The sequence below is a fragment of the Nycticebus coucang genome, chromosome 1 (assembly GCF_027406575.1).
Source record: "Nycticebus coucang isolate mNycCou1 chromosome 1, mNycCou1.pri, whole genome shotgun sequence".
NCBI lineage: Eukaryota > Metazoa > Chordata > Mammalia > Primates > Lorisidae > Nycticebus > Nycticebus coucang.
The window spans coordinates 53,910,043-54,184,265 of NC_069780.1; the positions used below are offsets into that span (position 1 = coordinate 53,910,043).

General features: G+C 36.8%; 3 protein-coding genes and 1 pseudogene across 3 annotated transcripts; 3 read left to right on the forward strand and 1 right to left on the reverse strand.

The window, feature by feature from the left end:
• Positions 1–11,948: 11,948 nt before the first annotated feature.
• LOC128590281 (ADP-ribosylation factor-like protein 10) lies at positions 11,949–16,095 on the reverse strand (annotated as a pseudogene).
• Positions 16,096–41,765: 25,670 nt separating this feature from the next.
• On the forward strand, positions 41,766–146,305 carry INTU (inturned planar cell polarity protein). The gene is made up of 16 exons (XM_053577691.1): positions 41,766–42,012; positions 51,204–51,739; positions 63,993–64,078; positions 73,173–73,376; positions 80,891–81,009; positions 84,004–84,093; positions 89,207–89,284; positions 105,582–105,771; positions 119,471–119,524; positions 128,781–128,843; positions 130,355–130,576; positions 131,218–131,679; positions 133,620–133,717; positions 137,730–137,919; positions 140,521–140,669; positions 143,240–146,305. Exons 1-16 carry the CDS (start codon positions 41,870–41,872, stop codon positions 143,349–143,351), a joined length of 2,796 nt encoding a protein of 931 aa, XP_053433666.1. The 5' UTR covers positions 41,766–41,869; the 3' UTR covers positions 143,352–146,305.
• Positions 146,306–149,577: 3,272 nt separating this feature from the next.
• On the forward strand, positions 149,578–198,911 carry SLC25A31 (solute carrier family 25 member 31). The gene is made up of 6 exons (XM_053597591.1): positions 149,578–149,809; positions 162,856–162,983; positions 181,460–181,577; positions 184,926–185,080; positions 187,014–187,139; positions 198,711–198,911. The coding sequence occupies exons 1-6, from the start codon at positions 149,578–149,580 to the stop codon at positions 198,909–198,911; spliced, it is 960 nt and encodes a 319-aa protein (XP_053453566.1).
• An 11,449-nt stretch (positions 198,912–210,360) lies between these two features.
• HSPA4L (heat shock protein family A (Hsp70) member 4 like) lies at positions 210,361–266,209 on the forward strand. The gene is made up of 19 exons (XM_053577800.1): positions 210,361–210,810; positions 221,403–221,460; positions 223,905–224,045; positions 227,101–227,223; positions 229,463–229,562; positions 229,871–230,004; positions 231,711–231,955; positions 232,093–232,169; positions 233,679–233,830; positions 234,264–234,370; positions 235,431–235,564; positions 238,672–238,871; positions 242,740–242,838; positions 245,128–245,265; positions 248,054–248,179; positions 248,538–248,645; positions 252,275–252,394; positions 256,942–257,103; positions 259,187–266,209. The coding sequence occupies exons 1-19, from the start codon at positions 210,704–210,706 to the stop codon at positions 259,376–259,378; spliced, it is 2,523 nt and encodes an 840-aa protein (XP_053433775.1). The 5' UTR covers positions 210,361–210,703; the 3' UTR covers positions 259,379–266,209.
• The last annotated feature ends 8,014 nt before the right edge of the window (positions 266,210–274,223 follow it).

The following is a 274,223-nucleotide window of genomic DNA, read 5'->3' on the forward strand; positions in this document are numbered from 1 at the left end:
GTGGTTAGATTGATGTGAACGGCAATGAACAATGCTTATAGTCTTAGGTAATTTAGAAGCTTTTAGTAGTTTGATAATAAAGTGAGAGTTAAGAGGTCTTCTTGTATGTTGGAGAGGTAAGGGGGAAGAGTGTCTAGTGTTTAAAGGTAATTATGAGTGGGTGACAAGTCAGAGGGAGTAGGTAAGAGGGATGTAGGATTTAGTGTAGATATTTGTTAAAAGATAATGATGAGTTAGATAAGAGAGGTTTAAAGGTTAAGAATGCAGTATGGTGGTAGGGTTTGAAGATTTTTATTGTTAAAATATTAGATAGAGAATGAGGGGATAAGACAGTAGTAGGGGAATTAAAAGTGAGTTTCTTGGATTCTTGGATTAGAGTAATTGTGGCTGCCAATGTCTTGAGATAAGGGGTTTAACTTTGAACAGTGTGATCTGTTTTGAGAGATAAGTAGTTGGAGTAAAGGTGGGGCCTAGTTGATGTTTAAGTACGTAGAAAGAAAATATATGGTTTTTTGTAATATATAGGAGGAAGTGGCGAGAAGGTGGAGGGCTGGTGCTTTTAATAAAGTATGCTGTAGAGATTAAAAGAAGTGGAAATGGAGGTTAGGAGAGGCTTATGAGGGTTATTTCAAGTAGTATTATATAAAGGAGCAGTTAGGAGAGAAAAGTTGGGAATTCATGCTCTGAGGTATCCAGCTAATCTTAAAAAGGAGAGGAGTTCTTGTTTTGGGTAGAGCAAAGTTGTGAAGAAGGCTTTTTTTTTTTTTTTTCTTTTTGTCTATGGTAATGGTTTTGAAGTTTGGGGATAAAAGGATATTAAGGCACATGATTTTCTGTTGGAATAATTGAACTTTTGAGGGAGAGATCTGGTATCTCCTATTTGCAAGGAAATTAAGGAGAGAATAGGTGTTTTGCTTAGAGTCACGTAAGGTGGAATTATAGAGTAGGAGGTTATCAACATACTGAATTAAGGTTGAAGGAGAGGGATTATAGGATTGAAGGTCTTGGGCTAACGTTTGGCCAAATAAGTGGGGGCTGTTATGAAATCCCTGGGGGAGTATAGTTTAAGTAAATTGGGAAGAAGTCCAACTTACTTTTGGAGATTTTGTATAATAGGTCGGAGTTCCAGGAGATTAGATTGGGAAGTAGATATTGATGTTGAGAAGGAAAAATAGAGGGGTCTTTTAGTTTAATAAGAATTGGAGAGTAGGAGGCAATTGAGGGGGGTTTAGTATCTTAAATTTTAGGATTTACTTGCTCTGGTGGAATGGGCTAGGGTGACGAGTCTTTTATAGTTTGGGAAAGGACGAGGCAGAGTGAGGTAGAGGGAGATGGGTCAGCATTTATCAATTTAAGATCAAAAGTTAGGGTGGTACTTAATTTGGAAAGTATGTCACATTCCAGAAGGGGAACTGGACAGGAAGGTCACATTAAAAAGGAATGTATAAATGAGAAATTATCAATTATGCAGTGTAAAAAGGAGTTTGATGTAGACGGTGGGAAAAAACCTTTACTCCAACAATAGAGGTGGGCGACAGGGAAGTAGGACCGCTGAACTCTTTAAGAACTGAGATGCTAGTTTCTGTGTTTAATAGAAAGGCAATCATCCTACCTGCCACCATCAGGGTTACTCTTAGCTCCGTAGAGGTAATCTTCGTTGGGTGAGAGAAGCCAGGGTCCCTTTAGTCTTCAGAAGAGGCAACTCCCAAGTTTGCTTGTAGGTGCTATAGGTTGGCTGGCCCCATGTCCTCTCTGAGCCAAGGGGCAGTAAGCCTTCCAGTGACCCTTTTTTTGCAGAGAGGGAATGGCCGTGGTGGAGGTTTGGGATTGAGCAACGTATTACCCAGTGGCCTTCTCCATTGCATTTGTAGTATGATTCAGGTGGTTGAGTCATGAAGCCATCTTTTGCCTCTGATTACTTAGGTAGGTTAGGAATAATGGCCTTAGAGATACTGTAATGTTTTGAGCTAGCATTTGATAATTTTGGGTTTGAGATTTTTTATTTTCCCTTCAGAAAATATCATCTCATCCCGTGTAAACTTTAAAGGCCGTGTTTAAAATTACAGTCTGGGGTGTCAGGAGTCCATGCTCCAAACGCTTTAGCTTAAGTTTGATGTCGGAGTAACTTTGGTTAAAGGAATAAGTTATGAGAATGTTTTCCCCATCTATTGTTTCAGGATTTAAGTTAGTATATTTAATAAAAGCCTTGGTAAGGCATTGGAGGAATGCTGAAGGATTTTTAGACTTATCTTGTATGATTTCCTGTAATTTATTATAATTGATAATTTTTTGGTGGCAGCTTTAAGTCCACAAAAAATGTAGATAATAAAAATGTTTCTATTTTTTCTTAGTATTATTATTATAATTCTAATTTGGCTGGGAGTTAGGGGCTGTAGTGTCACCTGTAGGATGCTTATTGTTTGATATACGAAATTGATTTGCTGCCTCTTTCGCCCTCTCCCACACTTGTTTGCACTCGTTAAAGGTTAGGGTATTGGTTAAAATAATAAAAACATTGTGCCAGGTAAGTTAATAGGATATAGTAATACATTGTTGTACAGTGGTACTATAGGATTATTATATGGAGGAGCTGGAGGGAGAAAGGAGTAAAGAAGTCCAGAAGAATTTCTTGGAGTAGTCGGAAGTGGACTGAGACACCATACGGAAGAACTGAGTGCCAGTTGGAGGGAAGGAGTTAGGAGTCAAGCTCAGATTGGTTGACAGGGAAGTAGGAGGGATAGAGAGTGGAGGTAACTGTGTGGTTGAGGGAGGAGTTGAATATGGCGGGCCTGAACAAAAATTACTAGGAACCCGTGGCCGTTTTGCCAGGTTGAATAGGTTTGGTTTAAGGAGATAGAGTAGGAGAGCTCTTTGTTATGAGAGTTTTGGAAATATCCAAACACAAATTAGGCTTGGTTTTAAGATATAAGAAGTTCTGAACGTAGAGGACCTCGCTCCATTTGCCAAGGCACTTACAATAGTTATATAAGTTTTGAATTAAAGAAAAATTAAATAAAGTGGTTAAACCTGGGTAGAGAGTTTCTTAATTCTACCACGTGGTGTAAGGAGCACCCCAGGGGGAGTTAGGTGGGCTAGAATGGCTTGCACTTATGGCGATTCATCACAGAAATAAAGCATGAGTAGAATCAGGCAAGGACCAGGACAAAGAATGAATGTCTTCATTACTTTGTTGCTGGCTGAGAAAACAAGAACGCAGTCTATGCCAGTTGTCACCGTGCACTAGAGCAGTGTCAGGCCCTTGAGGCTGTGGAGAGCTTGAAACCTGGCGCCAGGAATTTTCCTGCACAGGCGTGGAAGCTCTGCGCTAGCCAAGCCTCAGTTTTCTCACTTGGAAGATGGAAATAATAACGCCTACCTCAAAGGGTAGTTCTGAGGATTTGAAAAGATCATATTCATAAAGTGCCCTAGTGCAGGGCATGGCCCACTGTACACACCAATCCATGGTGGCAGTTGTGGGGGAGGGGCAGCAGTGGCTGTTGATTGCCTACCCAAGAAAACACAGAAAATGTTTCCTGGGCTCAAATGAATGTAGGAGTAGAGTTTAAGTGGTGGCATGCTTCCCCTTATTTGTTCCAACTTAGACTACCAATTGTTAAATATTCATTAATTTTTCCAAACTTACCAGTGATGGAAATTCTCAAATGCTCCAAAACAGGGCTTCCTCCTACCCTACATATCACTCCAGCAAGTTTACCAACACAACACTGGCTTTAAGTTTTGTGTCATGGAGTTAATTAGAAAGCTGGCCAAGTTCAGATTATTCTTACGGCTCCAGATTTCACTGGAAATGAGTTAAGTTTAATTTTCAGATTGCCTTGTTTAGAAACTAAAGACAAATCCTGTGATTCAGTATTCTGCTCTGCTTCTTCAACATGCATAGTGATAAGCAATACTTCATTCAAATTCTTCATTCATTTTCTCATTGTTTTTTATACCAGAAATCTAAAGGCAGTCACTTAACAAGAAAAAGAGTAAATATAAATAAATACTCCCACAATTATTATATTTAAAGCCCATATCTCTTTCACTGTATATTGCTATTTCTCTATGTTAATATCTCTATCTTTATGCTATAGTAAGAACTATACTATGTATGCACTAAACTATTTGCATTTTCTTTCTGAACACAAAGGAGGGTTACATTTCTCAATCCTCCAGCATCTTAGTGGGCCCATGTGGTAGTTTCAACCTAAAGAATGTGAGTAAAAGTGAAGTAGAAATGATCTACTTCATTTCTAAATTTGCTCCTTAAAAAAAGTTCTCACATAATATCTCTTGCACTCACTCTTATCTGTCTCTTCTCCTCTCCTCTCTCTCTCTCTCCCTCTTTCTCTCTCTCTCCCCCACCCCTCTTTTTCTTTTTGGCATCTATGGGGCTGGACATAAGTAATCCAAGATAGCATTAAGGTCAGACCTTAAATCCCTAAGAAGAGAGTTGCCCAGAAAGGCTTCCTCACCTGCCCCAAACTGTGACATGAGTGGTAATAAGCCTACATGGTGCTCAGCCACATCGGGTTACAGGACGTCTTGTTACAACAAAAAAACAAGTATAAACATTATCACCCATCTCTGTTTCTACACCAAGTCTTCAGAAAGAAAGAAAGGGCAGGAGGCCTAAATTCATGATATTTCCATTCTCCATTCTCATATTTTTTTTTAAGAATGTTCAATGAGGGCGGCGCCTGTGGCTCAAGGAGTAGGGTGCCGGTCCCATATGCCAGAGGTGGTGGGTTCAAACCTAGCCCCGGCCAAAAACCAAAAAAAAAAAAAAAAAGAATGTTCAATGAACTGAGCTTAATGCAAAATTTGCTATAGAATATCTGGAAGAAGAAAAGTGAGAATTACTTCAAAGCCCTATCCTGCTTTTTGAAAAAGATGTGAAGTTAATTAATTTTTCTAAGATGTTTTCAGTTGTAATAAGTCAAGTAAAATTTTTATTAATTAAACATTTCATATACACTCATGCACCACATAACATTTTGGTTAACAATGGACCACATGTACGACAGTGGTCCCGTAAGATTACAATGGAGCTGAGAAACTATTATTACCTACCCATGTAGCCATCATAAGATCATATCACAGGGGGCTGGAGGCAAGATGGCTGATTGAAACCAGCTTTCCACAGAGGCTTCCGTCCAGAAGGAGAGTTAAAGGACAGAAATTTAGCAAGTAACCTGGTGGATTAGAGCTCCACTAAGAGAGAAGGTTGAAGAATGCACATCAACCCCGCTGAGGCGAACTGCGACCCCAAGGATACAAACAAAAGGTACAAAATCCATCACCAAGCAGATGGGAGTCCCCTTCCACATGAGAACAGCTTGGAGTGCCCCACAAACAAATGAGCAGAGTTCAAAGGTCCTCCCACTACACTCCACAGGAGAGACCCTCTAAAAACTGGACCTACCTCCACTACTGGAGTGCCACGGCATTTTCCTGCCAAGCATAAAACTGTATAAAACTGTATATATTCTCTACCTGCAATTCTGAGCTCCCAGCACTCCCCTCCACTCTCACTCTTAGGTCTGGAGGCCTGTCCCCCAGGAGTTCAGATTCTTGGGTGATTTCTCGAGGGGTGTGGACAGGGCCTAGACTGCAGCTGGTCAGTGCTGATTCTGTGGCACTAGAGTGAGGAGAGGACGGTTGGCTGATGGGGAACCACACCGGAGCAGTAATGCCCTGAGGCGCAGAGCAGCAGCCATCTTTTGGCAACAATAGGGCTCGCTCCCGGGTAGTCTGAAGCCACAACCCATGTCTCCCTGGGCAACCAGAGGAGGCCGGGCATCTACTCAGGTGGCAACCACCACAGAACAGATCTGGGGCAGAAACACAGGCCCCGTGAGTAAAGAGTTTACCTGAGGAGGTACCGGCCGGTGTGGAGCACGGGGACTAGAATCGCATACGCAGAGCCAGAAAGTTCCCAGGGCGGGGCTGACCCAGAGGACCACTTTACTGAGCCTAAGATGTACCTGGCCTTCAGGGGATCGTCAGCCTATAGACAAAGAAAGAGGAAGAGAAATGGAGAGCAAAAATGGATCATTCTCTCAGAGAGCTCTGGGATAATTCAAAAAAGGCTAACATCCAACTCATTGGAATCCCTGAAAGTGATGATGTGGCCTCACAAGGCACAGAGACCCTTCTCCATGAAATTATGAAAGAGAATTTTCCAGACATGCCAAGAGATTCTGAAATTCAAATAGCAGACAGTTTCAGAATCCCAGCACGACTCAATCCGAATAAGACATCCCCCAGGTATATCATAATTAACTTCACTAAAGTTAATATGAAGGAGAAAATTCTGAAAGCAGCCAGACATAAGAAATCCATTACCTACAAAGGGAAGAATATTAGAATGACTGCAGATCACTCTGCTGAAACTTTTCAAGCCAGAAGAGGGTGGTCATCAACTTTTAATCTCCTAAAGCAAAATAAATTTCAACCCTGGATCCTGTATCCAGCTAAACTGAGTTTCATTTATGATGGAGAAATCAAATACTTTAATGACATGCACATGTTGAAGAAATTTGCCATAACCAAACCAGCTCTACACGATATTCTCAGACCTATCCTCCATAATGACCAGCCCAATCCTCTACCACAAAAGTAAACTCACTTAGAAACTTTTGATCAAACTCCAACTTCCACAGGGCGAAAGATTAAAAATGTCCACTGGGGCGGTGCCTGTTGCTCAGTGAGTAGGGCGCCAGCCCCATATGCCGAGGGTGGCGGGTTCAAGCCCAGCCCCGGCCAAACTGCAACAAAAAAATAGCTGGGCGTTGTGGCGGGCACCTGTAGTCCCAGCTGCTCAGGAGACTGAGGCAAGAGAATCGCGTAAGCCCAAGAGTTAGAGGTTGCTGTGAGCCGTGTGACGCCACGGCACTCTACCCGAGGGCGGTACAGTGAGACTCTGTCTCTACAAAAAAAAAAAAAAAATGTCCACTGGACTTTCAAAAAACTCAATACCTAAACTTTTACCAGACTTATCAATATTTTCCATTAATGTGAACAGCTTAAACTGTCCTCTAAAGAGGCACAGGTTAGCTGACTGGATACAAAAACTCAGGCCAGATATTTGCTACATACAAGAGTCAGATCTTACCTTACAAGATAAATATAGACTCAGGGTGAAAGGATGGTCATCCATATTTCAGGCAAATGGTAATCAGAAAAAAGTGGGTGTTGCAATTTTATTTGCAGATACAATAGGCTTGAAACCAACAAAAGTAAGGAAGGATAAGAATGGTCACTTCATATTTGTTAAGGGTAATAATCAATATGATGAGATTTCAATTATTAATATCCATGCACCCAACCAGAATGCACCTCAATATATTGTACCAGCCTTGAGACCCTGGATAAAACCGACTTGGTCATGATGTATAATTTGTTTGATGTGTTGCTGGATTCTGTTTGTTAGGATCTTGTTCAATATTTTTGCATCTATATTCATTAGTGATATTGGTCGATAATTTTCTTTTCTGTTGGATCTTTTATGGGTTTGGGGATCAGGGTGATGTTTGCTTCATAGAACATGTTGGGTAGTCTTCCTTCTTTTTCTACATTTCGGAACAGGTTGAGTAATATAGGTACTAATTCCTCTTTAAAGGTTTGGTAGAATTCTGACATGAAGCCATCTGGTCCCGGTCTTTTCTTTTTAGGGAGATTTTGTATGGTTGATACTATTTCAGAACTTGATATTGCCTGTTCAATATTTCCACTTGATTCTGGCTAAGTCTTGGAAGGTGACATACTTCCAAGTATTGGTCAATTTTCTTCAGATTTTCATATTTCTAAGAATAAAGTTTCTTGTAATATTCATTAAGGATTTTTGAATTTCTGAGGAGTCTGTTGTTATTCCGTCTTTGTCGTTTCTGATTGATGAGATTAGAGATTTTACTCTTTTTTTTCCTGGTTAGGTTAGCCAGAGGTTTCTCTATTTTATTGACCTTTTCAAAAAACCAACTTTTTGATTTATTGATCTGTTGTATAATCCTTTTGTTTTCAATTTCATATAATTCTGCTCTAATTTTGGTTATTTCTTTTCTTCTACTTGGTTTGGGGGTGTAATGTTCTTCATTTTCCAGTTGCTTGAGATGTCCCATGAAGTTGTTAACTTCCTCTCTTTCCATTCTCTTGAGGAAGGCTTGCAGTGCTATAAATTTCCCTCTTAGGACTGCCTTTGCGGTATACCAGAGGTTCTGATAATTCATGTCTTCATTGTTGTTTTGTTCCAAAAATTTGGGAATTTTCTTCTTAATCTCATCTCTGACCCAGCTATCATTCAGCATAAGGTTATTTAAATTCCATGTTTTTGTATGAGTATGCAGATTCCTGTTGTTACTGAGTTCAACTTTTATTCCATGGTGGTCCGAGAAGATGCAAGGAATAATTTCTATTCCTTTAAATTTACTGAAGTTAGACTTGTGAGTTAAGATGTGATTGATTTTGGAGTATGTTCTGTGGGCTGATGAGAAGTATGTGTATTCAGTTTTGTTGGGATGAAATGTTCTGAAGATGTCTGCTAAATCCAAATGTTGGATGGTTAGGGTTAAATCTATAATTTCTTCGCTCAGCTTCTTATTGGAGGATCGATCCAACACTGTCCAAGTAGTGTTGAAATCTCTGACTATTATGGAGCTGGAGGAAATCAAGTTGCTCATGTCTGTTAGAGTTTCTCTTATAAATTGAGGTGCATTCTGGTTGGGTGCATAGATATTAACAATTTAAATCTCGTCATATTGAGTATTACCCTTAAAAAATATGAAGCGGCCATTCTTATCCTTCCTTACTTTTGTTGGTTTCAAGCCTATTGTATCTGCAAATAAAATTGCAACACCTGCTTTTTTCTGATTACCATTTGCCTGAAATATGGATGACCATCCTTTTACCCTGAGTCTATATATCTTGTAAGGTAAGATCTGACTCTTGTATGCAGCAAATATCTGGCCTGAGTTTTTGTATCCAGACAGCTAACCTGTGCCTCTTTGGAGGACAGTTTAAGCCGTTCACATTAATGGAGAATATTGATAAGTCTGGTAAAAGTTTGGGTATCGAGTTTTTTGAAAGTCCAGTGGACATTTTTAATCTTTTGCCACTGTGGAAGTTGGAGTTTGATCAAAAGTTTCTAAGTGAGTTTACTTTTGTGGTAGAGGATTGGGCTGGTCATTATGGAGGATAGGTCTGAGAATATCGTGTAGAGCTGGTTTGGTTATGGCAAATTTCTTCAACATGTGCATGTCATTAAAGTATTTGATTTCTCCATCATAAATGAAACTCAGTTTAGCTGGATACAGGATCCAGGGTTGAAATTTATTTTGCTTTAGGAGATTAAAAGTTGATGACCACCCTCTTCTGGCTTGAAAAGTTTCAGCAGAGTGATCTGCAGTCATTCTAATATTCTTCCCTTTGTAGGTAATGGATTTCTTATGTCTGGCTGCTTTCAGAATTTTCTCCTTCATATTAACTTTAGTGAAGTTAATTATGATATACCTGGGGGATGTCTTATTCGGATTGAGTCGTGCTGGGGTTCTGAAACTGTCTGCTATCTGAATTTCAGAATCTCTTGGCATGTCTGGAAAATTCTCTTTCATAATTTCATGGAGAAGGGCCTGTGTGCCTTGCGAGGCCACAGCATCACTTTCAGGGATTCCAATGAGTTGGATGTTAGCCTTTTTTGAATTATCCCAGAGCTCTCTGAGAGAATGATCCATTTTTGCTCTCCATTTCTCTTCCTCTTTGAAAGTTTGGGAGTGTTCAAAAGCTTTGTCTTTAATGTCAGAAATCCTTTATTCTGCATGCTCCACTCTGTTACTGAGGGATTCTACTGTATTTTTCAGATCTTTGGGGGCTGCAAATTCTTGCTTCAGTGCGTCAAAATCTTTGGTGGTTTTGTCTCTAATTTTGTTACATTCTTGAGACAACTTTTGAATTTCTCCTCGAATTTCTAATTCCAAATTTTCTTCCATTCTATTAATCTTGTTTCAATCCAAATTCTGAATTTGATTTCTGACATATCGGCCTGCTTCAGTTACATCTGTCATATCTTTCCTTTGGGGGGGGGGGTTGATGTATTCTGGTTATTCATGTTACCAGAGTTTTTTTGCTGATTCCACCCCATGTTTGTTTTACACCATTTGATTTTTCCCTTGGAGCTTTGTTGAGGACCCATACCATGCTATGGCCTGAGAAACTGGGGACCAGTTTGGTGTGGTGGGGCTAAGTGGTTCTGTCTTATTTTCAGCTGGTCTCTGTTCGACCCTAGTGAAACAGTTACTCTGGATTGAAGTCTCAGCTGTGAAGAAATACCAGCAATTAAGTCACACACACACACACACACACACACACACACACACACACACACACACCCAGGCAACAATTGGAAAGGGAAAAATCAAACCTTCCTACAACCACACACCAAGGGCACCACCTGAATAGTCCTCTGGCGATTGGCTCAGTTCAAAAGGTCCAAATCAATTGTCTCAGTCAGCACCTGTCTCAAGTGGGAGAGTTTAAAAGGTCTCTGGCAACTGGATCGCAGGGGTCTGGTGACAACTCAGATATGGCTTGCTCCGGTGCTCCGTGGAGTCAGGAGGACCCACCCAGCAAATAGATTAGTGTGGGAAGGTTGATTCCTCCTTCCCCACCTTGCACCTCTTTTACACCCAGTCACTGATAGCCCCACAGGGCTGTGACCCAGTTTCCTGTAGTGAATAGATACTCCAGGGGTTTGCACCTGCCTGAATCACAAGGAAATCCATTTCTGATCAGCCAGTCCACTGCGCTCTGTCTCTATCTAGCAGGAGGAGGTGAGGCCTGACAGCCTTGGGCACTTGATGTAGGCTAGGGGGTGTTTATTCAGTTCCAGCCCCGCCCCTGATTGATATTACTGACAGAACAGAACAGAACAACTTTGGGGGAATTTGTTTCTGTCCCTGCTAAATTCCCCTGCAGAAGAGAAGCTGTTTTGAGTTCCCAGAGCCTGCGCCTCAGGCCCTGTCTTTGCTCCTGCAAGTTTGTATTCGGTTACCTGTCAGTTCTAGCATCCTGCCTTCCTTTGTCTATAGCCTGACGATCCCCTGAGGTCTGGGTGCATCTTAGGCTCATTAAAGTGGTCCTCTTGGTCAGCTCTGCCCTGGGAATTTCCTGGCTCTGCGCATGCGTTTTCTCATCCCTTCCCTCCACCCAGGCCAGTACCACCTCAGGCAAACCCTTTACTCACGGGGCCTACATTTCCATCCCTGCATTTCCGTTCTGCCATGGTTGCCACCTAAGAACATGCCCGGCCTCCTCTGGTTACCCAGGGACACAGGGGTGTGGCTTCGAGACATTGGGAGTGAGCCCTATTGTTGTCAAAAAGGCTGCTGCTCTGCACCTCGGGGCACCGCCGCTCTGGTGTGGTTCCCTCTCAGCCAATCATCCTCTCCTCACTCCCGTGCCACAGCATCAGCCCTGACCAGCTGCAGTCTAGGCCCTGTCCACACCCCTTGAGAAATCACTCAAGAATCTGGACTCCTAGAGGACAGGCCTCCAGACCTCAGAGTGAGAGTGGAGGGAAGTGCTGGGAGTTCAAAATTGCAAGTAGAGAATATATACATTTTTATACAGTTTTATGCCTGGCAGGAGAACACCATGGCACCCTAGTAGGGGAGGTAGGTCCAGTTTTCGGAGGGTGTCTCCTGCAGAGTGTAGTGTGAGGACCTTTGAATTCTGCTCATTTGTTTGTGGGGCACTCCAAGCCATTCTCATGAGGTAGGGGACTCCCGTCCGCTTGGTAATGGATTTTGTACCTTTTGTTTGTATCCTTGGGGTTGCAGCTCGCCTCAGCGGGGTCGATGTGTGTTCTTCAACCTTCTCTCTTGGTGCAGCTCTAATCCACCAGATTACTTGCTAAATTTCTGTCCTTTAACTCTCCTTCTGGATGGGAGCCTCTACTTGTTGGCCACCATGACGACAGGCAGGTCAGGGTCCTTGTCCAGCAGCTTGTGTAGCTCCTGCCTTGGCCAAGGCAGCCACAGCCAGTCTGCTGAGTCCACTATAAACACCAGTACATCCAGCTCATTCATAAACTCCTTCCAGTAGAAGCGCAGGTTCTGGCTGCCACCAATTTCTAGCAGGTCAATTTTGAAGTCCTTGGTGAACAGATTCACAGAATTGAAGCCCCAGGTGGGTATGTGGCCTTCCAGCGCTGGCTCCCCCAACAGCACATGCAGAAATATGCTCTTCCCAGAGCTGTCCAGCCCCACCACCAGCACTCGCGCTGCTCCAGCTCCTCCAGCGCAGGCTCCTCATCCTTCTCATCCTCTGGGTTCCAGTTGTCCCACTCGGGAAGATAGGCAGGCTCTGTGCCCCACCAGGCCTCGCCACGGTCCCAGCGCCACTCTGGTCTGCGGCCAAAGTAGGTCTTCCAGAGGATGAAGAGCACCGAACCCAGGTTTTCTTTTCTATGCTAGAAATTCTAAAAACTTGATATTTTACATTATTTATTGACATATTTTAAGAGAAATTAAGTCATATCAAAAATTATTTTAAGGATTTGTTTCCAATATAACGTCAATGTGTATTGGTTTTTCTTGTGTGACTCACTTATCTATTTTTGGTTAATTGGTTTTATGAGCATTCAGTAATATGATAGAATATTTTAGTAAATTAAAATGTTCACATCTAATTTCTCAAGCACATAAACAAATTGCATTTCATATGAGCAGATGTGTATAAATACAGTGTACAATGTCTTTGAACAGAGCAATGAATGCCCTCTAGTGTTTCTTGCTAGAATATCTCTTTTAATAACAGAAAGGTAAATTATACATGTAAACAATATTTTCATAACTATTTAAAAAGTAAACTTATACAAAATAGAATCTGATTGTGTAAAATGTTTTAAATGTTACTAAAAGTAAGAATAGCAAGACATGTCGTCTTATCCAAATAATAGATATCATTGTAATGTATACACAATAGTGTTAGAAATCAGAGCTGTTGTGAGAATTTTTCAAATGTGAAACACACATCTGGCCTCAAGCAGTTACAGAAGTTATCCTTAAAGTAGCAATATGCACATAGTCTGTCCCAAAAGCACACCTGCAATGTTCCAGTGTGCCTTGTCTTAACTTTACACAGTAGCAATCATTCCAGGGATATATAATATCAAGAATCAAAAAATACCAATGCCCCAGTGATCAGGAAGCATGTGCTTAGCAGAAACAAGGACATCAAAAAGCATGTTGCTTAATACCTGAACGTGTCATAACTTAACAGATACTACAGTCACCTCAGTAACCAAGGAAAATGACTATAACTACCACAAACAAAAAGCAACTTTGCAAAATACCTGAGTTTAACACATCAAATAGTATGTATCTGTTATTTTTCTTGACCAGCACATCTTCACCTTCTGTTGGATGACCACCCATCTTCTATCACATGGAATTGGTATTGCCTGGAGGGAGTGTGTATGTGTGTGTGTGTCTATCTGTCTGTCTGTGTCTGTGTGTGTTTTACCTTCTCAGAACCAAAGGATGGGCACAGAGTGCAATGTTAGCCAATCTGGAATACAAATCTTGGGCAGAGCAAAGAGAGGCTGAAAATTTGCTCCTCAGATCCCCAAAGCTACTTGTTCCTGCACTTCCCACAGCCAAGAGATGTTTGACTTTTCCTTAGAATCTGTGTGAGGTATCGGTATATTATTTTTTCATTTTTGCTTAAGTTCAGGATGCCTAATTAAAATACTTCATAATAATAATGTTATACTTATCACAGTTATGGTTGCATAAAGCATAAACAAAATTAAGTGGTGCAAGTATTTGTTTTAATTATAGATGAATAATTAATGGAGACTATTTTCTAATACAATAACATTGTCAAGGACAGTTCTAGAACAAAATTAGTGTCAATAAGCTATATTATTCATGTCCTTCTGTAAAAACCTACAAAGGAGCAGAATAAAAAAGCATTAAAGCAAAAATATTCATTGCTCAGATTTACAGATAAAGATGTCTTCTTTCTTTCTTTCTTTGCTTTAATTATCAGGCGGTGTAAAAATGTCTCCCCTCTGCCATTGCCCCCAAAATGGAAAAATTGAAGGGAGAGAATTATTTCTCTATCTCTTTCAAATCCTTCATTCAATTTAAATGTACACTTATTTCTGTTCCTCCCCCCCATCCCCCAACAGAGTCTCAGCCAGGCACAGCAGCTCATGCCGGTATTCCTAGCCCTCTGAAGGACGAGGCAGGTAGATTGCTTGAGTTCAGGAGTTTGAGACCAGCCTGAGCAAGAGTGACATCCCGTTTCCACAAAAAATAGAAAAACTAGCCAGGGATGGTGGCACATATTTGTAGCCCCAGCTACTGGGGAGGCTGAAGCAAGAGAATCACCTGAGCCCAAGAGTTTGAAGTTGCTATGAGCTACAGTTATGTCACAACACTCTACCCAGGGACACAGAATAAAACTCTGCCCCCCCCCCAAAAAAAAGATCCTCACTCTGTCACTCAGCCAGAGTGCAGTGGCATCAGCATAACATAGCTCATTGCAACCTCAAACTCCAGGGCTCAAGCAATTCTCTTGCCTCAGCCTCTCAAGTAGCTGGGACTACAAGGGTGCACAACCACACCCAGCTATTTTTTCTATTTTTAGTAGAGACAGGTCTCCCTTTAGCTTAGGTTGGTCTCAAGTACCTGACCTCAAGCAATTCTCCCACCTTAGACTCTGAGAGTACTAGGATTACAGGTCTGAGCCACCACACCCCACCTTGTTCCTATTTTTAACCTATCAAAGAGCAGTTAAATGGTAAAACATTTTTCTTTATAATCCATATATTTTACATGAAAAAAGCAAAGTAAAATAAGGCCTACTTAAAATGATATTTGTTTATTTAAGTGGCTGTTTCAGAAAATTTTTTATCTTACTCCAGGTCCAGTGGCTCCATACCTATAATCCCAGCACTTTGGGAGACCAAGGATGGAGGATCACTTGAGGCCAGGAGTTCAAGACCAGCTTGGTCAACATAGCAAGACCCTTTTACAAAAAAATAAAATATTAGCCAGGCATCTCACCTCCCAAGCTACGGTTCTTTCCAATCTATCACAAAATAATGTGAAGTTTTATTTTCTTAGAGTTATATTATCTTGTAGTTTAAGTATCAATAAGGTAATTTCTAGAAGTTGTAAGCCATAGGCAATTTCCAGAAGTTGTAAGTTACTGGTACTCACAGCCTTTCTACCAGGAACTACAAAATGTCTTTCATTCAATATTTACATTCCAGTCAATATCTAATTCCAATAATGTATATCACATTTCAATGACAAAGTCAAACAAATCTGAATCTGCTCTTGAATCATCACCAGCACTTCATATTGAAATACAACACTCAGTATAATTCGTTGTGTGGATACATAGGTGACATTGAAGTCCCTCTTTTTCTAAGCAAAAAAAAAATAAAAAAAATGATGAAGGTATTTTTCTAGAAGTGTTGGATTTACATTGATTCATCATCACTCTATTCCAAATGCCCTGTTACTGTTGCAAACAACAACACAGTTGGCTTAGTTAGGAGTCCAACCTGTGGCCATGGTACATCAAAGAGCCAAGTGGCCCCAGGTTCCAGTCAGCAAAGCTAGAAAGGCTTCACATCTGAGTTTATGATGTCAAAAACTAATTTAACACATAAGAACCAGATAGTAGAACACCCAGATATTAGAAAATAAAACCAATATCTCCACTTTCTCATTTTTCATAAAACTTCCAGAAGGGAAGTGGTATTAAACCAGGATCTCAGAGAAATAGAAACAAAGACAAGATTGAATATACAAAGATTTTATTAGAGGGAAAGGTCTGTGTAAAAAGACATAGAGAGGGAGCCCGGGTAAAGCTGAGAGAGCTGTCAGACTGCATGCACATCTGACCCCAGATTAGGATAGAAGGAGAGGAGGTTGAATGGAAGCATCCACACTGCTGTGCCATCTGAGAGTGGTTTGTCAAAACCATGGGAAAGTCCGCTAGCCTAAGTAGGCAGACAAAGGAGCCTCACCTGTCTTTTAGAGCCGAGTTAGTCTCAGTATCTCGCCTGCACTCAGTCATTGGTGAGAGCAGCAATTGGGCACAAACCAAGAACTGGATGGATTACAAAGCCCGGCTGAGCCCTCAGTCTGTGAAGTACATCTTCATGGCCACCAAAGGTAATATGAAGGGAAAGTGTAAAAGAGAAATTTTTCTAAAACTCTTTAAAATATTAAAGGTAAGAGAAATAAATTAGTTATTTTATTAAAAGAATTAATTCTATATAATTTGGGAATAATACCAATAATATTGCTATAAAGAGAATAGAATACAAAGAAAAATATTTTGAATTACAATTTTTAGAAAATGGACAATTCTACATCAAATAAAAATTAGTCAATTATTTTATTCAACACCAGATGGAGCTCTCCTGCTTTTTAAAAAGCAGTGAAAAGAAAATTTTTTTTCTTAATTTAGTGCAGGTTGAAGCTGATTATTTCACGGCTCTTAAATCATTTTTTGAAATTGTTTTAGGGCTTTCATACCATATTTATTATCATTGTAAACCTGATATTATTTTCAAATGCTATGGACTACATAAAACTGCAAAATTAACATAAAACTACCATTCTAAAAAAAATGGTTAAATTTCTAGGAAAAAAGCTTTAAATAATCCTGCTTTAAACATCTACAGTCTTCTAAAATAAAGAGTTAAAATCTAATTTAAATTTAATATTCAATCCTTAAGCAAATAAATAACTACCAAAAATGCTCCCTCAAACCTCCAATTTGCTCTACAATAATTTTCTATTTATCCAAATTACCTACTCTATAGGAAATGTATTGCTTAAAGCAGACTGCAAGTTATAAAGTACAATATTTTTAATGAGTTTTCTATGCAAATACCCAAAAGAAGATACAGGACAAAATAAACAGTGTTTATAATGTAGGTTCTTTTTTGAATAAGTAAATTATGACAGCAAAGAGGCATTATTTATTCTGTACCTGTGCTTCAGAATTCTTTCATTCTCATTGCAGGAAAGTAGATACAGATACAAATAAATAATTTTTCGTATAAAAAAACTTTTCTAATGATAAAATTGACAAACCCTTTAAGAATAGAGTAAAAAGTCCAAATTTTTTTAGTGGTAGAGTTGACAAAAATACATTTAAAAGACATAAATTTCATGGAATAGTTTGTATACATATTTATTCATTCATCTATTAAAAAAATACTTAAAGATACTGCTATCTACTGAAGAGCTAGTAATGAATAATGCAATCATAGTGCCTGCTCTTGAGAATTCGGAAGGCATTCAATGAAGCTAGTATCATAATAAAGGCTATTGTAATCAAGAAAATACAGAGTACTCTGGAAGCATCTAGCAAGGAACTTAATGGCTGACCTAACATAGGAGGCAGGGAAAACCCTTCCAAAGAAGAAATTTAAGCTGAAACTCTTCGATAGGGGAGAATGAGACAAAGAACAAAAAGTAGTTTTATTTTATTTTTTTTTTTTTTGTAGAGACAGAGTCTCACTGTACCGCGCTCGGGTAGAGTGCCGTGGCGTCACACGGCTCACGCAACCTCCAACTCTTGGGCTTACGCGATTCTCTTACCTCAGCCTCCTGAGCAGCTGGAACTACAGGCGCCCGCCACAACGCCCGGCTATTTTTCTGTTGCAGTTTGGCCGGGGCTGGGTCCGAACCCGCCACCCTCGGCATATGAGGCCGGCGCCCTACTCACTGAGCCACAGGCGCCACTCCTTTATTTTGTTTTTAATCGACACATGATTGTGCCTAGTCATAGGTACAATGTAATATTTCAATACATGTAATGATTAAATCAGAGTAAAAAGGAGGGTATTTAATAGGAGGAAACAGCTTTTACTAAGCCTTCAGGTGACAGAGTAAGTCAAATTCTAGAAAGTAAAAGCATTTCAACATAACTAAAACACAAGGTTCTAGAGAAAGGATGAAAATAAAAGATCTAGAGAGATTTGTGAGAACCAGGTTGTGGCACACCTTTCAACAGAATTAAGATATTTGAATTTTATCCAAAAATAAAAATTTTCATGGAAAGCTAAAGCAAGGTTGTGAGTTAAAGCATGAAAGGATGTAATAAATAGCTTAAGAATGTTCTGTCTAAAGGAGCAATTATGTTGGATGCATCATCAATATCTCTACCAAAATAAACTACTTAGGCATAATTTTAGTTTTTCTTGTCCATTAGAATAGTAATATTAAAATAAGATTCAGTTCAGATGACTTTAAGGACTGATTGATTTTAATGACTTTTTACTGTAATATGTCTTGAAAAGATTATTAAGGCTTTTTTTCTTGATATAATTACCTTTTTACCCAAAATGTGCTAAGTAAATTCACTGTAAAAAATGATATTTCAGAGTTACAATTTCAGCAAAAGTCAGTCATGAATTTACTCAATGTATTTCTAATCAGGAAATTTCAAAAAGGAGCACATTTGAATTGAGTTCTATGTTTGGATCCGATAATATAAAAATATTTTGCACTGTGCACCTAGGCTGAGAGAGCTATGCTCTACAGTTTATGCTACTCATGAGCGATTTCCATGTGTTTCAAAGTGATCTTATTTTTACCTTGTATTTTATCCTAAAGATATTTTTAATTGCTAGAAACATTATTTCTAAGTGCATTTTGAGTGCAAATAATCATGGACTCCTTAAAGCCAAAAAACTGATAAAGATCATGCAGAAAGAATACACCTTTTTTTTTTTTTTTTTAAGAATACACCTTTCAAAGAATGACTCCCCCACTGCCCACTGTCAAATCATCTCTTCCTCCTTTGGAGAATATAATAAATCTTTATCATGTTAAATTTTATGTACAACCTATATTTATTTGCTTTCAAGTTGTTGTTTATTACTTATATTTATATTATTCAATTTGTATATTTTTTTCTATCTGTGAAAAATTTTTATCTTGGGTAGTGATGGAATATGTAGTGTATTATAATTTTACTATTAAATTCACAGAACTTTTAAAAAAATCTAAATGTCATGATTTTAATTTAGTGATATGGTTTTCATGAAAGAAATAATGTCATCAAGCAAGGAATAGTATTCATCAAAGAACAAAGTTGAAACCAATAAATGAAAATAGGATTTTACAAAATAAGAAATTATAAGATGAAAATGATCATAAATCAGGATATCTTGAAAGTCCCAAGAGATGACTTTTTAAGTGCATATGAAAACCTTGATGAACTGAATAGTTTCCCAGGAAAATGCAGTTTATCAAATTGATCTCCCAAAAGACAAAGTTTTAAAAGATGTATAAAAACAAAGCAGTAAAAATTATTAAAGAACTACTTCATATGAAAGCACCAGGCACAGATGGTTTCATGGACAAGTTCCACCAAAATATCAAAGGCTAGATAATTACAATGGCAAATAAATTGTTCTACAGCATAAAAAAGGAAGCAAAACTTACAATTTACTTACAAAGTAAGTTTAACATTGATACCTAATAGGGAAAAAATTGCAAACCAACCTTATTTATGAATTTTAATGTAAGAAATCCTAAATAAAACTTTAACAAATGCAATCCAAAACTACATTGGGAAGAGAATACATTGTGCTCAAATGAAATTTATTCTAATAACACAAAAATAATTCAATATTAGGAAACCCATTATTATAATTTACCACAGTGATGTAACTAAGGACAAAAATTATTGTCCCCAACCATGTTAAAACTAATTTTGACAAAATTTTATACACCCACACTTAATATCCCTCTTTTATGGGCTGAATTTTGTTCCCTCCCCCAAAATTCATATGTTGAAGACCTAATCCCCAGGACCTCAGAATGTAATGGAGAAAAATCCATGGAAAGAAGAGGCCTAGGTAGCTAGAGAACATGAGAGAATTGAAGAGGAATCCTCTTGAGTCTCCAGCTAAGTATCCCTAAGCACAAGCATGTGAAGAAACTTCTAGAAGCCAGAGAAAGAAACCACTAGAAAGGAGTAAAGTTTATACAGTACTGGGAATAGCATGTATCCCCACGAGCTAGAGTGGAGAAACCTCAAAGTAAATGGAAAATTTGGTAGAATATGAATCTGTTGTGACAGAAACATAGTCAGTGTTGGTCTGGGTGGAAGTGAGGGACTAGGGAAAGATGCATTTATTACAATGGGCTTGAGGAAACTTTGGGGGGTAATCAGTTTGTTTCTCATACATATGCATATGTCAAAGCTCATCAAGTTATATATTTTAAATGTGTGCCATTTATCATGTCAGTTACAGCACAATAAAATTATTTTTTAAAATTTAAAAAAGGTGAAGAGAAAAGAACTAAAACCCCCATAGAAAAATAGGAAGACAAGTACAGACAGATAAAGAGAGGGAATGATAAATAAATGTCCTGAAACATAGGGAAAGATGTATAATTTCACTTATAATTAGAAATGCAAAATACCGATTTCATTTTTTACCTTTAACATTGGCCAAAATTCAGAAGCTTTGCAATATACACTACTGATGAGAGAGAAACAGGCACTGTCAAACTTTCTAAATGGTAGTGAAAAATGGTATAATCCATTGGGAAGATAGTAACGATATCTACCCAAATTGCAAATGCATTTACCCTTTGTTCCTGCCTTTTCACTTTTAGGAATTTTCCCTGAAGATAAACTTTCACCAAAAAAAAAAAAAAAAAAAGCTATTCAATGTAGCATTAGTGGTAACAGTAAAATATCAGGAGCAAAATTCCCATTTACAGGAACCTGAATGAATAAACTATTAAATTCCATATGAATGATGAATTTATGAATTTTAATTGAGAACAAATGAACGTAACTATATCTCAAATTGATAATATAATCAAGAAAAATAAAATTGACGTATCTTTATAATACAGTAATCTGAGTATAATTTACTCTGTATTCTTAGTATGATATACTCTAAGGACAAAAGGAACCACAAATATTGACATTTACTTAGAAGATTTAGCTTTTTTAATGGACTTGGTATAATAATTATCATCCTAATTTATATGAAATGCAGGAAAGAGAAAATAAATAAAAATATTGATATTTTTAGGAACTGGGGATCTTTCTGTGGGAGAAGGAAGATATAAATATGGATTAGGGGAAGGAGAGAACCTAGTGACATTGGTTTGAAACAGGAAGTGTTAGCATGAACTCATGATTTTTAAAAAATATATTTCCTAGTTCTCATCATTGAAAAAGAATAAAAGCAATGACGCATCAGTGGCAGTGAACACACCTATTCTCCAGTGTCAAGAACTGTACAGAGTCTGAAATTTTATCCTACTTGCAACCTAACAAGCTAACCTGTCACAGTTTCTTTCATGGATGCTGGCAGACTGCAAGAAACTCCTAGGTCAGCAACAAAGGAATTTATTACTCATGGAAATAGAGTTGCCAGAGTATCAGCATTTGCTCCAGTTCCACAACCTCAATTTCCACAGGGCGATGTGAAAGGGCCAGGTGACATCTGCACACACAATGGATCTTATTACAGGAAAGCAACCCTGAACTTAGCTGAACCTTGTAGAAAAAGAAAGCTATCTAACATTTGCCCCCAAACAGAGACATTACCTTTATTATACTGGACAGTAAACAAGCCTGCCCTTTACTCTAGAGAAAAACACTATCTCTTATCATCCAAGGCTATTCACTACACAAGAATCCTTGAAAAAAGAGCCCAGAACAAAAGGCAGTTACTGCCTCATTCACATGCTGTTCAGAAACATGAGAAACTCAGAGAGAATCAGATCTTAGTGTCTGAATACTATTCTTCACTTTTAAATAAATAACTAATTTTTAAATAGACTCCTTTAAAAAATGGTTGGTTATAAATTTGGGATAGGAAAAGTTCAATATGAATTTGAAATATCTTGGGTCAGAAAGAAAAAAATCCTGAAAAATTGATGGAGATTTTCAAAGGGACATAGGAGTCAGAACAATTTGAGCATCAGAAAGAATAATTATGGAATAGGTCTGGGCATGGTGGCTCACGCCTGTAATCCTAACACTGGGAGGCCAAAGTGGGTGGATTGCTTGAGCTCAAAAGTTCAAGACCAGCATGAGCAAGAGAGAGACCTTGTCTCTACTAAAAACAGAAAAACTAGCCAGAGATGGTGACACAAACCTATAGTCCAGCTACTGGGGAGGCTGAGGCAAGAGGAATGCTTGAGCTCAAGAGTTTGTAGTTGCTGTGAGTTATGATGAAGCCATGGCATTCTACCTAGGGTGACGGAGTAAGACTCTGTCTCAAAAAATATATATATGTGGAATAGATTAAATATATATTTAATACGTACACCAAATATTTTAAAAATCCACAAGGCCATAGTGATCCTTTAAAAAGGTAGAGGGAGCCCATCCTTACAGAAGAATGCTCAGCTAGTAAGTGTAAAACAATGAAAGAATGAGAAAATAGGGATCAATCATCAATGGACACCAAAACTCTTGGTTAAAAAGTTGTTGAAGAACACAGCACAGCATCAAAGTATCACTCCAAATATTGTTTCGTGATTACAAATGGAAAAAGTTACTTTTACAGCAGAGAAAGCTGGCAGGTTTCACTTCAACCAACTGATTATTAAATTTAACATCACCAGTGATAAGGCAAATTGACACTGGATACCTCCTGGTGGGACACATTGTAAGCAATATCACCATGTGACATTGATATCAAAAAATATTTAACCTGAAACCAGTCATGAGAAGAGTACAAGATAGTAGACAAATCCAAGTGTCTACCATTCTACATAACAACTGGCCTGGACTCTTCATAAATGTTATGACAAGACCAAAGAAAAGGCTATTAGTATGTTCATGTTTAAAATGAAAGATTAGAGACACAACAACTCAATGCACAAATAATTGCTGATTGGTTTCTTGCTTTTTAGAGAAATGACTAAATATTATTGAAAAATTTAGAAATTTGAGAAGATGGACCAATGCATTAGTAATACTGTGATAATGGTGTTGTGGTTATGTAAGAAAATGTACTTTTTCTTTGGAAAGACATGCTAAAGTATCAGGAACAATGCATGTGATATCTGCAAATTACCTTCAAATGATTTGGAAAAACAGTAAGTACGATTGTAGAAAAATGCCAATTGATAAATTCTAGGTGAAGCTGGAAGAATAGTAAATGGGTATTTATTATACTGTTCTTTAAACTTCTCTGTAGGTTTGCAATTTTTCAAAGTAAAAAGCCAAGAAAAAATTAATAAATCACATCCCCTAGGTATCTTTCCAAACTGTAGCCCTTATCTCTTATAAACTTTTAGCTCACCTATCTTTAAGATCCTTTAAATTACTTCTTTGGAAACACTGATTCCTTATAATTTCATTATGAGTATGTTAAGCAAAACTGTGTGTGGAATTCTGCTATAAAAGCAACATAACTTTGACCTAGCGTAGATAATCCCTTTGTTTTGAATCCAGTATCAACATTTTGTTTAAAATCTTGACTTTCTAGACTATACACATGGAGATTATATCTCAATTGACTCCCAGATTCTTGGCCTGGTTGGTAACTGATACACATAGGTAAATCTAATTTGAATTAGTTCCTCACGCATTTTCCACCTCTGAAATTAATACGTCTTTTTTTCTGTATTTATATGGTTATCAGTTTATTTCATAGTCATTAGAATTTCCAAAATAGCTTAGTGACAAGTGATATCTTCAAATATGTCACTGCCTACACCTGCTTTTTATCATTTTTTATAAATTGTTAAGCCCATTTAGCTCTCCCTTTGCTTTTGGAGGCGCCTACTGATCACAATTCTCTTCCCAAAGATTTTTTGGTTTATGTGTCTAAGACTTTCTATACCTTTTAAATTGTCTACACCCACCCCATCTTCTTTTTTCATAGTAACACTGATGGGAAATTTCATGAAAGGCTTTTGACTGATAAACAAATTATGTCTATTGTGTCTGCATCATCATTTATGTCTCCTAACAAATTGATATAAGAGCCAGATGTGATAACCTTAAATAAGCTATGCTGCCTTTCCCTCATAGAGAGCATTTGCTTAAGTGTTTTAAATTCCATTTAATCTACTAAGGGGGAGAATATTAACATTTTGAATAGCCATTGCTTTATTTCCTTTTAGGTTTCCTCTCATTTCCCTAATTCTCAGTTATGGGAACCCATCATCGTCATTTTTACCACTTCACCGTGTCATTATTATATTTGGACTGTGACAGAATAAAAGATACTTAACAAAGACTCAGCACTTCTCTGCAGCACTTCTCTGTCTATTCCCACCTCCCACGCAGGTTCTTACGGCTTACCTCACTTTCATCTGTGTGACGCCCTTAAAAGTAGAGTGAAGGGTGGTACAGTCTGTTATGAAGCAGCATTATTGTCAGCAGCTCACAAAAACACAGATTTCATGTGTTCAAAATACATTTCTGCATTCTGAGTTTGTAATTTCCAACACAAACAAAATTAGAAGTGTTGCCAATGGTTCCCTAAGCTCCAGCTCCTAAAGCGGGGAGGTACATGCCAGTCCCCAGAGAGAACAGAGCAAAGAAAGAGCCTTTTACACCTATTTAAAAGTTTATATACAGAAAGGATTTGGATCCCAGCAAACAAGCTTTATATACCTTTACAAATTCAGACAATTAAGTTCACGAACTTATCCTAGAAAAAGAGCTGCTTTCCTCATTGCTATGCACTGACACCAGCGCCTACTTCACCCTTCAAAGGAATGTTGGAACTTGTTTTCTTGGAATGGCCATCAGAGCTGTCCTCATATGAGGCTGGACAATTAAGTTCGTGAACTCATCAGCACATGGACACGGGGAGTACTTTGAAGGTGACTATAGTTATATTCAGCAATGAAGTATGTAGCACTTCTTCTAGGATGAGTTTGGGAACTTAATTGTCCAACCTCACATGCCTATCATGCTATTTATCTATCACTCCACACATGTATTGAACATTTGGGATAAAAACACTGAATACTGGTTCAGCAGTCATGAAAACAGCATGGATATATCAATAAGATATCAGATGGTGGAGTTATAGGCGTTCTTGCTATGTTCCAGTGGGACAGCAGTGGGAACAGCCCAAGACAAGGCAGAGCTTGGTGTGTCAGAGCTGAAAGCCAACCCCTGAGAAAATGATCAGGATCCTTATCCCTGTGAGAGGCTGAGGATCAAAGAAGATGCTTTCTCTGGTTAGGAAGATAAAACAGGAACCAAGTGATAGGGGGCTTTTAAAGCATTTTTAAAGAAAAATACAGTGGTATGCACTGAAGAATAACCACTAAATATTTGTTAAATAAATTATATGCATGAGGAAGAAGTTAGAGATGCTAAATTGTTATAACTTTGCCCTTATACCTCTCAATATCTGGAAAAAAAAATACAGATGTATAACGTTAGCAGAAAGAACAGTCTTACCAGAAACCAGTCATGAACACTCTTTTAGTTCAGCAGGTATAAAACATTTCTTTACCAAGTATTTTACGTAGGCTATGTGTACCCAGAAGCTCTGTCTTCTTCTTTATTCCTTCTCAGTTTCCCACTTATTCTATCCTAGATCAAGATATTTCTACAATTTTTAAAATCTAGAGATCCCCACATGCAAAGCATATTCACTGTGTACTAATTATACTTCATCCTACTACATCTTGAGCTGCACTTTTACCATTTGTAGGAAACCAATGAGACAGAACACTCACAACACAAGTTGTATGAAGTTGGTTTATTATTTACAGACAGCAGCAAGGGACAACAGAAGCCTCAGATTCAAGCCTCAGATTCAATTGATCCAAGGCTCAAGAAAGCTGTCCACGCTGGTGGACTCTCACTTGCATGTGCCCCACTGCAGATCCTTATGACCCCAGAAACAAATCCTCCTTGGGTTTTATACCCTGGTAGATACAGGAATCACTGGCTACAGTGTTAAAGGACATCCTGTTTCTATGGGGGCCTGGAACTGAAACTGAACTTTTCCAGCCACCTCCTTATCTCAGGATGTTGCATTCCCAGCACACTTCTACAGGTATTCTTGAGAACTAGAAATGAGAAAACATAGGCAAGTCCAAGGCCACCTGGAAAACTGTCCTGCACTATGTGTGTCTTGACCTGAGGATAGGAGAAGACAATTATGACCAGTGTGTCAAGGGTAGTCAATTATTAATCCTCCACTCCACGCTTCGCCCATGTTATATGTTCTTCATTAGTTAGACTGTACCCAAATTGTCACTACATTAAAACTGCAAGGGTGAGACAGTATTGGTATGAGAATAAAAAGATTTCTAAAAATTCTCCAAGGGCTGGGCATGGTGGCTCACACCTGTAATCCTAGCACTCTGGGAGGCTGAGGCAGGTGGATTGCCAGAGTTCAAGAGTTCGAGACCACTCTGAGCAAGAGTGAAACCCCATCTCTACTAAAAATAGAAAAATTAGCTAGGCATTGTGGTGGGCAACTGTAGTCTTAGCTGCTCAGGAGGTTGAGGCAAGAGAATCGTTTAAGCCCAAGAGTTTGAGGTTTCTATGAGCTGTGATGCCACAGCACTCTACCCAGGGTGACAGAGACTCTGTCTCAAAAAAAAAAAAAGAAAGAAAGAAGGAAGGAAGGAGAGAGAGAGAGAAAAATAAATAAATAAATCATACTGAACTTTACGATTTCTGTTGATTCCTGGGTTCTACTTTGCAACATTCTTGGCAGGGGTCCTGCTATCTCTAGTGACACTAGCCCTGTCACACTAGTGAGTCTTCTTTTATATTGTTTTAGATACTGTGAAGCACCACACCATTTTCTGCACCTCCCACCTCCACTGTTAGAAGAGAAGCATTCATCTTTCTACCCTTCTGGGAATGTTGACAACTGAGATTTCCAGCTGAATCCCTCTCCAGTAACTGCCCTCAGCTAAAGATAATCACCTTGCCTAAGATTTTGCCTCTTTTATGGTTTGAATACAAGCTATGGCCTCAATTTAGAATTGTGCTGCACGGCCATCTCATCTGGAATCCATGGGATCAGCTGAGGCCTTCATTGAGCCTGCATTACAACTCAACTGCTCCCTCTGCTCAATCCTTCCTTCATTCCTCCAAGTTCATAGAGATCAATAAACTTCTCACGTGGAAATCTCCATCTCAGAGTCAGCTTCTTGAAAAACCCAACTTACACTGTATAAGTATAAATCTGCCTTTGTATAAAGTCTACGTGTCCTACTTCTAACTTCTAATTCAGAAGGTATACTCAATAAAACAGTCTCTGTTCTACTTGATGACCTTTCAGACATCTGAAGTCAGCTATTATATACAAGGATGTGTCTTGGGGGGACAGCTCCAACCTTTAAAGTTTGGGAGAAGAAAGAGGAACTAGACAATATGAAAGGACTGATCCAGGAGAGTGTAGTATCTTGGAAACCATGTCTGCATCAGAGCCGCCAAGCACTGCTAGAGATAACTCCCACCCACAGGGCCTACTGAATGGGAATCATTCCAAGGACCACTTTCTATCATTGTTCCTGATTTCACACACTGTATTCATTTTCCATTGCTACATTAAAAAAAAATAATAATGCCAAAAAAAAAATAATAGTAATAATGCCACAAACTTAGCAGTCTTATCACTCATTTACTAACTCATAGTACTGGAGGTCAGAAGTCCAGTGAAGCTCAGTGAGATCCTCTGCTTATGATCTCACAGAGCAAAATCAGAGTTTCAGGAAGACTAAGCTTTTGTGTGAAGGGTATGGGGAAAAATCCTCTTCCAAGTTCATTCAAGATAGAACTTAGTTCCTTATGGCTGAAGGACTGAGGTCCTTGTTTCCTTGCTGATAGCACTCTCTCCTTCTAACACAGCTCCCCATCTCCAAACCAGCCCTGTAGAGTTCTTCACAAGAGCACCTCTCTAACTTCCTCTTTTGCCATTAGCAAGAGAAAGATTTCTGCTTTTTGGGGTTCACGTGATTAGCTCTTTCCCACCCAGGTATTCTCCCTATCTTGCTATCAACTATACCATACAATATAACATAATCATGATAGTAATTTCTCATGACATTCTCATATCCCAAGGATTAGGGTAGAATGTTTTTTAGGGGGCCATTTTAGGAATTCTGCCTACCATAACCCTCAACATGCCAGGCAAGCTCTTCACATTCATTATTCTGGTCAACCCCATCTTCATTGCACCACAACAGTTCAATACTTCTGCACTGTCCTCAAACCTCCATCGTTTATCTTCCCTCTCATGTTCAGTGGATGATCTTATCTCCCACAAGAAATAGAAGCCCAAATGCACACCCACACAAGAGAAAGACACAATTAAACTCAAGTGGGAGGGAGCAGAGGAGAGAGAGGTATTGGTGTGTTCTCATCTAACGGGCACAATGTAAGGGTATATGGCACACCTCCTGGGTGAGGGGTACAACCACAACTTGGACTCTACCTAACAAATGCAAGCAATGTAACCTAATTGTCTATACCCTCATATTAATCTGAAATTTAAAAAAAAGAAATACCTAAAAAAAGAAAAAAGAAAAGAAATAGAAAGTTGCTGTCTTAGTTTCCTAGGGTTGCCATACCAAATTACTAAAAACTCAGGGGCTTAAAACAATTGAAATTCATCCCTTAACAGTTTAGCGGGGCTAGAAGTCCTAAATCTAGGTGTTGGAAGTGTCATGCTCTCTCTGGGAGGTTCAGGGAACAATGTGCTCCCTACCTTTCTCCCAGCAATCCTTGGCATTCCTTGGCTTATCAACACAGCACTTTGTCTCTGCCTCTGCTACACTAGGGCGCTTTGTCTTCACACCAACTTCCCCCTGTGTGTATGTCTTCTTTTCTTCCTAAAGGACACCAGTTATATTAGATTAGGGCCCACCCTAATTCAGTGTGATCTCAACTTGATTACATCTATAAAGACCCTATTTCCAAGTAAGGTCATATTCAGGTACCAAGGTTTTGACTTCCATGTATATTTTGGGGGACACAAACCAACCCATAATGCCACCTGACTAGAAGACCTAATTTTCTACTGTTTAATTTACCAGCCCTCACTTCTGCCCTAACTTTTCTCCCTCTTGATATCAGAGAGCAGCATCCCTTTCCTCTCTTTCACATTCAGCCTTTTTTCTTAGCTGGATTACTTTCATAATCTTTTACACCTTGCACAAGTCTCTTATACGATGATAAAGGAAGAGAGAGAGGAATGGGAGAAGAAAGGAAGAAAACTTCTTTACTGCCACATCCTCTCCTAATTAATTCTCTTCTGAGGCAAACCGGGAAAGAGCTCTCTTTGCTGTCTGCCTCTGTTTCCTTCTCTCCCACTCATTCTTAATGTCTCAGTTTCTCTCTCCAACATCCCTACACCATATAATCAATGCTAATGGCCACTCTGCCTAAATTCAAAGGATGTATTTCAGTCTTCAATCCCCTCCACCTTCCAGCAGAAACACTAGGTTCCCTTTGCTTCCAGGATTTAAGTCCTTTCTTTCTCGGGTCACTTCTCTTCTTCCTTTCGAGCCATGTTTTCTTCTATCCTACCATTAAATATTGCTGCTCTTCAAAACTCAATCTATTCATAAAGGCACCACCAACAACTAACACTCATTCTTGCCCATCCAAAAACAAACCAGGGTGAATTTTTCAAAATAATATCTGGTGTCAGTTCCCTACTCAAGATTCTTCAAAGGCTTTGTACAATTGTGCTTAGTTAGGGTGAAGGCTATAATCCTTAATGTGGTGTATATTATTTGGTCTCTGCTTGCCATATGTATACTTAGAGATGGAAGAGGGGTAAAGAGAAATTTTTTAAAGATGTGCCAGGGAATTCTTAGACAATCTCACTGAAATGGTTCGTTTTTTCTTAACCACCTTTTATGAGGTAATGAAGATGGTGATGGACCATGAAAGAAAGTAAAAGCAGGAGACCAAGGAGATATTATGAGTTTGATGTATCCTAATCTATTCCTCTAGCACAAACTGTTCGATAATATTTGTTGAAATCTGGTACCCAGAAAATAGAAACATATATGATGGTTGAGCAGTGTAGGGTATGATGCAAGCCACTTTAACACTATTGTTTACATTGTAGTTCACTAATTTGCCTGAACCTTTTTCACTTGAATAGCTGTTAAATCTGTTCTTTTCCTTCCCAATCTTTTGTAATTATAAGTACAATATACATATACACACACACACACAATTTTTTCAAGTTAAGGTTTCCAAACTATAGAAATGTTACAGCCAACACATTTCCAACTTTGCATCCACTGCAATTTTGGCAGACATGACTTCCTGTTTTCATTCAAATCATTTATGAAATTATTTAACTGCTAGGTCAAGTACAGAACCCTGTAACAAGCCAGTGAAAATAGCTCCCTCAAACTTCAATTTAAGTCAATATTGGATTAAACCCAGGATTTCACCTTTAGAGGCAAGCATGATCCAGGACACTGCCATTCAATATATGTGGATGCTTGTTTGATAGGGCCAGATGAAATTTTTAAAAAATATAATACTTCATTTGACCTCAAACACCTTTATAATCTATTACAGGACAGCAGTTAATATACGATGCATTAAAAAAATAGTACCAATATTCTAAGGGCCTAGAACTAGTTAAGAAAGGTGTTCCTCCAACATAAGAGTTCTGAAAATCACTATGGAAGACATTACTAATAAAGGTCAGGAAGGATAAGGACATCTAAAATTAGGCAAAAAGGCCAGGCGTGTTAATTCACGCCTGTAATCCTAGCATTTTTGGAGGCCGGAGGGTAGATCGGCTCAGCTCAGGAGGTGGAGACTAGCCTGAGCAAGAGTGAGACTTCTCTATTAGAAGAAAAAAAAAAAAACAGAAAAATTAGCCAGGCTTCCAGAGCGCACGCAGGCCTTTATTCTCAGCTACTAAGGAGGCTAAGGCAAGAGGTTTGCTTGAGCTATGACACCAGGGCACTCTGGCCTGGGGCAATAGAGTGAGATTCCGTCTAAAAAAAAAAAAGTACTACATAGATAACATCTCTTAAAAATGTGTACTCATTTTTTTGGCACCCCAGGTATATAGAATAGTCCATTGAAATAGCTAATGCCCTGGAGTGAACAGACTATCTCCTGAGGTCAAGTATATTTTAAAACAAATAGATGCCAAATACAATAAAGGGTCCACACCAGAAAGTCAGAGAACACCTCTTATTCATTCTTGTTTTTCCAAGGAAACTAGAACTCAGCCTGGTACACAGCAGGTGATCAATAGATGTTTACATGGATGGATGAACGTATGTAGTTTCTTTAGGCCGAATTTAAATTCCCACTAAGCACGAACATCTAACTTATCTCTTTCCACTTTTTCTGATCTTCCAGCACAGCTGTCAGAGCCTCCGCGGCTTTTCAGAGCTTGCTCCACTCCTCCCTTGTTTTCCGCCCTCGACGCTGCAGGTGGCAGCTTCTTCACTGGGGGCGGCGCCTGGACACCGGTGTCTGTCCCAGGCAGCGTCGATGGGGTCCAGGAAGGGAGGGTAAGGCACTGAATCCCGCACTAGGCGGCGAGAGAGCGCAGCACAAGGCGGCCGGTTCTGAGGCGCTGCACGGTTTGCCCGCTCGCTCCCGGCTCAAGCGACCTGCTGTGCGGTCCGGGCAGTGGAAGTGACCTGGGAACCTAGGAGTGGAAAAGGAGGCACGCCGAGCCCTAGTGGGGTGGCAGCCAACAAGAGCGCCCACCTGCTCCAGATTCCCCAGACTGAGGAGTGGCCGCGCCGCCCGTGGGACTCCAAAAGCCACGCGGGTTAAGGAGCGGGAAGAGGGAGCAGCCGTCGCAGACGCCGCTGCCTTCAGCCCCAGGATTTTGGGCATCTCAAGTCTGGCAGCCTTTTCTTTCAGCCCTAGGTTTCCCGGAGGCGGCCAGAACTGTGCGGGAGACAGGCGGCGGCGCGAGTGGCTGGGGTGAGACCTCGCCGCCCCCTCGACTTGGGTCTGTTGCCTGCTGTTAAGTCCTGGCAGCGAGTCTCGAGTGGGCATGTTTCAGGTGGGCAGGTCCAGCATCCCCAAACCTGCTCCCCGGAACCTGGAGGACCTGGACTCTGTGCAGCGCGTCCTGTTACACAGGTCAGTGCGTGGCCAGAGGATGGGGACTGTCCTCTGTTCCCGGTGGTTCTTGCAAGGGAGGGGCGACTATTTTGTTCACGAGTCTTTCTGGAAGCGTCTGATTTGGGATCCTCCTTAGTGCGGCGCTCGCCGTGGGAGGGACGTCCCGCACCCTTTCCAGAACTGGCCGCTGGCGATCCACCGGGTCCCGTCGCTCAGACAGGCCCGGCGAGGGTCCGGGTTCCCCACGTCTTCCAGAGAACACTGTATCTTATAAATAAGTGAAAGGACAATTAAGCAAAGATGCCATTTAAACACCTCTAGACTTCATCCAGGAAGCTTAGAGTTTTGTTTGGACTTCGGCTGTGACCGGAATTAGAAGGAGCTTCTTTTTTAACAAATCTAATTCTGCCTTACCCTGGCTCACACGCGCGCGCATGCGCTTGCGCCCACACATTAACTGCTGCACAAAAGATAAATATTGAAGAGTTTCTCCAGGAAGGATGCAAACCCCAACTTTCAGTAAACTGCTAGTGTATTAATTGCTGGTGCCTTTTTATCCATCCTTATCCTTTATGCAAAATAGACTAGCAAATATTAAGTCCCATGGAAATGGTGAAGAATTTTTAGAACAGATAAAAATAAGAATCCATAAGGATAGCAAATTCTTTTTTCACTTTTCGAGGGGTTGGAAGAAATGCTAGGCAGTTAATGCTACTTTAACTCTAGGAAGGCCTGGCCTTCATAAGACACGATGTGGAAAAAACTCTTTTAGAAATATATCAAAAGTATCCTTTGAATACATCCGTGGTGAGAAAGTAGGTGGCACTTAGTAAATATCTGTCAGGGGGAGGTTTATATGAGTTCTCTCATCTGTAAACGTTTTCAGTGACCCTTTTAAGTCTTTGTGCAAAACCATATGAGGGGTAGAAATCCTGTTCTATTGGTGTGACTAAAAAAAGAAAGCCATTGTGCAAAGGAGAAATCGGATTTCTTCGACTTAAGAACTGCCTTTTGAAACCTGCCATTTCCTACAGTTGGTTTCCTCCTCTCCACCCCCCAGATAGTCCCTGCCATATAAAATAAAATATTATTAAATGAGCAGTGAAAAGGGTATTCTGCTAAATCCCCAAAGACAATTCCCCCTGTATTTGATACAATTACAGTCCAGGAATAAGCCCAAGAATCATTAACTGAAAACTAATTCACAGCATGGTTTTGGTAAAGCTGAGAGGGGTGTTAGTTTTAAATGTTTAAGATGCTGCTACAACAGAATTTCTTCATGTTTTTCATGTCTTAAATGTCAAGTGCCAAAAAATTCCAAAGTGATTAACACAACAGGGTTTCAGATCCAAAGCACAAATCTTTCTGAATGAACCAGGGCAAAAGAATATGTTTAAACTGTAGTCATCAAGACTCAGACAATTATTTCAGAAGTAGTAGAGTATTTCTGAAATAAACCTGCTCAGTGTTAGAATGAAAAGCTACTTTATCTGAATGGCTCCCATATGCTAGAGGAACCAATAGAATCTGAAACTATAAATGTGTTTGTCAGTATCATGGCTAACAGTGCTTTCTAACATAATATGAAAATCTTTTTGATTTTTTAAGGCATTATTTTTTAGTGGTTATTATTTAATGTTTTCAAACACGTTTATTTAAAAAGCTTGAGACATTTGTTAAGTTTTCTGTTTCATTTTGAAGCTATATGCATATTTCATACAAGTTCTTATTTAATCAAGCGGTTTTCTTGTACAGTATATTAAAGATTTGTTTAGACATAATGTAGAAATTAGAGAGAACAGATAACCTTTGAATCATACTTACCCACTTATCACAGTTGTCACAAACTATACCAGTACATGGCCTATTTTTAAAATATCAGTTGTATAAAATTTTTGTTTTTCCTTTAAAACATGCCTTGTAAATTATCCACAAAATATTGGCAATTGCATTAAAGAGACCAGTAGCCTTGGGGCCACTGAAAATTGGTAGACAAGAGAAAACAGCAGACCATTCTGTTTTGTTTTCACGTCTTACTTTAAAGGGTAAGTCTTCTGAGTGTTTTTTTTTTCATTACTTGTATATTTTCCATTGCAAATATGGTTTTCAAAATGTAAAGCATTAAATTGCTATGCTTTTGAAAAAGATACTTCAGCCAAACCAAACTTGAAAAAGTTGTAAACTTTTCTCTGCATGAGGTGTCAACTTCAAAATGTCAATACTAAAATAACAATAGCTCAGCAAAAAATATTCAGCTAGTCTGCTTTTTGAAAAAAGTTACACATAGGTTGTCTTGAGTCAGAGAAAAACTTCAGATTGCATTTCTCAGTGACTTTTACTTAAGTAAGTTAACATATCTTGATTATAAATGGTAATCAAATAATCATAGTAATACTCATTAGTAATTTGTAAAGACTTTTTTTAGAAGCAGGAGGCTATTGCAAATTAACTATGACCTTTTTCTGTTGCATACTAACTGTGTGACTTTATTAAGACTTAACTTATCCATATTTAACCCTATTTATTCTGTAATACATATAAGGGGGAACATACACTTCCCAGGGGAGTGGTATGAATTTCTGATGATATGGAAGAGCTTTATGATTCTAAAGTTTTGTCAAATATAATGGATATTTTGTTAACAATTGTCCTAATAAAACTAAAACAAAACACAAAATGATAGCTATTCCCAACTGCTATAAAATGATTCATCCAAGTGACTTTGCCAAGGCCTAATGGCTAACAAATAGTGCTAGTCCAGACTAGAGACAAGCTTTGGAAAAGTTTGATGACTCAAATTTCATATTCTTGCCAGTAGTGAAAATATGCATATTCAATACCTCAAATATCCAGGATTCTCAAGGGTAAAAGTATATCCAATTAAGTAATATTTTTGTTATTAAAAAAGTATAAAATATTTTTTAAACTCTAAAAATAAAAAATAGCTTTTAAAAATATAATGTAAAACATACACTGTTCTATTTCTTAAGGTATAAGGCATTGGGTTTCAAGGGTTATCTCATTTGATTTTCAATAACCCAGAATAGTAACGAGAGATTATTATTACTTCTTGTAGATGAGGAAACTGACTTTGTCCACATTCACTTGGTTGTTAGTGCCACAATCAGGATGAGAACTTCAATCCTCTGGAATTCAATGGCATTTATGGATTATGAAGTGTCTTCACAGTTTACTTCAAATTATTATAGAGCTTGACAATACTGTGTTTTTTTGTTGCTGCTTAGGGCATTTGGCACTCATTTATAATCTATGGTTTTGTTTTTTTGGGGTTTTTTTTAGTTATTGTGTCTGCTTTTTGTTTCTAGTTCTTCTTCGTTAGCACATTATCAGCCATCAACGGTTTCTGGCGATGTTGTATTCCTGCTTTAAGGGGGCCTTTTTTCTTTCTGATTTGCAACTATTGACCTATGGTGGTAGTACGGTTCACTACATTTGTAATAATTTGTAAATGAAGATAAGTAGGAGTAAATGAGTAGGGTTTGGGGCTTGAGCTTTATGGCATCTACTTTAGCTATTTAATTTTTATATAGGAGAATTAGAATTTTGGACCATAATGCAATTTTATAAATTTAGGATTGCTAAAATGTTATTTTTATAATTTTGACTCCATCTTAAATTTGAAAAATTACACATTATGAAGTCTCACTTTTAAATGTTGTTTTGCTAGTGTACCTATCCAATCACAATTTTATTATAAAAATAATTTTGGTTTTTATTATTAAAGCACAGTTTATAAAGTAGAATTTTCATGTTAACTATTTAAGACAATATTAATTAGTTTCTAACAAAATTCCATTACATGAATTTTTACCTTCTTGTTTAAATTTTTTTAATAAAGATGACCTCCTAGGGCCGTATTTTCATTTACTTCTCATTACTAGCTTCTGTTACTCCTAGGGAAAAGAACTCCTGAACCTACTGAAGATACTAAATGTTTAATTATGTTCTTATCTGGTGTACTTTATATCAGGATTGTATTGTTTGCCTAACTGAGATGGTATCTGTGGAAATAAACACCTTATGACCAAACACATTTGGGCCTCAGAAGATGGCTGGACATTTTTGTGTAGCGGAAAGCATTAATAGAAAATGAAAATATACCCCAGGCTAAATCTTTCAAGTCTTCTTGCAATTGCTAATTATGAAGCAATGAGTACTCTTATACAGGCCTTGAAAATGGCATTATTATTTTCCTTTCTTCATCTCTTCCAATATATCTACAATTATTATATATCAATAGGTTAGTAGAAATGGGGCGGCGCCTGTGGCTCAGTCAGTAAGGCGCCGGCCCCATATGCCGAGGGTGGCGGGTTCAAACCCAGCCCCGGCCAAACTGCAACCAAAAAATAGCCGGGCGTTGTAGCGGGCGCCTGTAGTCCCAGCTACTCGGGAGGCTGAGGCAAGAGAATCGCTTAAGCCCAGGAGTTGGAGGTTGCTGTGAGCTGTGTGAGGCCACGGCACTCTACCGAGGGCCATAAAGTGAGACTCTGTCTCTACAAAAAAAAAAAAAAAAAAAAAAAAAAGCATATGTAAAGTTAGAAATATGACTAGCTGATGACACAACCTGAAACTTATAATAACAATAAAAAATGTTTCCTATTTATTTCTTCTTTTGTGAAAGGCCAAGTAAGGTAACTTTTTGTTGTTGTTTTTTGTTCATTAAACTAACACAGGGAAGCTGATATAACCCAGGGACATATCTAGTGGAAGGAACATTTCTTAGAAGATAAACCTTCATGTGGCATGTTTTTGTTCCAGTTTAACCCCGTGAAAGGTGAAAGAAGAAGAAAAAAAATCCAGTCATGTCCTTGAGGAGACTATCGTTTGGTGGCAAAGATAGATGTATTCCTAAATAATCCAGATATAAGACAGACTGATAATGGTTATAACAGAACTTCTTGGAATATGTTAGAAGGAGAAAGTAGTAAAAGGAATTCTTACTGAGGTTGGAGAGGTTTATGGGAAGGCTTTTTGGAAAACGTGCTGTTTGAATCAGGTCTTGAAAGAAGATGAAATATTTCAACAAATGAATTTTGGATAAATACCATTCCACAGCAAGAGAATGTAGTTTACTCAAACAAGAGAACTACTGTTTGAGTAAATTATACAAAATAGTTAAGTTTTATTGACCCTCAATGTGCTAAGTATTTTATGTGCAGTAATTCATTGGATTGCAAATATTTCTATGAAGCACCGCTATCTGAATTCACAGATAAGGGAAGTGAAGCTTGGAAAGGTTGATTTGTGCAAGGTTATATAGATTATGGATTCTGCAGCAGGAATTCTGGAGAAGTCTGTCTGCAAGGCTCAAAATCAGGAGGTGGGAGTGGGTTCCAGCCTATGCAGGAAATAGCAAAGGGTCTTGGGACAGTTCGGCAAGTTTGCCCAGTTAGTGGGAACACTCGCCTAATACAGAGATTGTCAGGAACCTTCTCTGGAGATTCTGATCCAATTGATGTGGAGCAGGGGCTCTAAATCTGTATTTCAACAAGTTCTACGTGATTCTTTTGATCAGACAAGTTGGTCAACTTGATTAACTTAAGATATAGCAGAAAATCATCTAACTCCTAATTGATGCTCAGTTATTTGTAGAATTGGAAAAAACTTTAAAAAACAAATTATACGGGCGGCGCCTGTGGCTCAGTGGGTAGGGCGCCGATCCCATATACCGAGGGTGGCTGGTTCAAACCCGGCCCCGGCCAAACTGCAACCAAAAAATAGCCGGGCGTTGTGGCGGGCGCCTGTGGTCCCAGCTACTCGGGAGGCTGAGGCAGGAGAATCGCCTAAGCCCTGGAGTTGGAGGTTGCTGTGAGCCGTGTGACGCCATAGGGCGCTACCAAGGGCGATGAGGTGAGACTCTGTCTCTACAAAAAAAAAAAAAAAATTACACAATTTGGATTTTATTCCCTATGTAAGAAAGTGTCATTGAAGGTGTATGAAGCAGGGTAGGAAATTATTAGACGCTTTTAGAAAAAAATGGAAAAAAAGATAGTGGGAAAAAAAATGTGGTGTTTTACTAAAATTTAAAATGTCTTTTTCTTTCCTTTTTTTTTTTTTTTTTTTACTTTCAGTAAGCTGCTTTAAAATGAAGAAAGGCTAATTTATTAAAGAGGTGCCTAAAGCATTTTTTATTTTGGAATGGTATCTTAAGTACTTCTTAATGTTTCAGATTGTGGTGAGAGTAAGTACATATGTTTTACCATAAAACATAAAATAACTATTAAAATGATGCCAACTTTTAAAACTAATTTTGTTTCTCTGATTTTAAAAATAACACATTTTTATTGGATCTCATTGCTAATGGAAATATCTGTTTGCCTTCCTTCAGGGCTCCAGTCTCTTCAAACTACTGACCTCATTACTTCCTCCATCACTTTCAGCTGGCGAGGGCCGGCGCCAATAAACACCATCACGTGGATACTGCCTCAGCTTCCTGCTGAAACTGGCAACTCAGCATCCACACCAGCACCCTCCTTTGGCCCTTTGCTCTAGCTTTAGGGAGAGTTGTCCTGGGAGGTCACATCCTACCATCTGTGCCTTGGGTGCTATTCCCTCCTGCCACTCAGGGACCTCCCTGTGTTCATTATCTGTTTACAAACTAGTCTCCCATTTTCCAATTTGAGTACTATATGGGCCTCTTTTAAGGAAAAAACTCTTGTGGATTTCTGGGAATGATTGAAGCTTTTTGATTATACATAGTATATATATACATATATATATATTTTTTTTTTTTTTGGTTTTTAGAGACATAGCTCAGTGCAACCTCCAACTCTTAGGGTCAAGCGATCCTCCTACCTCAACTAACCAACTAACCAAATAGCAGGGACTATAGGTATGCACCACCATGCTGGCAGATTTTATTTTTATTTTTTGTGGAGAGGGTGTCTCCCTATGTTGCCAGGCTGGTCTCTAACTTCTAGGCTCAAGAGGTCCTCCTGCCTCAGCCTCTCAAAGTGCTGGGATTACAGACATAAGCCACCATGCCCAGTCCCTATTATAATTTTTAATAAATGAAGTATAAACTATGCTTTATAGCACTTGTATAAGATACAATTTTATGAATTAATACAAAAAAAGAAAAAGTAAAAGTCAGTAGTTGCTATAAAACTACAAAAATGTACATTTAGAAATAAGTAGAGCTAAAACCTAGGAAATTCAAATGTATAAAATTTAATGTAACAAAGGAAACTAAATTAGAGCTTAATAGTGTAAATATCGTTTGACTATTGTGTCAGTATGAGGGGTTTAAAATATACTATCCTGGCATATTTATTATTTAAGTTAAACACACTTGAAAAACAACAAGTGCAAAAAGATCACTTTGACCTTCATGCTATTTCTTTTTTTTTTTTCATTTTAAACTATTTTATTTAAAATTTCTTTTTTTTTTATTAAATCATAGCTGTGTACATCGATATGATCATGGGACACCATACACTTGGTTTCATGCTATTTCTTAAAGCAGAAGAAGAAATTCCCATTTGACAGACACTCTGGCAATACTCGAAAGATGCAACATTCTTATACTCAGGATGAGAAGTAGAAGAGAATTCTGTACAGATCATGTTAAAATAACTCTTATCTTTTAAGCCTCTCCACATAATTTAGTTGCTTCTTCATCACTATTTTTTGTCCAATCCAGTGTAGGAGTAACTGACCCTGATTCTTTGGGTCATTTCTTTATGAGAACTCCCTTGCTACCTAAAACTTATATTATGCCTTTGTCCTGTTAACCGATTTTATTTTAGTTTAATTCTCGAACTCAGCTAGGATCCTAAGAGGAGGGAGGTGATGTTTTCCCACCCCTACATCGACTACTGTCCAGGTTCTTTTGAGTTCCCCATGCACTATGAGCTATGTGAAAACTCATTTCCTACTCTTCTCTGTTGGAACCACCCCATAAAAGCAAGACAAATTCAGACTTCCTCTAAGAATTTGTTGTGTCCCCACTTGTATTAGTTTGGCTTTCTCTGAGTAATCCCTCAGAACCCCTTATTTATCATAATACTTACAACTGTATCTTATAATTGCCCATTTGCCTTTCAGTTTCCACCATTTGTCCATCTAGTTTAAGTTGAATCCCTAGCACCTAGACATTAAATCATGAAATAACATTATATTCTTCCTTTACTTAGTGTACAGGAACATTTCCTCCATGTGTTACTCTTTGCAATCACTTCTACTTCAAATTATAATATAATATGTGGGAACTAAACTACAGGTACACAAGGGCATACGGAATGGTACTATAGACACTGGATACTCAGGGGAGGGAAGGTGGTAAAGGAGTGAAAGAAGAAAAATTACCCATTGGGTACAATGTACACTATTTGGGTGACAGGTACACTAAAAACCCAGACATTGCCATTATATAGTTCACTCATGTACCCCAAAACCACTCGTACCCCTAAAACTATTGAAATATTTTCAAATGAAAATTATCATATTTGGGCTGCACCTGTGGCTCAGTCCGTAGGGCGCTGGCCCCATATACCGAGGGTGGCGGGTTCAAACCCGGCCCCGGCTGAACTGCAAACCAAAAAATAGCTGGGCGTTGTGGCAGGCGCCTGTAGTCCCAGCTACTCGGGAGGCTGAGGCAAGAGAATCGCTTAAGCCCAGGAGCTGGAGGTTGCTGTGAGCTGTGTGATGCCATGGCACTCTACCGAGGGTGATAAAGTGAGACTCTGTCTCTACAAAAAACAAAAAAAGAAAGAAATTATCGTATTTATCATATTTTATTTGTGAACCTGTATTTAACTTTTCCCCTGTTGTTGGAATTTTTAGATTGCTTTCAACTTTTCACTTTTATAAATTTTATCATTGCATCCGTTAGACTAGATCTCTAATAATAGAATTATTGAGTCCTGATGAAGAAAATGTAAAGGTTAATGACTTATGTTCATTTCTTGGTTGGCTTTATTGCCTGCTGGCCATGTAACCGATTACAAGATGCATAACTGCTCTAAACCTCAGTTTCTTTATTTTAATATACAGAAAATATTTACTTTATAGTATGGGGATCCTTAGCATCGCCTCTGAATAAAGCAGGTAATTGAAACAAAAGCTGACTCAATGCTATTATTTTGTATTTACAAAAATTACTTGATGTAGGTATTCATAAATGATAGATAAATTTTACTGTTTACACTTCCAACTTCAGTGATAACTGCTACCCATTTTGAAGCACTCTACAATACCTGCTTGTAAAAATGTTTATAATTGCAAAACTATAGAAAACCAAAGGAACGTAGTTACATTAACAACCTAGATGGCCTTGCTTAGAAGCATTCATTCTCTGCACGGATGAAGCCTGAAGGAAAGGTAGAGAGTAGTTTCCTAGACTTCAAAGGGAAACTCTGGCTGCGCACCTCTAAGGCTTTAATAAAGCTACCTGTTCTGCATAGAAACACATGACAAAGTGCAAACAGGAAGATATCCAGCACTGGAAGAAACTGGAAAAAACAGTGGGTCTCCGCCTATTTTATTAAGTTACGCTGCTCTGAGATGAAGTCGAGGGAAGCGTAAGCGGTGAAGTTTTAGCTACTTCTATTGTTTCAACTCAGCAGCTCATTCGCTCCTTTTAGCCCTCCTCCTCCTCTCTGGGAAGCTTCCTTGTTTCCCTGGCAACCTGAGCTGCCGCCAATTGCAGCTAAGGATTGGTGGTCACGTGGCCTCTGTCCCATTCCCTAGCAGAGCCAAGATGGCGGCCCTGGGGAGCCGTTGCTGCAGAATTTGAATTAGTCTAGTTTTAGCAACTGCATTCCAAACCATGGCATCTCGGGCTTTGTGTGATTCACGTCCGAGTCCAGATGAGCTCGCTGGAGAACCCTGTTCACAAGAAGATCAGGATTGTGATTCTGAAGATCGGGCCAGCGACTCGGGTTCATATTCCTCAGCGAGTAGCAATTATGAGTAAGGTTCTCAAAGAGGGAGAATTGAGTACAGACCCTTCAGTCTGGAGAGTAGACACGTGGGCTGGGGAAACTGCGAGGGTGTTGGCGGTTGGAATTGAGTATTTGTGGTTCTATAAAAGTGCTGTTTATTTACACCACGTTTCAGTTGTGTGGGAACAGAAATGATGTCATTCTTTGCATAAAAAATACTGTAGGTTTTTTTTATGTTTCTCAGATGAGAAGGGTCTCCTCGTCCTTTTGGTGGGCTACATGCTGTAGGATTAGATTGTTTACAAACTTTTTGCCGCTTTTGCAGTGTTTTCTTGCTTCTCTGTTGTCATGACTTTGTGACTTAACCTCGTTAGTATTTAGAGTGGAGAGACACCCTATACGTTTTATAAGGCTATTATTTAAATGAGGTATAGCTATATAACAGAAAGAATGTTCATCCATAGTCTCACCATCAAGGACAACCTCTCAGCATTTCTGGATATTTCTGCTGCGTTTTCCTGTAAATCCCTTGGTTTTCTTGTTTTCTATTTTATGTCATAATTTTTTTGCAACAATTATCTAAGTCTTATTTCCACTTTGGAGAAACCTGCTTGATAAATGCCAGAGGTTTAATAAGGGCAGATTATATTATTGAAGAGTTGAACAAATTTAAGTATATCAAATCTTTTTTGTAATCTGCTGTGATCATTTAAAAATAATTTTAAAATTCATGATTATTATAGGAAATTGCTGGAGGGAAATATGAATTACATGGAACCTTATTTGATCTTGGTATGGGAAGTCCTGGGCAGTGATCAGACTAAAATTCTTGGCTTTTCTATGCTTTAAGAGTAATGCACTTTTTGCCCAGAGAAAGTCTATATATAATTTGCACATGGTCACACAACTGAATGTTGTCAGTATAGAAATTCAAGATGCCTGATTTCTAATGGGGCACCCCGATGTTGATTGGATGAAAAGAAATGAGCTAATTCTATTTCCCAGGAGCAATATGAGGACCTTGGTGGTAGAAAATCTTATTACTTCAAATATTTCATGATTCAGGATACATGTATTCATATGTATGTATGATGTTTCAGTTTTTAAAAAATGATCATTAAGCTTTCTACATCAGTCACTCAATCACTCCAAGTGTCTTTATCCCCCTACTAGTAAAAGTGTAGTAAATCCCTCTTACAAAGTGTTTCAAGGGTCTAAGTTTCAAGTTCTCCTATGATTCAAATTTTCTGTCTGCCCCTTCTTTATTTGTAGAACTTGAGAGTTAATTTGCTGATCTGATTAGGAAGGGTTATATTCTGTTCCTCCTTTATGATATTGGGTATTTTCCTCCCTAAGATGCAGTCATAAATGCAAACCGTGGTCTTCCTAGCTTGGACAGAATCAGTTTTTAATCAAAGACATAGGGATGCGAACTTTAATCTTTCTCATCAAAGCAAAGCTATAAGAATTACCCATCATATTCGTGGCTTACATGAAGCTTAATTAAGGAAGTTATACTACCTATTGATTCACAAAGTATCCTGAACTCTCAGGGTTCTAGTTAGTGAATTGTATGCATGTTCTTTTTGGAAGTTGTTATGTTATACATGCTTTGTAACTGTGCTGCATGTGGTTGTTAACTTAAAGCAGTGGTTCTCAACCTTCCTAATGCAGCCCTTTAATACAGTTCCTGAGGGTCGCGACCCACAGGTTTGGAATTGCTGACTTAAAGGTTTATTTTTTAGATAAACTTACATTAGGTAAGTTTTGTAGAGTTTATTTAATAGTTTGTTTTTGGCTTGTTAAAGAAGATTTTGGATTGGTGCAGAATGTCTTAACCTAGTGCCTGAGGTCATCCCTTGGGAGGCTTCAAGATAATACTTGTTGGTGGGGTGGGTTGAAGAGCCATTGACTGGTGTTAGTATTAAGGTAAAGGAAATCATATGTTAACTTTCAATGAGGCCAAGTTTCTTTGCTGTGATCTGTAATTATCAGATCTACCTAAAACAAGAGGATTGACCAGAGAAGAAAAGAAGTAAGTCCTTAAATTTTTTTAACAGCTTTATTGAAGTATAATTGGTATTCAAAAACTACACTCATTTAAAGTGTACAATTTGGTAGTTTTAACATGTATACGTTTATCAAGATAATTAACCTAGCCATCTTACCCAGAAGTCTTCTCCGTGGCTCCCTAAGACCATCATGTCCCTCATTCCTCACAGCCATTTTTCTGCTTTTTGTCACCATATGTTTGTGCTTCTAGAGGTTTTTTTTTGAGACCTAGTCTCACTTTCTTACCCCTGGTAGAGTGCTATGGCATCATAGCTCACAGCAACCTCAAACTCTTGGGCTCAAGCAATCCTCTTGTCTCAGCCTCTCAAGTAGCTGAGACTACAGGCGCCTGCCACAGCACCCAGCTGTTTCTTAGAGATGAGGTCTCGCTCTGGCTCAGGCTGGTCTCGAACTCCTGAGCTCAGGCAGTCTACCTGCCTCGGCCTCCCAGAGTGTCTCTCTTGGATTTTAACATGGGAACGTACCACTTGAAAAAGCAAAATATTTCATTCAAGTTTGTGATGTCATACTGTTAGCATCCAGTTTAGGGTGACAGTTCTCTTTTTCCTCTTCTGTTCTGAAACTTGACTTCTTTTATCTTTTAATTTAATTTTCTTTTATCAGATTATATAGATTAAAAAGACACAGTATATAACCAGACTTATGATGAAAAATGGCAATTCCTGTCCCTCTACTATCTCTCTACTTCAACTCAGTTTGTTTGAAGAGAATTTTTTGTCCTCCTTGTTTCTCCTCTGAGGTTACCCATCTCTTTTGTTAACATCACTATCTCTTTATTCAAGTCTTTGGATCTGGTAAGTTTCTAGTCCTGCTAACTTCCTTTTCTGGTATCCACCCCTCTTTTTTTTTCTCTCCATTCCCACCGCAAGTGCTTGCCTCTCAGCTCTTTCCCACACACCAATGCACTGGTCCAGATATCTCTAATTTCTCCCCGAGTCTGGTGTGTCTTCCTTCTAGCTGCCAGAGTTTGCTTCTACAATATCCTTCTATAATAAATCATTTTTCTACTCTACTCAAAAGTTCGGTGGCCTCCCAAATAAATTCCATATTCCTTAGGGTCTTTTAAATCTGTCCCTAGCCTTTCCTGTCTCATCTTTGTTGATCTCTCGCTTTTAAGCTACCTGTATTCCTGCTACATTGAAATATCCACTGGTTTCTTAAACCAGCTGTGTCCTTTCACACATGCACCTTCGGGTACTGTGTTCTTTCTAAGACACCCTTCCTACCTCTACTTGTCAAATAATTCAAGGCCCCACTTAAGTGCCACCTTTTCCTAGGATCTTTTCTGACCCCTCTTAGACTTAATTTCTCTGTCTTCTACTCTGCTAAAGCAGTTTTTCTTCTTCAGTTTTGGCATGTGCATTTTAGCTATTTGATTAGCTAAAACAAATGTCCTGTCCAGCATCTTTAAAAGTATGATAAAGACCTATCACAAAATATTTCATTGCTCTAGGATTTTTGTTCTGCTAGGGTTAGATTGTATCCCTAAATTAATGATATCTAAGAATGCCCCATTTAGCTGAAGGGGTTGGGGGTCGGAAATGTGGTCCAAGGAATGAGTTGTGTTTAGCATAGTTCCAATGAAGATGTGTTTCTGATGTAGAACTGCAATGAATACATAGTAATGAGTTTATTGACTGATCCAGTGGTTCTCAACCTTCCTAATGCTGTGACCCTTTAATACCCTTTAATACTCCTGTTGTGGTGACCCCAGGTTGCAGCATTAGGAAGGTTGAGAACCACTGGACTGATCCCTTCAGTAACTATGCAGTGAATACATAGTTATGAGTTTATTGACTGATCCCTCATCTTCTGTGACACGCTTTGCAGTCCTTCTGGTGACTGTGGCAAGAAGAGCATCAGCCCATTTCAGATTCCCCACCCCTCAAGCTGCTGTAGCATGCAGTGTAGATTTGAATCATTAAAATTCATGGTGTCCCTTTAGACAATAATCAGAAGACCTTCAGGAGTAAAAATTAGATATTACTGGTAGACAGAGAACAGAAAACAGAAAAGCATTGGCCAACCAGCATTTATTGAACAAATACCACACAAAATCCATATAAATTTGTCATGGTAACTTTTATTGTGTGTGGTTTTTCTCTGTCCCTAGAATTGTCCTGCTGAACCTATGGCCGCTGTGGTTAAGTGTTTTGCTCACTAAGAAAAAATAAATAGAAAAGTATAGTATAACAGATTTGGAATAGTAGCAATTGTCAGTTTTCCTTAAAGAAATGTGCTGTTATTAGGGCTGCTCTTTTATTACTCATTTCTTGTAGTTAAGGAAAGTGCCATACTATTTTGAATGACCAAAAATGCTGGCATTAGTGCAAATAAAGAACTGAGAGATTCAAGTAACTGTTAGAGGGAGGAAAAGAAAAGGGATATTAGTTAGTGTCAACCTAGAATATTTTTTGACTACGTGAGAAACTTACTAGCATTATCTGAAGTTCATTTTCTTTATATTATAGCTTATGTAAGTAGATTTGCTTATTTGCATATTAGCAAGTCTTTCTTTGGGAAGAAGGACTCTGCTCCTGTTTACCCTATCAGTTACAATGTTGAAAACCAATTAAAGAGCCCTCAAGCTTTGCAGGCATGCTATATACATGCAGTTACTCTGTTAGTGCAAAGCAGAATAAACAAATAAGATCAGTTCAAAGAAAATTGAAAGGTTTTAATGCAATGAAAATTTTGCAGCTTGTACCAGAGGGTCTTAGAAAATGTTGAAGGAATATTTATATTAAAATAAGCTGAAATGTGACCCATATATTGAAAAGTCTGAATTAAAACTGCTACATTATTTTTTTTTTAATTTTGGAATAAATGTGGATTTATGTAAGAGTTGCAAAGACAGTACAGAGTTCCCATAAATCCTTCAGCCAGTTTCCCCTGATGTTAATATCTTACCCAACTATTGTGCATTTGTCAAAACTAAGAAATAAACATTGGTCAATACTATTAACTTATCTCTTAAACTTTATTTGGATTTCATCACTCTTCCATTATGTCCACTTTCAGTTCCAAGATTCAGGCTAGGGTATCATGTTGCATGTAGTCATCATGTCTGCTTAGTCTCCTTCAATCTGTAACCATTTCTCAGTCTTCGCTTGTTTTTCATAACCTCTACACTTGGTTAAGTAAGGTAGTGTCCTCCAATTCTCTTCACTATAAAGTTACTATTTTTCCTTTTCCCTACCATGTTCTGTGGAAGAGCGTGGTCAACAGTCAAGGGGAGGAAAGATTTAATTCTGTCTCCTGGAGTGGGGATTATATATATAAATTTCTTTTAGTTTTGTCATTAATGAATAGTCGTAATGGAAGAAAAGTTGGGTTATGGAGCAGCGCCTGTAGCGCAGGCAGCTAGGACACCAGCCACATATTCTGGAGCTGGTAGGTTCGAATCCAGCCCAGGCCCACCAAACAACAATGACAACTATAACAAACAAACAAACAAAAAATAGCTAGTGTTATGGCAGGTGCCTGTATTCCCAGCTACTTGGGAGTCTGGGGCAAGAGGATCACTTAAGCCCAAAAGTTTGAGGTTGCTGTGAGCTGTGACAGCCCGGCACTCTACCTGGGGCAACAGCTGGAGACTGTGTCTCAAAAAAAAATAAATAAATAAATAAAAGTTGGGTTATTATGTTTTATTCTTGTTCTTATTGTTTTTAATCTAACCCCTTCTTTCCAGGAGAACTAGAACTAGTTTGGGAATAGTCAATAGAATTCTATTAAACTTTCCTGTTTTTTTCTTTTCTTGTATAGACAGGGTCGCCCTCTGTCACCCAGGCTGCGCAGTGGTGGCCTCATAGCTCACTGTAACTTCGAACACTTCAAGCAGTCCTCCCACCTCAATCTCCTGAGTAACTGTGACTACAGACACACGCCACCATGCCCTACTAATCTTATTTGTTTGTTTTGTAGAGACAGGGTCTTGCCATGTTGTCCAGGCTGGTCTTGAACTCCTGGCCTCAAGCAATACTCCTATACCTCACCCTCCCAAAGTGCTGAGATTATAGGATGAGCCATCACTCCTGGTCCTATTAAACATTCTTAACACACTAATCAGTTATGCCTTTAGTTTTTAACTAACATAATAATTGCACATGGTGTTCATGGTGTTCCTTTAGACAGTAATTAGAAGACCTTCAGGAGTAAAGAATGTATTTATGGGGTAAAATATGATATCTTGATATATGTATAACTTGTGTAGTGATCAAGTCAGGGTATTTAGCATATTCATTACTGCATACATTTATTTATTTATTTTTGTCATGAGAACACCCCAAATCCTCTTTTTAGTCATTTCGGAACATACAAATATAACATTATTAACTATAGTTTCACCTACTGTGCAATAGAACACCAGAGCTTATTTCTCCTACCTAACTATAACTTTGTACATGTTGACCAATGTCCTGTGCTTCTCTAACTGGGAATTAATCTTCTGGAGTAGGAATAAGGAACTTCCGGGAATACTGAACTGTAGGGATCTTAAAGGTGGTGCCTAGTTTTGCTTCTTTGGTTACCGGCACCTAGGTTGAAACCTGAAAAACTGTCATTAGAGACATGTTTTTGCCAATTAGGAAAATGCAGAAACACAAAAGTTGCATCTAATGAAGGCAAGAGGAAGAGAACAGACATTTTGGGGGCACTTCCCATGCCAGGAAACTGTTATTTTATTTGCTGCTGCTGACAACCCTGTGAGATAACTATAATGTGTTTTTTGAGAAGAGGAAAACTTAAGCTTAGAATGAGTCTATTTTAGAAAGGTTAAAATGCAATAGAACAGAATTTGAACTCAGCTCTTACGTGATCCCTCACTTCATTCTCTTTTCAGTGTACATGTCGCTTTCTCTGTGTGGAGTCTCTTTTATACATTTCCTTGTCTTTATTTCTGTCTCTTTTACCTTCCTTTTAATTTCTACCTCTTTAAAATTTTTTTTTCTCTTCCTAAAGTGAAATAGTCTTAAAAATCTAGATGTAAAGAAAAATGGATTTCTTACATTGCCAGTGGAAATATGAATTAGTATAATCTTTTGGGTAAAGGCCTATATATACACGTACATATAAAACTGAACACAAAGCTTATCACTAGATAAGTGACCAAATGTGCTATGTCCCTGATGTGGAATATTATATAGCCTTTAGAAATTTCTAAACTGTATTGTTAAGTGAGAAATTATATAAAATTTGGTATATGCCTTTACATGGATACATATATATTCTGCCTTTTCAAAACAGTGAGAGAATAACCCTATGTATTTTTATATGATTAGGAAGCATGGCTTTTTAACAGTGTTTATGTCAGAGAGAGGTAGAAGGGAAAATGACTTGTATGATGATTCTGCTCCCATTTGTGTAAAATGAGACTGTGCATGTGTATGTGTAAAAGGATGCATGAAAATATAGTTGTAGTCACCAACTAGAAATCAAGTCAACATTCGTCACTCCCTCTCTTCTCCCCTAATCATTCTCAAAATGCTGGTGATTTTTAAAGAAATCTCAAACGTTCTTCCCACACATTCAAATTTTAGACATTGAGATGAGCCATTGTCATGTTTAGCAAGGGGAAAAAAATATTTCTTTGGGGTCACGTTACTCTAATACTAATAACTTACCAAGTTAAAACAGTCAGATTAAAAAGCAGATAAATTTTATTCATTGTTTTAGATTGATATTTAGCTTGATAAGTAATTAATATGTAGTCATAGTATTTACATTGCGACAATTAAAACCAGGGTGCTTTTGTTTTCTAAACATCTATGGTGGGGGCACAGTTATTTCGCCTTTCAAGAGTAGAACTGCAGAGTTATTTAAATATTGATCTATCTGGTGTAGATAGGCATAGTTGAAACAATTATCACATGGTTAACAATGTACAATAAGTTGTACTTGTTACCTAAAATGATGTCATGCACTGGGAACCAAGGAGGGCCCCCAAATTTTAGACTTTTTTGTTTTAGCAACTCATACATAGTTGAAAATTCTACATTGATGACCAGCCACAGACCAGGGCAGTGATTTGTTTCAGAGTTGAGTAATACAATAGTATATTTTGGGGACTAATTTTCAAATTACTTAGAAAAGACATTTGACTTTTAAGTTAAAAGGACTAGAGTTGCTAATAAATTCTGCAGAAAATAAAAATTTCTCCAATCATGATTGAATGAGTAAAGTATAAATTATACCCTTTCAGGCCAGGTCATTACAGCTGTTTCTGAAAAGATTCCCCACATGTTAGTTTTTCCACTGTAACAAATAGCAGTTTGAAAAGCAGACTGTTCACAACATTAGTAGAGTTTGTGATTAGTTTTGTTACCATAAGATGAATATTTTTGTTTTCTTTAATGCTACTTCAATCATTGTAATAGCCATGATTTTGGTTTTTTACCCATGGCCTACTTAGCAGTTAATTTTTTTTCCCCATGTACAATCACATGATGAATTATGTAATATGTGCTTTACTTTTCCTACTATCATTATTCATAAAAGGAGTTTTACAAAAATTATAGGCTATAGGAGTGATCATTAGTATATTAGCTGTAATCTTAAATATGTAGATTTTAAGCAAAGATTTCAGTTTATGGTAAGGTGGATATTTCTTTTTTGAAAATTTATTATATAAACAAAATCTGTTAATAGTGGTATGCATTAATTTTCATTTTAACCTGACAGCTGTGCTGAATAATTTCTATGCAAATAGCATGTTTTCACGAACAATTTCCAAATGGCTTGTTTCTGTGGATATAATTGCATACTCAACTGCTAATGTAAATTATTGTCCAAAAAAATGATCTAAAGTGAACAATAGCCACATGGTGGCTAAATTAATTTTTTTAACTCATAGATTCTGGAATGGGACCATCTCTTTTTATATTGGTTTTCTTCTCTATCACTGTGTCTTTTCAATTCCCTCTCCCCTACTCCCCATTCTTTAAGGCTCTACAAAAAGCGTATTCCAGAAAATGATTTTGATGCTCACGATAAATTAGAAATAGTAAGGAAAATTTGAAATACAGAAACTTCATCCACCTTCCGCCTACCTCTTTGCTCCCAAACCCCACCCTTACTCTCTTGCTGGGAAGACATAACATTTTTCTTATGTTGAACTACTGTTCAGATTACTTTTTCTCTCTTTCATAGTGACCTTGAGCCTGAATGGCTGGACAGTGTGCAGAAAAATGGAGAGCTATTTTATTTGGAACTGAGTGAGGATGAAGAAGAAAGCCTCCTTCCTGAGACACCAACTGTGAACCATGTCAGGTTCAGTGAAAATGAGATTATCATAGAAGAGGATGATTACAAAGAGAGAAAAAAACATGAACCCAAACTCAAGCAGTTTACCAAAATTTTAAAAAGTAAAAGACTTTTACCTAAGCGCTACAAAAAAAAAAAAAGCAATGACAACGGGCCAGTGTCCATTTTAAAGCACCAGTCCCATCAGAAGATGGGAGTCATTGTCCAGCAGCGGTATAAAGATGTGACTGTTTATGTAAACCCCAAAAAGTTAACTGTCACCAAAGCCAAAGAGCACCTCAAACTTCTGGAAGTACTGGTTGGAATTATTCACCAGACCAAGTGGAGCTGGAAAAGAACAAAGCAGGGTGACGGAGAAAGGCTTGTGGTCCATGGCCTGCTGCCAGGAGGATCTGCTGTGAAGAGTGGTCAGATACTAATTGGTAAGTATTGCTGGTAAACATTGGTCCTTGTCTGCAGAGATATATGATTAATGATGATGCTTTGTGAGGGACGTGATAAACAGAATTAAAGGTAGAGTCTCCACAGATTGAGGACTAATTAATGATATTTGGGATAGTAGTGAAATAGTTGTGGTTGGTATACTGCAAGGCAGTGTCCTAAAATAACCACATCAGTGGGTTGAATAGTGTCTGCCTTGTTCAGGCCAGAGAATAGCTTAACTAATTTTCAGGTTTTGAATTATATAATTTTATTTCATCTTGGTTATATTTGCTGACAAGAAGAAGAAAATAAGTTGATTATACAGTGATAATTTAGGTTTTAATGGCTATATTCAATAACATGATACAAAAATATATAATTTATGAGTAAAAATACTTCTAAATTGTATGTTTGCACTTAGTACACTAAATTCTTAGAGTGGTTTTAAACTATTTGACAGAGTTAGCAACAGTGGTGTTCTACATAAATTTCCTTTTAAGGGTACGTGTTATAAAATATCCCACCAATTTTTAGGGGTAAACAATCTACAAATTATTATGAAGCTGTTTTAAGATGAGCATTTTGTGTTGCTAATAAATTATAAGCTGTTAGATATAATGTTTGAATTAGTAGTAACCTTCTTAGTTAAAGATAATCACATGAGGAGGATATATTATTAATGAAACTTAAAAATTATAACAATTCTAAAAGCTCACAGTCTATTAAGTTAATTCAGCTTAAGTGATTTAGATACAGTAACTTTTATACTTAGAAACATTTAAAAATATTTCTTTCTTTTTTTTTTTTTTTTTTTTAGAGACAGTCTCACTTTATTGCCCTCGGTAGAGTGCCATGGCATCTCACAGCTCACAGCTCACAGCAACCTCCAACTCCTGGGCTGAAGCAATTCTCTTGCCTCAGCCTCTCGAGTAGCTGGGACTACAGGCGCCCACCACAACGCCCAGCTATTTTTTGGTTTGCAGTTCAGCTAGGGCCGGGTTTGAACCCGCCACCCTCGGTATATGGGGCCAGCACCTTACCGACTGAGCCACAGGCACCGCCCAATATTTCTGACTTTAAATCTGAATTTCATCTATTTGTTCATTGATTCAAAAGATTTTTTTATTTTGAGCATCTGCTAAGTGCCAGGAATATAAAGATTACTCTAATGATCCCATTATTCTTTGAAAGCATTTCATACCCAGGGACTATAGTGGAAGTTTCTTACCATGTGATAAGTGTCACGATAGGTGTTTACAAGGAGGATCCTATGGAATCATGTAGGAAGGGCATCTGTGGCAATGTGTGTGTTCCAAAGTGGTCTTTACAACATTCTCACAATGTGGTAGTGTTGCTGCTCCTCCCAAGGAGACCTACTGTCTCTGTCATTGAATCGGCGTAGGACTGTGATTACAGCCTAAGAAGTGCTATGTGACATAAGAGGTTGAATTATAACAGGTGATGCAACTTCTGCCTGGTTCTTTTGTGGACACTTCTCTTGGAACTTTTCTGTGAAGAAGTCCAGACCATCTGGAGAGGCCAGGAATAGTGATCTGGCTGATGGCTGTAGTGGAGGCCCCAGCCACCAGATGTGAGTGCAGAAGCCTTTGAGATGAATCCAGCCCACCTACCTATCTGACTGTAACTGCAGAAGTAACCCCAAGTGAGACTTTTCAGCTGAGCCCAGTTAACACCCTGGGAGAGATAATAAATGATTATTGTCTTAAGCCACTGAATTTTTTTGATGGTTCATTTTGTAGCCAATCAGTAGATGAGTGGAACAGGAGCTAATATATACTCACATTCTGTTAGGCCTCAATTTCTTGTGAAATGATAGGACTGCACTAAAGTATTTCCAAGGTTTGGGGTTTTTTAGCTCTTTATGGAAGCAAAAGGAGCCAGGATTTCTGCTTATGAAATACTGTGTGGTTGTTTGGTAACCACCATAATTTTAGGATCCCACATGAGGAGAAACTCCAGCTAATACATTCTTTTTCTACTTAGCTAGATCCTCAGCTCTGAATGCCTGTTTGAACTGGGTTACAAACAAATTTCTAAAATTAATTTTACCTTTTTCTCTTGAAACCTGGTATGGTGATGGTGGTGGGCAGTGAGCCTCCATGTTTCTTTTTCCCGATCTGTACTCCAGTTTGCTGAACCTCCTCTAGGCTGTCTTTTTATATTATAAGGGGAAAGAGAATGAACCACAGGAAGAGAGCTTCTACTGTAGAAGCTTTATTGTTCATCTCTTAAGTATTCTGATTTTCTTTGACCTTTGTTAGCATTCCTCTTCATTGACCAAGTACAAAAGGCAAACAGAGGCCTATAGTTTTCTACAAAGTATGGGATCAACTCTTCCAAATAAATGTCATTCATTCACTCAAAAAATGTAAATTGAATTCCTACCATGTACCAAACACATATATGCATCTGTGACTCATCTTCCAACAGAAAGCTTGCATATGTTGCTTACAGGTAAGGGAGTAATATATGTGATTGTGGAGATTCTCAAAAAAGTGTACACATGGGGGAAAAAGGAGAAATTTGACCTTTATTTCACACCATACATAAAAATCAATTTGCAGTAGATAGTATACGTAAACGTGAAAAATTAAAGAATAAATAAAATTTCTTAAAGATAATGTGAGAGTATCCTCAAGACCTGGGAAAGATTTATTAATGGGCATTTCTCACTCGTTTGTGTTTCACACTGTGGCCTAACTCCACTGCAGGAGGAGGAGGTAATGCATTTCCTGGGGGTGACTTCTCCCATTACCTAGTTATAAAATGACCCCCCCTTGTCTAAAATGCCTGGCTGGTGCAATGAGACTGGCGCCCCTTTTCCTTCTTTCCTTGCAAATTCTATTCTCTTCTAATTAGTATTTGTTTTTAAGACAGCTAAGATCTTGGGGAACTTATTTGGTGCCATTTTTGCTGCCAAAGACTTGCATCTTTATTTTTTTTATAGTTCTATTAGTGAGTTTTCCTTAAAGTCTGACAGTCAGGTGAGAGCTCCCACACTACCTTTAGCCAGCCCCAGCAGATCAAATAGAATTCCTTCTTTTGCCTACCGTATGGAAGCTACATATCCTTTCAGTCCTTTTTTTTCTAACTTCATCTTCGGCAATTTACTCATATTAACTGGCAGTTTTCTAAGAGAAAAGCAGTAGATAAGTGGAACAGGAGCTGGTGCTAATGCTCTTTGAAGAGACAGGGTTAGAGAAATCACACGTTAATGTTCTAGATACCCAGTCCCTTGCAGACTATTTCTGATAAGCAGTAAAATACAATTTTATGTGTAACTACTAATGTTCTCACCTGTGATCACTGAACAGATATGTATTGTAGAATAGATGTGTTAAATTTTTTGAAGCTTTTTGTTTACTTTTTTAGATTTTCAAGAGTTTTTATTTACTTTTTAAAGATACTTTCAGTTGAGGTATAACATCCATTCATAAGGTACACAAAATCTTAAGTGTACATTCAATGATTTTGAAATATGTATATGCCTATATAATGACCACCCACATCAATATATAGAACATTTTCAGTACCCAGAAAGCTCTGTGGTGTCTCCTCACAATCAATTGCTACCTCTTTCAAAGGTAATCTAGAAGTCAGAAGACTCTAAAAGAGTTGATTTTAGCAGTTCTTGAACTTCATGTAAATGGGAGTGAATAGTGTGTGTTCTCCTGTATTGTTTTCTTTAGCTTATGAGTATGTGCTCTGAGAAAGACCTATATTGTTGGATGTACTATTCTACATCCAACAAAATACAGTATGAATTGTGAAAGCTGATTGTATGAATTGGAGTTATCCTCTCATACCCAATGGACTTGGAGTTGAGGAATGGAAGTGGGGGACACACTCATGCACCAAGAGCCTGCTCCCAGGCTTTCTTATAAGCCCAGCTGCTGAAAGACGTGCTATAATCCTAAACCCAGTTTTACCTAGTAACTGCCTAAATGACCTGCCATGACTGCTTTCACCTACAGTCTGTCAAAATCAGAGTTCACCAGCTTCTGAAAGACTTGGCTAGTGCCAGTTAACTTTCTTGCAAAGCATTGTCAGTAACATTTCTGTTTCCCAATGAAGCCTGCATCTTTTCCTTTGCTCCCAGGACATACCTAAGACCACCCCAGTCTATACACATGCCACAAATTACAATTCTATTTTTATGTATATTTTTCAAAGTAAAACCTTTTGCTTAGAAATGCGTCTCTATATTATATTTGATTTTGATATACCTTACACTATTTTCCATTTCACTGTTAATGGACATTTTAGTTGTTTCCAGTTAAAGTGTTTGAAGTACTCTTTAAAAAAATATTGATTTGGTTTTAATGAATATCTAATGTATGATTTTATTTCTAATAATATCTAATATATGATTTATTTCTCTAATACTTTTCATTTGGTTATTTGGGATACATCTTTCTTTGTGCCCTCTGTAATGCTGATAATATTTTGATTATCTCACGGGAAGCAACTCTGCTGCGTTTGTTTCCTCTTTCACATCATTTCCTTCACACATTTTTACTTGCCAGTAGTAAAAAAAATGAAACAGTGAGTTTGTTGGAAATACAGAATTTTAGTGTTTTTAAGCCTTTCCAATGAGCTGCTGGTACAGTTACTTCTTTCTACAGATGAGCCCCAAAGAGATTGTAATGACTTATCCAGGAGCAGAAGGCGGGTCAGTGTAATCTGTGTGTTCTGATGTCCGCTTTGGGGCTCTTTGACTTGCCAGGTTGCTTGCATTAATAGGTGGCAGAAAATTCCAAAAGGTTTCTTTTTGAAGCAAAGAAGGAAATTATTTTATCCTTTCAAATGTAATTTAGAAATAAGTACAGTATTAATCTACAACAATGTGCATTTAACCTAATCTATTTTGAGATGTTTATAAAAATATAAGCTAAAACAGATTAGCAAACCACAGCTAGCAGGTCAAATAAGGCCCACTACCCCTTTTTGTACAGTCCTGTTAAAATTTTTTAATAATATTTTATGACATATGAAAAGTACATAAAATTTAAATACCAGTATCCATAAATAAAATTTTATTGGAACACAGCCACATTCATTTATTTTTTTGACTATGGCTGCTTTCAAGCTACAACGACAGAGCTGAGTAGTTTCAACAAAGACCACATGGCCTGCAGAGCCTAAAATATTTACTATCTAGCTCTTAATAGAAAAAGTTTGCTAAGCAGAGCAAGCAGACAGCCCGCAGAATGGGAGAAGATATTTGCAGGGTATAACTCTGACAAAGGTTTAATAACCAGAATCCACAGAGAACTCAAACGCATCAACAAGAAAAAAACAAGGGATCCCATCGCAGGCTGGGCAAGGGATTTGAAGAGAAACTTCTCTGAAGAAGACAGGCGCACGGCCTTCAGACATATGAAAAAATGCTCATCATCTTTAATCATCAGAGAAATGCAAATCAAAACTACTTTGAGATATCATCTAACTCCAATGAGGCTAGCCTATATCACAAAATCTCAAGACCAGAGATGTTGGCGTGGATGCGGAGAAAAGGGAACACTTCTGCACTGCTGGTGGGAATGCAAATTAATACATTCCTTTTGGAAAGATATATGGAGAACACTCAGAGATCTAAAAATAGATCTGCCATTCAATCCTGTAATTCCTCTGCTGGGCATATACCCAGAAGACCAAAAATCACAACATAACAAAGATATTTGTACCAGAATGTTTATTGCAGCCCAATTCATAATAGCTAAGTCATGGAAAAAGCCCAAGTGCCCATCGATCCACGAATGGATTAATAAATTGTGGTATATGTATACCATGGAATACTATGCAGCCTTAAAGAAAGATGGAGACTTTACCTCTTTCATGTTTACATGGATGGAGCTGGAACATATTCTTCTTAGTAAAGTATCCCAAGAATGGAAGAAAAAATACCCAATGTACACAGCCCTACTATGAAACTAATTTGGGACTCTCACATGAAAGCTATAACCCAGCTACAACTTAACAATAGGGGGAAGTGGGAAAGTGGGGGGGTGGGTAGAGGGAGGGGAATTGGTGGGATCACACCTGTGGTGCATATTACAGGGGTATTTGCGAAACTTGGTAAATGTAGAATGTAAATGTTTTGGCACAGTAACTGAGATAACGCCGGAAAGGCTATGTTAACCACTGTGATAAAAATGTGTCAAATGGTTTATGAAGTGAGAGTATGATGCCCCATAATCATATCATTGTATACAGTTATGATTTAATAAAAAAAATTAAAAAAAAAAAAAAAAAAGAAAAAGTTTGCTAACCCAGATAAAAAGAAGTAAAAAGCTATATGGATAAAAATGCTTATTAAAGTGCTTTAAATTATATTTTTAAATTAAAAGTATAAAAGTTTCAAACAAGGGCATGGTTATTTAAATTATAAGTTAATACATTTATGATGTTTTTCTACTATTTAAAATTATAATTGTAAAAACTATACTGGTGTGAAAATTCTTACTACTTAAGAGGTTTAAAGGATAAATACCTCTTTTGTGTGAACATAGGTAAAAACTAAAAATTATTTGTAGGTATAATTGTAACTGTAGTGCTCCTAGAGTCATTAATTCTTTTTTTATTAAATCATAGCTGTGAACAATAATGCAATCATGAAGTACAATGTGCTGGTTCCATATACAGTCTGAAATATTTTCACCGAACTGGTTAACATAGCCTTCATGCATTTTCTTAATTATTGTGTTCAAACCCTTATACTCTACACTTAGTAAGCTTCACCTGCACCCTTCCAAGATGCACCCTAGGTGTGGACCCACCAATCACCCTCCCTCCACCCTCCCTCCCCCTCCCTTCCCCTCCCTTGCCCCCTTCCCCATATTCTTGTACTGAGATTGGGTTGTAGCCTTCCTATGAAAGCTATAAATTAGTTTCATATTAGGGCTGAGTACATTGGGTACTTTTTCTTTCATTCTTTGTATACCTTGCTAAGAAGAATATTTTCCAGCTCCATTCATGTAAACATGAAGGAGGTATAGTCTCCATCTTTCTTTACGGCTGCATAATATTCCATGGTGTACAAATAACCACAAGTTATTAATCCATTCATGAGTTGATGGGCACTTGGGTTTTTTCCATGACTTAGCAATTATGAATTGGGCTGCAATAAACACTCTGGTACAAATATCTTTGTTATAGTGCGATTTTTGGTCTTCTGGATATATACATGAAACTATAAAAATACTAGAAGAAAGCGCAGGGAAAACTCTTGAAGGAATCGGCCTGGGCGAATATTTTTTGAGGAGGACCCCCAGGGAAATTGAAGCTGCATCAAAAATACACTACTGGGACCTGATGAAACTAAAAATTTTCTGCATAGCCAAGAACACAGTAAGTAGAGCAAGCAGACAGCCCTCAGAATGGGACAAGATATTTGCAGGATATGTCTCCGACAAAGGTTTAATAACCAGAATCCACAGTGAACTCAAACATATTAGCAAGAAAAGAACAAGTGATCCCATCTCAGGCTGGGCAAGGGACTTGAAGAGAAACTTCTCTGAAGAAGACAGGCGCACGCCTACAGACACCTGAAAAAATGCTCATCATCCTTAACCATCAGAGAAATGCAAATCAAAACTACTTTGAGATATCATCTAACTCCAGTAAGATTAGCCCACATCACAAAATCCCCAAACCAGAGATGTTGGCACGGATGTGGAGAAAAGGAAACACTTACGCACTGCTGGTGGGAATGCAAACTAATACGGCCCTTTTGGAAAGATGTTTGGAGAACACTTAAAGATCTAAAAATAGAGTCACTAATTTTCATTGTGATTTTCAAATTTAATGACAAATTAAAATCTTTCTCTCATTTCTCTTCCACTGTCATCAGGGAATGTGATATTCTGTTAATCAGATGTTCTAAATGATAGAATATATGAGCTGCCATTATTCAAGGACTTTGGGAATGGTATGCTGAGGAGGGACCTTAACTCTCAAAAAATAATCATAATAAAATTCATTGCCAATAACTACATTGGCAATAAACATTGAATTTTGGATTTATAAAGTGGCAGTATAGTAACTGTTTCAAAAACCAGATTCTCTTTCCTCTGAAGTCAAATTTGGCTTAATTTAAATGTACTATCTGATTTCATCCTACTGCTCCATACATATTTCCCAGTCTTTCCGTGCATCAATCCTTTCTTTCAACAAACTGATTTATATTTTTCCCCTACTGACCTCCAAAGGTACTTTATGTACACATATCTATTTTTGTTATGCAGCACTCATGATCCCTTACTGGTATTTAGCAAACATTGCTTTATATTGTTAGGCAAGCGTATTCAATTTCTTGTGCTGCTATAGCAAATTACCACAAATGTAGTGGTTTAAAACAATATAAATTTAAAAATTTATCATCTTGCAATAATGCAAGTCAGAAGTCTGAAGTGGGTCATCCTGCACTAAAATAAGGCATTCACGGGGCTGTAAATCTTCTGGAGGCTCCAGGCTTCCTTGCCCAGCTTTCAGAGGCCACCTGCGTTATTTGGTGGGTGGTCCCTTCCTTCATTTTCAAAGACACTGTAGCATCTTCAAGTCTGTTTCTCCAACCCTTCTGCCTCCTACCTATAAAGACACTTATGATTATATTAGGACTGTTCACACAGTCCAAGATAGTCTCCCAATCTCTTAATTTCATTATATCTGCAGAGTCCTTTTGTTATGTAAGGTAATATTCAAATATTTTATGGATTTGGGCATGGTCATCTTTGGGAAGCTGTTATTCTGTCAGCCACAGTGGAGGTTTTTTTTTTTGAACCTGCCACCTCTGGCATATGGGGCCGGCGCCCTACTCCTCTGAGCTGTAGGTGTAGTACACCTATATTGTAGTACAGATAGCTATCATTTCTTTCTTTTCTTTTTTATTTTTTTGCAGTTTTTTGCAGTTTTTGGCCAGGGCTGGGTTTGAACCATAATTTTTCTAGCTCTTCTTTTTTTTTTTTTTTTTTGCAGTTTGTGGTCGAGGCTGGGTTTGAACCCACCACCTCTGGCATATGGGACCAGCGCCCTACTCCTTTGAGCCACAGGAGCCACCTCACCATTTTCTTTTTTTTTTTTTTTTGGCAGTTTTTGGCCAGGGCCAGGTTTGAACCCACCACCTCTGGTATATGGGGCTGGTGCTCTACTCCTTGAGCCACAGGCACTGCCCGAGGTTTCTTTTTGTTAAATATGAGTTTTAATTTTTTTCTTTGCAATAGTAATAATATATATTTATTGTAAGCAGTTTAGAAAATACAATTAGGCAAAAAATAAAAATCCCATGTACCTAAAGGCAACGTTTTGACATGTATATTCTTTATTTTTCCTATATTTATATGTGATAATTTTGTTTCAAAAATAATTTTAGTCCCAGCTACTTGGGAGGTTGAAACAAGAGAATCCCTTACGCCCAAGAGTTTGAGGTTGCTGTAAGCTGTGATGCCACAGCATTCTACTAAGGGCGACATAGTGAGACTCTGTCTCAAAAAATAATAATAATAATTTCTCAAGTTATCTATTCATTTCATATAAAGAGTAGTAAACAAACTTTTGTGTGTATGTTTTCACGTCCCTTGGTGCCTTATGTAGTAGCCCTTTAGTATACATTTGTTGTTTGATAAAGTACATATTGAGAAATAGATGAGTTTTCTCAAACAATTAACTTAATATTAAGGAATTGATTTAAGTTCTGTGATGAATTGATCTCACTTCTTTATATTTGATTCTTAAATGTGTCACTTAATAAATTTTTTCTCTTATTTCTACCTGTTGGTAATTTCTGGACCATTTCTTACTTAATAGTGTAAACCAGTTCACACAGTTCATTTTCTTTCAGCCTTTGAAATAGAAGAGAGTATACTAATGATTCCCATGTATTTGTTGAAAAAAGAGCTTTCCTAGAGTGCAGGCTGCCTACTGCAGGAATGTGATTTCTAGCAAACCAGCCATCTCTGAGTCACTTCACAGAAAGTGCTCAGAAAAACAGGGAAGCAAATGTCTAGGAGAATGAGAAGTGGATATAACTCTTCTTTTTATAGAATGGGGAAATTTTCTACTGAACATTTATAAATATTAGGTATACTACACTTGCTTTTAAATTTTATTTTCAAGTATTTTGTGATGATGTATGTTTCCTACTTTTAGAACAGCTGTTCTCAACCTGTGGGTCTCAACCTGTGGGTCTCAACCTGTGGGTCGCGAATTGTATTAAAGGGCCGTGGCATTAGGAAGGTTGAGAACCACTGTTTTAGAGGTTTGTTGGATGTGATACTTTCAGATAATATTCACTTCTACACCCAGCTACAGAAATATGTACGTTAGAGTTTGGAGAAAAAAAGTTGTTTGGGACGTCATCCAATGGAGTTTTTGGTTAAAATAACAAATTTAAAATGCTTTCATTACTTAGGTTCCCTGAGGATAACATAAACTGAAGACGATAGAACACATCACTAAGATGGTGTTTTTACACTGATAATCTTATACTGTGTTCATGGTTCATTTTCTGTTTTTTAAAAGAAGGACTATAGCTACAAAGAAATTAACTTGTTTAATCTCTCACATGATGCCTTTAATTTTTCCAAGTGGAACTGAGAGTTGGAAGTTTATTTTAGGCTGCAAATTCTTACTTTAAAAAGCTCTAGATTGTTCAGAGTGGTGCAATAGTTGACCATCGTAATGACTTGATGATCAAGCTTGCAGAACTCTCAACTGAGTAGCAACTCTTGAGCATCCAAACCTAGTACAGGGTTTTGCAAATCTTCACGAGGCCTAAGAAACTCCTCCTTAAACAAGAGGAACTCTAAGCTTAGGGAACACCAATTTTTATAAAGAACAGTTATTTATAATAAGTTATTGAGCAAGACACTGACTTAGTATATCATGCAGTAAACAAACTTGACCTTTGCTGAGTAGGGAAACACTCATCCAAGGTTGTTCAATATACAAACATCCTTCAAAATATAATCAGAACATAGACTCAGTGCCTCAGCTTTTAAGATGTACAAAAACATGACAGACTTGTGGAAAATTATGCTGTTCCATTTGTACAGTTGAGTATCCCTTATCTGTACATTTTTCACTGTACTTTAAGGAAGTCAGAATAGATGATTTTCAGTGTTCCAGTCTAAATCTCTTTAGTTTTTTAGTTTAGAGTGTTTGAAATTTTATTTTTATTTTTTTGATTTTGAAATATTGTATTACACTTACTGGTTGAGCATCCCAAAACCAAAAATCTGAAATCCCAAATGCTCTGGTGAACATTTCCTTTGAGCATCAGGTTGACACTCAAAAAGTTTTAGATTTTGGATTTGGGATTTTTGGATTTAGAATGCTCAGCCTAAAAACACGTTTGTTATCCATTTCCTCCAAAGAATATTAAGTTCCTTGAGGTTAGAGATTTTTTCTGTTTTGTTTGATTCTGTATCTGCAGTGATTAGAATAGTGCCTGGCACCCAGTAGATGCTCTATAAACATTTTCTCAATAAATTAATTCATGAATATGAATTATTTGATCAATTTCCTAATGATTCATTTAGGGATGGTCAGAAAAATAACTGGTATGTCTATATTTCTATTAATATAGTTAATTGGCATTTTGATATTACCTTTAATTATAATCTACAAGTAAATTTTCATTTTGATGCTGATTTCTATTTTTTTACCAATTTGTTAAACACAGCCATTTAAAAAAATCTATGGGAAAGGAGTTTTTACTGAAACATGATGTGTGTTTTAATATGGTTGGGGCCTTTGAAGCAACTATGTGTAGACACAGATCAATTAGAGCAGTGAATACCACAGCATATTGAGTTGTGATGTGCCATGTGGATTTAATTTAAATTTCAGCTGAATTTTTTTCACTGTGGATCTAAGTGGTTGGCTTGGATCTTGTTAAGTGCAATTCTCATATGCTACAAAATTTCCACTTGACCTTTAGGTTTACATAATTCTCTCAGTTGTATCAAGAATGAGGATATTTATCTTTTTAAATATATGGGGTTGTATTTAGTTACGGTGCAATGTTAGGTAGTATTTTAGATTAAGAAAAGTAAAGTTGAGAGATTAGCTCTGCCACCAATGACCTGTATAGCCCTGGACAGGTCCCTGAATGTCTGTACTACATTTTTCACTGTACTTTAAGGAAGTCAGAATAGATGATTTTCAGTGTTCTGTTCTAAGTCTCTTTAGTTTTTGGATATTTAGACAACTATCTTGTGTTGTTGTTTTTAGGTGACGTCCTTGTGGCTGTGAATGATGTTGATGTAACCACTGAAAACATAGAGAGAGTTCTGTCTTGTATTCCTGGACCTATGCAGGTATAAACATTCTTTTTCTATATTTTACGATGCTACATAAAATAAATCTTATACAGATCTATATGCGTAGTAATTACCGACTTGCCATTATAACTGCCATATGTGTTAGTGACAGTCTAGTTCCTAGAACAGTCATTTTAAACAGTCATAGAATTTTCTGTTCTCTGGCTTATTAAAATCACTATTGCTGTAACATTTTTCTAATGTGGTTTTGTTTATTTTCAAAACTAATTATACAATTTTTCTTGTTTTTTTAAATCTAGTTAAGCCTTTTTCCTTAAACTCTTGTTTAGCTACTTAATAAATTATTACTTTTTTGTGGGTGTATAGAGACAGAGTTTCACTTTATCACCCTTGGTAGAGTGCCATGGCATCACGCAGCTCACAACAACCTCCAACTTCTGGGCTTAGGGTGATTCCCTTGCCCCAGCCTCCCAAGTAGCTGGGACTACAGGTGCCTGCCACAACATCCGGCTATTAATAAATTATTTTTGATCCATATAGATAAAAGATAAATTTCTTTTATAAATAAAGTCATTTTGATACCCTTAAACTTTGACATTTTATATTATAGGTGACATTTTTAGGTTATTAGATGTATTTTGCAAATGCTATACCTTTTATTTATGATTACTCTGTTCTTGTTAGCATTAGGAATTAGCTTTTTCTTTTCGGTATAGGGAGTATGATATGCTTTAGATAGCTTCAAGGATCCCAACAGGCAGTGAGAGAATGCAGTAGCTTTTATATTGGTCAGGATGAAGAGCCAAATCTCTAATAAATTTGAATCCTATCTGCATTTGCCTTGACATTCAGAAATAAGATCCATGATGAAATTCTTTGTTTTCTTGGAAGTTAAGATTTTCCTTCTACCCATTTCTTTCTCTTAAACACCCGTGTGTATACGCAGGCACACATGCGCATGCATGTAGGCTCTGTAACTTTAGCTATCTTTGGAAATAAAATGAAAGTGCAGAAATAAGTGTAGTAGCCAAGACTAGCAGTGCCTAGGAATGGATAGAGAGATGTAGAGTGGTGTTTGAAATATTAACAATCAGGTGGGCACCAGCTAACCATAGTGTTAGAGTAGGGGGTGTTGTTGTCCCCTTTAGTCACTAGATGAGAGGAGGTCCTAGGGTGGGTACTGGGGTACCTCAGGGGCTAAGACATCAGCTGCTTGCTGGTCATTAATGAAGAATTACAAGATTTTGACAATTGAACAAGCTTCCCCCAATTACAGGGCCTGCGTATCAGCCATGAGTAAGGGTTCCACTTGCCTGTGTTGATTATAGATCAACTGCCAGTATTTCCAGAGTTCAACCATGTCTCTTCTGTCTCCAAAAAAGAGTAAAGTTATGTTTACAGTGGAGACACATTATACTTATATTTAATTAACATTTGCAAATTCAGCTATGCATACTTGGCAGAAGAAAGAAGAGGAAGAAATAATGATTTAAATATTTTGGACCAATTCCATACACAGTTAATATGTCCTCCCTAAGCATGCTATCAGAGTCACGGATCTGCAGTGTGAGCATCTTGCTGCATTAAGTGTAGTTCTGAGTTTAAAGATACATACTTTTTAAAAACAGCATTAAGTGCCAGTACCTACATCTGGTGCCAAAATGAAGAAACAGAAGTTTGTTTTGCAGATGGAAAAACAACTGTGTGAGTTAGATTTATCATATTGAGAGAGCATGTTGTTCACCAAGATGACCTTGCCTTAATGTAATGTAATTTCAAGGGAATTTTGACTGTATGTACTTTAGAATATAATGTAATGTAAGTCAATGTAATTTCAAGGGAATTTTGACTGTATGTACTTTAGAATATAATCCCTTCATAAGTGTGTATTATTAAAATATTTTCATTATTTTAGAAGGTAAGTATAACTTTTTCTTTTTATGAAAGTAATATGTTCATTGTAGAAATTTTGCTGTATACAAAATATCCAGAATAAAATCTCTTAGATTTCTACCACCTGAAAAGATTTACTATTAACATTTTGTCATATTTCACTCTAGTCCCACACCCAAAGTACAAATATGCATGCATTTGTTTGTTAGTTTTACTAGCAAAATTGGTATCATAGCTGTGTCTTTTCCAAAAGCAAGCATAATAACTGTATATAAAAGTTAGTTAAAATTCCTTTATCTAAAAACCATATTTAATTAGTAAAACACCTTTTTCTTACTTTGTTAGTATTGAAAGGGAGAGCGAACTATTCGCTTTTCGCCACCAGCCATTTCCCTGAGGCCGTGTAAACTAGAAGTCTGGGGATGCAGGAGTAGGACCAGGAAAGGAACTTCTATTCCTGTGTGGCAGGCAGTGTATTGAGTGCTTTGGCTTTATCATTTCTTTAGTAATTTCACTGGTTCTTCGTAAAAACCTATAAGATTCCAATGATTAGTATTCCTGTTTTACAAGGTCAGACAATTAAGTTTGCTAACTCGTCCTAGAAAAAATGCTGTGTATCTCATTGCTGAATATCAATCACTGTGGTCATCTTTGAAGTATTCCCCTCAGGAAGCTATGCATTCATGCCAGTGCCTGGTCCACCCTTCAAAGCACTTTTTCTAGGATGGATTTGCGAATGTAAATATCAGACCTGTATGACACTTCTTATGGCCATTCCAGGAAAAGATTTCCAAAATTGTTTTGAAAGGTGTACTGTACACTTGCATTAGTGTATAGCATACCAAGGGGAGTACTTCAGAAGTGACCGGAGTGATGTTAAGCAATAGGTATGTGGTACTTTTTCTGGGATGAATTTGTCAATTTATTTACCTGTCCTCATAAATATGAAGAAAAAAAATCTAAGAGAGATTTAATGATTTGCCCAAGGTTTCAGAATTAATAACTCAAAGAACTGGAATTCAAACTGAGTTCCAAGCATGAGCCTTCCATTCCACACACTACCCATGTGGATCTTGATATGTGTATCCCCTTATTGTTGATGGGCTAGGACTGATGTATAGGCCTGTCCCCCTAATAGTTGCTTTACCTGGTTTGCATATGTGGCATTTGAAACAGTTATTCAAGTAATAAGAAATGAAGAATGTTGATTTATGAAGAATGCCTTAGGACACTTTTTAACATTTAAAATGGGAAATATCTATCAGTAACATTTAAAAAATATATTCAGAGTATAAAAATCATCTGAAAGCTTCTTATCTTGGAACAGAAGATGGCCTAGAAAACAGTGTCATGTGGTAGAAATGACACCAAGGAGAAGAAGGTCAGATCTCATTTTAAGCCTTGCTCTGAGGAAGCTTCCAAATTCTTCTGGGTTTCAGTTTCCTCATCTATAATGAGGAAGTATTTGAGATGGTAATCTCTGAGCCCAATTCCAGCTCTACAGTTCTGTATTTGTGTTTCAAGTAATTTCTGTTATAAATAGATTCAGAATACCAGAATGAAATCCAAGGGCAAAGCCTGTATATTTAGTTGAGGTATAAAAAACCCAAAGCATTTCTTTTAAATGTTTTGATTTTAGCATTTTCTAAAATGTTTGTTTTAGATTCATCAAAAATGTTAGTATTATGAAAGATAAAAAAGGACTAGAGAAAATATTCTAGATTAAGACTAAGTGATATGCGTGCAACTAAATGCAGTGGATACTCCCTGACTGATGGTGAATTGCACTGGAGAATAGATGTTTTGGGACAATGGGGCAATTTGGACTTGGATTTTATTAGATGATAGTATTATATTTTATGTTAAGATTCCTAAGTGTGATAATTACATTGTGGTTATGTAGGAGAATACCTTTATCCTTAGGAAATACATGCTGAAGTACTTAGGGATGAGTATTAAAATGTCTGCAAATAATTTACAGATGGTTCAGCCAAAACATTTAAAAAATACATAGGAAAGAAAGGAGGTGGATAGAAGAAGAGGGAAAGAAGAGATGAAATGAAGCAAATGTGACAAAATGTTATCAATGTTGAAATTGGGTAAGGGATATATGAGTGATCATTGTACTCTTCTTGCAACTTTTCTGTAGGTTTGATAATTTTACAATAAAAAGTTGTTGATTAAAAAAAGTAGTTTTAGAAATTTAAAACAACAAGAGCAAAGGTGCATGTGCCCTTCTAATTACTGACTTGTGGCCTTGATCTGCTGCTGTAGTTCTGTACACTCATTTATTCAACATGCATGTAATTGTGCATGTAATTACATGGCTTGATCAGGGAGCTGGTGTCCAAATTTTGCAGTTGCCCAGGGCCCTCATTCAGTACTGGGCCACGTCTGGCTGTCTTGGAGCTTTAGAGAACCCAAGGCTCGGAGCGACAGAGTGAGACCCTTCTCTTTTTCTAGGAGGTCAGCCAACTTGGATTCTTACCTCTCAGATACTTCATAGGCTAGAGGAAGGGGCAAAAAACTTCTTAAAGGAGATGAGACTTAAGTACAATGTTTTAACTTTTATGATTTCTTTGTTACATGAAAGTGATGCTCATTTATACTATGAAAAAATTACAGGGCGGCGCCTGTGGCTCAAAGAAGTAGGGCGCTGGCCGGTTCAAACCCGGCCTTGGCCAAAAACTGCACAAAAAAAAAAATTACAGACTAGTAAAAAAAATGTTTTTAAGTTGTAAATATTCTCTCTTCTCACAACACAGAATAACCATCTGTATCAATATTTAAAGTGGAAGATTGACTGGATCAGTTTTGTATTTTAGGAATTTATCATTCTGGATAGTGGAGTCATATGCAAGACTTGAAGTCTAGAAACCAGGTGGTCAGATTTGCAGCAGTCCAGAAGAGAGGTGATAAAGGCCTGAGCAAAGAGGCTGACTGGGAATGGAGGAGGAGTAGAGTAGATTTAAGAGACAGAGGAAATTAGGACAGTACTTCTGCAGGAGAGAGAGAAGTCCAGGAAACCTTCTAGGTTTTGTCTTCAGTAACTCGGTGAGTTTGCCCAAGAAGAGATAAGAATGGAAAAGAGATTATTTGCTGAGCCATTCAGACTCAATTCCTATAAAATTTTGACTAAGGAATCTTGCCAGTTTGTGAAAGGGAAAGGATGAGACATGCAAAGAGCAGCGTAATTGTTGTGAGGGAAATAGCGCAAACTGTGAGGCAGAGGTGAGAGACTGGTCAGCTTCTGTAGCTGCTTCAGATTCTGGCACTTTCTGGCCCGGCCTGTGAAGACAAAGGTAGCTAAAGGGAAGAGAGAGGATTTGTTTGGGAGAGGCTGACCAGATAGTGCTTTTAAAATAGGATAGGCTGAAGATTGCAGTAGAAAGTAAATGTGGAATGTAAAGGTCTTAGCAAAATAACTAAGAAAATGCTACAAAAGCTATGTTAACTAATGTGATGAAAATGTGTCAAACGATCTATGAGCCAAGTGTATGGTGCCCCACGATCATACTAATGTACACAGCTGTGGTTTAATAAAAAAAAAAAAGAGGGAATAATTAACACAAAAGGACTTTGGAAGTGATGAGTTATAGAGGGCATGTCCTGAGGAAAGGCATACCATCTCCTGAACTGGGAGGGAAGGAGGAAAGGCTGGGCAAATTGCACAAATTAGAGGAAGGAAATGAGGAATCTTGAACTTCGTTACAGGTTAAAGTCTGTGAAATAACAACATAAAACTGTTTAGAAAAGCTTCATATAAAGTAACTTACGGTAGGTATTACTTAATGAAAGTTTTTTCCTGTAAAACATACATCTTTAATATTTATATATATAAACGCAGTACTAAAAAAGCACTTAACTCTGGCCAAGCACAGTAATTCCTGCCTATAATCCTGGTACTTTGTGAGGCCAAGGCGGGAGGATCACTTGAGGCCAGGAATTCAAGACCAGACTCAGGAACATAGCAAGACACCCCATCTCTATAATTTTTTTTTTTTTTTTTAATTTGCTAGACACGGCCACACATGCCTGTAGGCCTTGTTACTGGGGAGGCAGAGGCAGGAGGATCGATTGAGGCCAGGAGTCTGTAGCTTCAGTGAGCTGTGATCTGACTGCTGCACTTCGGTCTGAGTGACAGAGTGAGACCCTGTCTTTAAAACAAACAAATAAAAACAAAATTTAATGCTTAATTTGATTATGTCTTATCCTTTATCATTTTATTCATTTAATCAGGGCAACTAGATTTCCTGACATTTATAGCTCCTTATCATGTAAGCTTTTAAAAATATCTTTGTAAACCGTTCATTATCTTTGTATTATAAAGCCAATTTTACTTAAATCAGAAGAATGGTGGCTAAAATAACTCCTTAAAGAATTCTAATGGATGGTTCTGGAGTGCGTGTTTTTGTCACAGTGAGGGGAAAAGGTCCCTGCACCACAGAGAAAAAGTGATTTTGCCAAGTATAGCATTAAAAGTTAGTTTTCGAATATGTACTTTTTCACCAAGTGTAGTAAATCAGGCTTAAATTTTTGGTTGTTGTTGCTGCCTAAAGTAAAATTAGTGAATTTTTAAATCTGTGGCCTCATTTCCTTTTATCATTTTTTGGTGAGTCACACTCTGTCTTTTGACCTCTCTACCCACAAGAATGGCAGTTAGAAAAGATGCCCTCCCTGTTCTGAGATGTGTTTCCTTCTCTGAGAGCCCACCTTCTTGTCACCACTGATTATGCACCGCTCTCACAGACTCCAAAAGCCTGTGCCTGTGACCCTTGTTTCCCTCAGATTCACTTATCTGGTGCTCCCTGCCCCCCGTCAGATTTCTCCTCCTCCGCTCTACTCATACCTGTACCCCCAGCTCTTCTCTAAAGCCCAGTGCCAAAAAACAATGTTCAAAGCTCCATTTACCCTGTGGCATCACAGCTCACAGCAACCTCCAGCTCTTGGGCTTAGGTGATTCTCTTGCCTCAACCTCCCAAATAGCTGGGACTACAGGTGCCCACCACAACGCCTGGCTATTTTTTTTTTTAGTTTGGCTGGGGCCATGTTTGAACCCACCATCCTCCGTAAATGGGGCTGGCGTCCTCACTGAGCCACAGGTGCCGCCCCTACTTAACATGTTTAATGAAAATATATGGATATGTAAAGCTCATTTGTAAAAAATGACTTTAATGTGTTAGATTGGTCATATTTTTAAAGTTGGCCTTGAAAATTATGTCTCTTATAATAAATCATTAAAAATGGGGATTGTTTCTTATGGATCTTGATAATTTAAAAATATTTTCTGCCAAAATGTAACTTACTACATACAAACAGTTCTATCTGCTTTTAAATATTGGCTATGTTTCTTTATTCATGGTCAAGCATGAATTTCTTTTTTATTTTTTTTCTGGAGACAAGAGTCTCACTATGTCACCCTTGGTAGAGAGCTGTGGCATCATAGCTCATAGAAACTTCAAACTCTTGAACTTAAGTGATTCTCTTGCTTCAACCTCCCCAGTAGCTGGGAGTACAGGTGCCTGCCACAACACCCGGCTATTTTTCGTTGCAGTTGTCATTGTTTAGCTGGCCCGGGCTGGATTCAAACCCGCCAGCCTTGGTGTGTGTGGCCAGTGCCATAACCACTGTGCTACGAGCACTAAGCCATGAATTTATTTTTTTAACTTTTAAAATGTAATCTTATTTTAGAAGAATCATTGGGCTTTAATGTTTGGATTTAAAACTTTATAGATTATTACCATTAGAATTTCCATTTTACTCATATGTATTTTTATGACTTTACACATTAAGAATACTTTGTACATATATATATATAGCTTATCCTGATATCCTCACTACACTATCTATATGTGTGTGTTTAGTGAAACATCTCACAGTCAAGATGTACACTGGTGCTTCTTCTAAATGAGTGAGTTGCCTTTGGCCAGCTGGTATCTAAATGAATAGCTCCTTTTTTCAAGGAAAGGTAATTGAGAAGTAGAAGCTACCTTTCAATAACTGGAAAATGGCCACATTCTAGACTCTTATCAGTCCTGAGATCAGGCTGTGAAATTAAAACTACCTTGATAAAACTATCAGATAATCTTCTTAGAGTCATGATCCGAGATCCAGTATGTTGATAGTTTTTTGCTATCCTTGCCCTTTGTTTAAAAGAACCAGAAAGAATGTCTCAGAGAAGATTTTAAATATCACCTTATTTGGAATGAGAGCTAAATTTGATTATGTGAGGTCACTCTTAATGCTGAACCTCTTCCATTTATCTTCCTCGGATGAGTTAGTACTATCAGTGTTTATAACATAGTGTTGCTCTTTTTTTTTTTTTTGTAGAGACAGAGTCTCACTGTACCGCCCTCGGGTAGAGTGCCGTGGCGTCACACGGCTCACAGCAACCTCTAACTCTTGGGCTTAGCGATTCTCTTGCCTCAGCCTCCTGAGCAGCTGGGACTACAGGCGTCCGCCACAATGCCCGGCTATTTTTTTGTTAGTTTGGCCGGGGCTGGGTTTGAACCAGCCACCCTCAGCATATGGGGCCGGCGCCCTACTCACTGAGCCACAGGCGCTGCCCACATAGTGTTGCTCTTTAACTTACACTCTCAAATCATAGTAATTTCCTTCTTCTTTTTTTTTTTAATGGCATTTCTTGTTTTTGGAGTCAGTAATTCAGGATGCTCTGATGACGTTTAAATAAGTGAATTTTTGTACTTGCCTTATGCATTCTTACTCAATAAATATTTGCACCGACTTACTTTCCTTTTTTTTTTTAACTATTACAAAATGTATTTATTAATTTATTATTAAAATCACATATAATTACTATAATGAAGATTATTTTGAAATGACCAATGTTCTTTTTGTTTTTTGTTTCTGCTTTATCTTCTCTCTGTCTATAAAACCAACTTCTTTGCTCAGCACATCAGAACACTTATACTATTTTTATGGAATGAAGTGTTGCCTGATTCTAGAATTGCAAATAAAGCCAATTAAGATCTTTAAAAAATAATAATAATAAATAAATAAATAAATATTTGTACCGATATGTGTCAGACACTCTTCTAAGAGCTAGAGATACAAATATATAAAGAGTATGCAGCCCTCTAATGAAGAGCCCTTGCTCTAGGATGACTTAAACTTACTGTCCATACCTGGGTGCATGTGAAAAATGCACATATCTTTGTGAAAATTGCAGCTGATTTTCCCTTGTTGAAAAATCAACACATTGTTTTAATTTTTAAAGGTAAAACTGACATTTGAAAACGCATATGCTGTGAAAAAGGAGACAACCCAACCAAGAGAGAAAAAGGCACCATCAAACACAAATGACTTAGTCAAACTTCTATGGGGAGAAGAGGATGAATGTGTCCAGCAGAACATCCTAGACACTCCTCATGTTATTATGTATCTTACACTACAACTTGACTCAGAAACATTGAAAGAAGAGGTGAGTGTCTTCTCCAAAGTGCAGATGAAAAAGTAAGGACCTTGTATAGTCTTGTTATAGAGTAAGCATTTTTGACTTAAGGAAGAAACAAAAGTGAATGAATTGTTTTATTGTTATTCTTTAAAAACCTTTGTATACTTCATACTCTATCATGGATATGAATATTGCATACTGCAAATGTCTTAAAAATAAAAGCAGTTGAACTATTCACTTATCTTAAGCAGTAGGAAAAGGAAAAGCGGGAGGAAGGCATGATTGCAATGTCTTCTAACTTGGAAGCTAAGGGTCCTGTTAGCTGTTTTGTTTTAGTAGGCTTTATTGAGTTTTCATTATGTATAATAAAATTCAGCAGTTTGAAGTGTACAATTTGATGAGTTTTGAAAAATATACACAGTTGTGTAACTATTATCACAATCTTGATGTGGAACATTTTCATCACCCCAAAAATGTTCCTTTGTACCCTGTTGTAATCAGTACCCTCCTGCTAGCTTTTAATTCAAGGGGATGTAGTATTAACTTTCTTTCATAGATTGTAAATAGCTTTTACTTTTTACATATTCTTTTGCTGTTCATTGATTTTTCAATGTTTATTGAACTCCTCTTGGATCAGATATTGGGTATTTTTATTTTCAGGTAAGAAAATAATACTAGCAAAGATAAAAAAAAATGCTCAAGTTCACATAGCTAGTAGCTGACACAATTTCTACTTAAACAAAGGTGGTTTCCTTTCCAAATTCTGTCTTTTCTGTATCAGGTTTTGATGGTATTAATTGTTTTGTTCAAATTGTCTCTATCTTTTACCAGTTTCTTGTCTACTAAGTCTATTCATAATTAAGTGAAGTATGGATATCTCCCACTTGGATGAGAATTTTTCCATTTTCTCCTCTGATTCTAAATCTTTTTGCTTTATGTATTTTGAGACAATTTTATTAGATGCATTAAGGTTTAAAATTATTAAATCTTCATGGAGAATGGAATCTTTTAGATTACATTGTGATACTCTCTACCCTAATAATGTTTTTTTAAGTCTTCCTTTAAGATTAACATTTAAAAATGATTTTTTAAAATATTTAATATTAGTAGAACTTTATTTTGTAAGTATTTGAATGGGTGTTTTTCTTTCTTTTTCTCACTTTGTGTCGATGTTTTTCATATACCTCTTGCATACAGTATATTTCCCATCTGGCAGTTTCTAACTTCTGAGTAACAAATTCAGTGAATCCATTTATAGAGATTACTGATATATTTAAATTTGTTTCTCTTATCTTCTTTAAAAATTTTATTTGATTTAAATCTTTTATCTATCTTGAATCAATTTTTGTAAGTGGTAAAAGATATGGGTCCAGTTTCAGTCTTTTACATGTGGTTATCCAGTTCTTCCAGCATCATTAATTGAATAGGGATTCTTTTCCCCGGTGTATGCTTTTGTTTGGTTTATCAAAGATCAGATGAATTTAAGAGATTGGTTTCATCTCTTGGTTTTCTATTCAGTTCCAAAGTCTATGTCTCTATTTTCATGCCAATATCATGCTGTTTTGAGTACTGTGGACTTGTAATCTAGCCTGAAGTCTGGTAGTGTTATGCTCCAACTCTGGTTTTATTACTAAGAATTGCCTAAGGCTATATGGGGTGGAACTATAAACTAATATAGCCTCTTTGGAAAGAAGTATGGAGAATCCTCAAATTAGATTTCCCATTTGAGCCTGCAATCCCTCTACTAGGCATCTACCCAGAAGAAAAAAAATCATTTTATCATAAGGCCCTATGCACTCAATTGTTAATTGCAGCTTAATTTACAATCGCCAAGACTGTAAATAGGACACAACACAGGGCAGAATTCCTACCATTTAGGAAACAACTTAAATAACCATCAGCTCAGGAATGGATTAACAAACTGTGGTGTATATATATATACTATTCAACCATAAAAAAGATGGTGACTTTACATCTTTTATATCAACCTGGATGGAGTTGAAACACATTCTTTTCAGTAAGGATAACAAGAATGGAAAAGCAAATATCCAATGTGCTCATTACTAATATGAAGTCAGTAGACAATCTAATTCATACCCACATAGGAGAAAAACTCATTTCAATTAAGTTGGAGGGAGGGGGAAAGTTTCTGCTGAGAAATCTGAAGTATTGGAGCTCTTTTTATGTTAGTTTGCTTCTTTTCTTTTGCTGCTTTTAAGATCCTTTCTTTGTTCTTGACCTGTAAGAGTTTGATTGTTACATGCCTTAAGGTAGTTTTATTTGGTTTAAATCTGCTTGGTGGTCTTTGGCCTTCTTTTACCTGGATAGTCATATCTTTCTCTAGGTTTGGAAAGTTTTCTATTATTATTTCTTTGAATAAACTTGCTACCCTGATATCTCTTTCTACATCCTCTTTAAGGCCAGTACTCTTACATTTGCTCTTTTTAAGTGATTTTCTAGGTCTTATAGGTATGCCTCAATCTTTTCATTCTTCTTTTTCCTCCTCTGTGTATTTTCATATAGCCTTTCTTTGAGCTCACTAATTCTTCTGCTTAATCAATTTTGCTGGTGATAGACTCTGATGCATTTTTTAGTTTGTCAGTTGAATGTTTGAACTCCAGAATCTCTACTTGATTATTTTTTATTATTTCATTCTCTTTATTAAATTTCTCTGATAGAATTCTGAATTTCTTCTCTGTGTATTTTTGATATTCACTGAGCTTTCTCAAGACAGTTATTTTGAATTCTCTGTCTTTAGAAGTCACATATCTCTGTCACTCCAGGAATGGTCATGGTACCTTACTTAGTCATATGGTGAGATCATGTTTTCCTGGATGTTTTTGAAGATTGTTTATGTTCCTTGATGACTGGGCATTGAGTAATTGCATATTTATTTCAGTCTTCATACTCTAAGTTTGGTTGTATCCATCCTTCTTGAGAGAGCTTTCCTAAAAAAAAAAAAAGAGAGAGAGCTTTCCAAGAATTTAAAAGGGATTAAATATTGTGACCTAAGCTTGTGGTCACTGCAGCCATGTCAGCACTAGGAGGCATACTAAGTCCACAGACACAGCAACCTTTACAGACTCCTAGATACATAGTCTTTGTAGATTCTAGGAAAATCAGGAAAAATTCCCTGAGTTACCAGGAAAAGTCTCTTGTTTTCTACCCCTCTCTTTCTCCCAATCAGAAAGCATCTACGCACTTGGCTTCCTGAAGTTGGAGAAAGGGTGATATGGACATCCTGCTGGCAGAGACATCTGGCACCACACTGCAATACACCTGAAACCCACGGCCTTCTAGATTAGCTCAGTACTGGAGCTCACCCAAGGTCCATGGCTACTTCTGTCTGTCTGTTACTGATGTTTATTCAAGTACCAAGGCCACGTTAGTTAACAGATAATGAATCATTTGCCATAGCAGCAAATTCTTATCTGGTCCAGGGTGAGTCTAGAAATGCCATCTAGCAGCAAAGGCCTAGAATCAGAGGATTTGGGAATCTGCCTGATGATTTATTTTAGTGTGGCTGAGCTAGTACCCAGGATGCAAGCAAAGTCCTCTGTACTCATCCCTCGCCTTCCACCAGACAGAAGGAGTGTTTCCTAGGCTGTATTGCCTAGACTTGGGGGAATAGTGATGTGAATATTCCCTTGGCCACCAGCTGCTGATGCCACACTGAGCTATACCCCAAATCTACTGCCTCTGAAACCAGGGCAGTACTGGGGCTTGCCCAAGGACTGCAGTCCTCATAGTTTGACTGCCAAGGCTCCAGGCCACTTTAGTCAGCTGGTGGTGGGTGCAGCTAGGACTTGGGTTCCTCTGTTGAGTTTAAGCATTCCCTTTTGGCTGGGCTGGTCGAAATGCAGCCTTTGTGGGCAGTGGTTGAATTATGCCCTGTGTTGTGTCCTGTTGGGACAGGGTAGCACTGGGTTCCATTGCAAAATCCCATACTTGCTTTGCTGCCCTTACCTCAGCAACAGATGCTCTCTTTATTCTGGACTTCCTGGGGTTGGGGAAAGGTGTGTAGGCAATGTAAGATGTCCCTACCCTTTCAATGCCTGTTTCTTTTTTTTTTTGTAGAGACAGAGTCTCACTTTATGGCCCTCAGTAGAGTGCCATGGCATCACACAGCTCACAGCAACCTCCAACTCCTGGGCTTAAGCGATTCTCTTGCCTCAGTCTCCCGAGTAGCTGGGACTACAGGCGCCTGCCACAACACCCAGCTATTTTTTGGTTGCAGTTCAGCCGGGGCCGGGTTTGAACCCTCCACCCTCGGCATATGGGGCCGGCGCCTTACCGACTGAGCCACAGGTGCCGCCCCAATGCCTGTTTCTTTATTATGTTAAAACCAGGTACCGTGATCACTCATCTGCTTTTTTGGTTCTTCTTAAGATGCTTTCTTAATATGAATAAATGTTCAATTTGGTGTTCCCACAGGGTGATGAGTGCTAGAAGATTCTTTTTGGTCATCTTACTCCAATTCCTCCCCTAAACAATTACACTTTTATTTTTAGAAATTCCTGAAAAGTGTTTAACTAATCTACTTTTCAAATCTGCCATGATAATCTGGTGGCCTCTTTTTGCTTGCTTATTGTGATTCTATACTTTAGCTATCTAAGTGTTTCATATATACCTCTTCTCTGTTCTATACCTGCCCATTCTTTTATCTCTAGTCATATTTTGTGGCCTGCCTTATCATCTGCTTAGGGATCTTTGACGAAATTTGTTGTTTGATTTTATTTTGGAGAATATTTTCCTCCAGAGAGAATTTTCTTCTTCTGCTTTTGCCACTGACTGACCTGGGGCACTTTAGCCTTACTTGGGGGTCCACTTAACATGCTTGTTCTGGGTTCAGCTCATAAACCTTGTTAGTAGTAGCCCAGTGCTCAGTATCCTGACTGAGACTTTTGTAGGCAGGACAGCCCTGCCTCTGTTCTTCTTTTCACTCACCACTCTAAGCTCAGGCCCCAGCTTGTTTTGAAGCAATGAAAAAGGAGGTTGAAAGGAGACTGCCCTTCGAAATTTCTCTATTTATGTGCCAGCGATTGAACAAGTATGTTGGCCATGGATCTAGTTTTACATCATGAGATTTTCTCAAAGCAGCTAGTCTACCATAGTGCTTTTAGCAGGTGAGATCTAAAAGCTTATGTAACTAATCTACACTCCTTTGTTTTTTAAATTTTTTCAGACTTTATTCTCAAGGCTAAAGCTATTTTAGCAAAGACATCCATTTCTTGGTGTTCTTTATATATCAAAATTTAGTAAACCATTAAAAGCAAGGATTTACTTATACATAATTTTGTTATTTTCTGTGTTCAGGAAATCGCATACAGACCTGGAGTTAATAATTCTAATTTTTGTGTATGTTACTGGCTCCTTTATTATTAAAGCAAGTGAAATGCTTAAGCATTTATTATGTATAACACAAAATAAATTTCTGTTATGTGTTATGTAACATCCTGAATCTTTCTAGGTCATTTTGGAGTAGGATACCACTAAGACCTTTGGTCATCTTTGTCTTTGTTTCCATGGGAAAGTGTGTAGATGTTTCTCAAATGAACAGGTTTCTGTCTGTTACCAACCCTGTATCAAAGTGTAATTAGGAGAGGCTTTTTATTCTTATTGTACAGAGTAGAAGCTGCTGCAAATGCGTGCTACTAACAAGTACTTTAAAATACAGCTAATTAAACCGGTCACAGACTATAGAGTTTGCCAGGTCTTTAATCATGAGGCTTTAATAGCTGCAATACAGACTTTCTCAACTGACCGTTTTTTTTTGTTTGTTTGTTTTTACTGGCATGACTTACAATAAAATGTCATAAGGTCATTTTGTTTTCTATGAGTTACATATATTTAATGAAAGCTTGTCTTCAAGTTACAAGATTTGAAAATGTAAGGACTATAAGCTAGGGAGACTTGAAAAAAAATCAAATAGTATTAGTTATTTGTTTAAGGTAATGTTTGGTATTTTGGCTAAATATAATATAATTATTTATTGGCCAAGATTTAAATTTATTAAGTAGAAATAGCAGAAGATCTTAACTGATGTTTGACTTAATCTCTAAAGATAAAATAATGTTTTGAAACTGTTGTTACACTAGAAATATTGCAAGAAAGTTTGAGTTTTTAGAGCCAAAGAAAAGACATGATAATATTTAAGGGGTTCAGACTTTGAATTGAAGCTCTAAATTAATATTTATGAATACAGTCATTAAATAGTATAACTGGAAGCTACTTTGAGTGCTCCATGGTTTCTATCTTGACACTGTTATTTAACCTGCTTTTAATTTGCCTTGTGAGAAAAATAGATGTTCCTGTAAGTAACAGCAAAAGAGTACAGTATAGAATGGCTTCTCTCTTTGTGTAAAAGTATTAGTGCACATCCTGATTTTGAATATTTTATTTTGTGAAAACTATTTCCTATGAACATGCTCTTCTTGAAAGTAGAAAAATGTTAAGCATTGGGTGAGTTATGTTATAGATGTAGTATTTTCCATAATTTAAAATATAATGTGCTCTCTTTCAAAGTATAAATTCAGATTTATTTATGGTATGCAAGCCCTTTCAAATTTAAGGCAGATAAGATTTTGTAGTATCATGATACTTTTTTCTTCCTATCTATACTACCTTAATTTAATTTTGTATTCTTACTTTGCACATTTTTTTTTTTTTTTTTTTTTTGCCGGGGCTAGGTTTGAACCCGCCACCTCCGGCATATGGGACTGGCGCCCTACTCCTTGAGCCACAGGTGCCGCCCTACTTTGCACATTTAATTGTAGTCTCGTCTTGAGTTTAAATAAACATTTAATGATTTCACCAAAGATGATAAAGATTATCTTTTTTTTTTTTTTTTTTTTGTAGAGACAGAGTCTCACTTTATGGCCCTTGGTAGAGTGCCGTGGCATCACACAGCTCACAGCAACCTCCAGCTCCTGGGCTTAAGCGATTCTCTTGCCTCAGCCTCCCGAGTAGCTGGGACTACAGGTGCCCACCACAACACCCGGCTATTTTTTTGTTGCAGTTTGGCCGAGGCTGGGTTTGAACCCACCACCCTCGGCATATGGGGCCTGCGCCCTACTCACTGAGCCACAGGGATAAAAAGTCAATATAAAAGTAATTGAATTTAAGACTTCTAAAAGTTAACTTGTGGTATTTGTGTAACTATAGGACATAACGGTATCTCTAGAATACAATTAAAGATAATAAAATATTACCATTAAAAATTATCATTAAGGAGATTGAAGTTTAAAACAGCGATTGAAATTAATTGTAATTGAACAGTATCCTACTCGGTATATTATTGGTATCATAGCCAAAATTGGCAGTCTCTAACTGATTTAAGTGTAGCATTTGAAATGTTAGTTAATGTGTTAAAATTCCAGGCTTAGTTCTCTCCTTGTGTTTGAATAAAATTCCTGAAGCTGAAAGGATTCCCTTTCTCTTATTGTTTTTTTTCTCAGTACAAAGTTTGAACTTTCCATGACAAAAATAATGGTTGAAAAATTCGGGCAGTTGGATCATTTCTATTTCCTTTCATTTGACAGCAGGAAATTCTTTATCATTATCCAAGGTCTGAAGCTTCTCAGAAACTTAAAAGTGTGAGAGGGATTTTTCTTACACTTTGTGACATGCTGGAAAATGTAACTGGGACACAAGTTACTAGGTAATAACTTTTATTTTGCTTTAACTCTGTTCCTGTTAAGGTCTTTGCAATTATGGAGTCAAATATCCATTCCATGCTGATTTATCCACCTTGACTTTAAGATGTGAAAGTTAACTTAGGGGAGGAGGGAGCTGAAAGCTTTTAATTTGTTTTTGCTTTTGTTTTGTCATAGAATAAATCTATGAGTAATATCCAAATTCCTTTCTTAATATTTCACCAATTTTAGAGTTTCCAAAGAAATTTTATCTCAAATTTTAAGTGCTGGCATCATACTGATAAATATCAAGTTGAGTTTTTTAAGTTTTAACTTTTTCTCTCCCCCATCTTCGATAAGAATGGCACTTCTGTGATTTTAAAATAGGTAGGATCCGGCAGCACCTGTGACTCAAAGGAGTAGGGCACCGGCCCATATGCCAGAGGTGGTGGGTTCAAACCCAGCCCTGGCCAAAAACTGCAAAAAAAAATTAAAAAATAGGTAGGATCTGCAAGACAACAGAAGAATTTCTTTAATTAACCAGATAAAATTCATGTTTAACTCTGTGACTGTTAATATAGTACATATAGAAAATATTAATTCATTTTCAAGTCAAGAGTACCCAAGACTCCATTTACGTAGTAGTATGTAAGTTTACATTCATCAGCACATATTGCAAGCCTCTTTTTATTTTTTAACAGCTTTACTAAAATATAGTTCATAAACAATACAAAGATAAAGTCCTTGATTTAAAGTGTACAGGTAATAGTTTTTAGTATATCCACAGATACGTGCAAACATCATTAAAGTCAGTTTCAAAACAATTTCCTCACCTCAAAAAGAAATCCTATACCCTTTAGCTGTCAACCATCCTAACCCTAGCCCTACAAATCTACTTTCCATCCCTATAGATTGCCCTGTTCTGGACATTTCATATGAATAGAATCATATAATATGTAGCTTTCTGTCACTAGCTTCTTTCATTTAGCGTAATGTTTTCATGGTTCGTGCCTCCTTTTTAGTCTCATTAGAGAAAAAAATTTTTTCTCTTCAAATGTGGATTTTGCTTTTTTTACCTTTTTGTTATTGTAAAGGATAAATGTTATTTTACTTAATATTTAGGTCTTGTTATTAATGATAAGATGTGGGTTGAATATATGGAAGGCAGTAATACCATTAGAGAAACTTTTTTGAGGAAGCATTAAATATGAAAATTATTATTTTAGGAGTTCATTAGCAATTATACATCCTTTGTTACATACATACCTTTTAAATTATAGTACTATAATATACTATTAAAAAGTATAGTATTTGTCTAAAAGTGTATTTTTAAATTTAGACAAAAGTGTCTTCTTTTTGAAAAAATCTATGTAATAATTTATATTTGAAACACCATATACTTATTTTATTTTCAAATAATTTATATTTGAAAATAAAAACATTCTTTTTATTTCTGTAGTTCACTATTATATCTCTTATTGGAATATATTTAATTTTTTTCAACTTCACTGAAATATAATTGAAATACAATAAACTGTACCTAAGTAAAATGTACAATTAGATCAGTTTTCATAGGAATGTACCCTAAAACCATCGTCACAATGAATATATTCAACACCCTAAAAGGTTGAGAACACATTTAAATCTGACTTATGTTTTAGTTACTTGTTTACATATTTGTGTCCTGCCTTGAATTGTCATCTTTAGTGCTAAAACCACATTGTCCTTTCTTTGTAACTTCTTCAGCAAATCATGTTCATAGGTAGGCAATCACAAAACATTTGTTAAATTCACCAACTGGACTGGGCACGATGGTTCATGCCTATAACCCTAGCAATCAATCTGGGAGGCTGAGGTAGGTGGATTGCCTAAACTTAGGAGTTCAAGACCAGCCTAAGCAAGAGCAAGACCCCATCTCTAAAAATAGCTGGCACTGTGACAGGCACCTATAGTCCCAGCTACTTGGGAGGCTGGGGCAAGAGGATCACTTATGCCCAAGAGTTTGAGATTGGTATGAGCTGTGACACCATAGCATTCTACCTAGGGCAATAAAGAGAGACTCTATCTCAAATAAATAAATAAACCAACCAACTGACTGGGATGGAACCTTTGTTTTAAAAAAGAAATTATATATAGTCATTTCCCTTACTGTTAGAACAAATCTTTTTTTTTGTTTTTGAGACAGAGTCTCACTCTTTTGCCCCAGATTAGAGTGCCATGGCCATAGCCTAGCTCACAGCAACCTTGGCAATCTGGGATCAAGTGATCTTCCTGCCTCTCTCAAGTAGCTGGGACTTATAGGCATCCACCATAACATCCAGCTAGTTTTTCTATTTTTAATAGTTCGGATTGGTCTTGAACTCCTCAGCTCAAGTGATCTTCCTGCCTCAGCCCCAGAATATTAGGATAGAATTACAGACGTGAGCCACCATGCCAGGCCAAGACTTTCAACTTTTTTTTCTTTTTAGAGATAGGGTCAGGTTAGCGTTCACCCAGGCTGGAAGTGCAGTGGCACAATCATAGCTCACCATTACCTCAAACTCCTGGGCTCAAATGATTCCCTCTCACTTCAGCCTCTTGAGTAGCTCGGACTACAGGCGCACACTATCATATTTGGCTGATTTTTTTTCATTTTTTTATAGAGGCAGGTGTTGCTGTGTTGCCCGTGCTGGTCTTAAACTCTTGGCCTCAAGCAGTCCTCCTGCCTCAGCCTCCCAAAGTGCTGAGATTACAAGTGTGAGCCACTGTGATTAGTCTACATGTATTTTTCTGTAATGGGTCTATCTTTGTTTGGCTGGATTTCTTGGATTATTTGGGGTTTAAAAGAAAATTTTATAATATATTTTAATTATCATACAATTCCTTGCCTTTTCTGTGTGGCAGTTAGGTATCTGAAAAGAAATTTGGTTATTGAGTATTCAGTTCTTAATCATACTACATGTAATCTTTTATGAATGATTTTTATAATTTTATGACATTTAAAAGTCTTTTAACCTTATTTTGAATATATTTTTTCTTAGTTCATCTCTCCTTTTAAATGGGAAACAAGTTCATGTGGCTTATTGGAAGGAATCTGACAAGTTATTATTAATTGGCCTGCCTACCGAAGAGTAAGTCAATTTTTGTTTACCTTAATATCATTTCTTAAAATAGTGTTAACAAAGTCTGTTTCATTGAAATTCCTTAAATTTTTACAATTCAAAAGCCTATTACACTAGTGAAATAGTTACCTATGTTTATTGTGTGAATAATGCAGAAAAATGCCATGAAAGCCCAGCTGGACCAATTAGTAAGGATGGGGGCTGCTAATACACTTTTTTGTGGAAAATACAGAGGTGGCTAAGAGATAAGCTTTTTCTCTGCTTCAGCTTTTGGCAATATTGTGATTTGGATTTTACATCTTTACATATATATATTTTTATTGTTGGAGATTTTGGAGAATTAAGGGTCAACAGAGGAGATTTTTGTCTTTATGTTGAGCACCTTTGATAAAATAAGGAATATGTAACCCTAAAGTGACTTCTCTATTATACATCTTACATTGTCATGGTCTCCCTCTTAACCTTTCTGTAAAAATTTTGAAATATATCTTATTTTAATCTTCGGAGGTAAAAGCAGGATTGTCATTTATAATGTACTGACCTTGAGCCCAGGTACTGTGGTAGGTACTTTACATTCATTTAAGTTCACTTAATCTTCAAAATAAGCTCCAGATGTACTTAATGATTACTAGTTCCATTTTACAGATGAGGAAAGTAAAACTAAACAAGGGTTAAATAACTTGTCAAGGACCACATAATCAGCGGAAGGCAGAACTGGAAATTTGAATGAGGGTCCCTCTGAATTCTTTCTGCTACAATGTTTCCCTAATGCCATAGGACATTAAAAACTAGGGGGGAAATGGAGTATGAATATGGAGAACAACTCCAAGAAGGTGGATTGAACTACCGTTAGAGTAGTCTTCTGTCCCTGTTCATTGTTTTTTAAAACTTGCAATTTAGACTCTTTTACTTCAAGAAGTATTTGGGTAACTTTTATTAAACTATTAAACATACTTTATTTTTCCTCTTTAATCCATAGAACTGAGACATATAGTCTACTGAATCATAGTCAAATGTCAAAATAAGTAGTTTAGAATGTGACTGACACAAGTTCAGAAAATAGCAGTTGAGATCAGTATTCTCTTGGCATTGTTTAAACTTCCTAAGAAAGAAAAAGGTAGACCAGAAAAATGCATTATACAGGCAATCTAAACACAAATATGACTATTTCCTATTACTAATGATTTTGTTTACCAGATTTCTTTCATTATATAGCAATGTATTGTTACTTACCAATTGCTGCATAACAAATTATTTTTAAAAATCGTAGGGGTAATTGAAACTCAAATGTTTATTAATTCAGAGGCATTTTTGTAGTTCATGGATCCAGGAGCAACTTAGCTGGATGGTTCTAGCTCGAAGTCTCTCTTAAGGTGGCAGTCTAATGTTGGCCAGGAATATAGTCACCTGAAATATAGTCACCTTAACTGGAGCTGGAGAATCTGCTTCCCAGATGGCTTACGCATGTGAGCATTGTCAGGCGGCCTTAGTTCCTTTTCACGTGGACATCTCCATAGTGCTGGTTGAGTATCTTCATCACATGTCAGCTAAATCCCCCCAAAAAACAAGTGATCCAAAAGAGGGAAACTGCACGACCTTTTATGGTTTAGTCTTGGAAGTAATATACTGCTATTTCCACCATGTGCGATTTGTTAGAAGTGAATTGCTAACTTCAGCCTGCCTTCAAGGGAAGAGAAATTAAACTCTACTACTTGAAATGAAGAGTATCAAAGAATTTATGGGCATGTTTTACAACCACAAACAGGAATTCCAAAGGTGGCCATAGTGAAAAATATCAAAATGATTTTTTTTTTATTAAATCATAGCTGTGTACATTAATGCAAGTATGGGGTACAATGAGCTGGTTTTATACACAATTTGAAATACTTTCATGAAACTGGTCAACATAGCCTTCACCACATTTTCTTAGTTATTGCGTTAAGATAGTTATATTCTACCCTTAGTAGATTTAACATGTACCCTTGTAAAATGCACCAGAAATGATTGTTTTGAAGGTGGCTTTAATTTTGGACAGAGGTATAATCAATTATAAATATGGGGTTCAAATTTATTTATTTGTTTAACAATAATAATTGAATCTATTCGTGGAGTACATAGTGATGTTTTAATACATATATTGTGTACTGATTAGATCAGGGTAAAATATTTTTTAAATCCTTTATTAATAAATAATGAAAGGTGATAAAACTGAAAAAATAAACAAATAATCTCTTTAAAAAAATCAAACATGGCTACCCAAATTAACTTAATAATGCAGTAGCCAACAGTTAAACTTTCTCTTCAAACATTAGCACTATATATATAAATCCTTCAGTCTAATAACTTTTTTAGAGAAAACTTCATTTTTAGATCAGGGTAAATATTATGTCCATCATCACAAACATTTATCTACTTGTTTGTATCGAGAACCTTCATTATCCTCCTTCTACCTATTTGAAACTGTATAACATATTATTGCTCACTATAGTGACCCTATAGTTCTTTAGAACATTGGGACTTACTCCTCCTAGCTATCTGTAATTTTATATCCTTTAACAAACATGAAGGGATAATGGTGCTGTGACATATACTATATGATGAGCCTCTTTGACAAGCCAGACAACAAAAATGTGTTTTTCTGCATAAAGGGGAATTATAATGAATCCTGCTAGGAGACTGCCCCATGCCTATGGGTTGGATTATGAAGAACTCAGAAGTTGTTTAGAAAATACAGGTTGACAAGAACTGAAGACTGTCCAGAGTAAGACAATTTAGGATGTAGTGGCAGAGCAAAACATTTATCTTTAAGACTCTTCTGGCAGCCCAAAAGACAAAAAGAGAAGAAACAGAAAATAATGGTGAGACAAAGGTAGCATCGGCAGAAAAGGAAAAGGAAGGCTTAGCTGAAGAGAGTTCACCACAGCCTGATGGCACTATCCAAATTAGGCAGGCAGAGCCAGTTTCCAGGGAGCTTCTATCCTGAAGCTAAAAAAGGACTGTCAATGATGAGCTCTGGACCAAGGTTGTGCCTCATAGAGGATTGTCTAGTCAATTTCTCAATCTTTTTTACTCAGGACTTCAGGGATGGGGAGGTGTTGTCCTTCCTAAATATGTATGTCATTCCTATCCTAGAGAACTTCTCTTGATTAAATTAGAATTCATTTGAAGATTCCATTTATCCTCTGTCCTGAACATCATGTCCAAAAGGAGCCCTAGCCATCTTTTTACCCCTGTCTTAATGCATACACCAGCTACTCTGTTCCAAGTTTTTTTCTTTTTTTTTTTTTGAGACAGAGTCTCACTTTGTTGCCCTGGGTAGAGTGCCCTGGCATCATAGCTCACAGCAATCCTTTTGTCTCAGCCTCCCAAGTAGCTGGGACTACAGGCGCCGGACACAATTCCCAGCTATTTTTAAAGATGTGGTCTTGTTCTGACTCAGGCTGGTCTCAAACTCCAGCACTCAAGCAATACACCCACCTCAGCCTCCTAGAGTCCTAATTACAGGCATAAGCCACTGCACCTGGCCACCCAGACTTTTTTTTTTCTGAGACAGAGTCTTACTATGTTGCCCTTAGTAGAGTCACAGATCACAGCAACCTCAAACTCTTGGGCTTAAGCGATTCACTTGTCCCAGCCTCCCAAGTACCTGGGACCACAAGCACCTGGCACAACGCCCGGCTATTTTGTTGTTTAGTTATCGTTGTTTAGCAGGCTCAGGCTATTTAAAACCCACCAGCGTTGGTGTATGTGGCCGGCATCATACACAGGTACTGAGCCACAAGTTCTTTTCTTTATTCCATCTTGTTTCACATAACCATGAGAGATAGATATTTTTATTCCCATTTATTCACACTGATAAATTGAGAGATCATGCACAAGCATCTCCTAAATGCTAATATATATGTCTTTGTATTCCCAGCATTGTGCATGTGGCTTATAATTGAACTGACAGCCCTGGGATTTTCTTAATGCCACACTACCTGTGTATTTACCTGCCTACCTCCAGTCTATGCCTTTTATAAGCAGGGTTAGTAAAGTGCTGTCCCCAGATTTTTGTGGGGCACATGATCCAGAGACATGTGTTTTCAGAATGGGAGATCCTCCTATGATGGCTGTAGTGAATAGTGGAAACTAACCAGGAATACAGTGTGGGGCAGTGGAGAGAGTAACTTTGGAGCTAAGAAGGTGGGTACTCACCAGCAGGCTCTATTCCCTTTGTGACCTTGCAGTTACTTAACTTCTTGGACTTCAGTTTATTCATTGGTATAATAGGAATAATAAAACCTACTTTGTAGAATTCTTATAAGGATTTAATGAGAAAATGTAAGTCTTTTTCTTTCTCTCCTTTCTCCTACCATCTTTTCTTTCTCCAGTTTATTTATGGCTATGTTTTTGTCAGAGGAATTGAAGGTTCAATTAAGATCTGGGTAATACTGAAAAGTGTTAAGAAGCTAGCATTTCGGGCGGCACCTGTGGCTCAGTGAGTAGGGCGTTGGCCCCATATGCCAAGGGTGGCGGGTTCAAACCCAGCCCCTGCCAAACTGCAACAAAAAAATAGCCGGGCGTTGTGGCGGGCGCCTGTAGTCCCAGCTGCTCGGGAGGCTGAGGCAAGAGAATCGCATAAGCCCAAGAGTTAGAGGTTGCTGTGAGCTGTGTGACGCCACAGCACTCTACCCAAGGGCAGTACAGTGAGACTCTGTCTCTACAAAAAAAAAAATAAATAAATAAAAAATAAAATAAGAAGCTAGCATTTCTCTTTATGGGTGGGCCTGGATACTACACTAGCTACTTTATATACATTAATTTAATTTGATCCTCAAAATCAAACTGAGAAAGGTTGAATGATTATGGCTCCTTTTTACAGATGAAGAAGTTGAACTCTGGACAATGTTAAATAATTTACAAATAAAAAGTCCCCATTTGATTCATCTGGACCCACAAACCTTGACCTCATGGTGATCAATTACTAATGTAGGGAGCAGCCATTTTACACAGCTCTATTCACAGTAGACACATATACTTTTCACATTTCTGATATTTAAAATATAAAAATATTTGCTCCTTTTAGATATGTTTCATTTAATGATGTTACAAATGAATACCTGTATTTTTGTTTTTTTAGAGTTCCTCTGCCTCGGCTAAGGAATATGATAAAAGATGTTGCCCAAACCTTAAAATTTATGTATGGTTCTTTAGATAGGTGAGTATGTCTTTGAATTGAATCTTAAGTGTTAAGTATATGGTTTTAAATCACCTTTTGCATTTAATACTGTTTAATGCCTTGTTTGGTGGCATGAGCAGTGGCAGTGATAGCAGCTTCTTTTTGTCTCTTCTTATTATTTTCTCATTTTTCATTATTGCCTTTTATTTTACAACTCTAGGCAGTTTTTCATTCAATCTATTCCTTTTTTCTTTTTTTCTCCTATATTACTTCAGTGAAATTTCTTTGTGAAATAGGTATAATCACGACTATATTCTGATTTGATATATTTCCATAGAGACAAACGTAAGAGTATTTCTTCACAACAGATGGAAAAAAGAATAGGATTCAAAATAAGTTTTTGTGGTCTTTTTTGCTTATGAGAACATTGTCATTTTCACTATCCTAAAATATGCTTCTTTCTCAAAAATTTTTAGTAAAAATTGTATGCACTATTGTGAAAAACAGTAGAGAAGGTATTCACTAGTTTCATTTGTGTCTTTCCATGTATTTGCTGAACAATATGAATATATACTTTTTTATATAAGTAGGTTCATATTATGCATCCTTTTCTGCTTTTTTAATCTTATAGTATAATATATCTTTCTTTATCTAAAGGAAGAAATTTGAGGTAACTGTTCAAAATTTATGCACACAAAATTATGGTTGGAAAAATATATCATTGTAAGTGGAAATTCTGAAAGTTCTAGTGCTTCTGAGAGCTAAAATGATATCTTTGCTTACAAAGCTTTAAGAATATGTTAATATATTATATATCCATCCAATAAAGGGCTCATAACCAGAATCTACAAAGAACTCCAGCAAATCAACAACCAAAAAGAAAATCTCATTAAAAGTGGACAAAAGACATGAACAGAAATCAAAAGAAAACAGACTAATAGCCAGCCAACAAACCTACAAAAAAATGTTCAACCTGTCCAATCATTAGGGAAATGCAAATCTAAACCACAATGAGATATCACCTAACTCCAGTGAGAATGGCTTTTTATCAAAAAGTCCCAAAATAACAAATACTGGTGTGGGCATTGAGAGATAAGAACACTCATATGCTGTTAGTGGGGCTGCAAACTACCCTGTTTCCCCGAAAATAAGACGTACTTACAGGAAAGATAAGACGTCCCCTGAAAATAAGACCTAGTGCACCTTTGGGAGCACACCTTAAAATAAGACACTGTCTTATTTTTGGGGAAACAGGGTAGTACAGGCTCTATGTAAATGAACATGGAGATACCACAAAGAACTTGAAGGAGGTCTACCATGTGATGCAGCAATCCCACTACTGGGTACCAAAGGAAAAAAAGACATTTTTTTTTTTAATTGTTAAATCATAGCTGTGTACATTTGTGCAATCAAGGGGTACAATGTGCTGGTTTAATATACAATCTGAAATAGTCTCATCAAACTGTTCAACGTAGCCTTCATGGCAGTTTCTTAGTTATTGTATGTAGACATTTGTATTCTGCATTTAGTAGGTTTCACCCGTACCCATTCTAAGATGCACCGTAGGTGTGGCCCCACCCATTATCCTCACTCCATCCTGACTTCCCCCTCTCTTTCCCTCCCTTGGCCCTTTCCCCATATTCTTGTGCTATAGTTGGGTTATAGCCTTCATATGAAAGCTGTAAATTAGCTTCATAGTATGGCTGAGTACATTGGATACTTTTCTTCCATTCTTGAGATACTTTGCTAAGAAGAGTATGTTCTAGCTCCATCCATGTAAGCATGAAAGAGGTAAACTCTCCATCTTTCTTTAAGGCTGCATAATATTCCATGGTATACATGTACCACAATTTGCTAGTCCATTCGTGGGTGGATGGGCACTTGGGCTTCTTCCATGACTTAGCAATTATGAATTGGGCTGCAATAAATGTTCTGGTACAGATGTCTTTGTTACATTGTGATTTTTGGTCTTCTGGGTATATACCTAGTAAAGGAATTATAGGATCGAATGGCAGGTCTATTTTTATATCTCTAAGTATTCTCCAAACATCCTTCCAGAAGGAACGTATTAGTGTGCATTCCCACCAGCAGTGTAGAAGTGTGCCCTTTCCTCCACATCCACGCCAACATCTCTGGTTTGGGGATTTTGTTATGTGGGCTACTCTTACTGGGGTTAGGTGATATCTCAAAGTAGTTTTGATTTGCATTTCTCTGATGATTAAGGATGATGAGCTTTTTTTCATGGGTCTGTAGATCATGCATCTGTCTTCTTTAGAGAAGTTTCTCTTCAAGTCCTTTGCCCGCCCTGAGATGGGATCACTTGTTCTTTTCTTGCTAATACGTTTGAGTTCTCTGTGGATTCTGGTTATTAAACCTTTATTGGAGGTATAACATGCAAATATTTTCTCCCATTCTGAGGGCTGTCAGCTTGCTTTACTATGTTCTTGGCTGTGCAGAAGCCTTTTAGTTTGATCAGGTCCCAGTAATGTGTTTTTGATACTGCTTCAATTTCCTGGGGAGTCCTCCTCATAAAATATTCACCCAGGCCAATTCCTTCAAGAGTTTTCCCTTCACTTTCTTCAAGTATTTTTATAGTTTCATGTCTTAAGTTTAAATCTTTTATCCAGTGAGAGTCTACCTTAGTTAATGGTGAAAGGTGTGGGTCCAGTTTCAGTCTTCTACAGGTTGCCAGCCAGTTCACCCAGCACCATTTGTTAAATAGGGAATCTTTTCTCCACTGAATGTTTTTAATTGGCTTGTCAAAGATCAAATAACGGTAAATAGCTGGATTCATCTCTTGGTTCTCTATTCTGTTCCAGACATGTACTTTTCTGTTTTTGTGCCAGTACCATGCTGTTTTGATCACTATCGATTTATAGTACAGTCTCAGGTCTGGTAGCGTGATTCCTCCTGCTTTGTTTTTATTTCTGAGTAATGTCTTGACTATTCAAGGTTTTTTTCTGATTCCATATAAAACGAAGTTTTATTTTTTCAAGATATTTAAAATACAACAATGGAGCTTTAACAGGAATTGCATTAAAATTATATATTGCTTTGGGTAATATAGACATTTTAACAATGTTGATTTTTCCCAGCCATGAGCATGGTATGTTTTTCCATTTGTTAACATCTTCAGCTATTTCTTTTCTTAAGGTTTCATAGTTCTCTTTACAGAAATCTTTCACATCCTTTGTTACACGTCCTTTGTTAGATAAACTCACAAGTATTTCATCTTCTTTGGCACTACCGTGAAAGGAATAGAGTCCTTGACTGTCTTTTCGGCTTTGCTATTGTTGGTATATATAAAGGCTACAGATTTATGGGTTTTGATTTTGTAGCCTGAGACATGGCTGTATTCCTTGATCACTTCTAAAAGTTTTGTAGTAGAATCCCTAGTGTTTTCCAGATATACAATCATGTCATCTGTGAAGAGTGAAAGTTTGATTTCTTCTGACCCTATGTGGATACCCTTGATCGCCTTTTCTTCCCTAATTGCAGTGGTTAAAACTTCCATTACAATGTTATCCCTTGCATCTTCTCAGACCATCATGGAATAAAAGTTGAACTCAGTAACAGGAATCTGCATACCCATACAAGAATATGGAAGCTAAACAACCTTATGCTGAAGGATAGATGAGTTATAGACGAGATTAAGAAGGAAATCACCAAATTTTTGGAACAAAACAACAGTAAAGACACGAATTGTGAGAACTTCTGGGATACTGCAAAGGCAGTCCTAAGAGGGAAATTTATAGCACTGCAAGCCTTCCTCAAGAAAATGGAAAGAGAGGAAGTTAATAACTTAATGGGACATCTCAAGCAACAGGAGAAGGAAGAACATTCCAACCCCAAACCCAGAAGAAAAGAAATAACCAAAATCAGAGCAGAAGTAAATGAAATTGAAAACAAAACAATTATACAACAGATCAATAAACCCAAAAGTTGGTTCTTTGAAAAGGTCAATAAAATAGATAAACTTTTGGCCAACCTAACCAGGGAAAAAAGAGTAAAATCTCTAATTTCATCAATCAGAAATGGTAAAGATGAGATAACAACAGACCCTTCAGAAATTAAAAAAATTGGAGGCGGAGCATGATAGGCGGACAGGACAGACATGTAGCCCACCTCTCCCAAGTCATCAGGTGAGAGGAAGGGGGGTCTGGACCTTTTACCCACGTGGATTATCGGTGTGGACAGACAGCTGGAGACACGCAGTGAATTGGCGGATTGCTGTATTTGTGGTGTAATTTAAAACCACAGTCTCTGTTGTAGAGATTTTTCCTGCTCAGCCGTGCTGGACAGCAGGACCCTCTCTCACAACTTGTAATTCCTGGCAAAACCCAATCCATGAAAATTTATTCCTGAGCTGAGCTTAGCACCCCAAAAGGGGTCCCACTCAGAGCCACAAGGGGCTAAGCAACCCAATGGAAAATTGAAGGGAAGGGATCCCGCCCAGGAAACAGACATTTTGAATTGTCTGAAATGGCGGACACCTTCCCCCAGAACAATAGGAGTGATTTAACAGACTGGACCATTCCGGGTGGGGAATATTGGTGTGGGCTGGTAGTTCAGGCTGTGTGGTGAACTGGTGGGTGGCTAGACTCAAAAGTCCAGATTCAAAAGTGAGACTCTGAGCACCCAAAACTGAGGATATGGTCTCCATGTGCTGTAGCTGCGGCAGCCAGCACCCTCCCCCACAGCCAATTGCAGTTGCCAGTTTACAGGAGAACGTGGGAGCAGAGTGGAAAGATTTATGAAGCGTGGACTCCTGCACCAACTTGGGAGGTTGGATAGGAGTGCTGTCTGGAACAGAGCCGCTGAGGTCGGACAATAATTAGACAATAAACTTTTACACAAACTGCAAAATGGGGATCAGCCAGGTAGGGTGGTTACTATGGTAATAGTGTAAACTATGAACCAGGTAGAAGCCAGGGAGCCGCTCACAGCGCCACCTGGTGTCCAGAAAGTATATTGCATTATAAATATATTCCTACGAAAGTTGATCCCTACATCATATATACAGATGTATATTTCTACATATATACAAGAATAATATTTTTGTGGTTGGTGCCCTTTTTTTTCTTTCTTTTCCTCATCATTTTCTTGCAGGAGCTATTAATTTTTTTATTTTTTTATATATACATTTTTATATTTATTTTTTTATTTTTAATTTTCTCTTTCTTTTTTTATAACTTTTTTGTGAACACCTCTTTTTTTTCCTTTTTCCCTTCTCTCTTGCTATTCTTCCCTTCTTATGGTTTCTGAGAGTGCTTACATGAGACCTTTAGAGGTTTTTTTGTTTGTTTGTTTTTTACCTTTTTTTCAATTATTTTACGATTATCATTATTTTTATTGTAGTTTTTTTTGTTGTTGTCTGTCTTTCTGATTGATTGTGCATCTGTGGGCTTGTGTGTCCTGTAGCCTTTTTATCTGTTTATTGGCTCATTTGGTCTCTATGAGTTTGGTGTGCTAAATCCTCAGGTTGGCTATTTTCCCTAACTACAATTTTCACATTCAGTAAGAACAAGGGGGAACAGGGGGCAACAGCTGATTGGAGACAGCTCTCAATAGAAGCCCCAGTCCGGAGGGGCAGATAACGACCAGAAAGAACCCACCACAGCTGCAGTAGGGGAGCCAAACTGAGAGATGAGATAGATAATTGCTCGTCTTCCCTGCTGAGGCAAGCTTCAACTCCAAAGAAACTATTTTCAGAGGTGGAGACAAGATGGCAGACTGAAGCCACCTTTCCACAGAAACTCCCATCCAGAAGGAGAGTTAAAGTACAGAAATTTAGCAAGTAACCTGGTGGATTAGAGCTGCACCAAGAGAGAAGGTTGAAGAACGCACATCAACCCCTCTGAGACGAGCTGCGACCCCAAGGATACAAACAAAAGGTACAAAATCGATCACCAAGCGGACGGGAATCCCCTCCCCCATGAGAATGGCTTGGAGTGCCCCACAAACAAATGAGCAGAGTTCAAAATATTTGCATTGTCAACAGACCCGTGCGATCCAGTAGCCAGAGACCTTTTAAGCTCTCCCACCTGAGATAAGTGCTGACTGAGACAATTGATTTGGACCTTTTGAACTGAGCTAATCTCCCGAAGACTATTCAAGTGGTGCCCAGGGTGTGTCGTTGTAGGAAGGTTTGATTTTCCTTTTCCAATTGTTGCCTGCGGGGGCAGGGGTGACTTAGTTGCTGGTATTTCTCCATAGCTGAGACTTGAACCCAGAGTAACTGTTTCACTAGTGTTGGAGAGTGACCAACTGACAACAAAACAGAACCACTTAGCCCCACCACACCAAATAGGTCCCCAGTTGCTCAGGCTGTAGCACTGTACAGGTCCAGGGGAAAGTCAAACGGTGTAAAATAATCATGGGGCGGAATCAGCGGAAAATCTCTAGTAACATGAATAACCAGAATAGATCAACCCCCCCTAAGGAAAGATATGGCAGATGTAACTGAAGACAAAGATTTTGAACACTTTCAAACTCTCAAAGAGAAAGAGAAATGAAGAACAAAAATGGATCATTATCTCAGAGAGCTCTGGGATAATTTGAAGAAGGCTAATATCCACCTCATTGGAATGCCTGAAAGTGATGAAGTGGCCTCGCAAGGCTCTGAGGCCCTTCTCCATGAAATTATGAAAGAGAATTTTCCAGACATGCCGAGAGATTCTGAAATTCAGATAGCAGTTTCAGAACCTCAGCACGATTCAATCCGAATAAGACATCCCCCAGGCATATCATAATTAACTTCACTAAAGTTAATATGAAGGAGAAAATTCTGGAAGCAGCCAGGCATAAGAAATCCATTACCTACAAAGGAAAGAATATTAGAATGACTGCAGATCTCTTCTGCTGAAACTTTTCAAGCCAGAAGAGGGTGGTTTTCGACTTTTAATCTCCTAAAGTAAAATAACTTTCAACCCCAGATCCTGTATCCAGCTAAACTGAGTTTCATTTATGATGGAGAAATTAAATGCTTTAATGACATTCATATGTTGAAGAAATTTGCCATAACCAAACCAGCTCTTCAGGATATTCTCAGACCTATCCTCCATAATGACCAGCCCAATCATCTACCAGAAAAGTAAACTCACTCAGAAACTTTTGATCAAGCTCCAACTTCCACACTGGCGAAAGGATTAAAAATGTCCACTGGACTTTTGAGAAACTCAATACCCAAAATTTTACCAGACTTATCAATATTCTCCATTAATGTGAATGGCTTAAACTGTCCTCTAAAGAGGCACAGGTTACCTGACTGAATACAAATCTCAGGCCAGATATTTGCTGCTTACAAGAGTCACATCTTACCTTACAAGATAAATATAGACTCAGGGTAAAAGGATGGTTGTCCATATTTCAGGCAAATGGTAATCAGAAAAATGCAGGTGTTGCAATTCTATTTGCAGACACAATAGACTTTAAACTAACAAAGGTAAGGAAGCATAAGAATGGTCACTTCATATTTGTTAAGGGTAATCCTCAATATGATGAGATTTCAATTATTAATATTAATGCACCCAACCAGAATGCACCTCAATTTATAAGAGAAACTCTAACAGACATGAGCAACTTGATTTCCTCCAGCTGCATAATAGTCAGAGATTTGAACACTCCTTTGGCAGTGTTGGATAAATCCTTCAATAAGAAGCTGAGCAAAGAAATTTTAGATTTAAACGTAACCATCTAACATTTGGATTTAGCAGACATCTACAGAACATTTCATCCCAACAAAACTGAATACACATACTTCTCATCAGCCCATGGAACATACACCAAAATAGATCACATCTTAGGTCACAAGTCTAACCTCAGTAAATTTAAAGAAATAGAAATTATTCCTTACATCTTCTCAGACCACCATGGAATAAAAGTTGAACTCAGTAACAACAGGAATCTGCATACTCATACAAAAACATGGAAGTTAAATAACCTTATGCTGAATGATAGCTGGGTCAGAGATGAGATTAAGAAGGAAATTGCCAAATTTCTGGAACAAAACGACAATGAAGACACGAATAATCAGAACCTCTGGGATACCACAGCGGCAGTTCTAAGAGGGAAATTTATAGCACTGCAAGCCTTCCTCAAAAGAACAAAAAGAGAGGAAGTTAACAACTTAATGGGACATCTCAAGCAATTGGAAAAGGAAGAACATTCCAACCCCAAACCTAGTAGAAGAAAAGAAATAACCAAAATTAGAGCAGAATTAAATGAAATTGAAAACAAAAGAATTATACAACAGATCAATAAATGAAAAAGGTGGTTTTTTGAAAAGTCAGTAAAATAGATAAACCTTTGTCTAACCTAACCAGGAAAAAAAGAGTAAAATCTCTAATTTCATCAATCAGAAACGACAAAGATGAAATAACAACACTCCTCAGGAATTCAAAACATCTTGAATGAATATTACAAGAAACTTTATTCTCAGAAATATGAAAATCTGAAGGAAATTGACTAATACTTGGAAGCATATCATCTTCCAAGACTTAGCCAGAATCAAGGGGAAATGTTGAACATGCCAATATCAAGTTCTGAAATAGCATCAACCTTACAAAATCTCCCTAAAAAGAAAAGCCCGGGACCAGATGGCTTCACGTCAGAATTCTACCAAACGTTTAAAGAGGAACTAGTACCTATATTACTCAATCTGTTCCAAAATAGAAAAAGAAGGAAGACTTCCCAACACATTCTATGAAGCAAACATCACCCTGATCCCCAAACCAGGAAAAGACCCAACAAGAAAAGAAAATTATAGACCAATATCACTAATAAATATGGATGCAAAAGTATTCAACAAGATCCTAACAAACAGAATCCAGTAACACATCCAACAAATTATACTTCATGACCAAGTCAGTTTTATTCCAGGGTCTCAATCCTGGTTCAGTATACATAAATCTATAAGTATAATTCAGCACATAAACAAATTAAAAAGCAAAGAGCATATGATTCTCTCAATTGATGCAGAAAAAGCTTTTGATAATATCCAGCATCCTTTCATGATCAGAACACTTAAGAAAATTGGTAAAGAAGGGACATTTCCTAAACTGATAAAGACCATCTACAGCAAACCCACAGCCAATATCGTATTGAATGGAGTTAAATTGAAATCATTTCCACTCAGATCAGGAACCAGACAAGGCTGCCCATTGTCTCCAGTGCTCTTTAACATTGTAATGGAAGTTTTAGCCATTGCAATTAGGGAAGAAAAGGCAATCAAGGGTATCCACATAGGGTCAGAAAAGATCAAACTTTCACTCTTTGCAGATGATATGATCATATATCTGGAAAATCAGGGATTCTACTACAGAACGCTTAGAAGTGATCAAGGAATACAGCAGCGTCTCAGGTTACAAAATCAACATTCCTTAATTGGTAGCCTTTATATATACCAACAATATTCAAGCTGAAAAAACAGTTAAGGACTCTATTCCATTGACAGTAGTGCTAACGAAGATGAAATATTTGTGAGTTTATCTAACAAAGGACGTGAAAGATCTCTATAAAGAGAACTATGAAACTGTAAGAAAAGAAATAGCTGAAAATGTTAACAAATGGTAAAACATACCATGCTCATGGCTGGGAAGAATCAACATTGTTAAAATGTCCGTACTACCCAAAACAATATACAATTTTAATGCAATCCCTATTTAAGCTCCACTGTCATACTTTAAAGATCTTTAAAAAAATAATACTTCATTTTATATGGAATCAGAAAAAACCTTGAATAGCCAAGACATTACTCAGAAATAAAAACAAAGCAGGAGGAATCACGCTACCAGACCTCAGACTATACTATAAATCGATAGTGATCAAAACAGCATGGAACTGGCACAAAAATAGAGAAGTAGATGTAAGGAACAGAATAGAGAACCAAGAGATGATCCCAGCTACTTACCATTATTTGATCTTTGACAAGCCAATTAAAAACATTCAGTGGGGAAAAGATTCCCTATTTAAGAAATGGTGCTGGGTGAACTGGCTGGCAACCTGTAGAAGACTGAAACTGGACCCACACCTTTCACCATTAACTAAGATAGACTCTCACTGGATTAAAGATTTAAACTGAAGAGATGAAACTATAAAAAGTACTAGAAGAAAGTGCAGGGAAAACCCTTAAAGAAATAGGTCTGTGCGAGTATTTTATGAGGAGGACCCCCGGGCAATTGAAGCAGCTTCAAAAATACACTACTGGGACTTGATCAGACTAAAAAGCTTCTGCACAGCCAAGAACACAGTAAATAAAGCAAGCAGACACCCCTCACAATGGGAGAAGATATTTGCAGGTAATATCTCCGACAAAGGTTTAATAACCAGAATCTACAGAGAACTCAAATGTATAAGCAAGAAAAGAACAAGTGATCCCATCGCCGGCTGGGAAAGGGACTTGAGGAGAAATTTCTTTGAAGAAGACAGGCTCACGGCCCAGAGACATATGACAAAAGCTCATCATCTTTAATCATCAGAGAAATGCAAATCAAAACTACCTTGAGATACCATCTAACTCCAGTAAGATTAGCCCAAATTGCAAAATCCCAAGACCAGAGATGTTGGCGTGGATGTGGAGAAAAGGGAACACTTCTACACTGCTGGTGGGAATGCAAATTAATACATTCCTTTGGAAAGATGTATGGAGAACACTTAGAGATCTAAAAATAGATCTCCCATTCAATCCTATAATTCCTCTACTAGGTATATTCCCAGACCAAAAATCACATTATAACAAAGATATTTGTACCAGAATGTTTATTGCAGCTCAATTCATAATTGCTAAGTCATGGAAAAAGCCCAAGTGCCCATCGATCCACGAATGGATTAATAAATTGTGGTATATGTACACCATGGAATATTATGCAGCCTTAAAGAACGATGGAGACTTTACCTCTTTCATGTTTACATGGATGGAGCTGGAACATATTCTTCTTAGTAAAGTATCTCAAGAATGGAAGAAAAAGTATCCAATGTACTCAGCCCTACTATGAAACTAATTTATGGCTTTCATATGAAATCTATAACTCAGTTATAACCAGGAATAGGGGGAAGGGGGAAAGGGAGGGCATAGGATGGGCGGTGGGAGGGTGATTGGTGGGATTACACTTGTGGTGCATCTTACAAGGGTACTTGTGAAACTTAGTAAATGTAGAATATAAATGTCTAAATGCAATAACTAAGAAAATGCCAGGAAGGCTATGTTAACCAGTGTGATGAGAACATGTCAGACTGTTTATAAAACCATTGTATGGTGCCCCATGATCACATTAATGTGCACAGCTATGATTTAACAATAATAAAAAAATTATTGGTGTGGGAATAGTGTGCCAGGGAGAGAGATACACACACAAAGGGCGGGGGTTGGGGGAAAGAGATAGAGAGAGAGAGTATCTTTTTTTCTGGATTGTATAATTCCAGTCACTTTTGAAGACCAGGGCATGGACTACATATATATCTGATGGAGGTGTCTTAAAGAAGTTTTGCCTAGTAAAATTCCTAAATAATAATATATATTAGCTTAAAATTCAGTGTTAATAAGACTAAGCCTTAATAGAAATATGTATCTTCTAATTAAATCCCCCAAATAGGGGCGGCCCCTGTGGTTCAGTGAGCAGGGTGCCGGCCCCATATACCGAGGGTGGCGGGTTCAAACCCAGCCCTGGCCAAACTGCAACAAAAAAAATAGCCGGGCGTTGTGGCAGGCGCCTGTAGTCCCAGTTACTCGGGAGGCTGAGGCAAGAGAATCGCCTAAGCCCAGGAGTTGGAGGTTGCTGTGAGCTGTGTGACGCCACGGCAGTCTACCCAGGGCAATAAAGTGAAACTCTGTCTCTACAAAAAAAAAAAAGAACTAAATCCCCCAAATAAAATTGATTCTCAAAAAAAAAAGAAATTCAAAAAATCCTTAATGAATATTACAAGAAACTTTACTCTCAGAAATATGAAAATCTGAAAGAAATCAACCAATACTTGGAAGTAGGCCACCCGTCAAGACTTAGCCAGAACAAAGTGGAAATGTTGAACAGTCCTATATCAAGTGCTGAAATAGCATCAACTATCCAAAATCTCCCTGAAAAGAAAAGCCCAGGACCAGATGGCTTTACGTCAGAATTCTACCAAACCATTAAAGAAGAACTAGTACCTATATTACTAAACCTCTTCCAAAATATAGAAAAAGAAGGAATACTACCCAACACATTCTACGAAGCAAACATCACCTTGATCCCTAAACCAGGGAAAGACCCAACAAGAAAATAAAATTATAGACCAATATCACTAATGAATATTGATTCAGAAATACTCAATAAGATCCTAACAAACAGAATCCAACAACACATCGAAAAAAGTATACACCACGACCACGTGGGATTTATCCGAGGCTCTCAGGCTGGTTCGATATATGTAACTCTATAAATGTAATTTAGCACATAAACAAACTAAAAAGTAAAGACCATATGATTCTCTCAATTTGATAATATCCAGCATCCCTTCATGATCAGAACACTTAAGAAAATTGGTATAGAAGGGACATTTCTTAAACTAATAGAGGCCATCTACGGCAAACCCACAGCCAATATTGTATTGAATGGAGTTAAATTGAAAGCATTTCCACTTAGATCAGGAACCAGGCAAGGTTGCCCATTGTCTCCATTACTCTTTAACATTGTAATGGAAAAAAAGACATTTTATAGCAAAGACATCTGAAGCACAATTCTCAATTGCAAAGATGTAGAAACAATCCGAAGTGCCTATTAATACATCAGTAGATTAATAAAATGTGGTTTGTGTATACCATAAAATACTACTCAGCTATAAAGACTCTGATGAACTAATACCTTCTGTAACAGCCTGGATGAATTGGAAACCATTCTTCCACGTAAAGTGTCACAAGAATGGAAAAACAAACACCACATGTATTCAGTATTAAATTGGAACTAATTGATCAATACTTACATAAGGAAATAAGACTCATCAAAAATTAAGTATGTGGGAGGAATGGGTAAATTCACACCCAACGGGTATAATACATGCTATGTGGATGATGAGCACACTTACAACTTTGACTCAAACAGTACAAAAGCAATTTTGTACTCCTGTATAAATATTCCAAAACAAAGTTTTAAAAAGGGAAACATAATTTTAAAAAAGACTATATTAATATTAAAATCCAAAGACAGTTTGTACTTTTTAGCAAACCATAGTGTTATCAATTCTCTGTTTATCTGCAGTGTATCTTTGTTGTCATTGTTCTTAGTGCATCATAAAGGAATTTTCTGTAATTGTATCATCTGAGGAAAGTATCTGGTTTGCAGTGTTCTCCTTTAAAGGAGCTTTGAGTATGTACATCCATCTCAAACCCAATGATTTATCAGCATTTTCCAAAGGATCTACAAAGGATTAGGAATCTGAAAACAGTTCTTTTACCTTCTGCTAATAAGAAAATTAATAGCCACTGAAGAGTAAGTATATGATTATAAACAACTTCCTTAAATTTATAATAGAGGAGCCAACTTTGCAATATTTTGCTCTAACTGAAGCTGTTTCCATAAAATCAGAGATTATCAAAGATTTCTGACATGAATTTCATCTTGAAATTTAGCTTCCATTAATTTGGGAGTATCTTCAAGATGGCAGCAAATTTAACTTGTTTCTACTTATTCAAATGAAAATTTGAAGAGTAAACTAAGATAGTAAGTGTGAAGATCTATTGAGCTCTTAAAACCAAAAAGCAGTATCGATCCAAGTGTTATTAATAGTCATTTTACAATAATTTTTTTTCTTTTTCTTCCTTTTTTTTCTTCTCTTTTTTTTTTTTTTTGTAGAGACAGAGTCTCATTGTACAGCCCTCCGTAGAGTGCCGTGGCGTCACATGGCTCACAGCAACCTCTAACTCTTGGGCTTACACGATTCTCTTGCCTCAGCCTCCCGAGCAGCTGGGACTACAGCCCGGCTATTTTTTTGTTGCAGTTTGGCCGGGGCTGGATTTGAACCCACCACCCTCGGCATATGGAGCCGGCGCCCTACTCACTGAGCCACAGGCGCCGCCCTACAATAATTTTTGTAACAAAGTTTTTCTGATTATGAATGATATAAAGGGTGCATTGTAAAAAAAAATTATGAAAAGACCAAAATCTCTAAAGACTTAATTATCTTTTTGAAATTGTGAGCTGGTTAGTTCCCTAGGAGCCACAAAAAATTGATTATGTATTAACAGATTAATGTTGTGATCTAATTATATAACACTGTCCTTCACCAATTCATCAGCAAATTCAGTTAGTCTGTTTCTAAAACATATGTCCAACCCATGCATTTACGTGAGACCTTTCTGACCTCAGATCTCAAACCCTGTGCACTATACTGCACACTGGCAATAACTTCTCCTCATACCTGGGGTGCTTTTTCCTCTTGCTGCATCCTCATGACATTGGAATATCAACTCAAGTCCCGTTCTCAGAGATTTTTTTCCAACCATTTAATCTAAAATAGCCAACCTTGTCATTGAGCAAGAGACATGGATAGAACCTTCTCTGAGGAAGATAGACAAATGGTTAACAAACATTTGAAAAAATGCTCATTGTCCCTGATCATCAGAGAAATGCAAATCAAAACCACCTTGGGATATCACCTAACCTCAGTGAGAATGGCCCACGTCACAAAGTCTCAAATCTGCAGACGCTGTCATAGATGTGGAGGGAAGGTAACACTTTTACACTGCTGGTGGGACTACAAACTAATACAACCTTTTTGGAAGGAAGTATGGAGAATCCTCAAGGAACTCAAATTAGACCTCCCATTTGATCCCACAGTCCTGTTACTAGGCATCTACCCAGAAGAAAAAAAACACTTTATCATAAGGACATTTGCACTGATTGTTTATCGCAGCTCAATTTACAATTGCCAAGACTTGGAAACAACTTAAATGCCTATCAACTTAGGAACGAGTATGTTTACAGTGGAATAGTATTTAGCCATAAAAAAGATGGAGACTTTACATCTTTTTCTTTACATCTTAACTTGGGTGGAACTGAAATACATTCTAAAGTCTCACAAGAATTGAAAAGCAAATATCTATTGTACTTAATACTAATGTGAAGCCAGAAGATGGGCTAATAGACTCCTACATAAGAGAAAAACTCAATTCAATTCCAGTTGGGGGGAGGGAGAAATGAAGGAGGAGGTGGAGAGGAGGGGATCGGTGTGCTCCCATTTAATGGGCACAATGTAAGGGTATATGGCATACCTTTTGGGTGCAGGGTACTACCTAACAAATGCAAATATTGTCACCTAGTTGTTTATACCCTCACATTAACCTGAAATTAAAAATAAAATAAAATAGCCAACCACTCCACCACCCATATGCATCATCCTGTTCCCTACATTGTCCTTTGTATGAACTCATGTTTTTTACTGTTTTGTCCATTTGTCTTCACTAGAATGTGAACTCCACAGGACCTCGTTGTCTTTTGTCTTGATACTTTTACTGCTGTACCTCCAGCAATGAGAATAGTGCCTGGAACATAGTAGGCACCTCAAATATTTGTTGTGTGAATCAGTGAATATTATTTTGATATGCTAATAGTATATGTACCAGTTATTGTATAATTCAGTAAGCTGTCCCAATGGGTGTTGCAGTTAATGTTGTATTACCTTTACATGACTAAAATCAAGTACTTAATTTTCTCTTTCTCGTCTTTGTTTTTTTTTTTTTTTTTAGTTCTTTAATAATTTGCCTTCAGTAGTGAAGAGAGGAAGATATACTTATGCTTATATATTTACTAAGTACCAGTGAGTAATAAACATAATAAGAACTTACGTCTGTTTACTAGGTATTTTTGCAAGTAAGTTGGATTATGTTAACCCCCTTTTTACAGAGTTGGATACCAAATTTCAGGGAGAGCTTAGGGGGGTTGCCTTTGGTAGCTACCTAGTAAGAGCAGTGATATGATTCAAAGCCATATCTGTTCTATTACAGGGGTCAAAATCTCCTTTTTATTCCATGTTGCCTGAAAGATATTAGGAATTGTAAGTGGTTGAAAGATAGTAAGAGGTAAAAGCAACTTAAATTTTTTACAAAAGGGGTACTTCATTGCTTTCTATTGTAGATATGCCACTCATGTTAGCCCTGTGGTTCTTCCATAGTACAATCAACTCCATACATGGACAGGATGAATTTCTTAACATACTCTATCAGTAACATTATAGCAGTGATTCTTATTAAGGAGGGAAGAGTGCAGAAGAGATAGAGAGTTGGGAAAGATACAGTCTCCTTAGGAATGCACAGAAAATGACCACCATTTCCATATGTTGTTCTAACTTACAGCTCTTATTTCTTCAGTGCCTTTTGCCAGGTTGAGAACGTTCCTCGTTTGGATCATTTTTTTAACTTGTTCTTTCGAAGAGCATTTCAGCCTGCTAACCTACATTGCAGCAGCAGTCTCAGTGCTCAGCAGTATGACGCTTCCAGTGCAGTACTTTTAGACAATCTCCCTGGAGTTCGGTGGCTCACACTTCCACCAGAAATCAAGGTAATCTTAGGTGTTAAAAATAAGAATCATAACCAGTTACCTTATTATAATCTTTTACTTTCTTTTTTTGGTGCTTTTTGTTATTATAGAGATTATGGGTAAGAATTAAAGAGGCAATTGGTTGATGAAAGAGATCCAGTATGGTAAACTTAGAAAGACAAATTATCCTTCGTAAATAGAAATTAGCTCTCTCATCTTAGTTTAAATTTAATCTATGTCCAAACTTAGAATACTTTTCAAGTGTATCTTTGCAATTTTGTGACTTTGATTTTATAACACAAGGTTTTCAAGTTTGGATTGTTTCTATATACATTGAAAGTGGATGAGATCATTGACTAACAACAATATTCTCAATTAAACTAAAAAGTTCACTAATCTAGCAAAATCTTTTTATATGAACATTTGTGATTAGCTTTTGGCTTGTGTAAGTAGCTTACCAAAGCTAAGACTTCATGATGGTTAAGTATTATCAATTTGACTTAATTATAGCTGTTATACCCAGAACAACTTCATTTTTAAATGACTGACAAGATTATTTTTGCTATTTCAATCAATTTGGATCACCACATAATCTTTTTAACTACGACGTTAAATGAGGCTCTGTGCCATAGTCACTTCCCTGCCCATTATGAAACCCAGCACCATTGTGCCTATTATGGCATAGTCCTAATAGGCATAGTCTAATTCATTAAATTAGAATTGGGAACCTGATTCCTAGTCTTACTTATCTTGAAACTCTACAATGAATGATCAAGTAAATGCCTTTTTGATAGTTTAATAATTATGTAAATTGATGTATCAATTGCTTTGAGAGGAAATAATGGCACCTACTTCATAAAGGAGTTATGAGTTACTGCATTTGAAGTGCTTAGAGTTATGTCTGGTGTATTGTAGATGTAGTTGTGCGAGCATTACTATGTAATTATTATATGAAAGGGGTTGAGGTATTAGTGCATGTTTAAAGGAAACTTTACCTTCTGGTATTTTTGTCCTTAGCTCTGTCAAGTGCCTGGTAATGCATCTTTTGATATCTCAGGTCAATAATTACCATTTTCTTAAATCATATAAAAACTAAAAAAGTATGAGATAAATGCAGTAGAGCCTCCATATTTGACCACCTCCTAAAGTTGACCTAATCTTCATAGACCAGACATGCACCATATGTTCTCAATGGAAGTTCCTTAGGTTGACCACCTTCATATGTTGACCAGTTTGTTATAGTCCTTTGGGTGGTCAACTTACAGAAGTTCTAATGTAATTCTACCTCACCAGTGTTTTCTTAAGAAAATATAAATATTCAACATAGTTAGAAAGTAACTAGAGAACTTTACCTTTAAAAGAAAAAGATCCTGGCTCCAAAAGCTGTCTCATGCCCATTCTGGAGTGTTTTTCCTTGGACCCAGGACCACTTTTGTAGGTAAGAAAAGTGGTCATGAGGCCCCCTGTCATCAGGCCTGATATTCTGGCTGGCTATTTCTAGGGTTATACTACCTCTCTTAGAATCTTCTCTCAAAATACATAGTATTTTGTATGATGATAGTAGAATACTTAATGATATTAAGGGTAGTATCATTAGAATTTAGATATATTAACGTTGAATATTATCCTCCCTCTATGAAGTTCAAGACATTTTAAAATAAAGACTATTTTGATCTTATAAATTCCATGTGAAAGCTACTTTTTAATATTCATATTTCTTTATTGGCGTTTTTACAAATTTAGCATAAATTTCATTAAAGGCTTATATGCTTTTCTTTATTTTACCCTAAAAGATACCAAACTAAGAAAATGCTGTGTGAGTTCTGGGATAAATATTTTTAGTTTGCCTCAAATCATAGGTATTGATTATCCCACCAAAGCTTTGGTTGCTTTTATTCTTAAGTGTAACAACCGTTTGGAGATCAGTCTTCTTTTCGCTAGCTGCTGAGGTTTGTGCTGTGCTTTGCAGAATCCAGAAAATCTTCCAGAAGTTTATAGTTCTGGTGACCAAGTGAAATTAATACAGGAAACAATGGGTATATGACGTAGATGTTTTCTATATTTTGTAGTCTTGTTAAGGAGTATGAAAAACAATATATTAATTTTTTTATTGTTCAGGATTCATTGAGGGTACAAAGAATTAGGTTACACTGATTGTGGTTGTTAGGTAAAGTCCCTCTTATAATTGTGTCTGAACCCCCCAAGAGGTGTGCCATACACTGCGACCCCCTATCCCTCTCCCTCCTCCCCTCTTCTCTATCCCTCATTCCCCTACCCCACCCCTTATATTAGATCATGTACTGCCTTCATAATAGAATTGAGTACATTGGATTCTTGCTTCTCCATTTTTGTGATACTTTACTAAGAAGAATGAATTCCACCTACATCCAGATTAATACAAAAGATGTAAAGTCGCCATCTTTTTTAATGGCTGGATAATATTACATACCACAGCTTGTTAATCCAGTCCTGGGTTGGTAGGCATTTAGATTGTTTCCACATTTTGGCAATGGTAAATTGAGTTGCAATGAACAGTCAGCGCAAATGTCCTTGTGATAAAATGATTTTTTTCTTCTGGGTAGATGCCTAGTAATGAGATTGTGGGATCAAATCAGAGGCCTAATTTGAGTTCTTTGAGGATTCTCCGTACTTCCTTCCAGCAGTGTAAAAGTGTTCCCTTCTCTCCACATCTACACCAGCATCTGCAGCTTTGAGACTTTGTGATGTGGGCCATTCTCATTGGTGTTAGGTGATATCTCAGGGTGGTTTTGATTTGCATTTCTCTGATGATCAGGGACAATGAGCATTTTTTCAAATGTTTGTTAGCCATTTGTCTGTTTTCATCAGAAAAAGTTCTGTTCATAGTTCTTGCCCAGAAGTACGTGGGATTGTTTACTCTTTTTCTGTTGATTAATTGGAGTTCTCTGTAGATTCTAGTTATCAGCCTTTTGTCAGAGTGATACCCTGCAAATATCGTTTCCAATTCTGAAGTTTCTTTTTGCTTTACTTGTTGTGTCCTTAGCTGCACAGAAGCTTTTCAGCTTAATTAAGTCCCATTTGTTAATTTTTGTTGTTGTTGCAATGGCCTCTGAAGTCCTTGTCATAAAATCTTTCCCCAGTCCAACATCATCAAGAGTTTTCCCCACACTTTCTTCTAAGATTTTTATTGTTTTGTGTTTTAGATTTAATTCTCTTATCCATCTTGAGTCAATTTTTGAAGGGATGGAAGGTGTGGGTCAAGTTTCAGTCTTTTACATGTGGTTATCTAGTCCTCCCAGCACCATTTGTTAAATAGGAATTCTTTTCCCCACTGTATGCTTTTGTTTGGTTTATCAAAGATCAGATGGCAAGTAGAGATTAGTTTCATCTCTTGGTTTTCTATTATGTTCTGTACATCTATGTCTCTATTTTTTGTGCCATTACCATGCTGTTTTGATTATTGTAGACTTGTAATATAGTCTGAAGTCTGGTAGGATGATACCACCAACTTTGTTTTTATTACTAAGAATAGCCTTAGCTATATGGGTTTTATTCTGGTTCTATACAAAATGAAGTACCTTTTTCTCCAGTTCTTTAAAATATGATGTTGATCTTTTAATGGGGATCACATTGAATCTGCAGATTGCTTTGGATAGAATAGACATTTTGACAATGTTGATTCTTCCCAGCCAAGAGCAGAGTATGTTCTTCCATTTGTTAGTGTCTTCTGAAATTTCTTTTCTTAGGGTTTCATAATTCTCTTTAAAAAGATCTTTCAACTCTTTTGTTAGGTATATTCTGAAGTATTTCGTTTTCTTTGAGGCTACTGTGAAGGGAATTGTGTCCTTGATTTGCTTCTCCACTTGGCTGTTATTGGCATATGCAAAGGCTACTGATGTGTGGACACTGATTTTATAACCTGAGACATTACTGTATTTCCTGATGACTTCTAGGCATTTTGTGATTGTGTCTCTGGGGTTTTCTAAGTATAAGATCATATCATCAGCAAAGAGGGAGAGTTTGACCTCTTTTGCCCCCATTTGGATGCCCTTTGTATCCTTCTCTTGCCAGATTGTATTGGCTAGAACTTCCAGAACTATACTAAATAATAGTAGCAATAGTGGATATCTTTGTCTGGTTCCAGTTCTAAGTGGAAAAACTTCCAGTTTTACCCCATTCAGAATGATGCTAGCTATGAGTTTGTCATAGACAGCTTCAATCAGTTTAAGAAATGTTCCTTCTAGTGGTGCCTGTGGCTCAAAGAAGTAGGACGCCGGCCCCATATGCCGGAGGTGGCAGGTTCAAACCCAGCCCCGGCCAGAAACTGCAAAAAAAAAAAAAAAAAAAAGAAACCTTCCATCTATGCCTGTTTTCTTAAGTTTCTTAAGTGTTCTAATTAGGAAAGAATCGTGAATTTTATCAAATGCTTTTTCTGCATCTATTGAAAGGATTGTATGGTCTTTGTTTAGCTAAGGTTTTGTTGAGTATTTTTGCATCAATATTCATTAGTGAAATTGGTCTGTAGTTCTCTTTTGGTTGGATCCTTTTCTGGTTTTGATATCAAGGTGATGTTTGCTTCATAGAACATGTTGGGGAAGGTTCTTTTCTTCTCAGTGTTTTGAAATAGGTTCTGTAGTATACGTACAAGCTCATCTTTGAAGGTGTGATAGAATTCTGATGTGAAGCCATCTGGTCCTGGGCTTTTTTTTGTTGGAAGTTTTTTTATTGTTTCTGGAATGTCAGTGCTTGATATTGGTCTGTTCAAGAGATCTGTTTCTTCCTGGTTAAGGCTAGGAAGATGATGTGATTCCAAGTATTGGTCCATCTCCTCCACCTTATCAAATTTCTAGACATAAAGTTTTTGGTAGTAGTCAGAAATAATCTCTGTATCTCTGTAGTATCAGTTGGTATTTCCCCTTTTTTATTTCTGATGGAGGTTATTAAAGATTTTGCTTTTCTATTTCTGGTTAATCTGGCCAATGCTTTATCAATTTTAATTATCTTTTAAAAGAAGCAACTTTTTGTTACATGAATTTTCTGAATTTTCTTTTATTGTCAATTTCATTTATTTCTGATTTAATTTTGGTTATTTCTTTTCTTCTGCTAGGTTTGGGATTGGATTGCTCTTCCTTTTCCATTACTTTAAAAGATGATTCATTGGTTATTGATGTGCTCTCTTTGTGTTTTTCAGATGGAGGCATCTAATGTGATAAATTTCCCTCTTTGAACTGCTTATGTAGTGTCCCACAGGTTTTGGTAGCATTTGTCTTCATTATTGTTATGCTCAAGCAAGTTAATGATTTCCTTTTTTATCTCTTCCTTGACTTAACTGTCATTCAACATAAGGTTATTTAATTTCCATGCCTTCGTGTGAGGATGACAATTTTTTTTGGAGTTGAGTTCCACCTTTATTGCCTTGTGGTCTGAGAAGGCACAAGCTAAAATTTCAATTCTTTTGATTTTGTTGAGATTTGATTTTTGTCCCAGGATATGATCTATTTTGGAAAATGTTCCATGGGCTGATGAGAAGCACATATGTTCTTTAGCTTTGGGATGAAGTGTTCTATATATATGTCTATCAAGCACTGTTGTTCTAGGGTCACATTTAAGTCCCCTGTATCTTTGTATAGTTTGTTTAGAGGATCTGTCCAGCTCTGTAAGAGGAGTATTTAAAGTCCCCTGTTATTATGGTGTTATAGGATATCATATTGCTCAGACTAATTGAGGTCTGTTTCAAGAATCTGGGAGCATTTAAGTTGGGTGAATAAATATTTAAAATTGAAATGTCCTCTTGTTGTATTGTTCCCTTGACCATTATGAAGTGTCCATCTTTTTTTTTTTTATTTTAGTTGCTTTAAATCTACTTGTGTCTGAGAATAAGATTGCAACCCCTCTTTTCTTTTGATTTCCATTTGCCTGAAAAATTGTCTTCCTTTACCCTAAATTTTACTTTGTCCTTCAAGGCTAGGTCTGTTTCCTAGAGACAGCATATGGATGGCTTCTGCTTTTTCTTATCCAAACAGCTAGACTCTACCTCTTGGGTGGGGAAGTCAAGCCATTAATTTTTATTAAGATAATTGATGTGTGGTAGAGTTCTGTTTATCTTATTTTCTGAAAGTCTGTTGCTTAGTTTTTTGTTTTTTGTGTTTTTTGTTTGTTTGAGACAGAGTCTCACTATGTCACTCTCAGTAGAGTGCTGTGGCATCACAGCTCACAGAAACCTCAAACTCTTGGGCCCAAGCGATTCTCTTGCCTTGGCCTCCCAAGTAGCTGCACCTGCCACAATGCCTGGCTACTTTTGGTTGTAGTTGTCATTGTTGTTTGGCAGGTCCAGGCTGTATTCAAACCTGCCAGCTCCAGTGTTGTGTGGCTGACGCCCTAGCCACTGAACTACAGGTGCCGAGCCACATTGCTTAGTTTTATTTTTTGTATCATTATTGAAGCTAGGTGTTTTCCTTTTGTTTCTTGGTGTTTACTTTGCTTTTGGTCCATCGTGATGGTCAGTGTGTAGAATAGTTTTAAGTATTTCCTGTAGAGCTGGTCTTATTGTGGCAAACTTCCTCAATGTTTGCATGTTAGTAAATGATTTTATTTCTCCATCAGTTTTAAAGCTTAGCTTAGCAAGATATAGAATTCTGTGCTGAAAATTGTTTTGTTTAAGTATATTGAAGGTATTCAAGCCATTGTCTTCTGGTTTGAAAAGTTTCATTTGAGAAGTCCACAGTCACCCTGATGGATTTGCCCCTATAGGTCAATTGGCGCTTACTCCTGGCAGCCTGCAGAATCTTCTCTCTTGTCTTGACTTTGGGAATGTTCATGGCAATGTATATTGGGGAAGCTCTATTTGAGTTGAGACAACCCGGGGTCCACTATCCCTTTGAAAGGAGTGTGTCAGAATCTGGTGATATTTGGGAAATTTTCATTTATGATATCTTCTCGTAGGACTTCCATTCCTCTGGGGCGTTTTTCCTCTTCTGGGATACCTATAACTCATATGTGTGAATGCTTCATGAAGTCCTATAATTCTGTCATGTCTTTCCTTTTCCCGGGTTACTAGCTCATTTCTGAACAGAATGAGACCCTGTCTCTAAACAAAGAAAAAGAATTTTTAAAAAAAGTCAGTTGAGTATTTTTATATGGGTCCATTTGTGGGCTCTCTATTCTGTTCCATTAACTTATTTGTCAATTTCTTAGCCAATATCACATTCTCTTAATTACTGTAGCTATGTGATGGGTCTTGAACAAGCTTTATAATAAGTCCTCAAACTACAACAACAAAAATAAACAAATGGGACTTCATTAAACTGAAAAGCTTCTGTACAGCTAAGGACACAATAACCAAAGCAAAGAGACAACCTACACAATGGGAAAGGATATTTGCATATTTTCAGTCAGACAAAAGCTTGATAACCAGGATCTATAGAGAACTCAAATTAATCCACATGAAAAAAGCCAACAATCCCTTATATCAAGGGGCAAGAGACATGAATAGAACTTTCTCTAAAGACGACAGACGAATGGCTAACAAACACATGAAAAAATGTTCATCATCTCTATATATTAGAGAAATGCAAATCAAAACAACCCTGAGATATCATCTAACCCCAGTGAGAATGGCCCACATCACAAAATCTCAAAACTGCAGATGCTGGCGTGGATGTGGAGAGAAGGGAACACTTTTACACTGCTGGTGGGACTGCAAACTAGTACAACCTTTCTGGAAGGAAGTATGGAGAAACCTCAAAGCACTCAACCTAGACCTCCCATTCGATCCTGCAATCCCATTACTGGGCATCTACCCAGAAGGAAAAAAATCCTTTTATCATAAGGACACTTGTACTAGACTGTTTATTGCAGCTCAATTTACCGTTGCCAAAATGTGGAAACAGCCTAGATGCCCACCAACCCAGGAATGGATTAACAAGCTGTGGTATATGTATACCATGGAATACTATTCAGCCATTAAAAAAAATGGAGACTTTACATCTTTCGTATTAACCTGGATGGATGTGGAAGACATTATTCTTAGTAAAGCATCACAAAAATGGAGAAGCATGAATCCTACGTACTCAATCTTGATATGAGGACAATTAATGACAATTAAGGTTATGGGGGGGGAAGCAGAAAGAGGGATGGAGGGAGGAGGGTGGGGCCTTAGTGTGTGTCACACTTTATGGGGGCAAGACATGATTGCAAGAGGGACTTTACCTAACAATTGCAATCAGTGTAACTGGCTTATTGTACCCTCAATGAATCCCCAACAATAAAAAAAAAAATAATAAGTCCTCAAACTTTGTTCTTCTCATTCAATATTGTGTTGGCTATTGTGGGTTCTTTGCCTCTTCATATAAACTTTATAATAACTTACTAGTTTTAGTTGGAATTGCACTGAATCTGTAGATCAAATTGGGAACTGTCATCTTGAAAATATTGAATCTTGGGCGGCGCCTGTGGCTCAGTGAGTAGGGCGCCAGCCCCATATGCCGAGGGTGGTGGGTTCAAACCCAGCCCCAGCCCCAGCCAAACTGCAACCAAAAAATAGCCGGGCGTTGTGGCGGGCGCCTGTAGTCCCAGCTGCTCGGGAGGCTGAGGCAAGAGAATCGCGTAAGCCCAGGAGTTAAGAGGTTGCTGTGAGCCCGTGTGACGCCACGGCACTCTACCAAGGGCAGTACAGTGAGACTCTGTCTCTACAAAAAAAAAAAAAAAGAAAGAAAATATTGAATCTTTCCATGAACATGGAATATCTCTTTATTTATGTAGTTCTCCTTTCATCTTGTTTATCAGAGTATTGCAATTTTACTCAGATAGATCTTGTACCTACTTTGTTAAATAAAATATTTTATTTGGAGGGTGATAATATAAATAGTATGTATTTAATTTTTTTTTATTGTTGGGGATTCATAGAGGATACAAGATGTGTCCCACACTGAGACCCTGCTCCTCTCCCTCCTCTCCTCTCTCTTCTCTTCCTTTGTGTTTAATTTCAAATTCCATTTCTTAGTTGCTGTCATTAGGAAAGCAGTTGACTTTTGCATATTAACCTTGTGTCCTGTAATCTTGCTGTAATTACTTATTAGTTCCAAGATACTTTTTATTAATTCTTTTCAATTTTCTATATAAATAATCATATGAACAAAGACAATATTTTATTTCTTCCATTCTGTATACCTTATATTTCATTTTCTTATCTTATTGCATTAGGTAGATCTTCTAGTATGATTTTTGAATGGTGTTAGGGTACAACCTTACTTTGTTGCTGATCTTAGCAAGGGAGTGTCTAGTTTCTCACCATTAAGGGTGATATTAGCTGCAGGTGTTTTGTAGCTATTCTTTATCAAGATGGAGAGGTTCTCCTTCATTCCTAGTATACTCAGAGGTTTTATAATGAGTCGGCATTGGATTTTGTTAGATACTTTTTCTGTATCTATTGATATGATCATATGACTTTTGTTTTTTAGCCTGTTGATGTGATGGATTATACAGATTGGTCTTTGAATGTCAAATCAGCATTGCATACCTGGGATAAATCTGACTTGGTTGTGGTATATAATTCTTTTTATACAATGTCGGATTCCATTTGCTAGTATTTTATTGAGGATTTTCACCTTTATGGCCATTGTAGTTTGGTTTTTCTTGTAATGTCTCTGTCTGATTTTGGTATTAGGGTAATGCTGGCCTCACAAAATGAGTTAGTATTCCATTTGCTTCAATCTTCTGAAAGAGATTCTAGAGAATTGATATTATTTCTTCCTTAAATGTTAGGTAGAATTTACCAGTTAGCCCATCTGTGTCTGATTTTTTGGGGGGGGTTACGGTGTTCTGCTTATGGAAGTTCATTGACTATTGATTCAATTTCCTTTTCTTTCTTTTTTTCTTTTTTTAAATTTCAGGTTAATATATGGATACAAATGATGAGGTTACATTGTTTGCATTTGTTAGGTAAAATCCAAGCTGTAGTTGAGCCCTTCACCCAGGAGGAGTACCATATACTCCTCCTCTTATTGAGTCAATCTTTTTAATAAACATAGGCCTATTTGGAATGTTTCTTCTGGTGTGAATATTGGCAGATTGTGTCTTTCAAGGAATTGGTCCATTCTATCTAGATTATCATCTTGTGATCATAGAAGTGCTCATAATATTCTTTTCTTATCCTTTTAACATCAGTGAAATCTATATTAGAGAAGACTCTTTAATTTCTCATAATTGTGTCCTCTCTCTTCTTAGTTATCCTTGCTCTAGAGGATTATCAATTTTATTGATCCTTTTAAAGAACCAGCTCTTGGTTTTATTGATTTTTCTCTATGGTTTTTTTTCAATGTCATTGACTTCAGGTTTAATTTTTGTCTTTTTTCTTCTTCGTTTAGATTTAATGTGGTCTTCTTTTTCTAACTTCCTAAGATAAAAACTTAGATTATTGATTTTAGAGCTTTCTTTGTACTTTTTAATAAGTATACTTAATGTTATATTCAGATAGTATATTTTTAAATTCTATCTTGAACAGTTACTAGTTATATGAGCCTGGGCAAGTTCTTTTCTTTTTTTTTCTTTTTAATTAAATCATAGCTGTGTACATTAATGCATTTACAGGGAACAATATGCTGGTTTTATATACAATTTGAAATACTTTTATCCAGCTGGTTAACATAGCCTTCACTGCACTTTCTTAATTATTGTGTTAAGACATTTATACTCTATACTTAGTTTCTTAACAGCTTTATTGAGATATAATTCACATATCATAGAATTCACCCACTTAAAATGTACAATCCAATGATTTTTAGTATGTTCACAGACTTATACAACCATCATCACTATCATTTTTAGAACATTTTCGTCATCCAAAAAAGAAATTCCACAACCATTTGTAGTTACTCCCCATTTCTCTCCTCGCTGCTATTCTGAACAATTTTTTTTTTAATTTTTTACTCCTCTTATCTGAGATTGTTTAACTTTTGACCAACATCTCCCCATCTACCCTCTCCTGTAACTACCCAAGCCTTTGGTAACCATCATTCTACTCTCTCCTTTGAGATCCGAACATGTATGGATTCCATATATGAGTGAGTTCATGTAGTGTTTATCTTTATGTGACTGGCTTATTTCACTTAAAATAATGTTTCTAAGTTCATCCATGTTGTCACAACTAACAGGATTTCATTCTTTTTTATTGCTTGTAGTATTCCATTGTGTGTACATACTACATTTTCTTTATCCACTCATCTGTTGTTGGGCACTTACTTTGATTTCATATCTTGGCTGTTGGGAATAGTGCTGCAATAAACTGGGAGTGCAAATTCTTTTTGATATATTGATTTTAGATCCTTTGGATATATACCCAGGAGTGGGATTGCTAGATAACATAGTAGTTGTATTTTTAATATTTGAGGAACTGGCATACAGCTTTCCATAGTGGTTGTACTAATTTACATTCCCACCAGCAGTGTTTGAGAGTTCCACATCCTTACCAAAACTTGTTATCTTTGTCATTTTGGTATTAATTATTATCTTAACGGGTATTAAGCTATATCTCATTGTGATTTTCATTTGCATTTCCCAGATGATTAGTGAGGTTGAACATTTTTTCATATACCTGTTGGGCCCTTTGTCTTCTTTTGAGAAATGTCTGTTCCAGTTTTTTGCCTATTTTTTAAAGGTATTTCTCTTTTCCCATATGAAAGGTTAGAGTGTTTTTCTTCCCCCACATAGAAGGCTATTACTAACTGGAGTTTTCCTTCCCCAACGTCAGTTATGGTCTAATATTATTACCCCAGCAGGTAAAGTTATAGTTAACAAGTTTGTGCTGAGGGCAGGTCTTGTTGAGAAAAATAGAGGTCTCTGACATATTTCAACATGGTTCCTTTTCCCTCCCCGCCTGCCAGAAGCATGAGGAGATTTTTTCCTAATATTTACTCTGACAATTTAGTTGAGCTGCTGGTGGTAAAATTCACAAAAGTGTTGGGGTCCCTGAAGACTGAGTCTTCCTGGATTTTAACTCTCAGACTGTCCACATAGAGCCTCCAGCAATTAATTCATCAGTTACAGCTCACTTTTTCTGTCCCATCTCTGCTCAGGAGTTTCTTTTCTGGTAAGATTTCCTGTATTTATCTGTTTGTCTGTCTTGATTTGAGTTATTAATTTTTTTAGTCTGTTTAGCTTTTTATTTGGTAGGACAGAGTAATGACTTGAAATTTTTTACACATGGAACCAGAAACCAAAAATCCCCAGTTTTTGTTTTGCCAGCAGCCTGAAAGAATTTAAACATACTTTCTCTTTGAGATTTCTTACTGTATTAAAAATAGGACTTACTGACTTTATATTTCTTGATAGAAAATATTAAGGAATTTAATGCCTTAAGACATCTAATTAAAAACATCTGTGCGTAAGGTAAATTGTGGCTGGCAAATTTTAAATGGATATAATTATTTTTAACTTGGAAATAATGTATTTGTTCAGAGTTTAGTACATGATGAAGTCTGACTTCAGTTTTTTCTGGAGGTGTTTGAGAATTTCCTTATTTTGTTTGTTAGATGTTCTCCTCCTCCTAGGACACCCTGGAATAATTAAGAGAAAAGATATTTTACAGTTTCTCTTAAGGAATATGAGGAAACAGTTATAGTAATATTGTATGTTAGTAGAGTTCAGTTAGCAGGAACAGAAATTCATTAAACAGTTTCTGAGATCAAAAATCACACTGGTAATTTTCATTATCCTATAGTTTTTCACAAGACTATAGCCACAAACAATGGAACGTGAAATATTTGCTAGGTGCACAAAAATGTAGGTCACAAGTGAGTAATAAGTCATACTGTGTGAAAAGCATTGAAAGGCATGACTAATGTTTCAAAAGCTTTTGTTATCTCAGTAAGACAGCTTATGTGTGCAACAGTCCTGCGGAGAGTGTCTTGGCCTGTAAGAAAGAGAAAAAGAAGATTCTTATTCATGAATAGTGCTATAAACTTCAATTGCCAATAGTTTTCAGTTTATAGATATGCATTACATATTAAGTTGCAGATTACAGTGCTCTGTTTTTAAATTTTGAATGTTTCAGGGTAGAACAAAGGTAATACATGAAAGAGTTCAGGCAATTTCCCTAGAAACAAAAGCCAAATCCTAAGTAAGAGATTTTCTTCTAATAACTCTGTGGGGTAGTTTAACTGTGCCAGATTCCAGGGGAACACTTGCCTTCATGTTTTAATCTAGGAATAAAGGTTGACAACCCTTTTGTATAAAACATTGTGTCTAGGAGAGAAACAGGGAAGAATGTTGGTATTTTCTAAAACTCCAACTGTTGAGAAATATATAGAAAATGGAAAAATGAGAACAGCTCAGAGTAGGTGAACTACATCAAGATTGATAGTCATTTTCCTCTAAGAAATCTAATGGGTTGATGTAATGGGTTAAGTTAATTTCCAACTTAAAACTGGAAAGCACCTTTTATTCCTTCATAAATTGTTTTTCATTGAATACAGGGTGAAGACTATTTTGCAATAATTAAGATTTAGTTGAAATATACCTACATGTTAAAAAAAAAGAAATATACCTACATGTTAAAAAAATAAATGTTTGTAATTATAAAACTTGAAAGCAAAATGTTCCATTTTGAGATATTTCTTAAGTAATACAAAGAAGAAAGATACTCAATTTTTCAAGTAATCATTAGGCACTTTTTAAATGTCCATTACTAAAATCATAACTAATGAGCCAAATGTTTATGTTTTTTTGTTTTTTGTTTTTTACATAGGTGGAATTAGACACAACATTAAGTGACTTGGAGGCTGCAGATTTTGCAGAACTGGTAAGAGAAGGGATGGATTTTAGGAAAGGCTCAATGTATATTTTGAGCCTTATTTTGTATGTCACTCAATTATTCTAAATATTTACCAATAGCTCAAATGTTTATAGCAGCATAGTTCACAATTGCAAACATGTGAAAACAACCCAAGTGCCCACCAATAAATGAGTGGATTAATATAATATGGTGTATGCATACTGTCGTATGCTACTCAGCCATAAAAAATATTGATGATCTAGTATCTTTTGTGACAACATGGATGAAACTGGAAACCATTCTTCTAAGTGAAACATCACAAGAATTGAAAAACAAACATATCTACTCAATACCAAATTACAACTGATGTATCATCACTTCAATGTACACAGAGAAGTAAATCTCAATGAAAATCAAGCTGGGGAAGGCGGGATGGGGGAATGGGTAAATTCAAACCTATTGGGTATCATGCACACTATTTGGGTGAAGGACACACAACTTTGACTCAATATGTACAAAAACAACGTATGTAAACAAAACATTTGCACCCCCTAAAATTCTGAAATTTAAAAGGAAAAGGAGCTAAGGGCAAAATAGATGAGTAACAAGAACAAAATATTTACCAAGTGGATGTATGATAATCTTGAAACATGCAACATGGCCTGTGTCAGTTGCAAAACTGACAAAATCTATCTTGCTTCCCTTAAGATTTTCTACTTAGTTGAAATATTTGTTACCCAATGGATATTACAGGATTAAGAAATGATTAACTACAATTACATCATTGAGAATTAGGCTTACCAAAGAAAGAAAATATAGATGTAATGTTGATTAAATAAGAAACCATGTAGGTCTGAATTTAAATTGGAAGTATCAGTATGGTTTTTAATCTTTTCACATTTGGGTAATTGTAAATTGTAAATTGAGCTACAATAAATAGTCTAGTACAGATATCCTTATGGTAAAATGATTTTTTTTCACTCTGGGTAGATGCCCAGTAATGGATTGCAGGATCAAATGGAATGTCTAATTTGAGTTCTTTGAGGGTTCCCCATATGTTCTTCCGAAAAGGTTGTATTAGTTTGCAATCCCACCAGCAGACTTTGCAATATGGGCTGTTCTTACTGGGGTTAGGTGATATCTCAGGGTGGTTCTGATTTGCATTTCTTCTATGATTAGGGACAATGAGCATTTTTTCATATATTTGTTGTGTGTCTTCCTAAGAGGTTCTTTTTTTGAGACAGAGTCTCACTATGTCACCCTCAGTAGAGTGCTGTGGCATCACAGCTCACAGCAACCTCAAACTCTTGAGCTTAAGTGATATTATCTCAACCTCCCGAGTAGCTGGGACTACAGGTGCCTGCCACAACACCTGGCTATTTTTTTGGTTATAGTTGTCATTGTTGTTCGGCAGGTCCAGGTTGGGTTCGAACCACCCAGCTTGGGTGTATGTGGCTGGTGCTATAACCACTGTGCTACAGGGGCCGAGTCCTTAGAGAAGGTTCTACTCATATCTCTTGCCCATTGATATATGGGGTTTTTGGCTATTTTTTTTTTTATTAAATCATAGCTGTGTACATTAGTATGATCATGGGGCACCATACACTTGGATCATAGACGGTTTGACACATTTTCATCACACTAGTTAACATAGCTTTCGTGGCATTTTCTTAGTTATTTTGCTAAGACCTTTACATTCCACATTTACTAGGATTCACATATACCCTTGTAAGATGCACCGCAGGTGTAATCCCATTAATCCGCCTCCCTCCACCTACCTCCCCCCTCCCTCCACTCCCTTTCCCCCTTCTCCCTATTCTTAGGTTGTAACTGGGTTATAGCTTTCATGTGGAGGTCCTACATTAGTTTCATAATAAGGGTGAGTACTGTTTTTGTGCCAGAACCATGCTGTTTTGATTACTATCGATTTGTAGTATAGTCTGAGGTCTGGTAGCATGATTCCTCCTGCTTTGTTTTTATTTCTGAGTAATGTCTTGGCTATTCGAGATTTTTTTCTGATTCCATATAAAACGAAGTATTGTTTTTTTCAAGATCTTTAAAGTATGACAGTGGAGCTTTAATGGGGATTGCATTGAAATTATATATTGCTTTGGGTAGTATGTGTTGAAATTATATATTGCTTTGGGTACTATGGCCATTTGAACATTGTTGATTCTTCCCAACCATGAGCATGGTATATTTTTCCATTTGTTAATAACATTCTCAGCTATCTCTTTTCTTAGAGTTTCATAGTTCTCTTTATATAGATCTTTCATGTCCTTTGTTAGATAAACTCCCAAGTATTTCATCTTCTTTGGCACTACTGTGAATGGGATAGAGTCCTTAATTGTTTTTTCAACTTGACTATTGTTGGTATATATAAAGGCTATCGATTTATGAATGTTGATTTTGTAACCTGAGACGCTGCTGTATTCCTTGATCACTCTAAGAGTTTTGTAGTAGAGTCCCTAGTATTTTCGAGATATACAATCATATCATCTGCGAAGGGTGAAAGTTTGATCTCTTCTGACCCTATGTGGATACCCTTGATCACCTTTTCTTCCCTAATTGCGGTGGCTAAAACTTCCATTACAATGTTAAAGAGCAATGGAGACAATGGGCAGCCTTGTCTGGTTCCAGATCTGAGTGGAAATGATTCCAATTTAACTCCATTCAATATGATATTGGCTGTGGGTTTGCTGTAGATGGCCTCTATCAGTTTAAGAAATGTCCCCTCTATACCAATTTTCTTAAGTGTTCTGTTCATGAAGGGATGTTGGATGTTATCAAACATCTTTTTCTGCATCGATTGAGAGAATCATATGGTCTTTGTTTTTTAATTTGTTTATGTGCTGCATTACATTTATAGATTTACATATATTGAACCAGCCTTGAGACCCTGGGATAAAACCAACTTGGTCATGATGTATGATTTGTTTGATATGTTGCTGGATTCTGTTTGTTAGAATCTTGTTGAATATTTTTGCATCTATATTCATTAGTGATATTGGTCTATAATTTTCTTTTCTTGTTGGGTCTTTTCCTGGTTTGGGGATCAGGGTGACGTTTGCTTCATAGAACATGTTGGGTAGTCTTCCTTCTTTTTCTACCTTTTGGAGCAGGTTGAGTAATATAGGTACTAATTCCTCTTTAAAGGTTTGGTAGAATTCTGACGTAAAACCATCTGGTTCCAGGCTTTTCTTTTTGGGGAGATTTTGTATGGTTGATGTTACTTCCAAACTTGATATGGGCCTGTTCAACATTTCCACTTGATTTTGGTTAAGTCTTGGAAGGTGACGTGCTTCCAAGTAACGGTCAATTTCCTTCAGATTTTCATATTTCTGAGAGTAAAGTTTCTTGTAATATTCATTAAGGATTTTTTGGATTTCTGATGAGTCTGTGGTTATTTCGTCTTTGTTCTTTCTTATTGATGAGATTAGAGATTTTACTCTTTTTTTCCTGATTAGGTTGGCCAAAGGTTTATCTATTTTGTTGACCTTTTCAGAAAACCAGCTTTTTGATTTATTGATCTGTTGTATAATTCTTTTGTTTTCAATTTCATTTAGTTCTGCTCTGATTTTGGTTATTTCTTTTCTTTTACTGGATTTGGGGTTGGAGTGTTCTTCCATTTCCAGTCTCTTGAGATGTCCCATTAAGTTGCTTACTTCCTCTCTTTCCATTCTCCTGAGGAAGGCTTGCAGTGCTATAAATTTCCCTCTTAGAACTGCCTTTGCAGTGTCCTAGAGGTTCTGGTAGTTCGTGTCTTCATTGTCGTTTTGTTCCAAAAATTTGGCAATTTCCTTCTTGATCTCATCTCTGACCCAGCTATCATTCAGCTTAAGGTTATTTAACTTCCATGTTTTTGTATGAGTATACAGATTCCTGTTGTTACTCATCTCAAGTTTTATTCCATGATGGTACGAAAAGATGCATGGAATAATTTCTATTCCTTTAAATTTACTGAGGTTAGACTTGTGACCTAAGATGTGATCGATTTTGGAGTAAGTTCCGTGGGCCGATGAGAAGTGTGTGTACTCAGTTTTGTCGGGATGAAATGTTCTGTAGATGTCTGCTAAATCTAAATGCTGGATGGTTAGATTTAAATCTAGAATTTCTGTACTCAGCTTTTTGTTGGAGGATCGATCCATCACTGCCAAAGGAGTGTTAAAATCTCCCACTATTATAGAGTTGGAGGAAATCAAGTTGCTCGTGTCTGTTAGAGTTTCTCTTATAAGTTGAGGTGCATTCTGGTTGGGTGCATAGATATTAATAATTGAAATCTCATCATATTGAGTATTACCCTTAACAAATAGGAAGTGACCATTTTTGTCCTTCCTTTTGTTGGTTTAAAGCCTATCGTATCCGCAAATAAAATTGCAACACCTGCTTTTTTCTGGTTACCATTTGCCTGAAATATGGATGACCATCCTTTTCACCCTGAGTCTGTATTTGTCTTTTTAGTTAAGATGTGACTCTTGTATGCAACAAATGTCTGGCCTGAGTTTTTGTATCCAGTCAGCTAACCTATGTCTCTTTAGAGGGCAGTTTAAGCCATTCACATTAATGGAGAGAATTGATAAGTTTGGTGAAATTTTGGGTATTGAGTGTTTTGAAAGTCTCGTGGGCATTTTTAATCCTTTTGCCATTGTGGAAGTTGGAGTTTGACCAGAAATTTCTGAGTGAGTTTACTTTTGTAGTAGAAGATTGGGTTGGTTATTATGGAGGATAGGTTGGAGAATATCCTGAAGAGCTGGTTTGGTTATGGCAAATTTCTTTAGCATATGAATGTCATTAAAGTATTTAATTTCTCCGTCACAAATGAAACTCAATTTAGCTGGGTACAAGTTCCGGGGTTGAAAGTTATTTTGCTTGAGGAGATTAAACGTTGATGACCACCCTCTTCTGGCTTGAAAAGTTTCAGCAGAGAGATCTGCAGTCATTCTAATGTTCTTCCCTTTGAAGGTAATAATTTTCTTTCACCTGGCCGCTTTGAGAATTTTCTCCTTCATATTAACTTTAGTGAAGTTAATTATGATATGCCTGGGGGATGTCTTATTGGGGTTGAGTCGTGCTGGGGTTCTGAAGCTATCTGCTATCTGAATTTCAGGTTCTCTGGGCATGTCTGGAAAATTCTGTTTCATAATTTCATGCAGAAGGGCCTCTGCGCCCAGTGAGGCCACTTCACCTGTTTCAGGAATTCCTATGAGTCGGATATTTGCCTTCTTCAAGTTATCCCAGAGCTCTCTGAGAGAGTGATCCATTTTTGCTCTCCATTTCTCTTCCTCTTTGAGAGTTTGGGAGTGTTCAAAGGCTTTATCTTCAATGTCAGAGTTCCTTTCTTCTGCTTGGTCCATTCTGTTGCTAAGGGATTCTACTGTATTTTTCATATCTTTGAGGGCTGCAAATTCTTGCTTCAGTGTGTCTAAGTCTTTGGTGGTTTTGTCTTTAAATTCATTAAATTCTTGAGACAGCTTTTGAATTTCTCCACGGATTCCTAGTTCCATTTTGTTAATCTTGTTTACCATCCAAATTCTGAATTCGATTTCTGACATCTCAGGCAGTTGTTTGTGAATGGGATCTTCAATTACATCTGCCGTATCTTTCCTTGGGGGGGTTGATCTATTCTGGTTATTCATGTTACCAGAGTTTTTCCGCTGATTCCGCCCCATGATTGTTTTGCTCCCTTTGATTTCTGCCCTGGTCTTTTGTCGAGGACCTGTACAGTGCTGTGGCCTGAGAAACTGAGGCCCTGTTTGGTTTAAAGGAGCTAAGTGGTTCTGTCTTGTTTTCAGCTGGTTTCTATTTGACCCTAGTGAAACAGTTATATATGTATTATATATATATATATATGTATTGCAGTATATTGCTGGGACACCAGGTGGCACTGTGTTTTTTTTTTTTTTTTTAGGGAACAGATAACATAACCAGCAACCTCTCTCTGTTCCCTAGCATAATCCTGGTTCCTAACTTAGTTGCTTTTGGTGATCACCTGATTGTTTCCTCAGCATTCAGACCTGGGTTGGGATCATAAACCTCTCCAGAGTCCTTCAGAGGCAGGTCTCACAATGTCCCATGACAGCAGTTCCTGTGGGGTTTGAGTCCCTTCAGCATGTCCCAAGAGTAGAGTTTTGTTCCTAGCAGGCAAAAGGAAGACAGTCATGCTTTAGGCCCCTGCTCAGAGGCCCCACCTCATGACCTCACAATCTTCCCACAATGGCAGTCCTGGCAACTTGGACCTTCCTAGTATGGCTGTCCCACCAGCCACCAAACTGATGGTAAATCCTCTCCATTTGGTACTCAAACCTGACTATTGTATACTGTTCAAGTCCACCCACTCTTCCAAACTCTTCACTCAATGTGTAGCTTCCCCCCAAAACTGAAAACTATGGAAAGTCATCTTCCCATCCTAGACCTCTGTGGGGAGGTGGGGGGGGCGGTGGGCGGCTATTCTCCCCTGCTCCCAGTCGCTTGCCTAGCCAGTCAGATCTCCACCATGCCAAATCACACACTTGTCTTCTGTACACCACCACCTCCCCATGCACCCTCAGCTACAACCTCACCTCAAGGAGGTGATTTTTTTTTTTAATTAAATCATAGCTGTGTACATTAATGCAATCATGGGGTACAATGTGCTGGTTTTATGTACAATTTGAAATGTTTTCATCAAACTGGTCAACATAGCCTTCACCACATTTTCTTAGTTATTGTGTTAAGACATTTGTATTCTACACCTAGTAAATTTCACATGTACCCATGTAAGATGCACTGTAGGTGTGGTCCCACCAATTACTCTCCCTCCACCCATCCTCCCCTCTCCCCTCCCCTCCCTCTCCCCTTTCCCCTTTTTGGGCTATAATTGGGTTATAGCATTCATAAGAAAGCTGTAAATTGGTTTCATAGTAAGACCGAGTACATTGGATACTTTTTCTTCCATTCTTGAGATACTTTGCTAAGAATATGTTCCAGCTCAAAGGGAGGTGATTCTTGAACTGAGATTTGAGTAAGAGCCACACAGTTGACAAAGGATAAGGAAAGGTTTCATGACTGAGGAAACAGCATGTTCAAAGGCTCCCAATGGTGGGAGGGAGCTAAGCATAGGCAAGGGCTGGAGAGAAATCCAGTATGGCTGAAATGAAGAGCCTAAAAAAGAAGTTTTGATGAAACTGTATTACATTTTGATTTTGGTGGCATTTACACAGTTGTATATATTTGTCAAAACTCAAAACAGTTCACAGTGAGTTTTATCTTAATAAAATAAACTGAAAATAAGCACCTATTCTAAACTTCTTATAAAATTAGATTTAAGATTTAATATTGTATCCTAACTTCTGTTTTTCATTTCTTAAAATTATCGTTAAGGTATCATTTACATTTAATAAATTCTTCTGTGTCCCTTGTCTGTGGCAAATCACTGATCTGTTTTCTTTCCGCATGATTTCACGTTTTCTAGGATGTCATATGAAGTTATTCATGCAGTAGATAATTTTTTGTCTTATTTCAGTTAACATAATGGATTCGAGATTCATTCATGGTGTATCATCAGTTCAATCCTTAAAATTGCTGAGTAGTGTTCCATTGTGTGGATATATCACAATTTGTTTATTCCCCAATTGAAAGATATTTTGATTATTTCTAGTTTTTAGGTTTTTTTAGGTTTCACTGGGTTTTTAAAAATTATAATAGTAATACGTACATATAGGGTAAAGATGCAAGCATGATTATTAAAAGTGAAATATCCTCCCTCATCCCTCTGGCCTGCTTCCATCCCTAGGTGTAAACGATGCTCTTACAGTTATCACTCCTGCTCTTACAGTTATATTCTCACACACAAACCAGCACACATGTATATAATTGGAGGAGGGCATTTTTCAGATTATAATGTATATTTTGCTTTGCGGCTTGTACCCTGTTTCCCCGAAAATAAGACAGTGTCTTATTTTAAGTTGTGCTCCCAAAGATGCGCTAGGTCTTATTTTCAGGGGATGTCTTATCTTTCCTGTAAGTAGGTCTTATTTTTGGAGGATGTCTTATTTTCGGGGAAACAGGGTATTTGCTGAATACAGAAACTTTTATGCCTGCTTATATAGATCAATCATAGTTTTTTAACATTGGTATGAGATTCTGTGGTATAATATATTAATTCAGTTGACCTTTCCTTCATTGTTGAACTTCTCATGATCTCTACTTTTTCCATGTTATAAATAATTCCATTGAATTTTTTTTAATCTTGATTATATTGATTGAGCATGTCTGTAGATATCTAGAAGTGGAATTACTCAATGAGAGTATGAGCATTTAATTTTTTTTATGTACTATTCAGTTGCCTGAAAATAGGCAATACCAACTTGCACTTCCAAAAATGGTATGTGGTAATGTTGGTTATGTTTGAAGATGTATATTGGAAGCTTTTTGTCTTAAAAGATTTATTTTCAGAAATCCCTCAGGGAGTAAAAAATTGTGTGTCACATCTCATTCCTGACACCACTTGTCAGGGCCCAGGACTGGCCGGGTCTGGGGCCCAGCTTAACTAGGTTCCGGATGCAGACCGCTAATTTACCTTGCTCTGGTACAGTTTCTCTTAGGTGCCTGAGGGCTATCTACTTTAGCTGGAGAGAGAGAGAGAGTGTCTTAGAGAGAGTAAAACAGTCTTCTTAGAAAGGTAGATCTTAGACTTTAGCAGAGCTTGGTAATCTTCAGCAGAGAGACACCGTGCTGGCGTTCTGCAGGCAGGAGGGGAGATAGAGTCAGAGTAAGCGAGTCCGTGATAGAATGCGCATGCTCCTGACTGCCTTCTCCTCCAGTCTAATATAAGGCTGATCTCATGCCTCTCAACACCACAGGTGTAGAGACTGCCAATTCACCACTGCTTTTATCTCACGAGCTCTCATGCTTGTTAGGAGAGCCAGATCCCTCTCCATGCCCTTTCCACCAAGGTGTTCCATTTTTGAGCTATACAGGTATTTCTTATTATTCTCACTCCTCCCAGCCATAAGCTATAAGGGCTGCTACAATTGTGTGTTCTATTCTTAGATATCTCTAATCAACGGTGTCTTATAATAATTAAAAATAAGGTTGTTCTCAGTCAAATAAATATACAAGCATATTACATAGTATATTTCACCGTAATACTATGGTATATTGATTTTTAAAGAAGGTACTGTGAAAAGTTTAGTTACTAAAGAGTATCATTTCCATTTTAACTATTATAGCTTAACTGGGATTTTTTTTAATTGCCAAAAAAAAAAAAAACAGTACATAAATCTAGTGTGAATTTTCCCCCCAGTCTGAAGATTATTATGACATGAGGCGACTGTATACAATTGTGGGGTCTTCTTTATTTTACAAGGTAAGTTAAAGCTTTAACTCTTCCTAAATGTATGACTGTGATATAAACAGACTTAAAGTAAATTTTCTCAAACTTTTGTATATTTGAAAAATACATCTCTCTTCTCTTTTATTTAAATGTAGGTACCATTAGATTAAGATCTTTTCTTTCTTTCTTTCTTTTTTTAAACAGAGTTTCATTCTGTTGCCCAGGCTAGAGTGCTGTGATGTCAGTCTAATTTACAGCAAGCTCATAGTCTTGGATTCAAGCAATCTTCCTGCCTCAGCCTCCAAAGCAGCTGAGACTGCTTACAGCCCTCCACAGTGCCTGGCTAATCTTCCTGTTTTTGTTTTAGTAGAGATGGTATCTCGCTTTTGCTCAGACTGGTCTCAAACTCTTTTTTTTTTTTTTTGGCCAGGGCTAGGTTTGAACCTGCCACCTCTGGCATGTGGGACTGGCGCCCTACTCCTTGAGCCACAGGTGCCGCCCCTGTTCTCAAACTCTTGATCTTAAGCAATCCATCTACCTTGGCCTCACAGACGGCTAGGATTATAGGCGTGAGCTGTAATGCCCAGCCAGATGAAGATCTTGAAACAAGACTTGTACCTACATATGTATAAACACAAGAAATATTTATGGTCTTATTATACTCTTAAAGTATTTACAGATGTTGAAAGTAAAAATAATACTTAAAGAACCAAGTATGTAAGAGAGAAGAGGAATACTTTCTTGATTTCCTTTGCAATAGTTTATTTTTTAACCTATCTTCAGATATAAATGTACATCTTTAAAGTAAATCTTTAACATTTAGTTGACTTACATGTAAAGCAAATTAAACACAAAATAAATTCAAGTATTTTTATTTTCAAATAAAATCTTTCAACACTATATAAAACACATCTAACAAAGAATCAGACAATCCAGAAGGGTATACAGTGAAAAGTCAGTCTCTCCTACCTTGACCCCTGCTTCTCCACTTTTCCTTCTCAGAATTTAGTTCTTTTCTAATTTTGCCAAACTCTCAACCTATTCTACACAGAAGTGGTCTTGCTTTGTGCTTAAGTTTGCTTTTTGGGTCCCTGAAGTTATCATTTGATCTCTAGTTTGACTTTAGGAAAAAATATTTATTTTTGCTATTTCTTCATTTGTCCATTTGAAAGTAAAGTATTTTAGGCCAACGGAAGAAGGGTTTATAAAACCCAAAGCACAGTGGTTACTGCACCAGCCACATACACCAAAGCTGGCGTGTTCAAGCCCAGCCGGGGCCTGCTAAACAACAGTAACGACTGCAACAGAAAATATCCAGGTGTTGTGGCTGGTGCTCCTAGTCCCAGCTACTTGGGAGGCTGAGGCAAGAGAATCGCTTAAGCCCAAGAATTTGAGGCTGCAGTGAGCTGTGATGCCACAGCACTCTACCGAGAGTGACAAAGTGAGACTCTGTCTCAAAAAAAACTCTTAGAAATATATTATGGGATTATTGCTTTATACCGCTAGTTGACTTTTGCCCTTTGCTCTTTGTGGTTAAATTGAAGGGTTATTTGATATGCAGCCATTTGCCTAAGGATGATCTCATTGATATTGCTGTATACTGTCGCCACTATTGCTTGATGCCTTTAGCAGCAAAACAAAGAATCGGTCAGTTGATAATATGGCGAGAAGTGTTTCCTCAATACCACCTCCAACCTTCTGCAGACTCAGACACTGAAGTCTTTCAGGAACCTGAAGGCAGATATTTTTTGTTAATTGTTGGATTGGTAAGTTTAATGTGGCTTCTTGGAATTTTCCTTTCTTTTTCTTTTTTTTTTTTTTGCCATCTGTTGACTGTCTAAATACACAAACAAATATTCTCTTTTAAAATTATGAGTATGTCTAATACCAGTACTCAAGAAGATATTATATGCCCCTTTACTGCTTTTCTTTTGCATCCATTTAATCCTCATGGAGAAATATTAATAAATAGGAAAAGATTTTAACAGATTCTTAAGGTCTTTTGTTCACCTTTCTATAGTGGTTTTATCCTCTGACTTGTTTTGAGAAACAGAAGGAGACGTGAAAAGAATATAGAATCAGAAACAGAATGTTTCTGCGATGTAATTGTAAATGAAAGGACTGCCAATAATCGAGGCTTTTTTACAGCTATCTTGGTTAGGGAATTTTGTGTGCCAAGAGAAGTGGTTGACGGTATATTAAAATGCTTATTAATTCCAGTTTAAAAGGTTTAATAAGCATTGATAATAACCAAGAAGGAATGGGGAGGGAGGAATTTTTAATAATCATCATGTAATTATCCCACATTCCCATGTCTTTAGTATTCATAAATTTATACATGTATATATATATATATATAAATAATTTAATGGTAACTAAATCTAGATTAATAATTTTTTTCTTACAGAGACATTATATGTTATGTGTACTGTTAGAAGCTGGAGGCTGTGCATCCAAAGCTATTGGGAATCCTGGACCAGACTGTATATACGTGGATCAGGTCAAAACAACTCTTTATCAGCTGGAAAAAGTAGTTTCTCGCATAGATGAAAGGCTAGCATCTTCTCCAAACCCCTGTTTGTCTTGTGCTGACTGGTTCCTTGCTGGATCACATGAAAAAATAGATAATTTGACCACTTCACCTGTTCTCAGTAGGCTACCAGGTACTTCTAAAGTAGCAACCTCCCCTACATGCAGAAGAACCCTTTTTGGTGACTATTCCTTAAGGACACGTAAGCCCAGTCCTTCCCGAAGCATTGGAGGATCTGACAATGGTTGTGAAGGCGGAGAAAGTATTGGCCTTACCCTCCATACCACACCTGATACAGTACGGAAGCAAAGAGAATCTCAGAGCTCTGATGGTTCAGAAGTAAGTGGTGCCTTGCTTAAGGTGTGTGTTCATTCAAATGTGTATATTCTGGGAGCTAAGCTATCCAATCCTTATAATTACAAGAGAATTTTTTTTTTTCCAGTTTTTGACCAGGGCTGTGTTTGAACCTGCCACCTCTGGTATATGGGGTTGGTGCCCTACTCCTTGAGCCACAGGCACTGCCCAGAATTTTTTAATAATATATTATTCCTTATTTCAAAAGGTGGTTGTGTCAGTCACTATTGGCAAACCAATTATTTAGAACCCAAAAGAAAAAGAAATGTACAAGTAATAAGACAGGAACCCCTTGACATCCAGGATATCTGTTTAATAGTACTTCTGGGTAGGGAAACTCTTTTTTTTTTTTTTTTTTTTTGTAGAGACAGAGTCTCACTTTATGGCCCTCGGTAGAGTGCCGTGGCCTCACACAGCTCACAGCAACCTCCAACTCCTGGGCTTAAGCGATTCTCTTGCCTCAGCCTCCCGAGTAGCTGGGACTACAGGCGCCCGCCACAACGCCCGGCTATTTTTTGGTTGCAGTTTGGCCGGGGCTGGGCTTGAACCCACCACCCTCGGTATATGGGGCCGGCGCCTTACTGACTGAGCCACAGGCGCCGCCCTGGGTAGGGAAACTCTTTAATATTACTTTCCAGGTTCATCTCTCCCTTCTCTATTTACAATGATAATAGAGAACATCTTAGCTGTGGGGCCTTTGGGGGCCTGATCTGACTAAATAGCCAATAAAATGTTTGGCAGAAACATAGAGAGAATCAGAACCTAAGAGTGTGTATGTGTGTTCTATTTTTTATAGATGAGGTTTTTTTGTTTTTTAAATCTGCAGTGTCCATATTCAAATACTCAAAATGTACCTATAAAGCAAAGAGGATGTTCATTTTTTAGATTATTTATAATTTTTCTTAATTGTTTTCCTTGAAAATACCATAAAATGTCCAAATGATTATCAAAGTGATTGCTCTGGGAGGTTTTGTGCTTATTCTAGTAATGCTCCTGTCTTTCAAAACATTTCTGAAACTTGTCCTTTTGGTGGGTGGAGGTGATAGCTTACAAGGCATGAAGAAGAAAGAATCTGAAAAGGGGCACAAATAAAATAGGAGATTCTGAGTGGTGTGGCATAAATAACTATATGCAATAGTGTGTTCTTGGAGCCCTAGGTGGAATGTAGTTAGGAAGTACTCAGATTATCCCGGTCAGTGAAATTGGTAGGAAATATGGTCTAAGAGGATTCGGATTGGCGTGGCATAAATAACTATAACAATAGTGTGTTCTTGGAGCCCTAGGTGGAATGTAGTTAGGAAGTACTCAGATTATCCCAGTCAGTGAAATTGGTAGGAAATATGGTCTAAGAGGATTCGGATTGGCGTGGCATAAATAACTATAACAATAGTGTGTTCTTGGAGCCCTAGGTGGAATGTAGTTAGGAAGTACTCAGATTATCCCAGTCAGTGAAATTGGTAGGAAATATGGTCTAAGAGGATTTGGACAGATTTAAGAATTACAAAGCCATGAACAACTCCCAGGAGAAATTGAGTTAACCTTTAAGATTTAGCCATTCAATAAACAAATGTTGTTTAAACACCTACTACAAAAAAGATACAGAGATGGGTAAGACATGGCCCATGACTTTAAGGAATGCAGAGTCAGAGAGGGAGACAAGTACACATACATGTATACTTGGTGAAGTCTCCAAATGGCTCTGGGGAGTGGTTTTTAGGGAAAACCATCATGCCCTTTCATGAAATGGCTCTGGGATCCCTGTTAGCAAGAGATAAGCCAAGAAATACAAGTTAGCCTTAAAAATGTTTAAAAGAATCATTGCAAAATAGTAAATAGTTCTTAGAAGAATTTTTAGTTTTTAAATTATTTTTGCTGTTTGATTCCATTCTTAGTTGCAAATTGATCCACTTAACTGTATTTTACAGGTCACTAAAAAGAAGTCTACTTTTCCAAATCCATTTCATTTGGGAAACTTGAAAAAGGACCTTCCAGAAAAAGAACTGGAAATACATAGCACAATGAAGTGAGAAATTTCTTTATAATATTCTTTTCAATTAAACTCTTTCTTGGAGGAAGTTTTACAATGAGAAAACACACTTTCAGAATGTATATAGATTTTATTCAACAAATTAAATTATGATATATTTTACATAATAACAGTAATACCTATGGTATTCCTGTAATATTTCATAACACATTTAGGAAAATGACTATATTAGTATAGTAAGAGATAAAAGCACACAGTAATATTTGAAATGTGAAACATCTCTCTTCCGCAAACCTCCCTTTTGAATGTCTAATGTAATTTTAAATGATAAAATTTAGAAATTTTAATTAAAATTTTAGTTGTTACTATTTTTAGACTCTGGTGGATGCAATGGTATGCTGCCCGGTTATCCCTTAGCCCAGGGTTCTCATTCCTAGCACTTTGGGAGTGATGGGTGTTAATGCCTTGCCACACAGCTAAGACCCTGCCCTGGCTGTAACTGACCTGGTAGTTTGTTGACTTAGCTAAGGTTACACTCCTCTCTGGGAGTAACTCACTTCTAATGACTAATAGATAAGTGAGTACAAAGGCTTGGCCCCTTGCCTAAATTCAAGATGACTCTGAAAGGCCATTCTCAGTAGTATCCACTGAACCCCTATTGCAACCTCAGTGCAGTTCAGCTTCTCCCTCATCTTAATCTTGCTTCAGTCACACTACCGCTACAGCTGTTTATCCGAAGAGTGCTCCCTAATAAACTTCATCTCTGCATATCTCCCTGTCATAGTTTGAGTCCCAGGGAACAGGTCCTGTAATACCCACTTTAGGAAACAGGTAAAGCCTCAAAATTTACATTGAGTAAAGAATTCTGAAGTGAAAGGAACCAAATGATAAGAGAATGTTTGCCAACTTAAATTGTCTGTAATTATTACAACAATTATTGTAAGAAGTGTTGTGTATTCACTTCTTAACGTATGTGTTGACAGGCGGGTCTGCCTGAGCCTTACCTGGTATTTATGATGTCATGTGTGGGATCCACCAGTGTAATAAATTCAATTGCATATTTTATTTGAATGACTAGACATGTACAAATAGAATTTTCTCTCTCTCTCTCTCTCTCTCTCTCACACACACACACACACACACACACACACAGAGGAGTACAGAGCTACCACCTTCTTGATCCTTAAAACATTTTACAAGTTCAAATATATATGTCCCAGAGTTGTGAGGGAACTCTTTTTTTCAGAAACTGGGGCAAAAACAAAATAAACTTGTCCATGTAAAATATTGAAAATATAATATGTTAGAATTTGGTATTTAATGCCTCCAAATATGAATGTTTAATTTTTAATAGTTAAAAATAGCTTTTAAACAAATAAATTGGAACCAAACTTTATGGAACCCTAAGTATCTTTCATAAAACCCTAGCCTTCCACTTAATAAAAACTATTGTTCTAACATTTTATTACCTCCATATCAGATTTTTTTTTTGCAGTTTTTGGCCGGGGCTGGGTTTGAACCCGCCACCTCTGGCATATGGGGCTGGCGGCATACTCCGTTGAGCCATAGGCGCTGCCCTCCATATCAGATTTTTAAAGTGTATGTGTTATTGGCATTATTTCTAATAAAAGGAAACTCTTTTTTTTTTTGTAGAGACAGAGTCTCACTTTACTGCCCTCGGTAGAGTGCCGTGGCCTCACACAGCTCACAGCAACCTCCAACTCCTGGGCTTAAGCGATTCTCTTGCCTCAGCCTCCCGAGTAGCTGGGACTACAGGCGCCCGCCACAACGCCCGGCTATTTTTTTTTTTTTTTTTGGTTGCAGTTTGGGCGGGGCAGGGTTTGAACCCGCCACCCTCGGTATATGGGGCCGGTGCCTTACCGACTGAGCCACAGGCGCCGGAAACTCTTTTTTCTAGTTCAGTGGTTCAAACATAAATTGACATGTGGTGTATCTCATAGGTTCTCCTGTTTTAAAAGATGTTAAAGATTTATGTGTTTATTCTCATTATTGACATGAAAAGGTTTTTTCATATATAGTTTATTTTAAAAACATGTAAAGCAGGATAAACATATTGTTCTAATTTATATTTACATTTTTGTAAAGTCAAACTATAAAATCTTAAAAATAACATACACAAAACATTTCATTCAGTAACCAAGTCCCCATTTCTGCATTCCAGTTGTCATGAATCTGTTCAGCCCCTGTTGATATTAGCCTACTAGTTCAGGGTTCTCTTTTTTCTCTCACCTGGTTTTATTGCAACAGATTCCCATCTCCCATACTACCCTGAAGCCATTCTTTACTTCAGAGGTAACCTTTCTGATGAACAAATCTGACTTTATCTGCTTTTTTATAAAAGTCTTTTGTCTTCCTAACGAGTAATTGCTTATTTGGTGATTTTTTAACTTTCAGTGAATATACACTGAGTGAGTTTATGGTTTGCAAGAGCTAAACTTGCTTGTGTTGTGGTTTGTTTTTGAAATAAAATTTTAAAAGACAATAAAATTGTAATGCTAAATCCCCTCAAATGGAAACTTAGTTCTTTTTGTAAAGAATAGTGTCTGTTTTGTACCTTTTCTTGAATCTGAAGACCTGCAGTTTAAAATGTTATGTTTTTAAGTATTTTCCTTTTTGAATAACCATAATTCCTCTTACCAATATCTTAAGTTTTTATTTCTAGAAAGGTATCAGCTGCCAGTTAATAATGAGCCAGCGAGCTACCCTATGGAAAAGTGAGAGAAGAATTTATTTATCATCTCCTTCCCTCTCTATTCCTGGTCTCAAAAGAGAAGACTAGGCTATAAATCAGTGATAAAAAAAAAGTTGAGGATTTAAATCATGCTGCCTAATTAACATTTTAACAGGAATTAGATAACATGGGTGATTTAGGCATTGCCTAAGCTAAGAGCTGAAATATGCCTTTTCCTTGCCTTTGTGCTTAATGGCTAGAAGAAACCAATTAAAAACATTTTTTATTACAGGCAGTGTTTAGTATAGAAGAAGTAAAATAGTGCAACTTGAGTGCATGAAGTGCAGGTGGGGAATTTTTGTCCATATGTTTAAAGACTGCCAATCAGAAGTCAGCCCTGGAGAGAAAATAGAGCAAGCTTCAGCATTAGCTAGGCTCTGCCTCTTGGGTACGTGACCTGTCAAGCAAGTTAGTCCAAGTCCTCCAAACATTGATTTTATTCATGGGTAGCATAAGGACAGTAATAGTTTACATCTTTCAGGGTCATTATAAGAATTAAGACTATAGTATTTTAAAGCTAACTATTATTATTATTTGGCTGTTGCTGTTACTATGGTTGTTCTTTAGCTCTCAACTACCAAAATTAACAATATTTAAAGGTCCTACTGGCCTGTCTGATTTTAAATAGAGGAGGAAAGGATAGGGAGCAAAGGAAAAATTAAAATAGTAGGAAAATATAGGAGAGAAGGAAAATTGTAATGATAAGAAGTGGTTGAATACTACCAGTCAATTGCCATAATAGTCTATTAATCCAGCTTTGTAGACAGTAATAATAATTTTGTCTTCAGAATCGTAAGTTTGACTATCATAGTAAAAGAGTTAAATGCTGGTAACTTAAATGTGTTTACTTTGTTGGAAGATATTTTTATATGTGGTCCACACTACAGTGATACTTTATGGCTTGTAGTTATCTGATCCAAACATGAGCTGAGTTATTCATTACCAACTGTGGAAAAAGAAGAATTTGGCCAATTTGAATTGTTTAGCAAAAGGATGATAAAGTTACTTGCATATGAATTGGTGTTTATTTATCCTTGCATAACATGTATTTGCCTCCATTAAGAGAACTAATAACCCTTGCTTTAGTCTGTTTTTCAGTTAAGGACAAAGAGAGAATTAAATGTTTGGCCCAGTTCCCTGTTCTTAATTGTACTGTTAATATTATATTCTAGATAAAAGCTTCTAAGAAGTCTACAAAATTCAAAATGAAGCAATATTTTAAAATTTCCTTTTTCTTCTTTTTCTGTTTTTTTTTTTTTTTTTTTTTTTTTTTTATGTTGTTGCTTTCTTATTAAGATTGACATCTGGTCCTGAGAACACACTTTTCCACTATGTTGCCTTGGAAACAGTGCAAGGAATCTTTATTACTCCTACCCATGAAGAGGTGGCACAGCTAAGTGGCTCTATTCACCCTCAGCTAATAAAGAATTTCCATCAATGTTGTCTTTCCATTCGCACAATTTTCCAGCAGACAGTTATAGAAGAGGTAGGGCACTGCTGTAAATAGGGTTTTCTGTCAGCTTAATATCCAGCTCTATAAGCATTCTCTCTACTCTCTAATCAATATGTCTGGCAACATTTTTATTTAATTAGGTTATTTTAACAGTTGCCCAATCTAGCTGGGGTGCCCAAAGAAAAACTTTGTTACAATACTTCAAAGCTTTGTTACATAATATTGAATTTGAGGTCCTAAATTACTATTTCAGGAAATGGGGAACCAGGGTTTTCTATAGAAAAACAGTGGAATGTTGTAGTTTGCATTATAAATTAACCCCCTACATTTGATTTCTGTGACTCAACAATTGCTTAGGGAATAATCTCTACCAATTGGTTCCTAAAGTAATCTGATAATTCTTTAAATATTCAACCAACAGCATAAGGCATTTTGGAACATAATGGTTTAAGATAAAGCCATAGACACAAAACTATTTCAGATGTTTTGGCATAGGGTTGGTTGATTAGTTGATTGCTTGCTTGATTTTCAATTCAAGATAAAGTTTTATTTAATATTGTACCTGCTGGATAAGTAGTAATGCTGTATATAATTACAATGTTGATTAGATTGTTTTCATGGTAGGAAAAGGTCAATGTTGACTTCTTGAAAAAGATAAACATACAGATGTTTACTTGTGACATCAAACAACCAAAAACCTCTTTGCAAATTGTTGTAATGCATGTATTAAGGATGCCAAATTTGGGAAAAACTTGGGTTCAGAAAGAAGATTGAGCTGGGAATAAGGAATCCTGGACTGAACCTCAACCCTTCTATTTCCTCAGCTGTAAAGAGAATGGGCTGAATTATGTCATCTCTCAGAATTCATTCAAGAGTAAAATTCTGCCTTGTAGAATTCCTTCAAGTTCTCAGAAGTTGTCATCTGCAAAAATGTTATATTTGACCGTATACCATATACTGTTTATGTGCTTTGGGTTCTTATGCTCTTTGCTCCCAATTGAACACAACTGATCAATTCTATAAGGGAATATTTCATCAACTTATTTGGTAATATTTAGTAATATAAATTAGTTTTACCCATATTATTTAATTATATGGGGTACCTACTCTATACCAAACACTATTCTAGGAGCTGGGAATACAACAGTGGGCAAAACAGACAAAGTCCCTTCCTTTTTTTTGTCCCTTCCCTTTTAAAGTTTGTTTTCTAATGAGGCAGACAAATGAATTAGTAAACAGTATCTCAGGAAGGATTAATGTCAAGTTGAATACTAAAATATGGTAAGGATGCAAGGAGTTACTAAAGGTCTCTCAGATCATGTCAAGTAATATTTGAAAAGAAATCTGAACTATGTGAAGAAGCATACCATGTGCCTATCTGGAGGCAAAGCTTCCAGGAGAGGGGAACACCAAGTGCAAAGCCACAGAGGTAGGGATGGTCAGGAGAGCACTGGAGCAGCCCGAATAGGGAGGAGAGTGGAAAGAGATCGGATCACAAAGGTACTAGGGCCAGAGCACGCATGGCCTGACAAACTGGCTTTGTTTTGAAAAAGATGGAAAGTTCCTTGCACAGTTTTGAGCAGGGGAGGCTCATGACCCTTAATTTTTTTTTTTTTTTTTTTTTTTTGTAGAGACAGAGTCTCACTGTACCGACCTCAGGTAGAGTGCCATGGCGTCACACAGCTCACAGCAACCTGTAACTCTTATGCTTAGGTGGTTCTCCTGCCTTAGCCTCCCAAGCAGCTGGGACCATAGGTGCCCGCCACAACGCCCAGCTATTCTTTTGTTGCAGTTTGGCCAGGGCTGGGCTCAAACCCGCCACCCTCGGCATATGGGGCCGGCGCCCCACTCACTGAGCCACAGGCGCCGCCAACCCTTAATTTTTTAAAGGCGATCCCTCAGCCTACTATGGGAAGAACAGGCTGTAGGGTAGCAAGAATCAAGGCAGAACTAGTTTAGGAGGCTGTGGAAATTCTCAAAGAAGAAATGATTATGGCTTCTGGATTCTTGATATATTTTGGACGGTGAACCAAAAGGATTTGTTGATAGATCGGATGAGGATTATGAAAGAAAGAGAATTAAGGACCATTTCTCTGTTTCGTCCTGAGTCTTATAAAGTCTTTGTATGCTAAATGAGTCATTGTTTTAATGCTTTAATCAGTGGCAAATGTAGACATTATGCATGAAAGGAAGACAGCTGTAAATTTATGACAGAATTGTCTATACATTTAGAATACATTTATTATGCACCTATGATGTACCAGGCACTGGTGATTTAAAAAAAATACAAAGATAAATAGTATATTTTCTCTGTTCTGGAAAAAAAATGCTTAAAATTTTCTATCTTCTGGGGAAGTCATACCTATAAACTGCTGCTATAATATGATATAAATACTAATAATATAGGACTATGAACAGAGTGTTTCCTGGAAAAGTTAAGGGATACTTTATCCTTCAGGAGATGGTATTTAAACTAAGTATAAGGAAGACTAGAAATTTTCCTACAAGGAAAAAGAATATCATTATAGGCATTTAATTATGAGGATCAGCCAATTAAAATCAATATATGAAAATATTTTAAAATAACAACACTATTAATACTAGTTAGTACTAATAATAACTATTAATTTACAGAAAAAGAAAGCACTTAATGGTGGACACCATTCAGATTCAACAAATTCTTTTAGCTATGTGAAAGAACATGGTGTGTTGTTTGAATGCTCACCTGAAAACTGGACTGATCAGAAAAAAGCACCACCAGTTATGGCTTACTGGGTAGTAGGGTAAGTGGGAAAAAAGTATTTGAACATAATGTAAAATGTTAGAAAAGCAAAAGAAAAGTAGTAAAGGAGATTAATATTTTAGAATGTAGGCACATAATTATTAGTCTAACTCTAGAATTTTAATATATTTTAGAATTTCATTTGCTAGATATCTCTTTTAAATCCCTCCCAAGACTTTTTCTACTAAAAAAAATTTCTGTTACCTTACAAAATTTCATTAGTAATAACACCAAAAGAATAATGTCTAAATAAAAGAATAGATTTTCCTTCTATTTCTTTCCTTCCTTCTTTCCCTACTTCCTTCTTCCTCCCCCCCCTTTGCTTCCTCTGTTCTCTTTCTCCCCTTCCTGCCCCTCACCACAACACCAGACCCAGTCAGTTCCCTGCCCACCTCTGTTTCTGTGTCCTATCAGCTTCTTCCTCCATACAACATGCACCAGCTACACTGGCACCAATCAAATCTTGTTTTTGCTATTCCCTCTGTGTGGAATGTTCTACCCCTTACCCGTTTCATATCTAGCTCCTTGATATTCAGGCTAGTACTGATGGGTCATCTCCTTAAATAGGATCCATGATCTCTTCCACCCATTAAAGTGGGTACTCAGTTTTTCTCTATATAAGCCTATATAATAGTTTATTGTTTATTTCCCCTTTGCCAGAATGTGTTCTCCCTTTTTACTAGGATGTCAGCTTTAAAAAGTCAGGAATTGTACCTGTCTTGTGTCTGGTACCTGCAAGTAACTGGCACATCATAGTTGATAAATATGTGACCGTTTAGTAAAGCAAGCGTATCGAGTTATGCTTGGCAAACTATGGTGATGGATGGATAAGGAGGTGGTATGGCAAACACAAAGATAAATGATTATCACCTCCCAAGGCCTTACATCTAGCGTTAGAAATATTATGCTCAAGGGCGGCACGTGTGGCTCAAGGAGTAGGGCGCCGGTCCCATATGCCGGAGGTGGCGGGTTCAAACCTAGCCCTGGCCAAAAAAAAAAAAAAAAAAAAAAAAAAAAGAAATATTATGCTCAAATTTTATCTATATATTTATAGATCTTTATTATGTAGATATATTTATATAGGTATAAATATTTGTGTATACATATATAAAAAATGAATTAGGTAATACTACTTACACGTACAACCAAATGCTATAGGAATTCTGTGGGGCGGGGGAGTTTAAGCAAGGATTACAAAGAAAGGCTAAGAGATTTAGATGGACCATTCTAGGAAAAGAGAATAGTATGAACCTTGACCCAATCAGTGGAAATCATGAGGCATAGCAGTGAGTAGACTGGTTTGCCAGGATTTGGAGAAATGACATAAACAAACATAAAGTGAAAGACTGAGCTGGGAGCTAATTATGGCCACTACAGAGAACCTGCACCGAAGGTTCTTTGAGTTAAAATAGTGATTGGTGGAGGAAAGGGCACAGAGTTGGGTAGGACTAAGGTTACTAGAGACCTACCTTGCAGTATTACCTATATGACAAACACTCTACAAATCTCTTTTGTAAAGAGATTTAGAATCACTTGGTTGACTTGCTCAAATCAGAACACTTTTTAATCGTTTATGTCAAATTAATAAGTAGGTGGGCCTCACTACAGACCTACTAAATCATAATCTGTGGGAGTTGTATTTTTAGTAAGCTTCCTTGAGATTATGATGTGTTGCAACCTACTAGGCTTGGGAGCATCAGCATAAGCTTAACTCCATGTAGTGTGACCAGAGCTGCACTATTGAAAGATTAAGCTAGGAGCCACCAATGGAATGCTGTGGCCACAATAGAGACTAGAGATGAAATGACTACTTAGGCACTGTGCAGGTGTATCGTGGTGCCTTAACTATGTTTGCAACAATTGCAATAGGAAGAATCAGAAGGCTCTGAATTATCATGATGCAGATCTATATAGAAAAGAAATAAAAGAAAGTAAGGCAGAACTGTCCCCAATTTAAATAGTTCAATTTATATATATTAATATTGATTTAAATAGATTAAAAATTGAGTTCTTTGGGCAGCGCCTGTAGCTCAAAGGAGTAGGGTGCTGGCCCCATATGCCGGAAGTGGCAGGTTCAAACCCAACCCCAGCCAAAAAAAAAAAAAAATTAGTTCTTTAAGAAAACCAAATAAAATTTTAATGTTAATCCCAATTCAATACTATCTACAAAAAGATCTATCATACATTTCATAAAATAAAACATTAGAATGCAAGTGGCAATAAAAATTTAATAACTATTGTGCTTAAAATGATGCTAATACTCTTAGCTTTACTGTAATAATGACTGGATTTAACATTTTAATACTGAGCAGTATGGTAATATATGTCAATAAAATAGGACTTTTATACACTGAAACAATAAAAATAATTGACCTAAAGCATTTATGATTTATTTAGAAATAAATCTACCTGCATTTCTCCTATTATTTCCTATTATAGATTTAGATTGATGTTTTTAATTTACTACTGATTGTTTCAGGAACAAAAAAGATAAATTGAAGGATTAGGCTTTTATTTTTTAATTTTTTTGTTGTCTAATTTCTGAAATGAATGTGTTTTTTTCTTTTACAGGAGACTTTTTCTTCATCCAAAACCTCAAGAGCTTTATGTCTGTTTTCATGACTCTGTAACAGAAATTGCCATTGAAATGGCTTTTAAATTATTCTTTGGGTTAACCTTGTAGCTGTGTTTTCTTGAAGCACAGAAACACATGCATAGAACATAAATCAAATTGCTGTTGGAATTATTAGAATTGCCAAGATCAAAACACAAAGAAATAAGAATTAGCTTTCTTTTCACCTTTCAGTATTGAACATAATAATATTGTTAAATACATGTATTGAGATGAATTGTGGTGGAATTAAATCATAATGTAGTATCATTAGACTTTTGAGAAGATACTTGATCAAAATATGAAAGAGGATTCTTAACTTATAGCTATTTTGCTGTATAGTGTTAATTTATTGACTAGTTTGAAATAATAAGTGTTTATGTAAAATCGATATAGGAAGTGTTTATTTTGGAAAAATACCCAATTTATTGTTCATTTTTCTCAAAACTAATACTGATATCTTGTGAAGGAATCATGATGTTGGGAAGAAGTATCCAGGTTCTGTAACTAATTAGTGTTGTGACCATGAGCAAGTTTTATACCTCTGCGAGCTCAGAGTTTTCATGTACAAATGAGATGATAGCATTGAAGTTTCAAAAATCCCTCTTAAATAAAATGTACTACTTTTTTTTCCTCTTGCCCATTGGTCAATACCTAAATTTATAATGTCCAAGTACTGATTCCTTATTGATCAAATACTTTTCAGTAGTTTAAGTACAGAGTGGCCATAAATTTTTTGCACACTATTTTAAATTACACGCGAACTTTATGGTCACCCTACATTTTACTATATACCTCGCTGTGGAGAAAGAGGAAAAATGAAAATTAAACTTATTTTTTATTTATTTGATTCTATTTACTGTTTTGGATAAACTCGGTTTTGACTAGGATATATTTTTTAAATTATTTATCTGCAAATTTTCATTTTTGTTAAAATATATTCAGGGATACTATATGCACGTTTTATACAGTTTGTGAATTTCAGGAAAGTTGTACATAAATCTTTTTTTAAAAAACCAAATCACGTTAAAAACACTGAATAAGGTTGGCTAAAGAAATCCTATGGTAACTTCTTTTGTAAAATACAAATTTTTGTCTTACAAGTATGTATCATTATGTAATAGATTTTCTCAAAGGGGGGACACTTCAGTAAACAATAGTTTACTTGACCTTTAGTTGGAAAAGTAAAGTAGTAGCATGAGAATTTTCTTTGACTGAGAGAATCTGGTAGATTGAGAGAAAGGAACAACATAACTACTGCATTTTTAATTGACATTTACCAGTTGATCTTCCTGAAGGTTTAGTGCCCCCAACACTTGACAATACTGTTCTTCTTTTGGACTTAATTTTTGGAAGACCAGTTATACCAGCACATCTAAAATCAGTCTGTACTTTTTCCTGCTTCAAATGTGAGCCATTTGGCTTCGTTAGAACTAACTACAAAACATAGCTGGGGCACCATTTGAGTCATTTGGTCTTAAAAGAAACACTTTTATCACTCTGTATTTAGTTTGGGAGATTTTCACTTACACATTTCAGACACAAACCACAACATATTTGTCCCATTAGTGATTAGTGGGCCTTAACTTTGGCATTTACATTAGGATAATAAACCTTGGTTCTTGAAATGTTGTAGAAAATAGCATGAAATATCCTCCCCTTAAAAAATCACAATATTGAGTCAAATGATAGACTCTTAGCCACTGTCTGATGGCTGCTTATGTACATATATGTATTAGGGCATTTTGTTTAAAATCATTTATTAAATGTCTTAAGTTTCTGGATATATCCCCCATAATACCATGAGCTACTTATAATACTGATAATTATTAATAAATGCAGTTATTGATTACTGCAGGTTTTCAGACAGACTTAACTAGGGCTTAGGGTTTTATCATTGGAGACTTTTTGTTTCATCTTTTGAAATTGTGATCTGTTGAACTGCTTTCCTGATGTCAAAGAATCATGAGGCCATCACTCAACAATGGAAATAAAAGGCAAAACATACTGCTGATGTTAATCAAAGGAAAATCATTTGCTGTATTGTAGATGTGCACTATAACTTCCATGTTGTAGAAGCCCTGTATTTTTAAGAAATAAAACCAAACATTATCTTGTTTTTAATCTCTAAATAGATATTAAAGTAAGCATTATAAGTAAATTTAGCTGCGAATATGTTCAGATTCACATCTGAAATTAGATCAATCTGATAATTGGATAATAAAGTGCCTGTGACTTTTATTAAATAAAGAGGAACAAGGTAACAGTGCAAATACTCACACAGGTACGCTTTAGTGGATATAGAAACATTAATTGAGATTTATTAGTATTATGCAAATGTACCCTACCACCAAAGACTATTAATAACTGTATATAACTAGCATTTTAAAATATCAAGTATTGTCTTATCATCTTTTAGCCCCCCAAATTGCATTTTAGACTCTTTCTCGGTTTATTTCTCCTTTTGTCTCTCTCCTTCCCCTTTCTTTAGCTCTTTTTTATGTTTGTCATGTCAGAGAAACTGTACTTAGCAAGGAAATATTTCTTATTTGTGCCAAGGGACTATTGATGACAATGCATAATAGCAAGATAGTAATTTTGCAGTGCCTACCTTTTTAAAATATTTCTGATATAAATGGGCAAAGGTATGGAACTAATTTACTAGGTTTTTCTGCTTTGAACGTTATTTGTTTTTTGTGTTAGTTGTCTCTAAATAGTGGCTGGCACATATTATGTGCTATAAAAAGTTAGCTACTACTACTACCACCTATTATATTAAATATCCATTGGTTGAAAACCAAGGAGTCAGGTAAATCATACCTGCTACTATACAAAATGTAGGAAGGATGATGAGAAAAATTCATTAATGAACAAGGATTATACTTTGGATATTTTTAAGTATATTAAATGTTATTAAAACTTTATACATCAAACTGTCTGAAATAATTTAATTTTGCAGAGTTTATTTCTATGTTCTATATAATTAAAACTATTTTTATACCATGAGGTAGTTTTAAATAAAAATGGTCTGGAGGTTTGTTTGCAATTGTGTTTCCTTTCTATGCGCTCATCTGACAAAAATTTATTGAATCTCTACCTTGTGCTGAACACTGTTCTGGATGCTGAGAATATGTTAGTGAACAAAAATAGCTAAAAATTCTTGCTCTGAAGGAGTTTATGTTCCAATGTTAGAGGCAGGCCACAGATAAGTAAAATGTGTTGACAAATGCTAGAAGAAAAAATACTGAAGCAAGAAAAAGGGATATAAAATGTGGCAGATGAGGAAATCAGGAAATCACTTAAGGGTTGCTTAAGTGACCCCACACCCAAAGAAAGTGAGGCAAGCAACCAAGCTGATTTCTAAGAAGTACAATGGTCCTAAGACACTACACTTTCAATATTAACATAAATCACTAGAACTTTTTTCCCTTTCCTAAATTAGTCAATAAAAGCCAATAAATTCAACATTTTCAAAAAGAATTGATTTGGTGCTCTTAAAAAGGTAAAAAAGCTACATGCTTTGACTTTTGTCTGTCTTCTATTAATAAATACATGTCAGAGATAAGCTTGGTATCCTAAATGAATATGCTATATTGTCAACTATCGGTTCAATTGTCTGAAAGGGGAAAAGTGGGAAAGGAAGAGAAAATTGCCCTGGGAGACAAACACTTCCTTTCTGTCCTCTGAGATACTTCTATTCCCTGTGAACAGAAACAGTTCTTTAACTTAAACCCTCTCGGCATCTTAAGAAAGTATTACCTGGAGTGTGATTTAAGAAATTTCCCCTCGGGCAGTGCCTGTGGCTCAGTGAGTAGGGCGCCGGCCCCATATACTGAGGGTGGTGGGTTCAAACCCAGCCCCGGCCAAACTGCAACAGAAAAATAGCCGGGCGTTGTGGTGATCGCCTGTAATCCCAGCTGGGAGGCTAAGGCCGGAGAATCGCGGAAGCCCAAGAGCTGGAGGTTGCTCTGAGTCCTATGACATCATGGCACTCTACTGAGGGCGGTAAAGTGAGACTCTGTCTCTACAAAAAAAAAAGAAAAGAAATTTCCCCTCACTTTCTTCCTATGTGGCTGTTAATGCTTCAGATTCCCTTAAAGGAGACAACCTTCATTTTTCAGATTTTTTCTAATAAAAGGCCAATTATTTCTTGAATTTACAATGGATTTCAATGAGAAGACTTTACTTTTATAGGCCTAGAAATACAATTGATGCAATTCTTTCAGAAAGATTAATCTAGCAGCAGCATAGAGAGAGGAAGAGAGACCCACTTAAGAGCTAAATAAGCCCCTATGGAAAGGAAGTGGCACCAAACATGATACCAGTAGGACTTGCCACCTGGTTTTATTTAAAGCAATAAAAATATTAACATTCCTGGTTTGGAATCCCTCTGGCCTAAATGGTTTTTGTTAGTCACAAGTTATATTAGAAAGTTTACTAACATGTTTAAAATAATGAAAAAATCAGAACCTAAAGTTCAAAAAAGCTAAACCCTCATCTCACATTTTGTTGTTTTTGAGACAGTCTCAAGCTGTCGCCCTTTGTAGAGTGCCATTGTGTCACAGCTAACAGCACCCTCAAATTCTTGGGCTTAAGCAATTCTCTTGCCTCCACCTCCCAAGTAGCTTGGACCACAGGCACCTGCCACACGCCTGGCTATTTTTTTTGTTGTTGTTGTTGCAGTTGTCATTGTTTTAGCTGGCCCCGGCCTGTTTTGAACCTGCCCACCTTGGTGAATGTGGCCAGCACCCTACTCACTGAGCTATGGGTGCTGCCCTCATCTCACATTTTGTAGATGTGTTCAAGGTTCTTCATGTCCTACAAAGTAAAAGATAGTTAAAATGAGATGCCCATTTACTAACAACCATGAAACAAGCTATAAAAAGAAATCAGGAATAGATGATATACTACTATATATCCTGGAGAAGGACTTCCTGGAGAAGGATATTCTAAGCGAAATGGGAAAAGCAAAAAGACGTTTTATGTGCAGGACAGATGTACCTCTACTGAGTATTCTTGTAAAAGAAAGTGGAACCTGAATGGGATACCAGCCTGTACATGAGTTCTCAAGGTGCGGTATGGAGGACTCCTCCCTGTCACTGAGACTCTTTTAGGGACTCCATGAGGTCAAAACTGTTTTCTTAATAGTACCAAGACATTACTTGCCTTTTTCACTTTAATTCTGTCTTGAGTATACAGTGGAAATTTCCCAGCCACTACACGTGAGATATTAAAACAGAATGCAAAAGCAGTAATGTGAATCCATTTAACTTTTATTAAGCCAGCTATTAGAGTTTCAAAAATATAAAATTCTATTTTTCTCTCTACTTTTTTTGCTTTGAAAAACGTATTATCTAGAACTATTGTGTATGTTTCTTATGAGGGATTTGTTAAATGAATATATATTTTTAAATTTTGTTTTAATTTTTGCTAGGGTAAATGTCTATATATATATGAAAAATGGAAGCTTCACTGTATCTTCAATAATTTTTAAGACTAATAAAAGATCCTCTAATTAAAAAGTTTGTGTCATTTGTCATTGGTTCTCAACCCTGCACACTAGAAATACCTGGAGAATTTAAATATTGAATTTCCCGACTTCCAGAGGTTCTACTAAAATGGTCAGGGCCTAATCCCAAGCATAAAACAACAAAACAAAACAAAACACAAAAACCCACCACCATCTCCATTCCCTTCAAATGTGCAGTCTGGATCAAGAACCACTGCTTTAGATAGAATTATTGTTTAAATACAATCAGTAAAAGAGGAACACGTTGAATTATGCCATGAGGGGTGCAATCAGCAAAGACAATTGAGAAAGTGACTTACAAAGGATAACTGCTTAGAGGAATAGATTAAATCGATTTCTAACAGAGAGTAACCGAGTAGCCCCGGGAACTAAAATTCGTATAATGCCACAAGATTGGCCTACTGCTGTGCCCTAGTTCCCAGCTAAATTTAAACTGGCTCTGCTGGGTCTCCTCCTCTACTTTTCCCAGGCAGAACCCACAGCCTCGATACCCGACTCTCCGCAAGGTAAGTTGGGGCTTAGACTTGGTACAGCTAAAACGGGCCACTGTCACGTGTCGGGAGTCACGTGTCAGGAGCCGGCGGCTGGAGGCCGTTGGAGGCGCCTGCGCAGCTTTTCTCTCAGACCCCACCCTGCGCACTTATCTCCCGTCGTCCTGAGCGCCACTTTCCCGCCAGGACAACGCTGGAAGCGGTTTTCATTCCTTTTATCTTCACCCTCCCCTCGATTTGAGCCGTGGGTGCCAATTTTTACTTCGATCACCCAATCATGCAGCGTGAGCCTGGGAAGAAGAAGGCGGAAAAGCGGCTGTTTGACACCAAGTCTTTCGGAAAGGACCTCCTGGCTGGCGGGGTCGCGGCGGCTGTATCCAAGACGGCGGTGGCGCCCATCGAGCGGGTGAAGCTCCTGCTGCAGGTGCAGGCCTCATCAAAGCAGATCAGCCCCGAAGCTCGGTACAAAGGCATGGTGGACTGCCTGGTGCGGATTCCCCGTGAGCAGGGTACGTACGTAAGGCGTGCCCCTGCCGCTCCAGCCTTTCCCAGCTCTTGGTCATCTTAGAGGAGGGGGGTCGCTGGGAGGGGGATGACTGCAGGGGGCCACAGCCACGTCTGCCAGTGATGAATTTCTTAGCCTTCCATAATTTAGTTTTTTAATCTAAAAAGCTCTGCTTTCCTATGTCCAAAAGTATAGACATGTACTGGTGCAGAGGGACGGAGACCAGTACCTTTGCTTTCTCTAAATTTCTCTGCTGCAGCATGATTTATGCCTTGGTGCATTTGCACCTCCCCCAGAAGGAATGTAGTTGACCACTCAGGATTGGGGGAGATGCCATTAGGCATTGTAGTTAAGTTGGTAGATTTTGTTGAAATAGTCTGCTTATGAGAAGTACAAATACTGAAGCCTTGGAGCCCCTCAGTACTCTACTACCTTTTAATAAAAAGAGGTTCTGTTTACTGTTGAGAACTATTAGGGACCAGAGTTGAGACTAAGAAGGCATTCACCTCTGCATGAAATTTAAGTGAGATAAACAATATTTTAATGCAGTCTTTTTTTAAAAAAAATGACAAAAATTCCGTAACGAACAAAATGTAAAAATTTTAGATAAATATGAGATCAGTATTACCAGTTTTCTTTTTGCATCAGGCACTGTCTTTATTTAAAATTTTGTGTTTTACAGTTTTAGCAAGAAGTTAACAAGAAAAAAATGCAATTTTATTTTTGTTCATGATTTTTCTCATTAATTTTGAAATGGTTTGAGGGAATAATGTGTTTTGTGACCCATTCCTGCGTGTGGAATGGCTCTCAACTTAGCTAAGGGGATAAGTTCATCAGAATTTATATAATCACTCATATAGTTGGATTCAGTTGAAAAATCTCTACTAACACGAAATGAAGTGCCTTCAACTCCAGTGCAGTCCCTTCTTCCACTCATAAGTCTAGGGCAGAATACTCTATCATAAAAAAGCACTCTTTTCATAGAGATGTGTTTACAACTCTTCCTGACATGTTGGATAAAGTATAAGGGGTTAGGGGTAGAATCTTAATGCATCATCTAAACTGCATTTGGAATGCCTGTCTGGGAGCTGAACCCAGATACTTCATAGTTCACTTCCCCACATTCTCATTCATTTTTTTCAAAGCAAGATTCCATTTCCCACAAGATTTTTATGAGAAAAGCAGGAACCTATCTTTGATTTATATTCTAAGCCCTCTCCAGAGAACAGGGGCCTTTGTATGATTAGTTTATCTGCTTTAAATATTTAGTCAGGTAAAATGAACTTTTCTTGTCAAATTGTGATGACCAGTGCTAATTTATATTTTAAATGTGTTTTGCAGTATTTAAACCTAAACATATTCAATACATATCTTGTAAGTTGAGATCATTCTAGTCTCTGCTTTCTTTACCTTTCAAGATGAGACGATCATAAACAGAACTCTAAAGATGTTTTCTATTCTTCTGTACAAGGGATTGTTATGAGTACACTGTAGTGTATATTGCCTGTGCTAAGGGAGCGGTAATTCAAACAGGATAGTATTGCCATCTAGAGGCATTTTGGAAACTTGTGGAGGAATTTTTGGTTTAATTCAAAGAGGTGTAATCCTAAATTGCGGTGATACACAAGGCAAGCGGGATACTAAACATCCTGCTGTTGTACTCAGGCCAGTCCCAGGCCAGTCCTACACAATAAAGACTTACCCTGAATTTGATGACTTTTAGATCTTTCAGTAGATATTCATGTAGCAGTAAAACATAGAAACCTAGAACCCAACTCTGATTTGCTTATAAACACAAACTAGGGTTTACCTTTATTATACCCTGATTTCAGTAATGCATCTAACATGTAAGGAAGTAGAGGGTACTTTCTTTTGTTCAGAAGTTTACTAAGAGTTGTTCATCATTGTGAAAATTCATGTCAGCAATTCAGGGTATTTGGTTACCACTTACACAGATTGAATATATCTCTTTATCTGAAATGCCTGGGACCAAAGATATTTTGGATTTCAGTTTTCTTTTTTTTTTTTTTTTTTTGAATCTTTGAGTTATATTTACTGTTTGAGCATTCCTAATCTGAAATTCAGAATGCTTCAATGACTATTTCCTTTGGGTATCAATGTCAGTGCTCAAAATATTTTAGATTTTGAATTTGGGGGATTAGGGACACTCAACCTGTATAATCTGTATTGTGGCAATTGCATTCATAATCATTGTATATTTATATGTATGAATATATTACATCATTTTTCAAAATGGCAATGTGTACTTAATTACTACTGATTCACTTTTTTCCGCTTTTTTTTTTTTTTTTTTTTTGAGACAGTCTCACTCTGTGGCCCTGGGTAGAGTGCTAGGGAAGTCATCATAGCTCACAGCAACCTCATTCTCTTGGGCTCAAGTGATCCTCTTGCCTTAGCCTCCTGAGTAGCTGGGAGTACAGGTGCCTGTCACGACTCTCAGCTAGTTTTCCTATTTTTCGTAGAAATGGGGTCTCTCTCTTGCTCAGGTTGTCTTGAACTCCTGAGCTCAAGCAATCCACCCATCTTTGCCTCCCAGAATGCTAGGGTTAGAGGCCTGAGTCATCACACCTGGTCAATTGACTCACTTAGAGGCAAGCATATGACTCTTATGTCTATGGCATGGTCATGGACCTACTTATTAAAAATACATTGTAAATTCTTTCCATTTCTTTTTATATTGCAATGAAGGCATGATATTGATACTTTAATTGGGGAGGACATCATTATCTTTTAATTTTACTTCTTGATAATAAAGGAAATATTGTAAAATATTTAACATATTTAGAAGATTTCAGCCTGGTAGGATTGAGAATCACCATGTTCAATCATTCTTCTAAGAGTTCCTGGCCATGAGTTTAGTGGCCATCTTTCATATGAACATTTCCAAACATATTTTAGCAAAGATTAGAACAGTGAGGTTGTTTTTAAAATATCCTAGAGTAATTTATCATGAAGATGATATTTTGGTATATGGAAATGAAATATTAGGTAGTTTATTTATATGTTCCTTCTATGTCCAGTTAGGGGTTTTCATCATGAAAGGGTGCTAGATTTTATCAAATGCATTTTCTACATCTATTGAAATAATTGTATGGTCTTTGTTTTTACTTTTATTTATGTGGTGAATCACAATTATTGATTTGCATGTTGAACCATCCTTGCATCCCAGAGATGAAACTCATCAATCATGGTGAATTATCTTTTTGATAATGCTTTTGAATTTTGTTTGCTAGTATTTTGTTGAGAGTTGGCGTCTGGGTTCATCAGGGATATTGGTCTGTAGTTTATATTTATTGTTATTGTATACTTTCCTGTCTTCAATATCAAGGAGATAACTGGCTTCAAAGAATGAGTTTGGGAGTATTCTCTCCTCAGTGTTACGGAATAATTTCTGTATCAGTTCTTCTTTGTATGTCTGGTAGAATTCAACTATCCAGATCCAGGGCTTTTTTTTTTTTAGTAGAGACAGAGTCTCACTTATGGCCCTCGGTAGAGTGCCATGGCATCACACAGCTCACAGCAACCTCCAACACCTGGGCTTAAGCGATTCTCTTGCCTCAGACTCCCGAGTAGCTGGGACTACAGGTGCCCGCCACAACGCCCAACTATTTTTTGGTTGCAGTTCAGCCGGGGCCAGCTTTGAACCTGCCACCCTCAGTATATGGGGCCAGCGCCCTACCGACTGAGCCACATGCGCCGCCCCCTTTTTTTTGTTTTTAATGGGAGATTTTTAATTATTGCTTCCATCTGGGTACTTGTTATTGATCTGTTCAGGATTTATATATATTTTTTTTCTTTTGAGACAGAGTCTCACTGTGTCACCCTTGGTAGAGTGCTGTGGCGTCCCAGCTCACAGCAACGCAAACTCTTGGGGTTAAGTGATTCTCTTGCCTCAGCCTCCCATGTAGCTGGGACTACAGGTGCCCACCACAACACCTGTCTATTTTGTTGTTGTAGTTGTCATTGTTATTTGGCAGGCCTGGGCTGAGCTCAAACCTGTCACTCCTGTGTATGTGGCTGGTACCCTAGCCACTTGAGCTACAGGTGCTGAGCCAATTTATTCTTCTTGATTCAGGCTTGCAAGGTTGTGTGCTTCCAGAAATTTGTCCATTTCTTTTTTTTTTGGTTTTGGCTGGGGCTAGATTTGAACCCACCACCTCCGGCATATGGGACCTGCGCCTTACTCCTTGAGCCACAGGCGCCGCCTGTCGATTTCTTTTGCTGGTTTGTTTCATAGCAATTTGGGTAGTATCCTCATGGATATTATTTTGTTTTTCTATGGTATCTGTTATAATATATCCATTATTTCTGATTGAGCTTATTTCAGTCATTTTTATTTCTGCTTAATCTGACTAGCGATATATCAATTTTATTTATATTTCCACAGAATCAACTTTTGTTTTATTGATTTTTGTAATTTTGGGGGAGTTCCATTTCATTTAGTTCTACTCTAAGCTTTATTTTCATCTGCTGGCTTTGGGTTTGGTTTGCTCTTTTTCTAGTTCCTTAAATGGAAATTAGGTTGGTAATTTGTGATCTTTAAGCATTTAAGCTATAAAATTTCCCCTTAGAACTACTTTTACTGTATCCTGTAGATTTCGAAAACTTATGTCTTCCTTGTCATTTAGTTCAAGGAGTCTTTTGATTTCCATTTTAATGTCATCATCGACCCAAGGATCATTCAGCAGCAAGTTATTTAATTTCAATGACTATGTACATTTAAGTGTTTCTTTTGGAAGTGATTTCTAGTTTTATTCCACTGTGGTCTGAGGAGGTACATGGTATGATTTTTTTTTTTAATTTGTTGAAATTTGTTTTATGGGCTAAGATATTACCAGTCTGGGAAAATGTCTCAGATGTATTCAGTAGTTTGGGGTAGAATGTTTTGTAAATGTCTGTTAGGCCCTTTTGTTTTAGAGTCTTGTTTAAATCCAGTGTTTCTTTCTTTTTTTTTTTTTAAATCCAGTGTTTCTTTATTAACTTTCTGCTTCAGCGTTCTGACAGTGGGGTGTTAAAAGTCCTTGACAGTTTTGATTCTGTGTTTATTCCTTTGCTTACTTCTACATATAGTAGAGCAGGCGTCCTCAAACTTTTTAAACAGGGGGCCAATTCATTGTCCCTCAGACCGTTGGAGGGCCAGACTATAGTTTAAAAAAAACAAACAAAAAAAATGAACAAATTCCTATGCACACTGTACATATCTTATTTTGAAGTAAAAACAAAATGGGAACAAATACAATTCACACTGCTTCATGTGGCCCACAGGCCGCGGTTTGAGGACGCCTGTAGTGGAGTTTGCTTTATGAATCTGGAAACTCCTGTGTTAAGGAGATATATATATATATATATTTAAGATTGTTATATATACTTGTCGAATTGCTCTATTTACCATTGTTGATTTAAAGTCTATTTTATCTAATATGAAACTGGCTACACCTGCTCACTTTTGGCTTCCGTTTGTGTGGAATATTTTTTTTCTGTCCCTTTTCCTTGATTCTGTGTGTCTTTGTGAGTTATATATGTTTCTTGAAGATAGCATGTACTTGGGATATTTTTTTCTATCCATTCAGCAAGTATATATCTTTTACCATATTTTGCCATGTATAATGTGCAGGTCTTTGCCCAAACTTTTGAGAAAAATAAGGATGTGTGTTATACGTGGGTAGTACTAACTCCATATCTATATGTTTTTAATTATTGTATTTGTGCTTATGCATTAAACGTGTAACTCTAGAAAGCAATAATAACATCTATATGCAAAATAATACCCTGGAATATGGTGATTGCACCCCCTCCACACTACCATCTTTCCTGGCTGCCTCCACACCAGGCAAGCACAGCATTTGTAGGAGCCTATAGCCCACCTGGCTGATTGTGGCAAACACCACTGCCACCACCATCTTGGTCATGGGTATGCCACCACCAGCAACACAACAGTTAGCATTGGGACCTTGGTGGAAGGAGCTCAGAATTGGCTATACAGTGGTGCCTACTCTCTCAAGAGACACAAGGCATGGAGCCAGCCACTACAGAGTTAGAGTGAGCCCAGAGGCAGGTACAAGTGCTCTGGACAACCTGAGTGCCTGACCTCCCCCGACTGTCTTCTCCCAGCCCACTCTTATCCCCACATCCATTCATTTCCTATTCCCACCCATGTCCATTGATGGGAACTTGGCCACGGTCACTCTGCTGAGAACCCCAGCAGGCTTACTTCCCAGGAAGCTAGTATAAGAGGCCAGCCGTGGGCTTGCCTGCCCTTTCCAGGTTGCCTTGTTTCTTAGGCAGCTGGTCCAGGACACCATGCTGAAGAAGAACATGGCTGAGCTAGGTCTCAGAGACCTGGGTTCTGAGACCCAGTTCTACTAGTAGCCCACTGTTTTGACCTTGGGCCTCAGTCCCCGTGAAGTTTCTGTCTGGAAAGATATCTGGGAGTGATAACACGAAAATTTGGGGTACCTGAGCCAAAAGATTGTAATTTTGAGCTTATGACTTGTCTAAACCTCCAAGATACTGAACTGATATAATTTCCCAAACTTGCCATTGGTAAGAACCATCTAAGGTGCTTGTTAATGGAATGAATACCCAGGTCTTTCTTCTGAAGAATTGATTTAGTGTATTTGAGTGTGGTTCAGGAGTCTCATTTTAACCAGTTCCTGGGTGAATTATAGGATTTGCAAGTTTGGGAAAGTTTGGTATCATTCATTTCATGTTACTGATTGCCTAAAGTCTGTTGGGTTAAGGAGATCCAGTCACTAAGCAGAAAGGTAAATGCAGACTACTTCACTAGAGAATCATCAGGGAATGCTTCCTTCTCATATTCTAAATTCTACCTCTCTACTGTTCCTAATCTCTGGAGCAATGTCTCTGCACAATCTTCAGATAGCTCCCTATGCCCATTCTGTAGCCTTTTGCAGTGAAAGGTCCCTCCTAAGGGTCAAATAGCAGTGATTATTTGAACAGTGTAGAGCCCTAGGATTCGTCCCTCTATACCTTCCCTACATGTGTGCTCATCTTCCCTGTGTACCTCCAAAGCACTGACCAGGTTACCTCTCTTCTTTCTTCAATTTGGGTGCCCCCATCACCTCTCTTTTGATTCACAATTTTCTCTTTGAAAGTGGATATCCATTCACCACCTTCAGTCCTCTGTGAAAGAATTTTGTGCAGGCTGCTTCTAGTTCACCATCTTTACTTCCCTCCCCCATACACACTATTTCTAAGAATGAACCTCAGGCTAATGATACCTTGAGGTAATAGCAACCAATGATATGAAAATGTCATGATTAGCAAGATATTTGAAAATACTGTTTTTCATCTGTTCAAATGCTCAATTATGCTTATATCAGCTAATATTTAAAATTTCCCTGACAACCCAATCTAAGTAGCCTTTTATCATTCCCAGTCTCCATATTTTTTCTTCATAATAGTTTTTATAGTTTTTATATCCACCAGACATATTTGTTATCTATCCCCTAGTCCCTGCCTCTTAAAATGAAAGCTCTCTAAGACCAAGAACTTTGTTCCTAATGCTATCTCCAGTATTAAGTAGTACAGTGTCTTCTATGCAGTAGGTACCAAAAAAAGATTTTTAAATGAATAATCTTCATCTCATTCTTTAATTTATATTTTGTGTATGTTTTATAAATATACATAATAAGGTAGTATAGTTTCAAAGATACATACAGTAGAACCTTCATCATTTACCGCCTCCCTACACTGACCACCTCATTAAGTTCACCTAATTTTTGTGGCTGGAACATGCCCCACAGGTATAGATCAGTATAGTAGGCCTAGCTCTTTATGTTGACCACCTCTATATGTTGACATTAGATATCCAGAAATTATACATTCCACATAAGTGAAACTTTATACCCTTTGAATGACATCTCCTCATTCCCAATTCCCAGTCATTCTGCCCCTTCAGCTTGCAGCCTCTGGTAACCACCATTCTACTCTTTGTTTCTATGCATTCACCTTTTTAAGATTCCACATATAAGTGAAATAATGCAGTATTTCTTTTTCTGTGCCTATCTTATTTCATTTAGCATGATGTTCTCCAGGTTCATGTATGTTGTCAAAAGTAACAGCATTTTCTAAGGCTGACTAGTATTCCATTGCATATACATACCACATTTCTTTTATTCATCTGTTGGTGGACATGTAGGTTGCTTCCATATTTTACCTATTGTAAAAAATGCTACAGTGAACATGAGAGTACAGATATCTCTTCAACATGCTGATTTCAGTTCTTTTAGCTATATATCCAGTAGTGGGATTGCTGGTAGCTCTGGTTTTAGGTTCGGAGGAACCTTCATACTATTTTCTAAAATGACTATACTAATTTTGAACCCACCACCCTCAGTATATGGGGCCCCGCACCCTAGTCACTGAGCCACAGGCGCCACCCTTCCTTGTGTTTTTTAATTTGAATTTCCATGACGATTAGTGATGTTGAACAAATGTTTCATGTATTTGTTAGCCATTTGCATGTCTTTTGAGAAATATCTATTCAGGTCCTTGGTCCATTTTTTTAATTGGGATATTTATTCTCAAGCTATTAGGTTATTTGAGTTCCTTATATATTACAGTTTGAAAATTAGCCCCTTATTAGATACATAGTTTGCAGATATTTTATCCCAAACCATGAATTGTCTCTTCACTTTATTAATGTTCTCTTTGCAATGCAGAAGCATTTTAGTGTGGATCCAGTCCCAATTGTCTATTTTTGCTTTTGTTGCCTGTGCTTTTGGGGTAATATGCAAAGAATTGTTGCTCAAACCAGTATCGTAAGGCTCTCCCCTTATATTTTCTCCTATAAGTGTTACGGTTTCAGGTCTTTTGAGTAGAATTGTGTATATACTGTGAGACAATAATCCAGTTCATCCTGCATGTGGATATATACTTTTCCCAGCACTGTTAATCAAAGAGATTGTTCCTTCCCCTTGTGTGTTCTTGACACCCTCGTCAATAATTGGCCATAGGCATATGAGTTTATTTCTTGGCTCTCTATGCTGTTCCAATGTTTGATATGTCTGTTTTCATGCTAGATCCATGATGTTTCGTTTTTAGTATATTTTGAAATTAGATAGTGTGATAGCTCTCACTTTGTTCTTACTTGCTCAACATGGCTTTGGCTGTTTGGTATCTTTGTTGGTTCCATATGAATTTTAGTATTTCATTTCTATTTCTGTGAAAAATGCCACTGGAATCTTATAGGGATTGTATTGAATCTGTAGATTGCTTTTGGTAGAATATTTTAGCAATATTCTTCCAATCCATGAACATGAAATATCTTTTTATTTATTTGTGCCTTCTTCAATTTCCTTAATCAGTCTTTTAAGCTTTTCAGTATACAGATCTTTCACCTCCTTTGTTTATTTCTAAGTGTTTTTTGTTTTTTTATGCTATTGTAAATCAGATTGATTTTTCTTTTTCAGATAGTTTGTTGTTAGTATCATCGATACCTGTATGTAGATTCTGCATCCTACAACTTTACCAAATTCATTTATGAGTTTTACAGTTTATTGGTGGTATTTTTAGGATTTTCTACGTATAAGATAATGTTATCTGCTAGCAGAGACAATTTAACAACTCCATTTCCAATCTGGATGCTTTTAATTTCTTTCGCCTGCTTTTTCTATCTAGAACTTCAAGTACTATTTTGAATAGCAGTAACAAGAATGAATATCTTTGTCTTGTTCCTGATAATTAGAAGGAAAGCGTTCTTTTTTTTTTTTTGTAGAGACAGAGTCTCACTGTACCGCCCTCGGGTAGAGTGCCGTGGCGTCACACAGCTCACAGCAACCTCTAACTCCTGGGCTTACGCAATTCTCTTGCCTCAGCCTCCGGAGCAGCTGGGACTACAGGCGCCTGCCACAATGCCCGGCTATTTTTTTTTTGTTGTTGTTGCAGTTTGGCCAGGGCTAGGTTTGAACCCGCCACCCTCGGCATATGGGGCCGGCACCCTACTCACTGAGCCACAGGCGCTGCCCCAGAAGGAAAGCTTTCAACTTTGCAGTCTTGAGTATGTTAGCGAGCTTGTAAGATATGGCCTTTATTTTGTTGTAGTACATTCCTTCTATTCCTAGCTTGTTGAAAGTTTTTATTGTTAAAAGATGAAGTTTGTCAAATAATTTTTCTGCATCTGTTGAAATGTTTATATGGTTTTATGTTTATATGGTTTTGTTCTGTCATTGTGGTATATCACATGTATTGATTTGTGCATATTGAACTGTCCTTGCATAGCATGGATAAATCCCACTTGATCATGGTGAATAATCCTTTTAATGTGCTTTTGAATTCAGTTTGCTAGTATTTTTTTTGAGGATTTCTACATGTTTATGAGGAATATTGCTAAGTCATTTTCTTGTAGTGTCTTTGTCTGTCTCTAGTATCAAGTTAATACTAGCCTTGTAAAATGAGTGTGAATGGGACCCCTCTTCAATTTCTTGGAAGAGTTTTTAGAGGATTGGTGTTAAGTCTTACATGTTTGGTAACATTCAGCTGTAAAGTCATCAAATCCTGGGTGTTTCTCAAGTCTGTCTTTTTTTCTTTATCTAGCTAAAGGTTTGTCAATCTTGTTTATCCTATCAAAATATCAGCTCATAGTTTGATTGATCTTTCCTAATTTTTGTCATCAGTGATTCCTTTTCTATGATCTTTTATTATTGCCTTCCTTTTGCTAACTTTGGACTTAGTTTTTTATTTTTCTTGTTTCTTAAGCTGTATTAGGTTGGGCCCTATTTGAGATAGTTCTTTTTTGATGGAGCCATGGCTCTTTATAAATTTCACTGTTAAGAACTGCTTTTGCCGCATCCCATACGTTTTGGTATGTTTTGTTTCCATTTTAATTTGTTCCAAGATAACTTTTAATTTTTCTTTTGACAACTTCTTTGACCCATTGGCTATTAAGGAGTGTGTTGTTTAATTTTCACACATTAGTCAATTTTCTAATTTTCTTCCTATTCAAAAATTTTTATAGTAATCAGTTTCTCTTTATAGTGTTTTATTTGCCATACTTAAATAATTTTAGAACTTTTCTATGATTTGTTGTTCCAGAAACCCCAATTTAGAGTAGAGCTTTGGAGTTAGACAGAAAGCCTGATTTTCAATTCTGATTTGACTATTTAGTAGCCATGTCCTTATACAGTTTTTAAGCTTTTTTAAGTCTTAATTTGTACATCTTTAAAATGGATATTATAGAAGAACCTACATCATAAGAATAATGTAATGATTAAATAAATAAAATATACAGTTTTCCCAGTGTCTAGCTCATAATGATTATAAGTAGTAGCTGTCACCATTGCATGTTCAAAACCATAGTGAAGATAGAGCCCTCTGCAAGCAGAAATTATTCCTCCACTATTAAATATGGTTCTTAATTGTCTTTGTGAAACAACTTGGTATTCAGACTTGGATTCACCAGGATTCTGTATTTTTTCTCACAAGGTGTGCTTCTTTAACAAATAAATATCTTTCAGTATGTGTACTTAACCTAATCCAGTTTTCTCTATTTCTGAGCACTGGCCCAGTCACCTGAGATTGTTTCTTTTGGATCTTTTTTTTATAAAATCCCGATTCTGGTTATTTCCAAGTTGAAAGTAGACATACCTTACCTTGTTCACAGCAACAATGTTTTGACCATTTGACAATTTGCGATCTAGTTAAAACAGCCAACGCTGCTGAAGAGCCTACTGTCTTCTAGGGCAGCTCTGGATTAGAAGGACAACTCTGAATTTTAAGGTTTCACAAAAATTAGCACAGACCTTTCGTTTGCTATCAGTTTTGTTAGTGTTTGTGTATTTAACGTGTGCCTGAAAACAACTTTTATTCTTCCAATATGAGGCAGGAAAAAAAAGATTAAATGCCCCTGGACCATAACTGAATTATATGGATTGATCAGTCTATGGAAAATTGATAAGGGAGGATTATCAAGGTTTTCTTCCAGTTTCTCCTTTATCAGGCCTCTAGAGACTACTTTGAATCGAAAGGGGTCCCTTTTCTGGATAAATTCCAGCCCCTATTCAGAATGGCCACAGAACATAAAAATAAGAGAACTTTATTTTTTTTTATTTATTTACTTTTTTTGAGACAGAGTTTCACTCTGTCACCCTCAGTAGAGTGCTGTAGCATCATAGCTCACAGCAACCTCAAACTCTTGGGCTTAAGCGATTTTCTTGCCTCTGCCTCCCAAGTAGCTGGGACTACAGGCGCCCACCACAATGCCCAGCTATTTTGTTGTTGTTGTTGCAGTTATCATTGTTTAACAGGCCAGGGCCGGGTTCAAAGCCGCCTGCCTCAGTGTATGTGGCCAGCGCCCTAACCACTGAGTAATGGGCGCCAAGCAAAGATAAGAGTACTTTAGATTCTTTAATCCCTTTCTCATTCTCACAAGTATGTATACAAATAGATATATTTGTTCTGTCCAGCATACACACTTGCAATAGCTATAGGAATTCTATATTAAGGTTTGGGAATCACCTAAGTGTTACTAGCCTTTTACAAATACTAGTAGTGAAACTTGGTAAATGTAGAATGTAAATGTTTTGGCACAGTAACTGAGATAACGCCGGAAAGGCTATGTTAACCACTGTGATAAAAATGTGTCAAATGGTTTATGAAGTGAGTGTATGATGCCCCATAATCATATCATTGTATACAGTTATGATTTAATAAAAAAAAAATGTAAATTTGATTGAAGAAAACAACCTACAAAAATTTAAAAAAAAAAAAAATACTAGTAGTGAGCTCTGCTTTTCTACTAGTAAATAACCATATATTCAGCTGACAATGTTTTTCATAGGTTTTTAGACATTCAAACCTTTTTATTTAAAATTGATAAAATGAAATATAATACATAGTGTTAATACTGCCTTTTTTCCTTCAGTGAAGACGCATGTTGTTTAGAAAACTATTTTTATCACAAGAAAGGATATGTTTTAGATAGTTTAGATAGCTAAATTTGTAAAACTAAGGAAATTATTCAATAATAATATTATAAGGGTTCACATATTTATATATTTTCTTTTTCAGGTTTCTTCAGTTACTGGCGTGGCAATTTGGCAAATGTTATTCGGTATTTTCCAACACAAGCTCTGAATTTTGCTTTTAAGGACAAATACAAACAACTATTTATGTCTGGAGTTAATAAAGAAAAACAGGTAATTATATTTCAGTATCTCTAAAATTTTCTAAACAGTGATTGTGTTTGTCTTACCTTTGATGTTTTATTTGTGAAGGAGGTACTCCAATGGAAGAAAACATGATTAAAACAGAACATATTAACTGTTAACATTATAGTATGTATTAAGTTATAGAAATTATATATGAGAACAGAATTCTATTAACTTTTACTTGGTTAAATAAAACTCTTAACATAACTGTTTCCTTTTTTTTTTTTTTTCTATTGGGGGATTCATTGAGGGTACAATAAGCCAGTTACACTGATTGCAGTTGTTAGGTAAAGTCCCTTTTGCAATCATGTCTTGCCCCCATAAAGTGTGACACACACTAAGGCCCCACCCTCCTCCCTCCATCCCTCTTTCTGCTTCCCCCCCCATAAACTTAATTGTCATTAATTGTACTCATACCAAGATTGAGTACATAGGATTCATGCATCTCCATTCTTGTGATGCTTTACTAAGAATAATGTCTTCCACTTCCATCCAGGTTAATACGAAGGATGTAAAGTCTCCATGTTTTTTAATACCTGAATAGTATTCCATGGTATACATATACCACAGCTTGTTAATCCATTCCTGGGTTGGTGGGCATTTAGGCTGTTTCCACATTTTGGCAACGGTAAATTGAGCTGCAATAAACAGTCTAGTACAAGTGTCCTTATGATAAAAGGATTTTTTTCCTTCTGGGTAGATGCCCAGTAATGGGATTGCAGGATCAAATGGGAGGTCTAGGTTGAGTGCTTTGAGGTTTCTCCATACTTCCTTCCAGAAAGGTTGTACTAGTTTGCAGTCCCACCAGCAGTGTAAAAGTGTTCCCTTCTCTCCACATCCACGCCAGCATCTGCAGTTTTGAGATTTTGTGATGTGGGCCATTCTCACTGGGGTTAGATGATATCTCAGGGTTGTTTTGATTTGCATTTCTCTAATATATACAGATGATGAACATTTTTTCATGTGTCTGTTAGCCATTCGTCTGTCATCTTTAGAGAAAGTTCTATTCATGTCTCTTGCCCATTGATATAAGGGATTGTTGGCTTTTTTCATGTGGATTAATTTGAGTTCTCTATAGATCCTGGTTATCAAGCTTTTGTCTGATTGAAAATATGCAAATATCCTTTCCCATTGTATAGGTTGTCTCTTTGCTTTGGTTATTGTGTCCTTAGCTGTACAGAAGCTTTTCAGTTTAATGAAGTCCCATTTGTTTATTTTTGTTGTTGTTGCAATTGCCATGGCAATCTTCTTCATGAAGTCTTCCCCCAGGCCAATATCTTCCAGTGTTTTTCCTATGCTTTCTTTGAGGATTTTTATTGTTTCATGCCTTAAATTTAAGTCCTTTATCCATCTTGAATCAATTTTTGTGAGTGGGGAAAGGTGTGGGTCCAGTTTCAGTCTTTTACATGTAGACATCCAGTTCTCCCAACACCATTTATTGAATAGGGAGTCTTTCCCCCAAGGTAAGTTCTTGTTTGGTTTATCAAAGATTAGGTGGTTGTAAGATGTTAGTTTCATTTCTTGGTGTTCAATTCGATTCCAAGTGTCTAGGTCTCTGTTTTTGTGCCAGTACCATGCTGTCTTGACCACTACGGCTTTGTAGTACAGACTAAAATCTGGTATGCTGATGCCCCCAGCTTTATTTTTGTTACTAAGAACTGCCTTAGCTATACGGGGTTTTTTCCGGTTCCATACAAAACGCAGAATCATTTTTTCCAAATCTTGAAAGTACGATGTAGGTACTTTGATAGGAATGGCATTGAATAGGTAGATAGCTTTGGGAAGTATAGACATTTTAACAATGTTGATTCTTCCCATCCATGAGCATGGTATGTTCTTCCATTTGTTAATATCCTCTGCTATTTCCTTTCTGAGGATTTCATAGTTTTCTTTATAGAGGTCCTTCATCTCCTTCGTTAGGTATATTCCTAGGTATTTCATTTTCTTTGAAACTATGGTGAAGGGAGTTGTGTCCTTAATTAGCTTCTCATCTTGACTGTTATTGGTGTATACAAAGGCTACTGACTTGTGGACATTGATTTTATATCCTGAAACATTACTGTATTTTTTGATGACTTCTAGGAGTCTTGTGGTTGAGTCTTTGGGGTTCTCTAAGTATAAGATCATGTCATCAGCAAAGAGGGAGACTTTGACCTCCTCTGCTCCCATTTGGATTCCCTTTATTTCCTTGTCTTGCCTAATTGTATTGGCTAGAACTTCCAGCACTATGTTGAATAGTAAAGGTGACAGAGGACAACCTTGTCTGGTTCCAGTTCTAAGAGGAAAAGCTTTCAGTTTTACTCCATTCAGTAAAATATTGGCTGTGGGTTTGTCATAGATAGCTTCAATCAGTTTTAGAAATGTGCCACCTATGCCTATACTCTTCAGAGTTCTAATTAGAAAAGGATGCTGGATTTTATAAAATGCTTTTTCTGCATCTATTGAGAGGATCCTGTGATCTTTATTTTTGCCTCTGTTAATATGGTGGATAATGTTTATGGACTTGCGTATGTTAAACCAGCCTTGCATCCCTGGGATGAAGCCTACTTGATCATGATGAATGACTTTTTTGATGATAAGCTGTAATCTATTGGCTAGGATTTTGTTGAGAGTTTTTGCATCTATATTCATGAGTGAGATTGGTCTGAAATTCTCCTTTTTGTTTGGGTCTTTTCCTGGTTTTGGTATCAGGGTGATGTTTGCTTCATAGAATGTGTTGGGAAAGATTCCTTCTTCCTCAGTTTTTTGGAATAATTTTTGCAGTACAGGAATAAGCTCTTCCTTGAAGGTTTGATAGAATTCTGGAGTGAAGCCATCTGGACCAGGGCATTTTTTAGTTGGAAGCTTTTTTATTGTTTCTTTGATCTCAGTGCTTGAAATTGGTCTGTTCAGGAGGTCTATTTCATCCTGGCTAAGTCTAGGGAGAGGGTGTGATTCCAAATATTGATCCATTTCCTTCACATTGTCAAATTTCTGGGCATAGAATTTCTGGTAGTATTCAGAGATGATCTCTTGTATCTCTGTGGGATCAGTTGTTATTTCCCCTTTATCGTTTCTGATTGAGGTTATTAGAGATTTTACTTTTCTATTTCTAGTTAGTCTGGCCAATGGTTTATCTATTTTATTTATTTTTTCAAAAAACCAACTCCTCGTTTCATTAATTTTCTGAATGATTCTTTTGTTTTCAATTTCATTGATCTCTGATTTGATTTTGGATATTTCTATTCTTCTACTGAGTTTAGGCTTAGATTGTTCTTCTTTTTCCAATTCCATAAGATCTCTTGTGAGATTGTTGATGTGCTCTCTTTCTGTTTTTCGAATGTAGGCATCTAAAGCGATGAATTTTCCTCTCAAAACTGCTTTTGCAGTATCCCACAGGTTTTGGTAGCTTGTGTCTTCATTGTTGTTATGCTCAAGGAAGTTAATGATTTCCTGTTTTATTTCTTCCTTCACCCATCTGTTATTCAACAGAAGATTGTTTAGTTTCCATGCCTTTGGGTGGGGTCGAGCATTTTTGTTAGAGTTGAGTTCCACCTTTAGTGCCTTGTGGTCTGAAAAGATACAAGGTAAAATTTCAATTCTTTTTATTCTGTTGATATTTGTTTTGTGTCCCAGGATATGATCAATTTTGGAGAATGTTCCATGGGGTGATGAGAAGAATGTATAGTCTTTATCTTTGTGGTGGAGTGTTCTATATGCGTCTATCAAGCATAGTTGTTCTAGGGTCTCATTTAAATCTCTTATATCTTTGTTTAATTTCTGTTTAGAGGATCTGTCCAGCTCTGTAAGAGGTGTGTTAAAGTCCCCTGTTATTATGGTATTATCAGATATCATATTGCTCAGACTGAGTAAGGTCTGCTTCAAGAATCTGGGAGCATTTAAATTGGGTGCATAAATATTTAGAATCAAAATGTCTTCTTGTTGTATTTTTCCCTTGACCAATATAAAGTGACCATCTTTGTCTTTTTTTACTTTAGTTGCTTTAAATCCACATGTATCTGAAAATAAGATTGCAACTCCTCTTTTCTTCTGAATTCCATTTGCCTGAAAAATTGTCTTCCAACCCTTGACTCGGAGCTTTAATTTGTCTTTTGAAGCCAGGTGTGTTTCTTGCAGACAGCAAATGGATGGCTTGTGTTTTTTAATCCAGTCAACCAATCTATGTCTCTTCAGTGGGGAATTCAAGCCATTAACATTTATGGAGATAATTGACAAGAGTGGTAGTATTCTATTCATCTTATTTGGTGAGAGTCCATTGGTTAGTTTTATCTTTTGCATCAGTGTGGAGGTTAGGTTCTGTCCTTTGATTTCTGAGTTCTTACTTTGCTGCTGATCCATTGTGGTGGTCAGTGTGCAGAACAGGTTGAAGTATTTCCTGTAGAGCTGGTCTTGTTGTGGCAAATTTCCTCAATGTTTGTATATCCGTAAATGATTTGATTTCTCCGTCAATTTTGAAGCTTAGCTTAGCAGGGTACAGAATTCTGGGCTGAAAGTTGTTCTGTTTAAGTAGATTAAAGGTAGATGACCATTGTCTTCTTGCTTGGAAAGTTTCATTAGAGAAGTCTGCGGTCACTCTGATGGATTTGCCCCTGTAGGTCAACTGGCACTTACTCCTGGCAGCTTGCAGAATCTTTTCTTTTGTCTTGACTTTGGACAGGTTCATCACAATGTGTCTTGGAGAAGCTCGGTTAGAGTTGAGGCGACCCGGGGTCCGATATCCCTCTGAAAGCAGTGTGTCAGACTCTTTGGTGATGTTTGGGAAATTTTCTTTTATAATATTCTCTAGTATGGCTTCCATTCCTCTGGGGCATTCTTCTTCCCCTTCTGGAATTCCTATAACTCGTATGTTGGAACGCTTCATAAAGTCCCATAATTCTGACAGTGAACGTTCTGCTTTCTCTCTCTTCTTTTCTGCCTCTTTTACTGTCTGAGTTATCTCAAGAACTTTGTCTTCTACCTCTGAAATTCTTTCTTCTGCCTGGTCTAACCTGTTGCTGATACTTTCCATTGTATCTTTAAGTTCCCTAATTGACTGTTTCAGTTCCTTCAGGTCTGCTATATCCTTTTTATATTCTTCATATCATTCATCTCTTATTTGATTCTGTTTTTGGATTTCCTTTTGGTTATTTTCCTCTTTATTAGCAATTTCCTTCATTGTTTCCATCATTTCTTTCATTGTTTTCAACATGTGTATTCTAAATTCCCTTTCTGTCATTCCTAACATTTCTATACTGGTGGAATCATCTGCAGTAGCTACCTCATGGTCCCTTGGTGGGGTTGTTCTAGACTGGTTCTTCATGTTGCCTGGAGTTTTCTGCTGATTCTTCCTCATGAGTGATTTCTTTTATCTGTTTCCTTGCCCTAATTTTCCTTTCACTTCCTCTTGCTCTTTAAGTTCTTGTGCCTGTGGAAGTTGTGGGCGGGTTTAGACGGATTGAACACACGCGACCACTTGCCGGTTTTCCACTGTTTTAGTCCTCCTCTTGGGGTCCAGAAGTCTCTCGCTGACTCCCTGTATCTTCATAGGAGTGATGATAGGCAGTTCCCACCAGCCAGAGATGCCTGGAGTCCTATCTCCCCAGATTCACGGTGCCCAGATGCAAGGAAGCTGTTACTCGGCTGCCATCTTGCTCCGCCTCCCTCAACTGCTTCCTTTTTTTGTTTGTTCTGTTTTTTAGAGACAGGGTTTTGCTTTGTCACCCGCGCTGAAGTGCAATGGCTCAAACATACTCCCTGTGTAAACCCAAATTTGTGGGCTCAAGCAATCCTTCTACCTCAGCCTCCCAAGTAGTTGGGAGTATGGCATATGGCTACTGCACCTGACCTTAACAATTTTAATACCTAATAGATCGATCATTTGTCTCAAGGCAGTATCTCTCTAAATAAAAACTAAATTTAATGTAATTTATATTTTTTCATTGGGGAAATTCAGCATTATACTTGGTTTTTTAAAACATAAATTATATCTTATCATTGGGGAAATTAAGCATTATACCTGCTTTTTTAAACCATAAAATGTAGTCAATGAATACATATTTCTCACCACTGATATAATTTATTTACTAAAGAATTATTTCTTCTTTATGAAATAAAGGTCTGTGTAGCTGAAATTGAATCATAAAGAAAAAACATATCAAACAAAACAAGAAAATGATTAAGTTAGAGAATTCTCTTTTTTATTATGAAGATGCTTTGTGTTTTTTAAGGTAATTAATTACTCTTCATGGTTACAAAATTTCCATTTCAAAATTTCCTACTCATATGAAATACATCTCATTTACCCTGGTTGTGTTTGTTTTGTTGCATCCAATACATTGTACCACCTACATTACTCCCTAGGTCTTCCTTTTCTTCTAAAATCTATCTTCTCTCCTTCACTATTTCTCTTTTTCTCTCCCTCCTGCTCCTTATCTCCTACTCCTGCCGCAACCAACTGGTCAAGCTATCTTAGGAAGTTTTTTCAGAGTGACTGTGAAACATTTCTTTATTGGTATCTCCTTCGATTGTTTCAATACTTCTTATTCCCATCTTTTTTTTTTTAGATAGTCTCACTTTGTTGCCCTGGATAGAGTGCTGTGGTGTCGTAGCTCACAGTAACCTCAACTTACTGGGCTTAAGTTATTCTCTTGCCTCAGCCTTCTAAGTAGCTGGGACTACAGGCACCCACCACAACTCCTGGCTATTTTGAAAGACGAAATCTTGCTCTGGCTCACGCTGGTCTCGAACCTGTGAGCTCAGGCAGTCCACCGGCCTGGGCCTCCCAAGTGCTGGGATTACAGGCATAAGCCACTGCACCCGGCCTTATTCCCTTCTTTTCAGAGTTTTATTTTATTAACAAATGTTTATTGAATGTCTTTTGCTATCTTTTCTGTTATGGGGGTAAGAGTAACTAAGAAAATTCTCAGTGGATCAGTGAGTAGGGCACCGGTCCCATATACCGAGGGTGGCAGGTTCAAACCCAGCCCCAGCCAAAATGCAACAAAAAAAATAGCAGGGCATTATGGCAGGTGCCTTTAGTCCCAGCTACTCAGGAAACTGAGGCAAGAGAATCACCTAAGCCCAAGAGCTGGAGGTTGCTGTGAGCTGTGACGCCACAGCAGTCTACCAAGGGCAACAAAGTGAGATTGTCTCTAAAAAAAAAAAAAAAAAGAAAGAAAGAAAAAGAAAATTCTCTGAACTTAGAAGATTTGGTTTGGGATCAAAATCTTAATCTGTTTATTTAGCTGTGCGAGTTTTTGAAAGCATTTTACTTCTTTGATTCCTAGTTTCCTTATTTAAAAATGGAACATGATGGGCAGTGCCTGTGGCTCAGTCGGTAAGGTGCCGGCCCCATATACCGAGGGTGGTGGGTTCAAACCCGGCCCCGGCTGAACTGCAACCAAAAAATAGCCGGGCGTTGTGGCGGGCGCCTGTAGTCTCAGCTACTCGGGAGGCTGAGGCAAGAGAATCGCTTAAGCCCAGGAGTTGGAGGTTGCTGTGAGCTGTGTGATGCCACGGCACTCTACCGAGGGCCATAAAGTGAGACTCTGTCTCTACAAAAAAAAAAAAAAAAAATGGAACATGATAATACCTACCTCGAAGTTTTATTGTGAGGTTTAGATGTGATTACATTTAGAGTCTTAGCAGAGGGCACTCAGGAAAACATTCTTCCCTTTTAGCTAAAAACTCTTAAAAATGGAAACTTTCTATCTTCTTCTGTGTTGGGGGTCCTCAAGAGTATCCACAGGACAAGAAGGACTCATAGAACCCAGAGAAGCTTATATATTATACTTTATTATAGCAAAAGGATCCAAATTAAAAATCAGACAAGGGGAAAAGTACATATGACAGCGTCCAAGAGAAGCTAGGTGGAAGCTTCCAGTTATCTTCTCCTAATGGAGTTACACGAATCTAACATTTACTTTTCCCAGCGTGACAATACATATGACGTGACACAAGCTTATCCAAGCCTTGGTGTCCAGGGTTTTTATTCAGCATCAGTTGCATAGGCATGGAATGTGACTAACCTTCGTTAAATAGTTTCCAGCCCCCGGAGGTCAAATGATATAGCTTAGCACAAAGCCCAAGGCATACACAGATAAGTGTTCATCATAAATCAAGATGTTAGCATGAACTGTCTCATCTTGGTCTCATTGTAAGTATTGAAACAGCACATGTGAATTGGCTCTAGTCCTCTCAGTGGTGGTCTGAGAGGAAGCCTACCTGCTGTGAAACATACCTTGTGACATACCTGTCTATGACCCCAGAGACAGGCCTAAAAATCCTAGTCTCAGCAATGGACCCTGAAACAATTTTGTGACTCAGTTCCATCCCCCCTTAGCCACAGACCAAGGCAATACAGCCTGCTCGGAGACCCACCCAGTGATTCAATAGGACCCTAACACAGATAAGAGGAAGCTGCACTTGTCAGCACATCGGGTAACAGGCCTGCCATCTGTAAACCATGATGCAGACATTCAGAACCAGCAAGGTCCTTGAGACAGTCCATTCTACTTAGAGACTAGATAGGATCTTTGTTTGCCAGAGTTCCTGGTAAGAGACCCACCAATTATGGTCTCTACTGTAGACATAGTAGCAACCAGATAATTTGGATCCACCCCTACTGGAGTCAATCTTGTCAGCCCGGAGACCTAACAGGAAAAGATTTTAACTTATTGAAACCACTCTGTAAAGACTGCAAGAAAAGTTTGCTTCTTCAAATTTACAGACACAAACACAAGGCTACGTGGATAATGAAGGTTCAGGCAACATGACAGCACCAACAGAAACTAATAAAGCTGAACAGAGATAAACACATTGCCTGTTAAAGAATTCAAAATAATCATCATTTTTCTTTTTGAAAGCGTGAAATCAAGTTTATTGAGAAAGAGAAAGATAGGTTTACAGAGTAAGAGCAAGATATATTTACCATAGACAACAAACAGGTCCCCATTGGCATGACAAAGAAAAGGCTCCAAAATAATCATCTTAAGGAAGCTCAATGAGATACAAGAAAATACAGATAGACAACTGATTTAAAGTAGGAAAACAATTTATGAACAAAATAGAACATAAGAAGTAGAAATCTTTAATTTAAAAAGCCAGTAAACCTAGAGCTGAAGAATACAATGACAGAACTGAAAAATACAATAGAGAGCTTAAGCATCAGGCTCAATCATGCTGAAGAAACAATTAGCAAACTCAAAAACAGTTCACTTAAAATTAGCTAATCAGAAGGGAAAAAATATACAAGAGTGAAGAAATCATAAGGGGCCTATAATACATCATAAAATGTGCAAAATAAGTGAATTATGGCAGTATAAGAAGAAGAGAAAGGGGAAGAAAGCTTATTTAAAGATATACTTTATGAATGCTTTCCAAATCTTTGTAGAGATATGGACATCCAGATTCAAGAAGCTCAATGGACTCCAAAGAAGATCAAATCAAAAACTAATACTCTGAAGCATAGTATAATCAAATTTTCAAAACACAGAAACAAAAAGCCTCAGAAGAAGCAAGAGAGAAGAAAGTTATCACGTGTAAGGGAACCCCTTAATATGGCTGTGTGTATACTTTTCAGTTGAAACTTTGCAAGCCAGGAGGGATTGGGATGACATAATCAAAGTACTAAAAATAATTTTCAACCAAGGATATTATACTTGACAAAGTTGTCCTTCAGAACTGAAGGGAAGATAAAAACCCTGCAAGACAAAAACTAAATGAATTCATCAGAATTAGACTGGACTCACAAGAAATGTCAAAGGGAGTTCGTCAAGTTGAAATGAAATGATGCTAAGTAACAACTTTAAAACATATGAAAGCATAAACTTCCCTGGTAAATGTAAATATACAGATGCTTCTCAACTTATGAAGAAATTAGATCCCATTAACCAATCATAATTTGAAAATATCAGAAGTCAAAAATACATTTAACACTCCAGTAAACCCATTATAAAGTAAAAAAAAAAAATTGTAAAGCCACTACTATAAGTCCAGTTGGTGCTCAATTTGCAATGGAGTTATGTACTGATAAGCCTACCATAAAGTTAAAAAATTATAATTTGAGCCATCATAAGTCAGGGATCATCCATATAGTTTAATTCAGAATACACTTAATATACTATAAAGGTGATGTGTTAATCACTTTTACTTCAGCGTAAAATTTAAGAGACAAATGTATTGAAAACCACCATAATAATTTAATGGAGGTACAATATAAAAAGATATAAAGTGTGACATTAATAACATAAAATGAGGGAAAGGAGTAAAAATGTGGGGCTTTTGTATGCAATTAAAGTTAAGTTGATATCATTTAAATCAGTTTTAAACTGTTATTTATTTATTTTTTTTTGGTGGTTTTTGGCCGGGGCTAGGTTTGAACCCGCCACCTCCGGCATATGGGACCGGCCACAGGCACTGCCCATAAATCAGTTTTTTATGTGAACCACATGATAGCTACAAAGAAAAAATCTTTAGCACATACATAAAAGAGAAAGGAATCAGTGCCTACCACTGCAAAATACAACATATCACATAGGAAGACATTAAGATTAGAAGAAATAAACTGGGGTGGCACCTGTGGCTCAAAGGAGTAGGGCACCTGCCGCATATGCTGGAGGTGGCAGGTTCAAACCCAGCCCTGGCCAAATACTGCAAAAAAAAAAAAAAAAAGAAGAAGAAGAAATAAACTGTAGAACAGTTAGTAAACAAGTACCAAGTAGTAAGTCCTTACTTATCACTAAGTACTTCAAGTATAAATGAATTAAATTCTTCAGTCAAAGACACAGTGACTGAAAGGACTTTTTTTTTTTTTTTTTTTGCAGTTTTTGGCTGGGGCTGGGTTTGAACCCACCACCCTGGGTATATGGGGCCAGTGCCCCACTCCTTTGAGCCACAGATGCCACCCGACTGAAAGGATTTTTTAAAATCTCAACAATATTCTGCTCACTTCGATGGTAAAGACATGCATAGGATGAAACTGAAAGTATGGAAAAAGATATACCAGGCAAATGAAAACTAAAAAAAGAACAGGTTATGGTTTTATATATATAGTTATATCAGACAATATAGACTTTAAGTCGGAAACTATAAAAATGGACAAAGAATGTCATCACATAATGATAAAGGAGTCAGTTCTTCCAGAGAAAATAGAGATTATATATGTACCCCATATTGGAGCACCTAAATATGTAAATCAAATTTTAATAGATCTGAAGGCAGAGAGAGACTGCAGTGCAGTAATAGTATGGGACTTCAGTACCCCATTTTCAACAATGGGCAGATCATCTAGACTGATAAATAATAAGGAAACACAGGACTTGAACTACACTTTGGCCTAAATGGATCTAACAGAAATATGTAAAACATTCCTTCCAGCAACAACAGAATACACATTCTTTTCAAGCACAGCTAACAAGTCATAACAAATTTAAAGAAATTGAAATTATATCACATACCTTTTCTGACCATATGGAATGAAACTAGAAATCAATAACAGGAGGAATTTGAGGAAAATCAAAAAAATATGTTCATATTCCTCAACAACCAGTGGGTCAAAAAATCAGAAGGAAAAATTTTAAGTATCTTTGACACATATTAAAGTGGAAACACATATACCAAAATTTATGGAATGCAGCAAAAGAAGTTCTAAGGGATAATTTTATGCAACAGATGGAAGATCTCAAATAACCTAAGGTAACAACTTATAAAACTAGAAAAAGAAGAATAAGACCCAAATCAGCAGAAAGGAGGAAAAAAAAACATCAGAACAGAAGGAGAGGCTGGAGAAAAAATAGAAAAGATAAATGTTTCTTTGAACAGATAAACGAAGTGAACAAGTCCTTAGCCAGAAGAAGAAAAAGAAAGACTCATATAAATCACAGATGAAAGGAGAGACATTACAACTGATATGCAGACATGCAAAGGATCATAAGAGAGTCCTATGAAAAATTATATTATAAGAAATTAGATAACCTGGAAGAAATGGGTAAATTCCTAGAAACATACAGCCTGCCAATCATGAAGTAATCTGAATAGACCAACAACAAATAAGGGGATTGAGACAGTAATCAAAAGCTATCCAACAACAACAACAAAAAAAAAAAAACCAGGATCAAGTGGAGTCATGGCAAATACTTAAGAAGAACTAATCCCAATCCTCCTCAAAGTCTTCCAATAACATGAAGAAGAGGGACTGACCACCTTCAGATTCATTTTACAAGATGAGCATTACTCTGCTACCAAAGCCAGAAAAGACTAGTAGGGAAGAAAATTACAAGCTAGTGTCCCTGGTAAACATACGTACAGAATTCATCAACAAAATACTAGCAAACTGAATCTAGCAGCACAATAAAAGGATCATTCACATGACTAAGTGGAATTTATTCCTGGTATGCAAGAATGGTTCAGTATATACAAATCAATAAGTGTAGTACACCACATTAACAGAATGAAGGACAAAAACAATGTAAGCATCTCGATAGATGTCAGGAAAAGCATTTGATAAAATTCAACATTCTTTTATGATAAAAATTCTTAAGGAAGTTAGCATGGGAGGAATGTAACTCAATGTAACAAAGACCACATTGACCAGCCTCAGCTAACATACCAACAGTGAAAGTTGAAAGCTTTTCACCTTAAGTTAGGAACCAGATACTCAACTACGTCTGTTCAACATAGTACTTGAAATCCTAACCAGAGTTACAGGCAACAAAAAGAAACAAAAGGCATCCAAACAGGAAAGGCAGAAAAATTGTCTCTGTAAGCAACTTGATCTTGTATAGAAAAAAAGACTAAGGACTCTGCCAAAAATACTGTTCAGACTGATAAATGAATTCAGTAAAGTTGATGGATATAAAACCAACATAAAAAAATTATTCACATTCTATGTCCTATCAATGAACTACTTGAAAAAGAAATTAAGAAAAAGTATCATTTACAATAGGACCAAAAAAGAAAATATTAATATTTAGGAGTAAGTTAACCAAAGAAATGAAAGATCTATACACTGAAATTTTTTACACTAAAAAGAAGTCTTGGCACCTGTAGCTCAGCAGCTAGGACTCCAGCCACATACATGTGAGCTGGCGGGTTTGAACCCAGCCGGGCCTGCCAAACAACAATGACAACTACAACCAAAAAGTAGCTGGGCATTGTGGCGGGCACCTATAGTCCCAGCTACTTGGGAGGCTGAGGCAAGAGAATCGCTTGAGCCCAAGAGTTTGAGGTTGCTGTGAGCTGTGACGTCACAGCACTCTACCGAGGATGACATAGTGAGACTCTGTCTCAAAAAAAAAACAAAGAAAACTAAAAAACTAGACACAAATAAATGAAAAGATACTCTGTGTTTATGGATTAGAAAAATTAATATCGTTAAAACATCCATGCACTGTACATATTCAGTTTATTTCCTATCAAGATTATAATGGCATTTTTCACAAAAATAGAAAAAAATACTAAAATTCATATGGAACCACCAAAGACCCCAAGTAGCCAAAGCAAAAACAACAGAGCAAGAAGAGTCACACTACCTAATTTCAAAATACATACACTACAAACCTATAGTCATCAAAAAAGCGTGGAACTGGCATTAAAAACAGACACACCAACCAATGGAACCAGGGTAGAGTGCCCAGAAATAAACACACACATCTGTGGTGTATTGTTTCTTGACAAAGCTGCCAAGAACACATATTGGGGAAAGGACAGTGTCTTTAACAAATGGTGTTGAGAAAACTCAATATTCACATGCACAACAATAAAATTGGACTCAACACTATATACAAAAAGTAACTCAAAATGATTTAAAGGCTTAAGATCTGAAACTATAGAATTCTTAGAACAAAAAATTGGGTAAAAGCTCCACACCCTTGTTATGGACAATAGTTTTTTGGATATTACCCTAAAAGTACAGGCAACAAAAGCAAAAAATAAACAGATGGGATTGCATCAAACTAAAATGCTTATGAGTGGCAGAGTAAGTAACAGAGTGAAGAGACAACCCATGCCTTGGGAGAAAATATTTGCAAATAAAATATTTGAAAAAAAAACCTGATAAAGGGAGTAATGTCCAAACTAAGGAACTCAGCTTAACAGCAAAACATCCCAGTTAAAAAATGGACCAAAGACCTGAATAGACATTTCTTAAAATGAGACATACAGAGGGTTAACAGGCGTATGAAAAACTTCATGACTTCATTATCACTAGTCATCAGAGAAATGCAAATTAAAACCACAATGAACTATCATTTCACACTTGTTAGAATGGCCATCATCAAAAGGATAAATTGGTGTTACTGAAGACGTGTAGAAACTAGAACCCTTATATACTGTTAGTAGGAATATAAATTAGTACAGCCATTTTAGAAACTAATGTATGGCGGTTCCTCAAAAAAACTAAAAATAGAACTGTCATGTGATCCAGTTCCTACATTAAACCTTTATACTGCATATCATGTTTGGTTGACTTACTTCAGTAAAAAGCAGAGATTGATTCTACCTCCGGTAAAAAGGGGATTTATTATAATGGTACACAGGCACTTGAATTTGACTCATAGGCAGCTTTAGGGACCAAGCTATCCTCGTCATCTTTTTGTCCCAGGTCATCTGTCTTTCTAATTACATGCTTTTTGTGTGTTTGCTATTTTCTCGTTATTGCCTACCTTTTTGTAACTTATATTTTCTTCTTTAAGTTCAATGTTAATATCATAGTGATCCTGACCAGGTGCAGTGGCTCACGCCTGCAATCCTAGCAATCTGGGAGGCTGAGGCAAGTGGATTGCTTGAGCTCAAGAGTTCGAGACCAGCCTGAGCAAGAGCAAGGCCTAGTCTGCACTAAAAAAATAAAATAACAAAACTAGCTGGGTATTGTGGCAGGGGCCTATAATCTCAGCTGCTTGGGAGGCTGAGGCAAAAGGATTGCCTGAACCTAAGAGTTTGAGGTTATTGTGAGCTATGAGACATTATAGCACTCTACCCACAGCAACAGACTGTGTCTCAAAAAACTAATAATAATGGTCCTTTCTGGCCTTTTTATAGGTCATGGGCTCTTAACCTTGGATCTATGGCTGCTTTACCTTAAACACACTAAAAGTGCATAGCTATACATATGTGATTTTTGAGGGAAAGGATCTATAGCTTTCAATAGTCTCAAAGAAGTCTGAGACTTTAAAAAAAGTTACTTAGGGTGGCACCTGTGGCTCAGTGAGTAGGGCACCAGCTCCATATGCTAAGGGTGGCGGGTTTGAACCCAGCCCCCACCAAACTGCAACAAAAAAATAACCAGGCGTTGTGGCGGGTGCCTGTAGTCCCAACTACTCAGGAGGCTGAGGCAAAAGAATAGCCTAAGCCCAAGAGCTGGAGGTTGCTGTGAGCTGTGACACCACAGCACTCTACCAAGGGTGACAAAATGAAACTCTGTCTCTAAAAAAAAAATAAAGTTACTTAATAAGTTTTCAATTTCTAGCCTGTGAATAAAAATAAAATCCTAAGCCCCCCAGCCAACTAAATGGACCCCGCTCTTGGTTAAGGGAACCCCCAAAAAAACTTAAAACTGAGTGAATTCCTGGCTATAATAGGATGGATGGTCAAACATGCCTAATTATACTTCCCCCTAATTAATTGCCAACACACTTTCTTCCCTAAGAATTAAACAACCAGCCTTTGAAGACTTGCCTCACTGCTTTCAATCAACCTCCTAATGCTGCTCCTCCCTTTTGAAATTTTGGCAAAATAACTGACCAGTATTCTTCTCTGATAAGAGGCCACCCACCATGGACTGGTTCTGACCAATCTGCAGAGAATGCACACAGGTTTTCATGTCCTCTGCTTCACTGTTTGACATCAGAGGGCCAAAAGCTCTCTCCCTGGATACTGTTAAGGTCACCATTTTCTGAACATGGATCCCATTTTTCATAAAATTCAATAGCATGTGTGGTATTTCTTCTTTCATAAATACGCATGATGTCAATAGCTTGTCAAATACCCATATTCAGCCATCCTGCTCAGCATAAATTCCTATTCCCTTTGTCCCTCCCTGGAAGTACATGCTCTTGGCTTCTGCCTAAGGCTGTTGCTTCCCAATTTACCAGTATGCACATGGCCACTCTGCCACCTGTAACTCTTTATGAGAAATAAAGCTGTTCTTTTTAAAGGTACGAATCTCATCATTTTCTTCAGTTTATAATTACTGCTAACTGGCATTGAATCTGTAAAGTCAAATACCTAAGAAAGAGATTCTGGCCCAGTTTATCTTTTTCTGCCAGGTTACAGATTATCTACTGCACTGTAGATTAGCTATCCTGGTGTCAGATGTAATTTCCTGATATAATCATCTCTGTATGATTAAGAAACTTGACTACTTACACAACAGAACTGATGAATTTCACTTAGCCATAGGAGCCTGCATATTAAATGGCATTACCAGTACACTTCCTTTTATTTGGCAGTAAAAAGGAATGAAATATTAGTACAGGCTGCAACATGGATAAGCCTTGAAAGCATACTAAATGGCAGAACATAGTCACAAAAGGCAATATATTGTGATTTCATTTACATGAAATGTCCAAAATAGGCAAATTTATAGAGACAGAAAGTAGTGGTTACCTAGAGCACAGAGAAGTAGGGAGAATGTAAAGTGCCTTATAACAAGTACTAGGATTTTTGGAGGATTGTCAAAAATACCCTAAAATGATGGTGGTAATGGTTGTACTACTCTGTAAATATGCTAACAATCCATTATATGTATTGTGTACTTTACATGGGTGAATTGTATGACATGTGAATTATATCTCATTAATGCTGTTAAGTAAAAATAATCCTAGCCTCAAGAAATTTATAGTCTGGAGGAGTATAAATTGCATAAATTGAAAATAGAAAGTGGGTGTAAGTACTTTTTAAAAAACGAGATTCTGGAATGTGTTGGTAACATTTTATATATTGGTTATGTGATTCACCTTTAATTCTCTGATAGAGATGAAGTCAGGTATGATTCCATACAGATGAGCTGGAGATCAGAGATTTTATGAGAGGGATAGAACTAGAATTAGACAAAGAAGTAATAACTATCTTTTGTATTAAAAAAATAGGAAGAGCATTCCAGCCCAACAGAAAATTGAGAGTTCAAAAGCGGAGACTTAAAATATTGTTAGAAATAAGTGACAGAGAATAAAGCAAGAAATTATGACATTATTCACTTTTGTATATTTAATGGTTACAGTAAATGACCTTGTACCTTAGATTTTGCATAATAACTTCAATTCATGTGTTCTTTTATTCTCCCACAAACCCTGGATATTGAAAAGCCCCTTATTGGACCTGAGGGGGATGCGTTTTTAAATGTTAATCAAAAAGAATTATATTTCCTTAATAGCACCTGTAAACCAGTAGACCAAAAAGGCCACTCAGTCACATGTGCATATATATATAAATTATAATGTGTACATATATATATATATATATATTTGAGCTATTTAAATTTAATTCTGCTTAAATTACAAAGTGAAATTTGGGCATTATAAAATACTACCCACTATCTCTTTTGGGAAAAAAGCACACAACTTCTTTTTTTTTTTTATTGTTGGGGATTTATTGAGGGTACAAGAAACCAGGTTAGACTGATTGCATTTGTTAGGTAAAGTCCCTCTAACAATCATGTCTTGGCCCCAAAAGGTGTAGCACACACCAAGACCCCACTCCCCTCCTTCCTTCCCGCTCTCTGCTCTTCCTTTCACCTCCCTCCTTCTTTTTCTCTCTGCTCTCCCCTTCCTCCACCCCCACTGTGTCATTAACTGTCATTAATTGTCCTCATATCAAAATTGAGTACCTAGGATTCATGCTTCTCAATTCTTGTGATGCTTTACTAAGAACAATGTGTTCCACTTCTATCCAACTCAATACAAAGGCTGTAAAGTCTCCATTTTTTTTAGTGGCTGAATAGTATTCCATGATGTACATATCACAGCTTGTTAATCCATTCTTGGGTTGGTGGGCATTTAGGCTGTTTCCACATCTTGGCGATTGTAAATTGAGCTGCAATAAAGCTAACTACACAACTTCTTTTGACCTTCCTATGTGCCTGACATTTTAATAACAGTGAATACTATTAACAAAATTAATAATACTATTAACAAAAAATGTATGCAGCTAACATGATAATTGACAAAAAATGTATCCAGTATAAAGAGATAATTATGTGACCTCTTTTGCTACATTGGGCTGCTTTTAGTGGAAGACATTAAAATATCCTGAGATTTCAGTATTATCAGTATCTAAACTGTATCTACCTGACTGCCTGGTGGTGAGAAGAAAGACTGCATGGTTATGAAGAGAAATATTTTACATAATGTGGTATGATATTATAGATATTTACTTAAATAAGAAACTTGTAAAACTTATTCTTTAACATTTATAAAAATAACAATTTACCAGAAATTTTTAACAGCTAGAATCTGTAGTTTAAAAACCACTTTTTAATTAATATATTTCAGTTCTGGAGGTGGTTTTTGGCAAACCTGGCTTCTGGTGGAGCTGCTGGAGCAACATCCTTATGTGTGGTGTATCCTCTAGATTTTGCCCGAACCCGATTAGGAGTCGATATTGGAAAAGGTATGGGATGTTTAGAAATACTTTTTCTCTTTGTGTTTTGAACTGTGAGTTATTAATTGTAGACTTATTCTGTAACAGTGTTACAAAAATCTAAAATTGTTTTCTTGGCCAAATGGTAGTCATAGAGCCCTAAAGTATTAACTTTTTTCTTTTTCCCTTAGAAGAGGGAAGGAAAAGGCCTATTGTAGCAAAAAAGTGGACACAAAGACTAGTTATACCTTAATTCCACTTTTTTTCTTAGCGTCCCCTTCCTAGATCCCTTCTTATACTCACTCCTGTCTCAGTTACGGCTCCTCTTTAGATTAAATGTACAAATCTCATCCTAGAGAATCCCTTTACCTCTAACCTGACTTAAACATCAAATCTGTCCTTTTTATTGGTACACCCTTATTTTGGTAGAGTATGTTCTTTGGTAGCTATGTTTTGTTTTGATATTTAAAGGCGGCACCTGTGGCTCAGTTGGTTAGGCGCCGGCCCCATATACCGAGGGTGGCGGGTTCAAACCCGGTCCCGGCTGAACTGCAACCAAAAAAAATAGCCAGGCATTGTGGCGGGCGCCTGTAGTCCCAGCTACTCGGGAGGCTGAGGCAAGACAATCGCTTAAGCCCAGGAGTTGGAGGTTGCTGTGAGCTGTGTGATGCCATGGCACTCTACTGAGGGCCATAAAGTGAGACTCTGTCTCAAAAAAAAAAAAAAAAAAAAAAAAAGAGGTCTCACTCTGTCACCCAGGTTGGAGTACAATGGCCTGATCATAGCTCTCCGCAACGTTGATTTCCTGGGCTGAAGGGATTCTCCTAGCTTTCTCAAGTAGCTAGGACTCTAAGCACCCACCACTACACCTGGCTAGTTCATTTTTATTTTTATTTTTGATAGAGACAGGGTCTTGCTATATTGCTCAGGCTGGTCTCAAACTCCTAGGCTCATGCAATCCTCCCACCTCAGCCTTTCAAAACTCTGGATTACAGGTATGATCTGCCTGTCCTCCACCTGGCTAGTAGCTATTTAAGAAAGAGTGGATAGGAGATATATTGAGATCTTGCATATCTAAAAAATTTTTTTACTCACTGACTTTATTTATATATGGCCACATATAAAATTCTAAATTTAAAGTTATTTCCCTTCACAATTATGAAAACATTACTATGCTGCACTTAAGAAACTGTTTTTTAAGTCTAGATCCTTTAGTCAGGTAACAGGGCTTTTTTTTTTCTTTTTAGTTACTTTCTATCCCTGATGATCTTATATTTTGCAATAACTATCTTTTTTTTTTTTTTTAATGAGACAGAGTCTCACTTTGTCACCCTAGGTAGAGTGCTATGGCCTTAGAGCTCACAACAACCTCAAAGTCTTGGGCTCAAGAGGTTCTCTTGCCTCAGCTTCCCTGGTATGCTGTTGTTATTGTTTGGCAGGCCCAGGCCAGGTTCAAACCCACCAGCCTGGGAGCATGTGGCTAGTGCCCTAACTACTGAGCTGTGGGCACCTCCTGCAACTATCTTCTGCAAGTCTTTCTTCAATTATTGTGGAAGTTACTCAATTTGCCCCATTAAATCTGGAGCCTTAGGGGCAGCACCTGTGGCTCAGTGGGTAGGGCGCCAGCCCTATATTCCGAGGATGGCAGGTTCGAGCCTGGCCCCAACCAAAATGCAACAAAAAATGGCTGGGCATTGTGGCGGGCGCCTGTAGTCCCAGCTGCTCTGGAGGCTGAGGCAAGAGAATCACCTAAGCCCAGGAGTTGAGCTGTGACGCCATGGCACTCTACCTATGGTGATAAAGTGAGACTCTGTCTCAAAAAAAAAAAAAAAATCTGAAGCCTTGGGTTCAATTCTTAGGATGGCAGCGAGAGTAAAAGTCATTTGGCTGCTGAAGGTAAGGTGGATTTTGACCATCCAGTTACTCCTCTCCTTTCAACCGAAGGAGTAGTACTTAGTTCCTTTGATTTCTGAGTCTTTCTGAGGTCCAGGGGCTTGCTTATAAACATCACAGCATCTCCACCATACAAAAATAGTTTTCAGCTTTCTCTGCTCTGCTTAGTGAGGTGCCACTCCTTCCTCTCTTTTCCATCTTGCAAAATTCTATGGATTTCATTCCCTATCATGTACTTTTCTTTGCCTTTATGGCTTTAAAAACTGTTCCTTTATTATGATTTTAATAGGGTTTCTTTAGGGACCAGAGATTCATTTGACGAATATTTATTGAGTACCTGCTGTGAATCAGGCCCCTCTGCAGTTACAGGGTGTGTATGGGTGAGTGTTCACATAGATGTGTATATAAATGCATACATACACATTCACACCACCACACTCCCCTGTATAAGAAATAGAGCTCATGCTTGATAAAGGTGAAGGGCCTTTAAAAAAAAAAGTAATAAATGGCTGAAATATAATATCACTTAAACGATAAATGCTAGGAAAAAATTAAAATACAGTGGTACCCCTTTTAGATAAATGATCAGAAAATGTCTTGGAAGAGATGGCATTTTGAGATAAAAATATGAGTCCTGTTAGCCAGTGTGGTGGTGGGTGCCTAAAGTCCCAGCTACTCGGGAGGCTGGAGAGGCTGAGGTAAGAGGATCACTTGAGCCCTAGAGTTTGAAGTTGCTGTGGGCTATGACACCAGGGCACTCTACCAAGGGTGTGAGAGTGTGACTCTATCTCGAAAAAAAAAAAAAAAAATATATATATATATATAGGCATAAATATATATAGAACATATATACATATATATGTAAGTTCCATTTATTAGCTTAACTGAAAATCCAAATATTCACTTTATTGCTAAGAAAGTAAAAATAACTCAATGTATCTTGTTTTAAATTCCATAGTTTCATTCTTTTATTCTTCTCAAAATTAGGAGAATTTGTTAATTTGGAAATTTTTATTAGGAATATACTAGTATAAAAATATTGTCAAGTGGTTGGTTCTAGGTCAAGGGAAAATAACAAAACCAGCAAACACTAGAAACTGACACCTCATCTGAAATGTCAACTGTTCTAAACTTACTCGTTTTTAGCTTTGTCTTTTTGCTTTTCCACATTTCTAGAGTTTTTTTACTTCTAAGTATTTTCTGAATCACAACTAGTAACTTATGGTAATTTTAATGAAATGTTTTATGTCAGATTGGTAGAATTAGATTGTTTTTTATAAGTGACTAATATTTTTAGTTAATTTCTTTTAAAATGTTACTTGAAATCCTGATTAGATGATGGGAGCATTTTGTACCTTCTTTATTGGGAAGATTTCTAGGTGGCAGTTCCAGATAGTTAAAATACGTAAATAATAAATTTGCTTTAGTTAAAATGTTATCTTGACATGTAATGTAGCTAACAGATTTTAAATGGTTTTGTTTTAGGTCCTGAAGAGCGAGAATTCAAGGGTTTAGGTGACTGTATTATGAAAATTGCAAAATCAGATGGAATTGTTGGTTTATACCAAGGTTTTGGTGTTTCAGTTCAGGGCATCATTGTATACCGAGCCTCTTATTTTGGAGCTTATGACACAGTTAAGGTAATTTGAGGGCTTTAACTTAGATATATTAAATGGTTTATTTCTTTTTATTGTTCTAATTAGTAGAATTTTAAGCAGATATTACCTTTAATTATAGAAATAAAAATAAATGGTGAAATAAGAAAGACATGAAATTCTGTTTATTCATGACTTTGCCATAACTAATTAAATTGTAACTGTAATATGGATCTGACTTTAGATATAAAACATGTATCAAACCATTATCCTTTTGTATTATATATCATGTTGAAAATGGAAAAGATGTTAATTAAATCAAATTTAGCTTATGAAAAAGAATCTTCTAACAGTTTTTCTGGTTTTACATTAACTCTATTATCACATTTTACATGAAAATAATCAATTTACTATCATTATTTTGGGGAGTAGGCAAGGCATAATTAATTAAATGCTACTATAGCTTGGTTATCTACTAGATACCGTTAGATTCTTCAATGTATTCTCCATGCTGTTCTCCAATTTGCCCTTTGTTTTGTTTTTTGTTTTGTTTTTCGAAGACAAGAGTCTTGTTCTGTCATCCAGCGTAGAGTGCAGTAGGTGATTATCACAGCTCACTGCATTCTCAAACTTCTGGGCTCAAGAAATTCTCCTGCCTTAGCTTCCCCTCTAGCTGGAACTACAGTCGTGTGCCACCACGCTTGGCTCATTTTTTCTATTTTTGTTAGAGATAGGGTCCCACTTGCTAAGGCTGATCTTGAACTTCTGATCTCAAGTGATCTTCCCATGTCCATGTCCTAGAATGCAAGAATTATAGGCATGAGCCACCACACCCAGCTTGCCTTTTTATCTTAAATTTTAATAGCATTTCTATAGGTAGGAAAAAGACAAATTGTAATAATGTCTACTATTTTTTGAACTACTACTTAGTTCTGAAAATCTTGTTAAGTACTTAACAGTGTTCTGGGATAGCTTTTAAAATTTTCATTTTTAAGATAAATAGCCTAAGAATGGTAGGTAAATAATATACTTGTTAAATGTCAAGCAAAACGTCTCGTGTTCTAAATCACATTAGCTGCTTCCAAAAGGAAGCAATGAAATTAGTATCAGTATTAAATAAGATTAAGACTTGAGAGAAATTTTTAAATTTATCTATATATTATCTCTGCTCTTCCTCATTAGAATAAGTGTAGTTGAATGTCATTATTATTGTGATTTACACAGATTACTTTTAGTTTTCAGTGTATTTTTTAGACAGATATGTTCATGGAAGTTACAGATCTCACATACATTTAATTAATCACAGAAAAATTTACATGTATTCTCCCTCTGCCTTTCTCTATTACCATCTGAACTAAGTTGTGAAATTTAGGAGCATATGTTCACTAGCTTGGAGGTTTAAAGCTGCTCATCAAGTGTCATCTGTTAATAATAGATGACATCTTTCACTTTTTTTCAGTTCTAGGGAAAAAACCATGGAAAAGATATTTTAGTCAGTGGCTCTTATCATCCCTAGTTTTAGGTACCATTAAAAACAAGTCCCTTTTAGTAGCAAATATACTTTATTACTTCAGCTATGCCTTTGAAGTATAGTCATGTGTTCCATTCCCCTTTTTTATTTATTTACTACTAAATCCAATTGTTTCATTGCACTTTAAGCATAATTGTGTCCTCTTTATGAATTTATAAAAAGGTAGATAGCCTGAGCTCAGGAGTTCAAGAACAGACTGAGCAAAGTGAGACCCTGTCTCTATTAAAAGTAGAAAAACTTGGCAGGCATAGTGGCGGGTGCCTGTAGTCCCAGCTACTCAGGAGGCTGAGACAAGAGGATCATTTGAGCCCAAGAATTTGAGCTATGACTTGAGGCACTAAACCCCAGAGTGACTGAGACGCTGTCTCAAAAAAAATTATCTTTCAATTAAGGATTTACTATATTGTGGCTATTTGGATGGTTATGCTATACATTTTTCTCTTCTAGGGCTTATTACCAAAACCAAAGGAAACCCCATTTCTTGTCTCCTTTTTCATTGCTCAAGTTGTGACTACATGCTCTGGAATACTTTCTTATCCGTTTGACACAGTTAGAAGACGTATGATGATGCAGGTATTTTATATTATCTGTAAGCTTAATTAAAGTTTTTAGTATCTCTAATAACCAAGTATAATTTATTCAAATTTTAGAGAAATTCTGGCCAAAAGGCATAGGTCTTTTGTTTTACTTAGGTAACATAAATACATGATGTATTCTGCCATATATTCTTTTCTATCCTAAAATTGTCACCAGCCAGCAGTGCTTCTTCATCATCTGCCATCAAAACAGAAATGCCTCTATATTGCCATATATTGCTTGGAGGGTAGAGTGTGGGGGATGGCAGAAAATGGATGAATATGTATATCTAAACTGATACACTACTAAGTATAATAAACCTAGTCACAAGCCATTGAAATTTGTCATCATTTGATGTGATATATTTTGATAAAAGTAAACAATTTTGAACTCCAAAGATGAGAACTTGTTTATAATGATAAATTTTGTAAATATAAGTCTCTAAACCAAAACTTGGATATATATTTTTTCCATTGCTATTAAACAATTAAGCATCCCGCATCTAAAAATCTGAAATCCAAAATGCTCCAGAATCTGGCTGGGTGCAGTGGCTCACACCTGGAATCCTAGCACTCTGGGAGGCTGAGTTGGGTGGATTGCTTGAGTTCAGGAGTTTGAGACCAGCCTGAGCAAAAGCAAGACTCCATTTCTACTAAAAATAGAAAAAGAATTAGCTAGGATGACAGAAGAAGACTCTGTCTCAAAACAACAACAATAATAACAACAATAAATGCTCCAGAATCTGAAATGTTTTGAGCACTGACATGCTCACACATTGGAGCATTTTGGACTTTTGGATGTGGGATTCTCAACTGTTAAGTATATAATCCAAATATTAAAAAATAAAAAAAAAACATTGAAACATTTCTGGTACCAGGCATTTCAGATAAGGAATACTCAACTTGAACTTACTACATTCCTTCTTTTGGCAAATATTTGATTGCTAAGTTCTGATGACACAAATAAAATAAGACAGAACTTGCACCCAAACTCATAATCTAGAATTGAAGACATATAGTTTAGTGGTTTAAATAGAAATGTACCTAGGTTTCAGGAATGCATGCAGGGGTCCTCAAACTTTTTAAACAGGGGGCCAGTTCACTGTCCCTCAGACTGTTGGAGGGCCAAACTGTAGTTTTAAAAAAAAAACAACTATGAACAAATTCCTATGCACACTGCACATATCTTATTTTGAAGTAAAAAAAAAATGGGAACAAATACAATCACACCACCTCATGTGGACTGCGGGCCACAGTTTGAGGACCCCTGGCATAGAGTAGTGGTGCCCAAATGATTAAATTGATCAAATGTGGCTTCTTGGACAGCTAAATCTCAGTGAATAGACTTTCTCCAGACAGTGAGAAAACATTCCAAGCATAAGGGAAAAAAGAGTACATAGAGATATGGCTAGAGAAGTAGTTCAGTATAGCCAGATCATAGGTTACATGAGGGCAAGTGAAAATAATAAGGCCAGAATATGAGAATAGTAATATAGTATTTACTATGTGCTTAGTGCCCTAAGCAACTCACTGAATGCTCAAAACGGTTCTATGAGGTGTATGTAGTTACTATCATCATCCTCATTTTTATTGTGTACAAAATAGTCCCTGAATAACCTGGTAGACTACCTGTAAAGGTAAGGCTAACCTATTACTTCACTCATGGACTACTCTTTTACATCTATGTTTGCTCTTTCTATAGCTAGCTGTAATTAAGAACATTGAGAAATTTATAAAAATGGAACATTAATTTGTTATCTAGATCATGGATTAGGTAGATGGTATTGTATCAATGTTTAATTCCCTGAATTTGATAACTGTACTTACTTTAGGTATATGAGAAAATATCCTTGTTCTTAGAAAATACACACTGAGGTGTTTAAGGATAAGGAGCATTACGTCTGTAACTTAATCTCATAAAACTACAGCAAAAAACCTCTGTGAAGATGGTTTTTTATATATGTATGTGTACTAATTTGTTTGTATTGTATAATAAGTACCACAAACTGGGTGGCTTCTAGTTCTGAAGGCTAGAACTCTGAGATTAAGGTGTCAGCAGCACTGGTTTCTTCTGAGGACCTCTCTTCTTCCTAGTAGATGGCTATCTTCTTCCTGTGTCTTCACATGCTTCTTCCTCTGTTTCTCCTCTAGTCATAGTGGATGGGGCCCACTCAAGTGATTTCACCTAACCTTAATTACCTTTAAAGACCCTATCTCCTAATGTAGCCTCATTCTGAATCATTGGCCATTAGAACTTCAATATGTGATTTTGGGGGGACACAATGCATGCATACCAGTACCGTTTAATTTTTGTATAGTAGAACCTCATAGTTAACCACTTCCCTGCGCTGACCACCTTCTTAAGTTGACCTAATTTTCATAGACTGGACATGCACCACATGCACCAGGCCTTGTTGCTTATGTTGGCCACCTCTGTGTGTTGACCAGTTTGTTACAGTCCCATGGGTGGTCAACTTATAGAAATTCTACCACATTTTCATTTTATATCCCACAGTTTTGTTAACCATATTACAACCACTAATCTGTATGTATGCAGCTTGAGGGTTTTTATTTGCAGGTATATAATCTGCAAATAAAAATCAGTTTTTTTCTCGGGGTGGAGACAAGATGGCTGACTGAAGCCAGCTTTCCACAGAGGCTCCCGTCCAGAAGGAGAGTTAAAGGACAGAAATTTAGCAAGTAACCTGGTAGATTAGAGCTGCACCAAGAGAGAAGGTTGAAGAACTCCTATCAACCCCGCTGAGGCGAGCTGGGACCCCAAGGATACAAAAAAAAGGTACAAAATCCATCACCAAGTGGACAGGAGTCCTGTCCCCCATAAGAACGCATTGGAGTGCCCCACAAACAAACGAGCAGAATTCAAAGGTCCTCCCACTACGCTCCATGGGAGAGACCCTCTAAAAACTGGACCTACCTCCCTTACTAGGGTGCCACAGCGTTCTCCTGCCAGGCATAAAACTGTATATAATTGTATATATTCTCTACCTGCAACTCTGAGCTTCTAGCACTCCCCTCCACTCTCCCTCTGAGGTCGGGAGGCCTGTCCCTCAGGAGTCCAGATTCTTGGGTGATTTCTCGAGGGGTGTGGACAGGGCCTAAACTGCAGCTGGTCAGTGCTGACTCTGCAGCACGGGAGTAAGGAGAGGACGGTCCACTGAGAGGGAACCACACTGGAGCGGCAGTGCCCCGAGGCACAGAGCAGCAGCTGTCTTTTAGCAAAAATAGGGCTCACTCCCAGATATTCTGAAGCCACAACCCCTGTCTCCCTGGGCAACCAGAGAAGGTCAGGCATCTACTCAGGTGGCAACCACCATGGAACAGATCTGGGACGGAAATGCAGGCCCCGTGAGTAAAGGGTTTGCCTGAGGCGGTACCAGCCTGGGTGGAGCACGGGGACTAGAAACGCACACGCAGAGCCGGGAAGTTCCCAGGATGGGGCTGACTCAGAGAACTGCTTTACTGAGCCTAAGACGCACCAAGCCCTCAGGGGATCGTCAGCCTATAGACAAAGGAAGACAGGAGGCTAGAACTGATAGGAAACCGAATACAAACCTGCAGGAGCAAAGACAGGGCCTGTGGCACAGGCTCTGGGAACTCAAAACAGCTTCTTTTCTGCAGAGGAATTTAGCAGGGACAGAAACAAATTCCAAAAAGTTGTGCTGTTCTGTTCTGTCAGTAACATCAATCAGGGGCAGGGCTGGAACTGGGTGAACACCCCCCAGCCTCCATCAAGTGCCTGACGTTGTCAGGCCTCACCTCCCCCTACTAGATAGAGGCAGAGCGCAGTGGCCTGGCTGAGCAGAAATAGATTTCCTTGTGATTCAGGCAGGTGTAAACCCCTGGAGTATCTGTTCACTATAGGCAACTGGGTCAAAGCCCTTCGGGACTATCAGTGACTGGGTGTGACAGAGGTACAAGGTGGGGAAGGAGGCATCAACCTTCCCAGACTGATCTATTCGCTGGGTGGGTCCTCCTGATTCCATGGAGCACTGGAGTAAGCCATATCAGAGTAGTCACCAGACCCCTGCGATCCAGTTGCCAGAGACCTTTTAAACTCTCCCACCTAGGACAAGTGCTGACTGAGACAATTGATTTCGACCTTTTCAACTGAGCCACACGCCCGAGGACTATTCAAGTGGTTCCCTGGGTGTGTGGTTGCAGGAAGGTTTGCTTTTCCTTTTCCAATTGTTGCCTGTGGGGGGCGGAGCGACTTAATTGATGGTATTTCTCCACAGCTGAGACTTCATCCCAGAGTAACTGTTTCACTAGGGTCGAACAGAGACCAGCTGAAAACAAGACAGAACCACTAAGCCCCCCCCACACCACACAGGTCCCCAGTTGCTCAGGCCATAGCACTGTCCAGGTCCTCCACAAAGCTCCTGGGGAAAAATCAAATGGTATAAAACAATCATGGGATGGAATCAGCGGAAAAACTCTGGTAACATGAATAACCAGAATAGATCAAACCCCCCAAGGAAAGATATGGCAGATATAATTGAAATTCCCATTCATAAACAGCTGGCCAAGATGTCAGAAATCGAATTCAGAATTTGGATTGCAAACAAGATGAATAAAATGGAGGAAAATTTGGAATTAGAAATTCGAGCAGCAAATCAAAAGTTGGAATTAGGAATTCGAGGAGAAATTCAAAAGTTGTCTCAAGAATTTAACGAATTTAAAGACAAAACCACCAAAGATTCTGACGCACTGAAGCAAGAATTTGCAGCCCTCAAAGATCTGAAAAATACAGTAGAATCTCTCAGTAACAGAGTGGAGCAAGCAGAAGAAAGGATTTCTGACATTGAAGACAAAGCCTTTGAACACTGCCAAACTCTCAAAGAAGAAGAGAAATGGAGAGCAAAGAAACAGATCATTCTCTCAGAGAGCTCTGGGATAATTCGAAGAAGGCTAATATCCACCTTATTGGAATCCCTGAAAGTGATGAAGTGACCTCGCAAGGTACAGAGGCCCTTCTCCATGAAATTATGAAAGAGAATTTTCCAGACATGCCAAGAGATTCTGAAATTTAGATAATAGACAGTTTCAGAACCCCAGCACAACTCAATCCCAATAACACATCCCCCAGGCATATCATAATTAACTTCACTAAAGTTAATATGAAGGAGAAAATTCTCAAAGCGGCCAGGCGAAAGAAATCCATTACCTACAAAGGGAAGAATATTAGAATGACTGCAGATCTCTCTGCTGAAATTTTCCAGCCAGAAAAGGGTGGTCGTCGACTTTTGATCTCCTAAGCAAAATAACTTTCAACCCCGAATCCCGTATCCAGCTAAATTGAGCTTCATTTATGATGGAGAAATTAAGTACTTTAATGACATTCATATGTTGAAGAAATTTGCCATAACCAAACCAGCTCTTCAGGATATTCTCAGACCTATCCTCCATAATGACCAACCCAATCCTCTACCACAAAAGTAAACTCACTCAAAAACTCTTGATCAAACTCCAACTTCCACAGTGGCGAAAGGATTAAAAATGTCCACTGGACTTTCGAAAAACTCGATACCCAAACTTTTACCAGACTTATCAATATTCTCCATTAATGTGAACGGCTTAAACTGTCCTCTAAAAAGGCACAGGTTAGCTGACTGGATACAAAAACTCAGGCCAGATATTTATTGCATACAAGAGTCACATCTTATCTTACAAGACAAATACAGACTCAGGGTAAAAGGATGGTCATCCATATTTCAGGCAAATGGTAATCAGAAAAAAGCAGGCATTGCAATTTTATTTGCAGATACAATAGGCTTTAAACCAACAGAAGTAAGGAAGGATAAGAATGGTCACTTCATATTTGTTAAGGGTAATAATATGATGAGATTTCAATTATTAGTATCCATGCACCCAACCAGAAGGAACTCAATTTATAAGAGAAACTCTAACAGACATGAGTAACTTGATTTCCTCCAGCTCCATAATAGGTGATTTCAACACTCCTTTGGCAGTGTTGGATTGATCCTCCAATAAGAAGCTGAGCAAAGAAATTTTAGATTTAACCCTAACCATCCAACATTTGGATTTAGCAGACATCTACAGAACATTTCATCCCAACAAAACTGAATACACATACTTGTCATCAGCCCACAGAACATACTCCATAATCGATCACATCTTAACTCACAAGTCTAACTTCAGTAAATTTAAAGGAATAGAAATTATTCCTTGCATCTTCTCGGACCACCATGGAATAAAAGTTGAACTCAGTAACAACAGGAATCTGCATACTCATACAAAAACATGGAAGTTAAATAACATTATGCTGAATGATAGCTGGGTCAGAGATAACATTAAGAAGTAAATTTCCAAATTTTTGGAACAAAATGACAACAAAGACATGAATTATCAGAACCTGTGGGATACCACAAAGGCAGCCTTAAAAGGGAAATTTATAGCAGTGCAAGCCTTCCTCAAGAGAACGGAAAGAGAGGACGTTAACAACTTAATGGGACATCTCAAGCAACTGGAAAATGAAGAACATTCCAACCTCAAACCCAGTAGAAGAAAAGAAATAACCAAAATTAGAGCAGAATTAAATGAAATTGAAAACAAAAGGATTATACAACAGATCAATAAATCAAAAAATTGGTTTTTTGAAAAGGTCAATAAAATAGATAAACCTTTGGCTAACCTAACCAGGAAAAAAAGAGTAAAATCTCTATTTTCATCAATCAGAAACAACAGACAAAATAACAGACTCCTCAGAAATTCAAAAAATCCTTAATGAATATTATAAGAAACTTTATTCTCAGAAATATGAAAATCTGAAGGAAATTGACCAATACGTGGAAGCACGTCACCTTCTAAGACTTTGCCAGAATCAAGTGGAAATTTAGAACAGGCCCATATCAAGTTCTGAAACAGCATCAACCATACGGGTTCTTCCTAAAAAGAAAAGCCTGGGACCTGATAGGTTCACGTCAGAATTCTACCAAACCTTTAAAGAGGAATTAGTACCTATATTACTCAACCTGTTCCAAAATGTAGAAAAAGAAGGAAGACTACCCAACACGTTCTATGAAGCAGACATCACCCTGATCCCCAAACCAGGAAAAGACCCAACAAGAAAAGAAAATTATAGACCAATATCACTAATGAACATAGATGCAAAAATATTCAACAAGAACCTAACAAACAGAATCCAGCAACACATCAAACAAATTATACATCATGACCAAGTCGGTTTTATCCCAGGGCCTCAAGGCTGGTTCAATATACATAAATCTATAAGTATAATTCAGCACATAAACAAATTAAAAACCAAAGACCATATGATTCTCTCAATTGATGCAGAAAAAGCTTTTGATAATATCCAGCATCCCTTCATGATCAGAACACTTAAGAAAATTGGTATAGGGTGGCGCCTGTGGCTCAAGGAGTAGGGTGCTGGTCCCATATGCCGGAGGTGGCGGGTTCAAACCCAGCCCCGGCCAAAAACCACAAAAAAAAAAAAGAAAATTGGTATAGAAGGGACATTTCTTAAACTGATAGAGGCCATCTACAGCAAACCCACAGTCAATATCATATTGTATGGAGTTAAATTGAAATCATTTCCACTCAGATCAGGAACTAGAGAAGGCTGCCCATTGTCTCCAGTGCTCTTTAACATTGTAATGGAAGTTTTAGCCATCGCAATTAGGGAAGATAAGGCAATAAGGGGTATCCATATAGGGTCAGAAGAGATCAAACTTTCTCTCTTCACATATGATATGGTATCTTGTATATCTGGAAAACACCAGGGATTTTACTACAAAACTCTTAGAAGTGATCAAGGCATACCGCAGCGTCTCAGGTTACAAAATCAACATTTCTAAATCGGTAGCCTTTATATATACCAACAATAGTCAAGCTGAAAAAACAGTTAAGGACTCTATGCTATTCACAGTAGTGCCAAAGAAGATGAAATACTTAGGAGTTTATCTAACAAAGGACATGAAAGATCTCTATAAAGAGAACTATGAAGCTCTAAGAAAAGAAATAGCTCGGGTGGAGCCTGTGGCTCAGTCGGTAGGGCGCCGGCCCCATATACCGAGGGTGGTGGGTTCAAACCCAGCCCCTGCCAAACTGCAACCAAAAAACAGCCGGGCGTTGTGACGGGCGCCTGTAGTCCCAGCTGCTTGGGAGGCTGAGGCAAGAGAATCGTTTGATCCCAGGAGTTGGAGGTTGCTGTGAGCTGTGTGAGGCCATGGCACTCTACCGAGGGCCATAAAGTGAGACTCTGTCTCTACAAAAAAAAAAAAAAAGAAAAGAAATAGCTAAAAATGTTAACAAATGGAAAAACATACCATGCTCATGGCTGGGAAGAATCAACATTGTTAAAATGTTCATACTACCCAAAGCAATATACAGTTTTAATGCAATCCCTATTAAAGCTCCACTGTCATACTTTAAAGATCTTGAAAAAATAATACTTCATTTTATATGGAATCAGAAAAAACCTCAAATAGCCAAGACATTACTCAGAAATAAAAACAAAGCAGGAGGAATCATGCTACCAGACCTCAGACTGTGCTATAAATCAATAGTGATCAAAACAGCATGGTACTGGCACAAAAACAGAGAAGTAGATGTCTGGAACAGAATAGAGAACCAAGAGATGAATCCACCTACTTACCATTATTTGATCTTTGACAAACCAATTAAAAACATTCAGTGGGGAAAAGATTCCCTATTTAAGAAATGGTGCTGGGTGAACTGGCTGGCAACCTGTAGAATTCTGAAACTGGACCCACACCTTTCACCATTAACTAAGGTAGACTCTCACTGGATTAAAGATTTAAACTTAAGACAAGAAACTATAAAAATACTAGAAGAGACTGCAGGAAAATCACTTGAAGAAATCAGTCTGGGCGAGTATTTTATGAGGAGGACCTCCCGGGCAATTGAAGCAGCTACAAAAAATACACTTCTGGGACCTGATGAAACTAAAAAGCTTCTGCACAGCCAAGAACACAGTAAGTAAAGCAAACAAACAGCCATCAGAATGGGAGAAGATATTTGCAGATTATGTCTCTGACAAAGGTTTAATAACCAGAATCCACAGAGAACTCAAACGTATAAGCAAGAAAAGAACAAGTGATCCCATTGCAGGCTGGGCAAGGGACTTGAAGAGAAACTTCTCTGAAGAAGACAGGAGCACAGCCTACACATATGAAAAAATGCTCACTTATTTTTATTTTTATTTTTTTTTGTAGAGACAGAGTCTCACTTTATAGCCCTCGGTAGAGTGCCGCGGCATCACACAGCTCACAGCAACCTCCAACTCCTGGGCTTAAGTGATTCTCTTGCCTCAGCCTCCCGAGCAGCTGGGACTACAGGCGCCTGCCACAACGCCCGGCTATTTTTTTGTTGCAGTTCAGCCAGGGCTGGGTTTGAACCCACCACCCTCGGTATATGGGGCCGGCGCCCTACTGACTGAGCCATAGGCACTGCCCAAAATGCTCACATTTTTAATCATCAGAGAAATGCAAATCAAAACTACTTTGAGATATCATCTAACTCCAGTAAGATTAGCCCATATCACAAAATCCCAAGACCAGAGACATTGGTGTGGATGTGAAGAAAAGGGAACACTTCTACACTGCTGGTGGGAATGCAATTAATACATACCTTTTGGAAAGATGTTTGGAGAACACTTAGAGATCTAAAAATAGATCTGCCATTCAATCCTATAATTCCTCTACTAGGCATATACCCAGAAGACCAAAAATCACATCATAACAAAGATATTTGAACCAGAATGTTTATTGCAGCCCAATTCACAATTGCTAAGTCATGGGAAAAGCCCAAGTGCCCATCGATCCAGGAATGGATTAATAAATTGTGGTATATGTACACCATGGAATATAATGCAGCTTTAAAGAAAGATGGAGACTTTACCTCTTTCATGTTTACATGGATGGAGCTGGAACATATTCTTCTTAGTAAAGTATCTCAAGAATGGAAGAAAAAGTATCCAATGTACTCAGCCCTACTATGAAACTAATTTATGGCTTTCATATGAAAGCTATAACCCAGTTATAACCTAAGAATAGGGGGAAGGGGGAAAGAGAGGGGAGGGAGGGGGGATGGGGGCGGAGGGAGGGTGATTGGTTGGATTACACCAGCGGTGCATCTTACAAGGGTATATGTGAAACTTAGTAAATGTAGAATGTAAATGTCTTCGCACAATAACTGAGAAAATGCCAGGAAGGCTGTGTTAACCAGTGTGATGAAAATGTGTCAAATGGTCTATAAAACCAGTGTATGGTGCCCCAGGATCGCATTAATATACACAGGTATGATTTAATAAAAAAAAAAATGAGTTTTTTTCTCATGCTTATCAATTTGTATATCTTTTATTTCCTTTTTTGTACCTTTCTGTGTAGTCACTGAGACCTCTGATTTAGTGTTATATTAAAGAAGCAGTAACTGGCAACTTTGTCTTATTCCTAATATTATAGAGAATACCTTCAGCATTACATAATTTAATGTTAACGGTGGAGTTTTTTTGTTGTTATCCTTTATCATGTTATGACAGTTCCTTTCTCCTCCTGGGTTCAAAAATTTTTAATCATGAATGGAGGGAGGTTTTGTTTTTCAGAGGTGATGATATCATTTTACTCTTTCAATACATGTACATACTGTGTTACATTAACCTGTTTTCTACAGCTAAATTGAACTCAGCCTGCCTAGGATAAACATGGTATGTTGTATTTTACATTACTTGCTGGATTTGATTTGCTGTGTTTTGTTCAGATTTTCACATCATGTTTCAGTGACATTGGCTTATATTTTTCTTTCTTGTATTGTCCTACTCTGACCCTGGTGTAAGGACTATGCAAGCCTCATATGTTGGCCAGTCTTCCCACTTTGTCTTTTCTCTAGAAATTTCTGTCAGATTACAATTAAACGTTCATTGTGAATATTTAACAGAAATCATAAAGCCTTCTGGACAAGTGATTTTCTTTCTCACAAGATTTCTAATAACTGAATTTCTTTAACAATTATAGTATTATTCCAATATTTTTCTATTCTGTTGATAAATTATACTTCTAGGAATTTATCCATTTCTTTTGAGTTTTAAAAATAGTTGTCAAGAAGTTTTTCATAATATTTTGTTTTTAATTTCTGAATCACCTTTATTTTTGTTACCTTTGCCATTTCTGATACTCTTGGGATATTTTCTCTTTTTTCCTCAAACAATATTTCTAGAAAATTGCCAGCTTAGTATTTCAGAGAACTGATTTAGAACACTTTTTGTGCTCTCTGGTGTGTGTGTGTTTTGTTTTGTTTTGTTATGTTTTCTGAGAGAGTCTCAACCTGTCACCCTGGGTAGAGTGCCGTGGCATGACATTTTTTAAGCCTAGTATTATGTGGTGAAAGTTATGTTCACCAACCACTAGGTACAATAGTCAGCACATGCCCATTAACTGAATAGTGTTGCTCCACACAGTGTTTATCCTATCTGTCTTTACTGCTGATAGAAAACTATTACAAGGTAAATGATCTTAAGATAATGGAAAATTACTTGTCTTTTTTTATATAGAGTGGTGAGGCTGAACGGCAATATAAAGGAACCATAGACTGCTTTGTGAAGATATACCAACATGAGGGAATCAGTGCATTTTTTCGTGGTGCCTTCTCCAATATCCTTCGTGGTACAGGGGGTGCTTTGGTGTTGGTATTGTATGATAAAATTAAAGAATTCCTTAATATTGATATTAGAGGTGGTTCGTCAGGAGATTAAAAAATGCATATATTTAACTTGTTAAACATACAAATTATATAGCTGCCATTTATGTACATTTTGATAGTGTATAATTGTGAGTATTTTGTTAAAGTGATAATTCCGCAATAAAGCATAGGCTTTTTTCAAAGATTTAAATGCTAAAAATCAGATAAGTGTGGGTTTGTTCCCATTTAGACTGAAACTCATTCTAATGAGACATTTTACTTATTGTATTTTATCTCTATTAGTTTAAATAATTTTTCTTTAGCCTGCTGAGAAATAAATTCTTACTTTTATGATGAAAAATTAAAATTTATGATACTGAAATCTAAGAAATGAAAAATCTTCTTTTAAATTGCTATTCATTTAATGTACCTGTTTCCCATCTTTTAAAATCATATGGTATGACAGATTTCTTTAAAACTTAGTAAGAGATGTCATCATTCTATCTATAGGCATAAATAAGCTTTCTTCTACAACATCTTTTTTAAGACAGCTCAAATATTACTGTGTATATTATTTACAATATATATAGCTTTAGATAGTACAGATTATAGATCTGATCATTAAAAATTTGATAATGACTAATGACACTATAAAATTTATTGGAAAATAAAAGATATAAATGATTTATCTGTTAATCTTATCTTTAAAATATCTTGGAACAAAAAATATCCAGAAACAGTTTGTATGTTCTGTATTAATAATAAAGGAAGTTTGAAACTGTTTAACTAATTTTATTAGTAAGCTGAGAATAACAGAATTTTTGTCAGAAGTAAGAACTAACTTAAAGATAGGTATTTTTCGATAAAGACATATAAATAGCATTTCCAAGATTTTGTACCAGGGTTTGTCTTATTTTTCAGAGATGTTGTAGAAGACAGTATATTTGAAATTCCCAAGATTTTAAAGTTTTAGTGGGTAAAGGAATGTTTAACTACTGAGAATAAACTAGCTTAGAAAGATTTTGTGAGGCTGTGAGTGGGCAAAATGGGATAGGTGAATATCTTAGTACACATGGGCAAAGTATATTCAAGAAAAATAATCCAGACTACACCTTTTAATATATTGAAATTATCACTCAAGGGAATTAACTCTTGAAAACTCTCTCAACATGATTTCTCACAGCAGTCAATATAACACAGAAGTTACAGAAACAAAATAGAAAATATTTTCCTTTTACACTGTCAGTTGGTTCAAAAAAATCATTAAAACAACCAAATATTAAGACCAGAAGAAAAACAAACAAACAAAAAAAAAGCAAATATTGTCCAGGAACAATGACTCATATCTGTAATCCTACTACTTTGAGGAGGCTTGAGGCAGGAGGATCTCTGAAGCCAGGAGTTTGAAGATTATGCAGTGAGCTATAATTGCCCCATTGCACTTCATCTATGTCAACAGAGCAAGACTCTGTCTCTGAAAAGTAAATAAATAAATAACAACCAAATATTAGGGATAGTTTCCCATATGAAGATTAAGATGATATAAAAGTTTTCAAGAAGGGCGGCGCCTGTGGCTCAGTGAGTGGGGCGCCGGCCCCATATGCCGAGGGTGGTGGGTTCAAACCCTAGCCCTGGCCAAACTGCAACAGAAAAATAGCCGGGTGTTGTGGCGCGCGCCTGTAGTCCCAGCTGCTCGGGAGGCTGAGGCAGGAGAATCGCGTAAGCCCAAGAGTTAGAGGTTGCTGTGAGCCGTGTGACGCCACGGCACTCTACCGCCTACCGTGAGACTCTGTCTCTACAAAAAAAAAAAAAAGTTTTCAAGAAACATGTTTAGAGGAAAGAAGTTGTTAAAATTCCAAGTGGCTGAGATAGAAAACAAACAGGAATTTAATCACAAAATTGCTAGGCTAACATATTATCCTTTGAAGCCTGAAGGATGGGTATATTTAGAACAAAAGAAAGTAAAATATTAATTAAATGTAAATTCAAAGGCGCTATGAATTCAAAGGGACACCTTTGTTCATCTAGCAAAGGGGCCAGTTCCCTCTGTATATGCTCCCTAGCTCATTTCTTCTATACCTTTAGTTTCAGATACAATCTATATGCCATTGACACTCAAATTTCTCTCTAGCCTGGCTCATACTCCTCTGGGTTTCAGTTATATATTTCTGTCTCTTGTACCTTTTTCCTCAATAGGTATCAGAGGCTTTTCTAATCCAACATTTCTAAAAACTAATTCATCATCTAAATTCACAGACTTGCCTCTCTTTTCTTAACCTTCATCTTGACTTCATACCTCTTTATGTAGTCACCCACACTAGAAACCTGAGAGTTTTCCTTGCTTTCCTTCTACCCCAATTGATAATAGCAAGTAGATTACCAACTCTTGTAAATTCTACCTCTTTAAAATTTCCTTATTTTTCTTTTCTTTCCATTTTAATTACCCTTGCTTTAATTTAGAAATCATCATCATTCCTACAAGCTGTTTTAATAAATTTCCTCAGAGTAAAGGTTAAGCTATTCTAACAAAAAGACTGAAAAGTGTAATGGTTTAAATAAATATTTCTTTTATACATAGGTGAAAGGTGAGCAGTCCAAGCCAACAGGGTGTGCCTGTTCCATGAACTCCTTTACAGACCCACCATCCTTTAGTCATTTTGCTCTTTTCCTCTAGAGTAGGGATTTGTAACCATTTTTGTGTCATAGACACCTTTATAAATCTAGTAAAACCTATAATAAAGCCAGTAATAAAGTTTTTAGTACATAGGGTAAAATACATAGGATTAAAAAAATTTTTGACATGGTTATTAGAAATACAAATTTATGATGTGGCAATATGTGTGTGTTTTAACACATTTATTATAACATCTAACAGCCTAATATTTACTTGTAGTTTCAAGGAAATAATGACTCTTAGTTAAGAGATATATCACTTCCTTAAAACTACAGTAAATATTAGTAATGTATTTTTATTAGTAATATAGTAAAATACAGTAAATATGAAAATATCTGGGTTTTATTGCTGGGGAAAATCACAGATATGGTAAATATTACTGTGATTTATGCCTATATTCATAATTGAAGGAAAATGTTAAGTTTCAGTTAAGGGTTAGTTTAAGACACTCCCTCTTAGGGATCTAGGAACCCCACCTAAAGAAACCCTATCCTAGAACTTTATACTCATCTGTTCAATCAAAGCTATGTCTCTGGCTCATCTCTGCTCCCACGACAGAGAAGGGTAAAGATAAATCAGGGCTGGTAGAAGATATATTAATCAAGTGGAGTGAAAGTTGCACATGTAATATATGCATGATGGTGAGACTTTACTCACACAGCCATACATATAGCTATAATGAAGGTGGAAAATAAAGTCCATAATTGGGCAGATGTGTACAAGACAAAATAATAGATTCTGAGAGAGAACTAGGAATCTGCATCTGCCTCCTAACTGAACCGTTTTTATCCATTTTTACCTTATTCTAACTCTGATCCATTACTGCTATCAGCATATTATTTAAACTCCAATCTGGTCATGTTTCTACCTAAACTATTTCAATGCCTCTAAATGCATTATAGCAGTACTTTATAAGTCATCCAGACTGGAAGAAGTTGTGGAGGGAGGGCAGTTTTTGTAAGTAACTCAGTAATCCATATGCTAAAATTGAAAACTGACTTTTAAAATGAGATATGTATGTGTATATATGTAATTTTTGTTTATGTACAGGCTTTGGGGATTAGAAAAATAGATATATATTGAAGTTCTATTGAATTCGTGGTGTAGTATATGGATATTATTATCTCAATCAATTAAAAAAGTTACTTCAGGGGCATAATTTTTTTATATTTAATGAGGTCCTCATTCTTATAAAGGTAATTGCTGACCTACAGGATAGAAATTGCTTAGCATGACCTACAATACCCTTAATGAACTAACCCTAGACTTTAGCTGAATGTAACTATCCTTCTAGGCATTGCAGGTATACCAGTAACTCCAATTCCCCAAATACACTATGTTCTTTGATGCCTCTGTGCCATTGCACCTTATTTTCTTTGCACCTTCTCTACCCTCTGCCCACTAGTTTCTTCCTTCTTACTATCTATATGGAAAGTCACTTATTTTTTTAAAGCATAGTGCTAAAGTTGTCTCCTTTGAGAAGACCTTGCTATCTCAAATGATTCCTCTCCTCAAAGGAGTATCCCATTTCTGGTCTTTCAAACACAGAAGCTTCTAGGGTTCTATACAAATTCCTACTGTAGCAATTATTATAGGGTAAATTTCCTACTTATTTTAGCAACTATGTATTATGGCTTTAAATAGTATGAACCATACAAAACAAATACATTCTATGTACTCATAATCTAGTAAAGTTCATTATCTATAATTCATAATCTAGTAAAATGGATAACACAAGTTAATAGTACTAAAAATATGTACTACTATACATGGTATGTGAAAAGCACGTAAGAGAGATACAAAGTGCTAGTAAAGGAAGGAAAGAAAGTCAAATTAAGGCCAATCATAGGAGGCTTCATGATACTTTAAACTGAGTCTTAAATAGTACTGGAGATTTTAAACATGTAAAATTGGAGCAGTATCCCAGAGAAAGATACTGGCACAAAAAAACTTGGAGAAATAGTCATTTGAACAAGTGGACTGGCTGAAACACAACAGTTAGATGTAAAAAAAAAAAAAAAAAAAAGTGGTAGGAAAGAGAGTTGGAAAGTACATCAGGGGGCATCTTAGTCCTTTTTGTGCTGCTATAACAGAGTATCTGAGACTGGGTAATTCGTAAAGAAGAAAAATTTCTTTCTCATAATTTATGAGCAAAGGCTGGAAGTCCAAGAACCAAGGCATCAGCATTTGGTATCTGATGAGGGTGCATCCTTTGCAGGGGTGGAAAGATGTGTCCTCACACAGCTGAGAAGCTGAAAGCATGCTAACTGAGCCTCTGTGAAGCCTTTTTTTTTCATAAGGGCCTTAATCCTATCATCTAGGAAGGAGCCCTTATGGGCTAATCACCTCTTAAAGGCTCTACCTCTTAATACCATCATATGGGCAATATGTGAGTTTTGGACAGAACACATTCAAACCTTAGCAGGGGTCAAACTGTGAAGGGCTTTTAATGCGAGAAACCATTACTGATTTTTTGATCAGGTGAATAACAAAGTCAAACAATGCTTCAGGAAGATAGCTTGTCACTGTAATTGGAGATAGGCTGAAGGCAGAGAAACCGGATTGCAGATTAAAGCACTAATCCAGTTGAAATAGAGATTCTGGGTCATCAAATATTTATCACAAGTATATGTGCTAAATATCTGGCAATATGATAGGTACACGATGCTGACACAGATGCCCCTCCTCCATAAACCCATGAACATCCTGGATAAAATATATCCAAAGGTTTTTTTTTTTTTTTCTTTTTAATAAGAAAGGAAATACCACATGTTAGAACAAAGAAGGTACACAGGGTTGGGAGAGAAACTGTGAGCCAACATCATTGTAGTCCACGGGGATTGGAGAAATAGTTATTCTGTTACTTAATCAGATTCAGCCCACTGTTCATTTGTCCCGTGATAAATGTGCAGTGCTTAACAACTTAATGGAATCTCAAAAAAGAAAAAAATGGGTGTTTGAGTGGGACTGGTAAATTCTACACTGTGGAAAGTTCCCCTCTTTTTTATTAGAAACATAATGTATTAACCACTAGGAAAAAAATTTTTATAAACTGGGCCCTGGTAAAGTAGGGAATTGAAACTGAAGCGTACCATTCCTGCCAACCACACAAACTCACCAATAAAGCTAATTTGAAAGGAATGTTTTGTTTAAGAACAAAGTAGACAACAAATTATAGTAGATAAGGAGAATTGCCAACAGCCCCAAGGGTATGTGGGGGGAAAAAAGTGTGAGAAATTAAAACTTCCAAGTTTGTACCACAACAAAATATAGAACTTAAATCTTAATACTATCTGTATGGTACATAAACTCTTAAGTTAAAACCTTAAAACTGTTCTAGGACCAGTGAAATTCCCTCAGAACTGTGACAAAAATACAAAACCTCACTGGGACACTTCTTTGATCAAGGTCACAGAAAAAGCCTTCAATGAAGCTGAATTAATGATCAAAACATCATTATCCTTAATCATCAGAGAAATGCAAATCAAAACCACTTTGAGATATCATCTAACTTCACAAAATCCCAAAGCTGCAGATGTTGGCGTGGATGCAGAGAGAAGGAAACACTTCTACACTGCTGGTGGGAATGCAAGCTAATACGACCTTTTCTGAAAGAAGTTTGGAGAATACTCAAGGAACTAAAAGTAGACCTATGGTTCAATCCTGCAATTCCTCTACTAGGTATATACCCAGATGATCAAAAATTATTTTACAACATAGACATTTGTACCAGAATGTTTACTGCAGCCCAATTCATAATAGCCAAGACATGGAAATAGCCCAAGTGCCCACTGACCCATGAATGGATTAACAAATTATGGTATATGTACACCATGGATTACTATGCAGCCATAAAGAAGGATGAATACTTTACAGCTTTTATGATACCTGGATGGAGCTGGAATATATTCTTCTTAGTAAAGTATCTCAAGAATGGGAAAAAAGTATCCAATGTACTCAATACTACTATGAAATCAATATATAATCACCTATACATTCATATGATTGGCAAAACATAACTATAGTCCAGAAAGTAGAAGGGAAAAGGAGAGAGAGGGGAGGGGAAGGGGGATGTGAGAGGAGGGAGGGTATCTAGGGGGACCTCACCTAATGTGCATGATCCGATGGTATATTTCAAAACTATTAAGAAAGAAATACAAGTGTGATGGATGTGTTACTTAGTTCAATGTAAGTATTTCACATTGTATATCAAAGCAGTACACTGAACCCCATAAATGCGTCAATGTACAAAGTTATGATTTAATTTAAAAAATGATCAAAACAGTACAAATCCTATAAAGAAGCAAAGCATTATGTTGCAGAGTTGGTGGATACAAGAAACAGAATGAGCCCCCAAAGAACTAAAAATTGTAATAGAATACAAAAGACTGAAAAGTAGAATGAGCTGGGCACGGTGGCTCATGCCTGTATTCCCAGCACTTGGGAGGCTGAGGTGGGTGGATTGCCTGAACTCACAGGTTTGAGACCAGCCTGAGCCAGAGCGAGAGCCTGTCTCTAAAAAATAGCTAGTCATTGTGGCAGGCACCTGTAGTCTCAGCTACTTGGGAGGCTGAGGCTAGAGAATCACTTGAACCCAAGATTTTGAGGTTGCTGTGAGCTAAGACGCCATGGTACTCTACCAAGGGTGACCAAGTGAAACTCTTATCTCAAAAAATAAAAAAATAAGTAGATTGTTTAAAATGATTAATAGATTCTTTTAAAAGGAAGAAATAAAAAACAGCATAGTATGAAATAATTAGCAAGTTTAAAAAAAATCTAAAAATGGTAAGTTGAGTAAAGTTAAAGACATGACAAAATAAGAGGGATAGAATCAAAGAGGTTTGAATGACAAAACCTCACATATTTTAATAAGAGATCCAGAAGAAATTAAAAGAGCCAAGATACAACAAAAAAATAATGTCTGGTACTTTTCCAGAACCTCAAAAAGCTCTGAATGAATAAATGTAAGTAAATCCACAATTAAACACACATCACAAGGAAATTGCAAAATATCAAAAAACAAGACAAACTCGGGACTTTAAAAACAATATTTAGGCTTATCAATAATGGATTCCAAAAGATGTGGGAAAATACTACCAATCAAAAATTCTACACTCTGCCAAATTATCATTCAAAAGTTAGGTAAAGATGGGTGCTGTGGCTTACACCTGTAATCTTAGCACTCTGGGAGGCCAGCAGGTAAATCAGCTGAGCTTAGGAGTTTGGAAGACCAGCCTGAGCAAGAGACACTGTCCCTACTAAAAGTAGAAAAACTACCCTGGCATTGTGGTGAGTGCCTGTAGTCCCAGCTACTCTGGAGGCTGAGACAAGAGGATCACCTGAGCCCAAGAGTTTGAGGTTCCTGTGAGCTATGATAACACAGCACTCTACTCAGGGCAACAGAGTGAGGCTCTGTCTCAAAAAGAAAAAAAGTAAAATGAAGATTTTCAGACAAAAACAAAAAATAGTTTATAATTCAGAGACCTTTGCTGACTATGCTGAAAGAAAACTGAACCCAGAACTGGTAAACGGGTGAACATGTCAGTAAACCTAGACAAATAATGGCTGTGAAAGGAAAATTTTAGTAGGAAAAGTAACTGGAGAATTTAGGAATAATCATTCCTCTTTGGAGCCTCTACCTCCTTGATTGTAGTCTCTTCCTCCTTGATACAAGTTTTATAGTGGATATTATATAGTAGATATTTCTCTAAGTAGGTAAGTCAATTCTGCAATAATCACAAGCCCATAGGCACCTAAGTAGTTTCTCTAATATCAGATTTATCAGTAAAAAGCTGACATTTTTATCCCTGTTGCCTACTCTTCTATCTCAATTCTTTGAAAACTCACGTTGGAATATAGCTAAAATGGTATCTAAAAGGAAATCTATGCCTTCAACTGTATGTATTAGAAAAAAGATTAAAAAATTCATGATCTAGGTGTTCAACTCAGGAGATTATAAAAATAATAAACATTGTAATATAGGAGATAACAGATGAAATAAAAAGACTTAATAAAGAAGTTAAGAAAACCAAAAGCTGGTTCTTTTAACAAACCAGTAATAATAAGAACCAAGAAAAAGAAGAGACTAAAACAAACTATTAAAAAAATGAAAAAGATGGACATATAGCTACAGAAGAGATTTTTTTAATCAAATGAATAATCAGCTTTTGGCCAAGAAGTGATAACCTAGATGAAACAGCAAGTTTTCAATAAAATCATAAATAACCAGTATTGATTCAAGAATAATAGAGATTATAATCACTAAAGAAATGTAATCCCTGGTCATAAATCCACTCATAACCTCCAGACCAAAATGGTTTATAGGCTTGTGTTATCAATACTTTAGCAAAGAAAAGACAGGAAACTCAATGGCTGCTTCTATGAGACGAGTATATAATCTTGATGCCAACAAAAAGAGTAAAGAAAGGAAAATTAAAGGCTATCTCACTTATGAATATAGATGAAAATATCCTACATAAAATAATCATAAATCAAATCCAGTGTATCAAAAAAAAATTTCAGAACCATCATGACCTAGCTGGTTTATCCCAGTGATACAAGGATATTAGAAAAATCTATTAACATTCACTGCATTAACAGATTAGGGAGGACAAAAAGATCATTTCAATAGATGATGAACATTTGTTAAGTTTCATTATACACTTGAGAGATAATCTTAGAAAATTAGGGAAAGAAGATAATTTTGTTAACTTTCTTACATAAAACTAATGTTAGGGACAAGACAGGGATGCTTATCACTACTGCTTATATTTAACATTTCACTGGAGAGCTTAACATAACAATTCAGAAAAAAAAAGCAAGAAATAGAATTAAAAATGAAAAACCTTACTTTCCAGGCCATGTGGTTCTATACACAGAAAATCCAAAAAACTCTATAAATACTAGAATTTTTAAGAGTACAGCAGGGTTGCTGGATACCTGATCAACATAACATAAATCAGTATCATTCCAGTATTGTAACAGCTCCTAAGTATAACTAGCATTTATTGACCTTCATACATTATTTAATCATAAAAACAGACCAGTAAGTATATTTGTCTTCATCTTAACAGATTGAATCTGGGGCTTGGATAAAGTAACTTGCCAAAGGTCCTTCAGGTATGTTAGGCGAGCCTGGGATCATAACGTAAGTCTATGTACTCCTTTCCTCCCAGTAATTTTAAGAAATGTGATAATACCACCTTGCTGCTGGCCTCAGTTGTTTTTTACTCTTATATTTTAAATGATTTTTATGATTTTTAACAGAAAAAAATCATTCTTACACCTTCAAATTTTGCAGACAGCATGGACCCAGATAAATTAATTGCCATAGGAGGGTTTCAGAATATTATAGAATACATCTAGAAGATGGTGGGTCCAAAAGATGTCTGAAAGAGGCGTCCAAGGAGAAGAGGGTGGGGGCCCCGGGTTCTGTCGCGGGTGGCAGGACCCAATCCGGGAGCCGCTTACGCAATGCCTGCCGGGAAGCCTAGCCTGGTACCTTCGAGGGCTGGACCCGCGGCGTGTTCCACGGCGCCTGTGCGCTCATGGAATGGAGGGAGGCGTGATTCTCTAATGCGGACAACACCGGAGTCGAAGCTATAGTGCACAATCCCGGTTCCTCAGTATTGCCCTTGAAAATGGGTTTCCTATTCATCGTAACAGCAGGAGCGATAGCCACACTTGCTGCTGCTGCGGTAGCAGCATTATTAATAGTAAAACGCTTGAATTCTTTAAAGAAGTGGTCGATGAGGGACAATAAGAATACCAAACCTAGGAAAAAACCCAAGCTTGCTTTTCAGTTGCCAAGTGATACGGAACAGGAAACACACAAAGAATTGAACCAGAAGGAACAGGGAATAAGCAAAGAATTGGATGTGAAGGAGCAGCAAACACACGAAGCAGTCAGCAATAAGAAACAAGACAGCCACATTTTGTAAGTGTAAAATATAAATAGGTCAAACTGCAGACAGGCAACAGATGCCAATAAAACGGAGAGGGAAGGCGCTGACCACACCAGGCTAGTTTTTTGAGGACCACAGAGGAGGCTGGTGTTGAGTAACATAGACTTAGGGTCACTGTCCTGTGAAACTGGTTTTCAGGGGTAAGGGTTAGTGGAGACGGCCTCTTTCAGAGGGGTGGGAAGGGGAAGTCATCAGTCTGCTCCTGGTTTGGGGGTTTCTACTAGATTACACGGGATGTGCTCTTGTTTCTTGACAGAAATTTGGCATTCGTTATTTCAAACTCTAGCGAAAAAATACCCCCAGAACCCTAAATTTTGCTCATTCTGCTTTCTCACAATAGACTAACTAGCTCGTGAAATAGTAGGGACCCTGCTCCGCGTCGCGGGGGTGAGGCGGGCGGGCTCCGCACAATGGGCGCCACCTCACAGACGGGCGCGGCGGCGGGGAGCCCAGTACCACATGGCGGAGCGCACGGGCCCCTCGGGGAGGCGAGGCCAGCCGGTGGGTGCTCGAGTTGCGGGCCGACCCTCGGAGGGAAGGGGCCAAGGGCGCCCGCCTTCGGGCAGGCCGCAGCAGCATCCTGCGCCGTGACAGGCGCGCCCTAGTTGTACAAACAACCCCAAAGGGTGCCTCCAACACGTTTGCAAACGGCGGCGCCGGCCGCCTCTCAGCCGGCCCAACCCCAGGGCGTCCAGCTGCCGCGAGGTGGCATGCGAGCTTAACTCCGCTTCCTTTCCTCCTACCCACCCGGATCTTCCCTGCCCCCTTTCCCCTCCCTCCCTCCCTCCCTCTCTCGGCTAGCTCAGCAGCCTCCATCTTCCAGATCTTTCTCGAACCTGCACCTACTCGGGCGGCCGTTGCCCGAGTGCTGACGGAAGCTGCCGAAGCCGAGGCCGGGAGCTGCCTCGGGTGGGGAGGGGAGGGTCTCGAGCCACCCCGCCGGCCGAGCGCGCAGGCGCAGACCACTGTAACTGCCCGTTAGAGGCGGCCGAACCGCAGTGGAGAGCGACCGCGGCGGCAGGACGCGGCGCAGGCTGCGGCGAGGACGGCCTGTGATCTCTCCGCGGTTTCCAGACGTTCTGCCCTAGATATTCTGCACAGTGACTGGGGAGTCATCTCTCCTTTGCTTCTCGTAGGAGTCGCAATCCCAGCAGCAGTAACTCAGCAAAGGACGCGGTCCCCTCAGCGGAGGCTTCAGCACCAGCACCCCGACCTTTTCGCAGCGGGATGTCTGTGGTTGGCATTGACCTCGGCTTTCTCAACTGCTACATCGCAGTAGCGAGGAGTGGCGGCATTGAGACCATCGCCAACGAGTACAGCGACAGGTGTACCCCGTAAGTGCCTTTTCTGGTCAAAACCCGGACCCTAACAAACATTTTCTGCCCCCTTACATTTTTCCTGCCTGCTCGGATTCCCTTGCTGGTGCACGCCGAACCCCGAGACGGCAGGTGCAGCCACTCAGCTGCAATCCCTAGAGACGGCGGGTTGGCGGCCCGGCTGGCGGTCGGACCTCCTTGCCCTCCAAAGCTCTTTTTCATTGAAGTACGAGGGACTTCCCTAGTTTGTACATCTCTCTCTTCTGTACCTACACACACCTTCGTCCCCACGCCTCCGCCCCCGCTCCTATAGCCTCTGTTTTTGGTTGCGGGGTAGGGGTTGGTGTGGAAACGCCTTGGCATCCGGATCATCGGAGAGAGATCTCCGTGGGATCACCGGCCGCAGGCGAGCTGAACGAAGAGTTTGCCGTCCTGCTCTTCTCCTTTCCCTATCTCTGTGGGTGCAGGTTTCCTTCCAAAAAAGAAGTCAAAGCTTAGATTTTATTCATCAGAAGATGAATTGCACATTCATCTGGTCTGAAAGGCCCTTTTTTTTTTTAAGGATGGGGAAAGTGAGGTGCGTGGGGTTTTCCAAAACCCAATGTCCTTGAGCATTGGAGGTAATTGAACCGGTCTCCTGGAGTGTAGACTAATGGTGTATTTTTAGGGAGAGATGCCTGGATGGGAGTCACGGGCCTTGTGTATTGTCAGTAATGTGCCTCAGTTAGTGGAAAGTAAAGCATATTGTAGGAAATACAGTGACTTGTTGGAGAGTTGGAGGTGACTGTCCTGTATGAACATGATTGTGCAGTGATTCTATTATGAACACTTGATGAAAGACTTAGAAGGAGTGGCGTTATGTCATGGAAACACGTTTCCACATGCTCTGTTGTTTCTCTGGTTTGAGAAGTTTGTTGGCAAAGAATATGCTAAAGTAATACGGGCATGTGAAAAACTAGCTTTCTGTTGTAGGCTCCTGTTACCGGTAATTTTATGAGGAACCCAACTGTTCATGTATTACGTTTTATGAGAAAGTAATAAAATGTTATTAACATGAACTTTCTGGCCACTGCACTCTACCCGGGGGCGGTACAGTGAGACTCTGTCTCTACAAAAAAAAAAAAAAAAAAAAAAAAAAAGAACTTTCTGACTAATTTCAACCAGTACTAAATGGTCTTTGAACCCCTAAATAACTACAATTATAGATAGTTTAAAATATCTAAAGTTGTTGAGTACCTTCTGCGGCTGGGCCCTGTAGCTCAGTGGATAGGGTGCCAGACACGTCCACAGGGGCTGGTGGGTTCAAACCTGGCCCAGACCTGCTAAAACAACAATGACAATAACAAAAAAATAGCTGGACGTTGTGGCGGGCGCCTGTAGTCCCAGCTACTTGGGAGGCTGGGGCAAGAGAATTGCTTAAGCCCAAGAGGTTGAGGTTGCCGTGAGCTGTGACACCACAGCAGGCCACATAGTGAAACTGTGTATCAGAAAAAAAAAGAATACCTTCTGTGATGCAGTCTGTGCTTTAATCTGACCTCCAATTCCTGGACGTTTTATACCACCTATTTTAAATGTACACATTGTATTCTATTGAAATTTTGGTTATTTATATCTTAAAATATGAACATAGATCAGGTTAATCCACATAGTACTTCTTGAACTATTGTTTCTACTTACTATATCTTTTTCTGGCTTTTATGCACAATGAGAAACTAAAGTGGTCATTGTGAACTATTTATGAATTCATTTCTACAAGATTTTCTTTCAGCCACAACAAATACAGGTTTCTGCCAGTGAAGGACCAGGAAATTCCACTCCTCCTCTTCCACAGAGTAGAGGTTAATGGAGACAGTCTTTGCTTTCAGTGACTCTACCTACAGAGAAAAAGTGAAAAATCAAGTGACCATTCTGCTAGTCGTTAAAGCCTTATCCTAAAAGATAACAAACTAGAACTGTAAGAAAGATCTATTTCCAGGCTCAAAAATCTTGTTAGTAGTGAGTACCAGGACTGTCTCAAGACCCTGGCCAGACTAACACAATTCTTTAAAATTAGGCTACTAGAATCATCTAGAAGTCTCTCTTTTTGTTATCATTGTTAGGCATGTAGGCATATTTGCTAATTCTTTATGGCTGAGATTTCATGTGGTGTTTCTGATTTGTGTGGAAGAAAGCCAGTAGTAATATCTAGATTTAATGATCTTAATGCAAACTAGAACGTTCCTAAAGTGGAAAGATCATATTCTTACTTGGCTTGTGTTAGCAATTCTGCTCTTCTCTCCATGGCTGTGCACTCATTTACCTCAGAGTATACCTTTTGTTGTTACTGAGCAAAAGTTCTTCGTGGTAGTTAGGTGCTTTTGTGTGGTGTATTTGCTTTATGGGTCCAATTATTGAGGGAAAACATAGCCCTTCCTGGTTCTAAGACATTATCCATTTACTGACTGCCTGTCATGCAAAAAGCATGAAAATGGAGAACCCTAAACTTTTCTCATATACCACGGTATTTAGTAATCCATATAAACTAGCTTTGCAAAATATATTTTACATATTCCAGTTGCTTATATCAAAGTAGTATGACAGATATTTTTCTAAAATGCAAATACGTTCCAAAAGGATCCTGTGAAAAGAGGAACGAAATGTTCAATTTAGTTAGTTTCAGCATCCATATTTTTTCACATTTGTTTCATTGTTCAACATAGATATTCTGGGATCCCTGTTTAAACCAAGAAGGACAGTTTAATGGGAAAAAAGTACTATGTTTTGGCCTTTGATTAAGGGTCTGCAGACAAATAATTTAACCTATTTATTCTTCAGATTCAAAGAAGGATCTGTGGCGTGGCGCCCATAGGTCAGTGGTTAGGGTGCTGGCCACATGTACTTGGGCTGGTAGGTATGAACCCAGCCTGAGCCTGCTAAACAAAAAAAAAAATAGCCAGCGTTGTGGTGGGCGCCTGTAGTCTCAGCTATTAGGGAGGCTGAGGCAAGAGAATTGCTTGAGCCCAAGAGTTTGAAGTTACTGTGAGCTGTGATGCCATGGCACTCTGCCGAGGGTGACATGGTAAGACTCTGTCTCAAAAAATAAAAAAAGAAGAAGAAGAATTTATCTTTAAAAAGATTATTATGTAAGTAGTACCTGCTCATGTAGAAAAATGCCATTACATTAAAAGATGAAATTAAAAATTATAATTTCTCTACTAGAAATAAAAAATTCCAGATGGTTTTCTGTCTGTGTTTCCATATTCTGTTTGGTAACCTCTTTCTATGTAAAAAGTATATATATTTCTTTTGTAACATCAATTTCAGTGTTTGTGTAATCATTAGGTTAATTAAATCCATCTCTTATTGGACATTCAGATTTATGATATTTTGTTTTTATAAACAGTTCTGTAATTAAACATTTCATCCTTAATCCTTTCAAATAAATTCCTGAAAGAAAAAATTACTGAGTATGCACATTCTCAAGCCCTTGACCATGTTTATATTGTTCAATTAAGTATAAATGTAGAGATTAGAATTTCCAACCCAGGCTTAAGTATATCAAGGTGATTAGTTTCCACACCAAGGGAAAAAAGTACAACCAACAATTCTCTTTCAAAATCAAATTAAAGCATGTTGTCAGTTATAATCATGTTGGTAATAAGTGATTGCAGTGTGCCAAATGCTGTGCTTGTAATGTCACATATATCACAATTTGTGAGTTTGATAATAGTAGTTATATTTTTTCCATAAAAAGCCTAAAGCAAAGTTAAGTAAATTGGCCAAGAACTAGTAAGCAATTAAATGGATTCTGTTGCAGGCTTGTCTGACCCCAGAACCCAAATGTCTTCCAGTATGCATTGCCATAAGGATAACACACAGAGTTAATAAGGATGTAACTGTCAAAGGGACAAATTACCTGGCTGAACAGTTACAGTATAGGGAAGCATCTTTGCTTTGTCATTAATAAACATCTATTTTGGGCTAGTTTCTAAGAAATCTTATTTTTAAATGTTTTTAAGTTGAGGATGTGTAAAAATCTTATTTTGTTTAAAAATTCATGAATACATTAGTATACACATGGAGAAAAACAGTTTGGAAAGGCAGGTGATATTTTTTATGAGTTTAACATACCACTGATAGTGATTTTTATGTGTGGTCATTGCAATACAAATTATTGAGCACAGCTGTGTTCTGATAAAACTTTACAAAAACTAGGTAGCAGGTGGTAATTTGCAAACTTCTGGTCTAGAAACAGTTTGCAAAACATGGAGAAAAATAGTTTGCAAAACTATAAACTATTAACAATGGAGAGATATGGAAATGTGGGAAAATGTTGTTTGTCTCAGATGTATAAGAACTCAATGCATAAAAGTAGAAGTCAGGAACTGATGTATTAAAAATAACTGTATTAGAAAATGGCAGACTCCTAAGGTTAACCATGACTGTGGATGAGTAGGACATTTTTTGGTGATGGCAGTTCAAAAGGCGGAATTGGCTTTTACATTTTTTTGCTAGATATTTTTTTTTAATACATAAATTGGATTAGTTCAGGAGTGTCCAAACTTTTTTCTTTTCTGCAGCATATTGGAAGAATACGATGCCTTGGGCCACACATTAAATACACAAACACTAATGAAAGCTAATGACCAAAAGAAAAGATTTGTGCATATTCTTCATGATATCCAACACCACAGATAAGCAGAACAGTCCTCAAATAATACCCATGCAGCCTGTGGGCCAGCTGCAAGTTGGACACCCCTGGTGTTTCACTATAAATTTACGCTGAAAGAAATACACAAAATAATTCTCACACCTTTGTCTCTTCCCAACCACCTGGTAAAGTTTAGCTTGTATGTTTCTAGTTGGACAAAATGTGATTATATGTATGTAATTGAAATTTTTTTGTTTTCTTTTTTATCAAACACGGAATTACACATATTTTTCAGATTGTTTTTTGTTAACTTAAAATATATTGTGTTGGGCAGTGCCTGTGGCGCAAAGGAGTAGGGCGCCAGCCCCATATGCCAGAGGTGGTGGGTTCAGCCCTGGCCAAAAACTGCAAAAAAAAAAAATTATATATATAGTGGATATCTTTTCAAACTTAGGATTGTAATTTACCTCATTCTTTTTAATATAATAGCCATGCATTATTCCATTTATAGATAAACTGTTATGGACATTTCAAATTATTATTTTGGTTTTGAGAAATAAAAATTCACTGAACATCTTATTTAAATAAAGTCTGCAGGAGTGAGTGGAAAGGCAGGTGATATTTTTTATGAGTTTAACATACCACTGATAGTGATTTTTATGTGTGGTCATTGCAATACAAATTATTGAGCACAGCTGTGTTCTGATAAAACTTTACAAAAACTAGGTAGCAGGTGGTAATTTGCAAACTTCTGGTCTAGATGATCATAATCAAAGAACTCTAAAATTGTTACACACTTGTTTTTGAACAGAATGAGTTTTAGGTAAAATCCCTTTTTCAAATAATACATCTAAACCAGTAAGCTGATAGTTAAACAGTGTATCTAATTTAATGTAGCTTATGTACCTAATTACATTTTTAGTATTTTGTCTACCTATGTAAATGTGTATGTTATTTGTTAATGAACAGATTTATTTTACTTACAAATTATATTTACTAAACATTTGAAAACTCTTAAATTATTTTTATATGTTAAAATGTTTAATCCTTTGGTCATAATGAAAAGTTGGAAGTCCTGTATTATTATTAGAGCATGTTTAGCAATGTCAAATTACAACAATAAGACCTTTTGAAAACATTTTTCCCCTTTTTCCTTCTAGGATGATTTTTTTTCCAAACAGTTTGAGTTTGAGAAAAAATATCTAGATGTTTTCTTCACTGCAAAACTTCCCACATCCCTTAATTTGAAACTCTCCAAGAAAAAAAGGTTCACCCAAGTTTATTTGAACCTCTAAGGAGGTATGTTTCACAGACTACTATGTGGGAAATGATGCATTAGGGCAGTGGTTCTCAATTGGAAATGATTTTTGCCCCTTAAGGGATATCTGACCACATTTGAAGATATTTTTGGTTGTTACAGTTGGGTATAGAAAGTCACTACTGGCATCTAGTGGTTAGAGGCCTGGTATGCTCCTGAAGTCCTACAGTGCGCAGTGTGTTCCCAACATAGAATTTTCTGGCCCAAAATGTCAGTAGTACCAAAGTTAAGAAATCCTGCTCTGTGGACACCTTGGCAGCCATGGCTGAAACTAGTTGCTCTCCTTGGATTTTTCTGAATATCTTTGGTATTTTTTTTTTAATGGCTGTAATAATTTAGAATATTTTTGAAAGAAAATTGAAGGAAAAAGTTTGAAGGCTTTTAACTTTGTGAAGTGGGTTTTCTGTGTGTTTAAAACTTGGTATTTCCAAGCCTAGTTAATTTACAAGTTTTTTAAACTTTAAAAGTTGTCTACTTTTAACTTGAGAGAATATCTGGCAATGATAACTATTTAGCTTTCTTTGTGAAGTGATATATGTGTAAAATGTATTTCAAAGAACCTAGAAAATTGAATCTAGATTTTTGCTCTACTGTTCCAACAGTCTAAGAATCAACTTAATAAGATTTTCTGTACATTCAAGTGATAATAGCCTAGTATAGAAAAAGTAGTAGTATTTAAAAATATGTCCAAATAATAGAGTTGAGAGCAAGGTGCAACACAAGGTGTAGCCTGAGAGATGACAAATCCCTATTTCTCTGAAGGGTGAGTTTTAGGATGGAATATCAGCAATCCACACAGATGACCATGTTGATAATGCACATTTTTACTATGGCAGAAAATATGTTGACTTAAGGAGTTATTTTTTTTTTTAAGGAGTTATTTATGAGCGATATGAAGATGTCTGAGCCATGGATTTTCTGCTGTATCTTTTTCTTATTTTTTTCCCTTATCTTAGCTAGAGAACAGTAACTTCCATTCCCTCCTGCATGTGGCCATCACTTATAACATTTCAATTCAAAGTATTATTTTCTTGGATGTCTTAGAGGTTACTCAGACTTCAACAAGTAGAACTTGTGACTGCCTCTCCCCAAACCTGTCCCTCTTAACATTGTTTTCTGTCTGATTGAATGGTACCATCATTGATTCTCCTGTGCAAAATAGAAACCTAGACATTATTCGTGTCGCTTGCCTTTTCTTTCTAGTCCAGCACTATTCAATGAAATATGTGAGCCACATAATTTCAGTGACTACATTAAAAAGGCAAAAAAGAGATGAGATTAATTTTAATATATTTAACTCAATATTTCCAGAATATCTCAATATATAATCAGTATTTGAAATTTGAGGCATTTTGCTTTTTTAATACTACATGTTCAAAATCTGCAGCTTATTTTATGCTTACAGTAGGCACATCTTAATTTAGACTAGTCATATTTTATGTGCTATCTTCATGTGGTGGTAGCTAGTGGCTGCCTTATGGGATAGTGAAAATATAGTCACTAAGTTCTTTGAGTTTTACCTTCTATATATTTCTTAATTTCTCCTTCTATCTCAGCTGCCACCATCCTGATACATTATAGATTACTGATAACTTCTTGCTCTCATCTGTTTAATAAATAGTCAAAGTGATCTTCCAACAAACTCTCTCCCACTTTTATCTCATCATTTTACTCTTTTTTTCAAATCTCATCACTTCCTAGTTAAGGCTTTCCTGACCCTCCTCCTCTAGTTCCTGCTGTTACCTACTCTTTTTTTTTTTTTTTTTTTTTTTTTTTATTGTTGGGGATTCATTGAGGGTACAATAAGCCAGGTTACACTGATTGCAATTGTTAGGTAAAGTCCCTCTTGCAATCATGTCTTGCCCCCATAAAGTGTGACACACACCAAGGCCCCACCCTTATAAGCACTATGTGCCCCCTCAGTTGTGGCCCCTAGTTTACTTTCATTTTTATGAGTCTATAGTGTCATAAAATTCAAGAGAGCCAAAATCTTATCTATTGTATTCGTACCAACTAACAAGAGCCTCAGGCCATATGGTAATTATTCAGCAAACATCTGTTAAATTGACTAAATGAACTTCTTAACTGTTTTCCTCTCCACTGGTCCCTAACAGTGGCTTCTTTGGCCCTTGAAAATCACTGCTCTCCAATATTGCCTTTCCAGTTTGTATTATATCAGTATGCAGTATGTTTACATTATTCAAAAAGCTTTTAATGGATTCAGAATTATAATCTGAATTGATAGTATTTTATCAAACCGCCAAATGACACTGGCCAAATTGTATTCTTCCTAATCCCCAAATAAACATTATCCTTGAAAGCCATCATTCCTTTCATTCCGTAAGTACCTTTTTACTATGTACCAAGGCATGGTTTGGACTAGTGCTATCCAGTAGAATTTTATGTTGTTTTCTATATATATATATATATATATATATATATTCTGTTCTTTGTATGTCCATTAACTATAAGACATGTGGCTATTGAGCTGAGTACCTGAAATATGACTGGTCCTGAGGAACTGAATTTTTTATTTTAGTTAATTTAAATTTTACTGTCCACATGTGGCTTATGGCTGCCTTGTTGGTTAGTGCACATTAAGGAAGTGGGCATGACCTTACCCTCCTGATGTTCACATTCTGGTATGGAGATACAGTTAGAAAGTGCGTTGTCAGGGCGGCGCCTGTGGCTCAGTCAGTAAGGCGCCGGCCCCCTATACCGAGGGTGGCAGGTTCAAACCCGGCCCTGGCCAAACTACAACCAAAAAATAGCCGGGCGTTGTAGCGGGCGCCTGTAGTCCCAGCTACTCGGGAGGCTGAGGCAAGAGAATCGCTTAAGCCCAGGAGTTGGAGGTTGCTGTGAGCTGTGTGAGGCCACTCTACCGAGGGGCATAAAGTGAGACTCTGTCTCTACAAAACAAAAAAAAAAAAAGAAAGTGCGTTGTCAGGGTTGGCGCCTGTGGCTCAAGGAGTAAGCCACCGGCCCCATATACGGGGGGTGGTGGGTTTAAGCCCAGCCCCGGCCAAAACTGCAAAAAAAAATAAAAAAGAAAGAAAGAAAAGAAAGTGCGTTGTCAGGGGTAATACATACTATGGCTAAAAATAGAGGCTGCAGTATGAAGTGTGTGTTGGGGAGGAGCAAAATGTTGTTTATTTGAGATAATGATAGGTGTCTCATAAGCTGACAGTTGAGCAGAAACCTGAAAGAAGAGCATAAGTCCTATGAGTATATTTAGAAGTCTTCAGAAAGAGGGAATGGCACATACAAAGGTCCTTAGGCAGAAGTATACTTGGCAGAGTCTAGAAATAGCAGAAAGACTCGTGTGCCTGGACTGAACTTTCAGAGTAGAGCAGCTAGGAACTAGACCATGATAGACTCTATTGTCTGTCTCTTAGTGAGACTGGGCACCATTGGAGGGTTTACAGCAGAGGAGTTTCATGATCTTAGTCTTTAAGTAAATCATTTTGTCTATTGAGAATAGACTTATACTTGTATACCAGAAATATCCTTACATTTGTATACCACAAATACATGTTAAGTGCTTTCTCTACTTATAAGTCTTAATTCACAAGTCAGCTGTGTTATATAGAAATTATTGTTTCTTTTGATAGTATCATTCGTAATTGTATATATTTGCTAATTTTTTTCTATAGAGTATGAATTCTATAGAGTATAAATTCTCAAAGTATAAGGATTGTGGCTTATAGAGCCTAAAAATATTTGTTGAGTGAAAATAGTTTCCTGTAGTTAGATTGATTGAATATAGTTTCCTATAGTTAAAATTGAAATCATGGAAGCTGGGCGCAGTAGCTCCTATCTATAATCCTAGCACTCTGGGAGGCTGAAGCGGGCAGATTGCTTGAGTTCAGGAGTTTAAGACCAGCCTGAGCAAGAGTGAGACTCTGGTCTCTAAAAATAGCTGGGCTTTGTGATGGGCACCTGTGGTCCCAGCTACTCAGGAGACTGAGGCAAGGTTTGAGGTTGCTGTGAGCTGTGACACCACGGCAGTCAACCCCAGGGTTACAAAAAAAATTGAAACTATGTAAACATTTTCTGGAATCGTAATATGAAATGAAGAAAATGTTATTTTGTGCTTGCTTTTTTATACATATAAATGTACTATTAAAATAGCAATAATTTATATATAGTGTTTTTTTGTATGCTAGGTATTGTTCAAAGCATTTAACTACATTTATCATTTACTGTCTTGATTCTCACCTAAGTCAGATAGGAAGCTGAGGCAAGTAATGGTCATGTAATTTTGACAAGATTAAGTGGCAGAGCCAGGATGTGGATCCAAGCAGCCTATTAAATTGACTAAAAGGGTATTTTAACTATTTGCCTTTTCTGAATATCCACCAGTCAGTACAGTTATTTCTTTTTTATAGACCAGTAGAATTTAAAAAGAAATTTTGGGAACCAACATTGTACTGCTAGCTAAGACTTTTTTTTTTTTTTTAAATTTTAACATTTATTCTGACCACCATTGTATAATTTGGGAAAATTTTCAAGTATGTAAAATTTCAATTTTTATAACCTACTTTTAAAATAATAAATGGTTATGCTAACCCTTTTAAATTAATTTTTATATGAGAAGAAGCAAAATAGTACATTAATATAAAAAATACTATGGAAAAAAACTTTTTTTTTTCCTTTGTTTAGGGCCTGTATATCTTTGGGATCAAGAACTCGGGCCATTGGAAATGCAGCAAAGAGCCAGGTAAGTTGATGATGTGGATGTTTTGGCTTGTAGGAAGAATTAACTGAATCTTATTAACTAAGTTCCCATGTTAAGTAGTTAAGAATGAAAAAAAGAGAGAGGAAAATATGATACATCCTAACATCTTTGTATTTTATTAGATACAATTTGGTTTGGGTTTTATAATTATGTCTTGATTTTATTTTTTAAAAATCTTTCTTAGTTGTGAAGTTAGGGTATGCTACCAGGCAACATCAATTTTTCCCTGTATGGTCGGTCACTTTTCTATGGGGCATATTTTATCTAGAAGATATACTTCAATGACAGATAACCAATGTCTTTGTAAAAGAAGGTAGAACAAATAGAGGAACAGATTTCCAGGGTAACTCAATGTGGCTACCACTACTCGACATGGAATCTGTTTTAAGTGCTCACTATTTCTAGGCTTCTGAAACACTTAGGCGTAAGAGTGTTGACTTTAACATTCCATGCTTTAGGTTGATTTTCCTTGGACTCTGTTTACCTTCCTGAACCCAAAAGCCCTTAACAGTTATTTCTTACATATATTCCTGAGTCTTTTTTCTTCCTTATAAAATAATTTTGATGGAATTTTTTTTTTTCATGGCTTTTTAGGAATAATTGACTGATTTATCCAGGAATTTCTGCTTCTGGTTTTTATAAAGGCTGTCTTTTATAAATTTCCTATATATGAATGTTTTTATTTTCTACTTTCACAACTGTATATTAAAAATGCTTAAGTTTATATTTTACATTATGGCAAATCTTCGAAATGTATCATAGATATTCAGAATCTCTAAAGAAAGTGATCTATAAAGTCATTTCACCTGGGAGCTAAAGAGACCAAAGTGATAATTCACTAACCTGTAGTTTTCATCTCATAATTGAAGATCAAGGTCTTTTTGGCTTTAAAGATTACTAGAAAGTCAGCAACTGGATCCTAATAATATTCCATAGTTTGAACTACATGTTTTAGTTAAAGAAAAAAAATTACTCTGCCAAAATACAAGCCATTTACAAATTAAGACACTGTCACTTAGCATGTAGCATGCTGAATGGAAAGAATTTTAATTTACTACCCTAGGAGCAGTTGTCAGCAAGGAAAGCAACATATAAGTTAGGAAAAATTTTTACAAAGAATTAGATACTGAGAAGAAAAGAAAAGCTATACAATAAAAAACATAGTTTAAATAAAAACACAGAAATGGAAGTGGAAGAAAATAAGAAATATCACCTATCCCCCAAATTCCCAAAATAATAGATGATGATAGGGATGTAGAGAGGAAGGAGCGCTTGTAAACTGTTGGTAAGACTAGTACAACCTCTATGGAAAATAGTATGGAAATTCCCCCAAAGACCTACCATTTGATCTATTAGTTCCACTAGTGGGTATTTATTCAAAGCAAAAAAGAGTCATTTTATGAAAAGGACACTTGAACTCAAATGTTTTATCACAGCACAATTCATGATCACACAGATGTGAAATCAACCCAACTACTTGTCAGTTTTCATGAGTGGATTAATAAAATGTGGTATATGTATACCATGGAGTACTACTCAGCCAGAAAATATGAATTAATAACTTATACAACAATCTGGATGGAACTAGAGACCATTCTCCTAAGTGAAGTATTCTAAGAATGGAAAAGCATGTACTCACTGTTGTATTAGAACTAACTGATTAGCATTCAGCTGCCCAGATGGAAGTAAAACTCAACAGATAATAAGTGGTGGAGCGGGGACGAGATGGGTGAAATCATGCCTCACAAAAACAACATATACTATGTGAATGTTGGTCACACTTATAACTTTTGACTTAAGCAGTACAAAAACAGTCTATATAACCAAACATTTGTACCCCTGTAATACTCTGAAGTTCTAAAAAGAAAAAAAGAGAAATCAAAGATACAGGTTGAATATCCTTTATCTATAATGCTTAGGACCAGAAGTATCTGGTTGGATATTCTGATATTTTTAAACAAGTTGACCATCCCAAATCCAGAAATACCAAATACTTGAAAATCTGTAATTTTTGAATTCCAACAAAGGAAATCAAATAAAATGCTTATTGGAGTATCAGATTTTTGAATTTGGGATGCCAAAGCAGAACTGTGAGGGAAAATCAAAGAGATGGTAGGTAGATTTTCATTGTATTTGAAAAGTTTTAAAGTTTTGTTCTTTCTCTTTCATTAACATTAACTTTGAATCTTATATTCCTAGAATAGGAGAATTGGGGTCAATAGGTAAGATATATACATTCTCATTGTGTAATTTTACAATAGGTTGGAAACCAGAAATATGAATGATTACGTGTAATTCCGAATTTGGATGTATGTGATAAAGAGAACTTGGTGTAGTTCTCTTTAGAATAGTTATTAGGATACTATTAGAATAGCATTTTATTTTTCATTCACTGATTGATAAATGCAAGTGTTTACTGCCAACAGATAGTCACAAATGTAAGAAATACAATTCATGGCTTCAAAAAGCTTCATGGGCGATCATTTGACGATCCCATTGTGCAAACTGAAAGGATCAGGCTTCCCTATGAATTGCAGAAGATGCCTAATGGAAGTACAGGAGTTAAGGTAAGCTTTATATTTCTTCAAATTTAAAGAGACCAAGTATGATGTTGCTGTTTATAATGTGTGATTTAACATTTTTCCTCCAGATACCAGTACACACGTATCAAGAGATAGGCAGTTTCTCTAATAATTTTAGAGAATACCAAGAAATTCTAATTTAGGCTATGTTTTTAATTCAAATAATGACATTATCAAGGGAAAAAATACTGTTATTAGAAGAACTATATATAATAGGTGAATAGTTTTTAGAGGATAAAGACGGATACGTGTGATTTAGAAGAGATCTAAAAAGTATGTTAATTGTTCATTTTTTTCTAATGTAGAAGAGTATTATAACATATTAGAAGCATTAAAGCAAACTTTTCTTCCAGGTAAGAGATGTATTCTGGATTTTTAATTCCATATTCTGAGACAGTAAGTTATAGATTAGTTAACAAAATCATGTTTGTGTTCATTTTTTGAAAACTGGCAGAATACCTCAAAACACATAGAGTTACTATATGACCCAGAAATTCTACTCCTCAGTATATACCCACGAGAGTTGAAGGGTATGACCTTACAAAAACGTGTACATGAATGTTCTTAACAGCATTATTTCTAATAGCCGAAGTGGATATAATCCAAGTGTATATTACCTAATAAATAGATAAAATGTCATGTATCTACCCAACAGAATATTTCGTCATAAAAAGAAATGAAGTACTAATATGTGCTACAATATAAATAAACCTTGAAAACATACTAAGTACATAATACCATATGCCGTATGATTCCATTTATATAGCATATCCAGGATAGAGCAAATCCATAGAGAAAGAAAGTAGATTAATAACTGTTAAGGGTTTTTTGAGACAGAGTCTCATCAAGCTGTTGCCCTGGGTACAGTGCCGTGGCATCATAGCTCACAGCAACTTCCCACTCCTGGGTTTAGGCAGTTCTCTTGCCTCAGCCTCCCAAGAGCTGGGACTACAGGCACACACTACGGCTATTCCTTTGTTGCAGTTTGGCCGGGCCAGGTTTGAACGCGCCACCCTTGGTATATGGGGCCAGTACCCCACCCACTGAGCCATATGCACCACCCTCAGTTATCCATTAATTTCATATATATTTATTTGAATACACTTTGATGTTTATTTTATCTCACTTTTTTTTTTTTTTTTGTAGAGACAGAGTCTCACTGTACCGCCCTCAGGTAGAGTGCCGTGGCGTCACACGGCTCACAGCAACCTCTAACTCTTGGGCTTACGCGATTCTCTTGCCTCAGCCTCCCGAGTAGCTGGGACTACAGGCGCCCGCCACAACGCCCGGCTATTTTTTTGTTGCAGTTTGGCTGGGGCTGGGTTTGAACCCGCCACCCTCGGCATATGGGGCTGGCGCCCTACTCACTGAGCCACAGGCGCCGCCCTTTTATCTCACTTTTAATGAACGTTACTATGCCTTAACTGTGTTATTGTGCCTTACTGCGCTTCTTCTAATCGGACAAAAGTCATGGTATTTGATTTGTCTTCTCATTTCAGTGATTTCTCCCTACTTCCTGGTTTAAAGGAAGTAATTTAACCTACATCATATTTGTTTTTGAACTTACTGGTAGATGGATCTGGAAATTATTATCAACTTTACGTTTATTCAAAGTAAATTTTATTAGAAATGCATATTTAGGCCCGGTGTGGTAGTTCATGTCTCTAATCTCAGCATTGTGGGAGGCAAAAGCAGGAGGATCACTTGAAGCCAGGAGGTCGAGACCAACCTATGCAACATAGCAAGAATCTATCTCTGCAAATAATTTAAAAATTGGCTAGGCCTGGTGATGTGCACCTGTAATCCCTGCTACTCAGATTGCTGAATTAAGAGGATCACCTGAGCCCAGGCATTCGAGGTTGCAGTGAGCTGTGATCATGCCACTGCACTCCAATTCAGGCAACCAAAAAAATAATGTATGCATATTTATACACACTAATTTACATAAATACATTGTGCTGCTTGAGAGAGTTATTCTTCAAAGCTCTTCCAAAGGTTAGAGCTTTGGAAGGTTAAACCTAAAGAGTAGGTTAACCTCTACTCTTTAGAGGTTAAAGAGTAGAATTATTCCCTGAGGATTCAGATGTTAAAAAAAAGTCTTTTCCTCAGTGAATTAAATATACAGTAGAACCTGCATAGTTGATCACCTTCCTACATTGGCCACCTCCTTAAATTGACCTAATTTTCATAGACTGTACATGTACTATGTCTATCCAACAGTACAGCAGACCTAGTTCCTTATGTTGACCACTTTTGAATATTGACCAGTTTGTTATAGTCCCTTGGGTGGGTCAACTTACCAAGGTTCTGCTGTAGTTTTATTAAGTAGGTTCTAAGTAGCTTCATATTGCCTAAAAGTCTTGTGGTGGTTACAATAAAATATGAATAAAGCACAGGTCCTCCAGTATTCTTTCATTAGCACTGAACAGTTTTATTTTATGTGCCTAACTGCAAACTAATCTTAAACCTGTGATTAAGATAAAGCAGTTATTTGGTCTAAAACTTTTTTTTAACTTTATATGTGCATCTTTTATGTTTAATTCATAGCTATCCCCAGAAACCTTGGAGTAATACGTACTAAATTTGCTTTTTTAAATAAGGAAATTTTATTTTCTTTCTGATGTTCTCATTTCCTTTTCCCAAATTGTATGACTGAAACTTTTGTTTAGTCTTAGGGAGAGTTCTAATTTCAAAAGAAGTATTACTTGATTTTTCTCCTTCATTGTTTGCTGAGTCACACTTGGAAAGTAAATGATAAGAATTAATTTTGTGGGAGGAAGACATCTGAAATGGTAGAGGCACATGAAAATTATTTGCTTGGTTATAACACTGTGTGTAAGGTACTGGAACCTCAGAAATGAAACACTGTTTTTAATGCAGTCATGATTCTAGAATGACAGTCTTTCTGGAATAAAACTCCTTGAGCAAGGTCTTTGGGTTTTTCACTACAGTGTATCTATCATGTGTGGAATAGATGCTCACTAAATATTTGTTGGGTGAGTAAATGACTTTTAATAGATATCTCAACCTTTGGGTTTAGGTGCGGTACTTAGAAGAAGAGAGACCTTTTGCAATTGAGCAAGTTACTGGAATGCTGTTGGCCAAGCTTAAAGAGACTTCAGAAAATGCTTTGAAGAAACCAGTAGCCGATTGTGTGATTTCAGTAAGTTTTACTTCAGTAATGAGTACTCTAGAATCACATTTTTCAATGTATTAATGAAGTATTTTCTTCCCTTTACACTTCCCTTATCCAATAAATAACCTAAGTCCATTTTGACTTTTTTTAAATTACCTTATATGGTAAAGTTTAGGATTGAATTTCCTGTAAAGTCAACTGTGATGATCAGTGAATCTACTATAACTGCCACTTATCCCTAAGAATCCTCCCAGGTAGCACTTAACTCCTCTCCTATATGGACCTTAACATGTTATGGCAAAGGTTGAAAATTCCCATTTGGCAATTTGAGGTTGCATATTCTATGTTGGGGGAGGGAGACCTTTAAGGATTCTTAACAAAACGATTAATTTACCCTGTCTTACCCTGAGTTCCTATTTAATATTGTTGACTAGTCTCGAAGTTACATATTGTTACCTAAATATGATATATTCCTACTATTAAACTTGGCTACATAAATTCAAGACTCTCATTTCATCAGAAAAATAGAATCATGTACACCATGGAATATTATGCAGCCTTAAAGAAAGATGGAGACTTTACCTCTTCCATGTATGGAGCTGGAACATATTCTTCTTAGTAAAGTATCTCAAGAATGGAAGAAAAAGTATCCAATGTACTCAGCCCTACTATGAAACTAATTTATGGCTTTCATATGAAAGCTATAACCAAGTTATAACCTAAGACTATGAGGAGGGGAGGGGAGAGTATGGACGGAGGGAGGGTGATTGGTGGGATCATACCTATGGTGCATCTTACAAGGGTACATGTGAAACTTACTAAATGTAGAATATAAATGTCTTAAAACAATAACTAAGAAAATGCCAGGAAGGCTATGTTAACCAGTGTGATGAAAATATGTCAAATGGTTTATAAAACCAGTGTATGGTGCGCCATAATTGCATTAATGTACACAGCTATGATTTAATAATAAAAACAAAAAAAAATAGAATCAGATTATGAACATACAGTGAATTTAGTCATTAAATTTTTTCATAGTTTCAAATGGGAGAAAAATATTAGAGCTTAGAATTTTCCAGTCATTTGTAATGGTAAATAATAGTTTGCCATTGAGCACTTTTATAGGCATTTTATATGCATTAATTCATTGACTCCTCAGAACCACCCTAGGAGATAAGATGTTATCAACCCCAGTTTTACATATTAAAAAAGTGAGACACAAAGATGTTAAATAACTTGCCCCAAATCAACAAGTTAGCAAATGATAAAGCCAGATAGTTTATTTCAAAACCTATGCTCTTAACTCTTCCATTACACTGTCATACAAAAGTATGTTAAGAGTGATATTAATACAAGTTTTAGAAATTCATGTTAAATTCAAATCCATTTCTATTTTAACTGTACTTTCCTTTCATGTCAGATATTACTGTCACAACAGAGTAATATCGAACATTTGACCATTATTAACTTTGTGGTTGGTATAGTAGACCTGGGAACTCCATACAATTCAGGTGTTTTTTTTTCTTTTGTGGGGGGACAGAGTCTCACTGTGTTGCCCTAAAGCTAACATAGCTCACGATAACCTCAAACTCCTGGACTCCAATGATCCTCTAACACCTCAGTCTTTCAAGTAGCTGGGACTATGGGTATCTTCTACAACACCTAGCTAGTTTTCCTGTTTTTTGTAGAGACAGGGTCTCACTCTTGCTCAGGCTGATCTTGAACTCCTGAGCTCAAGCAGTTCACCTGCCTCAGCCTCCCAGAGTGCTAGGATTACAGGTGTGAGCTACCATGCCCAACGCTCTCTTTTCTATTATTAAAAGAGGTTAAATAAAATGTCTAAACTCACAAAATAATAAAATTGAAGTAGTCTTCTTATTTGAAACTTAAAATTGGAAGAGCCCTGAAATTTTGTACTTGACCTACTTACTATCTTTTTAGAAATTTTGTGTGTTGAGAGAGAATCTAATAATTCCATTCTTGACTGGAGGTAGAGCTCAGGCAGTAATGAGAGCGATGGGGAGTGCTGTAAAGACAGTTGAATCTTGCTTGCTGTCCCCCAATCTCTTGCTCTGAGGCCCAGTACTGATACTGGTTCTCAGCCTGGGAGTTGGAGATCGCAGCCTTAAATTGTACATAAATTTTAGGACAATTATTTTATATTTCTCAATTGATAAAAACATTTTAACAAATAAACGTTTATTTTGAAATGTTTATAATCTATTGCATCAAACCAGTGTACATAATTGTTGTTTTTAAATATCAGATTCCTAGCTTTTTCACTGATGCAGAGAGAAGATCTGTGATGGCTGCAGCCCAAGTTGCAGGCTTAAATTGCTTAAGGTTGATGAATGAAACTACTGCAGGTAAGCCCTGTGAAATTGGAAAATCACCGTCAGAAAAATATTGTTACAGTTTTTCCTGATTATTAGCATTTTTTTAACTTCTATTATATACTGGTTCTTGTAAGCTTATTGCTTTGGCGTACATTATGTCAGAGGTTAAATATGTCTTAACTGGCTTTAAGAATTGTTATGAGTTGTAACCAAATTATAAAAAGTTAATTTACTTTGAAGCTAATAATGTGTGTTAAAGGACAGTATTAAAGTGACTTTCCTCTTATTTTCCAGGTAATTGCTGTACTAGATTAACCTAATTCTTTGTTCTTGTACAGTTGCACTAGCATATGGAATTTATAAACAGGATCTTCCCCCATTAGATGAGAAACCAAGAAATGTAATATTTATCGATATGGGACATTCTGCCTATCAGGTCTCGGTCTGTGCTTTTAACAAAGGAAAACTTAAAGTAAGTAAACAGATCATATATATTTAATTTTAATGATTAAGAGCACAGACTATATATAGAATTTTAGTAAGTGGGTTTGAGTTTTTGTTCCACACCTTTAAAATTATGACCTTGAGCAAGTTGCTTACCTTTCTTAAACTTCAGTTTTCTTATCTGAGGATAACATCAGTAACCAACCTCATAGAATTTTTGAGGACAAAATGAGTTAATGTATATAAAATGCTTCAAAGCCTGGCATAGGGTAGCTACTATAATAATGTGCTATTTTTATTGTTGTTTTTATTAAGTTAATTAAATCATTTATCAGGGAGCATAAATTATTTATCTGTGAATATACTTACAGGAAACATTTTCTAAAATGATTCCCATTTAGAAATCTTTCTATCCAGGAATCTTTTTCTACAAGGTAGCAGAACTTCTGTGTGCTTGTGTCTTACAGTCTGTCTATATTTGCTCTTTTATTCATTTTTACATTATCTTGTCTAAACTTCTGAGTTCTCTCTCCATTGTGCACATGAGTAGAGTTTACTTACGAGATAAAGTACTTTGAGTTATCGAGCCCTGCAAGAGCATTTTGTCTTACAGTTTATATTATTGAAATAGCATCCTTGTAAGCAGAAAATTAAAGGGAAATGACTCACACTGAATATAATTTTCAGTATAAATTAGTTTAATTTTTTGCATTTAGCCTTACATTTTAATAGTACACCACTTTGAACGTCTGGCAAACACTATAGCCCTTCTTCCCAGAAGAATGCAGACTTGGACTTGTGTCATATATCAAGATAATTTTGCATTTAAATGTGGGTAATAATAGACTTCCTGAGAAGTCTATACATGGATTCTTCAGGCTAGTCTGTAGGATGACTTTTCACTCCAATGAGAGCGAGTGTAAGTGCTCACGTCTTACTGTGGCTTTTACCACCATTCTACCACCCCAGCAACCCCCTTCTGAAGAAAGAACTGAAGAACCACACCAACAATGGGTTGGGTTTTTTTGTTTGTTTTTTAGTGGTGACTATTATAAGTAGTCAATTTACCCTAAGGAGAGAGACTAGATGTCTTGTCCTGTGATTTCAAGAATAGTGTTGAAGTTAGTGTTTACCCACTTCCATCCCAGTACCTGCTTGCTAGGAGCCTATTGCTCAACAGACTTAATAAATTCTTGTCTCTCTTCACTTGTTTCTGATTTCTTCTTTTGCTTTCTCATGTATCCTTTTGTTTTATATTTTTATAAAAATAAGCTGAGTTGAGTTTTTTTTTTTTTTTTGGAGGTGGGGTATTCTTGCATTGAGGGGTTAGTAATAGTCAGAAGGCCTAGTTCTTGCCCTGTAAATTGACCAATTATATGTAATATTTTCAAATTAATCTTTGGATCTGTTTTTCATATTCTTATTTATATACTTAAGATAGTTTCTTTGCTCTGTTAAAATTGGTTTTTGGTCTACGTGTTGTACAAGGAAAAGAGTGAGATAATAAGGTTTTAGTTTCAAAATTAGAATTCTTTTAATTATGTGGCTCTCTGTAACTATGAAGCAGATAATTCAAAGTAGGGAAATATATTGGCTAAATAAATATAAATGCTGATTCCAAATTCAGCACCTGAAGTGGGTAAGCTTTTTATTTTTTTAAATAATTTCAGAGGGTTTTTTTTTTTTTTAAGATTCTATTTCTGAAACTTCAGTTGTGCTTTTTTAATTAAACAGGTCTTGGCTGCTGCCTTTGATCCATATTTGGGTGGCAGGAACTTTGATGAGGCTTTAGTAGACTACTTCTGTGATGAGTTCAAGACAAAATATAAGATAAATGTGAAAGAAAACTCTCGGGCCTTATTGCGTTTATATCAGGAATGCGAAAAACTAAAGAAGCTGATGAGTGCAAATGCATCAGATCTTCCATTGAACATTGAGTGTTTCATGAATGACCTCGATGTTTCTAGTAAAATGAACAGGTACCATGTATGTTTTTAGTTTGAAAAGTGTTTGCTTATTTTATAATGTTTAGATCATATCTGATTTTTTTATGTTGTCATTTTAGAAGATATGCTCAACATTTTATTCCAAAATAATGGATTTTATTTTTTCGCAGGGCTCAATTTGAGCAATTATGTGCTTTCCTCTTGGCCAGGGTTGAACCACCTTTAAAAGCAGTAATGGAACAAGCTAGTAAGTGGAAATTACTGAACTGTCAAAACTTTATAGTCTCTTAAAGGGATGGGGGAATGGGAAAAGTAATAGAAACTTTGTGTTTTTTTTTTGTATTGTTGGGGATTCATTGAGGGTACAATAAGCCAGGTTACACTGATTGCAATTGTTAGGTAAAGTCCCTCTTGCAATCATGTCTTGCCCCCATAAAGTGAGACACACACCAAGGCCCCACCCCCCTCCCTCCTTCCCTCTTTCTGTTTCCCCCCCATAAGCATAATTGTCATTAATTGTCCTCATATCAAAATTGAGTATGTAGGATTCATGCTTCTCCATTCTTGTGATGCTTTACTAAGAATAATGTCTTCCACGTCCATCCAGGTTAATACAAAGGTTGTAAAGTCTCCATTTTTTTTAATGGCTGAATAGTATTCCATGGTATACATATACCACAGCTTGTTAATCCATTCCTGGGTTGGTGGGCATTTAGGCTGTTTCCACATTTTGGCAATTGTAAATTGAGCTGCAATAAACAGTCTAGTACAAGTGTCCTTATGATAAAAGGATTTTTTTCCTTCTGGGTAGATGCCCAGTAATGGGATTGCAGGATCGAATGGGAGGTCTAGCTTGAGTGCTTTAAGGTTTCTCCATACTTCCTTGTGTTTTTTAAAGATTTGTATTTCTCATTTTAGTGTAAGAGATTATAACTCATGCATTATTTGTAAAAAAAAAAAAAAAAAAGGCTCTAGAAATCTGGGTTTATGAAAATTCTTCCTGGCTTAGTTTATTGTTTACATCACAAAGCCAGTGGTAGTTCTATTTGGAGGTGTTTATATATAATTATAGGAGATTCTGAAGGGAAATTAGGAAATATAGAAATAGGGACATGAGCCAGGTGCTGTGACTCACACCTGTAATCCTACCACTCTAGGATGTGGTGGATTTCTTGAGCTCAGGAGTTTGAGACTAGCCTGACCAAGAGTAAGACGCTGTGTCTACTAAAAACAGAAAAAACTAGCCAGGCATGATGGCACATGCCTGTAGTTAAAGCTACATGGGAGACTGAGGCAAGAGGAGCTCTTGACCCTAAGAGTTTGAAGTTGCTATGAGCTATGACGACACCCTGGCACTCTACCCAGGGCAACAAAGTGAGACTTTGTCTTAAAAGAAAAGAAATAAGTACAGGATTGCTTTTAGTTAAAGGTGTTTGGTAATCAATTAAAAATGACTTCTACGTGTATCAGGATTTGGGAGTTAGAAGTTAAGAAACTGAACTCTGAAGAGGTCCTTTAAGATGCATAAAATGCTTGTTTTTCCCTGTTGTCACTTTTTTATCTAGGCCAAATTCAGTGTCTGTCACAGAGGTAATATTTATGAAATTTTACCTTTTTCTAGAATCAGTTTTTATCCTCTTTTAAGCAAATAAAAATTGATTCACTCTTTTAATTTAAAAAGTACTTTCCAAAGCCTACTGTTCACAGATTTTTAAAACTAGCTTATTTTTCTCAATTAAAAACATTTTATTTCCAGACTTACAACGTGAAGATATAAGTAATATAGAAATTGTAGGAGGAGCAACACGAATTCCTGCAGTGAAGGAACAAATCACTAAATTCTTTCTTAAAGATATAAGTACCACATTAAATGCTGATGAAGCTGTTGCAAGAGGATGTGCATTACAGGTATAATTTTTATTTTTTAAGAACATATATTTTTCCATAAATGATAAGTCCAAAGGGCCTTTTAATATTATCTGTTCTAACTAGCTATCGATAGGTTAAAGTAAATGAAAGATTTTCCTGAAAATAAGTCTGTCTTTCTCATTTGCATGTTTAAGCTATAATAGGATGCTAAGTCTGTAACTACACTGAAATAACATACACTGTATCAATTCTTACAACCTGGCCATTTAAAATTTCTTTTAGAGATTTCAAAAATTCTTGTTTAATTTTTGCAAGTTTCCCATAAAGGGGATACTCTGACCCTTTTAATTTTTTACCAGTTTTTACCAAAGAATAATTGTAATAATTTCATAGATGGACTTTAAAACAGTTCAATCAGGGTAATCTAGGGTATGGTCTGTATTTTTAAATATGGTGTACATCTTATTTTCAGTGTGCGATTCTCTCACCAGCATTTAAAGTGCGTGAATTTTCCATAACAGACATTGTTCCCTATTCAATCACATTAAGGTGGAAGACCGCTTTTGAAGATGGAACCGGGTAAGTTATTTTTAAAACCATAGTTATAGCCTGTCATAAACCTTTGACCTTTTTTTCTAAATTAGAGGAGTTAATACTTTTTAAAATTCTGTTAAATACTTTTAAATAAATTGTTAGAAAAAAATAATGTAAAAGTGATATATTACCTATAGATGATGGACATATTTTTTAAAAGAAGTAATATGGCTCAATGGAAAAAAAAATTGGAATATGGATGGTAGATGAAGTATCAGAATATCCCTGATAGGAAATGCACACTGAAGTATTTGGAGGTAAAAGATCATAATGTATATATCATTCTCAGTTGTTTCAGGAAAAATACACAGGGTGGCAAAAAAACGTATACACATTTTAAGAAAGGGAAAAAAATGGTAAATTTTGTAATACTCAGCATATACTGGTAACAAAAGATGAATACAAGACATGTTGAACACCTCTTAATAATTGCAGAAGTCAAATATGACTTCAGTATTATAAATAAAATAGTTTTTTTTTCCTTTCTTAAAATGTATATACATTTTTTTTTGAGCCGTTAGTATACACAGAGTGTGCTCTCAGATGATGAAACACATGAGGTAAAATGTTAACAGCAAATCTAGATAAAGGATATATAGATCTTTATTGTCCTGTTTTGCACCGTTTTGTAAGTTTCAAATTATTTCCAAATAAAAGGGTTTGGTTTGATTGTTTAGAGGAGCTAGAATAAAAAGGGTTACTTACATAGGGCAAGTGTTTTAAAAGTTAACAGGTAGGGCTTTTAGTCCTCATATATATGAGTGCAAAAAAAAAAGTCTTTATACATTGGCCTTAAAATATACATAGTCTCAAGTAATTTTTCTCTTTATAATAGTATACACTGCCTGTTTCTAAGATAGGTGTTGTGAAAACTTTGAACCATAAACCTGTCTGAATAATTAATAACAAAATCAGTATTTGGTTTTCTTTACATTTGTGCATAGAGATTTTTGTAGTTGATGCTTATGAATTAAGAATGAAATGGAATTTGTAATTAGGTTTATTTCTATTTGTTTCTAAGTGACGCTTTTCCACTCTATTTTAGGGAATGTGAAGTATTTTGTAAGAACCACCCTGCCCCATTCTCAAAAGTTATTACTTTCCACAAGAAGGAACCATTTGAATTAGAAGCATTTTATACAAATTTACATGAAGTGCCTTATCCTGATCCAAGAATTGGTAAGAAAACTCAAGAAAATTTTCACAAATTTTGGCCCTTTCATAAATACAGGGTGACCCTAAAGTTCATATGCATTTTAAATAGTTGTAACTTTTAGAATCAAGGAAGCAAATTGACATTTCAGCTAAGCCAATACTGGGTTTTTAAAGAAAGTATTTATACTTTTTCTAAAATGTACACTTTTTGGTGCTCAGTTTATTTTTAGAATAATGTTAGGTTTGGGTACAGTTGACCTCCTATTCCAAGGGTTCAGCATCTGTGGACTCAGTCATTCACAGATCAGAAATATTCAGGAAGGCTCTGCGTCTGCAGCACAGTGGTTACAGCGCCAGCCACATGTGCCAATGCTGGAGGGTTCGAACCCAGGCTGGGCCTTCTAAACAACAATGACAACTGCAACAACAACAAAAAATATAGCTGGACATTGTGGTTGGCGCCTGTAGACTTTTTTCCTTGTCATTATTCAACTATGGAACAATTACTTCCATACTTAGTAGAACTTAGTTTGTGTATTAGGTTTGATAAGTATATTAGGAAGTCCCAGCTACTTGGGAGGCTGAGGCAAAAGAATTGCTTAAGCCCAAGAGTTAGAGGTTGCTGTGAGCTGTGATGCCATGGCACTCTACTGAGGGCAACATAATGAGACTCTGTCTCCAAAAAAAAAAAAGAAAGAAGTACTCAGGAAAAAAAAGCATCCTTACCAAATATATATCAACTTTTTTCCTTGTCATTATTCAACTGTTACATGTAACAACTACTTCCATACTTAGTAGAACTTACTTTGTATATTAGGTTTGATAAATTATGTAGAGGTGATTTAAAGTATTTGGGATGATGTACATAAGTTATATGCAGATACTATGCCATTTTATATTAGGGACTTGAGCTTCCTCAGAACTTGGTATCCTTAGGAATCCTAGGATCTATGCCCTCTAGATACCAAAGGACAATTATATTTTTAATTCATTTTGACTTATATATTTGAAACATTCTGTAATTGGTGTGAAAAGTTTGTAGAAAAACCTCTTTTGTATGGAAAAACTTTTTTTTTCAATGAGTATTTGATCATTTTATTCACAAAATATAAGCAAGACTTAACATCTTTTTCTGGTGAAACTATTCACTTCAAACTAAAACAAGTTACAAAGAAAACATTTTAAAATTTATGAATATAAATCAGTCCTTTTTACAAGAATTCTTTACAAAGTTCACCGATCAATGTAAAAAATAATCTGTTTTAACCTAATATAAGGCATGCCCAGTTGTGTCATTTTGTAGAATTGTTTTTGCTTTGTGGGAGACTTTTCACCGATCCTGATTTTTCCTTGATTCTGTGGAATGTTCAGCATATCTGCTAGATTTTTCTCAATGCCTCTATGCACCATTCTGGTATCTATCTTCATCACTTCTAGAGCCTGAATGCTTTCTGTTTTCCTTGACTTTGATCTATCTCTTCTTCTAAAATTTTCACTGTCCTTATTTTGATGTCTGTGCTTTTCAGAAAATGAATTTCTTTTCTCTCCTTTTTTTTTATTTTTACATATTCATGTGTTTATTAGGTTTCCATTTTTTTGCCTTCACAAAATTAAAAAGGCTTAAAATTTAATAACAATATGGAAAAACTCTTTAATCGGTAAATTGAAATTGTGCTGACAGATTGACTATATATTCTGATTTTAAAGTTAATGTTCACTAGCAACAACTAGAATGAGTTTTATTGGATTAATAAGAAAGTGAGAATAGGAGACACTAATATCCATTTTAACTGAGTAATCTTTCCAGAAGATAAAAAATAGAGACTTTTAAGATAAAAAATAAAATGATTTTAAGTTTTAAAATTTTCTTTATTGGTTTGGTAAACTAGAAAGGAGGCAATATAAATAGTTCAGGAATACCATTTAAAGCAGTAAAAATTATTGAAGCTTAAACAATAGAAATTTACTGTCTCTGTCTCTGTTCTGGAAACTAAAAGTCCAAAAACAAGGTATCTCCAAATTCAGTTACATTCTGACATTTAGGAGCAAGAGGTGTTAAGATTTAAAAAATGAATTGAGGGGCACGAAGGAGGATGCAATTTAACCCATAAAAAAGGTCAACTGAATGTTTGACAATCCAGTTTTTCTGCCCAGTATCCATTCTTACTAAGGATAGCATTATATATGTGAAGTTTCTTCAGAAAAATAAAACATTAGGATCAGCGCCTGTAGCTCAGCGGCTAGGATGCCAGCCACATACATACACAGGAGCTGGCAGGTTTGAACCTGCCAAACAACAATGGGCCGTTGTTACTTGGGCCTGCCAAACAACGATGACAACTACAACCAAAAAAATAGCCAGGTGTTGTGGTGGGTGCCCTAACATAAAATGGCATTATATCTGCATATAACCTGTACAGCTACTTGGGAGGCTGAGGCAAGAGAATCGCTTAAGCCTAAGAGTTTGAGGTTTCTGTGAGCTGTGACACCACAGCACTCTACCAAGGGCAACATAGTGAGACTCTGTCTCAAAAAAAAAAAAAAAAGAAAGAAAAAACATTAGATTTCTGTAGGTATTAATGACTTAAGGATAACTTAGCAGTTTTGTCATAGGAAAAATTCAGAACTTTTTAGAATTACGAATTACTAAGATAATTATGATTTTTAAATGTTCTAGAAAAGTAGTATCTTTTGTTTTCAGACTCAAATTGAGTTTAGTTGTCTTGATTTTGTGGTAGTAATATTGTACAGTACTTAAAAGTTACTGCCTTTGAATCAAATTGTCCTTGGTTAAAATCTCAAATCTCCTTTTACTAGCATTAAAGCTTGAGGCAGGTTACTTACCCTTTCTGAGTTTTTATTTTTAATTTTTTTTATTAGTTATATTTTATTAAATCATAACTGTGTACATTGATGCATTTATGGGGCCTTTCTGAGTTTTAATACCAGATTTGTTATGGTATTAAAAAAGATAATATGGGGAAAGTGCCTGCCCCATAGTAATTCAGCAGTTTGTGATCATAATTTTATCACTATTTGCCAGAATCATAAAGGTGATAGTCAAATTACTGAGTAAGTGAACTTAAAGTTTTTCTAAGGCTCATGTACTCATCAAAGCTTTTTTCCTTAAGGGAGCTTCACTATTCAGAATGTTTTTCCACAGTCGGATGGTGATAGTTCCAAAGTGAAGGTTAAAGTTCGTGTTAACGTCCATGGAATCTTCAGTGTGGCTAGTGCATCAGTAATTGAGAAGCAAAATTTAGAAGGGGATCACAGTGATATTCCTATGGAGACAGAAACTTCAATTAAGAATGAAAACAAAGATGATGTGGTATGTAGAAATCCTATCTCAATTTTTTTCTACTAGATAATAATATATAATACCTTTATCATAATTACTTTAATCATTAATCCCTGAAGTTTTGCTTTGAATTTCTACTATAGGAATCAGTGTAAGCTTTTTAAAATAAAAGCACTGTAGAATAAATCTATTTGAAATTCTCTACCTCTTTTACATTGTAATACACTTTTTCAGGGTTTGTACATCTTTCATAGCATTATATGGAACCACATGAGTTTTGGAGTCTTCTTCCAAAGTTCTTAATTTCCACTAAAAACATGGATTTTCTTATGGATAGTAGATTTTTAGTTTACAGATAAAATCATTCAGAAGGATAAATTTTGAACTACATGCATACATATTATTAGATTAAAAATACTTGGTAAGAAATTTTTCAGGATTTAGTGGAGGGACAGGTATCGGTGACAGTTAATAGGAATGTGCTGTAACAATAAAATACAGATTTTTTTATTAGTTCTTTATGAAAGTTATGTGATGCTAAATTTACTCTCGGTGTACTATAAATCAAGGAACCTTAGGAGAACTTGATTTTATTCATTACACAAAGTTCTCATATTTTATGTGTATTCTTTATAAATTATTTTTGTACATTATTTTTAATGGCATTTGTTAGAGATTAGATGTTTTTCTTCAAAATTGGAGATCTGCCCTAGATTTTTCACCTATTTGTACATAGAATGAGTTTTATTTTATTTCATTTCAAGACAATTTTTTCCTTAAGTTTTTTTAAAAATTTGTATTAATAATTATTATCATATGATCTTCTCTAGATTGAAATACTTCATTTAAGGACAATAGAATTTTTTTCTGTTTTTCTTATATTATTTCACTATCACATCCTTCCTTCTTTTTTTTTTTTTTTGTAGAGACAGAGTCTCACTTTATGGCCCTCAGTAGAGTGCCATGGCATCATACAGCTCACAGCAACCTCCAACTCCTGGGCCTAAGCGATTCTCTTGCCTCAGCCTCCCGAATAGCTGGGACTACAAGCGCCCGCCACAAGTGCCCAGCTATTTTTTGGTTGCAGTTCAGCTGGGGCCGGGTTTGAACCCACCACCCTCAGTATATGGGGCCGGCGCCATACCAACTGAGCCACAGGCGCCGCCCCCACATCCTTCCTTATTTGTTTGTTTATTTGTTAAGACAGAATCTCACTCTGTTGCCCAGGCTAAAGTGCCATGGCATCAGCTTATCTCACAGCAACCTCAATCTCCTAGGCTGACACCATAGGTGACTACCACATGCCTGGCTAATTTTTCTATATTTTTTATTTTTAGTAGAGACAGAATCTGACTCTTGGCTCAGGTTGGCCTTGAACTCTTGAGCTCAAGTGATCCTCCCACCTCAGCCTCTCAGAGTTCTAGGATTACAGGGATGAGCCACCATGCCTGGCCTATCCTTCCTTATTTGAATTGAGTAAGAAAGAGTAAATGTCCTTATCTGTTAGTGAAGATACAGTCAAGTTTTTATAAGTTAACATAGTAATATGTGAAAATTTAATTTTTTAATTATAATTCATAATAATTTATGTAGACTTAAAATTTAATTCATTAAGATTTATTTTTAGTAAAATTTAGAGTGCCTTATTTGCCTTCCAGGTATAGTTGTTCATAACTATTTCACTTTGTTTCCCAATTCTTGATCATTTGGGTTTATTTTTTTATCTATTTATTTTTTAATTCAGATATTTGATGGCCTATGCATTGCGGGGCCTCTTTTGTGCACTAGGGATACAAAGGGGGATACAGTGGTAAACAAGATGGAAAAGGACACCACCCACCTGTGGTATAGTGAAAAAGAACAGACAAGAAGCAAGAAGATAACATGTAGCAAAGTAACTTTTAAACAAAAACTGGGTCACTCATGCTTTTGATAGCCCAGAGGACAATATTATGTAGAAAAATACAGATATTAACAACTAAATTAAATGATCACAAAGATTGAATTCTGGATGTGAAGTTTTAGAAATAACTACTTTATCTGGTTTTTCTTTTCTTTATAAATGGAGAGATACAAATTTATAAACAATAGAAGAGCTTTTTCAGTAAATTAAATTCTAAATGATAAAACATTGTGACCATTTAATTGACAGCTTTTTTCTCAATAAATACATAAGTTAGAGTTAATAATATATAACATACTTAGGACTCCAACATAATACCCTATCACTTTTTTTACCCTTTATCAGTCAACAGGTTTAGGAGGGTTGTGAAGTTGAAAGCGGGGGAACTAGAATATCAGAAATAGAACCTACAAAGAATTTTCTTCTGACTTTTTATCTTTGGCGCAAATAAGCTTTTATTCAAGATAGCTTTCTAGACATTACATATTTGCTTAATTCCATATGTAGCAGAAAACTTAAATCATTATGATTCCTGCATTTCAAGCTTTCTTCTGTGGGGGATGGTGGTGGATAGAATTAAGGGGACTGGAGGCTCGGTGCCTGCAGCTCAAAAGGCCAAGGCGCCAGCCACATACACGAGCTGGCAGGTTTGAATCCAGCCAGGGCCTGCCAAATAACAATGATGGCTGCAACCAAAAAATAGCCAGGCATTGTAGCAGGCGCCGGTAGTCCCAGCTACTTGGGAGATGGAGGCAGGAGAACCGCTTGAGCCCAGGAGTTAGAGGTTGCTGTGAGCTGTGTTGCCACGGCACTCTACCCAGGGTGACAGCTTGAGGCTCTTGTCTCAAAAAAAAAAAAAAAAGAAGAGGAGGAGGACTGGAATAATCTATTACTTGAGATTGTTTGCCAAATAGAGAGTACATTTTTATGAGGGGGGCTTTTATTGATGAAAACTTTGCTTTTTTTTCTTTGAGACAGTCTCACTATGTTGTCCTCTGTGGAGTGCTATGGCATCAGAGCTCATAGCAACCTCAAACTCTTGGGCTTAAGCGATTCTCTTGCCTCAGCCTCCCAAGGAGCTGGAACTATAGGCACCTGCCAAAACACCCAGCTATTTTTTGGTTGCAGTTGTCATTGCTGTTTAGCAGGCCAGGGATGGACTCAAACCCACCAGCCATGGTGTATATGGCTGGCGCCCTAGACACTGAGCTATGGGCACCAAGCCTTTTTTCTTTCTTTTTGAGAGAGAGTCTCACTTTGTCACCCTTGGTAGAGTGCTATGGCATCACAACTCAACAGCAACCTCAAACTCCTGGGCTCAAGCTATTATCTTGCCTTAGCCTCCCAAGTAGCTGCGACTAGAGGCCCCTGCCACAATGCCTGGCTATTTTTAGAGCAGAAGTCTCGCTCTGGCTCAGGCTGGTCTCCAACCCATGAGCTCAGGAAATCCACCCGCTTCAGCCTTCCAGAGTGCTAGGATTACAGGCACAAGTCACTGCGCCCATATGTCTATGCTTTTTAGATATAGAAAGAAAATATTATAAGGATTTATTTTAATAAATCAGAGACATCTACTTTGACAGTTTTGATGAATTTGTTTCAGTATTTTGCTACATTTTAAATGTCATTGAATTTGTGTAATACATAAATTTTGTATCTTTTTAAACATTCTTCACATCAAGTTGAATGTTCTCTTTTTGTAAGCTTGCATTTGTGAATCATGATCTGTAAATTTTACTTGAGAACAAGTTTCCATTTATTTTGCCATTATTTAGTCATAGGTAAATCAAACAAGATATTCATGGAGCATCACGTAGATATTTTTATTTTATTTACCTCTCAATCTCTTTATTATAATTATTCTCATTGGAAATATAAAGTTTTTCTACTTTACTACTCACACATTTCAAAGCAGGTTTGAACTCTGAGATGCAGTTTGTATTTTCAAAAAGAAGGCAACACTATATATATTATCAATTATGTATTTTCATTAAGGATAAAATGCAAGTGGACCAAGAAGAAGGAGCTCATCAAAAATGTCATGCTGAACACACCCCAGAAGAGGAAATCGATCATACAGGAGCAAAAACAAAGGTGTTTGGTTTACTCTTTCTGTAGTTGTCTTTTCAAAATAGATATTTTGAATTAGTTAATATATTTACTTCATAATGCTTTTTTTTTTATTGTTGGGGATTCATAGAGGGTACAAAGAACTAGGTTACACTGCTTGCATTTGTTAGGTAAAGTCCCTTTCATAATGCTTTCTTTTAATGTACTTAATGTTCTTAATCTTGGTACTGTGAAAAAGTTTATAGCCATAATAAAGGCATCTTAATGTTTTATTGTCTTTTTTTTTAAGAACGAAGCCCTACAATATAAATAAAAACTATCTTTTGGGGCAGGAAAATAGACTTGTTTTTTGTTAACATTTTTTTTCTCATTAAATATTGCCTCTGAAGCCAGGTACAGTGCCTCACATTGTGAGCCAGCACTTGGGCCAGCCTAGGCTACATAATAAGAGCCTGTCTCTACAAAAAAGTTTTCCAAAAATTAGCTGGGCATAGTAGCATGCTGATTTAGTCCCAGCGACTTGGGAGGCTGAAGCAAGAGGAATGCTTTGCCTTGATCTCAGGAGTTTGAGGCTTCAGTAAGCTGGATTATATCATTCTCTGTATTCCAGCCTGGGTGACTGGGCAAGACCCTATCTCTAAGAAAAAAAAAAAAAAATCATCTCAGAGAAATGGAGCAAGCCAAATGAAGAACATTCAAAATAGCAGTACCCTATATCTCAGATTTAGCCACTGTAAGAATTTTGTTGCATAACATAAAATATTTTTGTATGTATAAAAATAAATATTTCCAAAAATAAAATTTTAAAAGATAAATGAATATATTATTGAAAGAATTATTTTATTAAGGCAATCACTTTATTAAGACAACTATTAAGGGGGAGACCCTGCCGCCCCACTGACCTTGATAAATGTGGTTACAATTCTAAGCTAGCATCTACAACAGATTTTTCTAACCACAGAAATTAATCCACAAGATAAACTGTATAGATTTTTTTTTAAAGGTTATAGATTCAACTTTGAACCCTTGATTCTAAAGTTATTTGAAATCTGAAATCTGTTTTTTAATGTTTTTTATTGTAATTGTTGAACAGCTTTATTGAGGTATAGTTTACATATCATATAATTCAGTCATTTTAATGTGTAATTCAGGCTAGGCGTGATGGCTTATGCCTGTAATTCTAGCACTCTGTGAGTCCAAGGTGGTTGGATTGCCTGAAGTCACAGGTTCGAGACCAGCCTGAGCAAGAACAAGGACCCCCCCACACCAAATCTCTAAAAATAGTTGGCTGTTGTGGCGGGTGCCTATCGTCTCAGCTACTCAGGAGGCTGAGGCAAGAGGATCACTTGAGCCCTAGAGTTTGAGGTTGCTGTGAGCTAGGATGCCATGACACTGCTGAGGGCAACAAAAGGAGACCCTGTCTCAAAAAAAGAAATGTACAATTGAGTGTTTTTTTAGTATAGTCATAAAGTTGTGTAGCTGTCATCACAATTTTAGAACATTTCATCTCCCTAAAAAGAAGCCCTGTCCCTATTAGCAATAACTCTGTATTTTTCCTTAACCCTCCCCCTACTGGCCCTAGGCAACCATTAATCTACTTTGTTTCTGTAGATTTACACATTCTGGACGTTTCATATAAATTCAGTTAAACACTATGTAGTTCTTTGTTACTGGCTTCTCTTACTAAGTATAATGTTTTCACAGTTCGTCCAGGGTGTATCAATATTTCATTTTCAAGGCTGAATAATATATTGCATTGTATGAGTACATACCACATTCTGTTTATCAGTTGATAGACATTTGAGCTGTTTCCCCTTTATTACTATTAGTAATAATGCTGTTATGAACAGTCATGTACAAGTTTTGATGTGATATGTGTTCTCCTTGTTCTTGGGCATATACCTAGAACAGAATTGCTGGGTAATAAGGTATCAATGCTTGACATTTTGAGGAACTTCCCAACTGTTTTATAGAATGGCTGCAACATTTTACAATCCTACCAGCAATGTAGGAGAGGATTCCAGTTTCTCAACATACTCCCCAACATTCGTTGTTTTCTATTTTTATATTATAGCTGTTATAGTAGGCTTGAAGTAGCAATTTATAACAGTTTTGTTTTACATTTTCAACCTAATATTTTTTACATAGAAACTGGGATTTAGCATACACAAAATAGAAAATACTGTCAGTATTAAAGTAGGATTTTTAAATAAACTGTGGTAGATCATAATAGTTCTGAGGTTTTTTTGTTTTTTTCACCTCTTAAATCTAACCTCTTAAGCTAACTTGAGAAATTTATACTTCTCTTTGCAGTCAGCTCCCTCAGACAAACAAGAGCGATTAAATCAGACCATTAAAAAAGGAAAAGTCAAGAGTATTGATCTACCTATTCAGAGTAGCCTGTGTAGACAACTGGGCCAAGATGTTCTCAATAGCTACATTGAAAATGAGGTATGTAAGTCTTGAGTTGTTATTGGAAAAGGTGGTAGTGTATTCTGAAATTTTGTAGAAGTCAATGATTATTTCCAAAATTCGGGGAACTAGTCCATAACTCCTAAGGAATCATATGTTACTGCACTATTTTTGACAGAATACTGAGTTATATTAATGTCCTATATACAGTGTAGATTTCATCTTAGTTATGTGAAAAACATGGATTACCTACTTTGTAGGGAAAAGCCTTCCTGAGACTAATGATTCTTACCCCCCTTTTATTTAATTTTAACAGTAGCACCCAAATATACACGTGGAGAACTAACAGCTCCCTTCTTCTGCCATGTTGTTGTGAAAGATTCAGTCTATTCAGAATGTTCAAAGATTCATCTGTCTGTTCAAAATATTCTCTGACTTCTATTAAATGTTACGTAAAATCTGTTGTCAATCTTGACATTTTCTTACATGTTCTAATCTATTTACATATTTAATTTTACAGTAACTTGGAGAAATGAGTTTTGTTTATTTACTAGTAGCTATATAAGATTTAATTTATAGTATTAAAATTTTCTAAGTGGTGGTTTGTAATTTCTAAAATTTTGGCTAAGATTAGAAAAGGTTAGTCTTCTTTGAAGTGTCCCATATTCTACCATCTGCTGTATATTACTGTATCATAGATGGTGGGGGCTGGGCACAGTAGCTCACTCCTATAGTCGTAACACTCTGGGAGGCCTTCAGGTGTGTGGATTGCCTGAACTCAGGAGTTCAAGACCAGCCTGACCAAGAGCAAGACCCCATCTCTAAGAATAGCTGAGCCTTGTAGTAGGTACCTGTAGTCCCAGCTACTTGGGAGGCTGAGGCAAGAGGATCACTTGAGCCCAAGAGTTTGAGGTTGCTGTGAGCTATGATGCCATGGTACCCTACCAAGGGCAACAAAGTAGAACTCTGTCCCAGAAAAAAATGAGAGATTTTGACTTTACAATGCTTGTTTTTTTAGTACCTCCCTGTATCACCTATTCATTAATTATAAAGGCTATATTTTGTGTGAAGCAAGCATAAGCATTCCTGGAAATCCTGAATAATTCAGAATTTTTATGTCTTGAGACTAATTTTCCCTAAGGAATGAATTGTTAGGGAAAATTTTCTGTATGAGATTTTCCTTAATTTTTGATTGTCTCACTATTTTAGATTTGCAAATGTTAATGCATACGTTTATTTTAAGCTTTAAAGTGCCATTTAGCAATTTGTCCAAGTAATAAAATCTTCAGATTCTTTATTTTCTGTTGATCACAGTAGTAATTTTTGCTAACATCTTCAAACACTTTGGTATCCTTTTTGACCCTCAAACCTATGAAGTATAGATTCTGTTAAAGATCAACGTTTAACATATGAGTAAACTGAGGCTCAACAAGTAGACTGTACGTATCACCGAGGGCCAAAGAATAACCTTTGAATTTGGATCCAGGTGATTATCTCCAAGACCTCAACATCACAACTACTATATTACATCCTCTCTCAAAGCTAACATTAATTCAGCACCAATTACGTGCTAGGCACTGTACTAAATATTTTACATGAATTGTATCAACCTTATTAACAGCCCTGTGAAGAAAACAGAATTATGTTCTCTGTTTTAGGATAAGAAAACTGAGGATAGGTAACTTTCCTGCTATTTCTAGCTAGTAAATGGGGAACCTAGGACTTAAACTCGAGTATGTATATATTTTGTTTTGTTTTTTATCAGCTATATTGAGATATAATTTATATACATGCAATTCATTCAGTGGATCTTGTTATATTATTATTGTTTTAAATTGTGGTAAAAAGTATATATCATAAAATTTGCCGTTTTAACCATTTTTAAATGTACAAGTCAGTGGCATTATTTACACTGACAGTGTTGTACATCTCTCACAACTGTCTATTTGCAAAATTTTATCTTCCAAACAGAAACTCTGTAATAACTCATTTATTCCTCCCTTCTCCCAGTCCTCAGTAAACTCTAATCTACTCTCTGTCTTTATGAATTTGCGTAGTTTAGATAACTCATGTAAGTGGAATTACACAACACTTGTCCTTTCATGTCACTGTATATATGATTTTTCTTGGTATAACAGTTTTAAGATTCATCCACGTTTTAGCATGTATCAGAACTTCATTCCTTTTTAAGACTGAACAATATTACATTCCTTGTTAATGCATTTTCTTTATCCATTCATCTGTTAATGCATACGTGGTTTGTTTCTGCTTTTTTGGCTATTGTGAATAATGCTACAGAGAAAATTGGCATACAAATACCTGTTCAAGTCACTGCTTTCAGTTCTTTTGTGTATATCCCTAGGAGTGAAATTTCTGGGTCAGGAACAAAATTGGAATTCTGTGTTTGGCTTTTTTTTTTCCCCCCCATTTTTTTTTTTTTTTAATATTGTTGGGGATTCATTGAGGGTACAATAAGCCAGGTTACACTGATTGTATTTGTTAGGTAAAGTCCCTCTTGCAATCATGTCTTGCCTCCGGAAGGTGTGACACACACCAAGGCCGCACCCCTTTCCCTTCTTCCCTCTCTCTGTGTTTGGCTTTTTAAGGAAATTACCAAGCTGTTTCCTATAGTGGGTGCAGCATTGTACATTCCCACCAGCAGTTACAGGTTTCAGTTTGTCTACATGGTCATGAATACTTATTTTCCACTTTTTTTTTTTTTTTAACTGTAATCCTAGTGAATACAAAGTAGTTACATCATTGTGGTTTGATTTGATCTTTCCTAATGTATGTTCTTATGTTAGCTAATCTGAAATTTTTTGAATAGGGGAAGATGATTATGCAGGATAAGTTAGAGAAAGAAAGAAACGATGCTAAAAATGCTGTTGAAGAATATGTATATGATTTTAGAGACAAGCTGGGCACTGTCTATGAAAAATTTATCACTCCAGAAGTAAGTCTATAGTTTATAATTTTTTATGAGAACTATTTAAATGTTTACTTGATCATGCTTAGTATAAATTATGTAAATAAATATACCAAAGTTATTATTGTTGTCAGTCTTGGTACATATGGAGATGGCTTTTAGTTATTTTTCAGATTATATAAGTATAGTGGAAAATATGTTTAGGACTAAGAAGTCAGAAAAATCTGAATGTTCAGTTTTTTTATACCTAGAAAGAATTTTGTCCTTCCTCAATAACTTTTTATTTCTAAGGAAAGTTTTTTTTAATTTTATTTTTCTTATTTGATAACTGGGTACCAAACTAAGTAAAGCATTTTTAAACAGTACCTCTTAAATGTATAACTAGGACTTGAATAAACTGTCTGCAATATTGGAAGACACAGAAAATTGGCTTTATGAAGAAGGAGAGGACCAACCTAAACAAGTTTATGTAGATAAGCTTCAAGAACTAAAGGTAAAGTTTTAAAAGTCTATGTTACTGTTGAATAAAACATTAAATTTTCCTAAAAATTATGGTGTAAGAACTCAGTGTAATGCTTTCTGTTATTTTGTTGTTGCTGTTGACAGATAAAATTTGTATATATTTATGGTATACAACATGATGTTTTGATACACATACACATTGTGGAATGGCTAAAGAAAACTACTATGTGCATTATCTCACATACTTAATCTTTTTATTTGGTGAGAACAGTTAAGATTCACTTTCAGAAATTTTCAAATATACAGTATATTGTGACTGACTAACTGTAGTCAACATGATAATGCAGTAGATATCTTGAACTTATTCTTCCAACTGAAATTTTGTGTCCTTTAACCAATATCTCCCTGCAGCTCCTAGTAATCATCATTTTATTCTCTGCTGCTATAAGTTCAACTTTTTAAAATTCCTTTTGTAAAGGAGATCATATATTTCACTTAGCATATTATCCTCCAGGTTCCCAGTTGTCCCAAATGACAGAATCTTTTTTTTTTTTTTTAAGGCTGAATAGTATTTCATTGTGGACATACCACATTTTCTTTATCTGTTAGCTCATGGGTGGACACTCGAATTGATTATGTATCTTGGTTATTGTAAATAATGTTGCAGTCAACATGGGTATGCAGGTATCTGTTAGGCATGCTGATTTTATTTCCTTTGGATATATACCCAGTAGTGAGATTGCTGGATCTGTTTTTAATAAGTATGTAAAAATTACTAAAAGATGTTTAAGAGGAAATGTTTCTATTTAATTTTAAAATGTTTCTCTTTAATTTTAAAATTTTAATTTTAAATTAAAAGCATTTTAATTTAAATGTTTAATTAAATTAAATTAAACATTTAATTTTAAATGTTTCTCTTTAATTTTAATTTTGAGAGGTGAGCAGTGCGACTTGATAATTGAAATCAAATAATTTATAATTGTGTATGTGATACTTAGATACAAATGTTTAGGAGATGATCACAATGTTACTTTTATACATGCTATATATTCCTGGGATGTTTTTAAGAAGTGATGAAATTATCAACTTGACCCCTTATCCATTAGAAGTGTCACCCTTCCTCTGTTTCTTTCACCTTCACTGTTCAGTGCTGGGGAGTAGTACCACACTGGCCTGTTGTATTTTCTCAGTACAATTAATGTGGACACCTGACCAGCCAAGGACTTCAAAAATAGCAGCCCTATTCTTGAAGTTGAATGTCTTCTCAAAAAGAAATAAGGAGACTTGGCCATAGGTTTCCATTTTCTAGGTCAAAGTGTGATTTTAAGGAAAGTCCACTATTGATTCCCTTCTCTCATGTTTGCTACCCACCCCTCTCCGACCTGAAAAAATATCCCAAAGAGATTAAAAAGTATAAATTGAAAGGATGCAGGGGAATTTCAGTCATTCCTTCTTAGATGTGGTTCATAGTTCTTTAATATGCACATGAATTACCTGAGCTCTAATTGAAATGCAGATTTTGATTCAGTGGCTATGAACTGGGCCCATGATTCTGCATTTTTAACAAGCTTCTAAGAGATGCTGGTGATCCCTGAATCATTGTTAGAGTAGCAAGAGATTCATAGATGCTAAATGATAACATTAACAAGGATTTTTAGAGTATGGAAAAAGGCAGCCCTTTAGAACTTGGGATAGGTGGGAAGAAGGGTGGGTGTGCAAAGGAAGTTCCTCAAAAGAGAAGTTAATATCTTTTTTAAAATTACCTTCATGCCAATGAATTATTTCCAAGAGAAATAATTAGCACTATAGTAGAAATCTAAGTTTTACCATATTTTATCTTCTTAGTGGTTTTACTCCCCATTTCCCTAAGAGAAATGTACATATTTTAAGCCTTGAGAATATAGCCAAGTAGCTAAATCCAGTAGAACAACTGAAAATCCCAGCAGCTCCTAACATGGATTCTTTTGCCTCAAATATATGAGTAGCCATAGAAATAAATGTTACAGAAATTTTCATAGATTTTAGTTTTCTTTTTTGAGATGGCCTTTAAAAATTAATCAGTACTTCCCTTTCCAAAACATTTAAACAAAAAAAAATATATAGTGTACGTAGACCACATGGCATATGGTATCCTGGAACAGATCTAAGTGAAATCTGGATAAAGACTGGAGTTTAGGTAATAGTAAGGCGTCAGTGTTAATTTCTTAGTCTTGACAAATGAACTGTAAGATGAGAGAAAAGCAGTGAGAAGTGTCTCTCTCTCTGTTATATCCTTTTAACTTTACTGCAAATCTAAAATTATTCTATAACAAGTTGCTTTTTATTAATATATAAAAAGGATTTAAAAGAAAATAGTTATTTCTTCCTTCCCAAAGGAAAATAGTTATTTCATCGTAATGTGCTTCCCTTCCCAAAGTTTAGTGCCTGTTTTAAAATTTGGAAACTCCCAATCAGAGCATCTGAAGGAAGGGAAAGCTACACTTAAAATGGAGTACACATTTTAAAATAACAATATTAAATCTAATATAAATAATACTCAATAGATACTGTCAGGAAGTCCCAGTATTATGTGCATATAAAAAGTTACATTATGCATTATTTAAACCAAGTTTAAATCCATCACTCTGTATGCAGCAATCCTTATCATTTTGTTATTTTACTAACTTTATAAAGTTTTAACACCCAGCTTTTTGTTTTTTTGTTGTCAGGGAATCATTGAGGATACAGTGCAGCAGGTTATACTGCTTGTGTTTGCTAGGTGAAGTTCCTCTGTTAATAGTGTCCTGCCCCCAAGAGGTGTGTCACACAGTGGCCCCAACCCCCCTTCCCTCCTTACCTCTCTCCCTCCCTCACTCCACTTCCCCCCACTATGTACTAGCATCAATTGTCCTCAATTCAGAATTGAGTCATTGGATTCTTGTTTCTCCATTCTTGTGATGCTTTACTAAGAAGAATGTATTTCAACTCCATCCAAATTAATACAAAAGATGTAAAGTTGCCATCCTTTATAGTGGCTGTATAGTATTCCATGGTATAACATATACACATCTTGTTAATCTATTCCTGGATTAGTGGGCATTTAGGTTGTTTCCACAATTTGGCACTTGTAAATTGAGCTGCAATTAACAGTCTAGTGCAAATGTCCTTATGGTTAAATGATTTTTTTTCTTCTGGGTAGATCCCCAGTAATGGGATTACAAGATCAAATGGGAGGTCTAGTTTGAGTTCTTTGAGGGTTCTTCATACTTTCTTCCAAAAGGGTTATATTAGTTTGCAATCCCACCAGCAGTGTAAAATTAACACCCAACTTATAAGGAACTGCAATTTCAATTGGTATTTTGGATTTGAAAATAATCAAGAGGTAATCTAGATAATGAGGAAAAAATAAGACAGAAGTTAAGCATCCTTGTATAGGATTGCAAAAATAGCCACTGTAAGAAAAAAAGGAGGAGGGGCGGCACCTGTGGCTCAAAGGAGTAGGACACTGACCCCATATACCAGAGGTGGTAGATTCAAACCCGGCCCCAGCCAAAGAAAAAAAAAGGAAGAAAAGAAAGGGGAATATATTTTATTTAATCTGGCCATCTTTCTATTTGTCATCCTGTAAGAGACAAAGTTTTCTGCTAAAACTCAATCTTTTTTAAATATTTATGTTAACAGAAATATGGCCAGCCTATTCAAATGAAGTACATGGAACATGAAGAGAGACCAAAAGCTTTAAATGACTTGGGAAAAAAGATTCAACTTGTTATGAAAGTGATAGAAGCATATAGAAACAAGGTATTGAATTCATAAAACCAGTTGAAGATGATGGTCTGTGTGTGGTACATGCAAAGGGTGGGGTAAATCTCAAAGAGTTCAAAGACTTCGTGTACTAAAACTTTTTATTAGAGAATTATCAGTATAGGATTCTGATATGTTTAAAATACAGTGAAAGTATGTGGCTTTTATCCTGAAACTATATTATAAATTAATCTAGTGACCCAAATCCCTTGTTTTTGTCTTAGAAATTTCCTTTTTGTATTTTCCTATATGAAAAACAGGTCTTCCGGATGGCGCCTGTGGCTCAGTGCGTAGGGCACTGGCCCCATATACCGAAAGTGGTGGGTTCAAACCCAGCCCCAGCCAAACTGCAACCAAAAAATAGCCGGGCATTGTGGCGGGCGCCTGTAGTCCCAGCTGCTTGGGAGGCTGAGGCAGGAGAATCCCTGAAGCCCAAGAGCTAGAGGTTGCTGTGAGTCCTGTGACATCATGGCACTCTACTGAAGGCAATAAAGTGAGACTCTGTCTCTACAAAAAAAGAAAAAGAAAAACAGGTCTTCCTGGACTTTTTTTTATCATGGGTCTCTTCAAGATTATTTTTTTCCTTGTTTTCCTTTTCTTTCAGCTTTTTTCCTTGTCTTCCAGTCCTTTAGTTATCCATAATCTCATTTACCCTTTCTTTGTGTAGAAGCATACTCAAATCTGTATTACCTTAACCTTTCCACTATCTTTAATCCTCAAATATGTAGTTACATAGATGGTATCTCCATTTGGATGTAACAATAAAATTTGACAAAATGAAGCTTACTGTTTTTTCCCTCTAAACCAGGTTTTAGCAGACTTTTTCTCTAAAGATACGAATAATATATAATATTAGGCTTTTTAGTTTTTACTGTGCCTGTACAGCTATTTGCCATTGTAGTGCAAATGACAGCGATAGTTTCCCATTGTAGTGCAAATGCATAGACAATATGTAAATAAATGGACATGGCTCTGTTACAAAAAACTTGATTAAAAAATAGTCAGCTAGTTGAATTTGGCCCATGAGATAAGTTTGCTGATTCCCTTTTTTTTTTTTTCAGTACCAATAAGTCTTTATTTATTCATTGTCTTTTCCCAGGGAAAGTAGAAGGGAGGGGAAAGAGTCAGCGTGTGTGCTACAAAATGATTAGAAAATGGGAAAAGAAGTACCCAGTACAGCAAAATCAACCATCAAATAAACACACCCCAGGATGGGGTCACCAAAGCCCAAGGGGGCTCAGTCTCCTGCAGTTCAGGAATGAGAGGAAGGGATCAGAAAAAGAACACACACGTATAGGCTTTCCTACCCTTCCTCCCCATAAATTCAAGATTTCACACAAAGCTTTGGTTTCTAGCAGTGAACATGGAATTACATTCGTCTGTCTCCTATTAATCAATCTTGTGGCCACTTTGACGTAAGTTTCTTGCACCTGTATAAAAGTTCTGAGTGACTTGGATATACATTCATAATCCCTTGCTTGGTCTCCTAATTTAATAAAATATTCATTGTAGTCCCCCGGTTTTATCATTAATGAATTAGTGGGCAGGAAAGACAAGCACTAGAAATATTCAGGCATGGCTATCATAGCAATAACTTACATTTTTCAAGCACTAAATGAATTTTAAGCCCTTAACATGGACTGTCACATTCTATTCTCACCAGAATATATTCCATAAAAAAGTTAATACTATTATCTTCATTCTACTTGTAAGAAAACTGAAATGCTTAAGCAAGTTGAAGATGACACAAGTAGTTAATGATGGAATCTGAATTCAAACCTAAGCAGTCTGACATCAACCTTCAAACTTGCAGCAACTGTATTGTTTTCCTTTACACAATGTGGAAAAAGGTTATTTATATTATAAATAATAGATCTGTGAGTTGTGTAGAACAGAAATTGCAATCCAGCCAGTCTAAAGGAAAAATCCAGATAACTGATTGTAAACATGACTGCTGATAAATCAGTGTTCAAATTGTCCTTATAGACATAAATAGAATGTAGTCATAATGGAAAAATCAGAAGGAACAGCAGATGACTGAAAATACCAGGAATATTTTAAATCTAGTATAATTAGTGGTAGTCCGTTGCTCCCCAGGCTTTTAGCTATCATCTTGAGTGTGCTAGTTTAAGACTATCCAAAGTAAAGCAAGACTTCAATTATGCTCAAGTAGCTTTTGCCTTTTTATTATGTGCCAGACTGTTTTCTAGATGCTAAAACCATAGCAGCAAACAAAACATTAAACCTGTTTTTAACATCCTTCAGTGGGGAAAGGTAGATAATATGTTACTACAAAGTGTGTTCGAAAAAGATATGGAGGGTGGCACCTGTGGCTCAGTGAGGAGGGCACCAGCTCCATATACCAAGGCTGATGTGTTCAAACCCGGCCCCGGCAAACTGCAACAAAAAAATAGCCAGGCATTGTGGCAGGTGCCCGTAGTCCCAGCTACTCAGGGGTTGAGGCAAGAGAATTGCCTAAGCCCGGGAGCTGGAGGTTGCTGTCAGCTGTGATGCCACAGCACTCTATCAAGGGTGACAAAGTGAGACTCTGTCAATAAAAAAAAAAAGATATGGAAAGAGTAAGGACTACCAGAGGTAGAGGCAGTTTGTCAGAGAGACATTGAGACTAATAAGCTGGCATACATGTCAGAAGAAGAATGAATGAAGGAGGTAAGGTGTCACGATGTATGAAGAGAAATGTTCTAGGAAAAGAGATTAGCAGTTGCAAAAAAACCCAGGGGAGAACATGTTAGAAAAACAGCAAGAAGGCCCAGTGTGGCTTAAATAGTGGGAAAAGATATAGCAGTTGTCCTATCATAAACAGCCTCATTACCATAAAAGTTCAGGTTTTACTCTGAAATGGAAAGCTATTGAAGGTTTTTGCGCATAGGAAAATCAAAATCACCTTTTGATTTTCTAAAAGGTGTCAAAGTTGCTAGGTGTGGTGGCTCAAGCCTATAATTCTAGCACTCTGGGAAGCCAAGATAGGTGGTGACAATAGAAATCTATTGAGCTCAAGAGTGAGAGGTTGCTGTGAGCTATGATGTCATAGCACTTTACCCAGGGTCACAGAGTGAGAAATAAATAGTTTGAAAGTAGCGAGATTGTTAAGACATTATTAGAATAATACAAAGTAAGAAACAATAGGAACTTGAACCTAGATAGTGGAGGAGAAAGTAGTCATCAAATTTTTGTATGTATTTTGAGAGTAGAGCTTATATGGTTTGCTGATAGATTTGATACAAGTATATCAGAAAGAAAAGTAAAAAACAACTCCAAGGATTTTGACCTGGAAGAATGAGGTTTCCATTTACTGAGATGGGGAAACTGGGAAGAGTATGTGAAAACATAATTAGAAGTTTGAAACATAGGTAGGCATTTTACAAAGTTGAAATTGGATATAGTTGAAGGTTCAGGGAAGCAGTTCGGGTTAGTGGATTTTTAAAAGCATGTAGTAGATGAGTGGAGATGAACTAGCCAAAGGAAACTTAAGTAATCTGTGAAATAGGAAGAAATTCTAAGAAAATAGGCCTACCTAGAAACTTAGTCAACGGATGATAGATAAATAATTTGTAATCTCATAAGCAGAAAGAGGGCTTTGGTACCAGAGGAAGCTTTCTGGTTTTAAAAATGACATATCCATCTTCCCATTTCTCTGACTTTGAAATATTCTTTCATTGTCGTTGCATTTATTTTTTATATTGTATTTCTGTCCCGGTTCTGCAACTACCAATCTAAACCATGACTTCTTAGGCCATGTCCTTTATGTGGCAGCTTCAGTTCTTTTTTTGAGACAGAATTTTATTATGTCATTCTCTTTAACAAAAACTTACCATATGCTATTGGCCAGGCGTGGTGGCTCACGCCTGTAATCCTAGCACTCTGGGATGCTGATGTGGGTGGATTGCTTGAGCTCAGGAGTTGGGAGAGCATCCTGAGCAGGAGCCAAGACCCTGTCTCTACAAAAAATAGAAAAACTAGACAGCTGTTGTGGCAAGTCCCTGTAGTACCAGCTACTCGGGAAGCTGAGGCAAGAGGATCTTTTGAGCCCAAGAGATTTAGGTTGCTGTGAGCTATGATGATGCCGTGGTTCTCTACCCAGGGTGACAGAGTGAGAAGGTGTCTAAAAAATAAAATAAATAAATAAAAAGAATTTACCATATGCTCTTGTATATTCAGAATTTTCTGTCTAGCTTGCTATGTGCTACTCATTTTATTTCTCATTATTCTATAACAAATTCCATCCCATTGCTGCTGCTTTTGTGTGTTTGGTTTTTGGCTAAGTGCTTTTCCCTTGAATAGTCTCTACCAGTCATTCTTTTCTAAATGTGATTTCTTCATAAAGCCTTTCCTTTTAAAATGCACACCAATTTTTATCTTTTCTCCTGTTCTCTTCAATTCTGTTACATTTGTATTTGGTTTCTTCACCTGAGTACATAGTATATGGGAGATATATAGTCAATATGAGTATAAATCTTTTAAGCAGAAATTATCAAAGAACTAGTGATAACTGAAAAATCATTAAGTTAAATTTTTCCTAACAGGATGAAAGATATGATCATTTGGATCCTGCCGAAGTGGAAAAAGTTGAAAAATACATCAGTGATGCCATGAGTTGGCTCAACAGTAAGATGAATGCACAAAACAAACTAAGTCTCACTCAAGATCCTGTGGTAAAAGTTTCAGAAATAGTTGCAAAATCAAAGGTAAGATACTTTAAAAAATTCTCTTGTTAATGGCTTCGAGGACTAAAATTTATTGAGAATGAAATAAAGCAGTGTGGCTTCTGACAGGTATTTTCAGACTTAGCACTCAGATGAAACTTCATAGTCTTCATTATAAGATTTTGCATTGTAAGCATTTTGTCTTTGACCTAGCTTGAAATGCATGGACTTCTATGGTAAAATCTTATTCTGAGATAAACTTTTCAGTTTAAAAAACAAGGCTAAAGAAAATGTCAAAAGTTGTGAAATATTACAAAAAACAGGAACAAATTTGTAATAAAAATAAACATAGAAGTAGAAAGAGTAAAGATAATTGAATAAACACTTGACAAAAGAAAAAAATACATTCAATAAGTATATGAAAAGGTGTTCATCTTCATCAATAATCTAAGAAATGCAAAATTTTTTTTATTTGTTGGGGATTCATTGAGGGTACAAGAAACAAGGTTACACTGATTGCAAGAAACGCAAAATTTTTATACCCATCTGATTTGGTTGTGTTTCCATTTACAATCATTGTCATAGTTGTCAAGGGTGTGCAGAAATGGATGCTCTTCCTGAGCAATTTGATTAAATTTGTTGCAACTTTCCTGGCACATTGTGTCAGAATATGTATAGAAATTTAAAGTGAGTATACCCCTTAACCCAGAAATTCAGAAATTCATCCTAGGCCAGGTGCCAGAAATTTAGAAATTCATTCTGGTCCGGGCATGGTGGCTTATGCCTGTAATCCCAAGTACTTTGAGAGGCCGGGCCAGGTGGATTGCTTGAGCTCATGAATTCAAGACCAACCTGAGCAAAAGCAAGACCCCAGCTGTACTAAAAATAGAAAAACTGAGGCAAGAGGGTCGCTTAAGCCTGCGTTGGAGGTTTCTATGAGCTATGATGCCATGGAACTCCACAGGGCAATAGCTTGGGACTCTGTCTCAGAAAAATAAAATAAATGAAATAAAAAAATAGAAATTCATCATCCTAAATTGATAATTGCACAAGTGCAAGCAGATAAATACTCTTGCCTATCAAAGCAAAAACTAGAAGCAACCAGTTCATCAGTAGAGTAAACTAGTATAAATAAATTGATGCATACATACAACATTGAGCATCCACTAAATATACTTTTAGATGTAAAGCTCAGCTGTTTTCAAAAAATAACGTTAGTGCATACATTTTATCATTTTATTAAAAATCATTATATAAGGGTGGTGCTTGTGGTTCAAAGGAGTGGATGCCGGCCCCATGTGCCGGCGGTGGCGGGTTTGAACCCAGCCCCGGCCAAAAAAAGAAAAAAAAAAAATCATCATAGGCCCAGCACCTGTGGCTCATGTGGCTAAGGTGCCAGCCATATACACCTGAGCTGACGGGTTCTAATCCAGCCCAGGCCCACCAAACAACAATGACAGCTGCAACCAAAAAATAGCTGGGCGTTATGGTAGGTGCCTATAATCCCAGCTACTTGGGAGGTAGAGGCAGGAGAATTGCTTGAGCCCAGGAGTTGGAGGTTGCTGTGAGCTGTGATGCCACCGCATTGTACCCAGGGTGACAGCTTGAGGCTCTGTCTCAAAAAAAAAAAAAAAATTATATAAATGTTTAAAATTTTCAATTTATGAAATAGGTATTAACATAATTCTCATAGCAAAGCAGTAGTCATAATTTAAAGGAAAAATTAAAAATTATTCCTGCCAAAGTAAACTACATGTAAATTATAAGGAAATAAGTTAGATTAAAAAAAAATTGTTAAAAAAAAATTAGCAGTTTCTGATTGCCATAGACATGCATTAAGCCCAGAAGCTAAATCTTTCATGAGGCATTTGAAGAGACAGTTGGTTATCTAGCTGAGCTAACATAAATTCAGGAATCTGAAATTATGTGAAAATTTAGAAAAATAATATGGAATTTAAAAAGTTAACGGTAATTTGTAACTTTTTTTTTTTTTTGTGGTTTTTGGCCAGGGCTAGGTTTGAACCTGTCACCTCCAGCATATGGGACCGGCGCCCTACTCCTTGAGCCACAGGCACCACCCCAATTTGTAACATTTTTAATATAACCAATTTCCTTGTGTCTTTAGGAACTGGATGATTTCTGTAACCCCATCATTTATAAACCTAAACCAAAAGTAGAAGTTGCTGAAGACAAAGCAAAAGCTAATAGTGAACATAATGGACCAATGGATAGACAGAGTGGAACTGAAACTAAACCAGATACAGCAAAAGACACCTCACAGCATACTAAATCTTCTGGCGAGATGGAAGTGGAATAAGTCTTAATTTTATCTTCGCATAATTGAAACAGTGAAAACAACCATAAGGTCCATTCTTCTTTTACATCTGGTACATACAACAGATGTTCAGTTGTTCTTAACCACTTTTTGTCATTTGTTTTTTGGAGTAGTTTTGAAGAGTGTTTTATATTGAGTGCACTTCTGTTCATTTCCATTGCTGTTGTTTATTTGAAGCTTTAGCTGAATATAGATTTACAAGTCAGTTTAAGCTTTCTTGACGTATTTTATAGCAAACATTTAGGATTGGAATGTAGTTGGCAACAATCTACCTTATTTAAAGCTTCCACTTGGATAAACCTCAGTTCCTTTATTCAGAAAGGGATGAAGTATTGCACTATTGTTGCAGAAACACAGATTTAATTGCATTGTTATTTTGAAAAACAAAAATTGAAATTGATGGGGTTGAAAGCCGCTGAAGCACTGACCTTTTTCTACTTATTGTATTGTTTTAATTTAAATGTTAAAACAAATAAGAGGTTCTTTGACAAATTAGTCCATCTCATTGATGTACCATGAGAACTCCAAAGCTTTGTTGTCATCACATGAATGAAATAAATCACACTTGTAAGGGAAAATGCACACTTTTATGTTAAGATGACACCAGCAGTTTGTTGCTTTTATTAGTAATGTGGATTGATGTTTTCTCAGAGTAACTCGGTGTCTCTCATTTGAAACTTTTGATCTACTTGTCCTGAAGACCAGCTGCTGCTAAAATAATGCTAACCTAAAGATACAGAAGTCTTTGATGGAATTACCTTCATGTTATGGAGGAAATGCTGTTGACCTACTCAGACGTGCATCTGTGATGTTGATAGCCTTGTTTTAGTTAATATTTGTCTTAGTTTTCTTAATTGATTTTGTTAACAATACCTTAATACAAGGTAGGAAGAAATGGCACATTGTATTGCATTATATACATTTATCATTGATTTACCTAATGTTACAGAATACATAGACACTATTAAATAAGCAGTAATACTTGAAAAAGAGCTCTTATACCATAAGTGTTAGGAAATAGTGCTTGTAATAAATTTAAGTATGTTATTTGTCAACAGGCAAAATATAGAATGTTACATAGTGTTATATGATATGATGTGATTAAATTATAGTTTCTGCTGTTAATATTACCTTTTGAAACCTTGGCTCCGGTTTTAGTGCTTCTTATATATAAATGGGAGAAGGATCAGTAAATTTAAGAAATGTTAAGGACCTACTCTGTGCTTCATCACCAGACCTATTCACATTGTTCATTTCTGTCCAGAGGCCTTGAACCTAAGTATGGAAACAAACTGAAATGATGTTTCAAACTATAAGAGAAGGAGGCATAGACAAATGTATGGGCCCTTGTGTTCTTAATACCAATCAACTAGACTGACCTAGGTTAAAATTTTGAAAGGCTTATTTTTTCCCAAAGATAAATCTTTGTATTAAGAAGAATTAATACTGACTTTTCTTAAGTAGTAAAAATTGAGAGTATAATATCTTTAGGGATAGTCATTATTTCTTAAACTAGTTCTCTAAGAGAGATTTTGTTTCTACAATGTAGTCTGCACTGAATAGAGTGTATGGAGCCAGTGCATTTTGCGGGGATTTTTATTCAGCTTTTTGGGAGGAAGTGTCTCTTTTTGTAGTAAAAACAATTATATAGACCCAATATATTTTTAAATGTCCTTTAGTCTTTAAAACTATTTTTCTCTTAATGTTCTTAAAATGAAATGATTATATCCAGTAAGTGATAAAATACCTGTATCAGTTTTTATTTGTACGTTGAATATATAGATTGATTTCAGGAAAAGCATGAAGGTTGTGAAAGCAAATCTCTAACAGTGCAAGTAGGGACTTTATAGCTTTTGAGTTAAGACTCCCACCCCACTTGGTTAGGAGCTATGCCTCAGAAAATTCCTGGGAGTAATTGTGAGAACATCCCTTTCTATATCTGAATTGTCTAGGCTATCCTGACATTTTCGTTCCTGCTTTGAAGTCACCTTAGGTAGTTTTGTGTTTTCATCATATATATAACACCAATTTTTACAGTTATGTAACATTTCATTTAATAAGTTAGACTTCAAAGGTAACATGTACTTTTCCTACCCATTTATTCAATTTAAATGATAATTTCAAAAGTCATTTAATCTTATATATTGCTATTTATTTAATTTGTTAATGAAAAAGAATATAGTATTCTCCATTATACAGGGTGGCCATAAAGTTTGTGTGCAATTTTAATAGTTGTACAATCTACGAACTTTGTGGCCACCCTGCACAGTTTTGGATAGCTGTATGGTTCAGTCAAATTTTAATCTGCATTGAAATACACAAGACTAGACAAAAGATTTTTTCAAAATAAAAGGCTTCTATTTTAGAAGATACTTTAAAAGATGCATAGAAACCGTGCATAGTGGCATACATCTATGCTCCCAGCTACTTGGGAGGCTGAGGCAGGGAGGATTGTTCAACTTCAGGAGTTCAAAGCTGCTGTGAGTTATGAACACTTCTCTGCATTGCAGCTTGGGAGACAGGGTGAAGCCTCATCTAAAAAAAAAAAAAAATTATTGCATTCACAAAAAATGCATAAAAACAGCATTTTCTTATAGTAAGCAAAATAAGTATATCAGAAATAATCTAGAATGATTGACATAGATTAGTATACTGTGACTCAATGTAAATGATAGTTTCAAAAAACAGCTCTGGATAAAAAGTTGTACTGTTTATAAAAAAACAAAGATTATTAAACAATATAACAAAAAAAGTCTGTAATGATTTAATGCCTTAGCAGTAATAGAAAATTCTTAAGTTTTAGAAAAATTAGAAACAGTACCCCAAAGAATTTGGCTATTAGAAAAACAGATAAGGTTATAACAAGTTTAGTAGAAGAACTAAGGGCAAGAAGTAAAGGTTTCTTAGACCTTTTTTTTTTTTTTTTAATTTTGGTCAGTTCTTAGTATATTTGTGATCATTCCCTAGAGAGAAGTGATAGAAAAAGTGAATTTGGGCAATAAATAATGAATATAATGGCAGTTAAAACATTTTGTCTAGCTGGGTGTTGTGGCAGGCACCTGTAGTCCCAGCTAGTTGGGAGGCTGAGGCAAGAGAACTGCCTAAGCCCAAAAGCTGGAGGTTGTTGTGAGTTGTGACGCCATGGCCCTCTACTGAGGGTGACAAGTGAGACTCTGTCTCTTAAAAAAAGGGGAGGGTGGGGCGGCACCTGTGGGTCAAGGAGTAGGGGGCCGACCCCATATACCAGAGGTGGCAGGTTCAAACCTGGCCCTGGCCAAAAATTGCAAAAAAAAAAAACCCAAAAAACAATTTTGTCAAGGTTAACACATCTTTAACTGTTTTGAAGTAACTGTTTTTGAAAAATTATCTATATTCAAAGGTCAAATAGAATTTGAATACAGTGATTAAATTAGATGACTTCAGTTTAACCTAAAATGGATAGAACCATCTTTCCATTTTTATAAATTTTAAATGTAACAATGAGCCTGTAAACACTCCTTTTGGGTTTCCTATTGGTTTAATCATTCATATTTGGTAGTCCACAGTTATAGCCTTTGCATTAATTTTACATACCATGTAGTGATTCTTAAATATAACTTCATCTTTCTCAGTTTTTAGACGTTTACAGCAAAAAACTTTAAATCTTATTTTGTGGTTAAACTTCAAAAGTTTGGAATCATAAGCAGATTTGGGTTTTGTGATATTTGTGTAAAATGTAATGAGATGCATAGCTGATTGTATTGATACATCAATTAATATTTAAACTCTGGTGGCATTGATTAAAGAGAACCACTGACGACTTTTCAAGTGACATAGCAAACTAATCTTAAAGCAGTCAATTTCAGAAGATACTTTTTAATCAAAATAATGCCAGGTTACTGATACCTTTTGGGTTTTGTTGAGGTGTGATTTAATCTAAAGATTTTAAAATAATTCCCAGGAAGTACAAAGTCTTTCTTTTGATTAACAAAAATGTAATAAAGATCAAAGACGAAGACTCTTAACCCAAAGAAACTTTAGCTATTTAACTATCACAACTCTAATTAAAAATGCACTGAAATTGATACTCTTTTTCTATACTCAAGTTACCTAACAAGAGCTTTGGGTTTATAATACTACCAAATGTCTTTATTAATTTTTTTTTGCTATACTCAAGGTTAGTTATTTCAAACAATAAAAGAACACCTGGAATTTCTTAGGAGAAAAGGAGAAAATCTAAGTATCTATGGAAATAGTCAGTACTTACATGTGGTAATGGCTCCAGATCCCTAAGAATATAACCTCTAGTATATTGTTAGAGTAAGTATTGAAAGAAAAAAGCATGTTTGCTAAAGTACATTGTTAAATTACTTAACTTTTCAAGTCAGAGAAACAAAGCTAATTGAATCATTGAATATTTGTTTCAGTCTGTCAGGCAAGTCAAAATCCATAACAAAAAAAAATTTATAGTATGACCTTTGCTTTGCAGGCCCTAATTTAATGTCATCTCTTAAGTCACAGAATGATTACTAGGGAAATATATTGATACCTAAAATAAACTATCCTATAAAAAAGATCAGCAAAATTCAACATGTTTTAGATAGTTTAATTGCATAATAGCATATGAACTATAATTGCAAATGATTTTAGTCTTTCCTGTTCTTTTATGTATCCTCTTACCCAGTTCTAAACTTTCAAATAGTCATTGTTTTTCTCAAGTATATTTTGCTTTTTATTTTGTATTATTCTTTAAATATTTTCCATGGCTTTTTAAAAATAGTTTCACTGTTAACCTAATCACTTAGATAGGATACTTAGATAATTTTACTATCTTTGTTTCCTTTTTGATACTAAATCTTGCTGTTGAGAATCGTTAGGCTTTAAATTCATGAGAGATAAGCCATGTTATAAATTTCTTTATATAACGTCTCAAAAATTTTATAGTGTCATTGAGTAGAATATTTTTATATCCTGACCTTAGAATGATTTCATATAATTCTGGATCAAAATTGGTCAGTTCCGTGAGTACTGCCTGTTAAGTAAACAACATCCTTCATATTCAATCCAGATACCAATATGATAAAATAACAGTCAGGAAATTCAAAATAATTGTTAAAGGTTAGATACTTTTAGTTCTTTGGTGCTTTCTAATTATGTGCGTGTGTTATTTATGCATCTTCCTTTTTTAGTTTTCTAAATGTTTTACTTTGGAGGACTTGAGTTAAAATGCTCTTAAAATACATGAATCAACCCAGAATGTAGATGTTAGAATGTAATTAGAAGTGGTAATCTAGGTAAAGGAAGCTTTAAAGCTTTAAACTTCTATTATCTAGTGGCTCGGAAAGAGACTGACATTAAAAATGATTACCTTTCATATTTGGCAGGATGAAACCATTGTTGTTTAATACCATAATATATAGAAGCAGCTTTTCAATGAAATTACTATATGTTTAGTACTCATATTATGGCATCCAACTCATTTTTTCTTTTCTTCAACCATTATTAAAGTAATTTATGTACATAATGACTCTGACTCTAGTCATTAGTGAAAAGAACTTTAGTTCCTACTAGCTAATTACTTTTTTCCTTAAGAAAACTACACTTGATTTCTTGATTTCCCCATTTATTTTCAGTATAAACAGCCACCAGTGTAAAGCAGAAAAATGATAAGTGTGATGTCTATAAAAATAAAAATGAATTTTGCATGTAATACACCCTTAGCATCAATGAGAAGACGTAAGAATGGTTTGTGATGTTGGTAACATTATAGGAATATATCTTTGGCATATAATTGTGATTGACAAGCATATCCTTAAAATTGTTTACATATGGCAGTATCAAAGTATATAAAATATTTTCTATGTATGTAAGTTGCATCTTTCATACCAGTGAACAAGCAATAAGTACACTTCTTTTTTTGGATGGCAGCGCACATTGTCAAGAATCATGTAATTATAATAAATAACTGTCTACCTACTCCTTGAACCATGAATTTTGCAGATCTGAGATTTAATTTTCACATATTGAACTTCACTGATTTAATGATAGGGGACAGGTCATCATGTTAGTTTGCAAAAGTTTGCTTAGCAATGAGCGTTTTTAACCACCTAAATTGGCAAATTTTTCAAACCTGCAGATAATATTGACTATGAAAACTGTAGTAGTACTATGCCAGTGTGGAAAGGGTTGTAGAGAAACACTCCAGGAACAAGTGAATTTGAAGATTGCAGAAATTCTCAATAAGTAAACAGGGGAACTCTTTCACCCAGAGATTGTGGTAACATGTCCTTCTCTCTTTGATCCTACTGTTGCTGATTAAAAGGTGTCAAATAGCTTAGCATGTTGAGATAAGAAAATGTTTGAGGTCCGATGGTCCATATTAGAGCATTTAGTTCTTAATTTTTTAGGAGGTTGAACAACTTATGAAAATTTGAAGGATATAGATCTTTAATCCAGAAAAATGTTTATACCCCCATGGGCTTTGAGCCTTACAATGAAATGGAAATAAATACTTTACAAGTCTTCAAGGCCAAACACTTGGCTATCCATTTCTATTCATCTTTTTTCTGACTTTGAGAGAATTCGATTGTGCTTTTTAAAAATAATACAAACAAAGCTGTATTATCAAAGGTGATAAGTATACGCCTGAAAGGATTTGTGTATTGGTTTTAGAGATAGCATTTGAAGTTAAATGGGAAAGAATCTGTAATAAAGTTTACTATCTTGTAGTAAACTTGATAGTTGAAAGATTATATGTGGTTTATGGAGAGACTTCTTAAATGTAATGATGTGATGGTTAAAAATAAATTGATGGGAAAGGATATACTAAGAAAATGCCTGTTGAAGTGTGAAAAAGTTGATGAGATAAAATTTATTTTTAAGGTAAAGAAAGGGATGTTGGGATAAAGAGTAAGCTATCTTTTATAATAATAATTGGAGCTGTTTGCCAGGAGTATAACAGCTTTAAAACAACAGCCTCAAAATAATTGGCAGTGAGTTGTGGCCACCAAAAATAGGGATAGTTGCTAATAGGCACTAAGATTATAAAAGAATGGGGTAAAATGATTAAAAGCTGGATCTGATGGACTTACATAAACTTTGTCACTGAATTATTTAGGTAAAACTTCTCATGTATTCAACCAAAGAAAATCTCAATAAATACCAATGACCATTGTTCAGATTTTCAAATAATAGTATAGTAAAATTAGAAGTGACCTATGAAGTAGAGTGATTATGGTTAATGTATTATATATTTCCAAATATGTAAAATGTCCCTAACATATAAAAACGATATAGATGATAGGTGAACTATACCCTAAATACCCTGACTTTGATCATCATCATATACATTCTTTTTTTTTTTTTTTTTTCAGTTCTTCAGATGACTGGTCTGAAATATATTCACTAGACTACACTTTGTCTTTTGGTTAAGTCATGAGCTCCTTGAGGGCCATGAACATGTTTTCCTCAGTTTTGTATTTTCAAAGCCAACAGTTCTTGGCATAGAGTAGATACTTAAGTAATATTTGCTCAATAAATGATATTGAAAAATAAAACATTCAGTGTAAATAATTATAATGTTGAAAGCCAGGATGACATAATAGAAATAATGCTTTCCTCAGATCAAAAGACTAGACATTAAATCTTTTCTCTGAACCTTAGTAGCAGTGTGACATTGAGCAGCTAATTTAAGCCTTCGGATTGAGTTTCCTCAACTTTTTAAATTAATAATTCTCTAACCTAAGAAAAATATTATGAGAATTAAATTGTGTAATGATTATGAATGTTCATTAAAGTTAAGAAACACTAGAAAAATTTAAAGTATCTTTAAAATATTAGGTAAGATTTTCTCATTCACAAAATATTTAAGTCTAAAGAGTAATGGTTTTGATGCAAATTATTTGAAATATTTATTGTAACTTTTTATTAAATTAGATGTTATTTTTCCTTTTCTGGTGATGGCTAGACCAGAAGAAACTAAACAAATTTTGCATTTTCTCATTCATTTTAACAATATTTGTTAAGATCTACTATGTGCCTGGTACTATCCTACGCTCATGGGCTACATCAGTGTACCCCCCATTGGGTGCCACAGTGGCTCACACCTGTAATCCTTGCACTCTGGGGGGGCTGAAACAGCTGGATTGTTTGAGCTCAGGCGTAAAAGATCAACCTAAGCAAGAGCAAGACCCTGTCTCTAAAAATAGTCAGGCATTGTGGCAGGCACCTGCAGTCCCAGCTACTCACGAGGGTGAGGCAAGAGGATCGCTTGGGCCCAGGTGTTTGAGGTTGCTGTGAGCTGTGAAACCACGGAACTCTACCAAGAGTGACAGAGTTAAGACTCTGTCTCAAAAAAACAAAAAAAGCCCTATCTTGTTAAGCTTACATTCTAGCAGTAAGTACATAAACAATAAGCATATCTAATACATAAATTATTACAGTATGTTAGCAGAGGATAGAAGCTATGGAAAAAAAGATAAAATAGAGGCTTAACCCGGGCGCAGTGGCTCACCCCTGTAGTCCCAGCACTGTGGGAGGATGAGGAGGGAGAATTGCTTGAGCTCAGGAGTTTGAGATTTGCCCGAGTAAGAGTAAGACCCAGACTCCTAAAAAAACGGAAAAACTCAGCTGGGCGCTGCAGCAAGCACTTGTAGTCCTAGCAGCTTCCAGAGGCTGAGGCAGCAGGATTCTGCATTCTGCTCAGGGCATAGGGTGGGACTCTGTCTCAAAAAAAAAAAAAGGCTTAAGGAAACTCTTCTGCCCCTTCTACTATGTTGGTACACAGCTAAAATGTGCCATCTTAAGAAAGCAAGCCCTCACCAGACAACCAAGTCTGCCAGTAACTTGATCTTGACTTTCCGTGATCAAGGCTCCAGAACTGAATGGTGAGAAATAAACTTCTGTTGTTTATAAACTACCCAATTTATGAAATTTTGTTATAAGAGCCTGAATGGAATAAGACATCCCAGATATCCACATTCCTAATTCCTTCACCGCCATCAAATCTTTACTTGAATGTCACCATCTCACTGAAGCCTGACCCCTCTATTCAAAAGTACATCCCACTCTCCAGCATGCCTAATCCTCTCCCTACTTATTAACCCCAATTTTTCCTTCATCCTTTGCATAGACATTCTTTGCATGTAAAAAATACCACATGTATACTATAAGTATTTGGAAATATTTAATAAAAAATTTTAACCAAATTGCCTATGAAGATAACTCTGTAAGACATTCCATATGTAGATGTTTGAATTGAATTATGCTATTAATATCAAAAATCACTGATCACAGATCACCTTAACAGAATAACAGTGAAAAAGCTTGAAGTATTGTGGTAATTATCTAAATGTGACACAGAATAAGTGAGCACAGGGTGTTAGGAAAATGGTACCAATAGACTTGCTTTTAAATACAGGGTTGCCATGTATAATAGCTACAAATAAAATACTTAGAAATATATTTAACCAGGGAAGTGAAAGACCTCTACATGGAGAACTAAAAGACATCCATTAAAGAAATCACAGATGATGCAAACAAACAGGAAAACACCGCATGCTCCTGGATTGGTAGGGTCAACATCATTAAAATGTCCATTCTGCCCAAAGTGATTTACAAATTCAATACAATTCCCATCAAAATACCAGTGCTTCACAGCTCTAGAAAAAAATCCATCAACAATGATGAACACATGGGCAGGAAATGTAAGTTAAAGTTTACATAAACAATGGTAATTAAAAAAAATACTACAAATTATTTTCTCTAACTGGTGCTACAAGAAACAATACATTTATGTTGATGATTGGTCTATTTAAGGTGAAAGATTTGTTCTTAAGTTTTTTCTTTTTGTTACAACTGAAAGTTCTGTACAGTGACTTTTCACAACTTTATTTTTTGAAAAGAAAATAAAGCAGAGTAAAAAGGAAAAAAAAAGAAAAAAGAAACTTCATTTGGAACCAAAAAATGACCTAATAACCAAAATAGTCTTAAGCAAAAAGAATAAATCTAGAGTCATCACATTACCTGACTTCAAATTATACTACAAGCCTATAGTAATCAAAACAGCATGGTACTGAATAAAAATAGACACAGACCAGGGCAGCGCCTGTGGCTCAAGGAGTAGGGCGCCGGTCCTATATGCCAGAGGTGGTGGGTTCAAACCCAGCCTTGGCCAAAAACCAAAAAAAAAAAAAAAAAGGACACAGACCAATGTAACAGAATAGAGAACCCAGAAATAAACCCACATAGCTATGGATATGGGCAGTGATATGACCCCACTGATCATATACAAACAAAAAATACAATACCGAGTTTTATATTTACTTATCTAGTTATCTTTATCAGTATTCTTTATTTCTTTTTCTGGTTTTGTTATTACCTGGCATCCTTTAATTTTCACCTAAGGGATTTACCTTTTAGCATTTTTTTTTAAGAGACAGTTTTACTTTGTCACCCTTGGTAGAGTGCTATGGCGTCACAGCTCACAGCAATCTCCAGCTCTTGGGCTTAGGCAGTTCTCTTGCCTCAGCCTCACGAGTAGCTGGGACTACAGGCACCTGCCACAATGCCCGGCTATTTTTTTTGTTGTTGCAGTTCCCGGCCGGGTTCAAACCCGCCACCCTCAGTATATGGGGCCAGTACCCTAATCACTGAGCCACAGGCACTGCCCACTTTTAGCATTTCTCACAAGGCAGGTCTACTACCAAAAAAAATCCCTCAGATTTCCTTTATCTGGGAATGTTTTTCTCCTTCATTTGTGAAGCTTCTGCCAGATAGAATTCATGGTTGGCAGGTTTTTTTGTTTGTTTGTTTTTGTTTTTCAGTTTTTGGCCGGGTCTGGGTTTGAACCTGCCACCTCTAGCATACTGGGCCAGTGACCTACTCATTTGAGCCACAGGCACTGTCTGATTTTTTATTTTTTCTTCTAGCATTTTAAATGTTTCAGTACACTGGGCAGTGCCTGTGGCTCAAGGAGTAGGGCACCAGCCCCATATACTGGAGGTAGTGGGTTCAAACCTGACCCCAGCCAAAAAAAAAAAAAAATGTTTCATTATGCTGTTTTGAAACATAGTTTCTAATGAAAAATCAGCTGTTAATCTTATTGATCTATCATGGTAATTGACTTCTCAGTGATTTTAAGACTCTTTGTTCTTAGTTTGAATATAATGTGTTTTGTGTGGATTTTTTTGTTTCAGGGTTTCTTTGTTTTTTGTTTTGAGACAAGTGTCTCACTTTGTCACCCTCAGTAGAGTGCTACGGTGTCACAGCTCACAGCATCCTCAAACTCTTGGGCTTAAGCAATTCTCTTGCCTCAGCCTCCCGATTAGCTGGAACTACAAGCACCCTCCACAATGTCTGGCTATTTTTTGTTTGTTTGTTTAGCAGGCCCCAGGCTAGGTTCCAACCCACCAGCCCCAGAGCATGTGGCCAGCACCCTATCCACTGAGCTACTGCCGCCCTGTTTGTTTTGATACAGAGTCTCATTTTCTTGTCCCAAGTAGAGTGTCCTGGCGTCATAGCTCACAGCAACCTCAAACTCTTGGGCTCAAGTGATCCTCTTGCCTCACCCTCCCAAGTAGCGGGAACTACAGGTGCCCACCACAATACTGGCTACTTTTTTTTTTTCTTTTTTGAGACAGAGTCTCATTATGTCACCCTCGGTAGAGTGCCGTGTTGACCCAGCTCACAGCAACTTCAAACTCTTGGGCTTAAGTGATTCTCCTGCCTCAGCCTCCCAAGTAGCTGGGACTACAGGCACCTGCTGCAATGCCTGGCTATTTTTTGATTGCAGTTGTCATTGTTTAGCAGGCTGGGGCCAAGCTCGAACTCACCAGCTTCGGTATATGTGGCTGGCGCCCTACTCACTGAGCTATTTGGCCAAACCTCTTTTTTTATTTATTTATTTTTTTTGAGAGACAGGTTTTCCTCTTGCTCAGGCTGGTCTCCAACTCACTCATGACCTCAAGCAGTCCACCTCCCTCAGCCTCCCACTGTGCTGGGATTATAGGCATGAGCCACCATGCTTGGCCTAGATTTTTTTTTTAGTCTATTTTACTTGGAGTTTGCTGAGTTTCTTAAAAGTGAAGATTCATGCCTTTCATTAAATTTGAAGAGTTTTCAGCCATTATTTTTTCAAATATACTTTCTGCCCTCTTCTTTCTCCTCTCCTGAAACTTCCATTATGCGTATGTCGATATATTTGGCAGTATCCCACATGTTTCTTAGGCTCTGTCCATTTTTCTTCATTCTTTTTTCTTTTTACTTATCAGGATGAATAATTCCTGTTGACTTATTTTTCTTTTTTTTTTTTTTTCTTTTTTTTTTTTTTATTGTTGGGGATTCATTGAGGGTACAATAAGCCAGGTTACACTGATTGCAATTGTTAGGTAAAGTCCCTCTTGCAATCATGTCTTGCCCCCATAAAGTGTGACACACACCAAGGCCCCACCCACCTCCCTCCTTCCCTCTTTCTGTTTCCCCCCCCATAACCTTAATTGTCATTAATTGTCCTCATATCAAAATTGAGTACATAGGATTCATGCTTCTCCATTCTTGTGATGCTTTACTAAGAATAATATCTTCCACGTCCATCCAGGTTAATACGAAGGATGTAAAGTCTCCATTTTTTTTAATGGCTGAATAGTATTCCATGGTATACATATACCACAGCTTGTTAATCCATTCCTGGGTTGGTGGGCATTTAGGCTGTTTCCACATTTTGGCGACTGTAAATTGAGCTGCAATAAACAGTCTAGTACAAGTGTCCTTATGATAAAAGGATTTCTTTCCTTCTGGGTAGATGCCCAGTAATGGGATTGCAGGATCAAATGGGAGGTCTAGCTTGAGTGCTTTGAGGATTCTCCATACTTCCTTCCAGAAAGGTTGTACTAGTTTGCAGTCCCACCAGCAGTGTAAAAGTGTTCCCTTCTCTCCACATCCACGCCAGCATCTGCAGTTTTGAGATTTTGTGATGTGGGCCATTCTCACTGGGGTTAGATGATATCTCAGGGTTGTTTTGATTTGCATTTCTCTAATATATAGAGATGATGAACATTTTTTCATGTGTTTGTTAGCCATTCGTCTGTCGTCTTTAGAGAAAGTTCTATTCATGTCTCTTGCCCATTGATATAAGGGATTGTTGGCTTTTTTCATGTGGATTAATTTGAGTTCTCTATAGATCCTAGTTATCAAGCTTTTGTCTGATTGAAAATATGCAAATATCCTTTCCCATTGTGTAGGTTGTCTCTTTGCTTTGGTTATTGTCTCCTTAGCTGTACAGAAGCTTTTCAGTTTAATGAAGTCCCATTTGTTTATTTTTGTTGTTGTTGCAATTGCCATGGCAGTCTTCTTCATGAAGTCTTTCCCCAGGCCAATATCTTTCAGTGTTTTTCCTATGCTTTCTTGGAGGGTTTTTATTGTTTCATGCCTTAAGTTTAAGTCCTTTATCCATCTTGAATCAATTTTTGTGAGTGGGGAAAGGTGTGGGTCCAGTTTCAGTCTTTTACATGTAGACATCCAGTTCTCCCAACACCATTTATTGAATAGGGAGTCTTTCCCCCAAGGTATGTTCTTGTTTGGTTTATCAAAGATTAGGTGGTTGTAAGATGTTAGTTTCATTTCTTGGTTTTCCATTCGATTCCAAGTGTCTATGTCTCTGTTTTTGTGCCAGTACCATGCTGTCTTGAGCACTATGGCTTTGTAGTACAGACTAAAATCTGGTATGCTGATGCCCCCAGCTTTATTTTTATTACAGAGAACTGCCTTAGCTATACGGGGTTTTTTCCAGTTCCATACAAAACGCAGAATCATTTTTTCCAAATCTTGAAAGTATGATGTTGGTATTTTGATAGGAATGGCATTGAATAGGTAGATTGCTTTGGGAAGTATGGACATTTTAACAATGTTGATTCTTCCCATCCATGAGCATGGTATGTTCTTCCATTTGTTAATATCCTCCGCTATTTCCTTTCTGAGGATTTCATAGTTTTCTTTATAGAGGTCCTTCACCTCCTTCGTTAGGTATATTCCTAGGTATTTGATTTTCTTTGAGACTATGGTGAAGGGAGTTGTGTCCTTAATTAGCTTCTCATCTTGACTGTTATTGGTGTACACAAAGGCTACTGACTTGTGGACATTGATTTTATATCCTGAAACATTACTGTATTTTTTGATGACTTCTAGGAGTCTTGTGCTTGAGTCTTTGGGGTTCTCTAAGTATAAGATCATGTCGTCAGCAAAGAGGGAGAGTTTGACCTCCTCTGCTCCCATTTGGATTCCCTTTATTTCCTTGTCTTGCCTAATTGTATTGGCTAGAACTTCCAGCACTATGTTGAATAGTAAAGGTGACAGAGGACAACCTTGTCTGGTTCCAGTTCTAAGAGGAAAAGCTTTCAGTTTTACTCCATTCAGTAAAATATTGGCTGTGGGTTTGTCATAGATAGCTTCAATCAGTTTTAGAAATGTGCCACCTATGCCTATACTCTTCAGAGTTCTAATTAGAAAAGGATGCTGGATTTTATCAAATGCTTTTTCTGCATCTATTGAGAGGATCATGTGATCTTTATTTTTGCCTCTGTTAATATGGTGGATAACGTTTATAGACTTGCGTATGTTAAACCAGCCTTGCATCCCTGGGATGAAGCCTACTTGATCATGATGAATGACTTTTTTGATGATAAGCTGTAATCTATTGGCTAGGATTTTGTTGAGAATTTTTGCGTCTATGTTCATGAGTGAGATTGGTCTGAAATTCTCCTTTTTGTTTGGGTCTTTTCCTGGTTTTGGTATCAGGGTGATGTTTGCTTCATAGAATGTGTTGGGGAAGATTCCTTCTTCCTCAATTTTTTGG

Bases quoted from the DNA above. Each gene is read 5' to 3' on its own strand.
- INTU (XM_053577691.1), top strand. From the start codon at position 41,870: ATGGCATCTCGGGCTTTGTGTGATTCACGTCCGAGTCCAGATGAGCTC. The intron at 81,010-84,003 runs GTAATAACTTTT...ATTTTTTCTTAG, and splicing joins ACTGGGACACAAGTTACTAG to TTCATCTCTCCTTTTAAATG. The intron at 130,577-131,217 runs GTAAGTTTAATG...TTTTTCTTACAG, and splicing joins TTTTGTTAATTGTTGGATTG to AGACATTATATGTTATGTGT.
- SLC25A31 (XM_053597591.1), top strand. From the start codon at position 149,578: ATGCAGCGTGAGCCTGGGAAGAAGAAGGCGGAAAAGCGGCTGTTTGAC. The intron at 185,081-187,013 runs GTAATTTGAGGG...TTTCTCTTCTAG, and splicing joins GAGCTTATGACACAGTTAAG to GGCTTATTACCAAAACCAAA. The intron at 187,140-198,710 runs GTATTTTATATT...TTTTTTATATAG, and splicing joins GAAGACGTATGATGATGCAG to AGTGGTGAGGCTGAACGGCA.
- HSPA4L (XM_053577800.1), top strand. From the start codon at position 210,704: ATGTCTGTGGTTGGCATTGACCTCGGCTTTCTCAACTGCTACATCGCA. The intron at 227,224-229,462 runs GTAAGTTTTACT...TTTAAATATCAG, and splicing joins TAGCCGATTGTGTGATTTCA to ATTCCTAGCTTTTTCACTGA. The intron at 248,646-252,274 runs GTAAAGTTTTAA...TTATGTTAACAG, and splicing joins ATAAGCTTCAAGAACTAAAG to AAATATGGCCAGCCTATTCA.